Below are 266,802 nucleotides of genomic sequence, written 5' to 3' on the forward strand. Positions count from 1 at the left end.
AGCCAGGAATAGCCCACAGCAGGATTCCTGAGCGATAATCAGGCAGCCTGACCTCCTGCAGGGTCGCCCATGGAGACAATTGCAGGCGAGTTTATCAGTCCTCATGCCCTCCAGCCTCTCTTGAAAGAGGGGCTGTGGTCGGCAGCAGGAGGGCAGGACCCAAGGCCTGGAGTTACGTGAAGGCGATGGCTGCACTTCTTCTGCCTGGGCATCCCCACCCCGCGGGTGTAGTCAGCAGCGAAAGTCGGCCCTGGCTGTTCCTACGCCTTGACCGCGTACGTCCTGGTCAAGAATCGTCCGGGGGCCCTGTTGCTGGCTCTTTGCCTAAGAGCAGTGGGAGGCGCACAAGCCAGCCTGGTGGGAAGACAGGACAGACGTGCGCCTCCCTTTCAACCCTCGCTGCCCTATCAGTCACTGGGTGACAGACGCATTGTTCTCCCGAGAGGCCGGCAGCTGGACGGGGCGCGCCGGCCACCCACACTCTCAGTCGGTGCGAGGGGCTGCGCATCCCCCAGCGGCACAGCCGGGAGGGGGCCTAGGCTAAGTCCCGGGCGCTCCCTGAACGTTTAACAAGGCCGGCTAGGCGTGTCTGTCGGTGACGTGAATGAATGAAGCTGGCTGGCTGTGCGGGGAGGCCTTTATTATTTTGCCATGAGGCAGGAGCCTGGGAGCTGTCCCCGTGGGACCGGAAAGCCGCAAGAATGTCTGCAGGAGGGAGAAGCGAGTGCAGCTGCAGATAAAGCTCCAGCGCCTGTTAACACTTCTTGGGACAGGGCAGGGCTTGTCCTCTTCTTACCTGATACGGAAAGACAAAGACAACCCAACTGACTTTGGAAGGTTCATGTTACCTCGTTTGTCACTTTGCAAGGAAACAACTGGCCTCACAGCAATGGAATCTGCAGTTTCCTCCAGGCAGGAGCTTTTCAGTGTGACTCATGCTCACTTTTCCCGGGAGGGAAGGACCTCGAGTGAAGGAAATTTAATTAACTTTGTAAAATATGGACGCTTAAATTACATTAGGCAAACGCATTTCTAAATGCCTGCCGAAATTTCCTCTTCCAATCACTTAAAATAACACATGTCAAAAACTGAACTTAGTATTTTCTCTCCTCTCACTGATTTCTCTGCGCAACTTACTAACAAAAATATTACCATAGTCATCCGGATTTGCAGATCTGAGGTCCTCTTGCCTTTGCTCTCTACCCTGTCTGGCACATCCTACCTGCTAGGAAATCCCTTCCTTTACTTCTTCACACCGTTTTTCACAGTGGTCTTTTCCTTTACGTTTTCATGGACACTGTCCTAGCTTAAGCAATGATATGTCTTCCCCTCACATACAATTGCCACGGGGAAGTCTGTTTCCTCTGGGTCCCCAAGGCCTCCTGTCCTCCAGTCCAGGGGACGTGTTGCTGCCATCTTGTCATACGCTGATCATCTCAATGATGTGGCAAGATTTTCTATTCTCTATAGCAAAATGTGCAACTCCTTCATCTGACATTCAAGGTTCTGCAAGACCTTTATTGACTAACTTTATTTGCCTGTTCTCTATTCAAACTTCTTGCTTCAGTCAAAATAACTACCAAAAATTCCCTGAAAATGCCTCATCATTTTTCTGCCTCTGTACGGTGTGCTCCATAAGACACCTTTCCCCTGTCTATTGAAATTGTATCCATCCTTCAAAGTCCAGGCCAAGTGTCCCTTTAGCTATGAATACATTCCCAGTCTCTCAGAGAAAAAGTTACATTTCTTCCCTAGAAATACCTAACACTTGCTTACATTGGTTAGGTACTTCTAGGGAAATTATTTCACGTGGTTAATAATTTCCGTCTGTATATCTTATCTCTCCACATCTCCTCTGACATACCCTGAAAAAGGCAAATGAAATGATTAGTTGCTTGCTTAATTGATGCAGCCTTGAAAATACTCATGAAGTGCCTATGAAATCTCCAATAATGTTTGAAACTATTTGTTTATGAATGAGCTTAGAGCAAACTAGGGCACATTTTAAAGTGTCAAAGTAATTATCACATCTGTTCCCCAGCTCCTCTCAGTGTTGACCTTGGCTTTCTTCCTGCCACACCTACTTCTGACCAAGGGCATGCATTTGTGTAGTCCGTAGCCATGGAAAGACTAAGGAGATCAGCTAATATTGGAATACTGGGCTTAGTGGTGCAAGGCAGAAGACAAATGAACTAACCAAACACAAGTAACAAGGGTTTATGGTATGGTCTATAAGCAAAAACATTTAAATCTCAAAGTAGAAACATTTAGGGGTACTGAAAAGTCTCTTCAGCTATTAGATTTTAATTAATACAAGCAAAGTAAAAACACGAATGCCTCAATATGAAATGGCTGAACAAAATTTCCAAAGATTGATGTTCTCCCAGAAATGATCATTTTGGGTTAATTTGCTTACCTGAACTTAGAAATAAGACAAAATCTAGAAGTCTCTCTTCAAAATGTGTTGTAACCAGAAAGCTCTGCAAACCAATGTGGAACTAAATAGTATTTTTTTTCTGAGTTTAGACTGTCTGTGTGCTTTCTGGGCTAGAAGGTCAAACTTGAGTGATACGTGAAGGAGAGAGGAAGAAGCAGTGCTGCGCAGTGGCCACGGTGATAACCGTGGTCTCCGGGTCAAAGGTGATGGGAATACTCCATAGAGACGGGAGCTGTAAGTAAGGCTTTGCAGAAGAGGAGTGAGTGGTTTGACTAAAACAAATAGAGAAACATGCTCTGAGGGCATATCAGGTAGGTGTGCACTGCTAGAGATGAAGGCATGGCCTTGGGTGTGGGAAGAGATAAGAGAGATTAAGTAGAGTCGAGTCATTGAAAAATATTAGAATGGACACTTGGTTATTTTAATTTTACTGGAGCAGTAAATCATAAAACTTTCTGTAAAAAGACCTAATCACATTCAACCACATCCATTGATGACCATTAACAAAAGTGTGTGCAGATTAAGGTGGTACTTTTCTAGGTTTTGCTTTCCAACATTAGGAAAACAATTACAACTTGTATGTTCTTTTCAGTAACATCCATCAAATAGTACACTAAAAATAGGCCTTCATTCCTCTTAGAGGTTTTATTTTTTTCTTTCATGAATACAAAATAAAAAGAATATAAAAATACATTTGAAGAACAGTTGAGACTAGTGCTAAACAGGTAAACATCAGTAGACATAAATAAGTTTATCATTTTTTAAAGTTAATTAACTTAGGAAAAGCTGATTTAAAAGTGGTAAGACCACTCCAGGATACACAAACATTCACAATGTGTGAACTAATGGTGAGAAATTGTCATTTTTATCCAGTGAGTTTTCAAACAATTTACAGCACAGACAAAATTCGAAAGAAACTTATAAAAACCTAGTTATATAAGCTAAGCAGATGTAGCTGTCTGAAAATTAGTAGTGCTTTGCTTAATCAAAATTCTTTAAAAAGCATGGAAGATTAAGAACTGTCCCAGCAGTCACAAAAATGATCAAAACACCCTATAATTTTTATTAATAATGCAAGATGAACATAATACTTACTGGGGAAAATTATAAGTATGTGGAAAAACAGAAATTAGAATTATTAAATTTGACCAGCTTATCAGTTTACCAGCTGTGAAGTATCTCCTTAAATCAGAATAGCTCAGTGTGGTTGCCACGTGGACTGATTACAACTGCTACAGAGAAAACCTGACATACATTCCACTTACTACTGTTCTGGAGTAGCAAACCAGATGGTGAGCATCGTTTATATCTCAGATGTCCCAAAAGATGTAAATGTACAACCTTGTATTGCTGGAATAGGAGATAGGGGTGTGTACCACAAGGAAGCAAGGAGAGAGATATGATAAATTGATTCTTCTTCTTTTTATTTTTTATCTTCTTCTTTTTCTCCCCCTCCTCCTCTCCCTCCCTGTTCTCCTCTTTCTCCTCTTCCTTCTCCTCCTCCTTCTCCTCTTCCTCCTTCTTCTTCCTCTTCTTTCTCTTATACCCCCTCTCTCTGCCTCTCTCCCTTTGGAGAATAAGAGTATATATGAATTGTTCATTACTTTTTTTTTTTTCCTTTGAGTCAGTCTCTTTCTATCACCCAGGTTGGAGTACAGTGGCATGATCTTGGCTCACTGTAGCCTCCGCCTCCTGGGTTCAGTGATTCTCCTGCCTCAGCCTCCCAAGTAGCTGGAATTACAGGTCTGTGCTACCATGCTGGCTAATTTTTGTATTTTTAGTAGAGATGGGGTTTCACCATGTTGGCCAGGCTGGTCTCGAACTCTTGACCTCAAGTGATCCACCCCCTCGGCCTCCCAAAGTGCTGGGATTACAGGCATGAGTCATGGGGTTCAGCCTGTTCATTATTGTTGATCCTTAAAATTAATAATTCCTTTTCAACATTTCTTTTTAAAAACTGTAACCACTTGTCATTTTAGTCATTTCTTTATCCTCGTTTTGTTTGGTCTCTACATCTCAGAATGTCTCCTTGCCAAGCCAGCCAAACCTAGAAATTTGGTTTCTTCAATCTGACTCCTATAAGAAAGGTTACAATACCACTTCACCCCACCAGGCTGACTGCAATCCAAAAGACAGACAATAGCAAACGTTGATGATCATGTGTATAAACTCTCATCCATTGCTGATGGAAATGTAAAATTGTGCAGTGACTTTGGAAAACAGTTTGGCAATTTTTAAAATGTTGAACAAAAATTTACAAATGTTGAACAAAAATTTACAAATGACCACTCCTAAGTATCTACCCAAGATAAATAAAAACATGTTCTCATAAATACTCGTACACATGTTCATAGCAGCACTATTTATGGTCACCAAAAAGTGGAGTCAATTCAAATGCAAATAAACTGATAAATGGATAAACAACATGTAGTATGTCAATACAAAAGAATATTATTTAGCAATAGAAAGAAACGAAGTACTCACACATGCAACTACATGGATGAACATGGGTGAAACTTAACAACATTATGCTGAGTGAAAGAAGTCAGATACAAACACACCCACTATATATACACACACATATATATATATGATTCTATTTATATGAAATGTCCCATAAAGGTAAATCCATATAGACAGAAAGTGGACTAAGGGTTGCCTGGAGCTGGGAATGGAGAGTGGTTGCTGATAGACAGAAGGGCTGTTTTGAGGGTGATGGAAATATTTTAAAATTGAATTGTGGTATTGGTTGCATAACTCTGTAAAACCTGAATTTATATTATGCAAATTATATCTCATGAAGCTGAATGAAAGAAAGAGAGAAAAAAATGACAGAAAGAGAAAGAAAGAAGAAAAAGAGATAAAGAAAAGGAAGAGAGAAAGGAGGGAAGAAAGGAGGAAGGGAAGAAAGGCAGGAAGAAGGAGCAGCTTGAGTAAAACACCTCTCTAAGGTAGAGCGCGTCGCCTTATAAGCAGTATGTACGATGCACTTAACGACCACAAGTCTCCTATTTCTGGAAAAATGAGCAAGTTATGCACAGGGCTAAGGAAGTTCACAGGCTGAAAAGGGTGGAAAAAACAATCTTTCCTTTAATCTATTTTTGTAAAAGTAGCAGAAGCTATAAACGTCTTCTCTTTCCTGGGTTGATAATTTTATCCCTCATGACCTGTCTTTAGCCCCAGGGAAGGAAGTCATTTAATTGGAGCCCTGAGGATGGAGAGGTCCTTGTAGCTCTCTCACACTCTCCTTGTCAGCACACAGCCCCTCACTTGCTCCATCTTCTCTCACCTGCTTCCTGCGTTCATCGTGCCAATCAATGGCAAGAGAGGACAGAAGAATTAGTTGTTGGAGTGGAGACCCAACACCATGGGCTGACCCAGGGGTCTGGGAGCAGTTTATTTGTTTGCTACCATTTCCTCAGAGCTGACAGGCAGCCCTTTCTTCTGAAATCACTCTTGGGCCACCAGCATACTTTGACAGCAAATGTACACAGCTGGGAGGCGGCCAGACACGTCCTACATACTTACTACGCGTTGTCCTAGAAACAAATGAAGGGCTGTGTGGTTGTTTCGCTTCCTGGCAGTGCCCTGCCAAGATGCTGCTGCTGGGAACATGCTAAGTATATGCAAGGTCAGGACAGGGCCCATTCTCAAGCTAACAAAACCAGTAAAGAAGTAACATCTGAAAACTCTGGTGTCCTTAGAATTAAACACACACACACTTGTTCAAGTCTATACAGGGACAAACTTGTTCTTTGTGACCAATTCTTGTGCACACTGAAAACCTCCAGTAGAATGCAATATACAGTTTATATGCTAACGATGTCACCTTTCAGCCAGAGCAGTGTTTTCTCTTGTGAAGAACAATTTCCAAAAGGATGTATTTCTTTTTCACAGCAAGTCAAATATCGGACTACGTGTTTCGGAGGAATTGAGAGGTGGGGGATATCAGGCTTTTCCAGATAACTGACTGCTTACCTTCTCATCTTTTGAACCAAATATAGAGATTTATTTAAAGATGCAGATACTGGAAGCTCCATGAATGTAAATGAGCTCATTAGTAAGTGGGAACCTAACCTGTCACCCACCCCCAGGGGAGGACTGCGGAGTGACAGTCAGAGGCTTGAGAATGCCAGTACATTCAGAACAATCACAACATAGCAAGCAACATCCTAGAAGGCGGTATGCTTGATTTGCATAGAAACTGCATAGGGTGTGTGCCCAAGCCAGACTCTGAGGGCCACGTCAGCCATCCTGGAGGAAGGAGCATGGGATACAGACGTACTCAAGTGACTCCAGTCTGTAGAAGAAGCACCTTTATTTGCTCTACATACTCCTTCAACCACTGCCTCCATTTATCTAATCTTCTGCAAAGCAAAATTGCTAGAGTGTTCTTCCAGTGGTAGCTGCTTCCTTCACCTGTTTACTTTCCACTTCATTCTATCTACTATTTGTTCTTAGCAATCTACTGATCCACTCTTATAAAAGTTGCTAGTGACTTCCTTAGTGTTAAATCCAAAGAATATTGTTTTGACCTCATCCAACTCAGTTTTTCAACAGCATTTGACAGTGGAGTACCACCCTCTTCTTGTAACAGTCTTCTCTAGGATTTAGGGCTACTCCACCTCACTAGATTTTTCTTCTACCCCAGTGGCTCTTCATTCTCAGTCTCTGCTATTTGTGTTTCTCTTGTACCTGAACCTTACATTTCAGAGTTCATTGGTTGTCTACCCTGGGTGCTTTCTTTCCCTCTTTAAGTGATCTCATTTACCTTTTTTTTTTTTTTTTTTTTTTGAGACAGAGTCTCACTCTGTTGTCCAGGCTGGAATGCAGTGGCATAATCTCGGCTCACTGTAACCTCCGTCTCCTGGGTTCAAGAAATTCTCCTTCCTCAACCTCCTGAGTAGCTGCGATTATAGACGTTTGCCACCACACTTGGCTGATTTTTGTATTTTCAGTGGAGACGGGGTTTCGCCATGTTGGTCAGGCTTGTCTCGAACCCCTGACCTCAGGTGATCCGCTCACCTCGGCCTCCCAAAGTGCTGGGATTACAGGCGTGAGCCACCGTGCCTGGCAGATCTCATTTATTCTTATGACTTTTAATATCATCTGAATACTAACAACTCCAACATTTATTCATTGTAATCTTTAGCTCTTCCCTAATCTCAATGGGCATATCCAAATTCTTATTTGATATCACCTATTGGCTTATCCTCTGGGCAACTCAAATTTTATGTGGCCAATATGGGACTCTCTACTCTCACCCCACTACCAAATCTGCACCAGCCCCAGTTTCCCACATTGCAGTGGCTATCCCAGGAGCATAACACCAAGCTCACCAAGTGAGGTTGCAGAAAAGTGTCCTGCAGAGGGGTAGGGGGTCTGAACTCCAACCCGCACATTCCTTAATGGACTATATGCCCTGGAGCAGGATAGCTTGCACTTGCCTAGAAGAAGGAAGCTTTTTTACACTGGCACCTCTCCAACAAGCTGAGTGCCCAAGAGGTTGTATCTGCCCAGAAGAGACACCATATTTATCCCCACAGAGGATCTGTGTAGGCGAGCTACAGTGCTGCCATCCACCCAGTTAGCAGGGATGGAAACTTAGGGTCACCCTTGGCACCTACCACATCAACTAGCAAGTCCTGTTAATCCCACCTCATCTCTGCAGCCACTACCTTAGTTCACACCACCATCGTGCAGACTATGACACACACCTCAACAGATTCCCTACTTTCACATGGTCTCTTCTGATGCATTATTTACAAAGTAGCCAAATTAGTTGTTTAACAACAAAACCAGATGTTATTATCTCTTTTCTTCCTTGCATCAAACCTTTTAACCTTCCCCATCATCCTTAGAGTTGAGTTCGATTACCTTGACTGACAAAGCCTTCCAGGGTCTGCGTCTGCCCCACCTCTCTAACCTCCTCCCTTTATGTTCTCTTCTGTCCCCTCCCTCATTTATGCACCAGCAACAATGGCCTTTTGTCAGTTCTTAGAAAGGGTAAGCCACTTTACCACTTCAAGGCCATAGTACTTGCTTTTCCTTTGCCTGAAACATCCTTCCCCAGCTTTCCACAGAGCTGGCTCCTTCTCACCCTTGAGGTTTCAACTTAGTCTCTCTGACAATCTAAAATGAGTTACTCTTGTAATGTCCCATTCCAATACCTTGTTTATTTTTTTCATAGAACCACAATCTCTAGTTAATACATCTAGTTGTTTATTATCTGCTTTCTACACTAGAGTACAAGTTCCTGAGTACAGATCCCTTGCCTATCCTGTGTTCCATCAAAACTTCTGGGCTGAAACTTTCTGGATGGTAGCCAGCACTTAGTATGTACTTAATGAATGAGCAAATGAATTAGTCTATGTTTGGAAAGATAAAGAAGCTGTCCAAGCGAGGCAGTGTTAAGGGCAGTTTCAAGTGAAAGAAACAAGTGCAGAAACTCAGGAAATAGAACGCACAGCTGTTTGAGGAGGGTCATTGGCCTGTTTGGGTAGATAAGTAAGGTTAAAATGTAAATTATGTAAATTGTAGCGAGAGAGTGATCTAAAATTGGCAGACAGGGCCACTGTGTCTCCAACTGAATTAGAGAGAAGTTCTGTAAGAGGCATAAGAAGGCTACCTTCCTAGAGCTAAGTGTCTCTTGATATCCATACACAACTGGGATCTTCTGACTGGACTATCTATCAATTGGTCTTTGACACAGTTTCAAAACAGTAATAGAACACAGCAGGAGAATATTTCATGATGATGACAGCATAGTTGGAGCATTCAAGTCACTCATTCTGAGATTAAATTTCCAAGTGTATTTTTCTCTTAGATTTAATTTCAGGTTGAGAGAACAGTTCCAAATGTAATACAGATCCATTATATGGATATAATGGTGGAATCTATTTTCCTGTTTCACTACTTATTTGTCAGCCATGAATCTTGAGCAAGACAGTTATCATCTCTGACATGGTCATCTTGTTCGTAGATAGGGAGGAGTTAATGATGGTATCTCAGGGATTGGGAGAGTAGCAGGATACCTCTACATATTTAAATTATCCAAAAGAAGGTAAATGTGTATTGTTTGCACCATGTGTAGAAATGTAAAAAGGGAAAAAGGAATAAATATAGATATTTTCTTGTATTGATATAGAATACCTCTGGAAAAATACACAATAAATTAGTGACAGTAATTGCCTCCGTGGTGGGGACTGGGGACAGAGGTGAGAGAAAAGATTTTCATAGTATACATGTCCTTTCCTACTTCCTACTCTTCTTTCTTTTCTTTGCCCATTCCTGTCCTTCTTATTGCCAATAATGGCTAATGTAAAGCATATCACTCTTCTGCATGTATTACTCTTCTCCCTGACTCTAGCGCTGTGTCAGAACTGGGACTTCTACTTCACAGAAGATATAGAGATGATATTCAGATACGTCTCAGTTTTATGATCATTTTCTTAGATATCACTTGCCTTGGCATTTGATTTTACTTTGATTTCTGCCATTTCAGAGGATAATCTCACCTGCTCTCTCTCTCTCCTCTCTTTATTTGTATTTCTGTCTCTGTGTCTCTTTTTGTACGTTCTTGGTGGTATTGAAGTATCCTCATATTTTTCTTATCCTGAAAAAAACCATTCCTTAGCCTAGACCTTGTTAGCTGCCATTTTCCTTCTCTTTTCCTCTTTATAGCTACATTTCTTAAAGAGTTTTCTGGGCCGGGCGCGGTGGCTCAAGCCTGTAATCCCAGCACTTTGGGAGGCCGAGACGGGCGGATCACGAGGTCAGGAGATCGAAACCATCCTGGCTAACACGGTGAAACCCCGTCTCTATTAAGAAATACAAAAAAAACTAGCCGGGCGAGGTGGCCGGCGCCTGTAGTCCCAGCTACTCGGGAGGCTGAGGCCGGAGAATGGCGTGAACCCGGGAGGCGGAGCTTGCAGTGAGCTGAGATCCGGCCACTGCACTCCAGCCTGGGCGACAGAGCGAGACTCCGTCTCAAAAAAAAAAAAAAGAGTTTTCTGTATTTTCTCTCTCAACTTTATCATTAATATTCATTCACATTTTGCCCCACTGGATTTGATTTCCTGCACTCCCCTGAAACAGTGTTTCCCAAGCTCACTAAAGGTCTCCTTTGTTATTAAACCCAATGAACATATTTTCTATCTTTATCTTATTTGACCTCTGCCAGATATATTGTCTGACCAAAGTCTACTTCTTTCTTTCCATATTTTTCTTCTGTGGCTTCCATAAAGCCTTCTTCCTTTTCCTCACCCTTGTCTGAGTGGGGAGTTTATCTTACTTGTTCTCATAAAAATCTATGGGTACACCTAGTATGTAATCATCTATGGACATGAACATGTATTTCCTCCATTAGACTGTGATATTCTGAAGACAGGAACTGTGTCATTTCAGTTTTTGAATCCTTAGTGTCTAGGACAGTGACTTCATCAATAAATGTTGTTTTATAGAATGTTAAATGAAAGATAAAATTTTCTTTTCCAACTTCAGTTTTAATGCTGTGACAGGAACAGCTTCTTGCCTCTAATATCCTTTCTCCTTCTTTTTCTTTATAATGGAAACTTAACTGTGTTCAGCTGTAAAATTACATTTCCCAGCCTCTCTGGTTTGGCCATACAATGAGCTCAGGGTAACGGGAGGAAAACAAAAGTACCTCCAGAAGGCACTTTAGAAAGGAGGAGCACATCTTCTTTCCTTATTGTTTCTTCTACTGTGAAGTGAATAGTTACAGCTCTATCAGCCCTCTTGTGACCTTTAGAACAGAAGGCAGAACAGCAAGAAATAAGTCTAGGTCTGTGAGATTTTTGTAGAGTTCTATGGTTTGAATGTTTGTACCCTCTCAAACTCATGTTAAATTTTGATTTCCTTTGTAACAGTATTAAAAGGTAGGACCTTTAAGAGGTAATTAGACTGTGAGGGCTCTGCCCTCATGAATAGATTAATGCTGTTATCTATCTCAGAAGTGGATTCCAAAAGGATAAGTTTGGCTCTCTGTTCTCAATCTCTCTCTCTCTCTCTTTTATCTCGTTTTTCTTTCTCTCTCTCTCATTTTCTTTCTCTCTCTCCCTCTCTCCTGCCCTTTCCTTCTGTCTCCCTCCCTCTCATCCCACTCTTGGCCCTTCCTCCCTAGGATGATGTAGCAAGAAGGCCCTTGCAAGATGCCAGCCCCTCAGCCTCGTACTTCCCATGGTTCCCAGAACCATGAGCCAACACATTTTTTGTTCATTATAAATTACTCAGTCTGTTCTATTCTGTTACAGCAGTACAAAATGGGTAAAGACAGGGTTACCACACCGGACCTGTAAAAAATACCCCTCAACTTTTAAAATATAAGGTAATATGCCAGGTACTATGGCACATTCCTGTAATCTCAGCTACTCAGGAAGCTGAGGCAGGAGGATGGCTTGTACCCAAGAGTTTAAGGCTGCAGTGAGCTGTGATTACTCCACTGCCCTCTAGCCTGGGGAGCAGAGAGAGGCCCTGTCTCCTATTTAAAAAACAGAAAAAGTAGGATAATAGACATTTAAACTGTTTAAGTCACTGTCAGTAGATCTCTATTACTGACAGCTGAACTTAATTCTAACCTATACACATCCTAAAATAAAGGTTCTTAACATAAGTTAGCACACCTGAGTGCTAGAGAATCAAGTCTGTTTCTCTAGTTCACTTATACATAGGGGTAGATTTAGGTGAAACACAGAAACTGGATGACCAGTAGCATGTTTGATGGCCACGGCTTCATGGGTTTGTCCAGAGCAGAGGGCTCTCGTAGGGAAAAAGTGGGAGTTTAGCAGATTAAGATGTGGTTGTTATTTAGGAACCAATTTTTGAGGGTAAAAGTGACTTGATTAAATCTAGATTATTCAAGAAGTGATTGGATTGAACAGGCCAGTTAATTCAGTCCAAATGGCTATCTTCTTTTAAATAAACCTTCAGCTGGATTTTCTGCAAGTTGATAATTCGAAGACCAAATGAAATTTGTTCATAAAACAGGACAATCCAACAGCAATGGAGCATGTCACTGGGGTCTAGGGAGTGCATTAGTTCTAATTATGGAGCTAACAGGAATGGCTGGAGGAACACCATGGATCTAAAAGGCCTGGACCACAACAGGTAGAAAGGCAGTCTGGGTAGTGACTAATTTTTTAATGTCTTAGAAAAGCCTGCCTTGATTTATCTTCAGGAGCATTCAAAATATTTTGCAACCATAATTTTAAAATATGTTTTGAAATAATTTGAATACCTGAATGTATGTGAAAGAGTCCAGACTCATGTATTTACATGGCAAAGTTTGATAAGGCAGAGTTTTTCCCATATAGGCATGCAATTGATTTAACTATAGGCTTGACCCATGGAATTCTCTTGTAAACTGACAGCCATGAGAAAACCCATTCTTGCAGTAGAGCCCTGCTCCTGGAAATAGAGCAGCACTTCTTGCCCTTTCTCACAGTCCTCTTGGCTGCAGGGAAACAAGAATGCTCTTTGTCAAGGCATACCCAGGAGGAGCATTTTAGAGCTCAATTTTCTCATGGTGTATTCAAATAAAAAGGAATGAAGATAATTTAATTTGAACTATGTCCAAGTGTTTCTTGTATCATCCCTGTGCTGTGGCATGTTTCTAAAGCAAATAAGATAGTAAGAAATCAAATATGAAGAAATTCAGATGAGTGTTTCATGTCCTAAAAAATGGGCATTTATAGAGCTTACCATGGCTTTTCTCTTATCCCTTCTTTTCTGAAATAAAATGCTTCATGACTTGGTTTCCTGACAAAGAAACAAGCAGAGATGACTACCAGATCATATTCATAACCTCAACCTATCTCAACATATCATGTAGCATTTCTTCAGTAGTCCTGCTATGTAGCTTCCTTCTAGACACAGTAAATGAATCATGAATTGAAGGAGATCTTAGTTGCAGAGAGAGGACCCAGGTTACCGCCCACACAGACTAAGCCTGCAGGACCCTGCACTGGAATCTGCAAAGTAAGGGTGTTCAGTGTCCTGAAGTTATCCCATCCAGGATACTCCACAGGAGGTGGAGCTTCCTCAGAACCTGGCCTAGCAACTTACTGCTGCTCTTGGCTCTGATCCAAGGTGGTACTCTAGTTGGAGGCAGCACATAGTAGGCATTCAGTGAAGCTGAAACAATGAAGGATATGTGAAGTTTTTAGTTTCAATTAGTTTTTAGTTAACACTTTGCTAGATTATCTGGATAAAATGATTTTTGTTTATTTTTCATTTCAACCCACATATTCACCAGTTAAAATCTCTACAACCAGTACTGGTCTAATGCTAGTGACTGCACACTATTTTTAAAGGAACACATGAAGCATTGTAAATTTTGCTGAATGTAACTTCCACACTATTCACATATTAAGAAGGCTAAAATAATAGGTTATGTACTCAGACTACCTAAGATCTAATCCTACATCTGTTACTAATTGTAACAGTATAATATAAAGTTGATGAGGGAACTTTTTGATAAGGGAAAGTTATTTTGCCCAACTGGGCTTCTTTCCTCATTTGTAACAAATGGGAATAAAAATAATAGTGCCTACTGATAGGTAGCAAGTACTCAGTGGACGTGATTATACGTAGCAGAAGCTATCAAATATGCAGGATGGAAATTTAACTGCTACACACTGAAAAAAAATCCAATGTTACAATGAATGTCTGTGAATGAGCTTTAGGCTTTGGAGTAAAAGTAATTTGGCCTGCTACAAAAATATTATGGTTATAATTACAAAGTAATAGGATGGACTAGAAAAAAAAATTAAGGTCTATGCAGAAATTTACACATAAAAAGGGCTGTTGACCCTCAAAGCTGTGAACTTATGAGACATTTCTATACATTTATTCAAATTCTACTATTGTTGCTGAAAATGTTCTTGATTCTTCTGTTTAGGAAAGGCCATCAGAGACAATTTATAGGCTGCAGGCAAAAATTAATCAAATCCATTTTTGTTTCCCATCGCATCTGATATTGATTTGTGACTATTCTCCAAAATCATATTTAGCTTTAAAAAGTTGTTAACACTAATAGAAATCTAAAGAATAAATAACTGACCCTGAAAGCAATCACATTTAGCCTTAAACAGAATTGTTAACACTAATAGAGGCCAAAGAATAAATAGATGACCCAGAAAGCAATCATTTTTAGCCCTGAACAGAACTGCTAACACTATGAGAAGTCCAAAGAATGAATAACACCCTGGAAGCAATGAACACATTTATTCCTCACTCATTCTTTTGCACATATTTATTTCAGTGCGTTACTAAAGTTGATTTTACAATAGCAACCCCACTGCTTTAAGTCAATTATTTCTTCCAGTGACTGTTTCAACGAGGATGTGCACACATTCCTGCACGTGTTTAATTAAATAAAAGCAATTCAAATTGGTTTATAGATACACCTCTGACTTGAAAGGGTCCACAACGATGCCACTGCTGAGAGTGTCACAAGAAAATTGTGGTAAGCATAGTCTTTGTTTTTAATAAAAGTGATATCCTAGATGTCAGTGAAGTAGACATTATTTATTATCACAGTGTTATTGTGTCCAGAATTGGTGGGTTCTTGGTCTCGCTGACTTCAAGAATGAAGCTGTGGACACTCGTGGTGAGTGTCACAGCTCTTAAAGATGGTGTGTCTGGAGTTTGTTCCTTCTTCTCGGTGGTCTTGCTGGCTTCAGGAGTGAAGCTGCAGACCTTCGTGGTGAGTGTTACAGCTCATAAAGGCAGCGTGGACCCAAAGAGTGAGCAGCAGCAAAATTCACCGCTAAGAGCAAAAGAACAAAGCACCCACAGTGTGGAAGGCTACTGGAGCATGTTGCCGCTACTCAGGCAGCCTGCTTTTGTTCCCTTATCTGGCCCCACCCACATCCTGCTGATTGGTCCATTTTACAGAGAGTTGATTGGTCCGTTTTGACAGACTGATTGGTGCATTTACAATCCTCTCGCTAGACATAAAAGTTCTCCAAGTCCCCACTAGGTTAGCTAGATACAGAGTACTGATTGGTGTATTTACAAACCCTGAGCTAGACACAGAGTGCTGATTGGTGTGTTTACGATCCCTTAGCTAGACATAAAAGTTCCCCAAGTCCCCACCAGACTCAGGAGCCCAGATGGCCTTACCCAGTGGATCCTGCACGGGGGCTGCAGGCTGAGCTGCCCGCTAGTCCTGAGCCACGCCTGCACTCCATCATGGATCAGGATCAAGGAGAAAAGGCAGAAGGAAATAATCAGGCAGATGCTGAGGGCTGGCGAGAACTCAAGTGCAGCGCCAGTGGGCCGGCAGCTGCTGGCTCAGGTGCTAAGCCCCTCACTGCCCTGGGCTGGCAGCTCAGGCCGGCTGCTAGGAATGCAGGGCCCACAGAGCTCGCGCCCACACCCGCACCCGTGGAAACTGGCACTGGCCTGGATGCCCACTGCTCGCAGTCCCTGTTCCCGCATGCACCTCTCCCTCCACACCACCCCGCAAGCAGAGGGACCCGGCTCCGACCTCGGCCAGCCCAGAGAGGGGCTCCCACAGTGCAGTGGTGGGCTGAAGGGCTCCTCAAGCACTGCCAGAGTGGATGCCCAGGCCAAGGAGGCTCCCAGAGCCAGGGCTGCTAGCACGTTGTCACCTCTCATTATTTTTAAGATCCCCGTAGTATTAGTTCCTAGGCCTGCCATGACAAAGGACCACAAACTGGGTAGCTTAAACCAACAGAAATTTATTGTTTCACAGTTCTGGATGCAAGAAGCCCAAAATCAAGGTGTTGGCAGGGTCTTCCTCATGAAGGCTCTAGGGAAGGAGGCTTCTTTGCCTCTTCATGCCTTCTGGTGGCTTCCACCAGTTCTTGCCATTTCTTGGCTTGGAGATGCATCACTCCAATCTCTGCCTCCATTTCCACAGCATTCTACCTGTATGTTTGTGTCTACATTTCCCTTTTCATCTCATAAGGATGCTAGTCATATTCAATTAAGGTCTCACCCTACTCTAGTATGACTTCACCTTACCTTCATTTCCTCTGCAAAGACCCTATTTCCAATTAAAGTCACATTCACAGATACCAGAGGTTAGGATTTCAACATAAAACTTTGGTCAATGCAATTCAACTCAACACTTTATGAGTCAACTTATTCAGGCTATAGGCTCCAGTTATTCAATCAAACACTAATATAGATGTTGCTGTGAAGGTAGGTGTTGTTAAAGTCTGTAATAGTTTGGTTTGTGTAGAAAGATTATCCTAGATAATCTGTGTTGGCCTGATTCAAGTAATTAAAAAGCCTTAAGAACAGAACTTAGGCTTCCTTGAGGAAGAGATTCTACTTGTGGACTGCAGTGTTAGCCCCTGCTTGAGAGTTTCTGTTGGCCCTTCCTGAGGGTCTGCTGTAGAGATTTCAGACTTTTGTAGCCAGCTGCCACAATCACGTAAGCCAATTTTCCTTGCAATAAATCAACATATATCCATATATATTTACATTATTTCTAAATATATTTTATTAAAAATACATAATGTGAATTTATTATATATTCATATTAACTATGTCTATTGATTACTAGTTCTGTTTCTTTGGTGGAATCCTAACTGATACAATACTTAAAGCAGTTAATACACTTCTTGACATCAAGATTTCCTCATTTAGAAATCATTTGCTGACACCTGCACTATTGCTTCCAGTATGGTCTAGGGATTGTGTGCATGGGCTCTGGATTTAGGCAGCCTGGGCTCAAAGCCTGGCTCCACTGTTTACCAGTTCTGTCACCTTATGCAAAGTAACATAACTTTTCATTGCCTAAGTTTCCATATCTGTATGATGGTGAATAATAATATCATTTTATAGAGCAAATAAAACTTGTTAATATTTAAAGCAATTAATGCCTGTTAATAACTTATTATAGAACCAATAGTTTGTTGCAGCCAACTCATACTGGCTCAGGAAAGCCAACTGTGATCATCCCTACTCAACACTACACTTAGCTTTCAAGAACTTTGGTAGCCTGAAGGTGGCTATGGTGCGAATATTTACACTATGGAAATTGGCAAGCACTGCAAGTCAGGGCCTCTTTTTTCTTTTTCCAGCTCTATTACCAGCATAACATTGTTTATACTAGTGTCTGATAGAAAGTTAGCTCTCTGTAAATAGTAATGATTATAACAGGTAAATTGCAATAGGAAAAAAAAAAAGTGGGTAAGATTCATTCCTATCCTCAAAACAAGTGATTACTAATAGTCCATATGGCCCCTTTGTACAAAAGGGACTCTTCCTTCAAGACATTTCACTAATATATGACAGGAAATCATCATATTAAATTAAATCTATATTATGAGTGGTGGCACCGAGTTATGTGGTGCATGACCTAGACAACTAATTAGACTCAGTGTTCCTACAAGAAACTACACCCACAGTCGCTATTTCATTTTCCATCCTGTTTTAAAGGTAATTTTTTCCACTCAGTAACTATGTGAGTTGTTCCCCTATTTTCATTTAATCCTCAAATATAATGTCACTCTTGTGAATAAACTGCTTGAAAATACATCTCTTACAAAATAAAATATTTTCGATTCCAGGACATTTTGAAACATCTTTTCAGTGGTGAAAAGGACGTCAGCAAGGGGATCTGAAAGAGAAATAAACAGTCACTGGAAACACACGCTGAAGGCAGGGATTGGGGCACATATTAATAAAATAGCTTGAGTAACATTGGATAATGCACAAGAACAGCAAAAAAAAAAAAAAAAAAAAAAAAAAAAAAAAAAACCGACACAACGATGAGGAATTCATCAGTGAAGGGCTCGCGGAATGTTCTGAGAATAATTCTTCCTTGCTAACGCTCTCCAGTTTGCATTAAGATGCCCGGCAGTTCACCCTCCAGTCTGAGCCAGGCCGGTTACACAGGCTGCAAAGTTTCTTGGGCCCTCAACGACGATCCTGGACAGACACCCTGAACACAGCCTCCCTGGTACATTCTTAGTGCACTCACAAAATCTGCTGCTTCCCAGGTCTTTTAGATGTGAAATGAAACCCCAAGGGCTGCATTAACAAGGAGCAAAAACACATGCAACCAAAGCCAGCAGTTATGGCGAAGCATCCCGGATTCCCATGAGAAAGTCTCTGGATCTAGTTCCTCTACGTCACATGAGTGTGCAAACAGGAGACTACAAGAGTTTAAAAATACTGGGACTGCTGGAGATTTCCCTGGCCATATATAGTTCATTTGTTTCACAGTAAGTTCAAAAGAGACAGAGGGAGAGGGAGGGAGACAAAGAAGGCAACGGGCACTCAGCTTGAGTGAGTTGGGAACCTGAATACAATACTGTGCCACCTTCCTTCACGCCCCCGCCCCGCACTCCCACCCCCAGCCCCCAAGGCTCCCTTGAGCTTGTTTTCTCTCAAGGAAGCTGCAGCCAAGGTACTCCTCCGCCATCCCTGGACATCTGCTTGGCTTGTCTATTTTCTGCTACAGGCAGAGGACAGGAAGGAAGAGTTTGTTTCCTGTAAATAGAGGGAGAGAAAATTACAGCTATTATTGTTTTGACAACGGAAGCCCTCCCTGAAACTTGTACCACGGTTCTTTCCTGACAGGCAGCAGGTCTAAGTTGCCGACTCTCGGCAAAAATTCCTCCCGAGGGGTCCCCGAGGAAAGCTGAAAGCCTTGATGGCTTTGCATTAGATGTCTAATGGCATAAGATGTAATTCTGGGCAATCTTGATATTGGGCTGTGGAAATGGAATGCAGCCTGTGTTTTGATGAATGTTTTGATACAAGCCTCTCCTACTCCAAGTGAGCATGCTGGATCCTGACCCTTAAGCACACATGCAGGTTTATGCAAACACACACCCCAGGGTGGAAAATGCCTTGATAAGGCAAATTATTTATGTTTATCTTTTTAAAATCTCCCCCTGTTCACTGCTCTTCCAAACTTTATTTCTTTTGAAGATTCCTCAACTTTTTACACTAAATATAGATACACACATATTCAATATGAAGCTACAAAATTACCACTATATGCAGGCTATCCTACCTTCTACTTTCAATATTTGATGTGTTCACATGTTGTTGGGAATGTATTTGACCATGATCCTCAGATATACATTTGTAATTTTTATATGTTTTAAATTCATCTTTTACCTGATTGGTATTGGATATCTAAAAAGAAAGGAGGCAAGGAGCTAAGCACTGCTATTGAGTTGGGAAACAGGAAAACCTACTGTTAGTACTGTGTCCACTTACTAACAAGAATGAGATTTGTTACTCCAAGGGATGATTATCTCCTACTGGTAGAGAAGTAAACTTAATTTTGATGATTGATTGGATTCTTTTTTTAATCAAATATATTAAGCAGGGGTTGTTTAGATTTCTTTGATGAACTTGCAACAATAATAGAACTCCTGACATAGGATTAAGTTAATGAGATTATTTTTATCATTGGCTATCTGGACACACCACCCTTTGGTTGTCCTCACTCACTGGCTGCTCCTTTGTAGTATTGTTTGCTGGTACCTTGTCCTCTGCTCTATCTCCAGATGATAGTATGTCTGAAAGCTCAATGCTGGTCCCCCCTCACTGTTCCATCTAGACCTATGGCTTCAATATCTATATGGTTTCCCAGTTTGTGACTCCAAGCTTCACCTGACACCTGAATTCCAGGCTCTTAGAAGCTACAGCATATCTGACACATCCACTTGGCTGTCTAATGGACATCTCAAACTTGACATGCCTAAAACCAGACTCTTGTTTCCCCATCTCCAAAGCTGCATCCCATCTCAATAATTGCTACTGCCATTCACATAGCTACACAATCAGGAAATCATCCCTAATTCTTCTTTCCCCGTATCCCCCTATCCAATCTACCAGCAATTTCTCTTAACTCTACTGCCAGCCTGCATCCTCCATTTATCTGTCTTTCTCCAACCCCACTGCTACTATCCTAATCTAAGCCGCCATTGTCTTTCACCTGGACTACTGCAGTAGCCCCCATCTGATAGCTCCACTTAGATGCTTGCACATCCCAAATCCTACACAGAGCAGCTAGAGTCATCTTTTGAAAATGTAAATGGGGACATGTAATGTCCTTACTTAAAGCCCTTCAATGGCTTCCCATCAAACCTCAGAATAAAATCCAAACACCTCACCTTGACCTAGTCCTGCCCCTCATTATATCTTCTGCGTAACATAACCCCCTTTACTCACACACTTTATCCATCTTTCTCTTCTCCAGAGAATCTCTCTCTCCCTAGAACCTCTGCTGAGAATGCTCTTCCCATGGAATTGTATGTCCTTGGCTCCTTTTGATACTCAGGTCTGAGATTAGATCTCATCTTCTAAGAGAAGCCTAATGCTTTTCTCAATTCTTTCTACCATTGAACTTACCACTACTTGGTGATTTCTTATTTATTTACTTGTTTGTTTTCGTTTCCCTGCAACCATATCATAAGCTTATGTGAGCAGAGGCCTTGTCTTCATGTCCAATGTTGCAGCCTAAGTGCCTAGAAGAGCCCCCCCGCCACCCCACATGCAGTGATGCTCAATGACTGTTGAATAAATGACAGAACCAATAAACATACTACTGGGATCCCTGATCTGTTCTGGGATACCTGGAAAGACTTTCTTAAAGAAATGTTGTCTGAATGGAATTCTGAATGATGTATGGTAATCAATGGGAAGAATTCAGGGAGGAAAACAGGAGAGAAAAGTGTTCTAGACAGAGGAAATAATAGGTACAAAAATCTGGAGTTGAGAGGAGCAAAGTGTATGCATTACACTTTCACGATAAGAAGGTATGTTTGGAGTGCGAGGAGGAGGACAGTAGTGTAAGCTGAAACTTACAGAAGTATTCTGGACTTCTAGGCCAAGTTAAAGATTTCAGGCTTTACTTTGAGGACTTTGGAAAACCATTGCACATTTGCACAGGCAGGTGGCATACTATTTGCTCTCTAAAAATTTGCCTTTGACTGCAGTGTGAAAAAGAGAATGGGGTGGAAGTCAGTGTGGCTGTTGTCCTTCCTGCCATTAGATGGCTGCTGCAGTAATCTAGAGGAAAGATCATAGTAATTTGGACTAAACTAGTGGTGAAGGAGATGAAGAACTTAAAATAGATTCCAGAGACATTTAGGAAGTAAAATAAAATAGTGGTGTTTAATTAGATAAAAGTAGAATAGTGAAGATGGAGAGAGATGGAGATGTTAAGCTTGAAGCACAGGTTTTTGACCTGGATGGAGGGTGGCACTATTCCTGGAGGCAGGGACATGAAAGAGAATTGGAATGACAAAAAGTATCACCAGGCCGGATGCAGTGGCTCATGCTTGTAATCCCAGCACTTTGGGAGGCTGAGGCGGGTGGATCACAAGGTCAGGAAGTCAAGACCATCCTGGCTAACACGGTAAAAGCCCGTCTCTACTAAAAACACAAAAGCAAAATTAGCTGGGTGTGGTGGCAGGCACCTGTAGTCCCAGCTACTCCGGAGGCTGAGGTGGGAGAATGGTGTGAACTCAGGAGGCAGAGCGTGCAGTGAGCTGAGATCGTGCCACTGCACTCCAGCCTGGGCAACAGAGCAAGACTCTGTCTCAAAAATAATAATAATAATAAATATATATATATATATATATCTATGTGTGTGTGTGTATGTATATGTGTGTGTGTGTATATACACACACACACACACACATAGATATATATATATATCACTAGCTAGGTTTTCTGTATGTTCAGTTTGACTGTCTTTAAGATAGCCAATTGGAGATGTAGAGGCAGACAGTGTGATTCATCAGTAGACACCCAAAGAAAAAGTATGTTGGGAAGGAGGCATAAATTCAAGAACACAGTGTATAGCCTATGAACACTTTGATAACAAAAACCACTTTGTATTGTTTATTTTTTCCATAAAGTTCAACACAAAAATATAAGCTACCGTAACTACTGCAAATAGTAAATATGTATGAAAGCAAATGGTACAGATCATTTTAAAGAAGGAAAATAAATATTCATTGGGAAAGTGTCTTATTTAAAATATAGTTTTTAAATGAATGATAGGAAGATCATATATTTAAAAGAATTTTTTTAATTTATTTTTTTTGAGAGAGACTCTCACTCTGTCACCCACGCAGGAGTGCAGTGGTATAATCTTTGCTCACTGCAACCTCCACTTCCCAGGTTCAAACGATTCTCATGCCTCAGCCTCCCAAGCAGCTAGGACCACAGGCACACACCACCATGCCCTGCTAATTTTTTGTATTTTTAGTACAGATGGGGGTTTCATTATGTTGACCTGGCTGGTCTCGAACTCCTGACCTCAAGTGATCCACTTGCCTAGGCCTCCGAAAGTGCTGGGATTACAGGCATCAGTCACTGTGCATGGTCTATTTTAAGTTTTCTATGAACATTCTTTCTGCCAAAATTTGAAATTGGTTAAAAATTGCCACATTGAAAACTCCCCTAAAGCCAAATGTGGGGGTTCACACCTGTAATCCCAGCACTTTAGGAGGCTGAGTTGGGCAGATCACTGGAGGTCAGGAGTGCGAGACCAGCCTGGTCAACATGGTGAAACCCTGTCTCCACTAAAAGTACAAAAATTGGCCGTGCACAGTGGTGCATACCTGTTGTCCCAGCTACTTGGGAGGTTGAGGCAAGAGAATCTCTTGAACCCGGGAGGCAGAGGTTGCAGTGAGCTGAGATTGCACCACTGCACTCCAGCCTAGGCGACACAGCAAGACTCCCACTCAAAAAAAAAAAAAAATTCCCCCAAAGACTACTTTGTTCACGGGCAAGTTTACTACAGTATCAAAATTAGGTTAGTAATGAGAAAAATATATGCCAAATAAAAATATTTGCTATAATCTATCACAACTGTCTCTGGGTTGAAGAATCATAATGAAAGAGAACATTTTCCTCACTTCCAACGTAGTGCACAAAGTAGTCATTGTCCACCTTGCAATTCTGACTAATCCTCTATGTTACTTAAAACACATACATTGATTACAGTAGGAGGAGTGCGTGAGCTTATTGTGCTTGAATTTGAATTGTTGTAAGTGAGACAGAAACCTGAGTGTGAAGGTGTGACAGAAGATACAGGAAGGGTCGTAAGTGTGAGGAAGTCTATTTCATGAACGTGAGCTACAATATTATTTTCCTAGGGTTGCCATACAAAATTCCACAAACTGGGTGGCTTAAAATATCAGAAATGTATTCTCTCTCCGGTCTGGAGTGTAGAAGTCCAATGTCAAGGTGGTGGCAGGGCCACACTTCCTCCAAATCCTCTAAGGGAGGATCATTCCTTACCTCTTATATCCCCAGGCATTCCTTGGCTTGTGGCAGCATAACTCCAACGTGTATGCATCATCACACGGCTGTCTTCCCTCTGTGTCTCTGTGTCTTTGCGTCTTCATATGGCATTTTCCTCCCTATGTTTCTGTTCTCTCTTTTTATAAGGACGCCAGTCATATTGGATTAGGGCCCACCCTAACCAAGTATGACCTCATCTTAATTTATTACATCTGCAAGTAACCTGTTTCCAAACAAATTCACATTCACAGACACCAGGGTTTAAAACTTTAATATTTCTTTGGGGTGGATGGCCAAAATTCAACCTATAACATGAACCATGGATTCTAATGGAAATGTGTGTGTGAAGTTACAAGTGTGGGCTGAGCGTATGAGTGTGTGTGAGTTTTTGTGTGAATGAGTGTGCACATAGTAAAGAACTATAACCAAGTAACCAATTCGTTGATCTCTAATCTGCTTCCAGGTTCTTGCTTTCAGTGGTTGCTCGGCTAGCTTTTATGCTGTCCCATGACTCCATTCACAATGAGTAATGGATCGTTTCCGGGCCCTCACTCCCAGTTTTAATGAATACCAACGCTAATTAACTGACAGTAACATGTAGCTGCTCTTGGCTGCATGCATCTCTCACTGAGGTCATAATGGCTGTTGGTAATGTAATTTATTACTGTGTAAGGCACACTCTGGGACTCTCAATGTGAAGACCATTTTTGCAAGTGCCAAAGCATTGCAAAGCAGGCCTTTCATGGTAAGCTAATATGTTCCATAGCTTCTGGGCCTTGGCATAATGACGCATCAAAGTCACTATGGTTCTACAGGAATCCTGTAAAGATTTCCAACCACAGGACCATCTGTTGGGAAGGACAGAAGACCACTGTTTGAAGAAGGACTATTGCTTAGATCCTGGAATCAGAAACAGCAGCAGAACATCCTAAATGATCAGAACACCACATACCATTATTATTATTGTTGTTGTTTGCTTTAGAATTGTTTTGAGAGTGACAAAATTGCATCTCAAGGAGAAAAAACAACATCAAAGCAATACCAAGAATTTCTGTTTAGGAGAATAGAAGGCACTCAAGCCCTTGTATGTCCTACAACGAGGTCACTCGGGCAGCCTGCTTGAGGACCCAACTCTGTACTCCCCGTGAACTCTACCAAATTAGCTTTACACAACGCAGCCATCTTGCTTCTCTAGAGGATCAAAGTAGCTGGACCCAGGCCCAGTGTTCTGCTGATAACCAGTCACAGGATACGTTTGCACCCTGTTCTGCTCCTAGTACACCATGCTGCAGATTCCTCTGTATTTCCCAGCTTATATCCATACAGGGAACTTGGGTTCACATATTTCCTTCTATTATCTGAACTAATCTGGTGACCTGAGATCATTTATGTACCCTACACTCTTGTTACAACGATCTGGAACTATGTAACTATTTTTTTCTCATGTATGGGGCTACTGTTCCCAACCAAGTCCTTTTATCCTTCTTATAATAACTTTTGTAATAGTAACAGCACCTCCTTGTAACACTTAAAATGCTTGTCTCACAAGGGCAGCCTGACAAGGGAAAGTATGTCAATACAATTTTTAAAGGACAGCTGAATAGTGAAAAATCACAAGACTATCTAGTCAAAGTAATAACTAACAATAACAGTGAGAAAGATATATTACCAAAAAAAAAAATTGGAGAGAATAATATGAGTTAGGATGGAATTTTAGCTGCTCAACAATGGGCATCATTGGTTGATGTGCCACACTTGGCCCACTATATGAATACATAGTAACTGTGACCATAAAATATTGAAACTGACTTTTAAAAAATGCCAGAACTTAAACATCCAAATTATTTTCCTCAACCCTGAAATCCTGTGGTTTTTCCAATACTACTACATTTATCTAAAAGCCTTGTGAAACTGCTCTTTTAGAAACACTGTTGAATTGAGTTTGTGAAAACTAAGAACAAAAAGCAGACTCATTACTTTGTAGTCACATCTTAAATTTGTCATCAAAGTGTTTAATCATCTTGATTACTCATCATATTCAGAGAGTTGGTTCCAAGTAACCTTGAAAAATCAAGCCAGACCTCTTTGAATGAACATTGACTGTCATATTTTTAACTTTATCAGATATTCTTAATAACACAAGTGATGTATGCTCAGTACAGGTCAAAGACATGTATAAGTAAAAGCTAATAATCTCCATTTTCTTTCCTTTTTCTAATCTTGCTCAACTGAGCTAGTATAATATCCATGCTAAAGAATAATAAACAGTTATCTGTATTAACCTGGAGGGATGTCAAGATATATTTTAAATAAAAAAGAAAGAATGATATATAGTCAGCACTTCACGTCTACAGGTTCCACATCTGACGATTCAAGCAACCACAAATATTTGGAGAAAAAATAAAATAAAAATGACAATACAATAATAAAAATAATATAAAGAAGAAAAACAATATTCTGTAACAACTACTTATAGCATTTACATTGTATTAGTGTTAAAAGTAATCTACAGATGATTTAAAGTATATAGGAAGATGTGTATAGGTTATATGAAAATACTATACCATTTTATATCAGGGACTTGAGCATTGCAAACTTGGGTATCACACAGGTCCTGAAACCAATCCCCTGTGGATACCAAAGAATGACTGTACACAGTATGACTCCATGTTTTTAAAAAATTTTATCTATACATGTATAGCTCTATAGTATTGATATATCCAATTGTATTCAAACACTGCCCTGTAGATGGACAGTCAGGATATTTGCAATTTATTGCCTCTACAGGAAATGCTGCCAGAGACTTCCTTAATCATGAGCCTTTATGCCTAGGTGCCTTTATTTCTGTAGAAGATATCCCCTAAGGTAGAATTGCTGTGTCAAAATGTACATACCATTACTCCTAGGAAGAGGAAAAATGCATAGAATTAATAAAACATTACTAAAATTTAATTAATAGAAAAATTAGAAGCCCAATCTGTGTTTCCCTGTGCCCATGACCAGAGAATACTCGTCAGATAATTTAGTGTCTCCAACCATTCAGGAGAGACAGAATACTCTGAACACTTAACACAATAAGAAAAGCCAAGGTCATTACTGGAGAAAGGTTTTAGTGGGCCTCATAAAGTATACATACTGAGTGCTTCCTCTCTGCCAGGGATAGTCATAGGCATAACAGACATAGAAATGGATAAACTGGTCCCTGGTCCCAAAGAGGTTAAGGGTCTGATAGAGAAGACAGACCAGTAATCACATTTACAGTACACTGTGAGAAGAGCTATGACAGAGACATGTACAAGTTGCACTGGAAACCCAGATATGGGTCACCCACAGTTCTTAAGATTGCCTAATATACATGTCGAATCACCACATGTGGCCAAGAAAGCACATAGAGCTGAGTTTGCTAAAAAGCTCAGTGATTAAGTACTAAAAACTCAATGATTAAGTCAAGTGGCAAGACACAGGCCAATAAATGATGTAATAGCAAGTTAAAGCTTTACAAGGTTATATTTAAGTTCTTTATTTTGAGAGCCCTAAAGACAGACTTGCATATATTTATAGTGTAACTTTATAATGCTCATATTGGGGATAGGAACAAACACAACTTTCCAACTTGTAAAATCAATTTATTAAATGAAAATTTTTTTGACCCCCAGTATATCCACATCCATATAAGAAGACATTGTATAATGGGGTTTGACTGTATTTCTACAATCTTAATAAACAGAAGTCATTGAAAACACAACTCTTACTTTATGATTTGCTTTTTGTCGACAGGAGTGGATTTCCACATGACACAGCAATTACTGTTTAATTTAGCTTTAAAGATGAGCTATAAAATAAAAGAATCCAGGGAATATATTTTTAAATTGATGATGTGTTGGCTTCAAGAACATCTGCATAATCCACTTAAAAGGAAATGGTAAATGATGTGAGTGTAAAGAAGCACTACAGAAAACATTTCCATCAATTTTTTTTTTTTTTTTTTTAAGACAGAGTCTTACTCTGTTGCCAGGCTGGGGTGCAGTGGCAAAATCGTGGCTTACTGGAACCTCCTCTGCCTCCCGGGTTCAAGTGATTCTCCTGCCTCAACCTCCCGAGTAGCTGGGATTACAGGCACACACTACCACGCCCAGTTAATTTTTGTATTTTTAGTAGAGATGGGGTTTCACCATGTTGGCCAGGCTGGTCTCGATCTCTTGACCTGGTGATCCACCTGCCTTGGCCTCCCAAAGTGCTGAGATTACAGGCATGAGCCATGGTGCCCAGCCCATCAATGCTTATTTTTAATCTAAAAATATATACTCTATAAAAGCAAAAATTTAACATTTGGGCTTTTCTTTGGAAAACTCTGGTTTTCTCAACCTCCCTGCCTATGCCCAACAGAGGAGAGGTATTTGCTGATTTTACATTTGTTTCTATAACATAAAGAATTCTTAAATAGTTTGCTTAAGTGAAATATTGTATACCTTCACTTAGCGCCTTCCCACAAAGAAATTAAAAATAAGGGTTTTTTTTCCCCTGCTAAGGTCATTTTGCAAGGACTACAGTATATCAATGCGTAGCACTTATCTACACACCAGCAAACAATTCCTTCTTCCTTCCATCTCTCCCTTCCTTCCCTCCTATCTTCCTTGCTTCCTCTTTTTTTCAACAGTATTAACCAGTGACAATTGAATGCTTATCATGGTGCTATCTACACAGATTCCAAAAGCAATCTATTCCACTAAAGGGTTTTATAACACAGTGCAGTATTAGATTGTAAATATACATGATTAAGTTTAGAAGAGTTGAACATTTCTGGTTCAGTGTTGTTTAATAATTGTATCAATAGTATGAATGATTAAATAAAAGTCTGGTTTCCTAGGGACCAAACTGTTCTTCTGCCTTGGAGGATAATTTCTGAATCCCAAAAGATCATAGTAAATTGGAAATGTCGTCAGATGAAAATAGATTAAAATCATTGAGAAAAACTGCCTGCTAATTTAGAAGTAGGAAAACTAGACTATTCAAATGAAATTATTGAGAATAACTTTTTGTGAAAGAATGACAGAAAAGTATTACTTACAGTAAATACAAAATTATTATAGTTATGTAGAATAGTCACTTTTTCAGGGTGAACATAATAGTTTGTAGGACCCAGAGGTAGTTATTGCTTGACATTCACTCACAATATTACTAAAGCACACTCATCAGTTGGGATATAGTAATTCAAAGAAACATTGACAAGCTTATAGAAGATTCACAGATATGTCTATATTTGTGATATAAATATTATTAATTTTGTTTATAAAGGCATTAAGCAGCCCCTGAGTATATTCACAGCATGACTCCACAGTGCCATTCTCTATCCCCACTGAGGGTGGACAAGCAGGTAAAGGAAACAGACAAGGAATAAAAGCTGCCCCTGTGGTTTGAGATCAGATCAATTCCTCATCTTTCTGAAATGTTTGCATGGTCCTTCCTAGAAATGGAAAGGAGCAAAAATCAAAACACTGACTTTAAAGCTAATTAATAAGCAAGCAGCTTGTCAGGAACTGTGAAAGCATAGCTATATTTCTTCCAAATTTTGATTAGAGAAATCTGTAGATACGGATTACTTACATATAACAGAGGCTTATAATGTATGTGAGGGAGAGCTTTATGTTTTATTTATTCTTTTGTTTTATAATCTTCCTTCCATCACAATGGGTTTTAAACACTTTTCAAGGAGTCTGGGTAGAAGGTAGTGAGAGAGGTATGGTTTTAAAATATTCTTGAGTCCTCTCATAAAGCACAGGCAGAGAAAGTATGATAGCAAAACCATAATCCCTTGGGCAATGTGTGCAGCAAACAGGTGACAAGGTATCCCTTACAAACCCCTAGATACTGGGAGACGAACCACCCACAGCTGCAAGACCAATGTGAGGTCATCCTCAATGAAGGAAGAAGGAAGGTCAACAGGCCATCAGCATCCCTGGGAATAAGAGAACCCAATGAACACTCCCTGGAGGCCCCGTGCCAGCTGAGAGAGTGGCTTAGGTTACTTTTGTTCCACCAAAGTTCCCTTCCAGGACAAAATCCCACAATGAGGAGAAATTGCTAGGGGAGAATCCAAATTGGGCAGGATGTGGCAAAAGGAACAGAAGAAAGAGAAGGTCCCAATATGTTCCATGAAAACAACAGAAAAGGGGACATTAGAGGCCTCAAATTAGAAAAAGCTACCCTAACTATCATCCCACTGGAAATGATGGAAAACTCATTTTCCTTAAAAATTAGCATCCAAAAAAAATGAGAGTTGAACTTATACAAAGATATCACATGAGACAGAGAAAGGCAAAACATCCATGCAAACAATTAAAATGAGTCAAAAGGAATACTTACAAAAGATAAAAAGTGTAGTACAATATTTAGCAACCACTTACATGAAACACAAGAAATGATAGAAGACAATAAAGAATAACCAATCAGATTTAAGAAAAACTAAAAAATGCGATAACTGAAGAAAATGAAAATTTGAAAAGAAAGGTGACAGAATTTATGAAAGATTTTAAAACAAAAGAAAAATAATATCATAATGTAAGACTAAACTAGAAGGGACACAAGAACAAGTAAATACAATCAATAATACCTTTATGAATTAGATGACCCAACAAACTAGAAATAGAAGGGAGCACCCTCAACCTGATGAAAGGCACTGATGAAGAACTCACAGCTAACCATACTTAATGATGAAAGACTAAATGGTTTTCCCCTAAAATAAGAAGTAAGACAGGGACATCTGCTCTTACCACTTCTATTTAACATTGTGCTGGAGAGTCTAGCCGGGCAATTAGGTAAATGAATAGACTAAAAGGTATTCTGATTGGACAAGAAAAAATAAAACTATCTCTATTTGAAGATGACACAGTATTGTATACAGAAAATCTTAAGGAATACATTAAAAAACATGATAGAACTAATATATGAGCATAGCAAAGTTGTATGATCCCAATGAGTATACAAAAATCAATTATATTTCTATAGAGTTACAATGAACAATCTAAATGAAATTAACAAAAAGCAATCTATTTTATAATACCATCAAAAGAATAAAATGCTCCCAATCAAAATTCGAATGACATGTTTTGCAGAAATAGAAAAAAAAAAATCCTAAAATTCATATGGAACACAAAGACCCTGAAGAGCCAACACAATCTTGAAAAAGATGAACAAAGCTGGAGACATCACACTTTCTGATTTCAAAATAGATTGCAAAGTTACAGTAATTAAATCATATGGTACTAGTATAAAGACAAACATGTAGATCAATAGAATCAAATAGCCCAGAAATAAACCATGTATATATAGTCACCTAGTCTTTGACAAAAGTGCAAAGAAAATATAATAAGGAAAAGATAGTCTCTTCAACAAACGGTGCTGGGAAAACTGAATATCCACATGTAAAATAACAAAATTAGATCCTTATCTTACACCATACACAAAAATCAACTCAAAATGGATTAAAGACCTAAATGTAAGACCAGGAATGATAAAACTACCAGAACAAAACATAGGAAAAGTTTCTTGACATTGGTCTTGGCAATGATTTCTTGGATATGACACCAAAAGGACAGACAGACAACAAAAAGCAAAAATAAATATAGGACTACAGCAAAATCAAAAGCTGTGGCAGAGCAAAGGAAACAATCAACAGAATGAAAAGACAATCTATAGAAAAAAAGAATAAAAGAAAATCTTTACAAATCATATATCCGATAAGAGGTTAATACCCTAAATATATAAGGTACTACTACAACTCATTAGTAAAAATAAAAAAACAAATAATCCCATTTAAAAATGGGCAAAGGACTCTAACAAACATTTTTCCAAAGACATACAAATGGCCAATATGTATGTGGAAAAATGTTCAATATCACTAATCATCAAGGAAATGCAAGCCAAAACCACATTGCAATATAACCTCACACCTTGTTAGGATGGCTATCATCCAAAAAACACAAGACAACAGTGTTGGTGAGGATGTGGAGAACTTTGAAACCCTGTACACTATTGGTGGGAATGCAAAATAGCCACCATGGAAAATACTATGAAGGTTCCTCAATAATTTAAGAATAGAACCACCGTATGATCCAGCAATCCCACTTCTGGGTATATATTCAAAAGAAATGAAGTTCGGATCTTAAAGAGATATCTGCACTACCTTGTTTACTGCAACACTATTTACAATAGCCAGGATGTAGAATAACCTAAATGTCCATTGATGGATAAAAGGATAAAGAAAGTGTGGTAGATGCATACAACGGAATATTATTCAGCATTAAAAAAGAAGGAAATGCTGAAATATGCGACAACATGGATAAACCTGGAAGACATTACGCTAAGTGAAGTAAGCCAAAGAAGGACAAATACTGCATGACTTCACTTGTATAAAGCATCTAAAATAATCAAACTCACAGAAGTAGAGAGCAGAACAGTGATTGCCAGAGGCTGAGGGCAGGAAGAAATGGGGAGTGGCTAACCAATGGATATAGAGTTTCAGTTATGCAAGATGAACAACTTCTAGAGATCTGCTATGCAACATACTGTCTATAGTTAGTAATAATGTATTGTACACTTAGAAACCTATTAAGAGGGTAGATCTGGTAAGTGTTCCTATCACAATAAAATGAAACTTTTTAAAGTTGCTGTATCAGCAAATATTTTGTACTTGAGAATCTAAGTTGAACTCATTAGACACTACTTTCTCTATTTTGCAAGAATATTAATAAACACATATCTGCAAGAATAAATACACTTTTCCTAATTTTGCCCACTTGCAAATTCAAAAAAAAAAAAACTTAACCAGTGTCAATAAGCTTTCTCAGAGCTTTAACTGAGATCTCTAAATACCATGCCCCACTGAAAATAACCTGTTCTCCCTGCAGAAATGGCCAATTCCAAATCTGCAACAAAACAGTATGACAAGCCTGGAACACCTTGTCATACCAGAATCAAGGTCATCTCAAAAGATGTCAAAATATATCTTAAATAGGCTCCTGCTGACCAAAGACGGGACATTCTAAACATTACTAAAAATAATATCTGTAATACATCAAATATATGTATATTCATAAGTATATGAAGTATAAAAAACACTGATGGATAACTTCAGAACATGTTCAGTAATCAATTATTATTTTGAAAATTGATGAATAAACAGAAAGAGTCAAGCATTTAAAAGTCAAGCTCTTCCTATATGAATTATACATTAGTTAACCAAATAAGGGGATGTTTTTCTTCATAGAACTATTCCAGCTAAGAAATCATAAAGGAATTCTACAGTCAGATGAGAAGTATGCCAACATTAATAAAGTAATGGATCTAGGAAATACTCATTAATGGTGGCTAGCATGGTGGGAGGGTGGGGTGAATAGAAAGAGAGATTAAGACAGAGAAAGAGAGAGAGAGAGGGAGAACAACTTAAATACATGGACATATCTATGAGGTAATCTTGCTTAAAAAATAAAATGAATCTGACTATGCTCTAGATTTAACTATCAATCTACGAAAAATACAAGAAACATAGAAACACACACTAAACAACATTTCATGGATGCAATCAACAAAATCCAGACTGCAGGACACTCTACAGTACAAATGACCCAGTTCGTCAACAGAAAATTGCAAGGAAAAGAAAGGAAGATAGAAAAAGGTGGAAGGGGAACCAAGAAGTCAAAAGAGTCTTGAGAGACCTATAAAGCAATCTCTATGTATAGACTGTATTTGGATCTTGAATCAAACAAATTGTTAAATACACACACACACACACACACGGCAAACTGCAAAGTGTGAACATTGAATATTTGATGATAAGAAATTTCTTATTTTTAGGCATGAGAATATTATTGTCGTTATATATTTTTTTGGGTCCCTATCTTTACAGAAACATTCTAAAATATTTATAATTTATATACTGTCTAGATTTTGTTTCAAAATAATCAGCCTGAGAGTGAAAATGGGGAGATAGCTGAAACATGATGAGCCATGTGTGGATAACTGTTAACACTAGGTGGCCAGTACATGGGCATTTCTCTTGTCTCCACACTCGGATGTGTTTTAAATTTTGTATAATAAAAAACTTCTAAAAAATAAAATTACTAGAAAATAAAAAATACATTAAATGGCCAACATATTGCTTACAAGAGTATACAAATGATGACAAAGCATAATAAAGTTAGACACACAAATGAAAAACAATAATGACACAGAAGACAAGCAGGAACAAAGCTTAAAATTATATCGTAAGGACCTCCACATAGGCTACTGGTGGGTCATGTATTTGCCCAAAAGTTTTTAGTGGTTAATGTAAAAAGTGAAACTTTTGGCCAGGCATGGTCAGACATGTGCCTGTAATCCCAGCTACTTGGGAGGCTAAAGTGGGAGGATCACCTGAGACCAGGAGGTCAATGCTGCAGTGAGCTATGATTGTGCCACTGCACTCCAGCCTGGGCAACACAGTGAGGCGTTGTCTCCAGAAAAAAAAAAAAAAAAAAAAGTGAACTCTTTGAGTTACAAAGTTTATAATGTCAGATAAATACTAATTGCTCAGAAAAAGCTGCTTGCTCAGTAGTTTAACCATGCTTAAAGTTAAGATTCTACCAGAATTTCTCTGGAAGAAGTCTCTTGAAGGGGACATGGTGTGCTCATTCATTCATACATTCATTCATTCATTCATTCATTCACTCATTCTTTCAGCAAACATTTTTTGAGCACCTAGCACATTCCAAGCTCTATGTTCGAAACTGGAGTCACAATGATGAACATGAAGACAAAATAGACTCCTGCCTTCACAGTGCTCACAGTTCAGTGAAGAAAATGACGAAACAAGGAATTAAGATGAAGCTGTGATGGGCAGAACTCAGGAAGGAGACCTAATCCCAACTAAGGATAAAGGAAGAATTATTCCCTGGAGAAAGCAACAGTTTTCTTATTTGATATATGAATTGAGGGGCAGGAATTAACTAGGAAAGGGTAGTAGGAGGGAAGAAGTTCTCAGATGGAGAGAAAAAACAAGATGTATGGAGAAAGCAGGAAGAATAAGTTGGTGGTGATGACACTGAGGAGGCGAGCATCAATCCAAATGTGTCCACAACCAACTTCTGATTTTCTCCTAGAATTGGCTCCGCTTCCGGTCTTCTCATGTCAGTAATGACAACTCCATCCTTTTAGTTGCTCAGTCCAAAAATCTTGGGGTCATTTTGGTGCCTGCTTTTTGTGTGGTGGGGTGTGTGTGTGTGTGTTACAACCAACATTCAATCCTTCAGCAAACCCTATGTGTTCTCAAGTAAATCCAGAATCCAACCCCTTCTCACCACCTCCACTGCTGCAGTCATCCCTTCTCACCTGGATTATTTAAACAGCCCCCTCCCAAGTGATCTTTCTGTCCTATCCTTGATTATCCACCACAATCCCCTAACCCCAGTGGCTAGTGGGATTTTTTAAAAAATAAATATCTTAATTCAAACCTCAATGGCTTCCACATTCAGAATAAAATCCACAGTCCTTTCGAGGTCCTGTATGTCCCTACACCATTGGGCCCTCACTGACCCAGTTTCCTGCTACTCTTCTCCAGCTCGCTAATGGCCTCCTTGCTCTTCTTCAAATGTGCCAAGCACATGTGTCCACTAGAGATAGCATTTGTTCTTGCCAGTCCCTTTGCTTAGAATGCCCTTCTCCTAGATATCCCCAAGCTTTCTTTCTCCTTTCCTCAGGTGTCTGCTTAAATACTTATTTGCAAGTGACACTTTCTCTAGCCATTGCATATGAAATAGTAATACCCCTTTCCTCAATTTTTCTGTATAGCACTTGTATTAATTGGAGTAGGCCATTTGCTATTGCAACAACTTCAAAATTTCAGTAGTTTAATACAACAAAAGCTTATTTCTTAGTCATGCAACAGTCCAACAGGATGTTTTTTATCAAGCAACATTTCTAAGTAGTTCCTCTTTTAGTATTGATTCAGGTCCCAGGCTCCATTCTTCCATGACTCTTCCATCACTTTGGTTCTCTGAGTCCATTGATACTATTTGTTGCATCTGCCATCAGATAGGTGAAGAGGAGGCAATAGAGGATAACACGGAAGTTCATTTTATGGGCCAAACTTAGGAGTGGTACACATCTCTTCTCCCCATATTCCACTGGCTACAGTCACACAGCTGCATTCACTGCAAAAGAAGCTAGAAAATGTAGCCCAGCTCTGTGCCCAGGGGAGAAAAAAGACAGTGTGGTGAACACTTAGCCAATCCTAGTCACAGCCTCTCATTCATTTATGGACACCAAACACTTGTTTTGCTCATCCTGTGATACATAGAACACTTTGCCCTTTTTCCATGGGAGGCAATTCTAGTCCCATTCAGTTACTGTATCCAGCTCAAGTCCAGGACTTCTGGGTCATGTGAAGTCTTCTCCATAGGGCTCTGTGACCCACAATTTAAATGACAAGTTATCTATGCTTTTCACCTAATATTCAACTGGGAACAGGAATGGGATAATCACATTTTTTTTCCTTTCCTTTGGAGAAAGTAAAGCTTTTAGAGCCTAATTCCTGTTGGTACAAGTATGGGGCCCAAAGATGTTTTCAGTTATAAACAGTCAAAAGTTTTGGTTTTTAATCTAGGATCACGCTTTTTTTGGTTATTAATCTTTTCAAAAACTTACTAAGTTTTTGGTTCATTTGCTTCGAATGAGTTCCATATGCAAATAAGGACACTCATCGTTCTTTCTTAGGGATCATTCTCAAGCCTGATTTATTCCCAAGCTTTCTCACCCCATGCCTCTATTTTTCAACATGTTGGCAGTGATCCATGGTTATCTGAAACAATAGGTGGGAAAGCCACATTTTAATTTGATCTTTTCTCTAGGTCTAAGTCATTTTGTTTAATCAAGAAGTTTTACTGGTTCTTTATCTCTCAGAGCCCTTTTTGTTTCTACATCTTGCTGTTGGGTTATTTAGCAGCAATTGGTCTTTCCAGTGTTTCAGTGCACCAGATTTTAGAACTAAGTTTTTCATTTCTGTTTATAAACAGGTCCTTGTCTCATCTATTAATTGCAATACTTTGTCAAAGGCAGCCAATGGTAGTCGACATACTCCAAACACTGATATCGTCCAATCACTTTCTCCAGAGCTACCAGTTTAGTAGGCACAAAGTTTGTCTTCCAAGTTTTCTTAGGCACTAGCTTTAACAAATGGTGAACCACTGTATAATATGGGTCATCTTAGCTCCTACCTCCCATATCAATGTTAATATTGCCCAGTAACTGACTGCTAGGATAATGCTGCACATTCTAGGTTCTTGGTGATAGCAGCCCCCACTTCCTGGTGCTAATATGTGTATTTGTCAGGGGATATTAACTTTCACAGAAAAAAAAAAAACCTCCAAAATTTAAATGGCCTAACGACATAAAAGTTTACTTCTCACTCCTACAGCAGTCTAAGGTAAGTGTTTTTGGCTAGATGGCTTTTCTTTAGGAGTGATACAGGCTCTTTCTGTATCCAAGCTCTGACATTGTACAGAGCCTCAGAGTCCTTCAATACATTTATCCATCTGACTGGCAGAGAGGGAGAGAGAGAGACAGAGAGAGAGAGTACAGTGGAGGAGGCTTAGACAGGAAGGTTTATGTGGCCCAGGCTAAAAGTTGTGCATATCACTTTAGCCCATCGTTCAGTGGCCTACTACATGGTTTATTATTTAAAATTGAAATTATATATGACAAAACTGCAGAAACTCAATGAAATGATAGACACAAAATTCCAAATGGCAGTTACCTATGGGGATGGGAATGGAAGTGGGTAGGATTTGGAAGGAACACTCAAGGGTCTTGCTAGAGGTTGATAACATTCCATCTCCAAAGTTTGGTCATGGAGATCCAGATGTTTGTATTGTTCATCTTTGTACCTGTCAAATATACCTAAAATATTCTATTGTGAGTGTGTTCAACATTTCTAAAAGCAATTAAATTGAGTAGTACTATGAGGCAGCATCTAATACATATCTAACAAAGAACACAGACAAAGTGGGGAATATTACCCAGCAGTGAGTGTGTGAGTGTTTGAGCAGTGTAAAATGTCTAATAATTGTTGAGTTCTTATATATAGCAGGCAGTATCTAGAACATCTTATATTTACTAGTTTAATTTTCTGAATGATCCTATGAGGTAGGCACTATTATTTTGCTCATTTTGCAGATCAAGAACCTAAGGTACAAGGTTCAGTAAGCTGTGTAAGGTCACACAGTGGGTTAGTAACAGACTGGAATTTGGATCCAGACCTCCTGGCTTTAGAGTCCATGTCTTTAATTCTCAATATTCCACTCTCTCTGGATCTGCTTAGACAGGCGATGGTGATGGTTGTGCTGTAACAAGTTTGGGAGTCATGCCAGCTATTCACAAGGACCAGACGGGGGAAGGTCAGAAGTCTCATCATTCTTAACTTGCCACAGCCTCCCATTCTCACGGCAAGGCAAGAGCAGCCTGAGAAGGGCAGCTCAGAGATGAGAGCAAGCAGCTGCAAGAGCAAGAGTATCTCTTGAAATGGGCTTAACACGTGCCCTCCTGCTACAATCCCATCTCAGGGGACCAGGTCACATGACCCCTCATGGACAGGGATTAGGGAGAGAAGGGCTTCCAGCTGCACCTGCAAGCAGAAGCACTATTGCAGTAGTCAAAACACAGGCAATCTAAACCCCAGTTATGGGGGTGGATATGGGAAGGAAGGACCTAACATGAGATCACAATGACTGGTTGGTTATGAGATGGAGCTAAAATCACCAAAAATGAGAGTTTTGAGCCAAAAAAATAGAATAACGGTACTGAGAGAAATATGAAAACCAGAAAGATGTTTGCTTTGAGTAGGCTGCTATTGTGCCCCCTTTTTTTTGAAGCATGGTGGTATAGCAAAGCTCACAAAATTTAAATAAAATTTCAAGTTCCTGATGTACCACCTTGAAGGCTTCAATGAAGGCTAATGACTCAATATGCAATTTTCCCTATACATTCATGGGGTTTTTTGTTTGTTTGCTTGCTTGTTTTTTGAGACAGGGTCTTACTATGTTGCCTAGGCTGGAGTCCAGTGGTCCAATCTTGGTTTACTGCAACCTCCGTCTCCCAGACTCAAGCCTTCCCCTACATCAGCCTCTGGAGTAGCTAGGACTATAGGCACTCATCACCACACCAGGCTAATTTTTGTATTTTCTGTAGAGACGGGGTTTCTCCATGTTGCTCAGGATAGTCTCGAATTCCTGAGTTCAAGCAATCTGCCCTCCTTGGCCTCCTAAAGTGTTAGGATTACAGATGTGAGCCACCACGCCTGCCCCACCCAGGTGCTTTTGAGAGACTTTTGTTGCTTGTTCGTATTTGGAAGGGAGTGTATATGTAATCTACTCATATGCTTTTTCATGGGATGCAATAACTAATGATATGGGCTTCTCAATAAAAATAATAGTATCTATTGCTTGAGTATTTATTTTGTTCCAAGCATTACGTTAAGCACTTTATACACATTCCAGGAATACATGCTGACCATAGCACTGTACAGGCTACTATTGTTCTCATTTTGCTGATGAGGAAATTTAGGCACTGAGGAGTTAAAAATGCTAAGAAACTTGTCCTAAAACACATGACTAGTAAATGGCCAATCCATGCTTTAAGCTCAGGCCCAACTCCAACACACCTTATCCGTGGTTACAAATAGTTTACATTGCTTCTGATTTCACTTTTTTAGTATCTGTATGAAGCTCTTGCTTTTAACTACAAGTTTTTCTCTAAAAATTAGCAGGCGTCCTTTTCACTCACTCCTGACTCACTAGCTATTTAACTGAATTGCTAGTCAACCAGTTTAGTCAGTACCCGGAAGTCCTTCTTTATTTGTGTAAGTCTCTTATTAATTGAACATTTACCATGTGCCAACCTCTTCAATCTGTTGGAGAAATTGAAAACAGGGACTTTCCTTCCATGTCCATAGTTCATTAACTGTAGAGAAACGTATTTTGAGAAATAAAATATAGCACTCTAAAACGATGTGGACATATCATTACACAGTAAACCAACTAGACCCATATTATAGTAAAAATCGATTCTGGGGTTACCCATTTGATTCCAGTTTGGAGAAAAGGCTACACCTTTTACACAAAATGACAGCAAGAACTGGGATGATAATCTAATGTTGTATATTGTTTCCACCCCCAATCCTTGCAAAGAAACTAAGGCAATAAATTTAAAAATAAAAATAAAAATGAAAATGATATAGTACCTCAATAGATACAAACCAAAAGACAAATAATTGAGATTATTTTTTAGAATTAGTCAGGTAGAAAGCTGTTTTTTAATTGAATCATTCAAGTACTTCAAGTCCCAAATAATTATTTAGGTCTGAATGACACATGTAATTGCCTCAGTTGTCTACCTTGCTTTACCAGTGGAGACTTAGAAAGAGAAGAACATTTCAGATGAAAGTTTGGGAAATAAAGGCAGAAAGGAAAAGTTACAGACCTGGGTTACTTCATCTTGAACTAGGAACAATAATTCAGTAAGTCCTCAAATACACGAGAGGTTGATGACCACCATTCTCCACCTACACAGAGAACAGAACTAGCATATTCCTTGATATGCCAGGGCTGCACAAACAAGGCACAGGGAATGAATTGTCCATTGATAATAACAAGGTTCCTTCCAAACAATGTAGCAAAAGGTAATTCGGTGAGAATTGTCTCTTCCCCGAAGTCTTTAAAAACTAAGAATTTAGGCCAGGTGCGGTGGTTTAATCCTAGCATTTTGGGAGGCCAAAGCAAGAGGATCACTTGAGGCCAGGAGTTCAAGACCAGCCTGGGCAACACGGTAAAACCTTATATCTACAAAAAATTTAAAAATCAGCCAGGTGTCGTGGCACATGCCTGTAGTCCTAACTAGTCAGGAGGCTAAGGATAGAAGATAACTTGAGCCTAAAAGTTTGAGGCTGCAGTGAGCTGTGATCATGCCACTGCATTCCAATGTATGAGACAGAGCCAGACCCTGCCTCTAAAAAAAATAATAATAAATTAAGTAGTTAGAATAGTTTAGATTTAGGCATATTTCTTAAAAGCAGGTAAAGGACTTGAAACTAGAGTTCAAATGTTCCTAAAGCAGCATGGGACTAGAGCTTTCTCCCAGATCACAACATTAGCCCTCTCCCCACATCCTTTTATTCCATCAACAGGACTTCTCAAACGGGAGCCAGTTCTGCTCTCAGCCATACCTTAGGCCCTAAGTACGATTCCCTCATGAATATTTGCCACAATGAGCTAGTTACTCCCACCCATTCCATGTTCTGTCATCTTGAGAAATGAATTCACACTCCAAAATCAATTGTCAGATAGGGATTTTAGATCTAAGTGGCATTAAACCCAAGGAGAAAAAGGATAGTGATTTCTTAACAGTTCTTAGTATTTTTCTCTCCAGCTTTATCTTAAAATTGCACCTCTTAATAATTCAGGATGAATATAGAATACTTAGCAAGCCATTTTATGAATGTTCAGACTTTTGGCATTAAAAATAAAATCAATGTGATAAGGTAAATGGCTTGCTAAGAGATGCAATGACTTAGAAGTAAGTTCAATAGCTTACATCTGCCTAGTCTCAACCCAGATAATACTTTAAAAATTGTCTCAGGTTACCAGGAGAACATATCTGGTGACATTGTCCCATTTAATAAGTAATGTATCATTATTCAGAAGCATCACTGAACTAAACTCACATCCTACTAAAACGGATCCCAATGTAGCCTTCGAATTAGTCATCCGGAGAAATACACTATGAATTGAAACACTTTTGCATGTGTGGTACAACACAGAAGCTATTTTGTTTCACAAGTACAACATGATGGTTTTTATGGGGGAAGTGAAGAATAATTCATCCAGTGGGGGAGGAATGTAATTAGCTTGAATACAAAGTATTGGAATTTGGCCAGGACAATAACCCAGTTATTTTTTCTAAAAGACTCCATTATGGATTCTTCCAAGAATTAAACTTAAAATAGTGCCCCCTGTAGAAGATTGTATTCTCATGGTTTATTATTTTTTTCTTTGTCCTTCGAATATAGTAAGGGAACAGACCCGTAATAGCATTTGCTGAGCATTCATCGTGTGTTAGGCACTTTGCTAAACATTCTCATTGTTCATGATGCCTATATGCCAGTTTGTACAGCCAAGCTCCTTCTTCATCCTCTGCAAAACGCCTGCTCTTTGGTCCTCTCTTGAGCCTACAAGCGGTCCGCCAGTGATGCAAGGCACTTTCAGAACAGAGCTGGCAAGAGACCCGAACAGGTCAGGAATAGACTGGGCTATTTGGCCAGGAAATTCCACAGTCCCTGGTACCTGGACTGTGGCCTAAAAGGTAAAGTGGGTGCAAGGAGCACAGGCTCCACTGGGTGCTGCCCTGGACCCTGCCTTATTCTAAGCCCAGAAGCCAGGAAATGGAGCCTGGTGCAGGTCCTCATGTGCCTTCTCACCTCCTGCCATGGTCAAAGCCTCGTGCTACCAACTTGAGACTGACTCCAAAGATTTATGCTCTTAACAACTAGGCTAAATAAGCTCCATAGAACACAATAGGAAAACTGCTAACTGAACAAGTGATTGCACAAGAGACATGGTACTTGTCCTCTTGGAGTTTCATAGCAAAAGACGTGTATATTATCTATGAAACAAAAGTTTAGGCCAGGCACATTGTCTCATACCTGTAATCCTAGTATTTTGGGAGGCTGAGGTGGGAGGATCTCTTGAGCCCCGGAGTTAGAGACAGCAGTGAGCTATGATTGCTCTCCAGCCTGGGTGACAGAGTGAGATTCTGACTCAAAATAATAATAATAATAATAATAATTTAATTTAAAAATAAAAATTTTTTTTGGCCGGGCGCGGTGGCTCACGCCTGTAATCCCAGCACTTTGGGAGGCCGAGGCGGGCGGATCACAAGGTCAGGAGATCGAGACCACGGTGAAACCCCGTCTCTACTAAAAATACAAAAAATTAGCCGGGCACGGTTGTGGGCGCCTGTAGTCCCAGCTACTCGGGAGGCTGAGGCAGGAGAATGGCGTGAACCCGGGAGGCGGAGCTTGCAGTGAGCCGAGATCGCGCCACTGCACTCCAGCCTGGGCGACAGAGCGAGACTCCGTCTCAAAAAAAATAAATAAATAAAAAAATAAAAAAATAAAAATAAAAATTTTTTAAATGCTGGGCTAGAGAAGTAAAAGAGCCCTGGCTCTGATTATCACCAGTTTTCATACCTGTGACACTTGGTTAGACTTTCCATGAGGAGCACCTGTGGCTTAGCTATTCGACTAAGACGGTTTTTCACAGTACACAGTACAGGCTCCAGCATGCTGGCTTCTCTGCCACAGTTCAGGACTCAGCGTTCTATCCATGATAATCTGTCTCAAACAAGCCCATAGGCAATACTGGGATAACAACATACACAAGAGAAGAATAAACCCAGGTTAGGTTACTTAATCTGTTGTACTCTTTCAGGAACTAAAAATCAGTCTAATCAGCATCAAAAATTATCCTCTGATGATCTCAACAGGGCCTCCTGGTAAAAGGTTAAGGTGTTGAGTCATTGGATTGTGTTTAAGTAAAATAACCCCTACGTGTAAGGGAAGTGGAAATTTAGAGTCTTTATTGCTCTTTTTACAACAAAAGAAAGAAGTTTTTTGTTTCAACAAAGATTTTATTTTATAATTATAAAAAAATGTCATATGCTCTTTGGGAATAATGTTGAAAAATTAATCTCCTAGAGATTTGTTATATCAAATCTCCCTGAGTCCCAAACAATGAAAAATCAACCAAAATCCCACTAACCAAGATCATGACTATAAATATTTTATTGTACTTTTGTAAGCTAAAATCAGTACCAGCCACTCAATTATAGCTTCTCATTTCCACTAATATTTAAATAATTATTCACCCATATTATTAAAAATCTTTGGAAGCATTAATTTTAATAGCTACATAGTATTCAGTCATATACATCTACTTGTTAGTAATTTACTTAACAGTTACTCTGTTAGTCTCATTTTGTTTGGGGCCTTTGTTTCTTCACATTCTTTGGCTTTGCTTTTATTTTCTTTGATGAACAATATTGTATTTATTTTCTTATCTTGCCTGGAATATAATATGGTTAAAACATTTCTATAGGCCGGGTGCAGTGGCTCACACCTGTAATCCCAGCACTTTGGGAGACAGAGGTGGGCGGATCACAAGGTCAAGAGATTGAGACCATCCTGGCCAACATGGTGAAACCTCGTTTCTACTAAAATTACAAAAATTAGCTGGGCATGGTGATGCACGCTTGTCCTCCCAGCTACTTGGGAGGCTGAGGCAGAAGAATTGCTTGAACCCAGGAGGCAGAGGTTGTAGTGAGCCGAGATCGTGCCACTGCACTCCAACCTGGACAACAGAGCAAGACTCTGTATCAAAAAAAAAAATTCTATAATGAATATACATACATAAAATATAAGAAGAGGATATGAAGTCAAAGAGGTAGACCATTATCAAGGTTCTGCTATACTGCTTTCTAAAATTGTGGATCTAGTTAAACACCATATTCTCATTCCATGTCCCCCACAAGCATGGAATACTATCATTTGTTTGAATATTTGATAACTGAAAGGTAAATGTGGCATCCCATTATTATAACTTGTACTTACAAGGAAAGTAATTTAAATAAATGGAAGCATGCCACATTTTTAATTGAAATGTATTAAAAGATCATTTTATCTGATCATTAAAAATACATCCAGCCTGGTCAACACAGTGAAACCCCGTCTCTACTAAAAATACAAAAAATTAGCCGAGCGTTGTGGTGGGCATCTGTAATTCTAGCTACTTGGGAGTCTGAGGCAGGAGAATCGCTTGAACCCAGGAGGTGGAGGTTGCAGTGAGCCGAGATTGCACCATTGCACTCCAGCCTGGGCAATAAGAGTGAAACTTCATCTCAAAAAAAAAAAAAAAAAGTACATCCTGACTTTCAATCAGTGGTAAATACATGATACATACCTCTGAATTTCCTTTGTTCTTAAACATTTTATTTTACTCATTGCTACTTTTTTTAAAAATAGAGATGAGGTCTCACCATTTTGCCCAGGCTGCTGTCGAACTCCTAGGCTTAGGCAATAATCCTTTCATCTCAGCCTCCCAAAGGGTATTGTTACTTTTAAAAATCCGAGTTAGAGATGTCATTGGTTTGGTCCACAGAAAAGGCAGACTTTTTACTGCATATCCAAAATTTGCAACTGAGTTCAAATAATTCCATTTTGTAGCTGAAAACTCTATTTTTAGACACCGAAATTTAATTCATTAATAGTCACAGTAGTCTCACACTAGCTGGAATTATTGTTTTTTATCCTCAAAACTTGTCTTAATTTTGCTTTACATTTATGGCATTTTATTTTTATTATACATTGTTTTCCAAAGTATTGAATGCCATATTCTTATTTTTTTTTAACTCAAACCTAATTGTTGGTAGGCTTCTACAAGCATTTTGCATTATCATTCAAGCTAATTGTACTTAAAAACAACAAACAAAGAAAACAGGTATGAGGATTACCAGCTTGAAGGCAGACTCACTCCCTAGAAAAGTGTCCACATACCAACTTTAGCAGGATGTGGGATTTTTGCCATTGACTTTTTTCCATTCATGGTCTCACTTGTGAACAGTGTAAGTGAAATGAGCTGGTTGGTGGTCTGCGCCTGTCCGGTCATTGCTGGGAAACCGTCAGGATTACAATGGTCCTTTGTTGGCTGGCTTGGCAGCGATGCCAGGAGCTGAATGGGCCACAGAGACTGAACCAGTTACGACGACTGCTCTGTCCTCTCAAACAACCAGAAGCCCTCCCCATCTCTTAGCCCAACCACCCTGAGATGACAGCATGGATGTGGAGATGCTCCAGTTGCCCCCACCAAAATGCTGCACCAAACTGCTCAATGGAAAATTCTGGCTTTCTGGTGGTCACTCTCAAATTCAGGAGGAACGCTAATCTCACCAGAAACTTGCAAAAGAATGTAGAAAAGCCAGATAAAAAGTAAATCACACAAAAAAACACGGGTATAATGGTGTGCTAATCAATCTCACTGAAATCGCCTGGTGATTGTTAGCTAAATAGCTGAGAGGAGGGAGAATAAAAGATGAAAAAAGAAACAAAAATCAGAAAGAAAAAAAAAACAGAAAAAAAAAAAAAAAAAAGGCTCCTGGAGGCAGGCAGCCCAAAAGTCTGATCTGACCAATTTAGGTCATAGTGATTTTTTATTTGTTGATTTTTGTCATATTAGATCTCCGAGAGCCTAGATTTTTAACTTCACATGCAGCCCCTACTGACAGAGAGAAGGAAACTGAAGATGATGAAGCAGGTAGGATAAAAAGATGATTAAATATAAAACAAGTTGCTTTCTCTTCTAACAGCTTTCTGCTCACCCAGACTTCTGGTTTTATTTAAAAAGGCACTGCCTTTGGAAACACATAGGGTCTTTTCAATAGGAAAAGATCAAATGATGTTAATCAGGCCATGAGGCCTAATGCTTTAATGCAACTGTCTCTTTACATTATACACATTCCAGTTCTATAAGGGGGAATGATTTTTATCCTAGCATTTCTTTTTTCTCCTCTTCTCTTCCTCCCCCTCCTCCTCTTTCTCTGTCTCTCGCTTTAAATCTTAAGTTTGACCAATCCGTACAGAATATGCTTTATTCTGTAATACTTCCTTTCCAACCCCCAACAAGGAACAATCTATTGTTGTGTCTTACAATGAAGAAAGACAAGATGGTGGGACAATGCGTCCCCCTTCTCTTCTCCACGTTCCTTGCATTTTTGGTTGCTCATTTTGGGCGACATTTCAGTGCACTGCAGGTAGCCCAGGCTTCTGTCTTCTCATCACCTTTTCTCCTGCTCAGCTATTGGTTCTGCCTGATAGATTCAGTTCCGTTTAACTACAGATGTAAGTGCATTTACAGCTGTTCTCAATAGCTTTTTTTCAGTCAGTCTTTTCTTCAAGAACACAATCATCATAGTTTGAATTCTGTGGCATGTTAAGCCTGAAGATGCAAAAATTGACGGGTTGGGGGAGAAGATGCATAATGATTGTCTTCAGATATTTGACCTGCCACCCTGTTGATGTAGGATTAAACTTCTATAGGAATATAGAGCTATTGGAACAGTGATTCTGGAAGAGGGGCATGTGGTAAGTAGAGTCACTTGGGGACTTCCTCAGGTTATAATCTCTTTCTCTGCTGAGATGCTAATATCCCTGCTGTAGAGTGCCTCTGTTACAATGGGAATGTGATCTATTTCTTAGGGGCATTAGGATGGAAAAATTCAGAGAACTAGGGAAATGGACTATAAATTCCATAAGATCAGGTAAACTACATGTAACTTCCTCGTCTTTTTGTTCCTAAGCCCTCACAGGGACTGGCACATGGCAGATGCTCAAAAAAATCTTAAAGTATTGTCCTGTTTATGAATTAAAATAAAAACTTCAGGGAAACAAATTTTGTTTTAATATAAGAATTATCTAATAGTATGAAGCATTGTCCGAGGTGAGTTGTCATGACAGACAGAAACTGGGGGTACTGGTATATCCATAGAGAGTTGACCCGATCTATGGGACTAACAGAAGGGCAGCCAGTTTGTCCCCAGGCCAAGAGAAAACCCTAACATGTTTTATTTCGTGGCCACGAAAAGATTCATGATTTGGAGGGTATAAAGACATGCATGCTGTCATATCATCAGTTTAAATCAGGGAAACAAATCCTTATGCCTTGCTGTCTGAGGATTCTGTTAAATTTGAACTAGAGTTTATTAAATCCTAAAGTTTAAATTTCTATGTATAATAATTTGGGGTTTATTACTAAGAATAATACTTGTACATTTGAAAGTCTCTGCGTACTTGGGTCTCTTTCTCTAGAGCTGGCACATATGAATGCTGGCACATATCAGCACAAAGATGCCTTCCGCCTGCAGACAGCAAAACCTTTTCACCTCACCTCTTTGCCATGGTAATTTGGAAACCAAATTTTGAAATAAGCTTGATAGTGGCGCACAAGAAAAGTCCAACATTTTCTTGAAACATTGGAAGTCTTTTGAGGTTTTGCCCTCTTCCTCTTCCTTTTTCCTGCTCCTGTGTAATTCTGAACGACATTCATCATCCAAGGGAATGCGGTACGGTGATAATCATTTTTTGATATCAATGTGTTGCACAGTCATTTACACTGAACATCTGTGGCCTATTATAAGGAAGTCATAAAGTGGGAAGCCTCAGTGCCTACACAGGGCAAGACCATCAGTGTTGATGTGAAGATATTTTGGTCAAGAGCGCCACCTCTCGGCAGTGAATCAAACTGGCCCCCTGTGGGCCAAAATCCGAGGAACCATTGGCCAGTGGAAGAGTGAATCGTCTAGTCACTGGTATTTTCTCATTGCTCTTCACCCAATTACTTTTGTATTAAACAGTGAGAAAGTGCCTGAGACTGTACATTGTGTCTGTTTTAGTGGAAGCACACAGGAGGTGGATAAACCTGGGCTCTGAAAAATAGCCCTGAGTTTTCCGTGTCAATAGTTTTGCACTATCTATGAATCCGCTACTAAAAGAGGGTAATAGAAAATTCTTAGCTACTTATTTAAAAATGTAGATCCTTACAGAGTAAAACAAGTCTTCAAACTTTATCAAGGTTAAGAATTATTTCTTAGCATTTTAGAGATCTTTGAGTTCTTCTAAGCCCTTTGCGTTATCGGTGAGGAATGTGGGGTTCAGAGTGGTGCAATGACTTTCTACGACACCCCTGTTGACTCCCCAGTCACTGACTGCTGCCCTCAGGCCCTTTCTTTTGAACTCTTTTCTTTGGATTCCCAGGATTTTACAGCTTGGAGGATACCGGAAAATTGAGACTAAATAAAAACTAATTGTGATATCTTAGACTGTATCTAAATAGATATTTTATCTTTATACATTTGTTGTATGTGGCTAGTGCTAATAAAGTACAAATCTCTCTATCCATAACACACACACAAAACACAGATGTTGATTTCTGAATAAACTTATGTAAATCACTGCACATGTGTCTGAATTTATTCATGCAAAAATTTTGAAAAAGCAGTTTTAGATTCTTCTTTATAGGGAGCTTTTAAGTGATTTAAAATATACACCTGTATGTATTAATATGATTTGATGTTCATATAACATTTTCTAAGTAACTTGCCTTTTTATTTATTTATTTATTTTCTGAGACAGGATCTCACTCTGTCACCCAGGCTGGAGTGCAGTGGTGCGATCTCGGCTCACTGCAACCTCTGCCTCCCGGGTTCAAGCGATTCTGCCTCTGCCTCGTGAGTAGCTCGGACTACAGGCACGCACCACTATGCCCAGCTAATTTTTGTGTTTTTAGTGGAGATGGGGTTTCATCATGTTGGCCAGGCTGGTCTCAAACTCATAACCTCAAGTGATCCACCCACCTCGGCCTCCCAAAGTGCTGGGATTATAGGTGAGAGCCACTGTACCTGGCCACTTGCCTAACTTTTAACAGAAACTTTTGGAGATAATGTCATGTTTTGAGTGACATGGAGGAAATTTTACCTCTTTTTTTTTATTTTTTTTATTTTTTTTTTTACGATAAAGTGGTGTTGCTGTCACAGGAGAAAGGTAGTAGGCTGAGGATGAGAACATTTAGGTTCAAGTTCAGGGCCAACCACTTAGTAGCTCTGTGGTTTAACCCAAGTCACTTAAACTCTCCTGGGAGGTGTGTGTGTGTGCACATGCATACATGTTAGAGGGCAAGTGTGATAATAAGAAAATCTAAACTGCCTTTCTCATTGGATTGTTCTTAGCATCAAATTCAATAATGTACTTGAAACTTCTTTGAAATATAAATCAAGTTTAAGTTAGTATTACAATGACCAGAGCATTTGCTCACCACCATGTAGCATGCCAAGTGGAGGCGGTGTATTTAAAGGTTAAAAGCCAAGCTCTTTGACCTGCCAATTTGGATGGAATCCCAGCTTCACCACTCACTAGCTGTGTGACCTCTGGTGAGTGCTGAACTTGCCTAAGTTCAACATCCTGATGGAATATGAATGTAGTATTCTAGATACCTTGTTGGGTTGTTATAAGTACAGTGATGCATGCAAGACACGAAGTGGGAGGTCAAGCCCATAACACATCAATGTTAGTTTGTCTTCACATTATGAGATTCCTGGCTCTTGCTTTTCCTATGGTTCTGGGGGATAATCAGTCTAGGAGAGTTTGACCTGTTATCCCTTGAAACATTTACTTAGATCTCCTTTACTTATTTACAGAGCTAAGATGTCACCTCAAATAACATAGAACAAATTAATGTGTCATGAAACAAAATCATCTTCTCTAAAGATTCAAGAGTTTGAGGGCTAAACCTGAGAATATATATTTTTTATTCTAACTTCCTCACTCGCATCTTCAGAGCTCTGTCCCTTTCAGAAAAATTCTACTTCAAGAGAAGATTTGGTTCAGGATGTCTCCTGGACTGGAGGCATGTACCTAATAAGTGTCCTCAATAATTTCAGACCCTTTATAAACTTTATGGATTTCATACATAACTCATTTTTTTTTTTTTGTATTACAAACAATTTGGTTCATTTACTCTATTTTCCCTTTCTGATTTGGAACTTCACAAAGGGTTAGACTTTTTCTATCTTTTCTCACTATACCTAATATTTATGTCACATGAATGATTTAAAGATCATTAATGCTCTGACATTGCGTAAGCTTGGACTCCTGTTTTGTCTCACTTCCACTCTCGTTGGGTATCTTTGAAAAGTTTGCTTTAATTCTCTGAATCTCAGCTTTTTTGCTCACAAAATGTAGGCAACCTTACAGAGTGCCGATGAGTTTGGGAAATAATATCTGGAAAGCCCCCAGTATATAAACAAAAGCCTTCAATTAAAGCTCACTATTTTTTACAAATATAAAAAAAATCAGGCTTTCGGGGATTGTTGCAGGAAAAAAAGGCCAAGCGCAGTGGCTCATGCCTGTAATCCCAGGACTTCGGTAGGCTGAGGCAGGATGATCGCTTGCGGCCAGGAATTTGAGACCAGCCTGGAAAACATAGTGGGAACTCATCTCTACACCCAAATTAAAAAGCTCACTATCAGTATTCGTCGTCTTTAAGTTGTCTATTATGGTTATTGCCAGTACGATGGCCTTCATCTCTATGCATATGCCTAAGTATTGGCTCAGATTCCCAAGAAAAACATGGGAAAGGAGAAAAAAAAAAAAACGGAGGGGCATGTTGAAAGCAGATCCCTTTTGCTAAACCCAAATCAGCCAACACAGAACAATAAATGTATTCCGTGGTCCAGAAGAGAAGGCCCAGCAGGTTTCTTGAGCCTGATAAAAGAGAACACTAATGAGATGGTGCCACTTAGTGGTCGTCTTGTAATACTACAGGTGGCTAATTAGCAGTGAGGCGTACACGACCAAAGGAGCCTCCATGTGTTTTCCCTCTTGTCTTTATTGAGTAGGTGGGAAGATAGGCACAATGTTTCCACACTCTTCTCTCTAACCTGCCCTGAGAGGTGCCATGGCCAGCACCCATGATCTGTTTAGCAGCGCTTTGCAACTTTGCATGCTACTCCTATGTCATAGTTAGACCCTCTCTGTGCATATAAATTAGCTCATTAGCAACTCGTCAGCAATTAACTAATATATTAATCAATCAAAAATAACAAAGAATGATGAGATTCTTCTTGACATTTTCAAGTTAAAATGTGGCCTTGATCACCATTCAGAATTCTCTTTCCCCAGTCTGAAAAGGCCGGCAGGGTGGGTGGTGGGGAATGCTTATCATTAATTATGAAAGCATAAGGAAAAATGTTTTATCTGATGGTGGCTTCTGAAGCTACTTGCTGACAATTATCTTTTACACTCAATGGTGTTGAATGAGGAGTCCTAAAGTGCTCTACAGACATTATCTGATTCAGTCCTAAATCCCTAGGAAAGAGAAAATGAGCAGATTTAACTATCCTTGTATTATTCATTCACTTCTTTATAGTAGAATCTATGGAGGGAAACTAAGCCCACCAATAGGGAAAAAACTCCAATAGCCCAAGTATAAAGCCGTGTGTGCTTCAACTGTGAGGGAATCTTGTTTTAAAGGTTAGAATTTTAGAATTAGAAGCATTTTTTAAATTAGATGGTCTAGCTCCTTCTTTTATAGATGACAAACAGTTCTATGTTTATCTCACTCAGCTTTTGGTGATTTTGTGTTTTAACCTTGATTGCCATGTTTGGTTTGGTAACAGAATGGTCTGGCTCTATTAACAAGTCAGGCTATAAAACACCTTCTACAATGTGTCATTTATTGGGAGAGAGTGGGCCTGGGAGAGAATTAGAAACAGCTGAAGGCACATACAGGGCCATTGTGGCTCCTGTTTTAAAGGCAGTTTAAAAGCTCAAATGAAGAGAATGGGGAGAAACAGAAAGTTAGAAGAGAACAGATGTTGTTCAGCTGTGGCTCTGGCAATAAATGTGCCCTGGCCTTAGAGACAAGGAAGAATTATCTCTGGCAGTGTAACATGGTTTCTCCCCAACTCCCTGCCACCCTAGCCTCACCTGGACATGGGATAAGAGAGGGACAGGTGTGTCACAATCCTGAATATGCTTGCTTTATAGAAATGTCACAACCCGGCCGAGTACGGTGGCTCATGCCTGTAATCCCAACACTTTGGGAGGTGGAGGTGGGCGGATCACCTGAGATCGGGAGTTTGAGACCAGCCTGACCAACATGGAGAAACCCCATCTCTACTAAAAATACAAAATTAGCTGGTGTGACGGTGCATGCCTGTAATCCCAGCTACTTGGAAAGCTGAGGCAGGAGAATCGCTTGAACCTGGGAGGTGGAGGTTGTGGTGAGCCAAGATTGCGCCATTGCACTCCAGCCTGGGCAACAAGAGCAAAACTCCATCTTAAAAAGAAAAGAAAGTCACAACCCTTGGACCAGCAGCATCTATTTTTATGGAACTTGGGAAACATCTCCCAAATATATTGGTTTTATTCATTAAATGAACTTTTTCTTTTTTTTGAGACAGAGTCTCACTCTGTTGCCCAGTATGGAGTCCAATGGTGTGATCTCAGCTCACTGCAACCTCTGGTTCCCGGGTTCAAGCAATTATCCTGCCTCAGCCTCCCAAGTAGCTGGGATTACAAGCACCTGCCACCATGTCTGGCTAATTTTTTGTATTTTTAGTAGAGACACGTTTTTACCATGTTGACCAGGCTGGTATCAAACTCCTGACCTCAGGTGATCCACCCACCTTGGCCTCCCAAAGTGCTGGGATTACAGGTATGAGCCACTGGGCCCAGCTAAATGAACATTTTTGAGCTCCTGATTTGTGATGCTCTACAAACACCTGATGGTGCACACTTCCTTGCCTTTGGACAAGGTGATTCTGTCCCTGAAATGTGTCTCCTTTCTAAATCCACCACCATCACCACAATTTTCTTATCACCATGTCTAGAGGAGGCCATACTGGGTTCTAGGTTCTGGAGATAAAAGATGGATCAGACACAGTGTCTACCCTTAAGAATCTTTCTGTCTAGTATCACCATCATGATAAAACTGCTTGAGAAATCCTCTATGAAATCAGAAATGCAGTTCCAAAAAGTGAGAGAATTCTACAACTTTATGGTTTGTCATTTGGTATTTCCACTTTCTAAAGTCAAGTCCCACTTTGAAATGACAAGGGCAGTCATCAAAAATGCAACTTTGCCTAACATATAAGCTAAGAAAATTGTCTTTTCAATTAGGATGAACCAAAGACACACATATTTCTTGATATGCACTTTATATAGAATAACATTTCTGCTCAGTATTACCTTGCAAGCTCTAAAATATGATTCCTTGGCAAGACAGCCACCTCAGATTCACCCAGGATTTACATGACAGTGTAACATTCTAGCATAGCTCCTCTCCAATTGAAGTGTTATCCTCACACAGAAGACCCTAATGATTGCCAGAATCTCCACATTTCAATTTTGGAAAATCCAGGAGACCATGCAGGTACTGGAAAATATATAATACATGGTGTTAACAAAGTTTAAGTCCTGACACAGATGTGGAACATTGGGCAAGTTATTTAACCTTTCTATGCTGTTTCCATACCTGTGGAAAGCAGATAATGCATTCTGCAGGGTTGTATGGATTCAAGTGATAAGGTAGAGATCCCAGCAAAGGGCCTGGCACAATAGGTGTTGTGTAAAGAAAGATATTATCATTGTCATATAAATACTTCTTGTACTCGCTCCCTGAAACTCTTGGCCACTCCTACAACTCCTGTCCCTTCAATGAGAGTGCCCAACTGTCCTGTACTTTTAGTGCAGCAAACATTGCCATTTTAGTAGCTGCCCTTTTATTTAATTTTTTTCCTTGTGTCAAAATCTGTTACTTGCAATATTCCCCCACTTGTTGCCTTTGTTGTTTGCCATTCCCCTTCCTTATTTTCTTCTCTTTCCCACCACACATCTACACTTCTTGGCTTGCATGCTGACATGGTTTGACTTTTATGACTCTTATAACATTTCAGCGGCTTTATCTTTTCTGGACATCAAACCAAGGGACCACTAAGTGCCAAGTGTCATTTGGGCAAAATTCAAATCCTGTTTTGGTTCGATGGTTTTACTGCTGGATGCTCTAGATTTTTTTTTCTGTTAGACATACTTTTAACTCTTCCCCCCCTTTAATTTTCTGGTTTCTATGCCATCCCAGATGCATGATATCACTGGAATTTTGGCCTCTAGGATAACTAAGATTTTGCTGCAAAATGTATATCTACTCTTTAATATTTAGAAATGCACTAGAACAACAACAACAACAGCATTTCCTTTGGTTAGAAGAAGAAATATTCCAAATGATTGGAAACTGAATATTTTCAGAAATGTTTCCTAGTTCTCGTTTCATGTAACTCATTCGGTGTATTACTTAACTTTGCTGCTGTTTTTGAGGAGTAACTATATTCCTTTGTATAACAGGAAAATGCTACTACTGAGTGTATGCCATTGTTTCATTTCTTTTTCTCTGTTTGGAGAAGGATTATGCCACCAGGTCTAAGACATCTGAGATTCATCACATAACAGCTGCCAGAGGCAGTGGCAGACCTCAAAGTCCTCTGTGAAATTCACCTGAAACCCTGCCTTATTCCTTATGATGCATGCAGATAAGCAGAGTCAAACTGTAGCTTTGGTCACTCTGTAAAGATAAAAGTTCCAGTCTATCCCATAGAATAAAAATGGGGTTGTAGGGTAGCTAAATCCTGTTATACAATTATGAAAATCTGTAGTCTTTGAAGATGGTCATCCATGGAGAAGCTCTGAAGGCTCACTAAAACACTGGTGTAAGAGATTATGGACTCAGAGAATTAAAACAAGATAAAACAGTAACGTTGTCTTTATATATGCAGAACCTCTCCACTCTATAAGTCAGATGTGTCCAGAGGTGGCTCTAACACATCTGTTAATGGTGATTGGTTTCGAGCCTGAAGGCCAAACTGTCCTTGCTTAGCTTCAAGTTAACTGGAAGGAAGCCCCATCTTTTGTAGAGCAAAGTCTTCACCATCACTCTCAGCCACCAGAGACTTGGTTCACTCTGCTGCTGCTCCTTTGAACAGAAAGACCTCCGTTGGCTCTTTAGTGAACGTCTGATTTTATGGGGAAAGTAGTATGCACCCTTTGACCTTTTTTTTTTTTTTTTTTTTTTTTTTGCTGTGCTGCAATACTTTGCCACAGGCAAGAAAGTGGCAAAATAGAACAAAGCCCAATCTCTTTCCCTTGAACAAACATTCCTTTTGTAATGTTCCTGTGCTCCCAGACTTAATATCCTACACTTATCTTCTTTGAGCTGAATTTCTCTACTATAACCTAGTTACATAAATGATCAAAGCCATCCTCTAATTCCTCTCATCTTTCTAGTCTCTGTCAGGGGTAAACTCGAGAGCTTTTCTACACTAATTAAAAGAGGAGATACTATGTGAAACTTATTTGTTTACCTTATAACTCTTTCATTTTAATATAAGCATAGCATCAATTTTCTCCTGATTATAATTCATTGATGATGTAAGGAATGTAATTTTAAGCATTTTATTTTTAAACATATAGAGTGCAGTCTCCTAATCTTAGCATTATCGGTGTTTTGTGCTGGATAATTCTTTGTTGCAGAAGGTTGTCATGTACTCTGCAAGAATTTTAACAGCAGCCCTGGCCTCTGCCTCTTATTTGCTCCTCCCTTTCTCTGCCCCATTTCTGCGACAACCAAAAATGTATTCCGATATTGCCAAATGTCCCTTTTGGATAAAAGGAACCTGGGTCGAGAATAACTGATGTAAACCATATTCAACCGTTTTTATCAAGGAAGATGCAGCAGGCCGGTGCAGCACTTCTTCCTTGCTTAAAGGAAAAAAAACAGAACTTGGATTTTTGGTGAGACTTGATCTCTACTCTTTAGTCATCTCTCAGAAAGTACTTATGAATGTTTTCTGACAAAATTTCTCAGATCCATCTACCTCTACCTATTTTCTTGCCCAATTCTTCACATAAATAAATTTACAAAATCCATTTCAGACATGTAATTTCATTGAATTTCCACAACATTAAGAAGTGGGTACTAATAGCCACTGGGGAGTACCAAGTGTCACAAAAAGAAAGATTTGGAAGGAGACAGGCTAGAGCTTCAGTTCTTGCACCGTTTCCTGGCTCTGAAAACTGAGGCCAATTCTTCAGCTTTGGTGCACCTCAGCTTCCTCATCTGAAATGTGGAATCATTAACACCTTGGAGTGATACTGAGAGAATAAAACAAGATGAGAGATGTAACAATGCTTCACACTAACAGAGGCTCAATCAGCTGTACCTTTGATTATTATCACTCTGAGTCCAGAGTTTTGTGTGCTACATCACAGATACATAGCAGCTTTCCCAATAGTGGCAGATTTTGCCCCTGTTCTGGCAACAGACCACTTTAAGAATCTTCTAAACAAAAAAATTCTCATAAGCAACACAGTTTGTAGACAATTCAGGGTATCCACAGGTTCCCCTAAAGTGTATATGGGTCCAAGTAAAGAATCCCTCTAATGAGAGTCTTCTAATTTCAAACATCTTTCCTTTCAATTGACTCAAGTACATTGTGCCAAATCTCCTTCCTTGCTCACTGCTTTAAAGTGGAACCACCTTCTGTGGAAATAAATTGATTCTTATTTCCTCTAACCGAATGCTAGAGGAAGATGCTTGACCCACACATCATTGAAATATGTCTTTGGTTTTGTGAAATAGAAACAGGCTTGCCAATTTCCCTTTCTCAGCAGAAAAGGAAAGGAAGGGTATTTGGTAAAAAGGGATTCAGGACATTCAATATGATTATCCACTATATTAGTTTCCTATTACTATTGTAACAAATTACCCTAAACTTAGCACAAACTTATTATCTTACAACTCTGGAGGTCAAAATGTGCCTCATTAAACTAAAATCGAGGGGCAGGCCACACTGCAATCCCTCCTGGAAGCTCTAAGGGACAATCTAATTTTCCTGTCTTTTTCAGCTTTAGAGTCTGCCTGCATTCCTTGGCTTATGGCCCCTTCCATCTTCAAAGCCAGCAATGGTCAGTTGAGTCTTTATTCCATCACATCTCTTTGGCATTCACTCTTCTTCTTCCCTTTTCCACCTTTAAGAACCCTTGAGATTACATCTCACTCATTGGGATAATCCAGGATAATCTCCCTATTTTAAGTTCAGCTGATTAGCAAAGTTAATTCCATTTGCTACCATTCTCCTTTGCCATGTAATATAGAAATATTTACAAGTTCTGGAAAAATTACCACAGATATCCTTAAGAGGCTACTAGTCTACCTACTAGAGTCAAACATCTTGGTGTCTTTAATGATATAGTAGGAGTAAATCATGTTACAAACCCTGATGTACATATGCAGTTTACAAAAGCAAGAAGTTGGCACTGCATTTTGAGTTTTCGCAATAACAATTTATTTTTAGATAGTAATGTCCCCTCCAAAAATTCATATCATCTTTAAAGAATGTCCCTCAAAAACTACTTATACTCAATTTATAATTTTTCAGCAACTTGACGTCTTCCAACTTCTGATCAATTAGGAAACTGGAGAAATTCTTTACAGCTCTCTACACAAAGTTAAGATAACTCACATGTATTTCGCAAAGAAAGTTGCAAATACAGACAGAAATACCCATGGAGACTAAATCAAGCCTGCATGAATCAGGAGGAGCTCAAAGCAAATCAACGCATTGTTGGCAAAAGAAGACAAGGCTGCCTACAAGGAACCAGAAGGGTTACACTGCACATTCACCAGTTAGCTTGCAGCCCCATTGCTTCATGGCAGCAATCTCTAGAAAGCCCCTTATTACATCCTTCTGCAAATCCAACATCCTCATCTTCCTTATCCTCCTGGATCTTTTTGGTCATTGCTTTTGTGTTCCTCCAGTGGACTGTCTGACTTTGCTTCTGATTCTTGATCCTTCTTTTTTTATCTTTTATCTTTCCATTTTTTAATTTTTAATTTTTTAGAGACAGGTTCTGTTTCCCAAGCTGGAGTGATCATAACTCACTGCAGTTTCAAACTCCTGGCATCAAGTGATCCTCCCATCTAAACCTCCTGAGTAGCTGGGATAAAGGCACAAACCATACCTGGCTTGGTATTTCCTTTATTTAGCACCACTTACTATCATAAAAATGGCTTCCAGGTCATTATCCTAACCACGTTTAATACAAGCCCCAATATCCTTGGCATTTATTCGGTTCTTAGTCATATTTAATGTTGTTGCTGAACCAGTCTTCAAAAAACTGATTCCATGCCTTTTTTCTCCTTGTATTAGTCCATTCTTGCATTGCCATAAAGAACTACCTGAGACTAGGTAATTTATAAACAAAAGAGATTTCATTGGTTGTACAGGAAGCATGGATGCAGAAACCTACAATCATGGTAGAAGGTGAAGGGGAAGCAGGCATTGTCTTCACCTGGTGGAGGAGAAGAGAAAGAGAGCAAAGGGGGAAAGTGCTACACTCCATTAACCAGATCTCATGAGAATTCACACACTTTCACAAGAACAGCAAGGGGGAAGTCTGCCACCATGATCCAATCACCTCCCACTGAGAAGTGACTACATGTAAACAGCACTTGCTTGCTCTCGGTGCCTCCTCAGCCTCCGCCTCCACTCTAGTCACGCTTGAGGAGCCCTTCAGCCCACCACTGCGCTGTGGGGGCCCCTCTCTGGGGCTGGCCGAGGCTGGAGCCGGCTCCCTCTACCGGCAGGAAGGTGTGGAGGGAGAGGCGTGGGTGGGAGCCCGGGCTGAACAGCGCTCATGGGCTGGCGTGGGTTCCGGGTGGGCGTGGGCTTGGCAAGCCCTGCACTTTTTGTGGCCAGCTGGTGCCTGCTGGGCTTGATCGGGGACAAGCTCCCTCTGGGCTACCCTAATGCCTGGGCTAGGTGCTGCAAAGTCCTGTGGCAAGTGCCCTTGAGAGGTGAAGCCAGCTGGGCTTCTGGGTTGGGTGGGGACTTGGAGAACTTTTGTGTCTAGCTAAAGGGTTGTAAATGCGCCAATCAGCACTCTGTGTCTAGCTAAAGGACTGTAAATGCACCAATCAGCACCCTGTCAAAATGGACCAATCAGCTCTCTGTAAAATGGACCAATCAGCAGGATGTGGGTGGGGTCAGATAAGGGAATAAAAGTAGGCTGCCTGATCCAGCAGCTGCAGTCCCCTTCCAAGTTGTGGAAGGTTTGTTCTTTGCTGTTCACAATAAATCTCTCAATGCTGCTCACTCTTTGGGTCCATGCTGCCTTTATGAGCTGTAACACTCACTGCAAAGGTCTGCAGCTTCACTCCTGAAACCAGCTAGACCACGAACCCACTAGCAGGGAGGAACAACTCCGGACAGGAGGGACGAATGACTCCAGATGTGCCACCTTTAAGAGCTGTAACACTCACCGAGAAGATCTGCAGCTTCACTCCTGAAGCCAGAGAGACCACGAACCCACTGGAAGGAAGAAACTCCGGACGCTTCTGAACATCTGAAGGAACACACTCTGGTCACACCATCTTTAAGAATGTAACACTCACTGCGAGGGTCTGCGGCTTCATTCTTGAAGTCAGCAAGACCAATAACCCACCAATTCTGTACACATTTTGGTGACCACGAATGGACTATCACCTATTGCCAAGCGGTGAGACTATCGCCTATCGCCAAACGGTGAGTACCATCGGACCCCTTGTGCTTGCTATTCTGTCCTATTTTTCCTTAGAATTCGGTGGCTAAATACCGGGCATGTGTCGGCCAGTTAAAAGCGACTAGTGCGGCCACTGGACTAAAGACACAGGTGTCGGGCTTTCTGGGAAAGGGCTCTCTAACAACCCCCGACTCTTTGGAGTTGGGATCATTGGTTTGCCTGGAACCGGCTTTTGCTTTTCCTGTATTTCTGGGCTGAGCCAAGGGTCAACAGAGAGGAAAGCCGTTCAACTCCAGGGTCCCGACAGCAAGTTGGTTGATCGTGCGGCCATGAGCGGAACTCTCAAAGGCATGTTGGCCAAGGGAGGCTCTATTCTATTCTATCTGCCCTGACCTTTGCCTCCTGGGTCCTAATGCCTGCCAGACAAACTTCTTCTCACCTCTCTTCTCTGAGGCTAGTCCTGGTTCTAAAAACCACTCCGTCTCTGGTGCTTTTCTAGTTTCTCCTGTAAGAATGATTTCTAGTATAAACTCCAGGACTTTGCTACCTTCTTTAGGCACCCGGGCTCGCCAATCAGAAAGACATAATTTTTCCAAAAGCCCCGTCATAGGGGGGACTATCTGGAGTTTTAGGATCCCTCCTCAGACAAGCAGGGCTAACAAAAGCTATTCCTGAAGCTAGAATATGGGAAGCCTCAGAAATTTTATCCTTCCTATTCCTATAAGTGTGGACAAAAGGCGTCGCTCTTCCAACTCTGGAGATCCCTTCCCTCCCTCAGGGTATGGCCCTCCACTTCGTTTTTGGGGCCTAACATCTTTACAGGACACGGGTAAGGTTCCAATACTAACAGGAGAATGCTTAGGACTCTAACAGGTTTTCGAGAATGTGTCAGTAAGGGCCACTAAATCCGATTTTTCTTGGTCCTCCTTGTGGTCTAGGAGGACAGGCAAGGGTGCAGGTTTTCGAGACTGTGTCGGTAAGGGCCACTAAATCCGACTTTCCTTGGTCTTCCTTGTGGTCTGGGAGGAAAACTAGTGTTGTTGCTGCTGCATCAATGAGCTCAACTATTCCGATCAGCAGGGTCCAGGGACCATTGCAGGTTCTTGGGCAGGGGTTGCTGCTGCTTTGGTGAGCGCAACTATTCCGATCAGCAGGGTCCAGGGACCATTGCAGGTTCTTGGGCAGGGGTTGCTGCTGCTTTGGTGAGCGCAACTATTCCGATCAGCAGGGTCCAGGGACCATTGTGGGTTCTTGGGCAGGGGGAGAAAGAAAACAAACCAAAACCGCGGGAAGTTTTGTCTTTCAGATGGGAAACACTCTAGCATCAACGTGCTCACCCTTGAAATGCATCCTAAGCCATTAAGACCAATTTGACCTGCAAACCCTGAAAAAGAGGCGGCTCATTTTTTTCTGCCTATGGCCTGTCCCCAATATTCTCTCTCTGATGGGGAAAAATGGCCACCTGAAGGAAGTACAAATTACAATACTATCCTGCAGCTTGACCTTTTCTGTAAGAGGGAAGGTAAATGGAGTGAAATACCTTATGTCCAAGCTTTCTTTTCATTGAAGGAGAATACACAACTATGCAAAGCTTGCAATTTACATCCCATAGAAGGACCTCTCAGCTTACACCCATATCCTAGCCTCCATATAGCTCGCCTTCCTATTAATGATAATCTTCCTCTAATCTCCCCTGCCTCAAAGGAAATAAGCAAAGAAATCTCCAAAGAACCACGAAACCTCTGCCCAGGCTATCCGTTATGTGCCCTTCAAGCTGTAGGGGGAGGGGAATTTAGCCCAACCCAGGTACATGTCCCTTTCTCCCTCTCTGATTTAAAGCAGAGCAAGGCAGACCTGGGGAAGTTTTCAGATGATTGTGATTCATACATAGATGTCCTACAGGGTCTAGGGCAAACCTTCAGCCTCGCTTGGAGAGATGTCATGCTACTGTTAGATCAAACCCTGGCCTTTAATGAAAAGAATGCAGCTTTAGCTGCAGCCCGAGAGTTTGGAAATACTTGGTATCTTAGTCAAGTAAATGATAGAATGACAGCCGAAGAAAGGGACAAATTCCCCACCGGTCAGCAAGCCATCCCCAGTATGGATCCCCACTGGGGCCTTGACTCCAATCATGGGGACTGGAGTCTTAAACATCTGTTGACCTATGTTCTAGAAGGACTAAGGAGAATTAGGAAAAAGCCTATGAATTATTCAATGATGTCCACCATAACTCAGGGAAAGGAAGAAAATCCTTCTGCCCTCCTTGAGCAGCTACGGGAGGCCTTAAGAAAATATACTCCCTGTCACCCGAATCACTCAAGGGTCAATTGATTCTAAAAGATAAGTTTATTACCCAATCAGCCAAAGATATCAGGAGAAAGCTCCAAAAGCAAGCCCTGGGCCCTGAACAAAATCTGGAGGCATTATTAAACCTGGCAACCTCGGTGTTCTATAATAGGGACCAAGAGGAACAGGTCCAAAATTAAAAGCGAGATCAGAGAAAGGCCACAGCCTTAGTCATGTCCCTCTGACAAAAAATCCTTGGTAGTTCAGAAAGAACAGAAAATGGAGCAGGCCAATCACCTGGTAGGGCTTGTTATCAGTGTGGTTTACTAGGACACTTTAAAAAAGATTGTCCAATGAGAAACAAGCCACCCCCTCATCCATGTCCACTATGCCAAGGCAATCGCTGGAAGGTGCCACTGCTCCAGAGGACAAAGGTTCTCTGGTTCAGAAGCCCCCAAACAGATGATCCAAAAACAGGACTGAGGGTGCCTGGGGCAAGCGCCAGCTCATGTCATCCCCCTCACTGAGCCACGGGTATGCTTAACCATTGAGGGCCAGGAAATTGACTTCCTCCTGGATACTGGTGCAGCCTTCTGAGTGTTAATCTCTTGTCCCAAACGACTGTCCTCAAGGTTTGTTACCATCTGAGGAATCCTGGGACAGCCTGTAACCTGGTATTTCCCCCACCTCCTCAGTTGTAATTGGGAGACTTTACTCTTTTCACATGCCTTTCTTGTTACGCCTGAAAGTCCCATACCCTTATTAGGGAGAGACATATTAGCCAAAGCTGGAGCTATTATCTACATGAATATGGGGAACAAGTTACCCATTCATTGTCCCCCTACTTGCAGAGGGAATCAACCCTGAAGTCTGGGCATTGGAAGGACAATTTGGTAGGGCAAAAAATGCCCACCCAGTCCAAATCAGGCTAAAAGACCCCACCACTTTTCCTTATCAAAGGCAATATCCCTTAAGACCTGAAGTTCATAAAGGTTTACAGGATATTGTTAAACATTTAAAAGCTCAAGGTTTAGTAAGAAAATGCAGCACTCCCTGCAACACCCCAATTCTAGGAGTACAAAAACCAAATGGTCAGTGGAGTCTACTGCAAGATCTTAGATTCATCAATGAGACGGTAATTCCTCTATATCCAGTTGTACCCATCCCCTATACCCTGCTCTCTCAAATACCAGAGGAAGCAGAATGGTTCACTGTTCTGGACCTCAAGTATGCCTTCTTCTGTATTCCCCTGCACTCTGACTCCCAGTTTCTCTTTGCCTTTGAGGATCCCACAGACCACACATCCCAACTTATGTGGACGGTCTTGCCCCAGGGGTTTAGGGATAGCTCTCACCTGTTTGGTAAGGCACTGACCCAAGATCTAGGCCACTTCTCAAGTCCAGGCACTCTGGTCCTTCAGTATGTGGATGATTTACTTTTGGCTACCGGTTTGGAAGCCTCATGCCAGCAGGCTACTCTAGATCTTTTGAACTTTCTAGTTAATCAAGGGTACAAGGCATCTAGGTCGAAGGCCCAACTTTGCTTACAGCAGGTTAAATATCTAGACCTAATCTTAGCCAGAGGGACCAGGGCCCTCAGTGAGGAAAGAATACAGCCTGTACTGGCTTGTCCTCACCCTAAGACATTAAAACAGTTGTGGGAGTTCCTTAGAATCACCGGCTTTTGCCAACTATGGATCCCCAGGTACAGTGAGATAGCCAGGTCCCTCTATACTCTAATCAAGGAAACCCAGGGGCAAATACTCATCTAGTAGAGTGGGAACCAGAGGCAGAAACAGCCTTCAAAATCTTAAAGCAGGCCCTAGTACAAGCTCCAGCTTTAAGCCTTCCCACAGGACAAAACTTCTCTTTTTTTTTTTTTTTTTTTTTTTTTTTTTTTTTTTTTTTTTTTTGAGACGGAGTCTCACTCTGTCGCCCAGGCGGGAGTGCAGTGGCGCGATCTCGGCTCACTGCAAGCTCCGCCTCCCGGGTTCACGCCATTCTCCTGCCTCAGCCTCCCGAGTAGCTGGGACTACAGGCGCCCACAACCGCGCCCGGCTAATTTTTTGTATTTTTAGTAGAGACGGGGTTTCACCGTGGTCTCGATCTCCTGACCTTGTGATCCGCCCGCCTCGGCCTCCCAAAGTGCTGGGATTACAGGCGTACTTCTCTTTATAAGTCAGAGAGAGAGCAAGGATAGCTCTTGGAGTCCTTACTCAGACTCGTGGGACAACCCCACAACCAGTGGCATACCTAAGTAAGGAAATTGAGGTAGTAGCAAAAGGCTGGCCTCACTGTTTATGGGTAGTTGCAGCGGTGGCCGTCTTAGTGTCACAGGCTATCAAAACAATACAAGGAAAGCATCTCTCTGTCTGGACTACTCATGATGTAAATGGCATGCTAGGTACCAAAGGAAGTTTATGGTTATCAGACAACCGCCTACTTAGATACCAGGCGCTACTCCTTGAGAGACTGGTGCTTCAAATGCGTACATATGTGGCCCTCAACCCTGCCACTTTTCTCCCAGAGGATGGGGAACCAATTGAGCATGACTGCCACCAAATTATAGTCCAGACTTATGCTACCCAAGATGATCTCTTAGAAGTCCCCTTAGCTAATCCTGACCCTAACTTATATACCGATGGAAGTTCATTTGTGGAGAATGGGATACGAAGGGCAGGTTATGCCATAGTTAGTGATATAACTGTACTTGAAAGTAAGCCTCTTCCCCCAGGGACCAGTGCCTGGTTAGCAGAACTAGTGGCACTTACCTGAGCCTTAGAACTGGGAAAAGGAAAAAGAATAAATGTGTATACAAATAGCAAGTATGCTTATCTAATCCTACATGCCCGTGCTGCAATATGGAAATAAAAGGAGTTCCTAACTTCTGGGGGAACCCCCATTAACTACTACAAGGAAATTATGGAATTATTGCACGCAGTGCAAAAACCCAAGGAAGTGGCAGTATTACGCTGCCAAAGCCATCAAAATGGGAAAGAGAAACGGAGAACAGCAGCATGAGCAACTGGCAGAGGCAGCAGACAGGAATGAGATGGAAAGTCAGAGAAAGAGAGAGAGAGAGGAAGAAACAGAGAAATAAAAAGAGGGAGTCAGAAAGAGAGAAAGAGAGACAAAGAGGGAGTCAGTAAAAAAGAGAGGAGGAGAGAGATAAAGAGGGAGTCAGAAAGAGAGAAATGAAGAAGTCAAAGAGAAAGAGAGATGGAAGTAGTAAAGAAAAAACAGTGTACCCTATTCCTTTAAAAGCCAGGGTACAGTTAAAACCTATAATTGATAATTGAAGGCCTTCTCTGTAACCTTAAAACACTCCAATACCACCTTGTTTTCAGTGTAAACAAGGGCGTAGCCTGAAAGCACTGAGGCCACTGACAACCCGTAGCCTTCCTATCAAAAATCCTTAACCCAGCAGGTTTCCTAATGGGATCTAAATCTGAATGTCCAACCAGACAAAGGAGGAACTCCCTTCAGGACAGGACTATAGATGGTTCCTCCCAGGGGATTAAGGAAAAAGACACAATGGGTATTTAGTAAGTGATAAGGACACTCTTGTAGAAGCAGAATTAGGAAAATTGCCTAATAATTAGTTTGCTCAAACGAGCGAGCTGTTTGCACTCAGCCAAACTTTAAAGTACTTACAGAATCAGGAAAGAGCCATATATACCAATTTTAAGTTAATATGAACTGAACGAGCTCTTATTAATAGCAAAGAATAATTAAAATCCCAAACTTACAAGGTTTTCAACAAAAGTAAAGTTTGCTAAAAGTTAACAGTGTAACAAGTGTTACCCTACTACCACACACTTTCTTTCTCAGTTTGCAAGAGATAAAGAAATCTAGCCTTACTCTGCAATCCCAAATAGACTCTTTGGCAGCAGTGACTCTCCAAAACCACCAAGGCCTAGATCTCCTCACTGCTGAGAAAGGAGGACTCTGAATCTTCTTAGGGGAAGAGTGTTGTTTTTACACTAACCAGTGAGGGATAGTATGAGATGCCGCCCGGCATTTACAGGAAAAGGCTTCTGGAATCAGGCAGCGCCTTTCAAATTCTTATACCCACCTCTGGAGTTGGGCAACATGGCTTCTCCCCTTTCTAGGTCCTGTGGCAGCCATCTTGCTGTTGCTTGCCTTTGGACGCTGTATTTTTAACCTCCTTGTTAAATTTGTTTCCTCTAGAATCGAGGCCATCAAGCTACAGATGGTCTTATAAATGGAAGCCCAAATGAGTTCAACTAACAACTTCTACCGAGGACCCCTGGACCGACCCACTGGTACTTTCACTGGCCTGGAGAGCTCCCAACTGGAGGACGCTACAACTGCAGGGACCTTTCATCGCCCCTGTCCAGCAGGAAATAGCTAGGGCAGTCATCTGCCAAATTCCCAACAGTAGTTGGGGTGTCCCGTTTAGAGGGGGGATTGAGAGGTGACAACATGCTAGCAGCCCTCGCTCACTCTCAGTGCCTCCTCAGCCTCGGTGTCTGTTCTGGCCACACTTGAGGCGTCCTTCAGCCCACCACTATGCTGCGGGGGCCCCTCTCTGGGGCTGGCTGAGGCCGGAGCTGGCTCCCTCTGCTGGCAGGGAGGTGTGGAGGGAGAGGCGCGGGTGGGAGCTGGGGCTGCACGTGCACTCACGGGCCAGCGTGGGTTCTGGGTGGGCACGGGCTCGGTGGGCCCTGCACCCTTTGTGGCCAGCTGGTGCCTGCTGGGCTTGATCAGGGGACAAGCTCCCTCTGGGCTACCAGAGTGCCCAGCCTAGGTGATGCAAAGTCCCATGGCAAGTGCCATTGAGAGGTAAAGCTGGCTGGGCTTCTGGGTCGGGTGAGGACTTGGAGAACTTTTGCCTCTAGCTAAAGGATTGTAAACGCACCAATCAGCACTCTGTGTCTAGCTAAAGGATTGTAAATTCACCAATCAGCACTCTGTGTCTAGCTAAAGGTTTGTAAATGCACCAATCAGCTCTCTGTGTCTAGCTAATCTGGTAGGGACTTGGAGAACTTTTGCATCTAACTAAAGGATTGTAAATGCACCAATCAGCACCCTATCAAAGCGGACCAATCAGCTCTCTGTAAAATGGGCCAATCAGCTCTCTGTAAAATGGACCAATCAGCAGGATGTGGGCGGGGCTAGATAAGGGAATAAAAGCAGGCTGCCTGACCTAGCAGTGGCAAGCTGCTTGGGTCCGTTTCCAGGTCGTGGAAGCTGTGTTCTTTTTCTCTTTGCAATAAATCTTGATGCTGCTTACTCTTTGGGTCTGCCGTTATGAGCTGTAACACTCACTGTGAAGGTCTGCAGCTTCACTCCTGAAGCCAGCAAGACCACGAACCCACCGAGGGGGACAAACAACTCTGGACAGAAGGAACGAACAACTCCAGATGCGCTGTCTTTACCAGCTGTAACACTCTCCGTGAGGGTCCGTGGTTTCATTCTTGAAGTCAGCGAGACCAAGAACCCACCAATTCCGGACGCACCACCAGGACCCTCCTCCAACTTTGAGGATTACAGTTTGACAGGATATTTGGGTGGGGTCACAGAGCCAAACTATATCACTCCTTAAACCTCAAATGCCTCCTCCTCTGTTCATAAATATTCTAGCCTCCTTTCTTCCCAGAGGCCTAGCAAGATTGCAGTCCACAGGCCCCCTTTGAAGTTAGATGTGACAATGTTACTTATTTTGCTGATGATATGTAGACGAAAGGTCATATATCACTTCCAGAGACAGGCTTTAAGAACCAGAGTGCCACTTTTCTTTTTTTACAATCTTGGCAAAAGAGAGCAAAGAAAGCCTCCTAGCTCCCTAAATGAGGTTAGAGCAAGCAGCATCCTCTAGCTGATCTACAATGGACACTTAGCATGAGAGAGAAATAAACCGTTGCTGTGTTAAACTGCTGAGATACGGGAAATAAGGAGGTTGTTATTATAACATCCCAGCCTATACTTTACTGCCTAAATTGGTGAGAAAATAGAAGCAATCAGAAGATAACTTCTACAACCTCCCATGACCACATCTGTGACTGATTAGTCACCATATACTCTGTCCTCCTCTAATATTTGAATGAATTCTCCATAGTCCTATCTAAAGTCCGTCTTTTATCTTGTATACCGGATGGGAACTACTTTTCGTTACTCAAGGCTGACATTCAAACATTTCTCTCCTTTGTCTTTTATATAATCAATGTTTCCCTTTCTACTAGATCCCCTTCATCAGTAAATAAACATACATAATATCTCCTGTTTTTAAAGAATCTCTCCACTAGTTAACAGCACCTCAATCCCATCTCCAATGTGTTGTAATACTTGCTCCCATTCTCTTCAGAATTATCTCACTAGGTTCTGCTTGTCCCACTACACTGAAAACTGCTTTTGTCCGGGTAACCAATAATATGGAATTTATTAAGTCTGGAAGTCAAATCTTGGTCCTGATCTGACATAACATTGACTTGGTTGACTGTATTCCTTCCTTCTTGAAATATTTTTGTACATGGCTTCCAAGACACAACTATCCTACCTACTAATCCTCTTCCTACCTCACTGGCTGCTCCAGCTTGATCTCCCAAAGTCTAAATGTTGGGGTTCAGGCCTTGGGTGTCTTTTCTCCTTCATTCACACCCTCTTGCCAGGTTACCTCATCCAGTTTCATGGTTTTACATTGTCAACTGAAGAATAATGAGGTTCATAAATTTAGAAAGGAGAGCTTTATTTTTCACAAAGAAAAATAAAACTGAGTGTCCAGGATGTGCTAAGCAAGGTGTCTGCCACTGATGGAGCAATGCCCAAGCAGCGGACACCAAGGCCAGGAAGGGGAAGGCTGGACAGAAGGGTCTGAGAAAATCGTGAGAAAATGGAGGAGGGAGAGGAGGAGTAAGAACAGGAGGAGGAGGAAGAGGAGGGGGAGAAAGGATGAGGGGCAGGAGGAAGAGGGAGAGGAGACAGCGGAAGTGGGGGAGGAAGAAGAGGGATGAGGAGGAGGGAGTTGGAAGGGGAAGAGGAAGGGGGCAGAAGTCAGAAGAAGAGGGGGAGGAGAAAGAGGAAGAAGAGTAAGAGGAGGTGGAAGACAGACAAGGGGAGGAGGAGGAGGGCGGGGAGGAGCTTCGCCGCGGCCTGCTCCGCCCAGCCAGGTTCCGTGGCCACATGGCTTCGGTCTCCTCTGCGACCTTCTTGGGCCACGGGGCTCGGTCCCTACTGCAGTTCCTGCGGCTGGTGGGGCAGCTCAAGGTGAGCGGGCGCCAGGCCCGGAGGCTGCGGCCGAGCGGGCGGGACTGTGGGGCGGCGGAGCTTCCGGCTCCCCGCTGGGCCCGCGGCCTTTCCCCTTCCTGCGCTGGGTCCGCCGCGCCGAATTCGGGAAAGGCCCCAGTCCAGGGGATGTGGCCGCGCCTCGCGGACTGTGGACAGAGGAAGAAGCCGGAGGGGCAGCCGGGCCAGCTGGGACGGCGCGCAGTCTGAGCCTAGAGCTCGGGGCCGCGGGGGCCGCGAGCTCCGCCCTGCAGCGGTGCCAGTTCCCAGAGAGCAGCCGGCCTCGCCCTTCCTGCACTGAGCTTTTCCGGGGCTCAAGACCCCAGAACCACGTGCGTGTGTGTGTGTGTGTGTGTGTGTTTGTAGGGTGGGGCTGCTTCTGAGCACGGGTGGAAAGAATAGAATCTGTCGGCTCTGCAGATTTTAAGTGGAGCGCTTTACCTCTGCCTCACAGTTACTTCCAGAAACAAGACTTTTCTCAAGGCCACCCCCCAAACAGGATTTAATGTCATACACATGAGTTTCATCATGTGCGTCTTCCCCGTCTCTCTCCCAAGTTCAAAGTAAATTATCTGTTTCATGCCACTCTGACTACTAGTTATAACATTCCTTAGCGATGTAGAATTCTGAGGAAGAAATGCAGTTTCACAAGATGAGGTTATGATGTGAATAAAAGGAAGAGTCCCGGCACGTGGTAGCATCAAGCAATTAGAAGTGCCCTTATCCCTTGTGCCTCAGAATTTGAAAGCCTATCACTCGTTCACGTTCAGAGCCTTCAATACAGTGTTTTCTGCTTGTGTAGGATTATTTGAAGGCAAAAAGCCACAATTCTTGTAGTTAGTAAAAATGCAGTTTTTGGTTTTTGTTTTTGTTTTTGTTTTTTAAAGAACTTGCATATGTTCCGTCATTATACATCAGTAACAGAGTAATCTGACGAATGGACTTTGTGACTTATCTCTCTCTGTCTTCTCCCCCTTTCATTCTCTGAGCTCTCAAGTTCATTTGATTCCAGATGTCTATCATTTTAGCTAGTTTAGCAAAACATTTTGTAATAGGTTCTGAAACTATGACCCGGTTTCTGTGTGTTATATCCTGGACATCTCTTGAAGAGCATAGCAGATAGTTAGTATTTGGTTTTTAAAACTTTTTTCTTCTTCATATTTATCAGAGAGTCCCACGGACTGGCTGGGTATACAGAAATGTCCAAAGGCCGGAGAGCGTGTCAGATCACATGTACCGGATGGCAGTTATGGCTATGGTGATCAAAGATGACCGTCTTAACAAAGACCGGTAAGCTGAGCTGGACTTTGATGCTCGTGAGGGATTCTGGTCTATGGGTGTGCACCCGTTTTTACCACTGAGACCCGTGTCAAATCCTTGTAGGTTAGTTTATAGGTCAAGAAAAATTATTTGAAGCAAACCATGCATATTTAGGATGTGGGTTGTGTTGCCTCCGTTGTTGTAAACTGCAATCTGAGTTTTATGTTGGCAAGTGATAGAGCCTGTCTAGGGTATCAGAGGAGACTTAAGTGTGATATTGGGGCCTTGAAGGCGAGTGTGTTATGTCTAAAATTCTAGCATTGTATTAGTATACCGTGTGCTCTTTTCTAGTGCCTTTTATGGATAGTAGCATACATTCATGAGGCTCTTTTTGGAGTTGTATGTGCAAGACAGCTGAGAAAGAGGTATCCTCTCCCCCTTCATTCAATTGACAAGTGTTAAAATGCTTTTTGAGCACAGAACAAAAGTAAGTTTACTAGCATATAAGAGAGTAAATAAATCCCAAGTGACTTACACAGGCCCAAAATAACTTCTATAAGAAGTGAAATATAAGTTATAGTTGAAAATGTTAAGTATTGTAAGAGTAGGGGAGATCACCTGTTCTTGGTTGATCTTTATGGAGGAGGTGCAATCTGAGTTGAGCTCTAGAGGGTTAACATAGGCAGAGAGGTAGGAGAAGGCACTGCATGCAAAGAGAAGGGCAGATAAACCAAAGCCCTGAATGTAGGAAAGTAAAGGAGTATTTTGCAAATGAGAAATAAATCAACTTGACTGCAGCAAAGGGTTCACTGGGGAAGCCTGAGTAGTCCTCTGTTACTCAGCAGATGGTATGGAGCTGAGGAGGTTTTTGGCAAATAGTACAAAGTGAAAGTGAAGTCCAATAGAGATGCAATTTGGAGTAGTCTGGGATTTGAACTGGACCAGAAAGAGAGTAGACGCAGGGAAATCTCAAAGGACACTGTTGGGCCTTGTATTGCCTCGGTAGTATGGGAGGCTAAAACATACTGGCCCGATTGGGCATTTATCTCATTACTTGACTTCCTGTTTTGATGACGATTATCACAACTACTATTCCTTAACCACTAATAATCATAACCACTTATTGAATGATTCATATGTGTCAGGAACATGAAAGTTGTTAAATGTAATTTTTTTTTTTTGAGACAGAGTCTCACTGTTGCCCAGGCTGGAGTGCAGTGGTGCAATGTCAGCCCACTGCAACCTCCGCCTCCCAGATTCAAACAATTCTCCTGCCTCAGCCTCCTGAGTAGCTGGGATTACAGGTGTATGCTACCACACCTGGCTAATTTTTGTATTTTTAGTACAGATGGGGTTTCACCATATTGCTAGGCTGGTCTCAAACTCCTGACCTCAGGTGATCCTCCTGCCTTGGCCTCTCAAAGTGCTGGTATTACAGGTATCAGCCACCACACCCGGCCTATTTATCAGCCTTTTAAAGTGAGATTTCAGAGACAAACCATTTAAGAAAAAAAATTCATGCTAACAATTTCCCCTCCACTCACATGTATTTTATTGAATATGAACTAACAGTTTTGATCAGAACTGTTGTAGGCTGGCAGAATGTAACTACTTTAGAAAATACTACATTAAAATACTCTGTTAAGGTGGAGAAAAAAATATATTTTATGCAATTTTGGAAGAGTATAGAGAAGGAACTTGTAGTGAATATAATTCTGTGTAATTATTCAACATTTCTTGCCTGATCAGATGTGTACGCCTAGCCCTCGTTCATGATATGGCAGAATGCATCGTTGGGGACATAGCACCAGCAGATAACATCCCCAAGGAAGAAAAACATAGGCGAGAAGAGGTCAGTGTTGACTGTTGACTCTGCAAAAAACCACCAGAAAAACCTGTTGCTGAAGCAAAGCTAAGTTTATGAGACCTGTTGCGGTTAGGGAGAATACTGCCTTGATAGTCTTAGTAGTGTCTTAGGAAGGGGAAGGTCAGGGGAGGATAATTTTAGAGATTCAGGGCCTGGGCTGGAGAGTGTTAAGATGGATCTGACAAGTTAGGCAACTAGCTGGGATTGCACAGTTTAGGACATAATAGATTTAGATTAGTAAACATATGAAGGAAGGTCGTAATGAGTTTTGAAGAGTAAACTGTTAGTGTTGACTCTGTTTTAGGGGTTTACAGCCTTATCTTCCAGAAGCAGGGATTTTCTGGAGTAAGCAGCAGATTGGATTTTGCTTGTTGTGTTAATCTGTTCTTTTGTAGCTTTTATAAAGAAATACCTGAGGCCAGGTAATTTTTATTTTATTTTATTTGTGTTAATTTCAACTTTTATTTTAGATACAGGATATATGTGTAGATTTGTTACATGGGAATATTGTGTGATGCTGAGGTTTGGAGTACACATCCTGTCACCCTGATAGTAAGCCAACAGGTAGTTTTTTTAACCCCCCTCTCCCTCCACCCTCTAGTAGTCCACAGTATCTGTTGTTCCCTTGATTATGTGTATGTGTGCTTAATACTTAGCTTCCACTTACAAGTGAGAACATCCAGTATTTGATTTTCTGTTCCTGTGTTAATTTACTTAAGATTATGACCTCCAGCTCCATCCACAGTGCTGCAAAGGACACGATTTCATTCTTTTTCATGGCTACATAGTATTCCATGGTGTATATGTACCACATTTTCTTTAACCAGTCTACCAGTGATGGGCACCTAGGTTGATTCCATGTCTTTGCTGTTGTTAATAGTGCAACAGTAAAGGTATGAGTACATGTGTCTTTTTGGTAGACTGATTATTTTCTTTTGGGTATATACTCAGTAATGGGATTGATGGATTGAATAGTAGCTGTAAGTTCTTTGAGAAATCTCTACACTGCTTTCCATACTGGCTGGACTAATTTACATTCATACCAACAGTGTACAATCATTCCCTTTTCCCCACAGCCTCACTAGCTGTGGAGAAAAAAAAGTCTTTTTTTGACTTTTTAATAGTAGAGTAATTTATAAAGAAAAGAGGTTTAACTTGCTCACAGTTCTGCAGGTTGTACAGGAGGCATAGCACAGGCATCTGCTCCTGTTGAGGGCCTCAGGAAGCTTCTAATCATGATGGGAGGCAAAGGGGGAGCGGGTGCATCACATGGCAAGAGCGAGAGCAAGAGAGAGAGGGTGGGGAGGTGTCACACTCTTTGAAACAACCACATCTCATTTGAACTAATTGATCAAGAACTCACTCATTATGAAGGGGATGGCGTTAAACCATTCATGAGGGATCCATCCCCATGATCCAATACCTCCTTCTAGGCCCCACCTCTAACACTGGAGGTCACATTTCAGCATGAGATTTGGAGGGGACAAACATCCAAACCCTATCACTTGTCTCATCCTTAACACAATAAGAGGGGTTTATGTCTGCTCCCAGCTTTGTTTAACACAGGGACAGAAAATTGTGTTGGTTTCAGTTCTCCCTAATATGTAGCTGTAGATAGTATAACTTTCATTAGAATAGTAGAAATAGCTGGAATTTAAATGAGGTTGTAGGAAATTCTCCATGCTAACTAAGTTCTTTGGAGAGAAGTTCTATAAATCACAAATCGAATCATTATTATAATTATTATTTAGTAAATTTTAAGTTACTCCTTTAACTTAGGGGTTGAAGGTAAAGAAAAATCAAATATTTGTATTAGAAAGAAATGAATAACATCAATAATGTATTAAATTACCATCAATTTGGACTCTAAACCCAGAGCCCAGGGCAAACGAGGAAGATGTGTTTGAAGCAGAAGTTGGAAAATGAAGGAAGCCTTTTTTGAATGCTGAATGGTTGGTTTTCAATTCAAGAGTTATTGCTAGCTACTTTTTTTGGAGGCCTAAGAGATTGGTCCTAAACTGCTGAGTAGTAGGAGTCTTTAGTGAGATGGTTTAACAGGGCAAGTAGGCTTAAATGTCTATTCTCAGAGCTGGGGAGACTGGGGCTTGTGGGGAAAGGAAAGAGAGATCAGACTGTTACTGTGTCTATGTAGAAAAGGAAGACATAAGAAACTCCATTTTGATCTGTATTTTGAATACACCTATAGACTAACAGGGGCTCAGTAGCCAGCAGGATTTTTGCCCTCCAAAGGTAAGAAGGGCCACAAGGAATGAGGGTCCCAGTTTAAGAGTTCCAACCTACCCAAAAGTATAGGCACAAGGGGAATCGTATAAGGAATGTGTTCATCCTGCCAAAGTTTAGGTCCAAGATACAGGCTGACCAAGACAGGAAAAAGGGAGGAGTCTAAGGAAATGTTTCTCTATATGAATCTGCACTGCTATGAATAAAGAACTGTTCTGTTGACTGGCCGAATTAATATAAAAAGAAACCAATTAGTTCGAGATTCTGAGTTGCAGAAAGGAATTGGTACCTGAAGCAGAGGATGGTGAGTAATGAAGTATAACACAGGGAAAGGAAGGGAAAAAATTCCTCAATTGTACAGCTCATTGCAGGATAGTTTTATTCAAGGGTAAGTCTGGACATTGTGGATGAGAAATCATATTCTAAAGTACCAGTGAGTCATCGAAGTCCTTAAAGTGAAGAGAAGGCAAGGAGAAATGGGGCCCAGAAAAAAAAGACAGACTTCCCTCTGGAAGCACACAGTGAATTTGAGATTCACTCCACAGAGGAGCAAGTCAAAACCTTCTGGAGAAGAACCAGTCAGTGTGAACCATCTCCAACAACTGGAAATGAGGAAGATCTACGACTGTTCCTACCAGAGCTGAGTCCTGGCTGGTGACACCCCATGGACAGGCACAGAGGGGACCTGAGCAATCAGAGAGGGTACTGCTGCCTTCCAGGATGCTATTTCCTGGCTTTGATGAAAAACCTTTCCAGCCTCATTAAACCTCCTGACTGCTGCCCACTCCTGCTGATTCACAGGGGAATCAATGTCATAAGCAGAAGGCAATGGGGAAACATCTTAAAGAATCACAGGGTCTTGGACAAGAAACCAAAGGTTTGGAGAGCACTGATGTTCTATTGCCTCTTCCTGCTGCTAGTCAGGATTTGGGAAGAGAGAAGAAAATGAGGGAGGTGAACAATTCTTTATGCAGATGGTGTTTATGAACAAGATTTGGATGTCTGAACCATGCATTAAGATAATTAAATGAGGATTTCTTGGCTCCTGGTGGAATCTGCCTAATGAGAACCAGGAAACCTCATTTGCCCTTGCTGGCTAGATCATTGAGCCTCTGAACTGAAGTAGGAGGGAGAAAAAATACAGTGGTCCCTCAGTATGTATGGAGTATTGGTTCCAGGACCCCCATAGATAACCAAATCTGCAGATGCTCAAGATAAAATGGTGTCATATTTGTATATTACCTGCACATATCCTCCCATATACTTTGTCATCTCTGTTTTACTTATGATACCTAATACAATGCAAATGCTATGTAAATAGTTGGTAACACTGTATTGTTTTTTATTTGTATCTTTTTTTTCTTTTTTTTTTTTAAATCTATGGTTGGTTGAATCCATTAATGCAAAACCCGCAGATATGGAGGACCAACTGTACTTGATAAACCTGGAGGGCTGATTGTTTTGGAGAAAAGTGGGTATGAAGATGAAAGGGAGAATGAGGGCATAGAAGAAGCAAATTTAGAAAGGGGGCCAAAAGCAATACTTGTAGTCTGGCCTCATTCCTAAACATATTAACATACACTTGATATTATAATGCAAGTTGATAAATGATGTCTGATAAGGATCACCGTGATCTAGTGAGGTGGAACTTGAAGCTGGAATACAGCAGTGGCAGGTCATATTCCTTTGCAAAGGGAAAACCTTATTGAAACAGAAGGCAGAGTCGTGGTATGCATGTGTCTGGGAGGGTTAAAGTTGCTAAAGAACTGGGAGATTACAGCGAGAATGGAACTTTATTATAGAGTGAGCATGACAAGAAGGAGAAAATGAAAAACATAGCAAACATGTATAGAGTGCTTATTATGTGCCAGATTTATAAAGTGCTTAGTATTGGCACATAATAAGCACTTTATGTGTATTAACTGCTTAATCCTTATGATCCTCTTAGGTAGGTACCATTATTTGACCCCATTGTGTAGATGAGAAACCTGAAGGACAAAGAGGTCAAATGACTTGCTCAGGGTTCCACAATTAGTATTAATAAATGGCGAGCCGGGTTTGAAACCCAGTCTGGATCTGGTCTTCAGTTGACTGCTACACTTTTCAGCCTCATCAGTGTCTGAATGATGAATAATACCTTCCAGATACTTGTCACAAAACTGACACAAAATATTTGCCGAAAGCTTCATTCAGCTCAGCGCTTTAGGCAGATTTTTGACATATTTTGCTAACAGAGGAAGAGGCTAGGGAAGCTGTCACTCTAAATCTATGTCTGAACAACAAGGTGAAACTCAGTATAGAAGTGGAAGTGGCAGGGCTCATCGCTTGCCAGGAAGGGAAAAGACTGGCATACTTAGCTGTGTGCCCTGGACCTGAGCCATGTTGATTTCAGAGGGTTCAATTAAAAAGGTGGGCTTGATTCTGGTATATGCTGCCAAACAAAGAATATTAACTCTCTACAAGGTTGCAAAAATGCAGTTCTGATTGTGTGATAACAAATACCAATCAGCCTAGATTCAGAAAATCATAGTTCAGTTTCAGGAAGAGAGCAACAACATAGTTGCTGTTTTGTTTTTTAAAGAATATGGTGATTTTAAACAACAAGAAGCCTATTAATAACTTAGTAATTGGACATCATCACCAAAAAGCCAAATCAGTCTTACACTGCTCTTAAAGGAATATAGTATCTACCATGAGGAAGGTGATGATTCCATTTTCTTCCACCTTGGTCAGATCATACATAAATCACTGTATGCAGTTCTGGGTGTGTCGTTTTAAAGAGAATAAAATAGCCTCTTGTCAGAGCAGGACTTTCATATTTGCATTCTAAAGTTGAGATTTTCATATACCTGTATGTACATATGATTTAGTTCTTTCTTTTCAACTGGAAGTAGTTGGCAAACTTGTGTTTCTGGAATTATGTAGAGAAAAGCAATCTATAAAGACACAGTTGATTTGTGAAAATATAAAGTATTTTCTCAAGTATTCTTGGCTGAAATTTATGAAAAAGAAACAAGGAAGAATGCATGTACAACATAACACTAAATTTCTTCATACTAAGGGTAGTGTGATGCTACCACTCTATAACTCAATAAGCCATTCAAGATGGTGATGTTATTTATAAGAGGGGATTGTTGACATTGGCAAATGTGGTTTGCTCTGGAAGTGGTTGTATTCTGTAACATTTTTTTCTCCCAGTAATAAATAAATATACACACAAATGTCCAATTTTGTTTTCATTGCTTTCCTGCAACTCACTATTTTATTTTATGTAAGACCTTTATATTGCCAAAAATGGTTTTTATAGCCATATTCCATTCAAAGAGCCTAGCCTCTGTGGTTAGAAGGACTGAGCCTGATTAAAAGGTATGGAATGAAGGTGGTGAAGGAATTTGAAGCCATTTGAGAATACTCGAGTAATTCAGAAATAAAGGAAGGATACTAGAGGAACTCATAAATAAAGGAGGAGAGTGGAGGATAAGGGTAGCTCCTGAAATCTTTGGGACTACAAAGTACAGAAAGCCTAGAAGTACAGGACAACCTCTACTCTCTTATTTCGTCTATGCTTTTCATTAGGTTTTGGCTAACTCTCACGCTTCTCCTTGTGGTGGGGAATATGGCTTCTCTCCTAGCCTCTGCTTGACAAATGCAAATGGCCCCTGAGTGGCCTGGTTTGAATTATAAGGTTATCTCTTGGACCAGTCACTGTGGCCACAGATAGTCCAGCCCAGTGGGGTCACTGTCCACCTGTTTGACATTGTGTTTGTGGGTGAGAGAGGAAAGCAGGAGGGATGGGTTAGGTGTGGTAGAAGAACTACAGGGAAAATTTTCAGCTTGATGTAAGAAAGTAATTTCTGCCAGTACTGCCGAAAGCCATGGGGCAGCCTCTTGAGGTACTAGGCTTCCTCCCACTGCATACATTTTTGGAAAGAGAATAGAAGTGTTCCATGATGCTATTGAAGGGTTCAGATACTACATGGATGGTTTAGCTAATTGCTGTTTAATATCCCTTTTCAGCCTGTGAGTCTGTGAGCCTACAAAATTCTATCATGTAACTTCATTTATGTTAATGGCAATAATTGCTCATTTGTGTTGTACTTTACATCTTGCAATAAAAACATATTAACAATAGAAAATGAATATACAAAAAATCTCTTTGAGCTTCGTAATTCAGTACTCCTTTCCCATTCTCCCCACTCAGGTTTGTTTTGAACTCTCATATGCTTATGATTGAAATGTATGTGGGTATGTTGTGATTTATCCACAGATGTAAAATCCTTGGAACACCTCTGATATTTTTGTAATTGTCTCATGACCTCTTCATTGTCCTTTTCTGTGTCTGTTGTGTTGTAGACCACAAAATAGGTGCTAAGCAAAGCCCATATGAAGATTACACTTATTTTTTTAAGGTATACAACTGCCTGCCTTCCTTACAAGCTATAAATATTGTCCAATATAGGCCAGTTTATTCTGCTGCCCCTGTGGGAGTTGTTTGTAAGAATCCGAACCCATTCGTCTTTTGCAGAGTAGTTGTTAACTTTGATAAATGTCAATATAATTAAAGTAATGGTTTGATATTTCAGGAAGCTATGAAGCAGATAACCCAACTACTACCAGAGGACCTCAGAAAGGAGCTCTGTGAACTTTGGGAAGTAAGTATATATAATGCATTACTGTTTTTAATTTCTAACTGAATTTATATGGCTCCCTGATGCTGTAGTTGACTTAGATGATCTTAACAAGGGGTCTCTAACTTATTACTGTCTGGTTTGTGTCTGTTTGTCACTTCCCAGCTGCTGCAGAAATTTCTCCTGATGGATAGAAATTTTGTATCTCTCTAAGTTCCCCATTTCCCTCGCCACCCCAACTCCTGGCACTTGACTCACAGCCTTGGATTTCTTGCTGCTTTGCCCACACCCACCCATTTTTGGTCCTTGAAGAGAACATGGACTTGGGGATAGTTCAGAGCTGGGATTGAATCCCACCTCTCCACTTTGAAGTTCTGTGACCTCGGCACGTTTCCCTCGCTGAGTCTGTTGCTCATCTGTAAGACCCTGGAGGGTTGTTAGGGTTGGATGAGGTCAAGGTAAAGTGCCACAGAGATGCGTGGTATGGAACAGGGCTCTACCAGTGCTCACTCCCTTCCCAGTGCTGCTGACAGTGAAGGGAGGTTGGGCTGGAAGGAAAGGGCAGGTTCAGCTCTTTTTTCCCATTGCTTCCCTCTTCTGCTGTTGTCTTTCATTTGTGAAGGGGAAAAAAAAAATTCCCATTTCCAATTACAGTTTCTGTCTTCCAGCCAGTCCACACTGGCCCTTCCTTGCTTGAGCCCTAAGCCTCCTCTTATTTGTGAATAGCCTTCCCTCCCACTCTTACTTTTCACATTTTCTTCAAAGTCCATATTCATCCTCCTGTCTTAGAGCTTGATCTTCCACCTTCCCTTTCTACACTCAGGCCCCTTCCACTTTGCCTCTGCCAAAACTGGCAGAATTTCCTGTCTTACTGCCTCATGTGTTGGGGTCAGGTCGTCCCTTGTCTTAGGAGTGAGAGAGGAAGTGCCCAGGGTTGAAACCCTGTACAACTCCCTCTCCTAGAAATGCCGTGTAATGCTCAGATTCTGTATGGCACTGCCATTTTCTGTGGTTCGGGTTGATGATGGGATGAAATAGCCATTGTAAGGCATTCAGGTGTGATACAGAGACCAGAGCCTTGCAGCCAGAGACCTGAGTTTGAATTCCAACTCCTATTTACACACGCATGTGTGAGTTACTTGACTCTATTTAACCTCATTTTCTCCGCTAGAAAATGAGAGTCATACAGGTTCCCACACCCTTATCCCCAGTCATGAAATTTGAAAAGCTCAGAGAAACAGTTTTTAGGAAATTTGACCTGACCCGAACTCATTAGACAGCAAATCTTACCTGAACCAACGTGAGGCTATTTAGAGTCCTCATCCATCTCTCTTGGCATGAAAATTAGTATTCTTTGATGCAGAAATCTTCATCCAGCAACTGAGTGCTGTCCCAGACCTCATTAGAGGCGTGACTTAGTATATACCGCATGTACCATATTATTTTTCAAAAAAAGAAAATGCTGAAATCTGAAAGCTCTAGCCCCAGGGTTTAAGATGAGAGATTGTAGGCCTTCAATACCTATCTCATTGAATAATCATGAAAATTAAACCTGGCAAAGTATGTGTGGTATGTAACTTGGAACCTGGCTCAGATGGTACCTGTTACTACTAGGTATAGCAGGGTTTCTTTAGAAAAGTGTGCCTCATCTCAAAGTATATACTTTCAAATGAACTTTCAGAACATTCCTTATATGTTGGGAAATAATGGAGTGGAGTTAGGTTGCATCTCATACATAAAAGAAAAAACAATAGCACCTCATGTATTGTCGCCTAAGGGGGAAACACTCTTGTATTAATAATTTGAAAAACTTCTACAATAATTTGTACCTTTGTGCCTAATTATTGTAAACATGGTAGCAGTTATCTATCAAAATATTTTCTTAGCTATCAACAACTGGTGAAAAACTACTGCAAAATTTACTGTAGTGTCTTCCAAAGATAAATGCTACAAAAGCTATTTAGAACGGCTTTGAATTTGAATAAATATAAAACACAGAGAATTAAAACACTTGATAACCCCTAAACAGGTAACAATTTTACTATCTTATAAATGTCATTGGTTGAATTAATGAAGCCTGATAAAGATTTCTCTCCAAAAACAAAAGGAGGATTCTTCCTTGCCTTTTTGTAGCTTTTGGTTATCGCAGTCCTTGTCTCGCAGACACATCACTGCAGTCTCTTCCCTGTAGTTACGTGGTATTGGCCCTATGTCAGAACCCATGTCCAAATTTCCCTCTATTGAATAAGGGTCCACTCTCATCCAGTAAGACCACATCTTAACTTGATCACTTCTATCGAGACCCTGTTTCCAAATAAGGTCACATTCACAGGTCACTTTTATAGGCTGTAGGTGTACATACACGTTTCAACATAGTATTCAACACAGTACAAGTTTCTGTAATAATTTATGCATTTGATACTTCATGTCTGTTGTTAGTACATAAGCTTCAGACTTCCAAGGTTCAAATAGTGACTCCCCTGTTTACTAGCTGTGAGATCTTGAGCAATTTACTTAATCTCTATGCCTTAATTTCCTCGTCTGTAAAATGAGGATATAATTGGCAATATATGAGGCAATAATTATAAGGTTATAGGAATTAAAGTAATTAATATACATAAAGCAATGAGGATACTGCCTGGCACATAGTAAGCTCTATTTTTCTCTGTCTCCAGTCCCTGTATCAAGGTTTTTGGTTTAAGAAAGTAGGGTCATTCTGTACCCATTGAGCTTAGAATAGCATGTAACTAACATAGAAAATGACAGTTGATTGGTTTTAGAAATGCTAATTATAACTATTTATCACTTTAAAATGTTTCTCAGCCCAGAGGATCACATCTATTTGCAGCCATTAAACATCCTTGATGATAATTTATCTTTTATCATAGAAGGTGAAATCACATTTCACCAAGCCAAGAAAAAACATTTTTTTTTCTGAAAGTATCACAGAAAGATGTCTACTGAACCACCTGCATTTTGCCTTAAAGAAATGTCCTTTTCAGCCCCAAGGCATGAGGGGAGCCTCTCCTGCATGTGAAATGCCTAGCACTCCCCACCGTCCTTGGATTGTTTCTAACCCCAAGTTTTCTCTCTACATTGTCAGAAGTTCAGTCAATTGTAGATACAGTTAAGTTAACAAGTACCCTTTTAAAAATGTCTCCCCCCAATTCATTCTTCAAAGTACAAGTGGGGTTGATGTAGAGCAGCATGAGGACCCCAGGACCCTGGAGGGAGAGTTGCTAGGAGGTTGGAGAGGGGAAGATGCAAAAGATAAACTTTCAAGAGATCAGCACTTCACTCAGGGCCAACATTTTCCCCAGGAAGGAGAAGGAAATGTTAATCTCACTGTTTTCCTTTCCTCTGCCTATTTAGTCCTCCATTTTCAGGACCTAGAATTTGAATCTCCAGCCTGCTTGGACTCCTTGCCCCTCTGTTTCTTCGAAACCCCAATCTGAGTCATTTGGTCACATGTCCTCTCCTGTCCTACCAGAAGGCTACGAAACACTGATTCAGAGTCTCTGTGCCTGGGGACTGGGGTCACAGCTGCCCTGGCCACCAGGCTCTGCAGAGCCTCAGGGCTGCTAGCACCCCATCAGTGGGCCTCAGGTCACCTCCCTGCTCCTCTCTCTGCCTCCCCTGTCTCTGCCCCACATCAGCTGTTCAGCCCTCTCTTCAAGCATCTACCTTGCCACTTCTCCCCTGATTTTATAGCAAGTATTCTTGCCCCTTCCTTCTTTAAGAACATAGACGCTGTCAGATAGGAAGTTTTCCAGCTTTTTAGAAGACTTGCGAATATGTTCACACAACCCTGTTTCGGAATAATTTTCCCTGAATGCCACATTTCCCTACTTCTCTTCACAACTAAACAGGGGAGGAGTTGCCTGCACTTCCCGCTTCTGCTTCCTCACGGCCACCATGCTGTGACTGACAGGCCCACCAGGCGCTGCTCTCGCTAAGGTCACAGCAACCCCGCTCTGCCTGTGTGCTGCCTGACACTGTGGCAGCCTGAGGTGTTGCCACTCCCCTGCTGAAAGCCTCATCCCTCAGGTCGTGAGATTGTCCTCTCCTGGTTTTCTCTGTGCCTTTCTTTTTTCAAATGTTCCCCTCCTTCAACCTACATCTTCAGAACCTGTGTCTTCCTCTTGGGGCCATGTCCTTAGCCTTCTTTTCTCTCCACACCCCTCCTGTGCCTCAGCAATCATGTGCTGATTGCTCCATAGATTCTACTGAAAAACCTTCCTCCTAAACCCCAGACACGTAAATCCAGCAGCCTCCCGAACAGCTCCACCTAATCATCCACAGGAACCTCAACTCAACAGCTTCACGCCTGTACGTGTTCTCTTCTGCCATTTATATTATTTTTAAAGCCTTTTATCGAGAAATAAAAAACTCAAAACCATGCAAAAGCCCAAGAGTAGCATAATGAATTATTAGAAAGATAACTTTCTTCTAACTCTACAACTCAGGTAAAGATTTAGAACTTTTTCATTCACCACAGAAGCCCTTCCCTGTGCCATGATCCAAACACCCTCCCCACCCAAATTAACCACTACCCTGATTTTCACAGATATCCTAGAATGTCTTTAAGGTTTAATCACTTAACTCTTCATTTCTAGATATTTTAGTTTAATCATGCTCACTTTTTTTTAAAGCTTAATGTCTTTTAAATTTCCTTTAATCTACAGTCTCCCCCTGCATTTCTTTCTTTTTCTTATAATTTACCTGTTGAATCCAGACCATTTGGCCTATAGAGTTTCCCATAGTTTCCCAGTTGCACACTTGTGGTGCAGGTCGTGTTCCTCTGTTCTCTTATTTTATACAGATTGGCAGCTGGATCCACAGACTGGATCAGACTCAGGTTGGAACCTTTTGGCAAAACTAGGGGGGCATATTGGATTCTTTTGGTCATGCACTACATAATGACTAGTTTTTCTTCATGCTTACATTCCTTAATACTTCGGGGCTTCAGAATGGTAATATTCTAATATTTTATTTTTGTTTTTATTTATTAGCTGAAATACTTTTGTGCTTCACTCTCATCTACTCTGATTACAGTTCATATAGGAAATAATGCTTCTTCGATAGCAGAAATGTCAGGGCGTTCCAGCTTCATCTTGAGCATATTCCACCCTGACCTCCTGTTTTGCTTTTTGTTTGTTTATTTTAAAATAGCAAATGGTATTTCAAGACCACATAATGAACATTATGGATGGTCATTGTACATATAATACCTTGTGAGTTCATACTGATGTTTTCAATTCAACTTCAGTACTACAGAGGTTTTACTTAACCACTTCTCTATTATGGTACATATCCTTTTTTCCACAACAAGAATTCTGGCTATATAGTACAGAGAGGATGCTAGCATTAGAATGTTTTATACATACTCATTTGCTTTATCCTTCTTTACACATGAACCAGTCTCAGAATGACAGTTGTATATACCACCATCATTAATTCTGATTACTGAAAACAATTTTTAAAATGGTTTTGCCTATACTATCCCTGAGTCACCCTATTTTTTTAAATAGTTGTACTATATCTACATTGTTAAAACATTTCACTATTACACACTATAACCTTTTCCTTTTTAACTGCATTTAGTTTTACTTCTACAGGTAACCATATAGTTATGTTCAGCACCAGTCCTTATGTCAATTTCTCAACAGTTTTGGTTTTCTGAGACTCGTTGCCTAGTAGATTCCTCATGAAAGGCTCACAGAACAGTATTCCTTCTTCTTGCATGTTATTAATAGTTTCTCTGTGTTCTTTATACTTGAAAGTCAGTTTCACTGCATGTAAAATCTTTGCTCCCAGTTTCTTTTCTTGAATATCTTAAATCAGATTATTTATATCAAAGTAGAAGTAACAGATTGAAGATTTAAGGTCCCGGGATCCTTATACTGCTCTACATCAAGCCTCACCTGTACTTTGAGGGACAGATGGGGAGAGACATTTTTAAAAGGGTACTTGTTAAGGCAACTGTATCTCCAGTTGACTGAACTTCTGACAATATGGAGAAGCTGTCGAAGTCTGATCATAATTTTATTTTCCTTAAATGCCAGATACTCTTTTTACATAGGTGTCCAAAGGATTTTTTTTCTTTTAAGTCTGGTAATTTTATTAGAATGTATCTTCATGTTGCTCATTCTGGGTTAATATCCTTAGGTATTTAGCATGCATTTTCAATATATACTTTGAAATTTTTTATAAAAAATTTAATTTTAAGGGTTTCTTGAGGTATAGTTTTCCTTTTGCTTTGCTTTTCTTTTTTCTGGGACTCTTCTGTATCTGTATGTTGGTTCTTCTTTGCCTGTCTTCACTATTTGTCACCTTATTTCAAACCCTTTATATCATCTTCATTTCTGTTCAACTTTTAAACTTATCCTCCTTTTCCATTTCTATTTCTCTTAAGGCATTATTTATCATATTTAATTACCCTTGTGTTTCTTATTGCTTAGTTTCTAAAACAACCTTTTATCTTACATTTCACTGTTTTTATGTTGTTCTTCTATGTCTTATATCATTTTCTTTTTTTTTTTTTTTAATACTTCAAGTTCTGGGATACATGTGGAGAACGTGCAGGTTTGTTACCTAGGTATACATGTGGCATGGTGGTTTCCTGCACCCACCAACCCGTCATCTACATTAGGTATTTCTCCTAATGCTATCACTCCCCTTGCCCCCAACCCGCTGGCAGGCCCCAGTGTGTGATGTTCCCCTACCTGTGCTGATATGTTCTTATTGTTCCATTCCCACTTACGAGTGAGAACATATGGTGGTTGGTTTTCTGTTCCTGTGTTAATTTGCTGAGAATGATGGTTTCCAGCTTCATCCACGTCCCTGCGAAGGATATGAACTCATTCTTTTTTATGCCTTCATAGTATTCCATGGTGTATGTGTACCACATTGTCTTTTTCCAGTCTAACATTGATGGGCATTAGGGTTGGTTCCAAGTCTTTGCTATTGTGACTAGTGCCCCATTAAATGTATGTGTGCATGTGTCTTTATAGCAGCATGATTTATAATCCTTTGGGTATATTCCCAGTAATGGGATGGCTGGGTCAAATGGTATTTCTACTTCTAGATCCTTGAGAATTCGCCACATTGTCTTCCACAATGGTTGAACTAATTTACACTCCCACCAACAGTGTAGAAGCATTCCTATTTCTCCACATCCTCTCCAGCATCTGTTGTTTCCTGACTTTTAATGATTGCCATTCTAACTGGCATGATATGGTATCTCATTGTGGTTTTGATTTGCATCTCTCTAATGACCAGGGATGATGAGCTTTTTTTCATATGTTAGTTGGCCACATAAATGTCTTCTTTTGAAAAGTGTCTGTTCATATCCTTTGCCCACTTTTTGATGGGGTTGTTTGTGTTTTTCTTGTAAATTTGTTCAAGTTCCGGGTGGATTCTGGATATTAGCCCTTTGTCAGATGGATAGATTGCAGAAATTTTCTCCCATTCTGTAGGCTGCCTGTTTACTCTGATGATGGTTTCTTTTGCTGTGCAGAAGCTCTTTAGTTTAATTAGATCCCATTTGTCAATTTTGGCTTTTGTTGCCATTGCTTTTGGTGCTTTAGTCATGAAGTCTTTGCCCATGCTTATGTCCTGAATGGTGTTGCCTAGGTTTTCTTCTAGGGTTTTTATGGTTTTAGGCCTTATGTTGAAATCTTTAATCCATCTTGAGTTAATTTTTGTATAAGGTGAAAGGAAGGGGTCCAGTTTCAGTTTTCTGCATATGACTAGCCATTTTCCCATTTATTAAATATGGAATCCTTTCTGCATTGCTTGTTTTTGTCAGGTTTGTCAAAGATCAGATGGTTGTAGGTGTGTGTCTTGTTATTTCTGAGACCTCTGTTCTGTTCCATTGGTCTAAATGTCTGTTTTGGTACCAGTACCATGCTGTTTTGGTTACTGTAGCCTTATAGTATAGTTTGAAGTCAGGTAGCATGATGCCTCCAGCTTTGTTCTTTTTGCTTGAGATTGTCTTGGCTATATGAGCTCTTTTTTGGTTCCATATGAAAGTAGTTTTTTTCTAATTCTGTGAAGAAAGTCAATGATCGCTTAATGGGAGTAGCATTGAATATATAAATTACTTTGGCCAGTATAGCCATTTTCACGATATTGATTCTTCCTATCCATGAGCATGGAATGTTTTTCCATTTGTTTGTGTCCTCTCTTATTTCCTTGAGCAGTGGTTTGTAGTTCTTCTTGAAGTGGTCCTTCACATCCCTTGTAAGTTGTATTCCTAGGTATTTTATTCTCTTTCTAGCAATTGTGAATGAGAATTTGCTCATGTTTTGGCTCTCTGTTTGTCTATAATTAATTGGTGTATAGGAATGCTTGTGATTTTTGCACATTGATTTTGTATCCTGAGACTTTGCTAAAGTTGCTTATCACCTTAAAAGTTTTGGGGCTGAGATGATGGGGTTTTCTAAATAGACAATCATGTCATCTCCAAACAGAGGTAATTTGACTTCCTCTCTTCCTATTTGAATACCCTTTATTTCTTTCTCTTGCCTGATTGCCCTGGCCAGAACTTCTAATACTATGTTGAATAGGAGTGGTGAGAGAGGGCATCCTTATCTTGTGCCAGTTTTCAAAGGGAATTCTTCCAGCTTTCGCCCATTCAGTATAATATTGGCTGTGGGTTTGTCATAAATAGCTCTTGTTATTTTGAGATATGTTCCATCGATACCTAGTTTATTGGGAGTTTTTAGCATGAAGGGGTGTTGAATTTTATCAAAGACCTTTTCTGTATCTGCTGAGATAATCATGTGATTTTTGTCATTGGTTCTGTTTATGTGATGGATTATGTTTATTGATTTGCATACGTTGAACCAGCCTTGCATCCCAAAGATGAAGCCTATATTTAGGATAGTTAGCTGTTCTTGTTGCATTCATCCCTTTACCATTATGTAATGCCCTTCTTTGTCTTTTTTTATATTTGTTGGCTTAAATTCTGTTTTATCAGAGACTAGGATTGCAACCCCTGCTTTTTTTTCTTTCCATTTGCTTGGTAAATCTTCCTCCATCCCTTTATTTTGAGCCTATGTGTGTCTTTGCACGTGAGATGGGTCTCCTGAATATAGCACACCAATGGGTCTTGACTCTTTATCCAATGTGCCAGTCTGTGCCTTTTAATTGGGGCATTTAGCACATTTACATTTAAGGTTGTTATTGTTATGTGTGAATTTGATCATGTCATTATGATGCTAGCTGGTTATTTTGCCCACTAGTTGATGCAGTTTCTTCATAGTGTCGATGGTCTTTGCATTTTGGTTTGTTTTTGCAGTGGCTGGTACTGGTTTTCCCTTTGCATATTTAGTGCTTCCTTCAGGAACTCTTGCAAGGCAGGCCTGGTGGTGACAGAATCCCTCAGCATTTGCTTCTATGTAAAGGATTTTATTTCTCCTTCACTTATGAAGCTTAGTTTGACTGGATATGCAACTATGGGTTGAAAATTCTTCTTTTCTTTTTCCTTTTTTTTTTTTTTTTTTTTTTGAGATGGAATCTTGCTCTTATCAGCCTGGGCTGGAGTGCAATGGCACAATCTCGGCTCACTGCAATCTCTGCCTCCCGGGTTCCAACAATTCTCCTGCCTCAGCCTCCCGAGTAACTGAGATTACAGGTGCTCACCACCCCGCCTGGCTAATTTTTGTATTTTTAATAGAGATGGGGTTTCACCATGTTGGCCAGGCTCATCTTGAACTGCTGACCTCAGATGATCTGCCTCCCAAAATGCTGGGATTACAGGCATAAGCCACTGTGCCTGGCCCTTTTTTTTAAAGAATGTTGAGTATTGGCCCCGACTCTCTTCTGACTTGTAGGATTTCTGCAGAGGATCTGCTGTTAGTCTGATGGGCTTCCCTTTGTGGCTAACCCGACCTTTCTCTCTGGCTGCCCTTAACATTTTTTCCTTCATTTCAACTTTGGTGAATCTGACAATTATGTGTCTTGGGGTTGCTTTTCTTGAGGAGTATTGTTGTGGTGTTCTCTGTATTTCCTGAATTTGAATGTTGGCCTGTCTGGCTTGGTTGGGGAAGTTCTCCTGGATAATATCTTGAAGTGTGTTTTCCAACTTGGTTCCATTCTCCTCGTCACTTTCAGGTACACCAATCAAACATTTGGTCTTTTCACATAGTCCCATATTTCTCGGAGGATTTGTTCATTCTTTTTCATTCTTTTTTCTCTAATCTTGTCTTCATGCTTTATTTCATTAAATTGATCTTCAAACTCTGATATGGTTGCTTCCCCTTGATTGATTTGGCTGTTGATACTTGTGTATGCTTCACAAAGTTCTCATGCTGTGTTTTTCAACTCCATCAGATCATTTATGCTCTTTTCTAAGCTGTTTATTCTAGTTAGCAATTCCTGTAACTTTTTGTCAAGGTTCTTAGCTTCCTTGCATTGGATTAGAACATGCTTCTTTAGCTCGGAGGAGTTTGTTGTTACCCACCTTCTGAATCCTACTTCTGTCAATTTGTCAAACTCATTCTCCCTCCAATTTTGTTCCCTTGCTGGTGAGGAATTGTGATCCTTTGTAGGAGAAGGGGCATTCTGATTTTTTTGAATTTTCTGCCTTTTTGTGCTGTTTTTTCCTCGTCTTTATGGATTTATCTACCTTTGGTCTTTGCTGTTGGTTGGAGTTTGGATGGAGTTTTTTGTGGTTGTCCTTTCTGTTGATGTTGATGCTACTCCTTTCTGTTTGTTAGTTTTCCTTCTAACAGGCCCCTCTTCTGCAGGTCTGCTGGAGTTTGCTGAGAGTCCACTCCAGACCCTGTTTGCCTGGGTATCACCAGCAGAGGCTGCAGAACAGCAAAGATTGCTGCCTGTTCCTTCCTCTGGAAGCTTCGTCCCAGAGGGGCACCCCCTAGATGCCAGCTGGAGCTCTCCTGTATATGGTGTCTGTCGACCCCTGCTGGGAGGTATCTCCCAGTCAGGAAGCACGGAGGTCAGGGACCCACTTGAGGAGAGAGTCTTTCCGTTAGCAGAGCTTGAGACTGTGCTAGGAGATCCACTACTGCCTTCAGAGCCAGCAGGCAGGAACACTGAAGTCTGTTGAAGCTGCACCCACAGCCGCCCCTTCCCCCACGTGCTCTGTCCCAAGGAGATGGGAGTTTTATCTATAAGCCCCTGACTAGGGCTGTGGCCTTTCTTTCAGAGGCCCTGCCCAGAGAGGAGGAATTTGGGAGGTACTCTTGCTACAGCGGGTTTGCAGCGCTATGGTGGACTCCACCCAGTTACAACTTCCAGCAGCTTTGTTTACACTCAAGCCTCAGTAATGGTGGATGCCCCTACCCGCACCAAGCTCGAGCGTCCCACATTGACTTCACGCCGCTGTGCTGGCAGCGAGAATTTCAAGCCAGTGGATCTTAGCTTGCTGGCCTCTGTGGAGGTGGGATGCACTGTGCAAGACCACTTGGCTCCCTGACTTCAGCCCCCTTTATAGGGGAGTGAGCAGTTGTGTCTCGCTGGCATTCCAGGTACCACTGGGGTATGGAAAAAAAAACTCCTGCAGCTCGCTCACTGTCTGCCCAAACAGCTGCCCAGATTTGTGCTTGAAACCCAGGGCCCTTGTAGTGTAGGTACCTGCGGGAATCTCCTGGTCTGTGGGTTGCAAAGACTGTGGGAAAAGCATAGTATCTGGGCCAGAATGCACCATTCCTCACAGCACAGCCCCTCACAGCTTCCCTTGGCTAGGGGAGGGAGTTCCCTGACTCCTTGCATTTCCTGGGAGAGGTGAAGCCTCATCCTGCTTCGCCTCGCCCTCCATGGGCTGTACCCACTGTCTAACCAGTCCCAATGAGATGAGCTGGGTACCCTAGTTGGAAATGCAGAACATCACCCACCTTCTGCTTTGGTCTTGCTGGGAGCTGCAGACCAGAGCTATTCCTATTCGGCCATCTTGCCCGGGGAATCTCGTCTTGTATCATTTTCTTAATGTCTTTTATCTGTTTCTGAAATACAGATTCGAGTTCTCTTTTAAAAATGTAGTATCTTTTTTTTTTTTTTTGAGACGGAGTCTCGCTCTGTCGCCCAGGCTGGAGTGCAGTGGCCGGATTTCAGCTCACTGCAAGCTCTGCCTCCCGGGTTTACGCCATTCTCCTGCCTCAGCCTCCCGAGTAGCTGGGACTACAGGCGCCCACCACCTCGCCCGGCTAGTTTTTTGTATTTTTTTTTAGTAGAGAAGGGGTTTCACCGTGTTAGCCAGGATGGTCTCAATCTCCTGACCTCGTGATCCACCGGTCTCGGCCTCCCAAAGTGCTGGGATTACAGGCTTGAGCCACCGCGCCCGGCCAAATGTAGTATCTTTTTGATATGTCTTTTTGACACAAATTGGCTGTGAGATGTTATTTTGCTGCTTATTCTTTTTATCTTATGGGATAGCTATATAGGATATGACCTTTCTGCCTTTCTGTTGCTTATTTTGATTGGCAGTTAGTTTTACTGAACTTTGAAGGGAAATTTGGTTCAGGTTGCTCTTTTTCTTTGTTTTTTCATTTTTATTTATTTTTAAATTGACAAAAATTGTTTATATTTATGGTTCACAGCATGATATTTTGAAATATATAAATATGGAATGGCTAATCAAGCTAATTAACATATGCATTACCTCACATACTATATTTTGTGGTGAGAACAAGTTGCATTTTTAACTTCAGAGCTGCTTCTGCTTTTGTTGTTGTTGTTGTGTTTTTTTAAATGTAGCATTAAAAAAAATGTGGTGGCTTGCTTTTAGAGATGTTCTCCTGGCTTTGTTCCCCTTCCCCTTTTTTATCTGGGTCTTTTTTTCATCAGTGTTATTTGTATCCCACTCAATTTTGATTTTCTTCCCAGCAGTTTCTCCTCATGTGGGCCCTCTCCTGGAAAGGAGCCCCAGCAGGTCAGATTGGAAAATTCACTAGGGCTGGGCTGTCTTTGATGTAAGCTCCTTGCGCTCATCCACTATTGGAGTGGGCAAGATCCCTCCCAGTGTCAACTACTGTTCTTAAAATGTGAGGTTTCTAGAGAAAACCCTTTGGCCCTTTTGAGATTCTCCTATTCTCAGGTCCATCAGACACTAATCCTCTTACTCCCATGCTGATGTCATGCAGGGCTTATGGCTGGAGGTGGTTGTCTCTACTTGCATATATTTGGACTTGATTGGAATGTCATGTCCCCCAGTTTTTGATTGGGTTTTGCTATTTCTTTGCTGTGTCAGTTTTTGTCTGTTTCTTCTCTTTTGCTGACCCTTTTATCATGAACCTAGTTACTCAAACCAGAAACTAGGCAGTCATTTTCAGTTTTCCTTCTCGTTTACTTTTATATTTTAGTTCACTTCTTTATCCTTAATATTTCTTAAATCCTACCACTTCTTTCCATTTTCACTGTTACTATCTTACACCAGATTCCTATAACATCTCTGCTAGTGCTACAGTCTTAGAATCTGATCTCTCTGTTTCCAATCTAGATATTATCCACCTGTAGTTAGTGACCTTTCTGAAATGCAAATCTGAACCCAACTCTTCCTGACATTAAGAGCTACTTGCAATAATTTCTCCAAATGCCAATCTTTTTTCTCACCCCTAGAGTTCTGTCTGTAGTATTATATTGTGTGCTTTGCCTTTTTATTGAAGAATGCCTATATCATTATTTTTTGAGAGAAAATTTCAATAATTTATATTTCTTTTAAAAGAAATCTGTAAGTTCACAAGAACTTGTTATAAGATGTATTGTATTTCCTAATGGTCTTTAAATATTTTTCTCACTTTCAACTTTCAACAGAAAAAAATAAATTCTAGACTGCTATGCCTGGAGTATTCCATTTCCTTTTGTGAAATCATGAACTTGAATTTATTAAACATAAACATATAACTGTGAATGTGAATAAACAAATAAAATGAAATTATTTTTAAGTGCCTTTGAGATAAAGCAAAGTGTGTTTGGTTCCATATTTAAATGATTCCCCTGTACAGTTCTCAGCTTTATCAAATCCAAGTAGCTGCCTTTATAAGAATAAGCATGTAATAAAAACTAAGAAACTTTTAAGTGATTCATATCACATCACCCTGCCAAGAAACCATGACAGGTTTATTATCTGAACACATCTGGGGTAGAATTACAAACAAGAACTTGGCAGGGAAACCATTTGGGAGCACTTTGGTCTTAATAGAAGAATGAATCTATATAGTATTAATTGGGACTTGCAGTTGGGTGGCAAGCATCATTCTATAAGAAGCAGACCTCCTGGAGCTTCTTGTTCGAAGTCTGCACTGCAGAGGGAGGGACCAGTGGGAAGAGAAAGGTAAAAAAACTGCTCCCACCCGCCACATTCACCACCCTCCCGCTGCAACACATGCACACACCAGTGCATGTAAACCTCAGATCTTGGCTGTGTCCTCAATAGTCTTAACCCAGAGAAACTTAATTAAATCTACCCTATGTGGAAAGTAAGCAGAGAGATTCCCAGGTGAAGTGGTAACCAAAAGTAAATGATAAAGCTAGAAATTCACTTACAAATGACAAGGAAACCTGACATGAAATGGAGAGGGAAATACAAGTTTGAGAGGCATAAGATGAAACATCAGCTTGAAGTTAAAAATATCTAAACTACTTAGGTAGATTAAAGAATAATGATCTGAAAATGAAGACAGGTATTAAACAGGAAGAAAAGATCTTGGAAGTACGTAAGATGAATATATGAGACTTCCACGGATTCTGGTAGAATACTTAGAATGGAGAGCACATCTTTCTTGTATAGAGTCCTGGTGTTAGGCTGTGAAATTACAGGAGAAGCGTCTCTGAAGGATTTCTAAACAGTAGAGAAATGGGGCCGATACAGAATGTACTTGTAGCTGTCACTCTGATTTCTGGTGCCAGAGTCAGAATTTTCCCGGGATACCCTATTATGCAGTGCTAATCATGCTGCTTTAATTGTCCCTTTACTTAGGAGTACGAGACCCAATCTAGTGCAGAAGCCAAATTTGTGAAGCAGCTAGACCAATGTGAGATGATTCTTCAAGCATCTGAATATGAAGACCTTGAACACAAACCTGGAAGTCTGCAAGACTTCTATGATTCCACAGCAGGTACTCAACACCATTTTCAACAAGAGTCCGTTTTAGTTTGGCTTACTCGGTGTAGTGACCAATGTTAACATTAGGGAAACCCACTGTTAGTACCCTTATCTGACCCTTTCACGTGGAGCATCTAAAAAGAAAGGGAAGGAAACATTCGGGTAAGAGGTTGAGGATAGGAAATAAATGGAATAGAGTTTAATGTGGAATGAACAGTAAGCAACAACAGACACAGGCAAGAACAGACTGTGAGAGAAGAGATGTTGGGGTGAACAGTCCCCCATGCTAGCTGTCATGGACCTACGATAGCTTAGAGCTTGGTTGCTACCAAAGCAGAAATCTGGGGAGGTCTGAGGAGCAGGGATGACAGTACAGATCAGCCAATTGAAGTGTAGAGGTGTTTACAAGAGAGACACCAGCATCCTTGTTTACATCCTGAGCCGGCCTAGCCCCTCTGATCTTCCTCCTTGTCTTTTCACATATAGGTGCTTCATTCTCCTTACTTAATTGCAGGTTTGGGATGGGCAGAGATTGTCGTCAGCTTTCTGAGCTCTCACACCTGAGTTTTCCCATAGTTCCTGGTAGAGGCACTCAGGAGCCTGGTGAAGTTTCTCCTAGCTCTGCCTAATTGATGATTCCTTGCCTGAGTCTCATCCTTATTCTCAGTTGCACCTGGGGTGACAGAGCGTAAATGCCAAGTGGTCCCCTTCGGCCCCTTCCCAGGACCTGCAATCTCCTTCTGCTTTGGAGTGAAGCATGGGTCAGATCACAGACTAGAGCCCCCAGTGAACCCTGGGATCAAGCTGGGGAAATGAATGTACTCTCTTGTCAATATGGGAATGTATTTTTTGCTGTTCTTTTGCTTTGCAGGAAAATTCAATCACCCTGAGATAGTCCAGCTTGTTTCTGAACTTGAGGCAGAAAGAAACGCTAACATAGCTGCAGCTGCCAGTGAGCCACACTCCTGAGACACTCTCTAAATTGCTGCACTCCTGTAAAAAACATTATTTTTCCATTTCATTGTATTATGTTTTGCCATTGTTGGTCTGTTGATTTCCCTAGATGTGAGTCTGTTTGTTTTCAGTTGTCTGGACTTCAGCAAGAAATGTGATATAACTTGGGCACTAAAGCCACAGAACAGGAAGCGGTTATGAAAGTGCCATGGATGAAGACTTGAGGGGGCAGTGCCTGTTTATGAACTAAATAAATAAATATTAAACACCTAAAACTTTGGAGTATTTATTGGAGATTTAAAATCATCTTATTCTGACTTAATTACCAATATCCCCGAAGGCCAGATTCATTGAACAACAGAAAATTTCATTATGATTGCTTTTAAGAACAGATTCTTCAGCTGATTCAGTGATAAGAATCCAGAAAAGAAAATGTACTAGTAATGTATTCTCTCTCCGGATGAAATTGCTGCCTTATTCAGATTCACTCTCTTGAGCCAGATTTTGAATTTCACTGCAGACTGCTTCAGACTCCTAATCATAGGCTTGTAAACCTACTAATAAATAGGCTCTTCCCCTCTTCCCAGTACTTTTTGTCATTTAGAGATACAAACTTGGGCATATAAAAATGCAACTTGTATTCCTCTGTATATTTCTCCCTGACTTATAAATCTTGAGACTTTGATTGTAAGAGCATGTATCATCAGATGAGAAATATAAATAGGAACTGGGGTCATTGAGCCTTAGGTAGGGAATATATCAACCCAATTTCTTCCTCTCTTCTCCCTTTTATAGGACAAATAATCTACCTCATCTGCTCTTACATTGAATAGTGCAAAAAGGAATACGATTTCCACAAACCTGCCACATATTTTGCGTGGAGCAATGATGCTTGTCCCTTTAATTCAAATGTCACTTTCCATTTGAAGGCCTTTGAGGCTGGCATGCTGAAAATTCTAGGCAGCGTTTCTTTGGAAACTCTTTGCAGTATCCATGGATACCCAATCTGCAGGAAGCAAGGTGCATGATCTTTTCAGAAGCAACACACATATGTATGTGTAAATGATCTGTATCAAAAAGAAGAAAGAGGGTAAAGTCTGCTACTGGATATATGGTTAGTAGGAAAACAACCCCATCTATTAGGAATGTGGAGATTTTGCCTTGGCATGAAAACATACACACAAAATAACCCCAGATAAAGTTCAAGTATTTCTAACCAGAAGGTGTTCTGTGGCCTCACAGTTTTATTTTCAATGTTTTGTCTACCATGATTTTCATAAATAGCTAACAACACAGTTCACAGAGAGACTTGGAAACTTCTACTGGGTTAAACTTTATAACTAGTCACTTAACCATTATCTCAGTTCATCATCTACCTGCCAAATGGGAGTTTTCAATTAATCCTGAACCTTCCTTCCTGAGGAAATACACCTTTTAAAGGAATAAAGAAAAAATATAATAGTGTTATAAATAAAACATTTGATAAGATAACAAAATGAAGATCAATAAAATAACAGCTCCTGAGTCTGTCAGCAATGTCTATAAATATTTGAGCATTATTACTTAAAAATGTTTTCCTTAGAAGATACCTGCCACTTACCTAGAATTTGTCTTCTGAATGACAACCCTATAATTACAATGCAGAGTAAATAATTATTCGTGGTTTGAACTCAAGAAAAAAGAATTATTTGTTACTGTTTGTCAGATTGTAGCCCAAACTGAGGTCCAAGGGGAGTTGGTGGGCTGGTGGCGGGTAGCTGGAAAAACTTGAGGAATCGTAGGCAGTTTTGACATGGCCTTATTCTCTCTCTGGGCGTGAGCCATATGTACAGCATCAGGGGGGTAGTTAAACCTTTTACAGACAATAGTGAATCCAAGCCAAGCACAGGCTCCTGTGAATGGTCACCTAATGTGCCTCATGTGGCGTGGTTACATAATGTGTAGTTGTGCGCCTGCGTTCCAAACCCACTGAGTCATCCTGTGCCAGAAGGCTGCCTCAGCCTACTCCTGACTAAAATGCAGCCATTTCCCTTACACTCCATCCCCTAGGCTGAGGGGAGTCTTTCAGGTAGGGATACGTGCCCATAGGGTGGAGCCCTGAATTCATAACCCACAACAACAATACAAAGAGCAACAGCTCATTACTAGGATCCCAGCTATGCTACTTAGGACTATTAGGGCCCGGCGTAGGCCAGAGCCCAGAGATGTCCACCATCTCTGCAGGGGGTTACCAGTAAGGCTCTCAACCACCCTGATCTCCCATGAGACCTCTTGCAGGGCTGCTGTTATGTTCTGCCAATTGTCAGGGATAAAGATACAACACTGTGTTCTTAAAAGAGCACAGGTGCCTCCTTGTGCAGCAGGTTACTGTGTCTAAGCACATTCAGTTTTGCAACACCACGTTTCTCATCTGATGAGCCTCATCCATTAACAGGAGGAGGGCCACTTGGGTGTAATTCAGAGCCCAAGTGGTGTGCTCTGCAAGAGAGGTAACTCGTGCTTCTACAGTTGTGACACCCACTCCAGGGATAGTCACTGTCAAGGGGTAGAACCACCAAGGGGCTCGTCGCACTCAGAAACGAGAGTGTAGCGCCTCCCAGTTATGCAGTGTCTGGGCAATGTGGACAGACAGTGGCAGGTACATAAGACCACCCCCAGGTCCAACATTTAGTCCAGTTCACTGGTAGATGAGGCCACCCTGTGTCCCCACAGACCCATAAACTCCCGGGGGCACAAAATCCATTGGGGCCCAACCTTGGTGGGGCTGGTTGTTCCAGCATACCTTCAGTATGGTGACATGTATTATGTTTACACAGGCCGTGATGGGTACCCATCCCACAGTAGTGTTAGCCCAATGTTGCTCTATGCACTGTGACACCTGGGCTGGGGGTACTACGTGTTCCTCCACTAGCCAGCCCTAACCATCATAAATGCTATGGGCCAGTCAGGTGATGGGAGCACCATGGATCTTGCAGCATCCTTTGTCTAAAGCTTGCCATGTTGCGTTCCAGTTGTCAACCATGGGACCCCAAGTCTCCAACCAGGTCCAGTTCTCTGCAGTCACTGAATGTATATGCCAAGGCAAGTCATCTGCAGCTGCTGCTGGAAGGGCAGTGCAGACCCAAAAGTTGGAAACATTGGTCACCTCAGCATAGGTGTGGGCGCAGTTTACAATGCAGTTGGAGCATGTTAACCTATGGCCAAAATGGTAGAGCAGGCACAGCTATGAACAGGTAAATCATGTCCCTCAGACAAAATACAGGCTAACTTTTCATCCATGGATAACAATGCAGCTGCCAAGAGCTTCTGCCCTGGGCAATGGTACCATACCTTCTCAGCTCCCCATGGCTCCTATGGATCCAGTGTCTATGCCAAAGTCAAGCAAAGTCAAGGAGGAGCTCATAGTAGGCCATGCAGACAGTACTTACGTCCCCCAGAGGAGCGTTTCTTCCCTGGCCATTGCCCTAAGAACAGTCAACCAAGGGTGACATGCATTGAACGCCCAAGGAGTGACATGCAAGTCATACTGTAGGCCCTCCCCACAGGGAGCTACAATGGTCAACCACCAGCAGTGGGGAGCCTGGAGGGTCCATGGCCACAGCCAGGTTTTCTGTTCCCCTCCCTTCAGGGGCGTTGGGGCAGGCAACAAAAGGTTACCGTTTGTCCCCATACCTGGTCAGAGGAGGTCATCCTTAGTGTGTATCTGCAACTGAATAGGGGTGGTGGCCCAGTATAACAAAGCCTCTGCAAGGGCCGGGCCATCTTTCCATGGCCATTCATGCAAGGTTTGAACCACCAGGTCCAGCTTGGAACTCCAGCCCTGCAAAGACAGGGGCGTGACATGCAAGCATAACCCATTCTTCAAGAGCCCTTTATATCACTCAATCATACCTACAGCTTGTGGGTTGTATGGCACATGGAATCCCCACTTTATGTCCATTTGTTGTGCCCATTGTTGTACCTGTTGTCCAGTGAAATGGGTTCCCCTATCACTCTCTAGAGCCAGAGGGCAACCATACAGGGCACATAAGTGTTGCAAGACCCGGAGGATGTGCTGTTGATTGGCCACCCTGCAAGGGTAGATGTACAACAGTCAGGCCTGTGACCATGTCCACAGCTGTTAGCACATGTGCATATCCTTGCAATTTTGGCAGCAGCCCGATGTAGTCTACTTACCACCTGGTCAAGGTCACTCGAACTATTGTCACTTGTGTAACAGTGGGCAGATGCCTCCATCTAGGGTATGACTGAGTACATGCTGGGCATTTCTGATGAGCCTCCCAAATATCTTGCATCGGCAGGGACAGACCCCAACGCTTATTGCTCTGTTACATCAGTTTGCCCCGGCATGTCCCAGTTTCTGGTGTAGCCACAAGGCCACATCTTGTGTAGGTGCCGACTAACCATTGGACCTTGGCCAAGACATCTGCCTCAGCATTACCAAGAGGGGCCAAAGGCACATGGCCTGACACATGATAAATAGTTACATCTTTCTGATGACCCATTTCCCAGAGGTCTTGCCACATCACTTGGCTCCACATAGGCCAGTGGCCGACTAGCCAATTTTGTATTTTCCAAGTAGTTAACCACAAGGTTAAGCCTAGAGAGACTGCCCAACTATTGATACAGATTACCATGGATGTCTGCTCCTTAGTGATCACCATCTATACTGCTCTAAGTTCAGCTCATTGGCTACTTTGCCCACACTCAGTTTCAAACCATATGGTGTCTGTACTAGGGTTGGACAGCAGCAGTGGTCCAGGCAGCATTAGATCCTAGACTAGATCCATCTGTGTACCATGCCCCATGGGGAATAGGGGTTACCCTTCCTTAAACAGTGATGTCTTGGGGTCTAGGGGTGCCTCAGGCCCTATGGCCTCTTGCATTAGGTCTATGGGTTCCAAGACCTCTTGCAACTCTGCTGCTAAGGGTCTTGTACTCAGCAAACTTCACTGTTCCAAGTAGGTACCCCACTGTGCCAAAGTGGATGTCTGGGCCATCCCAGTCCAGGGGGACATTACCCATGAATGCACCCACCCTGCTATTGGGTAAGCCATCCACATGATGACTGTAGCCCATTCTGTCACACTCTCACAAGACTGAAGTGCAGCATATACAGCTGCTAGCTGTTTCTCTATCAAGGACTGTTGGAGCTCAGCTCTTTTCCATAGTTGGGACCAAAAGCCTACTAGTGTTCTCAGGCACTCTGTGTGCTGCCACAGGCCCTAACTGAAACCATCTGTGGTCACATGCACATCCAGCTCAAACAGGTGCCCCTGGTCAACTACCCATAGGGCTTGTGCCTACTGAATAGCCTGCTTGGCTGCCAGGAAAGCAGTCTCAGCCATATCATCCCAATTCCAGGTAGCTCCCTTCTTTATTAATCATGCAACGGTTTTATTATTTGAGTTAAATGGGGTAGAAATGCCTACCAATATCCCAGGAGGCCCACAAAAGTTTGCAGCTGCTTCACTGTGGTGGGCCAGGGCTATGCCTGAGTTTTGTCAGTAATAGCTTCTGGTATGGCCATCATCTTACCCAACCAGGTAACTCCCAAGAATTTGGCAGATAATCCAGACCCTTGGACCTTGGATTCATTGATGGCCCAACTGCATGCTGCCAAATGTCACGAGAGGAGCACCGCCACATCTAAATCTACAAGAGAATCAGAGGTTAACATAATATCATCAATATAATGGAATAGGCGAACCCCTTCTGGACATTGCCAAGTGACTAAATCCATGACAACAAGACCATGACATATGGTGGGGCTATGCACATAGCACTGTGGCAACATTGTAAAAGTCCACTGTTGCCCTTCCCACATGCAGGCAAACTGTTCCTGGCTCTTGGAGCAATGTTGGTGGAGAAAAATGAATTGACCAAGTTCACTACATAGTGGTACTGTCCCAGTTCCATTGTCAAGCATTCCATCAAATCCATGATTGATGGTACAGCTGCAAGCAAAGGGGGTGTTACTTTGTTCAGTTCCTGATAGTTTACCGTCATCTGCCAAGTTCCATCAAACTTTCTAACTGGCCACACTGGAGAATTGAAGGAGCTGTGGATGCCACACACTATCTGCACCTCCTCCAGCTTTTTAATTGTCTCAGTTATCTTCGTATGCCCACCCAGCAAATGGCATTGGTGGGTGGAAGTAACCAGTTGGGGTTGTGGCAGGACCTGAGGCTGGTGATGCTTATGCCCGCGCAGCACCAGCTTCACCAGATGCACTCGAAGTCTGAATTCCCTGGCCGGGGTTTGTAACATCAGGCCATGTAAAATGTCCACCCCCAGGATGTATTCAGGTCTGGGGGAGACATACACAGTATATAAATAGGGAGCCAAGCAGCCAATGCTGAGGTACAGAGACACAGGTTTCACTTTCAGTAACCAGCCTCCACAACCATCAATGCAACAGCATTGCCCAGAAACTTATCTGATTCCCATACACAAGGCTACAATCTGTGCCAATATTTACCAGCACTGGCACCTGCTCTAAGTTAGTGGGGGACTGGTGAATTGCTAATTCTACATGTGGCCACTGGTCATCTGGTGTCCCCCCAAGCTGGGCACTTTGGCCAGTTCCCTAATCAAACAGGAAAGGTGCTACATTTCAACCTGGCTGCAGCAAGTAGTCCTTGAGTTGGAGCACCTGGGAGGGAATTGGTCACGCAGCAACGTCCTTCTTCCCCTTGGTGTTTTCCAGAATTGCTTCTCTGGAGACAACTGTCTCCACAAAGTTAAGACTACTTCATTGGGCAGCTTATTGATATTTTTCTCAGTCAACCCTGGCCAAAATCAAATCTATCCACATCTGTGAGCGTGTCACTCGCTGGGGCCCCCTTTTTGCCCATGGGGGAGCCCTCTGTGGGCAGGGCACCTTCCTCTTTATGGTGTGGATCCCTCAGTACCACCGACAGCCTTCTGCTTCCCAGAGAGCCGCCAGAGCAGTGGTCACTTCATTTATGCGGTGCCCTCCCTACAGGGTGAGGACAGCAGCTAGGAAGCCAAAGGCACTCGGAGGTGCAGAGGTAAACGTTCCTCATCTGGCCCCGGATATTCAGGTCACACATAGCCTGCCACATAACCACTGCCCAGATGACTTGCACCAAATCAGCACATGACTGCCATTTACTCACAGTTTCAGATATTTCACCAATGTCATTTCACACAGTCCATATGGCTGCCCAAAGCCACTCAATCAGGGTGTGTTCACCTTGCCCTGCCACTAACCACCTGCTCACTTGCAACCACTGAAGGAAGGAAGGGAGTCATGATGGAGGCGAGTCATGATAGAGCCCAGCTTTTCCATCCCAGAGGCAGAACAGGAGATACTATCTACTCCCTCATCCCACAAATGAAGCATCTAGGTAGGCAGGGGTTCCCCTGGACGCTGGCAGCTCTACTTGCCTAATTCTTGCAACTCAGTTGGGGTAGGCAATATATGAACTGTGTTATGTTACCACTCTGGGAGGGGGTCCCTGAGCCCACCCTTGGGGCCCCAATGGTTGTTCATGATCTACCTTCTGATGGACCACTGAGCAAGTCCACAACAGAGGTCCCTCTTCCACGGTATCAGACTGAGTGGGGATCTTCAGCCAAGACAACAGACCCAGACCTCGAAGCCTCACTCCTTGTTGGTGCTCTGTGCTTCCAGCTGCTTCAGTGCCTTCTCTATGCGCTGAAGCGTGACCCATCTAACACTGCCCAGGTTTCCAACAGAGCCCATCTGAGCAGTACAGCTGCGGTACCACAGCCCATGTTCTGGCCACGTGGCTGACCCAGAATCAGCAGGAACCAAAGGCTCACTCACCTCATGATCCTGCTCACAGCATCAATTGTCAGGTTCTAGCCCAAGCTGAGGTCCGAAGGGAGCCGGTGGACGGGTGATCGGTACCTGGAAAAACACTCAAGGAATCATAGGCAGTTTCGACATGGCTTTATTCTTTCTCTGGGTGCGAGCTATATGTACAGCATCAGCAGGATAGTTGTACCTTTTATAGACAATAGTGGCTCCAAGCCAAGCACAAGCTCATGTGAGTGGTCACCTAATGTGCCTCATGTGGCAGGGTTACATAATGTGTGGAGTTGTGTGCCTGTGCTCCAAACCTGCTGAGTCATGGTGCGCCAGAAGGCCACCTCGGCCTACTCCTGACTAAAGCACAACCATTTCCCTTACACTCGACCCCCTAGGCCGAGGGGAGTCTTTCAGGTAGGGATACATGCCTATAGGGCAGAGCCCTGGATCCATAACCCACAACAGTACAGAGAGCAACAGCTCACTACTAGGATCCCAGCTATACTACTTATGACTTTTAGGGCCCAGCATAGGCCAGAGCCCAGGAATGTCCACCATCTCTGTAAGGGGCCATCCATAAGGCTCTCAACCACCTTAATTTCCCATGAGACTGCTTGCAGAGCTGCTGTTATGTTCTGCCAATTGTCAGGGATAAAGGTACGACATTGTATTCCTAAAAGGATACAGGTGCCTCCTTGGGTAGCAGTTAGTATGTCTAAACACGTTCAGTTTTGCAACACCACCTCAGCTTACTCCTGATTAAAGTGCAGCCATCTTCCCGACACTGTTTTTCCCTTATGGATCGGTATTTTATCAGCTATTACATAATTCTCAATGCCCTTGTATTTGAAAATGTTGATTCACCTCAAAACCTTGTGGTGGTGATACATGCTCTGGGGTAAATAACTGATGAAGTGCTTTGTAAAAAAGCATCTCTGTACTCAGCATTTTCATTTAAGCAACTTGTCAGTATTCACATTCAAAGGTGAAATGGGATGATTTCTGTGAAAGACATGATTTTGTTATTTTTGGTTTGCTTTAATTTATATATATATATAAAATATACGATGGATAGATATATGTATTCTATATATTTTATATATAATGTGTGTGTACATAATATACCCTCTGGTGTGAACTGAAAGTCAAGTAAAAATGTAGCATAAAGAATTTTACCATGCTTAGAGGTTATCAAAAGTAGCCATAAATAGCAAATATAACAATATTTGCCAAATATTATAGTTTGAAGTTACATTTGAATGCCAGGTTTGAAGAAGTTGTTTCACATTTCATATTAAGTTACTTTTTAACCTTACCACCATCTTCCTTTATCACGCCACTTCTACTCAAATTGAATACTAAGTGAGAGGAGGACGATAGGGTTGATGTTCAACAACTTTCAAGCTTACATATAATTTTGGAGCAATGAATGGTGACAGAAGAGCCATGTAGATCCCTGGGCTCCCTCCACACTGGCCACTGTGAATGGTATGGCATATCATCACATTACATCCTAAAGCATGCAGTTTGTTCTGTTTGCTATGATTCAAGAACAGATTTCTAACAAAATTTGTAATTTAGAGTAAGATATGCAGATTGCATTGCTAAAAATGACCTGCCAATAGTTGTAATCTTTTTTTTTTTTTTTTGAGACAGCGTCTCATCTCTCTGTCACCCCGGCTGGAATGCAGTGGCATGATCTCGGCTCGCTGCAGCCTCTGCCTCCCTGGTTCAAGAGATTCTCCCATCTCAGCCTCCCAAATAGCTGGGATTACAGGGATGCGCCACCACGCACAGCTAATTTTTGCATTTTTAGTAGAGACAGGGTTTCACCATGTTGGCCAGGCTGGTCTCGAACTCCTGATCTCAGTTGATCCACCCACCTTGGACTCCGAAAGTTCTGGCAATACAGGCGTGAGCCACCACGCCCAGCCAATAGTCATAATCTTTATGTGATGTGAGTTGTGAGATAAAGTTAGCATTATAAATTTACAAATATGTTCATCATACCACAGTATTTAAAATGTGGTAAATGGTTAAATTTCAGAATGGCTTACTTTTTTTTAAAAGCTAGTTTGTTTTGTAATCACAATTACATCAGAATTTTTGATAATTTAAAGAACTGACCCTTGAACAACTCGGGGGTTAGGCCTGCACTTTTAAAATCCGATTCTTGGCTGGGTGCGGTGGCTCACGCCTGTAATCCTAGCACTTTGGGAGGCCAAGGCAGGTGGATCACAAGGTCAGGAGTTCAAGACCAGCCTGGTCAAGATGGTGAAACCCTGTTTCTACTAAAAATACAAAAATTAGCCGGGTGTGGTGGTAGGCACCTGTAATCCCAGCTACTCGGGAGGCTGAGACAGAGAATTGCTTAAACCCAGGAGGCAGAGGTTGCAGTGAGCCAAGATTGCGCCACTGTACTCCAGCTTGGGCGACAGGGCAAGACTCAGTCTCAAAGATAAATAAATAAATAAAACAAAAATCTGATTCTAACTTTGGACTCCCCCCAAACTTAACTACCAACAGCTACTGTTGACCATAAGCCTTACTGATAACATAAATGGTCAATTAACATATATTTTTATGCTATATGCATTACATATGGTATTCTTACAATAAAGTAAGCTCTGGAAAGAAAATGTTAAAAAAAACCCAAAGAGATAATATATGTACTATTCATTAAGCGGAAGCAGATGATCATAAAGGTCTTTATCCTCATTGTCTTCGTGTTGAGTAGGCTGCAGAAGGGGAGAGGTTGGTATCACTGTCTCAGATGTGGCAGAGGCAGAAGAAGAGCTGCACATAAGTGGACCCTCACAGTTCAAACTCCTGTTGTTCAAGGGTCAACTGTACATTTTCTGTGGAGGTATCCTTTCATACACACATGGTGTTGACCTGAAGTCATTTTGGTTTGTTCATAAAAGGTTATGTTCATTGTGTGCAATTACTTTTTAGGACTTGTGAAACATTTTAAACTACTGCTTGTGAACTGAGCCCCACTAGATGTCATTGAGAAGCTCAGCAATCAATTGCATCAGGATGAGCTTGCACACCCATGGTGAGGGAGAACCAGACAGCTCTTAGTGATGCTCCCGAGGCTAAAAGTAGGCTCACTGCCTAAACTAGGCAAGACTGCCCACCTACCAACAAGTGTTTGATTTATCTAATCTGAGTTATTCACACACATTTTATGACAAAAAGAAAAAATGTTACTTATGCCATGACCATTATGAATATCACGTCTAGGTCAGAGTGAATAATGAAAAGCTTTTAGATGAATAGAGATGATGTGAATAAGATTCTTTCCAAACTAATGAAATCAGAATTTTGATGAATGGAATAAAATAAATAGCTAAAATATGTTGGAGGCTTTAAGATATTACCACTAAGTTTTCTTGATTGTTTTTCTATCCAATTCTAATATTGTGTTTTCAGATTGTAAGGCTGAGACTAATGTGTGCAGAAACTGGTTGGTGAATGGAGATATTTGTTTAAAGTACCATAACTTTATCTAATACAATGTGGTGTGCCGAGTATGGTTAAAAAAAAAAAGAAGGTGGCAGGGAGTTTTCACAAGTTGGCCACTTCACACTCAACAGGCAACTACAGATTGGGCGCAGAGATTGAGTACCTGCGTGCTGTGGTGGGCGGGCCAGCACGGCCTGCGAGTCAGCTCGGCAGAGTTGGCTTCCTGCCTCTGCTTCAACCAACAGACTGGAAGCACAAGTATGGGAGAATTCCAGCATCCCTGCTAGTGAGCCTTCTTTGTTTACATTCATCCACTGTGGTTCAAGTTTACAGCCTCATTCCCTGTGCTAAGATTCCAGGCATCAGAGATGATGTTGTCCTGAACCACCTTGGTTTTCGGTTAGGTGTACAGATTGTACAGATTGTCATGCTCCATTAATTTGAGTAGAATTTTTCAGATGTGCTTTACTTCAAAATGTCATATATATCTTCTATTTAATAAACACAACTTCTATTTAATAAATGTCATATAAACTTCTATTTAATAAACACAAAAAATGAACAATTAGCATGCTAACAAATATGTATATATTATATGGGCTTTCTAAAATAGTGATTTTTTTTTAGGTTGGATGTCTGTTCAGTGTGCATTTTACAAATATATCTTAAGTCTATATCCCTGCTACCTAATAACAAATATATGTTCCCATTTAGAAAAAGAAAAGAGATACATATGATATGGAAGATAAAAGTTAGTGCAGAAATCTGAGTGGATTGATAAATACCATTTTCAAACATGTGAACAATTTACAAACTGAAAGGGGTTGCAGAACTCTGCTTCTCCCATTTTCTAGCTCTCTCTTTTTTGGATATCCTTTATCTAACTACTACTGTATGTAGATGGGAGAGAATTTTAAAATTGGAGATTGTTTTAACATCCTAGGACAGCTGAGGTAATATTTATTTTCATATCCTCTCTCATGTTCACCAAACCAGCGTAAAAGTTGACTACTTATTATTTTTGGAGACAATGTCTCACTCTGTCACCCAGGCTGGAGTAGTGCAATCATAGCTCAGTGCAGTTTCAAACTCCTAGGCTCAAGCAATCCTCCTGCCTCAGCCTCTATTGTAGCTGGGACTACAGGCAAGCAACACTATGTCTGGCTAATTTTTTTCTTTTTTTTTGTAGAGACAGGGTCTGTGTTGCCCAGGCTGATCTTTAACTCCTGGCCTCAAGCAATCCTCTTACCTTGGCATCCAAAAGAGTTGGGATTACAGGTGTGAGCCACCACACCTGGGTAAAAGTTGATTTAAAATTGCATCCGTAAAATCATAACTAGCAACTTTTAAGACAAAGAAATTAAGAATTCAAAGTCATTAAAATCAATTATTTTAATTGCTGAAATTAACATACATAATTGATGTAGGTGAGAGAGATCACAAGTAGTTGGATGAAATTTATAGTAAATCATCCTATTACTGGAGACAGTCGTGAAGAGCTCCATCCTGTTGATCTGCTGAACTGAAAGGGACTGTTCATTCAGCCTTCAAGGACATGCACATCATAAAGGAGGCCAAGCAAAAATCAAAGCAAACAATAGCTACATGTTTGGAAAAATATACATCGAATTACACAGACAAGAGTTATGACCAGTTGTGTACCTGCTCAAGTGGGGACATTTTAAAATGTGACAGTCATCTATGAATACTGAAATGTGATGGTCAAGTGGTCCATCATCAACACAAATACAAATGGAAATCATTAAACTTTCTTGAAGGGCCATTTGAATAACAATGTCAAAGCCTGGGTTTTTCCCAGCGGGATTTTGGTCTTCTTATCTGGATAAGCACGGGCAGAGATGGGCTGGGTAGTGGCCGGTTTCTGGATGCAGCCACATGCTGGCTGGACTTAGCACTGCAGCTCCTCCTCCTTGGTCCGCCGGGAGCCTCCTGCCAAGCTCTGGGCGCTGGCATGGGCCGTGGAGCTGAGGACCTCCTCAAAACTGCCTCCATTAGGGTTCGTCCCGCCTACTTTCGTCTGAAATGAGCAGATCCACAAAAATGCAGTGAGTTGTTACTATCATTTTTGTAATGTCTTTATAAGAATGCCAAAGGCTGGATTACTTTCAAATTCAGAAATACTTTCTATCTTTAGAGACAAAAGAATGTACAGAAGTTTGTTTCCTTTTGCAGAGTGCTAGAATGTTATTCATACTTGGGTTCTGGGATAGGATTCCAAACTTTAATTTTGTACTATTTTAGCACCCTCTTTTTATCTCTTCTACATCCAAGATTTTAATTCCTTCAGAAGCATAATCGGATCCATGGACTTGGAACATCTATCCCCACTCACCCAGATAACTGATCTAATCAGAATGGAATTTGATTTTTTATTAATTCCTCCAATTTTACAATGTATAAACATCCTTACATGACATAAACTTAGATTTTTCTACTTGGAAGTTAGCAGGGCAAACTGGATTTCTGACAAATGTCTTTTGAAAAGTCAGAGTGGCTCAATGGAAAATGATTTCTGGTTTCTGCTTTGAAAGTTGAAGATGGATCAAGTCTTAATCACTGGTGATTTCACATCATCTTAGACAACTGCCTTTTGATACGGTTTGGCTGTGTCCTCACCCAAATCTCATCTTGACTCGTAGTTCCCATAGTCCTCATAATCCTACCAGGGAGGAACCTGGTAGGAGGTAATTGAATCATGGGGGCGGTGACCTCCATGCTGTTCTCGTGATAGTGAGTGACTTCTCACAAGATCTGATGATTTTACAAGGGGCTCTCCACCTTTTGTTCTGCACTTCTCCTTCTTGCCACGGTGTGAAGAAGGACATGTTTACTTCCCCTTCTGCCATTATTGTAAGTTTCCTGAGGTCCTCTCTGCCTTGTGGAACTATGAGTCAATTAAATCTCTTTCCTTTATAAATTACCCAGTCTCAGGTATTTCTTCACAGCAGCGTGAAATGGAATTAATACATCCTTATAGTAGGAATATTCTTTACAATGCAGTTATGATGTTTTACAAGGCCTTTTTCTCGTGTATTTGTTATTGACTAAGAATAGAAACCTGAAGGAATTAACTTACAATTTAAAAATATGGCTAAGTATTTTGAAACATTCCTTATTAAAACTGCTGTATATTTGATGATGCAAAATACTTAGTGCAAGTCCATTAATAGTCACATTTGCCTTCCCTCCCATTGTTTTTCATAATGTAGAAAAACACTTTGAAGAAAAAAAAAAAAAGATATAGAATACATAATGTTGTTATTGCCAAACTGATGTTGATGCCTCACTGTCACCAAAGTAATCACTCACAGACACCAACAACACTGGGGAGTGTGTCCGTGCTGCCTGGCCCGCCCTTTTAAAAATGTAACCAGGGTTCAAAGGCAGTTCCATCATTACAAAACACACTTTTCTCCAATTGTCACTAAAATCTCTCTCTGCATCTTAAATTTATTTATTATATTGAATTTTTGTACTCTGCTTGGTGTCAGAAAACTCTACCTGTAAAGGGCCAGACAGTAAATACTTTAGACTTGGGAACCACATTGTCACACTCACAGATACTCAAATCAGTTCTTGTAGGAAAAAGCCACAGTCAATACCTAAGTGAATGAGCATGCCTTTTCTTTTCTTTTCTTTCCTTTCCTTTTCTTTCCTTCCTTTCTTTCTTTCTTTCTTTTTCTTTCTTTCTTTCTTTCTTCTTTCTTTCTTTTTTTCTTTCTTTCTTTTCCTTCTTTCTTTCTCTTTCTCTCTTTCTTTCTTTCTTTCCTTTCTTTCTTTCTTTCTTTTCCTTCTTTCTTTCTTTCTTTCTTTCTTTTCCTTCTTTCTTTCTCTTTCTCTCTTTCTCTTTCTTTCTTTCTTTCTTTCTTTCTTTCTTTCTTTCTTTCTTTCCTTCTTTCTTTCTTTTTCTTTCTCTCTCCTCCCTCCCTCCCTCCTTCTTTTTTCGTTCATTCGTTCGTTCGTTCTTCTTTCATCCTTTCTTTCTTTCCTTCTCTTTCTTTGGGACGGAGTCTTGCTCCATGGCCCAGGCTGGAGTGCAGTGGTGCAATCTTGGCTTACTGCAACCTCTGCCTCCTGGGTTCAAGCAATTATTTCTGTCTCAGCCTCCTGAGTAGCTGATGTTATAGGCGCCCACTGCTATACCCAGGTAATTTTTGTATTTTTAGCAAAGATGGGGTTTCACCATGTTGGCCAGGCTGGTCTCAAACTCCTGACCTCTGGTGACCTGCCCACCTTGGCCTCCCAAAGTGCTGGGATTACAGGCATGAGCCACCAGGCTTGGCCAAGGCTGTATTTCAGTAAGACTTAATGTATGGACACTGAAATGTGAATTTATATAATTTAATTTTCAAATGTCACAAAAATTATTTTTATTTTGATTTTTTTCAACCATTAAAAAATGTAAAGCCATTCTCAGCTTATGTACCATTCAAAAGAAAGGGGTCAGCTTAGTTTGTGGACCTCTGGCAGAGCACTGATTCTGCCTTCCCTCTGTTATCTTAACACTGGGAACTGGTGGGGGAAAGGGATGGTTTCCACTGTGTGATTTTTCACTATGCTTATTTCTTCCCTGAGAGAAACAAATAAGATTAATTCCATGTAATCTACTCTATTAATAGTTCCCCCTCTCTTTTTTCTTCCATTCACATTCTCTCTTGCAATAGAAGTAACACACAATATTGAATTCAGTGAATAACAATTACTGATGTTTTCTTCTGTGCTTTGTTTCATTATTCTTCCCTGTTTCTTGATTTCCTCAAACCAGAGTAGTAAAATGAAGAAGGAAGGAATGGCTTTATAAGAAATCAATTTGGCAAAGAAGGAATGGAATCAAAGACATTCCCAGCCATGTAGGTTTAATGACTGCCTACCGCAATACCTTAGGTAAGGACCTCCTTAAGCAAAGATGTGAATGATAAAAATCTCCTGGACCCTTCTCTTCGTAATTGTTTTTCATACAAGTATTTGTCACTGTGCCCCCAAATTATAATCATTCTTTGCATAGAATTTCATTTGAATTGCTGAGTTGGGCTTCCTAATCTCTCATAACACAAAAAGAAACAAAACATGTAATGTAACTTGGCCCCCCCCCCCCTTTTTTTTTAAGGTTTTGGTCCAGGCTGTGTGATGTATTTATCAAAAAATAGGTGCACTAAAAATATGGTCTGCTTGACATGGATGCAAAATGGTTGGAAGAGATGTAGTTACTCATGACTCATTGGGAGATGGTAGAAGATACCAAAAGTGGTTTCACAGAAGTTGGTTCTGCATTTGCTTGTTTGTTTTGGATGAAATAGAAAGCATGCTCAGTGACTATACAGGTGACACCAGCTGAGGTGTCAAGGAATACATTGTAAGGGCATAGGCAGAACTAAATTTTATAGGATTGGAAAAGTGTTTCATGGAAAAACAAACTACAGAATTGGGTATAAAGAATGAACCATGGATTTGGTACAAGTGCCACATGGTACATGACAGATTGTGTGAGAAGATGGCAGGAGTGGACCTTTACAGCAGAACCTATTTTCTCACAGAACATAAATATGACTATGATTCCTTATCAGCAGTGTCTTCAAAAATCAAATTGAAAACCGGGTATGTGAATGGAAATGCAGCTCATAGACCTGCAGGAAATTCCACTCATCTTTACCAATTTGTGAGTCATTCCCTCAGCAGAAAGCAGTCTAAGGATCCTTAATTAAAGAACAATATAGACATTTTGGAGATTTAGAACACAAAAGTAAACTGCAAAAAATAAGCTATATAAAAAAAGTATTATACATATCTATTATTTAGTCTAGTGGGGAAAAAAGGACTGAGAAATTTGTAATTATTGAGGAAGTGGGAAGTTCGACACAAAGCATAATTATCAGCTATTCTCCATTGCCTGGGTGGACAGAAAAAGAGGAATTAGGCTTTGGCTATGAGATAGGAGGTGTGTGGGATGTGTGTCTTGTTAAACCACAATCATACAAGCATAGAATCACTTTCAGAAGGTCTTCACAAAGGCTAGTATCTGCTGGGCTGGGTTAGTTATGTGCATATCTGAAGGAGGTGGCAGGCTATACCTTCTATCCCAATGAGGTGAGAAAAGTGAGAAGCTGAGCATGTGGATTAAACACTTAAATCCTGTGGGAGCCATGAGCTTACCAGAGTTTCCTAAAAGCAAATGAAAATAGGTTTTTCTTTATTCTTCTTTTGCTTCTTCATAGCTCCTTCTTCTAAAGAAAACCTAAAAAGTACAACTTCTCCTCTGTCAGAACTTGTGTAGAAAAGCAATGGAACCTGTCCTCACTGGGTCGTCTAAGGCTGAAAACCAAACGTTTAGAAACTGACTCCTGGGATTTTTGAGCCTTTCATTTTGATCTTCTAGCAAGAGAAATGTTCATAACATTGGATGCTCCTCTCTTTAAAAAAAATTTTCCTACCCATGGGGCAGTTTAACAGCTCCCACTGGTTCCTGTATGCTCAATAAGGGATGATGTTGGCATGCAGAGCGGTGAAACTGCAACTGGAAACTTCTGGTGAATGAAACTGATGAAGGCACGGTAATGCTGAGTAATAATTTCATTCCTGGGCCTTAAACACCTAATTATGTGTCTAATAAAGTAGAAGTAGACTATGTGAAAGACCCTGCCCTAAGAAAAAGACTCTCCAGGTCAAAATCCACAAGAGCACCTGGAACCGCGAGTAAGGAATAACTTACAACCTCACATACACTTATCAGGCAGCACAAGTGACAGCAGCGTGGAGACACAGGATTCAGAGGCAGCTGAATAATCAGCATGGGATATGAAGGTTTTTGATCTGGTTAAAGATCACGTATATTCTTAATTTTCCCAGTTATGGTAAAATACAGAAATAGATTGTATATGAAATAGAGATAATGATAGCAAGATGTAATTAAGTCATTAAGTGATACCTTTAAAAAATAATCTTAGTAGTTTTAATGATTTTTCTTGTTTTAAAAATTCAAAAGACTAGACTGATTTCATTTTACTCTTTTTATTCAAACTTACCTATGCTCAAACAATAATTCCAGTGAATTTTAAAAACACTTACCCTGTAATAGGCACATTTTCAATTTACACGCAGGGATGAAATGCATTATAGTGTTATTATAAAATGCATTTTGTGACTCAGTTGAATTTTTCCCTCTATGATAGCCATACTGTGCTGTGCTCTGTACCTGAATTTATAAACAAGTCTAGGTAGCTGATGTAGTGGATACATAGTCCTGAGTTTGTTTTTGCTGTTCCATGTCCAAACCAGAGAAGCTATGTGCTGTTATTGAACTTTCACTCACACTCTAAATTCAGAATTCATATAGCCTTTATTCTATCCACAGTCATCTCTCACATATCTACTTTTGGAGGGATAGCATTAAGAGATTAAGTGGTAAACACATACCCCAATTCACTTTAATGAACAATTCACCCCTGAATGGTTTATACAAACAACTCTAAGGATACAGTAACACTATTCAATAGTGGTTTTATTCATAGATTTATATGTGAAGGAAAAGGTCTGACTTGATGCAAGTCTGCCTTCTTGGCCCTGCCTCAACTTTAACCGCAGCAATGGCTAAGCTGTCCTGAGTCAATGGACCCACTCACACAGAATTCACTTCATCTGTACCTTGAGGCTTGTGACAGTTGTCTCAACCCTCTCCTCAAATGATTTGAAAGTAGGAGAATTCCTAAAATAACAAAAAGAGAGAGGTCAGCTCCAAAGGCCTAGCTGTCTTAGCAACCATGCTGTTTGGTTTTCTGCTCATATTTGTAAACATGGCCTCTGCAACAGAGCTACCTGTCAGCTTGCCATGTACACCAACCATGTTTTAAAATGTATGTTACTTCTGTTAGGTTAGGTTCAGAAACCATAACCTGACATGGAGTTTTTCTAGGTAAAATGATCAGATACTCAACTATACAGTAAATAATATGGTATTTGGCAATGACACAACTGTAATAATTCCATGGTACACTGTAAATCGTTTCCAATGAGCCAGTGGAGCAATAAGTACCTTAAGTTTTCATTTAGCATTTATTGTTTCTATCACAACACTCCTCTTCCTGACTCAGGATTTTTAGTAAGCAATGGAAAATCCATATGAAGAATGTCATGTTTGAGTTTTGCCACTTGGCAGTATTTAAAGTTATTTATTTCAGCAAATGTGAGACAATTCAGAAATAGAGCAAGGAAAAAAATGTTCATATATTTTTTCTTTTCCATGCCTTAGAAAAATAATCATTTTGACAACTTACATGAAGTGGTGTTTTGGAAAGTTAATGCTTTCATTATTTTAAGATGAAACATACCCATTACCTACCTAACACCCAATGAAAATGGTGTTCTTAGCATGTGTTATTTTTTCTACCAAATAGGATACACCTATTTATTCTCTTACCAAACAGAACCTTTGCAGCCTAATGGCTTTTTCTTTTTTCTTTTCTTTCTTTCTTTTTTTTTTTTTTTTGATACAGAGTCTTGCTCTGTTGCCCAGGCTGGAGTGCAGTGGTGTGATCTTGACTCACTGCAACCTGTGCCTCCAGGGTTCAAGCGATTCTCCTGCCTCACCCTCCTGGGTAGCTGGAACTACAGGTCCCCACCACCACATCCAGCTATTTTTTTTGAATTTTTAGTAGAGACGGGGTTTCACCATGTTGGCCAGGCTGGTCTCGAAGTCTGACCTCAGGTAGTCCACCTGCCTCGGCCTCCAAAAGTCCTGGGATTACAGGCGTGAGCCACTGTGCCTGGTCCCTAATGACATTTTATCTGTGACTCATTCATTGTGTTAAATAACCTATACATCATTTTGTTGCTTTAAGCTTAAAAACTTCATTTGGTGCTTTCTGGTGTTCTATATTGGATTTGGCCCCATAATATAATTTAATGATATGACTACCATTAAAAATATCAACTCCTACTAAAGAAACAGGAACTGAACTCAGTGTATTTAAATATTGTATCCATGTCAGCTTTCAGCAGCAACAACTGCCATCATTTTCAGATCAAATAATTCAACTAAATGTTGAATTAATAAGGCACTTGTTATTCTCTCTTGAGTGCAAAAAAAAAAAGTAAAATAAGAGGAATGGCCTAGAAAAACTTTATAAAGGAGAACGGCTATAGAATATAGGTTTTATTGTATGGTGCAGAATGAAGTATCACTCTTATACCACTAAAAGGCAATGAACATAGATGTTCATGAGTGAATTTGGGAATTGTCTCCTGAGTCTTTGGTGCTCCACAGGGTCAGAAATGTACTTGCATTCAGGCTGCACAGATTAACAATGGTGAGTTCAGAGGGTCCTGACATGGCATCACATTTTGTGTATGACTCAAACACAAGTCAAATTCCTATGAGTGATTCTCCATAATCCTGTTTCATGATGAAATATTAGTAAAATTATACTTGCACGACTCAAAAAGTATATAGTTATTGGCACTTCATTTCCATTGCAGATTTTACTTGGCCAAGCCTGCACACATGACTGCCTGTCATCCATCAGTTACACAGTCCCACAGTGAGGAAATGGTTCATGGGTGTATGTTAGACAAGCAAAATAATTTTTTTTCAAGTTAGTTTCAGGCAAGCTCATGCAGATTGCGTTTGACCCATAAGCCACTACCAGATGAATTCCTGGTCCACAGGGGAAAACCATGTTAATTTTTCCAAGTTGTCTTCTGACACCCAGATTCAAAATTTGACAGGTAAAGGGGAACAGAGCTGTAGGTTCCACTACCCACCTTGGGTATTCTTATGCTAGGGAGAGCAAGCCATTCAAAGATGAACTAAGCAATCTTGAATCTGTACTCTCTGTTTACCACCAAATACAGAGAACTAAATACTGTGGTTAAATTTCCAAATCAACCAATTAACCACATAACCCCAGTGCAGAAGAGCCTTCCTTCATAAAATATAATAGAATAGACATTCATCTAATTAAATTATACTAGGATACATGCTGGAGAACAGGGAGAAACTCTTTAATCAGATTTAAACAGATGTACAACTTTAATCAGATTTGATCAGATGTACAAACTTTTAGCGCTGCAAATGACCCTAGGAAGAATTTGGTTTGCATGACAGTTAAAAAACAGAGGAAAAGAGTATATATATAAAGAATCTGGCTTCAGCGGTCTCAAACTTTTGAAAGTAACTGAACTCCTTCTATAATGCACTCAAACCACAACATTAATATAAAGCAGGTAGAAGAGGCATAGGTCTGACTGAAGTGGGGGAAGATCCCAAAGGCTTCATCTCTAGGCAGCCTTAGGGCTCAGTGGGTGGAGGGGCACCTTTGGCAAGCAGCTGATCTGGTTATAGCCTCTTATTCTAAACATGATGAAGCTGATACCGTTGAGGTGATTTTTCCATGAGTGGAAAGTTAATCCTTGGCAGAGCTGGGCTAGAGCCTGCATTTTCTGATTTTCAATTTAACACTCATTCCTGTCTTGCTATTAGTTTAATTTTATCTGACTGCATCACTATGCCATGCAAACTTGAAGTGAGGAATGTCTTTCTCACCAGTTTTTATCTGGTCAGTAATTATACTGGCATTTTATTGTTTAACAAACATCTCACCTTAATATCTACCTTAAAAAATCCTAATGATATCCTTTCTAGAACTTTAGCCTTCTTAGTCTTCAATCCTTTCATTTAAACTTTCCCCCAGGCTGGCATTTAATTCTGCTGAAATGAGAAACCCAAGGTTACCTTTGCAAGATTGCTTGGCATGTTCAGACACTGTGCTAAGTGCTTTATGTAGGTTCCTTTGTTTATGCCTCACAAACATCATATGAAGTCGGTCTTATTTCTTGTAATATATGGATAAAAGAATTGAGGTTAGGTCACTTGCCTTGAGTCACACAGGAAAGGCTAGATTTAAGCCAGGATGTCTGGTCAAAAGCCCAAGCTACACAATTCTTCTACAGAATTGTCAACCTTTTCTTCTGAAGACCATCAGCAATTTCCTTTCGCATAAAGCAGGGGAACCCCATAAGTAAATATAAATAAAGTAACACCTTAAACACATTCCACATTAATATTACATAAAATATTTTACACACATTACCTCATAGCAGGCATACTTATGGAATGGCGAATGGAGTAGCTTCAGAGCAAAAGCAGATTAAAGGGGAAAAAAGAAAAAAGAAGAGAGCACACATAAGTACACGAAAAACTCCCTATTTATAGTTCTAAAACAGCAATTCCAAATATCTGAAATATTCCCTGCCCATCCAACCAAGATGATATTTGTTTTTGTTGGGTATAATGGGCATAGTCAGCTTTCAAGGGTATAAATGAAAAGTAGATGGTGGATCCACAGTTGCATATTATTTTACTTTCTGCAGCCTCCTTTTGCCAGGAAATCTGAGAATGTCTGGTTTCTCCCAGGTGAGCCCAGTAGCCCATGAGCATCTTCTCCAGGCCCAGCCTAGGTCTCTACTCCCTTCTGCTCAGGAAGACAGTAAGGAGCAAAAGGCAGTACCCAGGAAATAGAGCCAGGCAGGTAGAAGCTAATCATTCCATGGTAGAGAAACTGGCCAGAGGAAAGCAAGAAGTTAACATAAGACTTTCAAGGAAGCACATGCCAGGCAAACACAGTTCTCATAGGCCAATGTGAGGGCAGGGACTTCTGCATCCATTCTGGTTTGATTGTCAGGATGATTGATTTGTACCAGATGATTGTCAAGAACATCTGGTGCAAATACAAACATTCCTGAGAATTTTAAGAGATTTAGACTTCTCATCCTATGAATCCTAGTAGCTGATTAATCTTCCCTCTGGTTAATTGCCTGTTACTTTCTATTGAGTTCCACTCAGAAATCAGGCTGGGTAGGGGGAGGAGTACAATGGGTCCATTTTCCTGGCCTAGTGCTGGTTCCCACCTCACACTTTTCAACAGCACTCCTGCTTTCTCTTCTCTCAAGAAGCTAATAGTTCAGGGACCAAATCTGTCACCCTTCACTGATAATATCCACTGAGGGCATTAGTATGGGTAGCACTTTGCTAGAACACAGAAAGAAAAGGACAAAGAAATTCACGGGATACTTACGGTCTTACCCTAGACACTCGATTTAGAAACTATTAGGCAGATATTTCCTCAGAAATTACACTTAAAAAGCATCACTAAAAGAGCCTAATCTGCATTACCAATTGGTGTATCTCTGTAAACATAGACCACTTGCTCAGGAAAAAATTTAAAAAATAAAAGTGTATAATAAGATTCCAGCTAAAAGAAGGCTTAGTTTGGGGACTTGGGACTACCAATCACAAACTTCTTAACATATGCGCTTTTCCAGTAGCCTTTCTTCCCTTCAACTTCAGAAGGCACAGAAAGTTGAAGGTGAAACATCAACACAAATTACAGGTACAAGAAATTCACAGAAACATGACAATCTACAGAAAATCTGTTTTTGTTTCTCAACTTTACTTTCTAGAAGCTTTAGAAAACATACATAACTTTCAATCTCCACGTTGTTTTTTCTTCTTTTAATTCTATGGACCTCTGTCAACACCGGAAGAAATGGTGCAGAGAAAGAGACTCCTGAGAGATTGTTCAGCTAGTGAGATGGTGTCAATGATTCAGAAATGAGATACAGACATACTTCAATAAGTTCAAATGTATTAAGTGCCCTATAAACTATCTTCCTGGTCATGGACACTCTCTGGAAAATAGAGTGTAGTTTTGTTGGTTCAGGCACAGGGTGAAAGAAACAGGGAGCCCTGGGAAGCAAGGAGGCAGCAAGGCAATGGGCAGAGCCCCACATGCAGCCCCGTGGCGCTTACCCGATGGAGTGAGACCTGCAGCCGGGAAGCACAGGAGAGAAGAGCAGGAGCAGAGTTAGCAAACAGTAGGCGGGGAAACACCGCACTGCCCTTGGTGGTCTCCTTCCAAGGGCCCCAGGGCAGAGACGGGGTAGCTTCATTTACCGGTCTTGATTATACTTTTTAATGTCTCTGACAAATCATTTTACCAACTCAGGTTTTGCTTCTAACTGCTATTCCTATAAGTATATAACATTGATTGCACTGTAATAAAATGACATGCCTTCTCCAAACATTTTGTCCCCACTGGATCACAGTTTGAACAAATTAATCGAGAAGTTCCCAGAAGATGCCAATGTTATTAGAAAAATGATTCCAACCACTTGGATTTCTTCGGAGTACTTTCCTAAGTGTGACCTCATTTTAACTTTACAGGAAACATTTTGGTTAAGTGGGTATTAACAATGTTACTTTACGGATGGAGAAAGGGAGTGGAAAATTCCATGACAATCAGGTTAAAATGAGAATCTTACTTAGCTCAGAAAAATACAACTAATTTTTACAAAACATACAAATTAAATCCTAACATAATGCTTCTTTTTTTCCAGCTATTAAAAGGCCCAAATTCTAGGTTTTACAAAATCTGTAAATATTAATTTGGAGTAATTTTAAAGAAAAACTGAGAGGTGATGTTTTTCTTCCAAGGTATTTGAATTTTGCTGGTGATGTTTTTGAATAAATTCAGAAATTTGTTATCAGAATGCACAAAAATGTTATAACATAACTAATAAAAATGTAGACTAATATGACACTTTTAACCAAAAAGAAGTTTAAAATAAAAGGTCTGTGACCAAATTTTAACATATCCCCCATATTTACAAATTGGCACATTAGTTTTTGACCAAAAAATCAAAGCTTACTAATTTTTCTCATTTAAGGGCTTTTATTAAATGAAGCTTAAACACTTTTAAAATGACTTTTATGTATATTACTTGCTTTGGCATAATTTAAAAGTAAAAATCTTTGTAAAACTTGTTGCTTTCACAGAGAGTTATTTATATACAAGTGTTAGATATAGTTTGAGAGAAATATACACATAAAATATTATGAAAATAAAGCTCTGAAATTTTCAAACTCTTCAAAATATTTCAGGATTGTATTTGATTAGCAACATAGACTACATTTTCCAATATTTTTAGCCACAGTGTATAATGAAAATTTTGTATCCTTTACATGGGGTAATAACAAATGGAAAGTTTGGAAGTCCTGGAAAATAGGCCATCCACTATACTAAACAAAGCCACATTGAAACAGGAGGAAAGGCAGTCAATACAGCCTTGACATTATACCCAATTAGTGTTTGAATATGAATGTCAACATATTGCATATGCTTCATTCTTCACTGCTGGGAAAAACAATTTATGAAATACCGTGGGCTCCTGTTAATATCCTCTCCCTAATTTTTACCATCTTGTAACCAAGCAGGTCATTTAAAGATAAAAACTGCTATTTTTTGAGTGCATAATACATGTCAGGGTTTCTTCTGCTACTTTTGTAATAGTCCAATGACATTTTTATTCTTTTTTTTTTTTTTTTTTGAGACGGAGTCTCGCTCTGTCGCCCAGGCTGGAGTGCAGTGGCCGGATCTCAGCTCACTGCAAGCTCCACCTCCCGGGTTTACGCCATTCTCCTGCCTCAGCCTCCCGAGTAGCTGGGACTACAGGCGCCCGCCACCACGCCCGGCTAGTTTTTTGTATTTTTTAGTAGAGACGGGGTTTCACCGTGTTAGCCAGGATGGTCTCGATCTTCTGACCTCGTGATCCGCCCGTCTCGGCCTCCCAAAGTGCTGGGATTACAGGCTTGAGCCACCGCGCCCGGCCGACATTGTTATTCTTATCTCCATTTTATCAGTGAGAACTCACCTAAGGTGAACTAAGTTATGTCTGTCTTCCTCATAAATTGACCCTCTGAAGTCAGATTATTCGGAAGCTTGTTATAAATGCAGATTCCGAGACTCCACCCCAGACTTACTGAGCACAACCTCTGAGAGGTGCAACCTAAGAATACATATTTTAAACAAGCTTCAGAGGTGTTTGTAAGGTCTCCTAAAGATGCAGAGGCACTATTCTAGTTAGCAGTATCATGCTGGAGTTCCCAGGGTTCAAGTGAAAGATTTCAACACAGTATGAAGAGAACCAGTTTTATAAACATGGGAAAATATGTTTTCTTGGGTATAATAGGTACCCAAGGGTATAAAGATAGACAGATATTTGCCTCTCAGTGTCAAAGCTTTTCCTTTTTTTGAGACAGAGTCTCAACATTTTTATCCATTATAATAAAAAAAAATACATATGTTGAGATGACCAGCTGATAGCTAGTGCTCCCTTCAAACGGAAAGCCAAGGGCTTAGCACTGTTCCCATAGTATTTTCCCACAGTACCTCATGTCTCCGAACTTCTTGCTGATGGCCGTTCCAACGTTGCTGAAAGCTGCAGTTGCCTTCTGCCCTGCGTGACTCAGGGTTTCATGTGTTTTCTTGTAGCTAGAAGTAAAACAGAACAACATGGTTTTTATGTCATGATCTCCCATAAACAATTCATCTTCCTTCTCACTCCTTACTTTGAAAACGTTCTTTCCTCAATAGATTTAGGAAGAAGATCCACAGAACCAACTGTTTCCATTCATTGTCTGGGGATGACGGGTTGGCGGCTGTTCATCAGAAGGAAAGTCAGACCATTAAATCTGAATTTAGGAAGTATATACAGATACAAATACAAATACAGATCTGAATGTGCAGATCTTTCATGACAAATAACGGAACTGCCCAGAGAGAAGAATGTTGTTCTTGAAGTGTATTAGTTCTAAAACAGACACGTGTCAATGAAAGCTCTAGGCACCAAAGGTGACACAGAAATTAGAGAATGCAGGTTTAGGTTTTGAAGGGACATCTAAGCTTATACTGTTAATTTGGGTAAAAGAAAACCCAGAAAAAGGCAAACTACAGCTAGTTATTTAGTTTACTTTTCTAGTGTTTATAGCTGGGAATAATAAAAGCACATCATCTGAAGATGATATAGTGACTTTTTTTCAAAGCAGTTTTAGGAATACGGTACTGTGAATATTTGTTGATAAGCCTATGTCACACTAGACTTGACTACTTGAGGGCAAGGAAGCCATTTATCTTTGTGTCCCTAGTCTCTGACAAAGGGATAAAGGAGAAGCTCCATAAAGAGTAGATGAATGAGTGGGTGATATCAAAAGGGACAACCTTCTGTGACTCTGAACTGGGAGTAGTGGCACTAGGAAAAGAAAGAGGTATGATGGATTACAGGGATCAAATGGATAGATTCAACAGGAGATGGTAAGTGACAAATAAGAGCAAGACAAAAGATTGTCCTGAGGATATGAGCATCATGACAAGAAGGACAATGGTGCTACTTATAGGGTTGAGAAATTTGAAATTTCTGAGTTAGTTATTAAAGTGGGAAATAAAAGGTACATAACTTGAGGAATAATAGTACGTCAGCAAAATTTTTATACACATTAAAAAAAAAAACTCAAATCTTAAAAATGCATATGCTGTCTTCTTCTGATTTATGCTGCTCCCAGGTAAGTTCTTCCAAAACCCTGTTACACTTGCATGCATATGGTACCTGTAAGAAAACATTATACCCTATGAAATCAGCTGTGTAGGAACTGCCCTTTTCCCTCTACCCCTTCCATCTCCCACAAGTCATCCAGCCCTAAGTATGATCTCAGGCTCTAGTGAATGTTTTAAAATAGGTGCCTTGGTCTTCCCTAGGACAGAAATAACTTTATTAATGTGGTATTCTTTTTGTCAGCAGGATGGAATCTTTCTATAATATTGTTAGCATTATATGTTATTTATTAACACAATGCCTGTTTTTTTAGGAAGTATGAAAGACATACATTAACTAGATCATAAAACCAAATGTTCATTTACTAAACAGACATTTCCTATCAAAAATGAAAAGACCGAGGGGAATAAGGTCAAAGAAGAATCTGGTGACTAGGGGGTAATTTGTGTCTCTGGAGAGGACTGTGTGAGGAGAACAAGGAATGTGGATGCCAGATGGCACTGGGTCAAACAGCAAATGAGACAAAATGAAAGAAATGAACAGCTTTGAGGAAGTTTGCTTAATTTATTTTTTTCTGTGACGGTCCAAAAAATATCAGCTGATTCAAATTAAATTTCATGTTTACATTTTGCTACATGATTTTGGGTTTTAATTTTGGAAAAACATTTTTTGACTACATGAAACCATAGAATTTCAGGCAGTGTATACATGAAATCAAATAATATCATCAAGGAGACAAGAGGAAGATGGCAGATAGGAGGCAGACAGGCTAACGTGCATCTTGCACTTGCTCAGACAGAACAGTGTGTGGAGACTCACATCATGAACTTTTGCTCCAAGAAGCACCACAGGAACTTAACAGGAACACCAAAAGAATTCACAGATCCTTTGAAAGGAGTGGCACACTACTGCAAATTCTGAGAGACAGGTGAAAAACTGAGTTCCTAGAGTGTGAGAGGAGAAAACCTGCCTCTGAACCCACGTCTCCACTAGGGAATCTGAAAATCCAGATCACAGGAGAAGGATTTAACCTAACTTAGAGCTGGCATGGATTTAGGTATCTGGGCGAAATATAGCAGTAGCAGCAATGGGAAAAGCCTTATAGGCACTCCAGTCTCTAGCTTGAGCCCAGGGAATGTATATAACTGTATCTCACAGAGCGCCTCAAGGAAGGCAGCCAGTGGAATTAGGGAGGGGTCATGGGAGGAAAGAAGTTTCCAACTGAATTTTATAATAATTTCCACTGGGCATGAACTTTCTTAAGCAGAATCTGGGGGGTGACTGGAAACTGCTGCAGATCAGAGTGCAGGAGCTACCAACACTGTGGGCAGACAGGGAGGGGTGCGGCCTGAAAGCTGTGCTTGCTTTCTCAGCAGGGAAGCCTATGGCCTGGGGCAGGTCTGAGTTCAGTGTGCGCAGACTGCCTGGATGGAAACTCAGCTCTGTTAGCAGAGCACTGCAGGAGTGAGACTGGCCTCGCCAACTGCGTGGGAGCTGGGTGAGGCCTTTTGCTACCAGGTATCTGCCACTTCCCTGATGAACTATATGACGCAGCAGAGGCAGCCATAATCCCCTTTGGAAGGTAACCTCATTGGCCTGAGAACCACACCTCCCAACCTCCAACAGTGGCTGCAGCAAGCCCCACCCAAGGAGAGTCTGACCCGTCCAAGGAGAGTCTATCCCTGCCCCCACTTGATGGTATTTCTCTACCTGCCCTGGTAGAGAAGACATAAACTCTTGAGGGCTTTATGGACTCAACTATCTCCTGAGAAACCAGAATACCTCTCTTGGACAATTTAGGGCAAGCTTAAATCCCACTGTTACTACTGCAGCTGGTGCCTTCTTAAATACACCACCTTCTGGCTGGAGGCGGACCAACTCAGGCCATTACTGCAACTCATGACAGAATAACTCTGATCCCAGGAAAAAGAAAAGAACAGCTAATACTGCTGCCTGTAACATCCTGGCTAAGCAGAGGTCCTGAGTCTGTCCACATGACAACTTCACTGCTAGCATAACCAGCATCTGAGAAAGCTGGCACATTAAACCTATCTACAACCAAGGATTCTCACAGAGTCTACTTCAGTCCCTTGCCACCTCCACCAGAGCAAGTACTGGTATTCACAGCTGGGAGACCTGAAAACTGGTCATATCACAGGACTCTTTGCAGACATTTGCCAGCACCAGCCTGGAGCCTGGTAGTCCTGCTGGGTGGTTAGACTAAGAAGAGAAATAACAATCACTGCAGCCCAGCTCTCAGGATGTCCCATTTCTAAGGGAAGGGGGCGAGCACTACATCAAAGGATCACCCTATGGAACAAAAGAATGTGTACAACAGGCCCTGAGTTCCAGATCTTTCCACTGGTGGGAAGTTTCTCATAGCAGAGACACAATTGCCGTGCTGGGCGCAGTAGGGAAAGTCTGCACCTCTACCCCAAATGTCAGGCAGCCTCTGTGATTGTAGGGACTTGAAGAAGGGGTCCTTGTTCCCCCCAGCACTCTACTGTAGACACAGCTGGACTTCCCCCAGAGGAATGGAGGCACCTATAGACAGCCTTTCTGGAAGAATCCAGGGTGAGTGCAACCCCACAGGAGGAACACACCCCAGATTTAGGCCTGCATGAGAGGCAAAGTCACAATTCCTCCCTACTTGGAACATCAACATTTCCATAGATGAAAAGAGGCGCCTGTCTGATCTGAATAGCCAGAACACTGGGACAGGAATGAGGCTATGCGGTGAGTAGCTTTCCTGCTGACCTGGTAGGAGAGCTGAGGTAGCTCCCACTCTTCACCCTGATAAAACCTCAGCACATCTAATTGAGAGCTCCTCCAGCCACCTTCATCAAGGCTGGGACCTCAGTCCACCATCAGGTATTACATCTACCCACCTGCCTTAGCCACAACCAGTGCCTAACCAGGGATACCTCTCCTAGTGGCCTAAAGCCTGAATCATCAACTCAGTAAATAAAACAGTGGGAAAAAAGTTAAATAAATAAATAAAGGGTACACCATGAGAGAACGAGATAAGCTTCAAGAGATACCTGCCATTCGAACTCCATAAGAGGCAGTGAACTCGCCCACACACCAAGAATGTAAGGACTACAAACAGCATAAGGGAAAGCCAGCTCACAAAAAAACTTTCCGTCACTAAGGATCTCATACAGAGTCTTCACCCCTACAAGCACCAAGAATTAAATTAGGCTAAAATAAACATTAACGTCTAATCCTTAAGAGGCAAAAAATAAATTTAAGTTTAAAAAAAAATTCAAGCCAAAATAAATTCAAGAACAATTTTAAGAAATAGCCTATCCAAATGAGAAGAAACCAGAAAAATAATTCTAGTAATACAACAAATCAGGGTTCTATAACACCCATGAAAGGCCACACTCGCTCCCAAGGAATGGATCCAAACCAAGAAGAAATCTCTGAATTGCCAGATAAAGAATTCAGAAGGCTGATTACTGTGCCACTCAAGGACATACCAGAGAAAGGTAAGTTGGCTGAAAACTAATTTAAAGAAACATAAAAAAAAAAAAATACAGGACATCAATAAAAAAATTTTTCATAAGGAAAAAACAATCATAACTTCCGGAAATGAAAGATTTGCTTAGGGAAATAAAAAATGCAGTGGAAAGTTTCAACAATAGACTAGAACAAGTAGAAAAAAGAACTTTAGAGGTCAAAGAAAAGGCTTTCAAATGAACACAATCCAACAAAGACAAAGAAAAAAAAAATGAACAAAGCCTCCAAGAAATTTGAGATTATGTTAAATGGCCAAACCTAAGAATAATTGCTGTTTCTGAGGAAGAAGAAAAATTTTAGCTTGGAAAACGTATTTGAAGAAATAATTGGGGAAAACTGCCCTGGCCTTGCTAGAGATCTAGACAACCAAATACAAGAAGCTCAAAGAACTCCTGTGAAATTATTCACAAAAATATCATCACCTAGGCAGTCATCAGGTTATCTAAAATCAAGACCTCCTACCTTAGTGCCTCTGCTCTAGCTGCTCAGCTTTGTGATGCCATAAAATACGGCACGAAAAGGGTTGTGCTATATTTTAAATGTCCCATTTTGAAGAATTAAAAAGACTTAAGCCTGCACCCTTGGGAAGACTGTAAAAGCAACCTCTTTCTGTCCAATCAAGGCCAGAGGTCCCTGGGGCCTTGGCCACTTAGTGCCTACAAAATGGACTGAGCCCTAGGGAGAAGGGAGTGATAAGGGTAAAAAGGAAACCAGGGAAGGGTGGAGGAAAGGCAGAAAGTCTATTGAGCAACCACCTGCCACGGACTCTGTGTGGCCTGAAAGGTGACTCAAGGGAAAAGTAAATAAATAGTCTGCAATATCTGTGGCTTTTGCATGAAGTTGGGACTGGCTACTAGTTAGAGAATTCATTCTTGTGTTGGTCCCACATTTCTTCAATAATTCTTACAATTAGACCCAATATTTAATTTTCTTTTAAGCTTTTCCATGTAGTTTAACTTTATATATTTGAGAATGTTTTGAATTAAGATATGATTTTTAAAATACTTTTTTCTGTGTGTGTGACAATCTGAATTTAATGCATAATTTAAATATAGCTAGCTAGAGAGAAGTATATATGGAAAATAGGTGATAGCTACGTTGTGTTTTAAACACATTTCTACAGCAAAATGGGAGGTGAGCCTGTGCAGTGATCTGATTACTTTAGTGTGGATTAATATTATTTATGTCTCCACCAAGAAAAATGCAAGTCTATTTCTATGTGAAATTTTATAGTTAAAATTCAGCTATACAGGTACTTTAATGCAGTGTTAAAGATTTTAGGACTCCTTATTTCCAGTAATTATTTAATGTTTAATCTGAAGGGCATTGGAGCCGAATTCCTTCAGATTACAGATGATGAAACTGAGGCCCAAAAGAGTTATGTGACTCTTAGTGACACAGGTAAGTCTAGGGCCTCGTCCAGGGTGCCTGCTTTCCATTAAAATATCTTGTTGCCTTGAAGATGATAGACATTTAAAGGTGAGTTGGGTCAGCTTTCTATAGCACCAGTGTTCAGAGAGAGAAACAATATTGCATTTCAAGAATGCTAAAATGCACATTTTTTTCCCCCACATTTTTATACCTCTTCCCTAAGCTAAACATCATATTCCTTTTATATATATGTATAGACTTGGGATCTCACTATGTTATCCAAGCTGACCTCAAATTCCTAGCCTCTGGAAAACCTTCTTCCTCAGCCTCCCCAGCAGCTGGAATTATAGGCAAGCACCACTGAGCCCAGCTAACCATCACATTTCTTGAAAACAGTTAGTTGCTATTTTATATACATTACTTGGAAATCAACAATTGAAAGAAATTTCAAAAGGGTAAACAGTGAGAAAGGGTTATATGTAGGGAAACGATTTCCAAGAACACGGTAACCAGAGACCCCAAGAGAAATAGGCCATTGGGCTCCAAGACTTAAAAGCACCAAGGAGCACCACTCACACTATAGCCTAAGCCAAGCTTGTCCCACCTGTGGCCTGTAGGTCACATGTGGCCCAGGACAGCTTTGAATGCAGCCCAACACAAATTCATAAACTTTCTTAAATCATTATGAGATTTTTTTTTTTTTTGCAACTTTTTTTTCTTTTTAGTTCATCAGCTATCTTTAGTGTATTTTATGTGTGGCCCAAGGAAGCCCAGATATTGGACATGCCTGGTCTAAGCAAATAGTGCCTCAGGAGTTATGTATTGCACAGGCCCTGTAACGTTATGCTGCATCCTGATTGAACTTGATCTTAAAATTGCCTGAGTAATGTAGATCCCCATCCAGAAGTTAGGAGTCTGAGTCTTGGAAAAAAAAAAAAAAAAAAACCCTCCTATCAGCCCAAGAAGTTGGTGCTTTATTATTATTATTATTATTGTTGTTTTATTTTATTTTTTTTGTAGACAGGGTATCACTTGGTCACCCAGGCTGTAGTGCAGTGGTGTGAACACGGCTCACTGCAGCCTCCATCTCCTGGGCTTAAGCAATCCTCCCACTTCAGCCCCCTAAGTAGCTGGGACTACAGGCACATGCCACCATACCTGGCTAATTTTTTGCATTTTTTGTAAAGACAGGGTTTCACCATGCTGCCCAGGCTGATCTTGAACTCGTGAGCTCAAGCAATTCTCTCACCTCGGCCTCCTGAAGGGCTAGGATTATAGGTGTGAGCCACAGCCCTCGATGATGTATTGCATTTTATTATGCCATGGAATGTGGCACATTTTTAATACTTAAGATTGTTTTTCAACACTATCATATGGAAGTATGTGCTATAATATTCAAATAATGAAAAACAACTTAAATACTAATACCCTGATTGACTTGACAATCTTCTAATTTAAATACAAATAGTATTTAGCATTTCAGATTGCTAGCTCTCTTACTTTAAGCTAAATATAGGTTCACCATTGCTGACTTACACAATTGATAAAGCAGAAGAACAATACGTTTTCCTTAAGTAAAAGCATGAATGTGTAAGATATCTTTGAGTTGCTGTCAGTTGTGCATTAGGTGGCAGAAACGTTGAAAGTATATGCTTCGAGTCTGTGTTGTGTGCCTGTCCTCACTTCAGCTACAGGAGCAGAATCAGGAGTTTCCAGTGTGAAGCTTCTAACTCAAGAGAACAACTGAAGCTTTCAGGTGAGTGAAGAGAAATCTACCCCTGTGTGTTCTAAAGCCATTCCAGCAAACAACACCGCTGTAGGGACCTGCACTTCTGAAAGGGTCAAATCTGGTCTAGGGCTGAACACTAGCTGCCATTACTTTCATAGTTAACCATTTGCCTTTCTTTGGCAGCAGTGGCAATAGCAGCTCACGTTTTTGAAAGCAATGGCAGCTAATGTTTATAGAGCACCTCATATGCATTAAGTCATTTAAGACTGTTCACTGAGAGATGTTTGGTTTTGAGTACACATAAACTTCCTGTTTTTCAAAGAAAGTCAACAGGAAAGTGGGCTCTACTTTTCGGAGACTCAATTTAGCTGGAATGGATAGCATTTATTGGCAAGGACAGGTTAGCTGTTTGGCCAGCACGCCAACCGGGGATCTTCAGTAGTGTGAGGTAAGGGTCTCTGCAAGCCAAATAAAAAGCATTCTGTTGACTTTTCATGCAAAATCCACTTGACATGTTTTACTAATTTGAACATCAGTGTTAATAATCAAAAGGAGAAAGCATGTTGTTTTCTAAATTGTTTTGACTTAAAGCATTTTTCTACACACAACTAGAAGAAATAAAAAGTTCATCCTTTTAGAAGAAGGTATTTTATACCACGAATATGTTTCCTCTTATGAGATTTAAAAGAGAGTATTCCTTTAATGGTTGAATATACACATTTCACCAAAGATACAAAAAAATTCATTTTGGATCATTTTATTCCAACGGCTCCCTAAATATGTTATCAGAACATAAATTTACTATTTGAATCTAGAAAAAAAGAATCTACTTCCTGCCTTGTGTAATAAGATGAAAGCCTGAAGGTAAAAAGAATGAACAACCATGTGAGAGACCGGGTATGTACATCTTTTAAAATTAGGTCTTTAATCTTCACTGGCACTCCTGAACTCAATGGCGCTACAACCAGGCTCCCTCATAAAAAGAGATAATAAGAATTCTTGACCATAATGGCCTGGAAGTCTTAGAAGCACAAAATCAAAGAGTAAATAAATCATAAACTAACCTTCAATTTTTGAGCACTGTGCATTTTTAAAATGCTGAATGTGAGGCTTTTAGTCCTCTTTATATAAGATAAAGTTATTAAGCTTTCAAAAAGATAGAATAGTTTAAATTCCTTTCCAAAACCTCTGCCCTCTGTCGACTTACCATTTAGATTGTGGCACAATTCAGAGGGGTTTATTAGTGGGGGGATTTCATGGGTTAGAAAGCAGAACACTTGTTGAATAAATGAAGCCCACTGCTTTGAATAGCCCACCATAAAATTGCATTTCCTGATTCTACTTCTGCCTACAGAAGAGGCTGGATTTCTCCTCCTTTACCCCAAAGTCACCCACCTCTCTCATGTCTCCTTGAAGTCTAATAACAACATAAAAAGGCAGCAGAAAATCAAAAAATGGGGAGGACTTTTTTGTATGTTCTTAGATACAAATCTAGGCAAGTAAAATCTATGACAAGAACGACAGCAACAAGAAACCCTGGATACCGATGATCCTTTGACCTGTTCCTGTATTCCTGGAATCTTTCTGTAAAGGAGATAATTTCAGTCTGCTGTGTAATTATTCCTGCTTATCAAGGCCTATTTCGGTTTGAATCTTACTGCAGACTGAAATATGCCAAGATCTTTCATTAACATACCATAGATTTTCTTTTCATTATAAATCAAACTAAATAGGTCATGATTGCTTAATCAGTATGCAAAGTATTGCCTCTGGGAATCACACACATCCTCTGACAGCTAAAATTTTTTTTACTGCTTTGAAATCTAATTCTACCCAACCTAACCTGATCATAGTTCATCATTTCTTCACGTCAAATTTTTCATCATATGAGGTGTAGATTTTGTCCTGGAATGGGTATCATGAACAGCACTAAGAGCAGGGGGTTAATTAATTCAGAGGGATACAGATTTTATCGCTCCTCCAAATATGTGATTAAGGTCTACTGCCTTCCCGCAGCAACCAAGAAGTAAAGGTTGGAGACAGACCCTTTCTCCAAATTATAAGGTTTATAGACTTATGCCTCCTCCTAAAGATGGGGATTGGTTCTTCCCTACAAGGGAAAGTTCACTTCATTCCTAAAGGTTAGTGAGTTCATGACCATTTGTATTTATTAAGTAATCCCCAAGGAAATCTCATCTAGTCATCTAGTTTTCAATGTTATCTATATGCAGATGAGTCCCAAATGTCCATCTCTGCGTTAAACTTTTCCACTGAGTTGTCCTCTCAGTCTATAAATCTGTTTATCTATCGGGCATTTCAGACTTTATGGAGCCAAAACGAATTATTGGGCCTCTCCTCCAGACTTGTTTCTCAATCTTTCTCACAGCAGCAAATAATCACTGCATGCCTGCAAAGAGTCAGATGCTCTTCTGCAGGCTTTACAAACATTAACTTACTGAATCTTCACTACCTATGGGAACGGTATTAAGATGATCTCACTTCATGAATGCAGCAAGGCCTAGATTTCAACCCAAGCAACCATGAGCCTAACCACAATGCTCGTAAACAGTTCCAACACTCAGTAGCCCAAGTCAAAGGCCTAGACATCACACTTGGTCCTATTTCCTTCATCATCCACCTGCAAACCACTATTGATCTGTTCTCCAAATCCTTTCTATCCCCCGTGTCCATGATTTTGTCGAATAAACAAACAACAACAACAACAACAACAAAACTCAAACTCTGTCTTCCTAACTAGACTCTAAACTCCATAACCCCAGGGAATAAATCTGGGCTATTCATCCAACAAAATGCTTTACATTAAGTAGACTACCTGGCTATAAAACCTATTAGTTTTTCAAACATGGAAAAACACAAAGTAGACATTATCCTCTGTGGGAAGAGGCTAGAAGCCTTCCTTGAACTTGCCAGCTCTATTTCCAGTCCCAGGAGGGAATATGAGTCTCTCCCCTCCCTTCCCCTAGCAGACCTTGCACAAACTTGACACTCCCTCTGCTCAGACATTCCCACCTCCCTGCCAGGCACCTCTTTCCTTCAGCAACAGAACTGCCAGCATTTCCCCGCCTTCCATTTGGGTAGTTTACCTGTGCAATGTGATTAGGAAGGCCATGAAGGAAGGTCTTCCTGGTACTTATACACCACAGGGAAGTTCAGACCAATGTAATATGAAGTCCTTAGGCCAGAGTGCGAAACTACTGACAGATAAACTTATTTAATTTAATGTCTAAAATCCTGTTATCCTTTCAGGAGCTTGTTCATATGGTGTTGCAATTTATCTTTTAAATTGCTGCACATCAGTGCGTGAGTTCTTATTTTTTCCCGTAATTGTCATCATTAGGTTGGGGAAGGTTGGTTAACTTCTGGAGATAAACTGACAAGCTCCCTGGCTCCATCCTGCCTGACTCTGGGCTGTGCCCTGAACCTATCTGGTTGAGTCCTTAGGGTGCACAAGCATAGAGCCCAGTAGGACTGCTAGGCCATATTTAGAGGGAGAGAAACATTCTCATTCTTATGGAAACTAAGGAAGTTGGGGAGATGTCATGCTCATTTTAGACCCAATTCCTCATACAAAGGACATCTTCACATAGCAGCAAAAAGTCTTACACTTTAGTTCTTAGGAACCAGCAGGCAAAGTTGGCTGCTGGCAAAACTGAAATAATTGCTGTCAATCATTGGTACCTCTTCCTACCATCAGGTCTCTCTATGCCTAGGAGAAAGAGAGAAAAATTGGCTCCAACTTAGTTATTAGGAATGCAATATCTTTACCTTCCAAAGTGTGATAGTAGAGAAGAAAATGCATAACCCGAAGACAATTTCTTAATGGTGAAATTTGGGACTAAAGTTAGGGCTAGGGATAAAGCCTCTGTGATTTCCTCACCAGCCCCTAACCCCCAATACACAAAAAGAAGAAAAATTACATCACATATGTGGAGTACTCTTCTTTGGTACAAGACTCCCTGGCAGGTAAAATACTTTGCAACATTAGAAAAGTACCATCATCATTAAATGTTTCACGCAACTTAAGAATAATAAAAAACGTGTGATTGGCCGGGCGCGGTGGCTCAAGCCTGTAATCCCAGCACTTTGGGAGGCCGAGACGGGCGGATCACGAGGTCAGGAGATCGAGATCATCCTGGCTAACACGGTGAAACGCCGTCTCTACTAAAAAATACAAAAACTAGCCGGGCGAGGTGGTGGGCGCCTGTAGTCCCAGCTACTCGGGAGGCTGAGGCAGGAGAATGGCGTGAACCCGGGAGGCGGAGCTTGTAGCGAGCTGAGATGCAGCCACTGCACTCCAGCCCGGGCGACAGAGAGAGACTCCGTCTCAAAAAAAAAAAAAAAAAAAAAAAAAAAAAAAAAAAAAAAAAAAAGTGTGATTGTAGAATAATCGAGATTATTCTGTACCTTGCCTAACATAAGACAGGATGATAATGGCAAAGCAAAATCCATTTCTTCTTTTTTTTTTCTTTTGAGACAGTCTTCCTCTGTCGCCAGGGTGGAGTGCAGTGGTGCCATCTCGGTTCATTGCAACCTCTGCCTCCTAGGTTCAAGTGATTCGCCTGCCTCAGCCTCCCGAGTAGCTGGGATTACAGGGGAGTTCCACCACATCCAGCTATTTTTTTGTATTTTTTAGTAGAGACAGGGTTTCACCATGTTGGCCAGGATGGTCTTGATCTCCTGATCTCGTGATCCACCCACCTCAGCTTCCCAAAGTGCTGGGATTACAGGGCCAAAACAATTTCTACTGGTCTAAACCCAACTCTAAATACTCCCTAGAATAGTGAGAATGAAAAGTGCAAAACAAAAGACGAGAAGTACAAGGTTTTCTTTGTAAATCAACTGCCAACAAGTCAGTATTGAAACTGCCAACCAGTTTTGGAAGACATACGTAATGAGTGTCAAGTGTGCTGAGGAGAAAACACCTTCTCATTTATAGATTTTACGAGAAGAAGTTTAAAAAAAGTATATCTGACAAATGTTTAAAAATATAAAGAGAAAAACATTCAAACAATAAAACCTAATGAAAGAAGTCTGAGTGAAAACAGTTTCAGTGAATAAAGTTTTATTTCATGAAGCTGCTTCATAGAATCTGCTTCACGTGCAACAAACATACTTAATGATTATTCACATTTCTTTGCTTTGCTTTTAGAGAAAGCATTGTTTTTTCCCTAGCTTCATGCACCAAATCAGCCTTGTAGGAAAAATGAAACAAAACACAACAGAGTGAGGAGCCAGCAGGCTGGGTTAAAAAAACACTGTTCACATGATACTTACGCAGTGGTAGTCTGCATGTCATGCCAGCTTTTGCTGAAGTTCTGTTTTAATTCATTCATCAGGTTCATGCCGAGTTTTTGTTTTATCTCAACTAGATGCCTTTCTTTCGCTGACAAAACTTGTCGTAGTGTTGTAATTTCGTCTTCTAGCTATAAGGTGGAGGGGAAATGGAGGGGAAAAATGTCAGACCAGCAAAAAAGGATACTCACAGAAGCTCTGGGTGTTCCAAAGCAGCCTCTGACCCTCCTGTTTATACAACCCCACGTGTGGGTTTGCCAAACACACTCCCTACAGATGATAGTCTAATATCTCAAAGTAGAAACAGAATTTTTCATTTTAATGATTATAGAAGTAATCAATGCTGCTTGTTTAAAAAAAAAGTCAGATTGTACAGAAAAACATAAACAAGGAAATAAAAATCACCTGTATCCTACTAGGAAATAGCCACTGCTTATTTTTTGGTTTCTAAACTTCCAAATGTTCTTTCTATAAGTTGTATACAGACATAATTTTTGAACAAAAATTCGTTTTCTACTGTACCCTTATTTTATATAACTTCTTCTCAAGCGTCACTTTATTTATTTATTTTAAAGAGACAGGGTCTCCCTATGTTGACCAGGCTGGTCTCAAACTCTTGGCCTCAAGGGATTCTCCTGTCTTGGCCTCCGAAAGTTTTGGGATTACAGACGTGAGCCACCATGCCTGGCCTCAGTGTAGTTTGTTTTTTGCCAACCACACACAGTTGCATTGGTGCAGGAATGGAATTGGCAGACAATGGGGTTTTGCCAAGCTAATGCCTTAAGAAAGGGAGGAATAAGGGAATAGAGGATGTATGTAAAGGAGTGATTTGTGTTGATTTTTCTTTTTAACAGTTTTATTGACCTGTAACTGTCATACAATAAGCTGCAGACATTTAAAGTGTACATGTATAATTCGTAAGTTCTAACATATGTATCTACCCATGAAGCCATTATCACAATCAAAGTAGTGAATATATTCATCACCTTTTACTTGCTTTTTGTCATTCCTCCCTCTCTCTTCTTTCCTCTCCCCCAGTTCACTCTCACCAGACAGCCACTGACTTACTTTCTTTCCCTAGGGTTTAGTTTGCAGATATTTCCTAGAATTTTACATAAATTGAATCATAGCATATATACTCATTTTTGCTTGACTTTGCAGATCGTTATTTTACATTCATCTATGTTGCTGCATTATCAATGGTTCTTCTCCTTTTTTGCAGAGTAGTATTCCATTGTATGGATATACCACAGTGTGTTGTTTGTTTGCCTGTTGAAAGGGCATTTAGGTTTGGCTAATGCAAATAAAGCTGCTATGAACATTCATGTACAAGGCTTCGTATGGACATATTTCCTCTTTCCCCTGTGCTACAGAAAAGCAGATCTCTTCAGCACTATAAAATTGCTCTTGCAAATGCAATTTCTAACACAAGAGCTCTGTAAAGTACTCAGATTTTGGAAAGTGCTGTTCTATCCTGTGAAAATAAATCTGAATAAATCACAAAGTCTTTGATTTTCATTAGTTATTATACTCTATAATATATTGCTTTGGTAACAGTGCTTACATTTACATCTTTGTTTTCTGAAAAACAGAAAACAAATTTTATGACTTTTCCTTGTTAAGCCAGAAAAGAATCGTTAGAACTACCTTAGTATCCCACATGCATAGAGGTAATAAAAGTCTGTCACTTTAGTAGATTTCTCACTGAATTTTTTTAAAAAGGAGCAACTGTGGCTCATTTACATGTAAAGTGTCACTCTACTTTGGACCACAAGCTGTATGTATCACACCAACCCTGTCAGCCTGTTAGTCATCTTGCAAATGCGTTCCTTGGATCTCCAGAGTCAGAGCTCCTAGGAAAGCACCTCAAGAAGGGCATCTGCCTTTGCAAAAACAAAACATATAATAAAACCCCCAGTCTTTTACCAGCCCCAATAGTGAACAGACAGAAATGGTTCTGGGAATCTTTATATATACAAATAATCATGTAAGCAAACCAAGCAGAAATACTGAAGCACAAGCATCTTAAGCATCCACAGTAAGAAGTAGAAATATCTTGGGGTTTTTAATATCAGCAAAATGTCCTGGCAATTTAACATTATCCATTTCTTTATGTTCATGGAACATTTTTCATATGTACATGGACACCTTTCTAAAATCTAAAGTGAATTACATATTCTATAAACATAGTATAATCAACAGAACCCTGTCTTTCCTTGATGAGCAAGAGTCTTCAGTGTACACACATACACTGATGACTATAAAAGGAGTATATTTAGGGACCACCAAAGAGAATGATGCTTTTAGTCTCTCCATTAAATGAGAATACACTGTTATTTTAAAATTAAGCCCTTCTATTCTTTTGTTATCATGTCATATTTCTCTTTTTCATCTTTGTCAATTTGTCCTCCTGCATTTAATCTACTGCCCAATATTTCTCATGGTTGTATCTCTTGCTCTTTTACCACAGAAAATGTTTGGGGTTCCTGTCAGCCTTTTATTCTCCATTAAAAAGGCCGTTTCTGCTTTCTTTCATTTAGAGTGACTGAAATTACTGAGAGTCTGTTTTTTGTTTGTTTTTATTTTTTGTTTGTTTGTTTGTTTTTGGTATATTGAGTGTTACAGTATTTTCCACTGTGTAAAAAAAAATGGGAAAAAATTTTAACTTGCTGAAATAAATTACAGATGTACACAAGGAGAAAGAAGCTTGAACACCTTAATATTCTCAACCTCATAGCTATGGAGCCCCGTAAGTGTATTGAAAATCACGGGGGGCTGTGGATTATTCATTTGTTATCTGGAGGTGGGGAGAGAGTAAAGGATTCAGAGCTACCATTAAATTTTTAATAAAATCTTGATCCCCAAAAAGCGATAGAAACATTAAAGTGACCAATTTAACAAAAATCATTCAAAAAAAAAAGAAAGAAATATAAAGTCCCACATTTAATAATTTAAAAATTCAGGCACACTTTGAAAGGCACACATGGGGAAGAGACCTCTAATAAGAAGACATGAAGTCAGCTATTTAAGTTGGATGTATTCTCAGGTTCTATAATAAAATTCTAACCATTTCAGTGCAATATTTATCAGAGATCTAAATATATGCCAAAAACTCTATTAAGCAAATCCCTAAAGTTGGAAAAACTGACACTCTTTAATTACATTAACTTGTAAGGTTCCAAAGGACCAACCACCTCCCTTTGTGCAGAGCCAAGGGTCCTGCCACAATGAGGTCTTTAACTACAAATACCTTACAGGCTGCTGCTGATGAACTTCAATCCTTTATCTGACTGAGATCGTTCGGTCTAGTCATCTCAGTGGTTCTCAACTTCAGTTTAAATAAGAGAGCCTAGTTAAAATGCAGATTCCCAGGCATCTGCTGCCTTTTAATGCCCTGAGAGTTCAAGGCCTTAGATTTGGTGGAGGCAGACTACTTATGTTATTTAGCAAAAGCATCCTGAGATATTCTGATACAAGTAGTATGGAAACTCTATATTATAAGTGCTGCTGTAAGCCACATCCAATTTGGAATGAGATGAAGTGCAAGTAAATCACGTTAATGAATGGAAGTATTTAATATATCTTTTCCTTTTAATTTTGAATAATTATTTCTTCATTCCAAATTAAGGGTCTAGTTCTTTGGTTTCTTGACTCCCTAGAAGATCTCCTTGTAGGATGAATATTTATGCCCAAGATTAGATATTTAAGCTTGATTATTTAAATATGAATTAACAGGAAAATAACAAGTATTGACAAAGATGTGGAGGCATTGGAACCTCTGTACATTACTGGTAGGAATGTAAAATAGTTCCACCACTGTGGAAAACAGTCACGCAGTTTCTCAGAAAGTTAAACACAGAATTAATTTCCCCAGGACTCAGCAATTCCACTCTTAGGTATATACCCCAAAGAATTGAGAACAGGTACTCAAACAAATACATGAACACACGTGTTCATAGCAGCATTATTCACAATAAACCAAAGGTCACTACAGCCCAAATGTCCATCAAGAGGTGAATGAACAAATTGTAGTAGATAAATAAAATGGAATATTATTCAGCCATAAAAAAAATGAAGTACTAAAACATGCTACAATGGATGAACCTCAAAAACATCAGGCTAAGTGAAAGAAGCCAGACACAAAAGGTCACATATTGTATGATTTCATTTATATGAAATACCAAGAATAGGCAAGCCCATAGAGACAGAATGAAGACTAGTGGCTGCCAGAGACTGGGGAGCGGGAAATGGAAGCAATGCTTAATGAGTACCAGTTTCCTTTCAGATGTGGTGGTTACACAACACAACATTGTGAGTGTACTAAATGCCACTGAATTGGTCGCTTTAAAATGGGTAAGTGTACATTATACAAATTTATCTAAAGAAAAATGCAAAAAAGTGAACTAACTAGTCTGAATTAGCTAATGAATTAGCTTCAGTATGAAATTTATAAAATTTGTTTTTCTGTTTTATCTGCTAGATTACATAAAATTTCTAACTGCAACCCAGAAGGAAAAATACTTTCATAAACTAGGCATCATCCGTATGTTGCTTAGGAGTCACCACATTTGGTCTCATGTGCACGTGGCTTCAAGGCCTGCCTCTCTGGGCTACTCCTCCTGCCTTTGGCTAAGAGACCCAAGATTAAAATGTAGATACTGTCTGAGAGGGGCATAACAATAAGATATTATGGTTATGAACACATTAGCTGTCCACTAGCTCAGTCCAGAGAGAGTTAAGGTCTTCAGGAAGGAGCAGAGAGAGAGAGAGAGAGAGACGCCCAGAGCCTAAGGCACTTCTTTGCAAGTGTAAGACACAGTTAGCTTGAGGGCACTGTGTGTTCGTGGGGACTGCACAGACGAAAGGAAGAGGAAAGAGCCAAAGGAGAGATTGAGAGAGCATGAAAATAGGCTTTACTTACTTGATAATGCTGTCTGGTATTTTTCCTATTTCTATTAATGCCTATTTCTCTTAAGTCATCTTATCTCAGGGATATTGGCAGTACTTGATTGTTATATAATCACAAATTTACAGTACTAATGCCAAAACTTTATCCTTTTCAAAAGGCAAGAAACGTTATGGAAATACTAAGCATAAAATGCAGCTTAGTGAAATTAAAGTGGGAGTGGGATGATAGTGGCACAGATTTTTGGGCAAGTGTGTTTAAAGAGAGAGAGGGAAAAAAAAACCAGATGTGTAAAGACCTCAGAAAAGGTGTCTGGTAATAAGACTAATGAGAATAAATATCTGAAACAGAAGATTACTTCTTTATTTATTGACAAGGTTTGTAAAAAAAAAAGCATATTCTACTTTTGGCATTTACAAATATAAATGTTTGCTTAAAATATAAAATAACTCAAGCTAATTATAAATATTAATTTCCTTCCTTTTATGCATGAACCAGTGCACCAGATCAGAGGTGATACTGGCCTCACATTTGACGAACTATAAAAAAGATACATAATGCATGACCACAACAATAAATTAAAGATCAAGTTATGTTAAAAGAGATTCCTCTTTTTCTTTTTTTTTTTTTTGAAATGGAGTCTTACTCTGTTGCCTAGCTAGAGTGCAGTGGTACCATCTTGACTCACTACAACCTCCGCCTCCTGGGTTCAAGCAATTCTTGTGCCTCAGCCTCCCGAGTAGCTGGGATTATAGGTGTGTGCCACCATGCCTGACTAATTTTTGTATTTTTAGCAGAGACAGGGTTTCTCCATGCTGGCCAGGCTGGTCTCGAACTCCTGACCTCTGGCGACCCCCTACCTCGGCCTCCCAAAGTGCTTGGATTACAGGCGTGAGCCACCATGGCTGCCCAAGAGATTCCTCTTTTAAAATGCCAAATTTGTCCAAGATGTAGGCCTTTTGGACACTACTGGCTTATTTTACATCTCCTACCAAAAGAGGAAGTCTTCCTCTTGCCAGCACTTGGTAAGCAGACAAAAATACGTTGGCTGTGTGGGAGAATGGAGTTATGAGATTGGTTGAAGTCTAAGGGCAATCTCATGGGAATATTATCAACAAGATAATGCAGGATAAGACAGAGGGGAGGGAAGAGAAAGAGAACTGGGAGGAAGGAATCCAGCATAGCCAGAAAGCTGTAGGAGGTGTCAACCTGAAATAATAAAGTGGATCAGAATCCAGTTTAAGAGTTAATTCAAGTGAAAAGCTAAGGATAGACATCTGGGAAACATAGACTCTGAAGGAATGTGGCTAGTGCTATGAAGCTGAAAAGTTAAAGTCTTATGTACATAGGCAAAAAACAAAGAAATTTAATAGGATTACAGCATCTTCCATATATTGCTGGTTTATGAGTTACAGCAATTCGATTAGTTACAGCTTGTTTAATTTTTCTTTTCCAATTTAAAAGTATATGTTTAACATTCCATCTTAAACAATCTAAGGTGTTTGTGTAAGAGAATAAAGAGGGAAGTTAATCTTTAATAAAAGAGGTCTTCTCTGGTGCCCTTTAGTCTTTTATAGCATTTTACAAAACAATGTAGGTAACGAAAAGGCTAGTCTATAATTAGAGAAACTGGTTACAGCTGCCTAGGTTACAGCTGCCTGTTATGTGACTCAGGTCCCATAATCACATTCCTTTAAGACTCAAAATAATTTAAAGTTCCAACAGCTTTTATTTTGAATTATTTATTTCACAGAGGAGATGAGGAAAGTAGGGAGAGGAAGGAAACAAAGAGGAGACTGGACACCTGGCACACTCAAGACCTCTTTTCAGCAAAGCAGTCAGGGGTCAGAAGTCCTTGTACACACAGGTCTTGCTTTGGATCATGACCACAACTGAGTGCCTGACTCCAAGGCCGTCATCTAATAGGCTGGTCTCCGAGGTATCTTCAGTACCCAAGGAGCTAACAGACCTGGTAGGATCTTTCCTCAGACAGAAAGAGGAGTTGTTTGTGACCAGGGGCCCGTAAAGAATCTCTGTGGAGATTTGGGGCAGAGGATGCCTCAGTTCTCCATAAGGCCAGCAGTGAGACTGCAGAGATGGCTTTCTGTGTGTCCTTGTTAAAATTACATCCTAGCATTGAAGGTAAAATCCGAACGCATATGTGATATCAAAGAACTCGAGTTCCTGTGTCCACACATCTGCATGCAGACTTGTAAAAGGGTAAGGAAAGTTGTTTGAAAAACAGAATGAGCATAAAGCAGAGGTGGCCTGACGTGGAGAAAGAGAAATGTGAAGAAAAAAATTACAAAGATACACTTCCTCTGCTTTTCACCGGGCCTGGGGCAGACAGCTGTGTTCATGTGCCGCTGGAAGTCAGGATGCTACCTTTGGCAGCATGTGGTACTTCTTCATCTCTGAAGAACCCAGAAATAAGAGCCAGGAAGCATGGAGGCTAGTGCAAAACATGAATCCTTGTAACTTGAACACAGTAACAAAGAGTCTGGTGTTATTTCCAGAAGTCAGGCTCAAAAACTCTCAGGAAGGAAATGTGCTGGAAGTGTATTACTGTGGCCAAATGAGACAGGAATTTCTGAAAACACTTCTAGTTCTTTATATTCATGCGGCATCCATTTAAAACCAATATTTTTTTCTTGATTATAAAAGTAATATCAAGCTCACTGTTGACATTTAGAAAATAGAGAATGTACAAAAATCAACATATATTAGTGTATGTATGTATGTATACCCCAGTAATCCTAGGGCCCAGAAAAATAAAAATCAAGGCATTTTATAGAAATTGGTCTGTTACAGATAGTGTGCCTGAACTTAAACTAGCATTATCACCGTGATGGAGTGAAGCTTTAGCTTAGACTCAGTTGGCTTACCCCACTCTGCAGAATATGACATTTGGACCCTGCAGTTAGTATGAACTAGTCATGAGCCAGAATTTCAGGCCATAAGAATATGTGGAGTCAGTCCATTATCTGTTAATGCTAACTTTGGTCCATGTACTCTGGTATGTGCGGCCACTCAGTGGCCACAGACAGACCCAGCTAAAGATTTGAGGCACTGTGCTTACTGAAATCATTTTTGGTTGTACCAGAGGAATGTGCTGCTCTTTTATTTTGAAATGAAATTAACTTGGGGGTGTGTCTTGTAAAAGCACCTGAAAGTCTTTACTATTATTCTGAGCTGTTATAGACAAACACTATCAGAAGGTTAGAACTCAGAGTTCAAAGTGGACAAAGTGGGGAGAGGGTAAGCTGAAGCTCAGAGCTGTGTCTTCAGCCTGTGGAGAGGCCAAAGCAGGAAGGCCAAGCCTTGCTTCTGTGGGAACAGGATCTTCCTGGCCTATGAGCCAGGACAGAGAATGGGGAGGGAATGTTGGCCTTGGCTCCTCTGGCTCTGATGCTTCCTCCTACTCAAGGAGCCCTTTCTATAACACTCTCCTCCCAGAAAGTAAAGGCTTCTCAACAAAGTGTCTAAAGTGGGTATTGCAAGCAAAAGACTTGAACAAAGACTTGTATTCATAATGAACCTGATATCCTCCTCCTCCCTAGGTCCAGATCCCCAGAGAAGCTCCACAAGATCTAATTATGCCTCGATGAAGCATAGCTTTCCTCTCTACCCCCAGAGCTTTATTTTTCTGCCAAAAAGTACACAACTTACAAATTCAGTTGCTTCTATGATTGACTTTTTCATTTAAAAAATCATTTCAAAGTAATTGTTGAGCTAAGTTGCTGATCTAAAATCAGAACTGGTCTTCAAAAGGATCTTGCACCTATAACATGTTCTGGAATGAATTCTATCAAGTTTGTAAGTAATTTATTATTCCCATAGTATTCTGATAGTAAAAAGAATAAGAAGTGCATATTTAAAACCAGTTATGATTGTTGCTTAGGCAGCACAACGCTTCATTCTACAACTGTAACCAACAGGTAATAGATAACATTAGAAAAATGCCCTGGAAAAATGAATCATCTTGTAATGTATTCGTTTAGAAATTTTACTAAATGAAAGACAACATAATTACAATATGGGACTTACATCAAACTAATAATAACTCTCAAGATCCAGAGATAGAAATAGCAACAATAAGATCACTAAACATACCTGAACTAACTCTGCTTTTAACTCTTCCTTTTCCTCCTCAGAGAGCATGCTAGAGAAGTCAGCACTGGTTACTGCATCTTCATCTCTTCCTTGCAATGGTTCAGTCTCCAGCAAACCTTTAGGCAAAATTGATAAAAGAGAGTGCAATTTTTAAAGTGAATTTAAACCAACTTCTGCTTCCATAGTGTGGAGGACTAGATGCACTGACAGACCCTCCCACTGAAAAACAACTAAAAATTCCAGAAAAGACAAAAATCCTCCTAAACGTTTGATGAGCTCCAAGAAAGCAAAGAATACCAAGAAGCCAAAACATTTAAGAGAAAATGAGAAGGCAGAGATGTAAACAAGACAAGCTTTCAGGGAGGTCTACATTTACCACCTTGGTGAATTCCAGCTTAGCTCTTCACTGTCTGGTGGGGTGTAAGGGCAGAGGACAAAGCCCAAGGCCCACCCATGGAGAGGGGTTTAATGTGAGATTCCTGTGTAAATTGGAGGTCCCAAGGGCTGCACCCTGAGAGTCAGGTGAACTAGAAATAAATACTTTCATTCTTCACACATCTTGCAACTCAGCACTGAATGGACAGAGAAAAAAAATCCTCCCCTGAGAACTCGTGACCCTGAGTGGGATTGCATGGGAAAGCAGCTTGCAACTTGAATGCACACCACCTGGGTGGTCCCGAATTTAAAATATGAAGGCCTTTTTTCCACTGCAGATGTGGCTTGAAGCAGCTGGAGCTGTGAGGAACCATCACTGACAAACTGACTCTGGCAGAGGAAAATACGAGAAGAGCCGGGTTGTTGATGCCATCATTGTGCCTCGGGATAATCCAGAATAGCTTCTAACTTGGTATGTGAGATAAATGACTTATTATTTAAAATATAAAGAAGTTCCCTGGTAGGGCCCCTCAACATCTGGCTGACTCAAATGCCTGTGTTCTCCGGGTAACCCAGAAAACAGTCCCTACTCAGAGGGAAACTTCATCTACGACATGATTCAAGTCAGAGTTGGCATTTACACCTCTGTAGGGAAAGGAAATGAGACATTCAAGTACAAAGTGGTCCCTGGAGAAACTCCCACTGGCCTGAGCACTGGGACAACAGGTTGAGCCATGGAAGTTTGTGCCGTTTTTAGGGGGTAGGAGTCTGACCTTTCTCGTTCCAGGGTGGTAACTGGGAATTCTATCTGTGAGATGGGGGCTTGTTAACAGGAAGCTCTCTTGCTTTGCTGAGTTTTTTTCCTTTTCACCCAATAAATTCCATTTTTCTCACCCTTCAAATTGTCTGCAAGCCTAATCTTTCACGGTTGTGTGACAAGGACCCCGTTTTCAGTTGAACTAAGGAGAAAGTCCTACAACAGAAGGGTTTTTAATAAATTGTCCTGGAACAGTTATTTCTATAGAAAAAAAACACACTGGACACCTTTAAACCATTCACAGGGACAAAACTATAAACATTTTAGAAGACAATCTAGGAGTTTGTGTTTATGAACCTCCGGTTAGGAAGGGACTTGTTAAGACACAAAAAGGCAAACCATGAAAAAAGGATGAATAAGATTAAGAATGTCTCTTTATCAAAGACGCTATATGGAAAATGAAAAGACAAGCCACTAATTGGAAGATGATATCTCTCACATATATAAGTAAAAAGATTTGTTCCCAATATATACAGAATTCCTCCAGACCCACTTTAAAACCAGAAATAATCCAATAGAAATATGGGTCAAAAGACCTGAACAGATGATTTATAGGCAGAAATTACAAATGTTAATAAACCCAAGAAAACATCCTTGACTTCACTGATGCTTGGGGAAATACAAATTAAATTAGTTCATGCTCAATAGAGGAGCAAAAATTTACAAGTCTGACATTACTAAATGTTGGTGACTATGCAAAGGATAGAAACTCTCATATACTGCTGGCAAGAATATAAATAGATAAAAATAATTGGAAAATGATTAGGCATGATCTACATTATCTATTAAAATTGAACATTCACATATCCTATAACCCAGTAATTCCACTATGTGTAGACCTGAGACAATCTACATGAGCATTAGATGTTATACATGCACATCAGACACCATTAATAAAAGCTTTCACAGTACCAACAAACTGTAAGTCACACAAAAGTTCATAAACAGGACAATACATAAATATACTGTGGTGTATTTCCATGATAAAGACTTGACAATAGAAAAATGAGTGAACTATCACTATACATACTAAATGACTAAAACTTGGAAATAAGATATTGAGTGAAAAACTCAAGTTGCAGAATAAGAAGTATAATTCCACTTAATGAAGTACAAAAGCATGCAAAACTAAAATATTACTTAGGAATTAAATTATAAAGAAAAGCAAGGCAATAATAAAAAATTCAGGACTGTGGTTTTCTCAAGGCAGAGAGGAAAGGAGAAAGGAATGGAGGACCTCATAGGGCAGGGGTCCCCGACTCCCGCGCCACAGACCAGTACCGGTCTGTTACCTGTTAGGAACCAGACCACACCGCGGGAGGTGAGAGGTGTGCGAGCTGGCAAAGCTTCGTCTGTATTTATGGCCACTCCCCATTGCTTGCATTACCACCTGAGCTCTGCCTCCCGTCAGATCAGTAGCAGCATTAGATTCTCACAGGAGCACAAACCCTATTGTGAACTGCGCACGCGCAGAATCTAGGTTGCGCGCTCCTTATGAGAATCTAGTGCCTGATGATCTGTCACTGTCTCCCGTTTCCCTCAGATGGGACCGTCTAGTTGTAGGAAAACAAGCTTGGAGCTCCCACTGATTCTACGTTATGGTGAGTTGTATAATTGTTTCATTATATATTACAACGTAATAATAATAGAAATAAAATGCACAATAAAAGTAATGTGCTTGAATCATCCCAAAAACATCACCGTCACCCTGTGTCTGAGGAAAAATTACCTTCCACGAAACCAGTTCCTGGTACCAAAAAGGTTGGGGACTGCTGCCTTAGGGAACTCTTACAGGATCAATGGACATACTCCATTTCTGGACACTGACTTTCTGTTCATGAGTATTTTCTCCACTTTACCTTTATATTGTAAATATTCTTTTGTGTACTTATAATTATTTCATAAACAAATGAAAGTGCATTTTGTCTAAAGTCAAAAGAGAAAGGTAAATCATTATCCTACAAAATCAGAACATTTTAGATAAAAAGAAGAAAAATATGACTCAAGTGTGTATAGTTCTGAAGCTGTCCCTTCTCTTGGGTCCCTGGTATTCTCATCCTTATGCCTGAATCAATAAGGTGCCATTGGCACCCTGATGTCACTGCCAACATGGTAACAAACATTCGTAAACATGGCATATTGCTGATCCATGTTCATCAGATCCTCATCCCTTCTCTCTATGCCAGAAGACAGTTTCAATGCTAAGTAATTTCCTTTTTCATAAGTAATATCTGGTCATTATAGAAGACAGTAAGATAAAATTATCCATTATTAATTAAAATCAACATTAATCCTGTTACCCAGAAATTGGTATTTTGATCCTTCCTTTCTGGTACTTCTTCTGAGCATAAGTGTATTAATATTTTTATAGATAGATAGATAGATAGATAGATAGATAGATAGATAGATAGATACTGGATTTACTGTTGCAAACTTGGTTTATTTATTCAATAGGATAGTAATATCTTTTCATGTCTAAAGACACACATATACATTTATGTATTTTCAATGGTTGTGCATTATTTTGTCTTATGGATGATTAATAATTTACCCTGTTTGCTGGGAAGCTGCAGTGAACATCTCCTAGCTAAGTTATTAGGTACTTCATGATGACTTCCTATCCATTGGATTACTCAGTCAAATGGCATAGACGTCTTGTAACCTACTGCCAAACTATCACCCAGAAAGGCTGTACCAGTTTTATGCAACATCAGCAACCTATGAGACTACAGACTCAAGAGAAAGGACAGAACAGACTCCTGGTAAAACAATGTAACTTACAGGTCATTTAAAGTTTTAATCAGTGCTCTAGGATAACTATCTAAACCAGGAATCAGCAGCAATTCCAAGCACAGCTATGAGAGATAGAACCAGAAGGTAAGCTCTGCCCCCCGGCATTGGGGGTCAGGAGACAGTCCTGGGGGTACTGCAACACACTGTGGACTTCTCCCCCACTCAGCCTGGCCCAAGAACTTAAGGATATTGCTCAAACTTAGCTGGAACCCAAATTCTCAATCTTCCCTATCTTCATAGCATGAGAAGACATGGTCCAGGGAATAAACAATAGTTCCAGGTCCTTAGACTTTTCAAGACATCAAACATCTTTAGTACCTTCTATATTCTAGAAAGAAAAGAAAGTTCAAAATCCTATTTAACTGGTAATACATGAATTGGGAAGCTTCGAGTGAATCTAGGGAAAGGGAGACGCAGCACCCAGCTGGTAGCTTCCATTTTTCAGAGGAGGAGGTGCATAAACCTTATAAAGTGAGAAACTCTGAACTGGCCTTCAGCTCTGATGGGCCAAACATCCCACTCCTCAGAGACATCATGAATCTTTCAAAGTCTCACTGCCAGAAGCCACCCATTCAAGAAATCTGCCCAGAGACCAGTTACTAGTTAGTCTAGGTCTAAGTTCCCCTCATCCTTTCTCCACTTAGGCACATATTTTTCTCGGTTGCATCTTGTCCCAGTGGTGCTCTCTGAGTTATACACAGGGTGTCACATAAACACAGACAAAATGAAAACAAGACCTGCTGTTTTCAGCAGAATATGTTCAACTCACTGAGTTAGGAAAGCAGCAATCAAATGATGAGGTCAAAGGATAATTCAAGAATCAAGAAGTAGTTGAAAAGAGGAGGTAGATTAAAAAGGTAACTAACCAGTGAAATGAAGTCAAAACCAGGAATGAAAAAAGCAAATGGTAAAAGATACCAAGTGACAGATGATAATGCAAGAAGGGCAATAAAATAAGTATAAAATTACCTAGTTACCATGGAAGTAGATATTAGAAAAAATTAAAAACATATTTTTCAATGAAAGCAATTATCACTGGGCAAATGCTTGAGTCACCATTTTTAGCAAGTACAGTATATTATGAACCAATTTCATGAACTTGGTTCTCTTTTCCAAATGTGCAAACTGTGGCCCCCTGTCTGGCAGAGAAGAAAGAGCACTCTAATGGGAGTCAGGAGATCTGGAATTCTAGCTGTGGGTTTGCTATTAACTAGCAGAGTACATTTGACCTCAATTATCTCATCTGTAAAATGGATACCTTGCAGGAGTGTTGCTAAGGTTAAATGATGTTAAATCAGATAATATACTTGAAAATGCTATAAAATTTTAAAATTTCCATACAAACTATAGCAGCATGAAATTGGGGAGTAATAGCTTTTAAAAGTATTAACGTGCTATATTCTCTTTGCCTCTCCCAAAATGTAATATTTTCCTAGTTGGTCTAAGGCATCCATCTGCCAGCGGCAGGACAGAGAAGTTAAAGAAACACAAAGAAAAGGTTAATACTTAAGATTTTGGCATTTGAAATTGGATTTACCAGCATGAAAACAGATTTACAAAGATAAATTTTTATTTTAGGCAATGTTCTACATATCATTATTTCTCTCTTGGCATAGCAAAAGCCAAGCCCAGGACATCCAACCCAAGCAGTTCCCCTTAGATACCCCTTAGATATCTAGGACTTACCAAGGAGGTGTGTGCCTCTGGCTCTATCCCTGGTAGATGGTGGGAAGAGGAAAGGGTGAGAGAATGAGGAGAGCTAAGCCCTGAGATGTGTATGTCCCACCTTTCTCTTTGGGCATGGCCCAGAGAGTATGAAATGTGTTACATTTATAGAGGAATCTGCTGGAAATTCTGTTTGCTCCTTCAGACCCACCCTCTACCCTCTTAAACCCTTCCCTGTGCCCAGGAGATGACCTAAGGATTATATCAACATGATTCCGTTGCCCTTGGCCAATGGGAAGCCCCTGCAGGACACTGTAGGGCAGAAGCGAGTGGTTAGCAAATGTCTAGTCCTGCCTGACTCCCTCCCTGCCAGGCTGCGTCTTGTAGTTTCAGCTTTCAGCTTTCAACTACCATAGGCCAAAGCTCCCATTAGATAGCTCCCTTCTACAGCTCAGCCACTGTCTGGTTCCAAGAACTCTCCTCTGGCCTAAGGACTGTATTGACTTCCTACTGTGGCTGTTCCAAGGTGCTTCAACACCCCTATTCGACACCCTTAATTCTTGCCATTTTTCTGATGGCCCATTCATTAAGCTTTCTGGAATCAGGCATGCCTTTTGGGCATGCCACTCATTTACATCTTTCCTGGTCCCTGCCCGGTACAGGAAGCCTGCCCCAATTTCCTTTTTGAACTCTAGGAAGGAATATCTTTCAGGCTATCCCACACCAATCTGGTACACAGCCACATCACTGTAACCTTGGCAGGTCCAGGGGTGTTAGGCAGAGAGGCCCCTGGTGTTTAATTCTCCAGCTCACTCTTCTGCAGTCAGTTAACCATGGATAGGATTCAGAACATCCCACAGTACTTAGGGAGAAACTTACTGCCTTGGCAAGAGGTTGGCGCCCCTGCATCAGGGGCTGGGGTTACCAGCGCTGGCCAGAGGACAAAGGGAGGAAGTGGAAAGAATCTCCCTCCAATGAGAGCCAAGGCAAAGCTGAATGAGCTCGGAGGGGCTACTGAACCGAAACTCAGCTGAAGGGGACAAGATCATGAGTAGTATCTGCAAATAACTTCAGCACCAGGGCACATCATGTTCCCAGCTGCCTGAAGAGCCATACAAGCAGAATACAAAGCACTGCATAGTCCTTCAGGCTTCCATACACCAGACACACCAGATGCCTCCTTAGCTAGGACAAAGGAAAGGGGGATATGAAAAAGGAGAAATCTGAATTAGAAGATAACTTTACTGAGGAAATGAGTAATATTTAAAGAGGTTTTTAAAATAATTGCATTGGAATGGACTAGGCCTAATGTTTTTTTCCCACTACTCAAAGCCTAGGTGCTCATACTCATACAAGTATAGGTTAAAAAAAATTGAGCACATATACATATACCAAGTTGTAGTGTAAATAAATGTTGCTACCCTGCTATTGGAGTATTTGGCACTTAAAGACAGCCATTTTACTCTTTTACATGCAATAAAATATATGGAATTGTTTTAATAAAGGGAAATAATCAAAGATCTGATTATAATCGAGTAATTGCACTTCTCCGTTGGCCAGATGAGGTCTGTGGAAAACAGGTAGGTCTTAAAATATTTGTCAAATGTTACTATGTGCCTGTTTTCACTATACCTACAGTTAGCCAGTGATGACTCCATTTAAATCTCCCATGCAGAGCTGAACAACACCACAAATTAAACTGGCTCCAACTGAGAAGTTACAATGGTCACTGTGGTCTGCTCCCAGCCTTGCTGATGAAGACCTGCAATCATGGGACCTGGGGCTCAGTCCCAAGTTGCTGGGCTTTAACTAAAGCTAGTCTGGCTCCAAAGCCTATGCCCTTCCCTGTCTTAAGCCATCTGAAGAATGTAGGCAAAATCTTGGCAAGTATGAATCCAGAGATCAGCTTTAAAGTGTCTCCTTCAACCTTGCAATGAAATCACTCATTGGCATCCACACACTTACAGTGCATGCTGGCAAGCTCTCCTGTGGAGTAGGTGATGGCTTCATGGCCATGATTGAAACAATACAGAGGGCTGGGAGTTAAAATGATTACAAACTATGATTTTGGATCAGTGGTCATACCCTGCATTGTTGGCAAATATGTAAAAGTTGCAGAATTGCTTTTAAATTGTAAAATAATCTTGCACTGTATTAGATAATTAAACAAATCCAACTGTGTAATCAAGCAAAGGGAGAAAAGCATACACTTTCAAAAAGAATACAAAATTATCCTAAGACTTAATAAAAGAAGGAATGCAATAAAGTAGCTTACATGAAAATTTTCCATGTTTTAAATAATAGATTTAAGACTGTAATATTTATTACTTAATTATATTTTCTTCATGATGTTTGGTGAAAATAACCTCAGGCATTCCTAAACGTAAAACTTCAAAATATCTAAATGTATTCCCCAAAGGAAAAATTATTGAGTTAATCATATTACTGTTGGATTTATGATTATCTTTTAAGACCACAAAAAATCTAACACGAGTCAATTCTAGATGGAAATTAAAAATATAAAACAAGTTTATTTATTAGAATTGTACTTTCTGTGCATTTACTAGATGTACTACATTAACCTAGATATTATTTCTGAAGAACTTCCGTCATTGAACAGGATGCTTTTCCTTCATTTGCTAACAACTCATATCTTGCCTATTATTGAATCAGGCGTATAGTAAAAAGGTCTTTAAAGTGTGTTTTATTCCTGTTGCTCTGAAGTTTTGGCAGAGGCTCCAAATGCCAAGATCAATACCACGGGAGATGTATATCCCCAAATTCTAAAGCCACGCATAAAATCTCATGCGTGAACGCTAATGTGTGACGTGCTGAAAGAGTTTAAAAGTGGTTCTCCTGGGGCTGGGATCACCTACTTGAACCTTTGAGAGTGGGATGAGAGTGGAGCAGGGAAATCTGCATACACAGATGAACAATCATAAAACACAAGTCATACTCTCACCTTCCAGAGATCACCACTATAACACTTGGGTACTTTTCTCTGGATCTTTTCCTACATATTGCAGCATAGACTTTTTTTTTCCCACACATTTAACATCTTTGAAATGAGGATGACTTTCATAATCAATTATGTCTTGCAATTAATTGACAGCACTTTTTCTTTCTTAGTGATATATAAAACAATGGGTATTTTACATCTTTAACATATATGTTACATGATAGATGATAGATAGATAGATCCATATATCTAAAAATGAAATCGCAGGATTTTGTAACTTGATTTTTTTCAGACAAATTTCTCCTGTTATCCTTCTCATCTCATCTAAAAGCTGACCATATCAAAGGTTCCCCATTGGTCCCATAATTTATTTAGAGCTACTTTGCTCAAACCAATATTCAATAAAAAACTACGTGCTTACCTAATTATGTGCCTTAAGTGTCTTTACCTGACTAATGACTCACGGAAGAGACCTGGCTCTGTCCTGCAGAATTCATCCCAATATTTTACTTAATGATCTGTCAGGTGATTGCAAGATAGTATAGTGATAATGGAAAGGGTATAATTTTGGGGAACAAACCAATCTCAGGAAGAATTCCAGCTCCACCCCTTTTCAACTTTGTAACTGTGATAGTTGAAATCTCATTCTTTTCATCGGTAAAATGGGGATAATAATGCCTACCTACGAGAACAAGTTGTGAGAGATTACAGTTTTGTAAAATGCCTAGCACAGTGTCTGGCGTATAATAGTACATTAGCTCCCAATCTGGTCATACTTGAGTAACATTCTTCCTTGGTCAGAATTATTTATAAAATTGAAGCCCTATAGAAGAAAAAGCAGAAGCTATTATTCTGTCCTGAAGAAGCAAAAATATTTCACTGTGGTGCCACCCACATATATACCTAAAGTAACACCCATACATGGTAGTCTGCAAGTACATACAAAATGAATGACTTCGAGAAATACAAACCCACAGGCCATGTTCAGCTTCTTATTCTGGCTTAATCTGTCCGACCCTTAGAAGCGAGCCCTACGTTCATTTGGCATTACTTTCTCTGGCTATTGCTTAATGGCCTAAGATGGGCGTCTGACCCAGGGGTATTCTCTGGATTCCTCTCTTGAGATTTTGGGCCAAGAGACACAGGAGAGTTAAGTGCAGTAAGATTAAGTCAGGTATTGGTAGGACAGTAGTGTAGGCCTCAGTGTTTCTCTGAGCTCTCTTAGGTCATTTGTGAGTTCATTCGTTCATTCATTCATTCATTCAACGAACATTTATTAAGAGTCTATTAAGTGCTATGCAGGTCTCTGAGCTCACTGGAATTTATAATTCAGCCTGGCCTGAGGCCTGATTATTTGACTTCTCTGAACGTCCATGAGCTTTGTCTTTATCCTTAAAATAAGCCTCATTTTTCATTGGCACTAGTCTGAATGTCATGTTCTTTTTCTTCAAAGAAGAGCTCTGAGTTAAACAGAGACTAATAATATCACAGAATTCAGGTGAAAGAGAGATCATTATGAACTCTCTATCAAGTTTCATCTCTATGACTTCAATGACTTGCCATGATCTCAAATTAAATTAATTAAAAATTCAATAAATTATTTGTTGCCCCAATCTGGCTTCCTCTAAGCCTGAAGAAGTCACTTTGTCCTCTGTACAGTTCCTAAGATCTTGTCTGTAAGAAATGGTCTAGGAGTCTAAACCATACTTGAACAATATACAATTTCCTTCTTTGCTTTCCCTGAGCCCAGCCCCCTTCACTCGGAAGAGGGCCAGGTGTGGGGCCCTAGTGAACAGGCCACACAGTGCCCCCAGCATACCTCAACACAGCGGCATTGTTAAGGCATTTGGATTCTCTGAGACAGATGGGACTGTACCTACCAGTTGTTGGTCTGTGGTCTCTATTTGGATTCTGAAGATAGGTCTGGTAGTTAAGATGTGGCCTTTCCATAGTTTACCTGGAAACATTCTCTACATGTATACAGAGAAGTTCGGGGATGCTGGCTCAACCACAAGAGCCAGGGACCCTTCTGGGACTATAGTGAATATCCCTGGAGAGACCAATCAGGAATTTCCTGGAGGTGAGGGTACAGGACTGGTTTCCTGGAGTCTCCTGAAGCTTGGCATAGACCTCATGACTGTGGGCTTGTCTTTAAGCTATGTTCGTCTTCATCTGCCCTGAGAAATGCCAGATGGGCGTTCTCTACTCCAATGTTTGAGGCTGAGTTCAATATGCCTGGCCCTTCATGGCTAGGGCCTCCTGAGAGCGTAGGCCAAGCTGGAACCCATGGTTTCATTTGGGTCATGTGGCCATAGATGGCAGCCAAGGGTTATATGTCTCCAAGTTGATGATAGCAGTCACTAGGGATTAAGCCTGAAGTCAAAAATCTAAAACAAGTTGGGCTGCCAGTATCAGAGTTCAAGGCTATGTATGGGAAATAAATAAATCTGTGTCAGAGGCACATGGTGGAGATAAGATTTTGAGACTCTGAACACAGTGCTCAGCATTGCTTGCCTGAACAGCTCAGCATAGGCTTCTACAGCTTTGAGCTACACCTTGGGCCTGCTGGCTCATTCCTGCCCTTGGGATCGAAAGGCTCTCTTCACTGGTGTGAGGGCTCAGGACCCAGACTCTCCCTGGGAGTGCTGTCAACACACAGTACTCTCTCAGCACCTGGCCCACTCTCAGGCATTTGCAACTTTTTCTCCCAGGTTATGTCTATTTGCTTACGTGTCTTACCTCCCTTACTTACAATGTAAGTAATTGAATGATAGAAAATCAGTTTTATTCACCTTGAAACCTCCACATGTCCTAGCATGAGGGCGTAAGGGCAGACCACAGCTAAGGGCAAATGTACGCACTGTGCCTGGAGCCACCAACAAGAAAATGTCTCTAAAAACTGAAACCCAGCATCAGCCACCTGAGTGTCATACTAAAGTGTTCCAAAAAAAAAAAAAAAAAAAAAAAAGGCATTAGGTGATAACACATGTCAAGAGACTACAAGGATGATGCTCCTTCCTCCACCAGTCCCTTCTGGGAACTATCCATCCTTCTTATAAGAACAGTTGCTTGCATCTTCTCCTTCAGATTGATGTCCTCTGAGAGACAGCAGTTTTTCTCCTCTTCCCCAGGCCCTAATCCTTTTTCCTCTGTCCTAGGAAACTATCTTAGATGACTATGTTTATTCCTCCTCATCCCCAGCTGAATCCTAGTAACATGGATAAAGAATTGCTATCAGGCTACTCTTTGTTGCTCTCTAATGATATTTCTTGGTCTTGGGAGAAGTTAATGAGGGACTCAAGACCTTCAATTGCAACCAAGCAGCATAATAATCTACTGTTCTTAAACTTTGTTGAGTTCTTCTCTATGAGTCATGCCCAAATGTATCCTGAAACTCAGACAAAGGGTCTGCCCTGACTCTGAAACTATATTGAAAAAGGGATAACTGCTGCTACCACTGCAGGAACTTTCTTGAAGCAGCTGCTCACTCACTCTATTAAGGGAAGAAGTGGAATAAATGTGTGTGTTTCTTTTTAACCACATGCTGTGCTCCAGGTGTGTTACATATCTTATCTTGCCTCGTCCTCCCCAGAAACACATTAGGCAGGTGGCATCAAGCACTATTAACGGTCTGAGATTTTACTCAACTTGCAAGCTAACAAGTTAATCCGCAATAGTGTCATGGATGCTAGCAGAAGATTCCAGACTCCTAGATCAGACACTCATGGCACAGCAAATAGCATGAACATCATGTTCCAGTGAGTTCCCCTTGCTACCAAGTCCCATGGAGGGTGCAATGGAAGGACCTAGGTGGATACTGCACAAGCAATGGGTTTGCATCTCAGCTGAAGAAACTTGGGCTCAGGGAATCTGAATCTTTTCTAATAGGCAGTAAGTAAACCTGTTGGCCCTTTGCTCTGGAGGAAGAAGCAAAACTGACTTCTCTAGAAAGAGACATTGCCTCTGTCTTCCAACGTTGTTCACTATAAATGAATTTGAAGAATAGTCCAGAAAAAAGACCATCAGTGTCTCTGCTTACAAAATGTGTAGAAACACAAGAGATCTATGGAGAATCATCTTCCATAGGTGGCATTTCCTCATTTTCCAAAAGGAAAATGATGGTTCAGAAAGTTAAATAAATTGCCCAAACTCACATAGCTGATGAGTGGTGAACTTGAGATCTTAATGCAAATCTATTAGGTTGCAGAATTCATGCTATTTTGACTTTACCACAACACCTCATGCAGAAATTTGACAGGAACTGAAATGTCTCCCAATCCCACTCAAGACCCCAATCAAACAATCTGGACTTACTGAAGGCCTAAGCCTGGAGCTTTAATAGCTGCAGTTTCTCCACATTGACCACTGGGAAGTGTCCAGGGTGGCTTACGTCTCCCAAACTGTTTCTGATAGGACTTGCTCAACCAATGTTTGTTGAATGAATCCCCTAAGATAAAAACAACCAAGTCTTCTTGATGCTCTTTTCATAATATCTGTCATGTCTGTTTGTCAATAGCAAAAAATAGTTAATATTCTTGATGCATCGACTCCAGGAACTTCCTTCTCTGAACAAACTCCCAGACTGCATGAGGAAAAATAAATAACTCTTTAAATTTCATTTCTATATGACAGCAACATAGGGGTTTCATCACTACATACTCAGACCACTGAAGTCTTAGCCAAATTTCATCTTCCTGCTTGTATTCTCTTTCCCCTCCACCCAATCTACACAACACTCAGTATTTTGAACACATTGCTTTCATCATGCCAAAACCCTATTCAAAAAATATTCAATGGATGGATTCTCCATTGCTTCCAGCATAGATTTGAAAATTCTCATATAATAATTCAAAGCCCTCCATAGCTGGCTGTAAGTGGTGATTCATCCTAGACTGCCTGTGATGTCCCTACCAAAGCCTCTATGCCAGGTAGGCTGTCATACTTACAGCATTCTTCAGTCATGTTCTATTCAGTCCTAGCTTTTAGTGCCATCTGTCACTCTAGAAAACTTCTTTTTCCTCTGTTTCTCTTCTAAGAATCCTACCAAATTGCCAACAGCACTAGAATAATGAGTATCATGTTCTGTGCCTTAATTTGATCTAAAATATTTTTCATCTCATATATATATATAATATTATATACATTACTAGATACCTTACCACTATATACTATATATGGTATAAACGACATTACAAATTGCATTATAAATTGCACTAAGAGACATAATATTACATGTTACTATAATTATGGTTAAATACTTCATGAAGAAAATATTTCAGACACTGTCCTGTAAACATTTATTGTCCTTCTGAAAATATAAAGAACATATGAGTCACCACTATTAATAGTACTGTTTTCTAAAGCTTTGGTTTCATTTAATAATGTGGCTAAAAAAAGAAATTATGTCCGTAATGTTCAGCCTGAGAATGTACTAATCAGTTGACTATAGAAAGAGATTAGAAGATGCTTCTGAAGTTGTAGCCGACTAAATTAAACATCTTTTCCTTTTTTTAAAAAAAAAAAAATGCTGCTTAGGTGACAATCCAAGTAGTTAGATGTTGATTAAAATGGACTCTAGTCTTGAAAGAAAGATTTGTGGCTGTCCAAAACCTAATTTGGGCTAAAAATGGAAGTGATATGCGATTACATATAGAGGTCCACAAATACATGGAACTCTTTCCTTCCCTTTCTCATTCATCCATATGTACAAGGCGGCCATCTTCTGACAGCCAGGAAAAATATACCATTGATACAACAATCTCAGGTTAACTGTGTATTATTGAAGTAACCAAAATTCAATATAATACTAAAGATAGCAGAAAGCATACGGTACCCAACAGTTAACCAAGTACCACAAGGTCCTAAAGAGTAGGGAATCTTCCAGGAGCTCAAACCAATTAAAGGTTTCAGGAATATACATAAGCCTAAATTATTATCTCTGTGGCCAAGACCTAACCAAGGACTCCTATTCACCTCCAGAGTGAAGAATCTGAGAGCCTGAACTGGCTGCTTTTACCCAAGGCCTCCCTGGTCCCATCCCTAGCTTGTGCCTATACAGTATGCTCTTTAAGGCACTGGAAGCTGTGGAAATTTGAAGTGATGGGAAGGACCATCTGAGGTGACACTGCGCAGAACCATGGGAGTGGTTGGCTTGGGACGTCATTTCACTGGGCTAACTACAGGAAATGTCCCTGTATTAAGACCCAGCTTTCATTACCATATAAGATCAGCTGGCCTTTCAGGTTGGGGTCACCAAGTTGGCTGCATATTTGAGAGATACCATATTCCAAGCCTTCACCTGTGTTTTCTCATGTCCAGAAATTATATTCCACCAGTTTACACAATGGTGATTAGCCTCTTGGATGACAATTTCTACGAACAAATCTGCTGGGAGATTGGTTTGACTAGTAGGCCAAATACCTTAAGGTAAATTCTGTGCTCTCTTTCCTTCCTCAGAACAAAATCCACTTGAAAAACCAAGTGAACAGTAAAAGATGATTTGCTAAACATTGTGGAGAATAAAGAGAGTTAGGTGACTTAATATTGAAGCACTTACTATGCTGTATTTTAATTCCACAATTCATTGTCTTTTTCTTCCTCTAGATTGTGAGACGCTCCATTCTTTGTGTCACTGCTGCCTTGTTCATACTAGGTGCCCAATAAATATTTGTGGAATAATTTAATTAGCTATCATGCCCTTACATTTGCACTATTCAAATACCTATAAATTAAATCTGATAACTAGCGAAGAAGCACATTTCTTCTTAAAGTGCTGAAGATAAAATAACCAAGACTTACAACCAATGCAATGACCATTAACAAGTGTGGCAAATAACATGTGAGAGAGAAGTAACAATCAGCACACATCAGTATACCAGCTCTACTGGGACGAACACTCCATTTTTGTTAATGCATCTTGTTTCTTCAAGGACTACATTAAGCCAGAGTCTAGCTTTCATTCCATCAAATTCTGCTTGAGTTTATACCTTTATATGCTCAGGTAAAACGAATGCTAAATCCACAGTTTCTCAGGAAAGTAATAAGTAAGTAAAGTGAAAAAGATCAAGATGAATCAGGCTCTTCATTACATTGCAGGTAACACTAGAATGTTAGTTCCACTTGGTAATTAAAGACACCTACAGCAGAATCTTATCCACCATCCTGACAAGTTGAAAACTGATGTCTATCTGGGACTATCTGCAGGAGAAAGGTGTCTCTTCATGTCATTAGGACATAGTTGTGTTATATTTTCCAAGCTCCATCTTAATTTATGTTGTTTAGAATATATCAGTAAAAGACAGCTCTGCTTGACTGTAATATCATTGAAATTGTTTAAAAACTGTTTTAGAAGTAGGTCAAGGGAACAAGTATAGAAGGCATCAGGTCTTCTGCAATGCAAGTCAGAAATACAGAAACTTAGGTTCCTTACAGATGGGGTGGCTCCTCCACGGTCTGTGTAGAACTTCACTCCAGGGGAGCCAACTCGATTCCCAACCAAAGGGTGAGCTGCTCAGCCCTGAGCTTTTATTCCTGACCTGAGGTCACATGGCCTTACGCACACACCAAGGGCTTCTGTTGTGTCATTAGCATGTCAGTGACCACACTCAAAACCATGCAATCAACAGCTCTTTTCATTTTCAATGAAAAGATGTAAAATATGTGTCACAAATCTCCTCAGCTCCTCCAATCGCCTGCATTTCAAATATAAGATTAAAGCATTTGGGATACTCTTCCTATTTCAAACCATTACTTGCTACTCTTGAAAGGGACTGTTTAATACACACGAAATAGATGCATTGTGGGTAATACTGCAAGCCAGATCAAAACAACTCCCCAAAAAAGTCACAAGAATACCGCAGCCACAAATTTGTGAAGAAAAAACTAAACAAATAGTTATGCAAAAAAAATAAACAAAAAATAGTTAATGTTCCTGATGGATAGACTCCAGGAACTTCCTTCTGTGAATAAATAAACTCCCATAGTATGTTAGAAAAAATAAAAACTACTGCAGAAATGGGAATAGACAAACTAAAAATAACCAGACCATCTAAACCTTTAAATCATCCTTCTCTCTGTATCCCACCCTCATTTCCCAACACTCTCCCTGACCACACAAACACATATTCAAATTCACATTTCACGGACTGGGAAAAGGAAGCCAAACCTGACAGGATAAACCTCCACTGGGAGGCTGAAGTGGGTGGATCATCTGAGGTCAGGAGTTTGAGACCAGCCTGGCCAACATGGCGAAACCCCATCTCTACTAAAAGTACAAAAATTAGCCGGGCGTGGTGGTGGGCGCCTGTAGTCCCAGCTACTCAGGATGCTGAGGCAGCAGAATTGCTTGAACCAGGGAGGCAGAGTTTTCAGTGAGCAGAGATCAGGCCACTGTACTCCAGCCTGGGTGACAAGAGCGAGGCTCTGTCTCAAAAAAAAAAAAAAGATAAACCTCCAAATTTAACACCCAGCCTCCTTACATTTTTGCCCTAAGCAAAAAGGAAAACGGTCTCACTTATTATATTATAAGAAAACTACGGGTAATAAATTATTCTGAATTCAAACGCATTAATAAAAAGTCGCTCATTTCAATTAAAATGAGAAGTAATCTCTTCTTCTTCTCCTTCTCCTCCTCAGCCTCCTTCTTCTCACACCATCAAAAATAGACCAGATAACTGATTTTCCACTCATTTCTTTGGTTAGCTGAGTAGTTGCGAGACACCCTAGCTAGAGTTGAGGGCTCTGGGACCAGTTTCTCATCTTCTTCAACTCCTGAGGGAGTGAGATGAACACAACCTGTGCATGCCTTGAGCTTCCCCGGACAGGATACATTCCATCTTATGTCACTCCTTAAAGGTTTACTGATCTTAGAAAGTGCTGGGTCATCCTTTAGAACTAGTTCAGTAAAAAGTTTTCTTGGCAATGAAAGATATTCACTATGAATACAAAGCAGGGCAAAATGAAGCTTTTTTTTTTTTTTTTTTTTTTTTTGCAGGTCATGTTCAAAGAAAGGGATAGATAGTAAGAAATACTTCCTCAGACAGGCCTGAGATTTTTACAGTTCTCTAATCTTTGCACAACTTCAAAGCTATGACGAGGGTTACAGAGTGATGCCATGATGCAACCACCAACACATCAAGCCTGGACCCATGCCTACTGGGACTGCAGCCAGATTCAGGGGCCTGAACATTCGAAAAGCATTGGTCAGACGTGTAGACAGTCTTCCCTTTACTTTAAGCAAAACGGTTCAGTAACATTCACATTTCTTCAATGTCTCTTATCAAATCTTTAGCATTCCAAACAGCTACTACTGACAATGCCCAGGAAAAAAATTCTTTTTCCTCCTGAAATCTGAGCAGCAAAATAAAAGCTAAAAGAAATGGAAATATGTATTTCTGAGTCGTGACATGTTTAGCAAGAATAAAATATGCAAGAATTAGAAAAGTTTCACTCAAGTCACAGACAAGAAAATGCAATAGTGAGATGAAATATGAAGACACTTATCCTCACTAGCAATAGGGAAAGCACAAATTAGAATCACAGAGATACTGTTTTTCATCTAAGATATTTGCAAAGAATCCAAAATGGGATAAGAGCCTGCGTTGGTAAGGTTGTGAAAAAACGGATCCTCTAACCACACATTGTTGGCTTTTGCACTGTGACACCTGACTGGGAGAGCCTTTGACAGTGCCATCCCACTTTTGAGAATCGATCTTACAGAAAAAAAGGTGCAAACCTAAGGAGAGAGTATAAATCATTGTTGGTAGTGGTAGAAAACTACAAAAACCTAAACGTCCATCAGTAAGGTACCAGTATTCAAGTATAATATACCCACACTGTATACTATTTTTCAGTTCTTAAAATTTGTGAAAATAAATATAATGCAAAAGCTATTGGAACCCCCAAAGCACTTAAAGCCTTGAGAAAGATGTGACTGTGATCTGAATCACATATGGTTATAATTTCTGTTTCTCAGATTATACATTAACTCACTTTCTTATTTTTCTTGTTCTCTACAATGGCTAGAGATAATTAAATGTCCAGGACAAAAATCTCCTGCCTTCTTAATGACCTTTGCTATAGATTGACTTCCTCTTTGGTACCTTGCTTTGCTAAGACCACATGACAGAAAACCCATGACTACTATGCCCTCTGTAATGAATGTTAAATGTACCCTTTCCAAAGAGAAACGCTGCCTATAAACCAAATTGCTGTAACTATGTGCCAACCCTGTCTGAAAAATGAAATACTGCTAAAAACTTCCCTGTCTCTGACTATATAAATGAAACCTTAATTTCCCTACTTTAGAACGCTGACTCTATTCCTTTGGAGTTGGCATGTTTGAGTTGGCCATCCTCACAATATGCACTTAAATAACCTCTCCTTAAATTGGATTCTGACACTTCTGACTACGTTAGGTTGACAAAATAATAAATTAGATGGGCATGTATTGACTAGGAGGAATTTTCATTGTATATTGTTGAATGCAAAAATCAAGTTGCTGAGTCATATTTGCATCTGCACCATTTGGGGGAGGAATAAAACACCATTTTTATGTGAACACGAACGTCCATGCATTTGTATGAGCATTGAGAAAGGTGAGAAAGGATATGCACCAAATTGGTAATGTCGGCTGCTGCAAAAGGGTGAGGTGGGACAGGGAGAAGATGATTCACTGTGTTTTATATTCCTCTGTATTACTTGACTGGTTACAATAAGCACATATATAACTGTTAATTTTTTTTTTTTAATTTGTATTTACTTGCTCTGGAGATACATGACTACTGAGGAACATTTAAACATTAGGACATGCTAAATTATTCAAAAAACCAGGTATATCTTTTGTATCTAGTTCCTGAAAACATTTCCAATATTTCAAATAGATTTTTTTACAAAGAAAATACCTATATAAATCTGTTTGTGGCTAGTGCAATTATAGACAATCTTGAACACTTTTTTTTAACAACTGACTGAATCTAGAGATTTTTTTTTTAAACAGATCAAACGATCTTAAGAATTCATTAATGGAATTTATGGCATGCTGAACATAAAAGCAGGAAGAGGCCTATGTTCTCTTTCAAAATCCTTCCCAGATGGCAAACAAAGCTCGAAAATGAAAGTCTGCAAATAAGATGACTGAAAGAGGGGCTTAATAATCAGTGGCTTTGAAAACGTATGTTCCCTTTTAAAAGGTGACTCTTCAGAAGTTTAGCACAGTAAAGCAACTATGAAAGGTAGCAATGATCATGTGTCCCCACTTACCTAGTCTAGGCAATGACCCTGTGTCCCCGCTTACCCAGTCTAGGCAATGAGGGAAGCCACTAAGGAGGCTTTCCCTAATGTAATGGAACAACATGGAAATACAATGAAAGTCGAGCTTTAAAAGGTGCTCTATGACTCCAAAGCCTTTTTATGTATTTTCTGCATTTTTATGACCTAAGTAATTTTTAATTTTTCACCATCTTATTTCCTATAATTTGTGCTGTAAGTGCTCAATTCTAGCACATTTAATTTGTATATTGCAGGCAAGCTAAACATAATATCTCCTTTACTTTTATTTTTTTTTTTTTGAGATGGAGTTTCGCTCTTGTTGCCCAGGCTAGAGTGCAATGGCGCAATCTTGGCTCACTGCAACCTCCACCTCCCAGGTTCAAGCGATTCTCTGGCCTCAGTCTCCCAAGTAGCTGGGATTACAGGCATGCACCACCACGCCTGGCTAATTTTGTATTTTTAGTAGAGATGAGGTTTCACCACGTTGGTCAGGCTGATCTTGAACTCCTGACCTCAGGTGATTCTTCCTGCCACAGCCTTCCAAAGTGTTGGGATTACAGGCGTGAGCCACTGCACCTGGAATCCTTTACTTTCATTTGACTGAAAATAATTATCTCTGTACATAGAATTTAACATGTGACTTTTTCTTGATCCTACATGATATGCAAATATCAATAATTATTTAGTAAATCACACAAGTCTAGCAAAACATTTTTTATACTACATTATTGGTAAAAATTAAAATCAACAAAATCCAGCCTTAGGTCCTTCAATCTATTGTTCAATAAACAAATTGAGTCATTAGAATTATTTAAGTCAAAACCACAAAAACCTTTTACTTTCTCTTGAGAATCAAGGAAGACTTTTCTCTCACCAGAATCAGATTTTGTTTCATAGCAGGGTTTAGATTCTATAGGCTATTTCTCTCTTTAAGTGCTGGTAGAGGTCAATAATGTTAATATGTTAACATGTTTTTATTCCTAAGGATGAAGGAAAATCAGCTAAACTCATCTCATCTTGCTATGACCATTTCGCCGGGTTTCTCGGCCTCAGCACTCTGGAATTTTGGGTAGGGGAACTCTTTGTTGTGATTGTGGGGAACTGTCCCGTTCACTGTACAATGCTCAGCAGTATATCTGGCCTCTGCCAACTAGATACGAGTAGTACTCATCCCCCCATTTGTGGCAATCAGCACTGTCTCTAGACATTGACCATTTCCAAAATTGAGCCATTGACAACGCATTGAGGAAGCTCTGCTCATCAGACACAGAGACAGCTGCATGCCCATAATTTTGGCTGACACTTGTGTTCACAATGCGTTAGGCACTGTGCCGAAGATTTTATGCACATTATTTCATATGCATCCCTAATTTATAAAGAGAAAAATTGATGTTCACAGACAGAAAGTGGTTGAGCTGGGTTTCCCTGCTTTTTCTATACTCAGGTGACCAATAACCCCTGTGTGTCCCTGGCACTCTCAGCTTTGGAAGCTGGTCATGTGTTTGTGGTCACGTGTTTGTAAATAGATCTCCCTTACCCAATGCATGCAAGCATGTATGCAGGGATAGAACTGGGTATAACTCTACCCAAATGAGTAGAGATGGACAATGAAGGAAAGAACTTTGGAATTCTCCCATCTCTAGTAAGTAGCTGAAAATCACTTATCACTATAGGTTTCCAACGGTATACAAGATGACTGTGAAGACAATAGACACAGAAGACTCAAATTGCCTGAAAGGGTTTAGAGCACTGTAAGAGCCTCCCAATATCTGATGGTCTCTTGGGTTGTTCCTGCTGTAATCAGGAAACTAACTGCAGACCTCTGTCCCTGAAGGTAGACAGAGCTCCGTCTCCTTCTCTCAGAGGGCAAAGCAGAGTTCAAGATCACACTCAGATCAGCCAGAGTGCCCTGGTCTTGGCTTGAAGCCCAGGGTACAATCCTAGTTCCTGGTAGGGCTTTGACTGTGTTGACCTTCCCAGATCCTGGCTGCTTCTTATTTAACTGGAGCCAAGGACTCACTCAGAAGTTCCAGGGCTAAGCGATCCCTTGGCCTGCCTCACACTGACCTTGAGCTGCAGCATTTACCCAGCCTCTTGTGAGTGAACTCCAGCAGTGAGCTGCTATTCATCACATCCTGTGGTAACATCCCCTGTGTCCCTCTTCCATTTCCTTTTCTCTGGAGACACTAGTGCCTGTGCTGTTTCAGGTAATGGACACTCAAATGCCTCTTTTAGACTCTGAAAATCGGATGGGGCAACCCCTCACCTCTGAGGCTTAGTGGGCTGTTATTTTATAAATAACATGTTTGTATAACTGATTAGTGCTTTATATTATATTCCACCTTGGGTGAAAAATAGACTTTGCTTTAAAAAAAAATCCTTCTGACTATACTTCCTCTTAGAGTTCTAAACTCTGCACTTTTCAAAAGAGTCTGTACTTTTGGGCCTAGCAAGCAGAAAGAGGGGAGTGTCTCTTGATCTGGGGACAAACATTTCCCTAAAATTCTCCTGGTAGAAAAAGAACTCGAAATAGAAGTGAAAGTGAGTTGCCGAAAAATAAGAAAAGTTATATTTCTTGCCCTTCTGAGTTTGTGAACTCACTGGCTACCTGCTTGATATTGAACTAGATATATGGTGGATATGTGCAGATTAGAGCTATTAAACTAGAGTATAGAGAGAACAGACTCACCAAGATGAAAAAGTAAAATCATTGAAGGGGTTGGAAGGTCAACATAATAACACATAAAACAGATTTTCATCTGGAAAAGGGACATCTCTAGAGACTGTTCATACAAGGGGGCTTATTCAAAGAGAAAGGACAGTCAGCTCTTTTCTCAGCAAGCAAGAAGGCTGGGCTAAAATTTCAGCAAGCATGATTATGAGTCTGTTTTAGGGGATACTTTCAGGTTATAAATTAAATGTAGCTCTCCGTGGTGTAGAAAAGCTTGGAAAAAATCTTTTCTGACAACCCCAGTGGGAGATTCAGGACATGATTATTCTGATGAAAGGCACAGATCCGGCCAGATGTCTCTGAGTAGTTTTTCTTTTCTTTTCTCTTTTTCCTGCCTAATGATCTAGGAATATGACTACAATTTTGATACTATGGGAGAGGAATTCCAATGCTGGGTCTGCAACTAATTGGCTCTGAGCAAGATTCTTATTCACTCTCACCTCCATGCCTCATGTATAAGTAAGGGTGACAGCATGTCATACATATAAATCCGTAAACACCATGGTGATGAGTGAGGTGGAGAGTCTAAGAATAGTCTGATATCAAATACAGGAATGTGAGGAAAAAAGAAAGTTCTACTTTCAAGGAAATTTGCTACACAATTTGAACAGAATCTGATAAACACCAAAGTATATATTATAGATAAAATAAGCATTTCTTTTTAAGTTACTAAATGTCACGCACTTTATATAAGCTAACAGAAAACATAATTCAATAATCATTTAAATGTAGTCTGCGTCTTAAAAATAATTTGGTGATCACTGGTCTCGTGTTGAGACAGGAGCCAGGATAATAATTACTTAGACTTTTTTGTATTTGTGGGGCACATGCTGAAAGTTGTTTATACATTAAAACTATAATTAAGCTTTTACATTAATGAAGCAGTAATTAAAACTTTGGAACTGCCCCAGGTGTTTCTGTGGCTAATGTAAGCTCATGTTTGATCTTATTTTTCTCTCCGCGGCAGTCACAAGGCTTAAGGATATGGGATGAGGGTTTAAAAGAAAATATAAACAATTTTAAAAACAGCTACAACTTCGGAAGCTATGGAAAGCTTATCTTCCCTTGTTTTCCTGAGTCTTTGATGATTAATACATTTAGAGCCAAATTTAAGGGCATCGCTCTAGTCCTACTGAATCAGAATCTTTGAGGTTAACTTCGCACATCTGTGTTTTGTTAATCTCCACCAATGACAATGATGGGCAGCCAATGTCAAAACCCACTGATTTTAAATAATATAGTGTGATGTAAGGGGCATTACTGTGAGCTCTGCACTATTCTAGGTCCTGGAGAGACAATGATTATCAGAGCAGACAGGGCTCTGCTCTCCTGAAGCTTTAGAGACACATGATGAGCAGGTGAGCAACAACTGACCTGGCTGTGATAGCGCGAACAGGGCAATGTGATGGAGTGACTGGAGACAGGCTTTGTCACCGTGCAAGACCAACAATGGTCCAAGAAGTTGCAGAAAGCCTCTCTAAGATGGGTCAGTACACTCGGCCTTAAGAAGGAGTTGCTATGTGACATTCCAGAATAAAAGAGATTTCCAGGGAGCCGTAACAGCTCGGTCAGATGCCCTAAGGGTAAAACCTGCTTGGTACATCAAAGGATCAAAAAGATGCCTGTTGACTGGAGCAAGACAACAATGCGATTTGTTCAGTACCATCAGATAATTTCATGTAAGTGCCTTTTCCATAGATCTAAAATTTACTTAATCTTATACCACTCAAAAATTTACTCATTTTGTATAAAACCTTCCTCTCATGGATGGGTGACACAAAATGCATAAGACATGCTTCTTAATCTCAAAGGACTTAGAGGTCCATGATGTACCCACTGTGAAAATAAATACGATTTAAAAGCTGTTGGAACCCTGAAGACACTTTAAGCCTTGAGAGGGATGTGACTGTGATCTGAACCACACAGGGTTGTGACTTTTGTTTCTCAGATCATAGAACAACTTGTTTCTTATTGTTCTTGTTCTGTACAATGACTAGAGAGGCTTAAACAACAACAGGGACAAAAACTTGCTGCCATCTTAATGACACTTGTTATGGATTAACTTCCCCTTTCTTGTCCTGCTTTGCTTAGGCCAGTTGACAGAAAACCCATAACTACTATACCCTCTGTAACAAATGTTAAATGTATCCTTCCCAAAAAGAAACACAGCCTATACAGCCAATCAAATTGCTGCAACTGTGTGCCACCTTTGTCTGAAAAATGTTGTAATCCTGCTAAAAACTCCCTGGTCTCTGACCATACGTAAATGAAACTTGAACTTCCCTACTTCGGAACGCTGACTCCATTCCTTTGGAGCTGGTGTTTACAGGTGGGCTATCCCCAAACTTTGCCCTGAATAAACCCTCTTTAAGTCAGATTCTGACCCTTTTGATTATTTTAGGTTGACACCAACTAACGATAAATAAGAAAAGAAGACATTAAATGCTTTAACCAAGGTTTAAACTATGCGCTATTAACACAAATAAGGAATGTTTAATTCCAATAGTTGATACCAAAGATCTTCATAGAGATATTATTGTCTGAGTTTGGTCTTACAAAGTGGGAAGATTTCATTCTCGTTTCGGCAGCACATATATTAAAACAAGATTTTGACAGATAGAGGTAGGGAGGGCATCTTATATGGAAGGTCATTGGCAAAGTATCAGATACGTTAAAAGAACCAAGAGTTGCTTAATTGTGTAGGGTCAGGGTTCTAGGGCACCCTAAAGATAGTAGGAAATACGCCAAAAAGGACATTTGGTCCAGATCATAGAGGACATTGAATCGCACAATAAGGAGTCTGGAAGTAGTACAGAAGCACAGATTTTTGAGCAGGGGAATGACAGGATAAGAGATGTGTTTAAGGAAGAAAACACTACTTTCTTGGTGCTATGATGTATTTCATGCATGACCTGAGGGGTTGTTGAGTTATAAACGTCCTTAACCTTTAAACAAAAAGCTCAGTAATGCTGAGACTGTAGAGTTAATGGGTCTTCTGGATCTTAGCCTGCTGTCAGCTGGCATTTCTAGTTTATTGTAAACTAGAAGCTTCCAAAGGAAATGGAAAATGACACCTAATACTAATCCTATAATTAAGCAAAACAAAAACTCAAAATCCATAAGTAGTTCCAGTCCACTACTATTAGAAACTAAAAAGCATGGGGCCTTGTCCTTTTATCGGCTGTTTTTTTAGAAAAAAAAAAAAAAAAACTTTTCAGAAGACTTTTCCACAAAATTCTCTATCTATCTGAATCATTATGATTTAAGAGACTTGATCTAAAAATTGAACCATCAGTGTTAGCCTCAAGAAAAGCAAAAAAACCGTTGGGTTGTGAGCTCCTTGAAGACTTGGGCCGGGCTTCATGACCACCAAGGCCCTAGCTCACTCTGCAAGGCTCCTAGCAGTTGCTCAATGAAAACTGGTTGTATAATGAATGCATAACAGCTTGCATTCTTACACTGATTCTGGAATTGGGGAAGGAGGACATATATACACACATGAATTCATATATGTGTTTTTCATATATTTTTCATCTATATGTGTTTTGCATATGTATGTTTTTCATATATATGTTTTCATATTTGTAACAGTCATATGTTTTCCATATATATGGCTATTTTCTGTCCTTCCTCAGCACCCGCAGCAGTTTGGTGGCCTGTGAAGTTCTGCCATCACAGAGAGAGCACCAAAGGCAATAATTCACAGAAAAGCTGCTTGAGACTTTTGCAACCATTCTTCAGTCCACTGGTTCTCAGCTATTTTTCCACCCCGATATTCCTGAGGACTATGGCACACCTATGAGGAACAGTGACTGTGTGTGACAGCAACAGACACACCCACACCCCACCCTACCCAGAAAGCATATCAGAAGAGGGAAAAGGAAAGGATGAGGGAAAGGAAAGGGGAATATAAACATAAGCAGTTTGAACAAAAAAGTTCCTAAGTCCTTCTGCTATACCCTATCAGGACAGGTCTTAGCCACAGCTTCCATTCCCCCAACTTGAAAATCAAGTATCATTTAAGTGGATGGCTTTCAGAGTTAGAGGGGCCTGAACCTAGTCCTAGCAACACAATTATCAGTGGAGTGATCTCAGTCATCACATTTAGCTTCTCTAAGCTTCACTTTCCTCATCTGCAAAACAGAGAAGATAATAGTAACTATCTCAAACAGCTACTTGGAGGATTAAATGAGACTAAATTGTATAAACCGTTGGGCACAATGTTTAACACATGAGGATAATAAATAGATGTGAACAATGATTATTAACAACCAGCCCTTATAATTAAATGTTTGCTAAGGAGGACACGGATGCTAATCAAAGCTTCCAAGAAATCAGGTGGGACACTTGTGATAGATCCAACTGTCATTGGGCTTTATCAACAAAGTATATGTGCAAGTCAGGTGCAGATGTGAGAGAGGTGAGTCCATGCGGGTCAGTGCAGACTCAGGCCTGCCACCAAAGCCGACCATACGCAGCAAAGTTCTTGGTTGGTATTTGGAACCACGACTAATGTTCCCTTTTCTTTCTGGGTTCTTATTAATTCAGAAAAGGGGGCTCAGCCCTAGTTGGAAAGTCAACACAGGGAACAAAAAACTGATGCTGATTTTCTTAGGAGTTAAGATGGGGCTCTCTGTTAAGGGGCTACTTCCTGCCCCAGGACTTGCTGGCAGATAAAATCAAGGGCTCTCTGGCAACAGCACATCCCCTGGTGGCCAGATGATGTCACTGCAAGTTTTTCTCCATTAAAAGAACAGAGTATGAATGAGTCACATCACAGCTGCAATTTTATTTCTCCTACCCGGGATAGACTATGTTCTAAGCTACCAGCAAGTACATTCTGGGATCCTGCTGAGGCAACACCAGATTAAAAAAAAAGTTTTTTATGTTGTTCTCAAAACTCTGATTGCTGCAGATTGAACCCAAAGAACTTTATTCTGCTCAGGTCAGCCGGGTTCTGAAACTCTTGGCATTAAAAGCAGGTGTCAGTATGGCTGGGTGACAATCATAAACCTACAGTTAAATGTCTGGTGTCCTGAGTGCCAGGCTCATCAGGAAAACAAAAATTTCCACTTGTAGTCAAAGCCAACCTCAGCCCCTCCCACTATTCTCCTACAACAAAGGCCCTAAGGGAACAGTGAGGAGAGAACATGGTTTTCTTTCCCCGGGCATCTACAGAAGCTATCACGAAAGCTGATATGTCAGGGTCCTTCATTCATAATTTTGTTCAAATCTTTTGATTCTACTTAGATTATGTTTTAGAATAGCAAGGTCCATATGCTATCATACAGTATGAATACTGGCTCTTTTTAATTTCTTCTTGAACTTACCTTGTTAAAAATAATAATAGCTCGTAATGACAAGGTATGTCAGTGCCCAATGAACAGAAGGGAGGGGGAGAAAAAACAGAGGTATCTGGAGGCCACTGAGGATAGGGAGACATTCCACAGTTGTTCACTTTTTCCTTCGCTCCCAGCTCTCTCTCCTCAGATGATATGGAGGTAAACATGCTTAGAGTTCATTTGGTACACTCAGAATGTCTGCACACTTTTTCTATATTTTGATGAACTATATGCCAGGATAGCCAGCCAAGTAGAAAACACTGCTGTTCTTGCACATCTACAATGCCGCACAAGTAACATTACACAATGGGTAGGTTTCTCTGCACTGTTTCAGTTAGAAGAAAGAACACAATTCACCCAATTTTAAATACATCATTATCCCTTCACCATTTCTTTTCAAAATCAAAGAAAAGGAATTAAGTCCATATTTTGATGGGAGCTGGGGAAAAAAAAAAAAACATATTTGGCCTCTCTCTTCTTCATTTAGAAAAGGAAGAGTTTCTCCCTTTCACAGAAACACATCAAGCAAGTGGACAATGAGCGACACACAGGTGCAAAAGCCAAAGGACAATTTGTTCTTCTGCAAAATCATCCACCAGGAAATAAGGCTAAGAGTATTACTGAGAATAAAGAAAACATGGCTGGAACAAAATAAACAACAACACAACTCCACAGCAAGAAAAGAAAACCCAAGATCAGCAAGGAATGATTCAGTGTAAGAGAGAAATGTTAACTGTAGTTGTGAGGACAAGTGAATTTAAAATCATATTAAGATTCCACATAATGTTATATGATATACAAATCACTGTAGTCAATATGTAGAGTGAAGACAACAAGACAACCTTATTGCTATTGCAATAATGGTGCCATTGTTTCCTTGATGTAGCAACAGAGAATGATATATTCAGTACAACATACTCTAAAGCAGGGGTCCCCAGTCCCTGGGCTACAGTCAGGAACTAGGCCGTGCAGCAGGAGGTGAGTGGCGGGCAAGCCAGCAAGGCTTCATGTGTATTTACAGTGGCTCCCCATTGCTTGCATTATAGCCTGACCTCTGCCTCCTATGGGATCACTGGCGGCATTTGATTCTCAAAGGAGCACGAATCTTATTGTAAACTGCACATCAGGAGATCTAGGTTGTTTGCTCCCTGTGAAAATCTAATGCCTGATGATGTCACTGGCTTCCATCACCCTCAGATGAGACCATCTAGATGCAGAAAAACAAGCTCAGGACTCCCACTGACTCTACATTTTGGTGAGTGGTATAATTATTTCATTATACATTACACTATAATAATAATAGAAATAAAGTGCACAATAAATACAATGTGCCTGAATCATCCCAAAACCATCCCCCGACCTTGGTCTGTGGAAAAACTGTCTTCCACAAAACCAGTCCCTGGTGTCCAAAAGGTTGGGGACTGCCGCTGTAAAGCCTGCTGCACAGTCTTCATGGCTCTGAGTCTCATGCGTTCCTGTCATCAGTTTGGTTGTTGCAGTGACTCCCGCATGCCACTAACTTCAGTAGTGTTTTCAGAAAAAAATAACCTAGAACCTATGCAGAAAATGGAGCACCAGGGACAACAGTCAGCTTCATTTGAGGCTGGTCACAAAATTGGGGTCATATTTTGAGAGTTCTACAAACTAAGAAAGGCATTCTTGCCATTCACAATGTCACAGCTGGTAGAAATTCTTCAAATTATGATCAATATAGTTCACAGGAACTACTTCCAGTGGCACTTTTAGTTACTTGGAAGTTGTCTTCGGCCATAGAAAGACACGGCAAATGTCTTAGAAGCAGATAGCTATATCTATACTTCCTTCTATCCTAACCACCAACACTCCAGTGTTGGCAGAGAATTCTAGTAAAGAAAGGAAAGTGGAAGGATGAGTTTTAGGAGTACCTATAATTTGACTTTCTGTGTCTCAACATACCCTTTTTGGTTTTGTGTTTTGTCAAACCTAAGTTATTATTGCTATTGCTTTTATTTTATATTCTTCTCTGTGTGGTGCATACTAAACAAACCTAAAAGCAAAAATGGCTCAATTTACTCCAAATACTTCTGTAAAATGAAATCGAGTTCCTTCAATATCAGATTTGGAACTACTTCAGAGTGAAAGGAAATAACAATGAGAATAGTGAAAGGAGGCTCATGGAAAAGTACCAGGCAGAGAGAGGTTGCCAACCTTTCCCCTTGTGATGAACTATCTTTTGACAACACCCACACAATCAAAGGCATCAGTGTTAATCATTCAGAAAAATAAGTTAGGTTAAAAAATAAAGTAAATGGCAGAATAGAAAAGGCTTTGTTTCCCTAGTGAATATTTAAAAATGTTTCTTATACACATCTTAAATTAGGTATATTGTAAAAGAGGCCATAGGCAGAGTCCAATTTCCACTGGCTTTTTGAAATTCTTTGCTCCCAAATCCGGTTAGATATAACACACTTCATTTTACTTTGCAGTCAAAGTATGAGTCAGATTTTCAAACACTTCCACTTTAAATACCTGTATATAAGTCACCTGTGTTCTTATGACCCACACAAATCCTGTATTTGGAACAGTGTACAACTGATCTCTACTGACTCTATGAAGAATTAATTAGGCAATATGCTCAACCGGGGTTATTATTATAAAAGAATATACTTAAGTGTTGCTTAGTTTCATATGGAAATTCTTCTTCCAACTTCGGCATATTATTTTAAAGCCTAAATGCGATTGGGATCCAAGAAAGCTTAGGGCAGAGTTGAAATCAACTGAGATGCCTTCTATTTATACCAAGATAACCAGTCTTCTCATGTCAGTCCCAACTGTAGGAAACATCGTTAGCTAAGGCATCTACCACAGCAGTTAAAATTTCTTTGCCTCTAGCTTAAGCTAATTCTCTAAAAGTATTGCAATGCTTTTGCCCAAGGCAAACTTAAAACTACCTTAAGGAACCTGCTATCAGAAAGTCTTTCACATAAGCTGACCTTATTGGCATATGTGAAATGAAGTAAAACATGCCTAGGTCTGTATTTGACCTCACTGAGCAACTGTGTCTCCAGTCCAGTGAAAATCTTCTGACCATGGAATGCCATGCATGCCGCTTTGATAGGAGTCCTTTGATGCAGTATGTTTTCAAACTGCAGGTCACTACCCCATTTAGTGGGTCACTAAATCAACTCAGTGTGCTGTGATCATTTTTTAAATGATAAAATAAAGTAGACTAGAAGAGAGTAGAAATTGTTTGGAGTGCATATGATAAGAACAAGTAATGTTTCATAAAATTGTGTTCATTATTTTATATGCACACACACAAGCATCCACACACCAACACAACTCAATGTGATGTAAAACGTATTTGTTACCCTGTGTCAATTTTTGAGAAGTCTGAAAACCACTTCTAAGAAGGATATTTAATTTTATTGTTTCACATAACATCTAAATGTTCACATACTACCAATCTATTCTCTCTTTTCAAGAAGGTAAGGGTGGGAGTAAACAGGATGGGTGCACCCACTTTTAGCTACACTAAGAACACAGCCGTGGGAGGAAGAATCAACTCTTACTAGGTGAAGAAGACAGATCCACTGAAGGATAAAAATGTGCCTTTCCACTTGGATAACAAGCTGATGACGTGGATATCTTAACAGAGGAGAGAAGCGCTGTAAAGTTTCCATTTGAGTCATTGATTTTTTCCAAATATGGTAACTGGTTCCAAAACCTAAGAAGCTGAAGGCTTTGGTAGAATGTACTAATTAATATATGCTTGGCTAAATATGAGATACTCCCATTCAATAGGTGATGCCATAAAACCAGGGCCTCTTCTCAATAGAAACTTCTAAGACAAGATCTCTATTAATTATTCTTAAATGTAAACGCTCTCCCACTCTCCACCACACCCCCCCCCCCAGCTAATGCTGTGTTCCTTGACATCATGAAAAAAAAAATCTGAGCCTAATTTCCCAGTGTTTGAGAGGGTAGTTTAACTAATATCTTCTCTTTAAGGGGGGGATTACAAATAAAAGTGCATCTGACACTTTCTGGATTTAAAATAAAACAAGATTTCATTTATTCTTTGGCAATGTGTGCGTGTATGTGTGTACATATACATTTACAATATAATTATACATACACACTACAGTATATATAATTATACATACACATACCAGAGTCTTTGCCACTGTTTGACAAAAATGATTTCATATTCTATAAACTCCTCTCCATCTTGTTAATCTTCACAATTCATACTAAGTGTATATGCCAAATGTTGGAGTTATAACTCATTCTTTTAAAAGACTGCTGAATATTTCACGGTAAGCAAATACTGCATGTATTTAAACATTGCTCTTTTCATGGACATTTATTTTATTTTGTTTTTTCTGAGGAGGGGGTCTGCCTACTATAATCAGTGCTGCAATGCATAATTTTTGTACATGTATCATTACTTAAGCTAATTTTAGTTCCAGGAAAAGAATTTACATTTTAATAGCTGTTGCCTGATTATTTCCCCAAAAGAGTGTAGTAATTCAGATTTCTACCAGCAACACATGAAACTACTCTTTCTCTATCCTCGTCAGCAATTGGAATTATCATACTTTTAATATTTTGCCTGTCCAAGGGATATAGCATAATATTATATTGTTACTTAAATCTGCATTTCCTTAGCATAGTTAAGACTCTTTTCATACATGGTTGGTCAGTTATTTTTGCTCTTCTATAAATTGCTCATTCAAATTATCTGCCTATTTTTCTATTGCTCTATCAAATTATTAGATTTTTTCATGTTTTGTTGATATTAATTTATTAACTGCTATATGTGATGAAATTCTTTCTCCTATCTATTGTTTGTCTATTAAATTTGATGATATATTTTTCCATGCAAATATTTAACATTTTCATAAAGGATAAAATGCCTATTTTTTTCTTTTGTACCTTTGCATTTCCAATCCCTTGGCTGAAACAGTCGCCCCAATTACTACATTGTATTTAATCATCTCATTTTTCTGTGAATATTTGCATTGTTTTATAATTTTTGGTTAAGATTTTAATTTATAGAAAATTAACTTTATAAGGCATGCAATAAAAGTCACATTTTATTTTTTTAAGTAGATGGGTCAGTTATTACTAAATAAAGCCTATTTGCCACAGAATCACAAATATTAAATTCCAGAAAATTCTATGATCTGTCTGTACTCTATTCTGTGGTGCTTAGCTATGGTGTCAACATCACGCTGTTTTGATGAAGGTGGCTTTATGGTACATATTAACAGCACATAAGGCAATTTCTTCTGCTTATAGTTATCATAATGCTTTGTCATGTCTCACAGTTTATTCTTCAACAGATGCTCTAGGAGCACTTAATCTAATTTCGAAATATCTTTGTTGGGACTTTAAATGAAATTACACTAAATATAATATTAATTCATCTATTCAAGTTTTCAGTTCTCCTTGGCTCAATTTTGGTAGTTTGTATTTTGCTATACTGGGTTCCTCTGGTTCAGGGTTTGACAAACTATAACCTGCAGGCCAAATCCACTCATGGCCTATTTTCGTAAATAAAGTTTGTTGGATCACAGTCATACCCATTTGATCCATTTGATATAATAATGTCTAAGGTTCCTTTTGTGCTATAGTGATTGAGTTGGGTGGTTGTGACAGAGGCAGTATGGTCCACAAAGCCTAAATCATTTACTCTCTGATCTTTAGAGAGAAAGTTTGCAGATCCCTGCTCTAGGTTTAAAAATCTAGTTTCCAGGCCATGCACGGTGGCTCACACTTGTAATCCCAGCACTTTAGGAGGCCGGGGCAGGTGGATCAGGAGTTCGAAACCAGCCTGAACAATATGGTGAAACACCGTCTCTACTAAAAATGCAAAAATTAGCTGGGCGTGGTGGCATGCATCTATAATCTCAGCTACTCTGGAGGCTGAGGCAGGAGAATTGCTTGAACCTGGGAGGTGGAGGTTGCAGTGAGCTGAGATCACGCCACTGCACTCCAGCCTGGGTGACAGAGTGAGACTCTGTCTCAAAAAAAAAAAAAAAAAAAAAAAAAAAAATCGAGTTTCCAAAAAGTTATACGTGGTATCTCCATCTTCTAGAATTTCTTCAATATTTTGGTTATGTTTGTTTTCTCATTTCTAACTTTTCTCCAGAGAAAAGTTTCAGAGGGGATTTGTATGTTACCACAAATTAACTTTTGAATTTATTTATCCATTCTGCTATTTTAGTTTTTGCTATTTTCCATTGTATTAACCTCTGCTTCCATCTTTTAAAATTCTCTTTTCTTTTGGTGTATTTTTTTTTCTAGTTTCTTATGTATTAACTTTTATTATTGGCAGTCTCTCTTTGTCTCATAGATTTTGAAGTGTTCTCCTTGTCATTGTTTTCTAGGTAGTTCAGAATTTCATTCTGATTTTACCTTTGTCCCAAGTGTGTTTCTTAATTTCCAAGTTGTTAAAAATTTTTGGTTATATTTTAATACTTATTTCTAGTTTTATTGGGCAATACTTAAAGAATGTGGCCTATAAAAGCTCTTTTGAATTTTTCTAGCCAAGAAAATTGGCTAGAATAGTCAAGTACTCTAGGCCAAGTACTTGACTAATTTTTCTAAATGTTTCATGGCACTAGGAGGCTAGAGAAAGGACATGAAATTCTATATAAAATTCTGTGATATATACCTAGTAAGTCAGTTTCTAAATTGGATCATTAAGCCTCTCTATCCTAATCTGTGATCTACTATCTACTCATTAAAACATACCACCATAAAACTGAATTATCAACCAATTCTTCCTGCATTGTGACAGTTTTTAAAAATGCATTTATACTTGCTGTGTTATTTGGACATGCAAGTTTATGACTTTACAAATTGCTCCTCTTTCTACTATTTTATGCTTCCTTTCCAACACAAATTGCTTTTAGTATTATTTTGTTTGCTCTTTGTCTTGTATATTTCTGTTCATCTTTTCACTTCCCTAACCTTTAAGAAATATGGCTTAAAGTTTTTGTAAGCAACTCATGTGTGTTTTTATTTTTATCCAACATATTCCTAATCTTTCTTTACATAGGACTATTTAGTCCTTTTACATTTTAATGTAGCAATGGTGCACTTGATTTTTTCCTTTTTTTTTTCTTATTTTATATTTACAATTTAGTTTACTTTGTTGGTTTCTCCTCTTTTCCTCTACTATTTGCTGGCTTGGTAGAGTTTCAGCTTATTACCTTTTTTTCTCTTGTTAATGTAAATGTCCTATCATTGTTTTCAATTCTGTAAGTTGTTACCCTCCCTTCACAAATAATTGTATTAAAGTGTTCTGAAAACAAAATGCCTGATACTAGGAACCAAATGAAACCAAATGTTTGTTATCATATGCAAACAAAATACCAACTATTTCTTCCTTCCAGATACTTGCTGCTACATTGCTTCTCCCTCTCTGTGTGGGCAAACCTGCCTTCGCTGCAAAGTGCTGGAAGCTGGCCTCTTTGGAGCCAGAGACTGAAGGGTAACTTTGGCCTGGTCAGTGAAATGCCTTCTAAGAGATTTGTGAGAGAGCAGCCACTTCTGCTGTTCCTATAGTCAAGCACAGTCTTGGAGGCATCAGTTTTCTGTGGCTGAGGTCCCAGTTTTCTGCCCCTAACTACGTGGTGTCAAAAATATCCCATCCATTTTGCTGGTGCAGACAGGAGCAGTTATGGAGCCAATGAAAGGAGCCACTGCTTGGTGCTGAGGCAGGTGTGATGGCAGTGCCTTCCTGATCCTAACAGCTTCTTAATAAGTTGCCATGGCAGCAGCAATGTGGGGCCCCAGTTCTGGGAGCAGCTTTGAGTTTGAGAGTTGTTCCTGAAAGTTTAGTTTAGAATCTACTACTTCAGCTGTGCAATGATTCTGAGGCCCACTTACCATGGCTCTGTAACAAATTCCTTCTTGTTTAAAATAGATGGGTGGATTCCGTCCTCTGCAACTGGAACCTGATTGAGAGATGTTCTCCCTATGTCCCCATAGAATCTCCAGATTTTACTGAGATAATAATAATTGAATATTTTTAATTTTAGAAAAAGTTTTTCTTTCAATATGTCTCTTCTGTATCAAGAATCTATATTTAGCTCATATCTTATACATTCCCAGTCACTATCATAATCCATTTATTCCATTTATGTTTATCCAACATTTCAGTGTCAACCACGTTTCCAGGAATTGGACTTTGCAGAAAAAAAGGCTGCTAAAAGTCTTATTGTTCTATATTAGTTACCTTCACAGATTTTATGTTTTCCAGTTCTAATCTCATGTAATCCAGTGATGCTTTTTGTTCATCATTTTCATTAAAAATACTTCCCTTAAGATCTTGGGGAGTCATAAAGAGAAATATCAACTACATCATGTGCTTCTACTCAAGGCCCTTCACTGACTGGGCACTCTTCATGTATCTATGCTTCTTCTGAATACATATAGCCTATCATTTCTTTTCTTTTTTTTTTTTTTTTTTTTGAGATGGAGTCTCGCTCTGTCACCCAGGCTGGACTGAAGTGGCGTGATCTCAGCTCACTGAAACACCCGCCTCCTGGGTTCAGGCCATTCTCCTGCCTCAGCCCCCCATGTAGCTATGATTACCGGCACACACCACTATGTCCAGCTGATGTTTTGTATTTTTAGTAGAGACAGGGTTTTGCCATGTTGGCTAGGCTGCTCTTTTACTCCTGACCTCAAGTGATCCACCCACCTCAGCTACCCAAAGTGCTGGGATTACAGGTGTGAGCCACCACGCCTGGCCTCCATTTCTAACTACAAAACCCGGCTCCAATCTCACCACTCAAAAGTTATCCTGCATAGCCCTGTCCCAGGCTGGCCACTCTGAAATCTTCTGGGTGCTTCAGTATTCTTCATGCATTTTATTTTATTTTTTTTATTTTTTATTTTTTGAGACAGAGTCTCGCTCTGTCACCCAGGCTGGAGTGCAGTGGTGCGATCTCGGCTCACTGCAAGCTCTGCCTCCCGGGTTCACGCCATTCTCCTGCCTCAGCCTCGTGAGTAACTGGGACCACAGGTGCCTGCCACCACGTCTCGTGATTTTTTTGTATTTTTAGTAGAGATGGAGTTTCACTGTGTTAGCCAGGATGGTCTCAATCTTCTGATCTTGTGATCCGCCCGCTTTGGCCTCCCAAAGTGCTGGGAGTACAGGTGAACCACCGCGCCTGGCCTCTTCATGCATTTTTAATGTTGCTTTTATGCTTTTCATCCCTACTTATTGTATAAAGACTGGTTGTATTGGAAATTCCTCAAAAAAGGGGAATTTGTCTTTTGGCTCTACTCACAGTTTATAATACTGTGACTGGCCTAAAGGACTCAAAAAATAACATTCCTTGCATTCGTAATCCCCTCCATCTACGCGTGTGCGAATTCATATGTGATATGTAAACACACAGTAATTTTTAAATACTTGGCACACAAGCTGCTTAAGTTCTCTGGGCCTCTGTTTGCTCGTCTGTGAAATGATGATGCCATCACCTACTGCACAGTTGTGTTCTGGAAAAGATTAAATAAAATCGATCCTGTATGGCAATATTTGCTGACAGTTCTTCAGGACTGGGAGGCCAGAAAGCTGTACGGAGAATGGTATCTGACAGCTAATCAAGTGCTCTCAACTGCCCGGCTCTCTCAGCTTTTCTCAGTCAAATTAACTAAATGTCCCCTTTTTTCATTTACTCCAGAAGCAAAGGCTACTTTAAGAAGCTGTACCCAATGCCTGGAACATCATCACACTTCCAGATGGCAGGTTCCCTCCCTTTCTACCTTAAACCAACTCTCAAAAACCACCCCCTCAATGATCCTCTCCTGACTATCAGAGAGGGTAACACTCATCAGCACCTCACTCTCCTGAAAAATGCAACTCCTACAACACTTTGCTCACGACTCCAGCTCACGACTCCTGAAAAAGGCAGCTGTGCTTATACATCATGAAAAGTGACAAAAGTCCACAGCGCTGTGCACTTGATCTGTGTTTGCATGCTTTTTCAGGGCTCTACATGCTTATGATGTTTGCACATCTGCCCTAGAGAAAGCACAGAATTGGTTTAAATTGATTTGTACGATGCCCAGCCAAGTAATACACGTTTCTAAATATTAGCTTTTGAAAGGCCCCAGGCAGTTACTCATCATCTATACCTACTTGCCTTTCAAGTGGCTCTTGGTCATTATCTTTACCTGATTTTTAGAAAGTACAGCTGCAGAGAAGTACACTTATGCCTCCTAATGCCAGAGGTATCTGAGGGGAAGCCTTGTCCATAAGCCCTTACATGAAGGGGTGATCTAGACAAGGGCCACCTGGGGAGTGGCTGTGCAAAGCCAACTTTCCAAATTAAACTCCATTGCCCTAAAATTATCATAATACCCCTGAGACACCTTAGTTCCTGGAGTCAGTGCAGAATCTACTACTGACTTGCTCCCAGTTATCCTGGAAAATCTTGGCCTTTGAAGATCTGGGAGAAGACAGAATATGTCTAAAGATCTATGGCTTGCACTATGCCAATGTAAACTGGCAAGTCCTAGTAATTCAGAGTTGTCTGTGCTGACACAAGTTAGCATCCATTCTAGTTCATCAGACAAACGCTATGTATCCCCAGAATCTATGCATGGCCTAGCACAAGGAAGATGTTTACCAAATGTTTGTGAGTAAATAAATATAACATGTGCTTCAATTTAGGTCTTTCCGCAGTACTCGTGTAAAACACATATATTCTTTATCTGTTCATAGTTTGATATTTAAATCCCATGACGCTGATTAAGTCTCAGTTTTGCTTCCTCTCTCCTATGCTCTCTAGAAAATGGACAGCATACACATAATAATGTAAAACACCGAGCACCTCTTCACACCATCGCTGAACCCCCACAAATGCCTTAGTTCTTTGTGTATCCTGGCGTAAATGTTTCTTGGTGCTCTTAGAGAGGTCATTCAGTTCTCTTGGTTATTCCTACATCCTTCTGAATGGGTATCTTGTGTTCTGACCTCTTAGTCATCCTGAATTTTGATCTTGACATAGTTCTTTATGCTAATCATTTAGATCAGATATTATCAGGTTTACTACTTAATTACTATAAATTAATTACTATAGTAATAAAATAATTACTATTATATAAGTAAACAAAATAAATAACATTATAATATTAACATCATATTCATTACTGGGTTCACTGCCATCAGATTCTTCATCTTTCCAGATCTTAAAGAGAAAAGCAAACTGTAGGCTTGAACCCAACTTCTAAGAATGCCTTAAGCCATCATTTTTCCCCCTTTTTCTGGTTCTAGCTTTGTAATCTGCATGAGAGCAACACCAGCCTCCTTCACATCACCAGAAAGGGCTGTGAATACTCACAATCAAATGTACTGAAAAGCATTCAGCAAACATAAAGACCTATGGTAATAGCAAGTCATTTGGCTGCAACTCTGTGGGCCTCCAAAGCAGGAAGCTGCTGTGCTTCTCTTCCTTTATTAAAATAATTCTGAACAAGTAAATAGAAAACATTTTTCATACCTGAATGCATCATTAGAAGGACCAGGAAACAAGTGTTTTATGCAGATGTTAAACAGCTCTCCTTCATGTTTTCCATTGTAAGTTGAATTATCCAGAATGGGGTAATTAACACTCTCCTTTACGTCCTCTATCAAGAAAAGACTAAATAACTCTCTCTCTGTCTCTGTGTGTGTGTGTGTGTGTGTGTGTGTGTGTGTGTGTGTGTATATAATATATATTATGGGTGTGTGTATCTTAAATATATATTTAAAAACTATGTACCACATTTAAGTTGCAAATTCTTATATGTGTCAGTAATTTCAGGACCTTAAAAGTTAGGGTAAATTTTTGATCAATTTTAAAAAGTTATAAACCGCGTTTGGCATTAACTGTCTCCAACTGACCTTAAGAAGTGGTAGATAATTCTGGGAAAGACTCACTTTTCAAATAAACCTGTGAAAATGTAATAGTACAAGCCTGCCTATCTTTTCCTATCTCCCCTCCCTTCCACTTTCTCCCCATAAAAGAATCAAATTGACTTAAAACATCATATATGATGAAGTAATAATTACATAGAAATAAACAAGGGCTGTGCAGCAGTTATTCAAAATGACAGAAGGAAAGAGAGACATTTGAGTACTCCCAAAGCCTCTGAATACAACAGTTACCCATGTGATAGAGTGAGAACTGAGGAACAGCGATGACCAGAGCCACAGGTTAGGGTCATGAAAAGGCACTGTCAGGACAGCATCAGAGTTCTGTCCAGTGATGGATACAGGTGCACTCAGACTCCAGGTAGAAAGTAACTTTTCTAGTTGAAGTGGCTTTCAAACACCCTCCTTTAACAAGATTGTCAAGATGATGTTCCCCAGAGCAACACGGCCCTCTTAAAAACCACTCCTGAATTTTCCATAGAATGCTCAAATAATGGTATAGTGCATGAGAGCAGGAAAAAACTCCTTTAAGTAAGAGCTGCCTTCTTCACATTTCCATCTATAAAGAGAACACTGGTGTTTAGAGTGGGATAACTGAATGAACAGAAAAAAGAAGTTAGTTCTACTGAGTGAAAATAAATAAATGAAAGTTCATCCTGATATATTGAAGCTATCCTGTGAAAAAGAACTTACACCTGAATATACACCAGGCACAATAAAATGATCAGCATTGTGAAAATAAAACAGTGGTATCACTCATAGTATCCTAAAGCCTAAATACAAAGGGAAAGGGATTATCTGCTTGTGAAATGCTTTGAGGGATTTTTAAAATAAGCATTCAACCATTAATAGTAAGGAAAACTAGCATTCTTATAGTGGTTCTTAGTTTAGACAGTGCTTTGGGACACATAGGGATTCTTATAATTCCTTTTCACACTTGAGGAAGTCCAGTCTTTGAGCCATTGCCTGCAACCAAGAGGCTGAGTGGGACATGACCCTATGTCATTGAGCTGCACTATTCTGCTTTAAACAACATGTATTGAGGGACTGCTTGGGTAACCCATTGTGTTCTGCAGGACACAGTAATAAATGAGAAAAAAAACAGAGCTAAGACATAATAGTATTTATCCTCCTGAAGTTCTCTATCCTCTTGGAGAGCTAAAGTTGATCAAGAAAGTGGGAAAATTGTGTCCACATTTCAGGACAAAACCATGAGGGATGCCCAGAATTCAGCCAGATGTGTCTGTTTAGACTGAATGGTCTGAAGAATCTGAAGGACTTCAGGGCTGTGTCAAAGGTTGTTCCACTTGGGTGGGAAGTCTGTTTACATATTATTTTAAGAGCCAAAGACAATCAAGTGATGTGGCGGCTACAGGTTTCCCTTTGGAAGTCCGGGAGTTGTGGACAAGCAATAATAAATTCAAAGTATTCACCAGAGTCAGCAGTGAGAATCCAGTCAATGTAACAAGCCAAATCTCTGGTCCTGGTACAACCTCAGGTGTACTCAGAAGGTAACACCTCTCTGTTGGAAAGTAGCCTTAATTAATTAATAAGGTATTTGTGCAGAGTATTAATCCTAGAAAAAGGCAGCATCATCTGCAACCACCATTCCACCCATCCCTCACATTTCACATCCTGTCTTCATTGATTTTTTTCTTTAACATTTGCCAAAATCTAGCATATATATATTTAGATGGAGTCTCACTCTGTCGCCCAGGCTGGAGTGCAGTGGCGTGATCTTGGCTCACCACAACCTCCACTTCCCGGGTTGAAGCGATTCTCCCGCCTCAGCCTCCCAAGTAGCTGGGACCACAGGCATGCGCCACCACAGCTGGCTAATTTTGGATTTTTAGTAGAGACAAGGTTTCACCATATTGGCCAGGTTGGTCTTGAACTCCTGACCTTGTGATCCTCCTACTTCAGCCTCCCAAAGGGCTGGGATTACAGGCATAAGCCACTGCGCCTGGCCTGTATTTTTTACTAATTTATGTTGCTTACTATTTGCCGCTTCCCTAGAATTTGAACCTCACAAGAATAGAAATTTTTATTTTGTTTGCTAACGTTTTTCTAGAGCCTAGAGTATTGCCTGGCACACAGGTATATTTTAGATAATTACTGAATGAAGAAATAAATAAGGTAAAATCATAGAACTAATGTTTTTGTGAGAAGGCACCTGAATATTTGGTGTTTTATATTATGATGGAAAGAATATGGTCTATTGAGGCTTATAATTATAATTTTAAATGTTTAATTAGGTTAGTGACTTAAACTTGGGATTTTTAAGTGGAAATCTTACTAAATTTGTAAGTAATATTGAAACAGCTAAAGAGAATTTTTAGATTCACTTCTTATATATTCAGCTTTTAAATTTATAAGATTTAAGTACTTAGGAAGGCTACTCAAATAGAAAATCGAAGTGCTTAAATATGAAATTGAGTATATTAGTTGAATTTGTATATCAGTTAATATCATACTATTTACGTATCATATTTATCAAAGTTGCTTTAAAAGTAATGGTTTGTTAATTTTATAAATAGTATAAGACTTGCAAGCTTCACTTAAAAGTGGAAGTTTTCGAAACCTAAACTTTAATTAATAAAACGTTAACTTTTAAATTAAAAATAAGCCTCTAAACAGTCTGTTTAATAAGACATATGGATGAATAACTGCAAAGTGCTGGAGAAGTTGAAGGGCTGATAATACAGAGAAAGGATCACTGGGCTGTAGTTAGAAAACCTCAGTTCTTTTTCTGGTTTTCCCATATATAAGATACTAGCTCAGGCCAATCCCCTGATCCCTCAAGTGCTTTCAGCTACAAAATGTGGAGACTGTATTAGGACATTTATTAAGTTCTCTCCAACTTTGAATTATGATGCTGTTTTTTAAGGACACTAAAAAGATTCATAATGCTGTGAGAGTTGAGGAAAAAAAAGGAGGATGACTTCCAGGGGGAAAATCAGGAGTTCACTGTCAACAATATGGGTGAGATCTGACAAGCTGAAATGAGAATAACAGCAGTGCAGGTGGACAAAACCAGCTGAGCAAATGCTCTAAATTAGGAAACATAGAAAACGGGTTTGGAAAATTGGAAATCTGAGAAAATGGTCAATGGTGAGCTAGCCATCAAGTCTGATCAAGAGTGGACTTCACCAATGTACTGGTGAATGTATCTCAAAACTCAAAAAGCTAAGGTACCAGCACCAGCTGTTACTGTATCCATTAAGATGACAGATATTCTTTTTATTTTTACATTTATTTATTTATTTATTTATTTATTTATTTATGAGACAGGGTCTGGCTCTGTCTCCCAGGCTGGAGTGCAGTAGCATGATCACAGCTCACTGCAGCCTCGTTCTCTTAGGCTCAAGTGATCCTCCCACCTCAGGCAGCTGGGACTTCAAGCACACACCATCACACCTAACTAATGTTTAATTTTTTTGTAGAGATGGGGTTTCACCACATTGCCCAGGTTGGTCTCGAACTCTGGGCTCAAGCGATCCACCTACCTCGGCTTCCCACAGTTGCTGGGATTACAGGTGTGAGTCACCACACCAGGCTGCCAGAGATAGTTTAATAATATATGATAGTATTCACACAGGACCTAAACAGTTGATTATCATAATTTTAACATCTATTTGTATTAAGATTAGATTTTGCAGAAAGGATATGCTCTTAAATTACTCACACGGTTACTTACACAAAAATGATCTTATACTACTGTATTAGTATAAGGCCAACAAGGATTCAAAGATTCATTTTACAGATTCCATCTCAAGTTCTATAAAACTAAAAGAATAATCTGCTATTCCTGAAAGTGATTTCCTCTGCCCCAAATTCTCAACAAAGCTAAAAATACTCTCCATTGAAAGGCCACTGAAATTTGGAGATGAATGGATTTGTACCCATCAATATTTCAAACCCTAGCAGGCTATAAGTGAGGACTTGGGGAGATGGCACATACAGGGAAGGAAATCAGCATTTTACGGGTTTAGTTCAGTAACTCTTGCAACATGAAGAATAATGTTTTTAAGCAACAAGAATACGGATTTATGTTTTCTCATAAATCTCTATGAACTAGCTAAGTAGAGCAGGCCGCATGTGCATTATAAAAGAAAATGCCACCAAATTATTGTCTTTTTTATTTCTGTAAATGAGACTTTGATTTGCCAGGTTAAAATAACTTGAACAGGTGTTGCCAATCCAAGGTCTGTGATCACTCTGAAAATCACCCTGAAGACAATTTTAAGCTTAAGAGTCCGTGGCAATCTAAGAGACCATCCCCATGGGATTTGGCTACATTCTCCCCTTCCATCTCTTCTACTATGTTGGAACCTCCAAATCAGGACAGCCGAAGAACAGGGACACGCAAAACATATGGCTCAGCTGCATATCTCATGCTGATAGTCTATAAGAATTTCCTCAATATTTGTTTAGTGGAGACAGGGAGAAAATGAATACCTATTTCTTTGTAAAATATACATCAGCTGTCCAGTGACCTCTTTCCTTTTAACCTCTCCCACAACAAAACTCTAATCCCACAAAAGTTTGAATGAGCAATGCAAAATTTACTAATTATTTCATAGGGGAAGCTAGGAGTTGGTTTATAGCATTTCCTGGGGAAACATTAGAAGCATCTCTTGTCCTACGTTTCTCTCCCTAGCCTCCAGGCATATTGTCCTCTCTCCCTATTTATTTTTCTCCTTCTGGAGCTCACTCTTTGTGAATAATTTCCTCTCCAATTCCCATATTTTCCCCTTCCTCTCACTCTTTCTTAAGAAGGGTAATTTAGTTCTACCCTAGATTCTATCTTTATGTTGACACACTTGGACTCTTAAGCTTAAAGTTGTCTTCAGGATTTCAGTGTTGGGAACAACATTTAATACCAGTGGTGGAGTACTGAAAATTCTATCGTCCTAGCATTTCTTTAATTTTAGGAGCTTTTATAATAATTTATAAAATTTTTAAACTATTCATTTCTTACAGAAGTTGAAATGTCCATGCTGCTACCACCTGCCTGGTTGGATATAATGCTATATGCACTCAACACTATTCATTCATTTATTAATTCATTCATTGTTTTCTCCACATGTATTTATAGAGTGCTCTCCATGAACAGTCCTTGTTTTAGATATGGGGATATGGCAATAAAGAAAACGATCAAAGCCGCTGCCCTCAAGGAGCTTAAATGCTAGCTAGGAGAAAAAGTAAATGATTATGCAAAATATAAAATATTTATGAAGAAAAATAAGGCAGAATAAAGGTGATAGATGATAGGATACACACACACACACGTATATATGTAAATATACACAAACATATTAAAAGCTTTCATTTTGTGCCTTTTTTATTTTTTGAAATACCTAAAATGGCAAGAGCCGAAATCAGAACAGTTGGAGGTCTCAAGCATGGTGTTAAGTAACAGACACCAGGATTGTCAAAGTCCTGCCATGGAGGACATGCACCCTTCTCCATGCACTTTGCACTCCTTTCAGCAAGTCTGTCTTGTTATCAGCAATATCCAAGCCACAAGAGACCGGAAATAGGATCTGCTAACTGAAGAGGTAAGCACTGTTGGCATTTTCCCTGGTGCTCTACTAAGTTATTTCAAAAGAAGCAATGGAAATGTAAGCAAAACATTTAACCTGTTCTTCCTCAAAATGTAACCAAACAATGAACATTGCTTTGTATATCTGCTATGCAAATCTTTAAGCTTTCATCCTAGTAAATAAAGAAGGACCAAAAGCAGCAACCATTTAAAACACTTATTGTCTCATTAGCAAAATTTCGGTATTTTTTAGTAGGTACAATTTATGCTTCAGATTTGCATGCAGGCCAGATAGCCAAATTCCATCAACTTACATATTTATTTCTATCTTCAACCTACTCATCTTTCCTTAGCTCCAGAAAGCTATTTTTAACTTTGTGGTAGGTAGCATACCAAAATCCAATGAATTTTTGGGTAAAATAATGCATTACAAATAGTTACTTAACACCTAACTGCTATAACAAAAATAGGGTGGTAAACTCACAAAGGAATGGACTTTGGTTTTTTCATGTCTGTTTCACTAGTGCCTAATTTAGGGCCCAGCACAGGGAATGTTAAATGTATATTTCATGAGAAATTGATAAATGAATCTCACTTTTCTCTTTCATTGCCATAACAGTACCCAAGCACAGTCGTAAGCAATTCATCTGCATCATGTCATTCAATCATCACAAGATCCATTGGGGGCCCTGCATTTCCACCATTTTGTAGATGAGCAAACTGAGACTTGGGGAAGTTAAAGTCACATCGCTGATAAGGGACTGCGTTGGGAAGTGAATCCAAATCTTTGTGACGACATGTAGGCTCTTTGTCACTACACTAGGATCCCTTTATGTGACAGGCCCTTTGCTTTGCTTTCTTCTGTGTTCTTCTTCCTGACTTCCTCCCCTATGACCACAGTCATCTCAGACTGGAGGAATTACTTATATGAGCATGCAGAGTCCTTCCTTAAACGAGAAGTATCAGCATCTAGAGTAACATTCTAGGACTTACTTTAAAAAATGCAAATATCTAACTTGACTGCAGACTTTCCTCATAGGAAATAAAGCAAACATAGTTTAAGGAACAGCTTAATACATGTATTGGTAGGTATGTATGTACGCATGTATATATATTTAAAAAGCATCACCTATTGAAGGAGTTTAAACAGGTTTTTTAAGAATAAGCTGGGCAGGATCTCAAAGGGCAACTAATCCAACCCTCTTGGGTAAGAAAGAGGTGAGCAAACAGAGGACCTGAGAAGGGAGTGGCAGAGTGGTGGTGAAACCAAGATCAGAAGCTGCACCTCCTGGGTCTTGGACCAGGACACTCTCTGCATCAGGCTGCCTCTCCAAAGGGTTTGATCAAGAGAAAAATGGCAGAGAACAACAGAAAAGAACTACCAGAGAAAAATTTAGATTTACAATGGGGAGGACAACCAAGCTGCTCTATAAACCATTCCTTGGACCGTGTGCCTGACTCAAAGTGGAAAGTTCTTTAGCTTAAATGACTGAGCCAGGAACAGCCTTGTAATTAAGAAAAGAGAGAAAGAAAAATGGGGCACAGGTTAACAGGAAGTTGGACTTTTCTTCCTCTTGGATTCCTTCTGTGAGCATGTGCTCACACACGCACAAACACACAGCAGTCAGGCCGCCAGGGAGTGAGAAGAGACAGGCTGATAGAAATTAAGGGTTACATTCAATTGCAATATTGGTCGATAAACCAATTGGTCTTGTAAAAACAGCAAACCCAGAGTCAATTTATTATTTTTAATGGGGGAAGGGCAGGGAATGAAGTAAATTTTTTCATTTGCTGACTCCTTTGTTGAAATTATTTCCTTCTCATTTACTTTTACCATTCATGCAATTGCCTAATAATGAGGAAAGACAGTAGGAAAAACCTGTTGATTTCAGTGAAGCATTTGCCAGGATCCAGTGGACTTTCAAAAACATTATAGCTTACTTTATTTATTCAATAAAGTCTGATTGAATCTCTACTGTGTGTCAAGCCCTGTTCTAGGTGCTGGAGAGTAAGCAGTGACCAACAGCAAAATATCTTGGGCCTGCAGGACTTACATTTAGAAGGGGTGGGAAGAGACAATGAAGAAAATAAATTAGGTATATACATACATAGCATGATAGAGGGGAATAGCGGCTAAAAACAAAAACAAAACACACACACACACACACAAATCCAGGCCAGATGTGGTGGCTAATGCCTATAATCCCAATACTTCAGGAGGCTGCCGTGGGAGGATCATTTAAGGCCAGAAGTTTAACACTAGCAGGATTGCACCACTGCACTCTAGTCTGGGTGACTAGAAAGACTCTGTCTAAGGAAGAAAGAAAAAGGAAAGAAAAGAAAGAAGGAAGGATGGATGGAGGGAAGGAAGGAAAAGAAAGGAAGAAAGGAGGGAAGGAAGGAAGGAAGGAAGGAAGGAAGGAAGGAAGGAAGGAAGGAAGGAAGGAAGGAAGGAAGGAAGGAAGAAAGGAAGGAGGGAGGGAGGGAGGGAGGGAGGGAGGGAGGGAGGGAGGGAGGGAGGGAGGAGGAAGGAAGGAAGGAAGGAAAGAAGGAAAGAAAGAGGAAAGGAAAGGAAAGGAAGGCAAGAAAGAAAGAGAGGAAAGGCAGGAGGCAGGGAGGGAGGGAAGGAGGCAGCGGGGGAAGGGTACCATTTTAAATAGAGGGGCCATGACAGACCATCACCAACATTTGCAGAACCCAAGGCAAGGCAAGAGCACAAAGAAAAATATACATCCCATCCTCTCCTCCCACACAGAGCCCTGCCCTGTGTTAGCTCTGGAATGCTGCTGCATAACAAATGACCACAGAGTTAGCTACTTAAAACAACACACATTTATTATCTCAGAGTTTCTGTGGATCAGAAATCCGGGCACAGCTTAGCTGGGTCCTCTGCCCAGGGTCTCATGAAGCTGCAATCAAAGTGTCAGCCATACTGCACTCTCATCTAGAGGCTGGACAGGAGGAGAACTGTTTCAAGGCTCATGCAGACTGTTGGCAGAACTCACTTTCTGGCAGCACAAAACTAAAGAACCAGGTTTTTGTTGCCTGCCTTATGTCCTAAAAGACACCCAGTTTCTAGAAGCTGCCCACAGTTCCTGGTCATGTGGGTTTCTCCAACTCAACTGTTTACTTCATCAACCCACAAGGAGGGCCTCAGCTCCAGTCTGCTAAAACGAAGTCTTATTAATGTAATGTAATCATGGGAGTTACATCCCATCAGTTTGTCATATTCTATTGGTTGGAAGCAAGTTACTGTCTTGCCCACAGTCTAACTAGGGAGATAATACAAGAATATCAATAACAGAAGCTGGAAGTCACTGGGGGTCACCTTAGGGTCTGTCTGCCACAAGCATTGATAGGCACCTTATGCACATGTACGTGGATAACCTAGTCTGTTGAGTGTGCATCATATCATCAAACATAAGTGGGCATCAGAATCTCCTAGAGTGCATGTTAAAACACAAATCGTTCATTCTCAAAGTTTCCGATTTGGTAGAAACAGAAATGGGTGGGGCCTAAGAATCTGCATTTCTAACAAGTTCCTCCAGGTGAAGCTAATGATGCTGGTCAAGGAATCACAACTGAGAACTAGTTTGCTAGCCTGTATGTTCAAGCTACTTTCATTGCCACCCCCAAAATCAGTCAGCCCTTGGTCATCTCTTGGGGTGAGGAATACACATTCTGGCAGCATAGTCTGCCCATGAAAGGCTCATGGACACCTGGTAACACACTCAGGGTTGTTTGGATAGGGGATTCTGAAGTCTCAGATACCCAGAGCATGGTCTAGAAGAGGAGGCACAGGTTCTACGTGAGTCTACGAGCTGCTCACTCTAAACAAAGGCTCAGCCAGAAGAGGGCTAAAGTGGGGCTCTCTAAAACCAAAGGCTCTGAACAGGTGTCAGAAATGTGAAGGGTCAGAATTTTACCCTATTTGCAAGCCAAGACATTAGCCTGCCAGTTTCATGGATGTTGGCAGAAGACACAAGACTTCCGGGTCATATACAAAAGACAACTTATTACTCACAGCAATAGCAGTAGCCAGAGAAACATCCTTGTTCTAGTTCTCCGAGCCTCAATTCCAAAAGGATGATGTGACAAGGGCCAGGTGTTACCTGTTCATGCAGTCTGGTGTGTTACTGGAGAGTAACACTGAGATTAGGAAAACCCGATTTATATGAGAGCTACTAGCAAATCTGCCCAACATCTGGTCTTTATCACCTTTATTATCCTGGACAGTAAATAAATCTGCCCCTAAGAGAGAAAGTTTCTATTTTTCAAGGCTACACAATAGCCCCTATACAACCTAATCTCAGTGTTTCCTAACCCCAGTGTTACTCTCCTGTAACATACCTGACTGCATTAATGGGCAACACCTGCCCCTTGTCACATCATCCTTTTGGAATTGAGCCTCAGAGAACTGGTAGAATGATGTTACTGTGGCTACTGCTATTGCTGTGAGTGACATTCAAACATCTGGAAAAGAGAATCCAGGGAAAATGATCTGTTCATACCTTTGATCAGAAGATGTGTTGTGCAGAAACTTGACAAAACCCAGGGATAACTGTCTGTCCCAACAGATCTGGGTCCAGTTGCCAGATCTAAGGGTGGTAGTGACCAGCAACATTTAGGTAAGAAACCAAAGAAGGTGAGGAAACAGGCCCAGAAGACATCTGAGGAAGCGTTTTGAAGAAGAGGGATTAATAAACTCAAAGGCTCCTAAGAGTAAGCAAAGGGAATTAAGGGAAAGAACATTAGGAAATTGAGGTCCAGGAAATAAAAGGGGAAGAAGCAAAGGCCATTGTAAGGTCTTTGCCCTTTATTCTGAGTGAACTGAGGAACTACTGGAGAACTTCAAAGGAAGGAGTGTCATGATACACCATGATTGAGAGAATCACTCTGATTACTATGTTGAGAATGGAGTGAAGCCAGTCCAGGGCCAAGGCAGGGAAACCTGCTAGGAGACTCCTGCAGTAATGCACATTGAAGATAAGGAAGGCTGGGCCAAGGCAATACCAGCAGAGGTGGTAGGAAGCTGTGCCATCCTAGATACATTTTGAAAGTAGAGCTGGCATGACAGACTGGAAATGGGGTACAATGGGGGGGAAACAAAGCTAAACCGTGGAGGATAGGTTTTGGGCTTCTGCATTTGAAATGGGGTTGTCATGAACTGAAATCAGGATGAATTTAGGAGGACTAGGGACATTTTGGAGGAGGTCAATGTTAGACATGGTGAGTTCAAGATGTTTATTAGACACTCATGCAGACGCATCATGCAGGCAGTCTGAAGTTGAGAAGCGAGGTCCAGGCAGGAAAAATAAATTTTGGAGTTGTAAGCACATGGATCCAATTCAAAACCATGAGTCATGAGATGGTGAACAGAGCTAGCGTAGATAGAAAGAAGAAGCAGGCCAAGGACGGATCCCTGGGGCAAGCCAGCAGCTAGCAAAGGAGCCTGTGAAGAAGGAGAACTGTTCAGTATCCTGAAAACCAAGTGAACAAAGTGCTCTGAGGAGCAGATAGTGGGCAACCCTGCCAAGATATGCTAATAGGTCAATGAAGATGAGCACTGAGAATACAGTACTGGACTTGGTACTTTGAGAGAGAGAGAGAGAAAGGGAGGTGGAAAGGAGTAGAGAGAGGAAGGGGAGGGCACAAAGAAAGAGGGAGTAAGAGAGCGACCACGTGCAAGTGAGTGCTGACTTTCTCTTTTTCCAAATCTAATGGAATCCAAATTCAAGCTATTATATGAGGCCATTATGTTTGAAACATACATAACAGGTCCTATTACATTAAACCAAAACATTTATTTTCCCTCAGTTTGGGAGAAGGGATAAAAACAAAAAATAAAAATCGGAGACGATCTTAATCCCAGCACTTTGGGAGGCCGAGGCGGGTGGATCAAGAGGTCAAGAGATTGAGACCATCCTGGCCAACATGGTGAAACCCTGTCTCTACTAAAAATACAAAAATTAGCTGGGCGTGGTGGTGGGCACCTGTAGTCCCAGCTACTCTGGAGACTGGGGTGGGAGAATGGTGTGCACCCAGGAGGAGGAGCTTGCAGTGAGCCAAGATTGTGCCACTGCACTCCAGCCTGGTGACAGAGCAAGACTCTGTCTCAAAAAAACAAAACAAAACAAAAACCCAAACAAAGAAACAAACAAAAAACACCCTGAGAAGGACAGGACAGAAGCCAGTTCTACAGAGGCAGGTGTAGGACACCATCTGAGAGGAGAGGGGACTGAGAGGAGAGGATACCCCTTGAGGTGGGTCTCAGGATATCATTTGAGGGGAGAGGGGACTGAGAGAAGAGGATACTAAGAAGAGAAGGTACCCCTGTGATGGGTCTCGAAATCATCTCAGGGGAGAGGTTACTGAGTCCCTTATGATGGCTCAAGAGTCAAAGAACACTGGCACCAAGTTCTTTCTCTTGCTGAGGCCAGATGTCACAATAAGATAGGTTTTGTATTTTCATATGTTGTGAATTCCTGGGTCATTGAAAACAAGCATATTTAATAGTAAGTACCCCAAACGTGGGATGAATAATTTTCTACTGTTGCTCTCCATTAGCAAAGGTCGTACAAAGTTCTATTTGTGTCTAATTGAAAGATTTGAGATAGTGAGTGATAAACTCGCAGTGCTTGATAGAACCGATCTATTTTCCCATCACTTAATGAAAGAAGTCACCAACCCCATAACCAAATGAATTTAATTCAAGGTGGCAAATATATTGTGACTTTAATTCTTTTCAAAAGTATGTCTGAATCTCTTTTCAGATGTATGTTTTATGATAGTTTACTGTTACTCAATCCACCCTGTTTTTTTTTGTTTTTTTGTTTTGTGTTTTCAGTACAAGATTTGCTTTGCAAATGTATAAAGTTGCTCACTGCTGAGTATGGGGCTTTCCTACCCTATGGATGCCACAGTGACTTTCGTAAAGGAGGGGCCAGCGTCTTGGTGTCTTCTCCTACATGTAGGAGGAACTGTAAAGTGCACGTGTTATGCACTGCACGATGTAATCGCATGTCTTCTGACCGATGAATAGCACTTTCATATTTTCTACATGCAGGTTTTTTTGAAAATTGTAAAAATTCAAAAATATTTGTAACAATATTTCAAACACTTTCCGAATGTGTGTTCTTATTTCTACATGTTCTCTAAATTATCATGTGAAAATTACAAGTCGTGGCCGGGCGCGGTGGCTCAAGCCTGTAATCCCAGCACTTTGGGAGGCCGAGACGGGTGGATCACGAGGTCAGGAGATGGAGACCATCCTGGCGAACACCGTGAAACCCCGTCTCTACTAAAAAATACAAAAAACTAGCCGGGCGAGGTGGCGGGCGCCTGTAGTCCCAGCTACTCGGGAGGCTGAGGCAGGAGAATGGCGTAAACCTGGGAGGCGGAGCTTGCAGTGAGCTGAGATCAGGCCACTGCACTCCAGCCCGGGCTACAGAGCGAGACTCCGTCTCAAAAAAAAAAAAAAAAAAAAAAAAAGAAAATTACAAGTCCTAATCTCAGAATATACTTCCTGCTTTGAAGGCTACTGTTGTTGAGAATGGGCTACGAGAGCCTGGTGGAACATCTTAGAAATGAATGAAGCCACACCAGATACACAGTAGTCCAACAGTAAACAGGTATTTTCCTTTCCAGTAATGCCCTTCATATAGTGGGTAAAATATGAGCAAATGATGAGTGCTAAAAGGGATCAGCATTTTCCATGCCAAAATATGCCACTTTGCCATAAGAGGTGTTTTTTTCATTGTTTTGTTTTGTTTTTTTCGAGACAGGGTCTTGCTCTGTCACCCAGGCTGGAGTGCAGTGGGACGAATGCCTCCTAAGCTCAAGTCACCCTCCCACCTCGTCTCTTAAGTAGTGGGACTACAGGCATGCACTACCATGTCTGGCTAATTTTTTAAAATTATTATTTTTAAGTAGAAGCGAGGTATTGCTATGTTGCCTGGGCTGGTCTTGAGCTCCTGGGTTCAAGCAGTCCTCCTGCCTCAGCCTCCCAAAGTGCTGGAATTACAGGCATGAGCCACCCTACCCAGCACATAAGAGTTATTTTGAGCTGAAGGCATTTGAGTTCCTGAAATCCTTTATCTGACTAAAAGCAGAGGTTCCCAAAAGAACTCAGCTGTCAGAAATTCCTCCCACTGGGAGCAACTCTTTCTTCTCTTCTAGACATTGTCACAAACTGTCATATCTCCCATCTATTCTCCTAAGGGCCCATTTATATTAAAAAAAAAAAAAAAGAAGTCATTTGCTCTCTCAATATTGCCTTTTCTCCACCTCCCTTTCCTGTAGTAAAATGATACAGAAAATCAAATCTCATCACTCCTTGGGGTATTCATTTCTTTCCATGACACCCTTGTGCAAGTAAAATTTAAAATAAGTAACTTTGTAAGCTTTTTCTCTTGTTAATCTGTCTGCTATAAGTTTAATTCACAGGCTCTTAGGCACTTCACCTAAGAGGGTAGAAAAAAAGTTTTTCCTCCCATCCAGGTATCTTACACTACTTGTAAGATACCTGTTACAAGTAGTGCAGGTATCTTGTAACTTCCTGTTGGAACCCTGGGATATCTAAAGAGGAATAACAGGAGCCAAGGTCTATACTTCTTTCCAGGGCTGACCTAACCCTTCACTAAGAAAAAACATCTTTCCATGATGTCTTTATGTAGAAATGAGTCCATTTTGGAAAACAAAATGTTGGAAAATATTTATAGACAATGAACTATTAGCTCTTTGCTCATTCATGTGAAGGGGAGAAAAATCAGTGAAAAACTACAAATATCCAACCATCAGAGACTTTAAAACTGAGAGATCTGAAGAGATCTCCTCCCACTACCCCCATCCCAAATTGGCTTTTTCTTTTGAATGAATCAGTTCTGCTTCCGTGAATATGCTTGGGAGATGGTTAAATGAATAAAACATATTCATGTAAACAAGTAATTATAATACTCATGAGGCAATAAAAAGCTTTCTTTTTTTGGGTACTCATTGAAATTAGTCCTTTCAGCCAACATCTAAAGGATACAAATCCTACTTTCTGGAAACAAGCACGCAGATCCTATGACTTATTTATTTTAAAATCCTGAGATTACTGGGTATGTACGAACACCAAGTAGAATAACATATTTGAACTATTCCATATTTGAACTGACTTTTCCTAGCAGCTGGTGGTAAAATTCTATACTGGTTCTAAGAATTACATGTCATATGACTTTTATAGATCTCTTTAATCTTGAATCAGTTCTGCTTCCATGATCCTTGACAAGACGCTCTTTCTATTAATGGACAAAAGAAACCTCTAATTTTAAGAAAAATGTATTTCCAAGGAGTTGAAGAGTTTTCTATATTTTAGATATATGTCAGGGAAACTGTAATTTGTATAAGATACAAATAACCGTAGGTAAGTTTGGAGATGAGGTGTAACATATACATGCATTTTTCGTGTGTGGTACATGGTCTGGCTAGAGCAAAGTGCTAGATTTTTGCCTTTTGAGAAAGAAGCAATATGTTGGTGACTAAGGGTATTCTTGGAGGTTTGTGGTTTTATTCTGGGAACTTCACTTCCTCTGCATCAAAATGCATCACTTATAAACGATTCACACTGTGAGAAACTGCTTAAAATTCATCTTTCCTTGAGGACCCAAAGCTTCCTTTTAGCCATTTCAAATTCATTAAAATATTCTCCTGCCTTCCCTGGTACATTAACAATGCTTCTCAATTTAATGCATATATTTTAAATCATTACACTTTATTGCTTAAATATTCAGTGAAAAGTAGGATGACAGATGCGAATATCCACGTTTTGAGGTCATCTTTTACATGTTCTTAACTGCATAGTAACTCAGTAAATTTTTTCTTGTTTTACTTTTTTCTTTTAGTTTTATATATATATATATAAATATATATATAATTTATATACATATATATAATTTTTTTTTTTTAAAGAGACAGGGATTTTGCTTAGCCTGGGTTTGAGCTCTGGAGCTCAAGTGATCCCACTGCCTCAGCACCTTGATTAGTTGGGACTATAAGCACTCACCACCACGATCAGCTTAACTCAGTAAATTGAAGAAGTAACTGTGTTTATGGTGTTGTTGGGGACACTTTGCGACAGCAGTAATGGTGAACCTCTGCCTGCATGGAGAGCATGCCAGCTGATCAATGGCTGAGGCAGATGCCCTCTTTCCTGCACTTGCCTCTTCAAACCATGAAAACTCAACACAGAGATGGCTAGAGTAGCTTAAGGACAAATCCACTGATGGCTCATTTTTTTCAACAGTTTTATTAGATATTTTCTTAAAGTAGATATTGTGCTAATATGATTGGGAGATGGTGAGATGAATAAAACATATTCATGTACGCAAGTAATTATAATGTTCATGAGGCAATAAAATGCTTTCTTTTTTGGGGTACTCATTGCAATTAGCCCTTTCAGCTAGCATTGAAGAATACAGATTATGCTTTCTGGAAAGAAGCATGCAGATCCTGTGACTTTTATTTATTTTAAAGTCCTGAGATGACTGAATATGGATGAACACCAAGAGGAATAACATATTTGAACTGACTTTTGTTTGAGCTGGTGATAAAACTCTGTATTGATTTAAGAATCACATGTCATGTGATGTTTATAGAATTTTTTCTTCTTGAAAACAGAACAAAAATAGCAAGCTGTTGATAAATGAGTATCCTCTACCTGCAACTTGACATGTCACAAGGATTATTCTTAAAGATCTCCAGTCCCATTCATATTCCCAGACTTAGACCCTGCCCACATATGAAATGAACTGTACAATTAAATTCTGCCCCTTTAAAGCGTCTTTGATAGTATAGAAAATAAAGCAAAACCATTATTTAAAACTTTGCACACTGACTGCTTGTGCATATGAAGTACCTATAGAATGGTAATTGAAATCTCGAGGTATGAAGTCAAACTCTCTGATTTCAAATCCCAACTCCAACACTTCCAAGTTGTATGAGTTGGAGAATGTTGTGGAACTAGTCTGTCAATCAGTTTCATCATCTGTAAAATCAAAATGTTACCTTCCTTGTGAGTTTGTTATTATTATTGTAGGTTTTATTTATTTATTTTTTTTGAGACAGAGTGTCACTCTGTCACCCAGGCTGGAGTGTAAAGGCATGATCTCGGCTCACTGCAACTTCCGCCTCCTGGGTTCAAGTGATTCTCCTGCCTTAGCCTCCCAAGTAGCTGGAATTACAGGTGCCCACCAGCTAATGTTTGTATTTTCAGTAGAGATGGGGTTTCACCATGTTGATCAGGCTGGTCTTCAACTCCTGACTTCAGGTGATCCGCCCACCTCGGGCTCCCAAATTGCTGGGATTACAAGTGTAAGCCACCATGCCCGGCCTGTTGTACTTATTAAATAACATATTTGGAATTTTTTTTTTTTTTTTTAAGACAGAGTCTTACTTTGTCCAGCCCAGACTAGAGTGCAATGATGCAATCATAGCTCACTGCAACCTCAAACTCCTGGGCTCAAGCAATCCTCCCACCTCAGCCTCCCAAGTAGCTGCGAATACAGACATGCATCACCATGTCCAATTTATTTATTTCTATTTTTTGTAGAAGCAGGGTTTTGCTATGTTGTCTGGGCTGGTCTTGAACTCCTGGGCTCAAGTGATCCTCCCGCCTTGGCCCCCCAAAGTGCCAGGAACCACTGCACCTGGCTAAATAACATGCTTTTTAAAAAAGTGCATGCCATAGTATTTGACATTTGTAAAAACACTAAAATATTATTATCACCCTCAATGTGAATTAGCTCTAATTAGCACTTTAGCACTCAAAAAATTCCACTAGGATGGAAATATGTCCTCTTATTAGTTCTAGGTGTTAACCCACAGGCACAACTCTCAACTCTTTTTTGCCTATCCTCCTGAAAAGATGACACCATGTCAAGTTCATCTTAGCTTCCCCTTTGCACATGTGGCACAGCACACATTAAGGCACAGTGCAGTATAGCAGTTAAGCTCATTCTCCTGGACCCAATTAAACTTGGAGTTGAATCCTGTCTTCTTCATTTAATTTTTCTGACTCTTAGTTTCCCTGTTTATAAAATGAGTTAAAAGTAAAGGTATCTACCTCATGATGTTATTATAAGGTTTTGATAAAATAATGGATGCAAAGTTTTCAGCATATGCTAATAAAAGCAACAGCAAACATTTATATACTACTTACCATGTGCTGGGCCCTGCTTTAAGCACTCTGCATGTATTAACATGTTAAATCCCCATGTCAATCCTATGATATTGGAGCTATTACTATCTTCACTTTGCATATGTAGAAACCAAGATAGAGAGAAATCAATAACTTGTTCATGGTCATATTAATGGTAGGTAACTTGGCAGAATTAAAATCCAGGCAGTTGACCTTCATCCTGGGATCTCAATCACTATGTCCTTTTCCTTCCCAATAGTATGTGGTTGTCAAATATTTGCTATTACTACAGTAATCAATAAGTATTTGTTAAAATATTTAATGAATCAATATCTGCTGAAGTATTTGTTTATTATTTACTATACATTATTAAGTAGCATATTTTATTATAGGCCACAAAAATGGACTCCTTTGCTTACAAGTTTTTGAAGAAATTCTCAGATTCTGCCTACCCAGATAATTAATAAAGTGTATACTAGGGAAGGCAATTCAAAATATGTTCCCATGTACTATAATAGCTGCCATTTGTATAATTAGATTTTAAAATAATTTAAAATAAAACAATGGTATATGATTTGTTGCAAATGACTAACTTCATCTAAAATATACATCATCACCTATTTCAAAACCTTTACTTAACTAGGAAATAAAACTACCAGAGGCAACTTTGAAAATAGTATGAATAGTCTTAATAATACTCTTAAAAATCATAAATCAAAACATATAACAGCTTGCTTTCATAGTTTGAGGTTTATTATTAGGTTGCCTAAACTGCAATGTAACATTTCAAATATGAAACATAAAATACAAAATCATTTTTTCCTTGGATAATTTAATAGTTAGACATACCTCACTGCACTTCACTTTATTGTACTTCACAGATACTGTTATTTTTACAAATTGAAGGTTTGTGGCAACCGCAGGTTGTGAAAGTCTATTGATGCCATTTTTCCAACATGTGCTCATGTCTTGTCTCTGTGTCACATTTTAGTAACTCTCACAACATTTCAAACTTTTTCATTATTATTATATCTGTTACAGTGATCTGTGATTGGTGATCTTCGATGTTATCATCATAATTGTTTTGGGGAACCATGAACTATGCCCACATAAGATGGTGACCTTAATCAGTAAACCTTGTGTGTGTTCTGACTGCTCTGCCAGCCACCCATTTCCCCATCTCTCTCCCTGGCCCTGGCCCTCTCCACTGTCTGAGACACAACAACATTGTTAGTATAACAATTTACCCTATAATAGTCTCTAAGTATTCAAGTGAAACGTAGAGACACATATCTCTCACCTTAAGTCAAAAGCTAGAAACGATTAAACTTAGCGAGGAAGGCACACTGAAAGCCAAGATAGATCAAAAGCAGGCCTCTTGATTCAAGTTGTGAATGTGAAGGAAAAGTTCTTGAAAGAAACGTAACATGCTATTCCACTGAACACACAAATGATAAGAAAGTGAAATAGACTTACTGCTGGTAGGGAGAAAGTTTGAGTGGTCTGGATAGATCAAACCAGCCACAACATTCCTTTAAGTGAAAGCTTAATTCAGAGAAGGTCCTAAGTCTCCTCAATTTATGAAGGCTGAGAGAAATGAGAAAGCTGTGCAAGAAAAGTTGGAAGCTAGCAGAGATTTGTTCATGAGGTTTAACGAAAGAAGTCATCTCAGGTCGGGCATGGTGGCTCATATCTGTAATCCCAGGACTTTGGGAGGCTGAGGCAGGTGGATCACCTTAGGTCAGGAGTTCAAGACCAGTCTGGACAACATGGTGAAACCCCATCTCTACTAAAAATACAAAAATTAGCTAGGTGTGGTGGCAGTCACCTGTAATCCTTGCTACTCAGAAAGTGGAGGCAGGAGAATTTGCTTGATCAACCTGGAGGTGGAGGTTGCAGTGAGCCAAGATCGTGCCACTGCACTTCAGCCTGGGTGACAGAGCAAGACTTCATCTCCAAAAAAAAAAAAAAAGTCATCTCTGTAACATAACAGTACAAGATGAAGCACCAAGGGCTGATGCCAAAGCTGCAGCAAGCTCTCCAGAAGATCTGGCTAAGATCATTGATGAAAGTGGCTACACTAAACAACACATTTTCAATATAGATGAAACAGCTTTATGTTGGAAGATGTCAGCTAGGACTTTCATAGCTAGAGAGGAGGAGTCGATGCTTGGCTTCAAAGCTTCAAAGGGCAGGTTGACTCTCTCGTTAGGGGCTAATGCAGCTGGTGACTTTAAGTTACATGTTCACTTACTATTCGAAAAATTCTAAGGTCCTTATGAATTATTCTAACTGTAACCAGATGCAATGGCTCAGGACTGTAATCCCAACACTTTGTGAAGCTAAGGCAGGAGGATTGCTTGAGCCTAGGAGTTCAAGGCTTTAGTGAGCTATGATGATCTCACTGTACTTCAGCCTAGGCAACAGAGCAAGACCCTTCATCTATGAAAATGCAAATACAAATAAATAAATAAATAAGTGTACTAAATCTATAGATTTAGAAAATGCGCTCTATAAATGGAATAACAAAGTCTGGGTAACTGTTTACAGCATGGTTTATTGAATATTTTAAGTCCACTATTAACACCTACTGCTCAGAAAAAAATATTTCTTTTTGAATATTACTTCCGGTTGATAACACAATTGTATTAGTCCATTCTCATGCTGCTAATAAAGACATACCCGAGACTAGGAAATTTATTTAAAAAAAAAAGAGGTTTAATGGACTCACAGTTCCACATGGCTGGAGAGGCCTCATGATCATGATGGAAGGCACGTCTCACATGGTGGCAGGCAAGAGGACATGTTCAGGGTAACTCCCCTTTATAAAACCATCACCTCTCCTGAGACTTACCATCACGAGAACAGCATGGGAAAAACCTGCACCCATGATTCAATTACCTCCCAGTGGCTCCCTCCCATGACATATGGGAATTATGGGAGCTACAATTCCAGATGAGATTTGGGTGGGGACACAGCCAAACGATATCATACATGGTCACCCAAGAGTTCTGATGGAGATGTACAAAGGGATTAACATTGCTAACACACGTCTACTAACATGATATCCACTCTTCAGCTTGTGGGTCCAGGAGAAATTCTGACTTTCAAGTCTTATTATTTAAGAAATACATCTCATAAGAATACAGCTGCCATAGACAGTGATTTTTCTGTTGGAACTAGGCAAAGTACATTGAAAACATTCTGGAAAGGATTCACCATTCTAGATGTCATTAAGAACATTCGCAATTCATGGGAAGTGGTCAAAAATCAACATTAACAGGAGTTTGGAAGATGCGGACTCCAACTCTCCTGAATGAGTTTGAGGAGTTCAAGATGTCAGTGGAGGAAATGAAGTGCAGATGTGTTAGAAATAGCAAGAGACCTAGAAGTGGAGCCTGAAGATGTAACTAAATTTATGACATTTTAATCTCACGCTAAAACTTGAATGAATGAGGTGTTGCTTCTTATGGATAAGCAAAGGGTGGTTTCTTGAGATGGAATCTACTCCCATTGAAGATGTTCACAGCATTGTGGAAATGACAACAAAGGATTTAGAATTATATAAACTTAGTCGATAAAGCAGTGGCAGGGCTTGAGAGGATTGATTCCAATATTGAAAGAAGTTCTACCGCAGACAAAATGCTACCAAACAGCATTACATGCAATATATAAATCTTCTTGAAAGGAATAGTCAATCTATGTGACAAACGTCCTTGTTGTCTTACTTTAATAAATTGCCACAGCCACCTCAGCCTTCAGCAACCACCATCTGGATCACTCAGCAGCCATCAATATCCAGGCAAGACCCTCCACCAGTAAGACAATTATCACTCAGTGAAGGCACAAATGATCGTTAGCAATTTTTAGCAAAAAGGATCTTTTACATAAAGGTATGTACCTTTTCTTAGATATCATGCTATTTCACATTTAGTAAACTACAGTATACTATAAACATAACTTTTATATGCACTAGAAAACCAAAAAACTTGTGTGACTCGCTGTATTCCAATACTCACTTCTTTGAGGTAATCTGGAACTGAACCCACACTATCTCCAAGGTATGCCTGTATAAGAGACTGAACCTGCTGCTGTTTGACAGAGGGAAGAACGGTTCTTTTATTGTTTTATATAAAAATGCCATACTTCCTTTACAAAGCAATAATTTGCTTTCCATGCAATATCAATAAAAGTAATGTGATTATATTCATTTTTCTAGAGCTTCATCCCTTGCTTCCTTTTCTCTTCTTATCCTCATTTATTTTCTTTCATCTATTTTTAATTTACATTATCTTGTTGCATTTCAAGTATCCATATAAACTGCCTTATTATTCCTGAAACAAGATACAATTATATTAATGTTCTGTGAGCAAAGTACAATGAAAGGTATATGTAACATTTTCATTTAAAGGACTTTGCAAACAGTAGGATGCATCTGATGTTTATTGCTTTATTTCATTCATGGACATCTGAGAATCTTCTTGAGTGGATGTCTGAATATAAAAAATAATTATTATACTAAACTGAATAATGGCTCCTAAATATATCCTAACTCCTGGAACCTGGAAATGTTACCTTGTGTGGAAAAGAGTCTTTTGCAGATGTGATTAAGTTAAAGGTCTTGAGAGAGAGAGAGATTATCCTGGATTATCCAGGTAGGCGCTAAATGAAATCACAAGTGTCCTTATGAGAGAGAGGCAGAGGGAGGTTTGACACTAATAGAAGAGAAAGCAGTGTAACCATGGAGGCAGAGAGATTGGAGTGACGCAGCCCGAGAAGGTCGGCAGCCACCAGAAGCTGAAAGAGGCGAAGACCTCCAGAGGAAGGGCAGCCCTGCCGATACCTTGATTTCAGCCTAATGATAGTGATTTTGGAATTCTAACCTTCAAACTATGAGACAGTACATTTTTATTGTTTTAAGCCACAAAGTTTGCGGTAATTTTTACGGTGGCAATGAGAAACTAACACAGTTATTAATTTGAATATATGCAAATGTTAAAAAGAGACAGTTTTCCTCGTAACATTAAAGACATTGGGAAAGGCAAAGAAACAAAGTTATTTCCATTTAGAATAATAACATATTGAAGGGTAGTTTAAAAGGATCAGGAAGTTTTTATTTTAAAGGACTACTATATGTTTCAGGAAAATGCTACATTTCTAACCCAATTCCCTCTCTAACACATCAATTATCTTAAAGCAAAATTATCTGGTACCAGTGGAAAGCAAATAGGAATGCCATTCTCCTGTGGACATCTCTCTCCACATTGTTTTCCAGCTCTCCTCAGTGAACCACTCCACTCATAATCCCACTTCCTGTTTTCTGTCCTACCACCGCCCCTGAAAGTTCTCTTGTTTTGCTGGAAGTAATCTATTACTTTACAAAGCCAAAGAACATATTTGCATAATTTCACTTATGGGAAAGTTTCTAGCACACTAAGTTGCTGCACTTACTGAGCTATACGGGCGAATCATGTCCATAACGCCTTGGTGGCTTCCTGGACAATATGAGGTACAACTCATCAGCACCTGCCTGCTTAACCTCACTTATCTTTACCTGTCTCTAGATTACCGGGCAGAAAGGTAAGCCATCTCCGCTCTAGATAATTCTAAAATAAACTGTGCCGAAGGTGGAAACTTACACTTTGAAAATCACAGAACTGTCTTATCTGGAATCTAAGAGGGAAATCATTCATTTAGCCAGAAAAATGTGCAAGTGGAAAAAAAGATTTATCTTTAATATATGCTATAAACAGTTTGTGAGAGGTTTTTTCTTAAAGAACTCAATATGTCTGCTTCCTAAATAACAAAAACTCTGAAAATGAAAATCTTAAAATGCTAGGCAAATGAAGATTTAAGAGGTAAGTATCTTTCATTTGATTGTACAAGTAGGAAGCTGGGGTCATCCTTGACACTGCCCTCCTTCACATTCAATCCAATTTTGACTTAAGTTTTTTTTTTGTTGTTGTTGTTGTTCTCTTTCTGTTTATCTTTTTTGAGGCAGAGTCTTGCCCTCTCACCCAAGCTGGAGTGCAGTGGTATAATCACAGCTCATGGCTGCCTCGACCTGCTGGGCTCAGGTGATCCTCCCACCTCAACCTCCCAAATAGCTGGGATACAACATGCACCACCACACCTGGCTAATTTTTGTATTTTTTTGTGGACACAGGGTTTCACCATGTTGCCCAGGCCGGTCTCAAACTCCTGGGCTCAAAAAAATCTGTCTCCTCCAACCTCCCAAAGTGCTGGAATTACAGGTGTGGCTGGCCTTTTTTGTCTTTTTTTTTTTTTTTTTTTTTGAGACAAGGTCTCACTTGTGTCCAGACTAGAGTGCAGTGATGGGATTTTGTCTCACTGTGGCCTCAAAATTCTGATCTCAAGCAATCCTCCCACTCCAGCCTTCCAAGTAGCTAGGCCTACAGGCACATGCTACCACACTCAGCAAATTTTGTTTATTTTTTGTAGAGATGAGGTCTCTCTATGTTGTCTAGGCTGGTCTCGAAATCCTGGGCTTTAAGTGATGCTCCTACCTTGGCCTTCCAAAGTGCTGGGATTACAGGTGTAAGCCACTGCACCTGGCCTCTTATTTCTTAAATCTGTTCACTTTTCTCATATCCATTTGCCTTTTTACTAGTCTTCTTTACACCCAAAGTTTCCGTCCAGTCATGAGGGGAAAGGAAGGGCACCACAGGGCAGCTGGAGATTCAGGTGGGGACTGAAGTTTACCTTTTCTCCAAAAGTCATAAGCTTTGAGTGAGAATGAGTCCCTCACAGCATCAACTTTGCTACTTTTTACCTATCTGGCTGTAAACAAGGAATTTATTAAAAAGTCGTGGCAAAAATTGCCATTACTTTTGTAACAATCTAATACCTTCCATGCTTGTTTCCTCTCTGTAGAATGGGAATGAGAACATGAACTACCTCATGGGACTGCTGTGCACAGGAAATGAGTCCATCAATACACGCAAAGCACAAAGAACAGAGACAGGCACACAATAAACAATCTGCTCTTCTGATTATTGCATACTAGGGTTATAGTTTTTCAGGCTCTCGCTGCACTATGAGGCCCTTTCTTAGCATTAGCATGCAGTGATTTTACACGTTATTTTTCAAATAGCTATCAAATTAATACTTGTCTCTTCCTCTACTGCAAATTTTATGAAGTAGATACCAAGTCTGTCTTTGCTCTTCTTAGCACAGTGCTTGGCAAAGGAAAGCACTGAAATATTTGTTAAGTAAATCTTGGAACTAAAGCAAAGCAATAAAGCAAACCAGTGACACCAGTGGTTACCAGTCTGTAGTTTCGGATGTCTTCAGAAGTTGTATGAATGCTTCCCATCTGCTATAGTTCTTCTCCAACCTCACTAACAGAATTACCCCGGAAGCTTTCAAATATACCCATGTTCAGGCTCCAAAGATTCCAGTTTGATTGGGATGGGGTTGGCCAAGGCCAGTATTGAAGACTCTCTAAATTCTAATCTGCAAGTCAGGTTGGAAATCTCCGGTGCTGCTCCCACCAGCTTCAGTTCTGGTGTGAAGGCCTCCAACCTGACCTCTGCTTTTGAATTTGACCAACAGCCCGCACCCTCGGTTGAATTATCCTTTCTTATCTACATAATAGAGGAAAGAATATGGGTAGCGGCAGCTTTATGGGCAGGACCTAGGCAGATGGAACAAACGAGTAAGGTTCGTGCTGTTCAGACAATTGTAATCCTGGCAGCAAACCTGTTGGGCGACTCCAGGCCCACGCACTCGCCAACCCACACTCATTCAGGGCATTCTGCCCCTAGAGGGCGAGCGCCTCAGGTCATGAACCTCTTTTTTTTTTTTTTTTTAATGGGATTTTATTTATATTAAGAGCCAACACAAAGTTTCCTACAGTGTAAGAGTGGTGGCGATGACTGCCTTAAAGGCTGAACTCCGCAAGCCATACCTTCTGGGCGTTGCTCCCCAAGGTAGACCACTGAGTCCGTTTCCTTCCCAACTGTCTCTCGCTCCACATCCGCCCACCTCTGCCCCTTTCCACGGTCCGTTTACCCCCATTCTTGAACGGTGTCATCGGAATTCCCCAACCCTGTTCAAGTGTGACCCCAAGATATGAGGCCGCCCTTCGTGAAGCCACCGCAGGTTCCTCCGGCGGGCAGCCCGGGAGCAGGGAGCTGGGTTGCCGGGGGCCCCGCGCGCCACGGGAGGCAGAGGTCGCGCCCCGATCGCGGGAAACTGGGACTCATGTGTGAATCTGCTGGAGGTCAGGGGGCCGGTAACGTTCACCTGGCCTCCGAAGGCAGGTCCCCGCACGGGAAGCCTCTGGCGTAGCCGGGCTGCGGAGCCACCCCGTCGGCTGACGGTCCCCTCAGTCCCTAACTTGGGACCCACAAGCCGCGAGTCCACGGCCCTGGGCGAAAAGAGTCACATTCCCTCCCTACTCGCTCAAGGGAAAGGGAGCGAAACACGCTTTCCGGACCCGGCACAACAGGTCCTTTGGACACCCGCGAGGTTGGGAAGGCCGGGGGCGACTGGCTGCGGAAGAGGGTAGAGCATTCCACCGGCGCATTTCCTGAGGAGGGGCCTCTCCACTTACGGATCCCCTGTCACTTTACTGATCCCCAGACCCACAGCAAATCCTGAGTTTGGGGAGCAGGCATTATACCGAAGGCGCGGGTGGGAGTGGAGTTCTAGACGCGTAGCATGGCACCAGTCTGTTCTGTCCGAGAGCTAAGTTAGGAGGTGCAGGAAAAGAGCAGTTATGCGCGCCCCAGGACCTGACTCTCGGGGCGATCGGCGTCCACTCACCTTGTGCCTGCGCCTCCATGGTGGCTGACTTCGAGCTGAGGGCGGCGGGGACACCCCGGTGCTTCCCAGAGCAGATGGCAGCTGTGCTCAGCCTCAGAACGCAGCTGGCCCCGCCGCTCTCTCCCACTCCTGGCACGCGTGTCGCGAGCGCTGCGCGGAGGGGGTTGGGGACGCAGGCAGCAGCCACTGGCCGCTTCTGGTTACCTCCGCCCCTTCCAGTCCACCTGGCCCAAACCAAGCTGGAAAGAGCTCGCCGCTGGGCGCCACCTGCCGGCGCTCTGCACAGCGGGCGGAAGGCACCCACTCCCGGCGCTATACGGACATACCGCAGAGATATTGCAGATTAGGTTCCAGACCCCCGCAATAAAGCGGGTATTGCAACAAAACGAGTTGCACTAATTTTTCAGTTTCCTAATGCATATAAAAGTTACGTTTACACTATGTGTAGTCTATTAAGTATGCAATAGCATGATGTCTAAAATGAGCAATGTACATACCTTAATTTAAAAAGATATTTTATTTCTAAAAAATGTTAAAGATCATCTTTACCTAATGGGAATCTTTTTGTTGGTGGAGGGCATTGCTTGGATGTTGATGGCTGCTGACTGATCCCGGTGGTGATTGCTGAAGGCTGGAATAGCTGTGTCAATTTCTTAAAATGGGACAATGAAGTTTGCTGCATCAATTGACTCTTCTTTTTATGAAAGATTTTTCTGTACCATGCAATGCTGGTTGATAGCATTTTATCCACAATATAACTTTTTGCAAAATTGGAGTCAATCATCTCAAACTCTGCCATTGTTTTATCAACTAAGTGTATATAATTATAAATCCTTTGCTGTCATTTCAACAATGCTGTGAACAACTTCACCAGGAGTAGATTCTATCTCAAGTGACCACTTTCTTTGCTTGTCTATAAGAAGCAACTCCTAAACCATTCAAGTCTTATGAAATTGAGCAATTTAGTCATATATTCAGGCTCCACTTGTAATTCTAATTCTCTTGCTATTTCTACCACACCTGCAATTACTTCCTGCTTTGAAGTTTGAACCCCCAGAGTCATTCAGGAGGGTTGGAACCAACTTCTTCCAAACTCCTGTTAATGTTGACTTTTTGATCTCCTCCCATGAATTATGAATGTTCTTAATGGCATGTACAATGGTGAATCTTTTCCAGGTTATCAATTTACTTTGCCCAGATCCAACAGAAGAATCACTATTTATGATAGCTATATCCTTACAAAATTTATTTCTTAAATAATAAGGCTTGAAAGTTAAAATTACTCCTTTATTCATGGGCTGCAAGATGGATGTTGTTTTGCCAGGCATGAAAACAACATTAATCTCTTCTTACATGTCCATCAACTCCTGAGTGACAAAGTGTGACATTAACCAGCAATAATAATTAGAAAGAAACATTTTTTTTGAGCAGTAGGTCTTAATAGTGGACTTAAAATGTTCAATAAACCATGCTGTGAACAGATGCGCTGCCATTCAAGTTTTGTTATTCCATTTATAGAGCACAGGCAGAATATATTTAGCATAATCCTTAAGGGCTCTAAAATTTTCAGAATGGTAAATCAGCATTGGCTTCAGTGTAAAGTCACCAGCTACTTTTGCCCCTAACAAGAGAGTCAGTTTGTCCTTTGAAGCTTTGCAACCAGGTATTGACTTCTTTGTAGCTATGAAAATCCTTGATAGCATCTTCTTCCAGTATAAGGCTGTTTCGTCTGTATTGAAAATGCGTTGTTTAGTGTAGCCACCTTCATCAGTGATCTTAGCCAGATCTTCTGGAGAACTTGCTACAGCTTCGGCATCAGCCCTTGCTGCTTCACCTTACATTCATGTTATGGAGATGACTTCTTTCTTTAAACCTCATGAGCCAGTCTCTGCTAGCTTCCAACTTTTCTTCTGCAGATTCATTACCTCTCTCAGGCTTTATAGAATTGAAGAGAGTTAGGGCTTTGCCCCGGATTAGGCTGTGGTTAAGGGAAGGTTGTGACTGCTTTGATGAGGTTTGATCCAGACCACTCAAACTTTCCCCATATCAGCAAGAAGACTGTTTCACTTCCTTATCATTTGTGGGTTCACTGAAGTAGCACTTCTAATCTCCTTCAAGAAGTTTTCTTTTGCATTCACAGCTTGAATAACTTGCACAAGAGACCTAGCTTTTGGCCTATCTCAGCTTTCAACATGCCTTCCTCACTAAATTTAATCATTTCTAGCTTTTGATTTAAGGTGAGAGACAAGTGACTCTTCCTTTCATGTGAATACTTGGAGGCCATTGTAGGGTTATTAATACAATATTGTTGTGTCTCAGAGAATGGAGAGGCCTGAGAAGAGGGAGAGAGGTGGGGAAATGGCTGGCCGGTGGAGCAGTCGGAACACACACAAGATTTATTGATTCAATTCACTGTCTTATATGGGCATGGTTCACGGTTCCCCAAAATAATTACAATGGTGATATCAAAGATCACTGATCACAGATCACCATAACAGATAAAATATAATGAAAAAGCTTGAAATATTGTGAGAATTACCAAAATGTGACATAGAGACATCAAGTGAGCACATGGCATTGGAAAAATGGCACCAATAGATTTGCTTAACACGGGGATGCCACAAACCAATTTGTTAAAAATGCGGTAGCTCACACCTGTAATTCCAGCACTTTGAGAGGCCGAGGCAGGCGGGCAAATCACGAGGTCAGGAGATCAAGGCCATTCTGGTTAACGTGGTGAAACCCTGTCTTTACTAAAATACAAAACATTGGCCGGGTGTGGTGGTGGGCGCCTGTAGCCCCAGCTATTCAGGAGGCTGAGGCAGGAGAATCACTTGAATCTGGGAGGCAGAGGTTGCAGTGGGCCGAGATTAGCCTGGGCAACACAGCGAGATTCCGTCAAAAAAAAAAAAAAAATGAAGAGAAGCACAATAAGATGAGGTGTGCCTGTAAAGGTCTGATGCTATGCCGTGGACAGAGGAAGAGAACATGGTTTTACAATACTGAGCCATCACTCTTAGTGGAGATATGAAGGTAGGTTTCCACAAGCCGTGGTTCCAACATTTTTGTCAGTTCATCAATACACAATTTTATGTATATTTTAGTTTAAAGACACTTTATTTCATGTATATCATGTATATTGTTGCTTCATTAACATTGAGCTCACAGTCAACAGCACTAGAACTCATACCAGAATCAAGTTTATTAAGCTTATTTCATGTATATATTTTCTCTCTAAGGCACATCACAACCGTTTTGCACCTAGGAACACTAGATAGTACTTCAATGCTATCCCTGGGGGCCCAGAAAAATCACCAAAAAAAAAAAAAAAAAAAAGGTTTACTTATAGACTGGAGGACAAAACAAGAGGGCAGAGCCGCCTTGCTTTTCCTCAGCAGGAAACTTGAGTCTTCTGGGGTCTCTGTCCATGAGTCCCTGTAGGTTGTACTTGTAGGTCGATGAGGCAGTCATGTTTTCAGACAGGACTAGAAATTCACAGGCCTGTTCCAAGGCTTGCCTGGTAATGAGATTAGAAAGCATGACAAGGAGTAAGAAATATCAGCTCCCATCTCTACTCCACTGCCTTTTGGGTGTTACAGATCTCCCCTTTTTCTCAACATCTACACAATCTTCATCTGTAAAATACAATGTGGTACTTATTTACATTTGGTCTTGAATAGTTTGCCATTTGGGTTTTGTTTCCTCTTCCTTTCTTAAAATAGATGTTAAAGTCTGTCAGAGTTGAGTGTGGATATTATGTTAAACCTCCCATAATTCCTGCAAAAAAGTCTTATAAAAATTTCGTAGCTCAAAAGATTTATTTAATAAACAATTAACTAATCAGTAGGTTATATTTTATCCATGCCCAAGTTTGCACAGTATAGACTAATAAACATAAATGGAGTCTTACATTTTTTTCTTGAAAGAAAGAATACTATTCATGGTTTCCTGGCACATGTACAAGCACCTCAGTGTGTTTTTTGTTATGTTGAAGATTTCACTGATTTGTAATCATTGCCATTAAAATTACTGTGTAGAACACTAAGCATAGGGCTTTTAAATGACTTTTGGTAATAGTGACTAGGGATGCATGAAGTGAAGAATCAGTGCTTAAATCACTGTTAGAGTCTATTCAGTTGTTCTGGTCTTCTATACCCTGGAAATTAAACACCAGGTTAGGGTTGACTCCCAGCTGCTAAAATGAGCTAAAAATAGTTAATGATTTTCCAGCTTGAGTCATCTAACCATCTACACTCTGACTCATTTTTCTGATTTATAACATTTTAAGTTACTACCCTTTTAATTTTTCAATCATTATTTATACCAATAATAACATATTGGTATTCATTCCGAAATAGTTATTGAACATCTATATGCCAGGGACTGTGCTAGATGCTAAGGACATGATCCTTTCTTACCAGGGAGTTCACGATCTGGTGAGAAGGAGGGAGAAACAGGTTTTTATAAAGCAGCACCTCATGGTAAGTGCTGTGCATAGAGGGTAAGCTGAGTGCGTCTGTTAGCACTGAGGGAAGCCTCCTAACTCAGGCTGGTGAGAAGATGCAGAAATGTTTCTTTCAAAATGCTTGCCTCAACTGTGTCTTAAGAGTAAAGGAATTAGCTGGGTAAGTTTGTGTTATCCCCCAAATAACGGTTTAGCCAAAGAAGACTATTATTGAAGTTAACATTTTATAAAAATGAAGATTTTTCTATTTTGTCTTTTCTGTCTTTGTCTTTTCCTTGTCACTTAAGATGGTGAACTTTCTTAACTTCTTTAAAGGTTAGTAAAACAGCCACCTTCACCCCCTCCTTCATCTCTATAGCCACTCCACATGGAAAACGCTGGGCAAGTGGTTGATTGACTCAATGAAATTCTGTTTAAAAATACCTTACTTAATGTATTTCGTTGCTTTAACATTAACATTGGCGTTGACATTAACATTAACATGAGACAGTCATGTTTTCAGACAAGACTAGAAACTCACAGTCCTGTTCCATGGCTTGCCTGGTCATGCGATTAGAAAGCATGACAAGGAGTAAGAAATATCAGCTCACGTCTCTACCAACAGCACTCTAACTCATATAAGTACGAAGTTTGTTTAGAAAGTTGATCATTCTGTAGGGGTGAAATGCAGTAGGAATCTCAACTGTCCAAAGGGAAAGTGTATTCAACAGTTTTTACTTACACCAGTTCCCGGTCACTTATAATGTATGGCTGTGAAGGCATCTTGGGAGGTGGAAGGGGCACAGAAATGAGAGGAATGAGTAGAAAGGACAGGTGAAGTGTGCTGCTCTGGCCTATGAACCTTACAAATACATTGAAAGAGAACATGAGCTTTGGGGCTCTATTAGATTCTCACTCTGAAAACTACCAGCTGTATCACCTAAAGGAAGTGTCTCAGCCTCTCTGCGCCTGGCTTTCTGCATTTGCGTCAGGATGTTATTGGAGGTATTAATGGACGTGTTCTTTCCCTCCTCTTCCACTGGGCACCTGTACTTTTAAAGCAGTGGTTTCCAGTCGTCTTCTACATTAGCACCACATGAGTGGCTTTTAAACATTTCTAATACCTGGGTTCTAACCCCCAAGTATTCTGATTTGTCTTTTGAAATCTCTCTCGGTGATACTGATGTGCTTCCAAGATTCACAATGACCATTTTAGAAACTGTCCACAACAAAAATGAAAGGATCTATATTCTCAGCTTTTAAATTAAAACGTTGTCACCCAAGTAAGCAGACAATAATGAAAAAGAAATATGAGCAGGCAGCACTAGAATTTTTACCCCTAATTACAGGGGAGTTGGAGAGATAAAAAACATTGGGGAGGGCAGAGAAGTATGAAAGACTTAGACATGGTTCTGCCTACAGATTTCACCCTTCCTCTTCCTACTCCCATGAGAGCAAAGAGGACCCGGCCTCGACAGTTGCACTGGGAACTCTGATGGTCAGAGAGTTTTAAGAACCTTAGGGATAGAACAAGTGTTCTTTGTCACTTTGCATTTTTCACCCTCTCAAGTGGTGTAGGAAGGCAGAGAGGAGTTTCCTTGAAGCCCCAGGTGGGCTGTGGAAGTTAGTGGGAAAGAGAACTAGCTAGTAAGTCAATACTACCAGGAGGCTGGAAAAGGCAGCTTCCATTTCCTGAAGCCACATGAAGAAAAGGGTGAACAGAATCATTCCTGAGGGTAGGAGGGGCTGCACAAAGGCAGAGGCACTCAGAACTCAGCCTAGCTGGAGGACATACTGACTTCACCCCACATCGTGCTACTAAGCTGGGCAAAAGGAATAAAGAGAGATCGTTTGCTCAGAAAGGGGGCCAGCACCACCTTTTTTCCACCTCTACCAACTTCCCAGTTCTCAGGAAACTTGGAAATTGGAGTCTACCCACCAGGGAGTTGGCTTTGGTGGTGGCACACACCTGTAGTCCCAGCTCCTTGGGAAGCTGAGGCAGGAGAACTGCTTGAACCCACGAAGCGGAGGTTGCAGTGAGCCAAGATCATGCCACTTCACTCCAGCCTGGATGGCAGAGCGAGATTCAGTATCCAAAAAAAAAAAAAAGTTTTTTACTTATTTATTCAAAGATGCTTTTTTTTTTTTTCTTTACAGCTCCAGGATGGCTTTTTGCTGATTAGAGGATTATTATGTTGGTGGTGATGTTTTCCATGACTCCACTTGCATAGTTTGACCTCTAAGTAAATGAATATTACTATACCGTTCTCATAAAATAAAAGCAGAAAGTCGTATGTCATCAGGTTCCTTTCAAACACAAATGTGCACTTCTGGACTCATTGTTTACAGGTGACATAGACAAATTAAAGAAAGTTTAAGTAGAATGTCACAAAGATTATTGATAATGTCTTTAGGGAAACTTAAAGGAGTCCGAAGGCTCATTAATTTTTGGAAGCAGAAATCTGGGTGATAGCTTGATCATGGCAAACACGTCTATTGTTCATGATCACAGAGTAGACCATAAGCAACACTGCAAACCGCAAATAATTGCTTAGTGACAATAGCCAGTTTCTAAATCTTCGATGTGACTTTCACATGTTGACACAGCCTAAACTGAATCTTCAATAAACATGATGGACAATATAAAAATAAAAAAAAATCTATGTAGTAGGTCAATAGGAACATGGCACAGTAAGCTCTGTTACACTAGCTGATGTCAAATTCAAGGACCTGGCCTAGTAGGTAGACTTTGTCTCAGTTAAGACCCAATGAGAATGTCAGCTCTGCTAGGGATGTAAATAAGTGAATTAATTTTTGATTTGGCAAACCATAAAATAGAATGAAACAATTTAAACTTGAATTTGAATTACTGCATATTACCCAATGTTTCAGCATATTGTGGAAGAAGGAAAAATGTCTAGCATAAATAATTATTTAAGGAATCATTTTGCAATTTAAAAATTCTTATGAGCACTACAAAATTCAGTTCTTCAAATATTCTACTATTAAACTTTTGAATAAAAGCCAGCAAAGAAAATGCACTTATAGAATTTTGCAGAGAAAAACATTTTCATGAGCTATCTCTTAGGAGTTGTTTTTTGGTGGTAAGTTCCTTCTCATGGTAATAGTTGAAGCACAGAACTCAATTCTTCAGGGAATATTCCTACAATAAGTTTATGAAGCAAATTTATATCAGAAAAATTAGAAGTCAAATATATCCCATATAATACTGTTGGGGCTCAGAGAACAATACCGCAAAGTGTGGTACTTTGACATGCTGAGTACTTTGAACCAAAGAAGGAAGTACTGGAAGGGCTCGGAAGCAGTCTCAGATGCAGTCTCCCTCTGATCTTCTCCTACCCCCCTGTCTCCCATTCCTTTTTCTCACCCAAAGCAAGTTATAGAAACCAGAATTCCTCTTCCCATGATGAGTGTATTTGTCTGTTCTCACACTGCTATGAAGAGATAACTGAGACTGGGTGATTTATAAGAAAAGAGATTTGATGGACTCACAGTTCCACCTGGCTGGGGAGGCCTCAGGAGACTTACAATCAAGGCGAAAGGCACCTCTTCTCAGGGCAGCAGGAGAGAAAATGAGTGCCAGCAGGGGAAATGCCACACTCTTATAAAACCAGCAGGGCCAGGCATGGTGGCTCACACCTGTAATCCCAGCACTTTGGGAGGCCGATATGGGTGGATCATCTGAGGTCAGGAGTTTGAGACCAGCCTGGGTAACACGGTGAAACCCTGTTTCTACTAAAAATACAAAAAATCAGCTGGGTGTGGTGGCACTTGCCCATAATCCAAGCTACTTGGGAGGCTGAGGCAGAAGAATTGCTTGAACTTGGGAGGTAGAGGTTGCAGTGAGCCGAGATCACACCATTGCACTCTGGTTTGGGCAACAAGAGGGAAACTCCATCTCAAAAAATAAAAAATAAAACCATCAGATCATGTGAGAACTCACTCACTATCATGAGAACAGCAAGGGGGAAACTGCCCCCATGATTCAATTACCTTCCACTAGGTTCCCCCCATGACACTTGGGGATTACAGGGATTAAAATTCAAGATGAGATTTGGGTGGGGACGAAGCCAAACCACATCAGTGGGTCATAGAAATTAGAACCCCTCAATCCCAAAAGCAGTCAGAAAACCTAGAAACATTATTCTAACTTTAACCTGCCTTTCAGTATACCAGTTGGCCATAAGGAAAATGTCTAATCTACCTTGTCTGATAGTAGATCATAAGACTCATTCCAGAGGCGCCCTGCTTCATATCCAGGAGGAAGGAATGCCACACAGAAAGACAGAGAAAAATCTGAGCAGCGAGGCCTTGCTGGGTTTCCCTCCTCAGTCTATTACCATAAGATGATTCCCTTTTGTCCAATCACATTTCTACACAGCTGTCTATTCTTTAATGAATGTAAGCATTAAAATAGACTGTTTTACCTGGATCTTTGTTTGTGAAGTATCCCGGGTCACGACAAACTTTGATTGCACAAATTTGTTGTGCTTTTGCCTTGTTAACTTGTCTTTTGTTATAGTAATGTTGGCTGTGACCCTTATGATGGGTGAGGAAAGGTATCACACCTTTGCCTCCCTTACATTACTAGGTTATAATTAATTCAGGAATTATTTACAGTTTACATTCACTAATTCCAATCAATCACACAATCTATGTAAAAAGAACTCTGTAAGTTTTATTTTGTTGTTCATGTTTACAGAATTGTTATATTAGTTTATTAATTTCAAAACTTCAAACAATTGTTTAAGCATAAAACAATCATGTTCTCTTAGTGAAAATCTGTGAGTTACTTTTAATAAGACTAAACAAAAAATTTATAAATTTTATTTAAAAATGAGAAAAAGAATCCAAGAATTTCCATCATTCATTTAGGTTTCTGATTTGGAACTTTGAAAAAAAATAATTTATGCATTCATTTCACTCCATACATCAAAATTAATTCCATAGAAATTAAAATATTGAATATTTTTAAAATGTAGAAAAGCTAGAATAGAATATAATTGAATATTAAGTTTTAAAGTGTAAGTAGTACTTTCAGAGTTCAAAAGTGATAGAGAGATATCATTAAGGGAAAGGTTAACATATGTGGCTTCAAAAATTAAAAATTCTGTCCATCAAAAATGACCAAAATTAGCAAATTAAAAAATAATTTAACAAAAAGATGTAGAGAACAAAAAAGTATTTCCAGCTACCCTTCCAGGTTCTTTGGCTGGTCTATGGATTAAACTGGCATAAGAAAGATCAACAGAAGAAAAACAATTTTAATTATGTCCATAGAGGAGTTTGACAAAAATGTAAGACTCACCAGATAATTAGGCTTACATATCATCCTGACCTACAGAAAGGAATAGGAGTTTAGGGATTCTAGGTAATGGTAGAGGCAAATTATGTGAGGGCAAACGGAGGAAATGTGTTGTGAATAGAGGTTGCTTTCTTACACAAGTAAAAGTCTCTCAGGTGATGCAATTGTCACATATCTTTACTAATGAAAATTTCCTTCATGGGTGTAAATTCCTGCACACAAGGGAACTTTTATGTTTTATTTTAGGATGTTGAAGGGGAGAAAGAGCTTTTCTTGCTTTGACTGGCTCTCAATTATTTTTAGCTCAAAGTAATCAGTATGCCAAAGTGGCATATTTGGGGGTGGCCTATTCTGATATCCTAGAGTCATATTTTGGGATGGTATGTCCTAAACTTCATGAATAGAAAATGGACTAAATTCTCTAGACTCTAAAAGACCTTGTATGGCTATAGCCTTGATGCCAAAACCCAACAAGAACAGTCTTAGGAAAGATGTTATGAAAAATTATTACTATCATTGCAAACATTCTAAATAAAATGAAGGCAATTCAAATTCCATTGTGTATTAAGTGTGTGTGTGTGCTTGTGTGTGTGTATCACTTTACCCGTCCAGGTTGAACTGAGGAATCAATGGATGGTTTCAACTCCAGAAAATGTAGCAGTGAAAGCAGTGGATTATTGGAGCCAGTTGATACTGTCTGATGAAAGCTGATTGTCAAATTTTCAAATAAAATGTAAAAGAATTTTATTCAGGCAAGAAGAAAATGAATCTGGATGAAAGGTAAAAAATACAGAAGGAAATGAAAAGAAATTGAAATGGTAAATATGAGTGGTAAAGCAAAATAAACAGACTGCATAATAAAATTAAAAATAGTGTCATTTTGTGGTTTAAAATATGCAGGAATTAAAATGTACGGCACAGAGTCCATGCACCAACTCTTAAAGTGATACACAGAACAAAGGCCTGGACATTAAGCAATGAATTCCAGTTGTGTTTTGAAGGTTTTGTTTACTTGTGTGCTTTTTCTTCTGCTGCTTTTTTAAAATGTTAACTGGGGAAGGATTGAATTGGATTGCCTAGAGCAAGCTTTTCCAACCCGTGCTGGCGGGCCGCGTGCTGCCCAGGACGGCTTTCAATGCTGCCTAATACAAATTCCTGAACCTCTTAAAACACTGTAAGACTCTTTTGCGACTTTTTTATTTTTTTATTTTTATTTTTTTAGCTCAGTAGCTATTTTTTAGTGTTAGTGCATTTTACATGTGTCCCAAGAAAATTCTTCCTCCAGTGTGGCACAGAGAAGCCAAAAGATTGGACACCCCAGCCTGGAGTTTCAAGTTTGCATACTGCCAGCCGTGCTTAAGAATCAACTGGGCATGTAATTGATCAAGGAGAATGGAATATTTTAATGCCATGGGAGGTGAGGGGGATGGAAGGAAGCACAATGGACATATATCTCTAGAGCATTAGGTGTGAGTTTTGAAAGATCTGGGAAAAGACAAGGAATATGGTATAATTGCATCTATGTCAGGAGTTAAAGTGCTCTAAGAATCCTGGATTGTCTGGAAAGAAGGTAAAACCACCACTTAATGTTATAATTTCCTAAGTCAAGGATAAATGTTTTATTTAATCACTTACAAATCAAGACAAAAAGATATTAACCTAATAAAATTGGTCAAAGGTGAGTGAGATAGTTTAGATATTTGTCTCTGCCCAAATCTCATGCTGAGATGTAATCTCCAATGTTTGAGGGTGGGGCCTGGTGGGAGGTGTTTGGATCATGGAGTGGATCCCTCAAGGCTTTTGCTGTATTTGGATAGTGAGTGAGTTCTCATGAGCTCTGCTTGTTGTAAAATGTGGTACCACCCCCTCACTCTCTCTCTTGCTCTTATTCTCACCATCTGAGACGTCTGCTCCCCGTTTATCTTCTGCCATGAATAAAAGCTCCCTGGGGCCCTCACCAGAAGCCATGCAGATGCCAGTGTCATGCTTTGTATAGATGAGGGCCTGCAGACCCATGGAAAGATAAAGCCCCTTTCTTTATAAATTACTCAGCTTCAGGTATTTCTTTATAGCAAGAATGGCCTAATACAGTAATGAAAACGTGATTCAAGAAGAAACATCAGTGGTTCATAAATTGATGAAAAGTATTCAAACTCACTGGAAATCAAAGAAATGCAAATTCACATCATAAGATATTATTGCACATTCATCAATTTTTAAAAGGTAAAAAGAACTAACAATTGTGTGGGTGGGACAAGGAGAATTATAAATTCTCACCCATTATTGGCGGAAGTGTAAATTTAGATGACAGCATGGGAGGACAATTTGGCAATGTCTAGTAAAGTTGAAGAGGCAGATCTACATCCCAGACTTAAAGAAACGCTTGCCCACATGCATGAGGAGACATGCACAGATACTGATTGCTATATTGGTTGTAATTGCAAAATGTTTTAAGCAGCCTAAATGTCTAGCAACCAGACAGTGGATAAATAAGTGTATACTTCTATGAAATACAAGAGATAAGTTGAAATAAACTAATTGGAGTTAAAAGTATCACTATGGTTAAATCTCAGCAATTATAATGATGAGCAAAAAAAAAAAAAAAAAAAAGCAACTTATAAAATATTTACTGTACTCTCTTTTTCTATAAAGTTTAAAAATATGTGAAACAATGCTTTATGATACTAATGGGTATGACATATTTATCAATAGTATAAACGATTTCCAGGAATGAAATGTAGCAAATTCATAATAATATGGAAGGAAGGGAAGAGAATGGAATCAAGTAGAAGCACGCAGGGTTTTAACAATTTCAGTAGTGTTTTGTTTTTAAAATCTGACACAACATTGGCAAAATGTAAGCATTGGATAGAATTAGATAGTAAGAACACAGGATTTATTTTATACTATGTCCTTTACAGTACTATTTTTATATATTTTATAATTAAATGAAAGTTTTAAAAAGATAGTTGCAGGGGTAGAAATAGATCAGAACAGACAAAGGTGATGTTTGTGAAAATGGAAAGAAGTGGAGGGATGTGAGAAGTACTTGGAAGATAAAAGCAATAAGATGTAACATGTGGTATGGATTATGTACGGGGGTGAAGGAAATGAAAGTGGCATGGGATTCACTCTGCAGGCTTGCACAACTGGTTGGAAGATGGAATCATTCACAGACTGGAAACAACATCCAAACTACAATTTCATGTATGATCCCACTTTCAAACATGAGGTTAGTATTCTACGAAATGGGAAATGAGGGAGAGTAAATTGGTGCAACCCTTTCGACATTTAACATTAACATTTAACTATGGCTGGGACGTTTAGAATTTTCCCAGTAATGCCATTCATAGTAATCTATCCTAAAATCATTTCTAAGTGCAGAAAAAGTTTATGCACAAAATCACGTTCGAATTGTCCCAGTAATTACACTTATAATAATCTATCCTAAAGTCATTTTTAAGTGCAGAAAAAACTTTATGCACAAAATCATATTTATGGAGATTTATTATCATAAAAATTTGCAAAAACTCAAAAATTCCAACTGTGGGAGAATTCCTAAATACATTGATTTTTTTTTTTTTTTTTTTTTTTTTTGAGACGGAGTCTTGCTCCGTCGCCCAGGCTGGAGTGCAGTGGCTCGATCTCCACTCACTGCAAGCTCCGCCTCCCGGGTTCACGCCATTCTCCTGCCTCAGCCTCCCAAGTAGCTGGGACTACAGGCGCCCACCACCATGCCCGGCTAGTTTTTTGTACTTTTTAAGTAGAGACGGGGTTTCACCGTGTTAGCCAGGATGGTCTCAATCTCCTGACCTTGTGATCCGCCCATCTCAGCCTCCCAAAGTGCTGGGATTACAGGCTTGAGCCACCGTGCCCAGCCATAAATTGAAATATTTACTTGGAGAAACATTAAATGTTCTTTAAAATTATGATTTCAAAGAGAGGTGAATAAAAAATAGAAGGTATCATGAAAAAGGATATGATATAATGTTTTTCAAATAAAAAAAGTTAAAAATTATATAAAAAAATGTATTTCAACTACATTTCAAGGCAAAAAACAAATGTTTTTAAAAGACTGAAGGAAATGTAACATTTTTGTTTTATTGAGTTGTGGCTGTTTGAGCTATGGAAGTATGAGCGATTTGATTTCTGAGTTTTTCCCGTTCTCTGCTTTTCTAATGAACAAAATGAAAACTTTAAAACTTTAAAATTACATTAAGAAAACAAACAAGTGTAATTTTGGTTGGGCTAAATATGTAACACAATTTATGTATCCATTCCTCTCTTAAATGTCCTTTATTTCTAGGTTTGTGCTATCATAAATCAGGACTACTATAAACATTCTTGTAAATATATTCTGGTGTAATTGTACAATATTTCTGTTAACAGGTATACTTAAAAGTGGAATTGCTGAATTGAAGGGAGTGCATATATTATTCAATTTTATGATATAATTCCAAATTAGTTTTAAAATTATTTGCATTCCCATTCATACTTTCTTAGCAGTGTACTGTAAGAATTACTCTTGCTCCATGTCCTTCCTGACATGTAAAAATATTTTGTAAATTGTAAAGGCTGTACAAATAGAATGGACAAATATAATCAATATTGTTCTTTATTATTATCTGCACACACTTCATCAATGTGTGTTTATTTTTATAAACATTTTAAAAAATTAAATATTCCTTAAGTATTGTCAAACTAGTGGGTATAAAATCACATTATATTGTACTCCTAAAATAGATTTCCCAGAACAATAATGAGATTAAGTATCTTTCTGTTTCCTCCTTGGTAATATATGTTCATGTCTTTTGTTCACTTTTTTATTGGATTGCTGGCATTTTCTGGTCGACTTCTGGGAGTTCTTCACATATTCTACGTGTATGTTCTTTGTCAGTTACATGGATTGCAAACATTATCTCCACTTTGAGACTCCTCCCTTTTTTCTATATCTTTGATTAAAAGGCACTCTCATTTTAATATGATAAACTGATCAGTTTTCACTTACTTTTTGTACTTTTGTGTTTAGCAAGGGAAAACATTCATTACCCTGGAGTTACAAATATATTCTTATTGTATTTTCTCCTAAAAGTCTTAATATTTTGCCTTTCTTATTTAAATAAAATTTTCTTCCAATGTAAGTAAATTTAATATTGCTTATAGTGTGAGGAAGGGGTCCAAGTGCATTCTTCTGCATATAGGCCCGGTACAATTCTATTAATAGTATAATTTTTCCTCTGAGATTTGTAATGCCAACTCAATCATATATCACATTTCCACATGCATGATTTTTTTTCTGAAATATCTATTCTATTTCACTGTTCAATTTGTTCACCACTAGGTCAATACTACAGCATCTTAATTAATAAAGCTTTATACTAAATTTTAATATCTGCTTAAGAATATCTCCCAGTTTATACTTCTCCTTCAAATGCATCTTGGCTCTCGATGGCCCTTATCCTTTCACACATGTGTTAGAATCAGCAAGACAAATTCTACAAATACTACTATAAGACTTTTTATCTAAATTTTATGGAATCTACAGGTAAATGTAAAAAAATTTGAATTTCCCATCCATAAACAGAGTAACCCTTTCTATTTATTTAAGCCTTTTTTAATGTCTTTCAATAGAATTGTATCATATTCTTAATAAAGACTTCATATATGTTTTGTTATATTGATCCCTAAGCTCCTTGTATATTTTGTTGCTATTAATAATAGAGGTCCTTTAAATGACCATCTCTAGCCTTTCGATGTTCAGAAATGTTAATATTGATTTAATATTGATTTTTTACTTACTATATGTGCTAAGCTCTCAATTATTTTTGTAGATTCCTTTGAGTTTTCTTGGTAAATAATTATATAATTTTCAAACACAACTTTTTTTCCCTTCCAATTACTGCTATAAAAATATTTTTGTATGGATGCAAAGTGTTAATAGGCAATGTCCATTCAGAACAGCCTGTATTTCTTTTATCATATTGTCCTCATCAGTAATTAATATCAAGGTTATATTAGTCTCCTAGAATCAGATGGCTAGAGTTCTCTACTTATGTATGTCAGCATGGTTGTATAAGTTTGGAATTATTTCTTTACTGACTGTAGTAGAACACACATGTAAAATCATTTGGGCTGGAAATTTTCTTGTAGACAGACTTTGAACTGCTTGTTCAATTTCGTTAGTTGTTTGTAGGGCAATTTTAGTGTATTTCTTTTTGATCAATTTCAGTGGGCTGTATTTTTTAGGAATTTGTCTATTTCTTTGCAATTTTCAAATTTATTGGCATCAAATTAGCAATCTTCTATTTTTTCTCTTTATTAATTCCTGCTTTTATTATTATTAATGCCTTTCTTCTACATTCTTTATTCTTTTATTATTTTTCTGACTTATTTCATGTTTGTCTTTATTTTTTGTTTCTTTTTTGATTTTTATTTTTTGAGATAAGGTCTCCATCTGTTACCCAGGCTGGAGTACAGTGGTGCAATTATTGCTCACTGTAATCTCGAATTCCTGGGCTTAAGCAATCCTCCCACCTTAGCCACCCAAGTAGCTGGGACTACAGGTGTGCTACCATGTCCAGCTAATTTTTAAAATTTTTTTTGTAAAGGTGGGGTCTCACTATGTTGCCTAGACTGGTCTTCTTTATCTACTATATACATAGAGGGTTTTATATATCCCTTCTGAGTTTTGCCATGTAGTGTTTCTATTATAACGCAGTTCTAAGTAATTTTAAATTTTTATTTTTACTTCGTTTTTGACCTAAGAATTGTTTGAGAATTCTGTTTTAAATTTCTAAATATGTGGGGTATTGTTGGGGTACAATTCCTTTTGTGTGTTTTTATTTCCAATTTATTTTTTTTTTATTTATTTTTTTTTTGTGATGATGTCTTGCTCTGTTGCCCTGGCTGGAGTAAAAGTGGCATGATTTCAGCTCACTGCAACCTCTGCCTCCTGGTTCAAGCAATTCTCCTGCCTCAGCCTTCCGAGTAGCTGAGATTATAGTTAGGCACCACCACACCTGGCTAATTTTTGCATTTTTAGTAGAGATGGGGTTTCACCATGTTGGCCAGGTTGGTCTCGAACTTCTGACCTCAAGTGATCCACCCTCCTCGGGTCGCCAAAGTGCTGGGATTAGAGACATGAACCACCATGACCGGCTCCAATTTAATTTTATTGTGTTTAATAAATGTGGTCTCTAGGATAGTATTTCTCTGAAATCTGTTGAGACATACTATGTCATCTAATAGATGATCAATTTTTATAAGTGTTTCACTTATGTTTGAAAGAAATGTGTATACTGCCACTTACAGATATGTATATGTTTTTAGATCAAACTTGTTCATTATGTTTAAACATCTTCAATATTCTCACTGATTTTTTTCTGTACAATTACTAAGAATTGTGTTTTAAAAGTTTCTATTAAATAGCTTAGTTCCTCCTATTTAAAGTGGTGAAAAATCTGTCTTAACAAGTATTAATATAGGTATATTGCATTTCTTTGGGTTTGTAGTTGCTTGATATAACTATTTCCAAGATTTAATTTAAATTTTTCTATGTTGTCTCTTATGAAAAAAAAATAGCACTGGATTTTTATTTCTTTTACATAGTCTGACAATTTATTAATTCAACATCAATTGTAATTATGTATATGTATGAATTTATTTTTACCATCTTATTGTTTGCATTTCCTTCTTTCTAAAATTTACTTTTCCCCAAATCTTTTATCTTACTCCATTTATTTCTCTGTCTGATTATATACACAATAATTATATTCTTCTAGTGATTGCCCTTTATATTTAACATGCACATTTAAGAAAGTCTAAAGTTAGGGCCAGACATGGTGGTTCATGCCCATAATCTCGGCATTTTGGTAGGCTGAGGTGGGAGGATCACTTGAGACTAGGCATATCACTTGAGGTTAGGAGTTTGAGACCGGTCTGGGCCACACAGCAACGTCCTGTCTCTACAGAAAATTTCAAACTTAGCTGGGTATGGTGGTGCATGCTTGTAGTCTCAGCTCCTTGGGAGACAGAGATGAGAGCTTGAGCCTAAGAGCTTGAGGCTGCAGTGACTTATAATCATACCTCTGCACTCTAGCATGGGTGACAGAGCAAGACCCTGTCTCTGGAGAAAAAAAAAAAAAAAAGTCTAAAGTTAGGCAATATCTTTATCTCTTCCTGCATAATACAAAGTATTTAAGAAAGATTTAACACCAATCATTTCTTCCCCACCTTATATATAATTGTGTTCATTAATTTAGCTCTGTCATATTATTTTTAACTCTAGGCTAAACATTATCATTATTGTTTTATATCATTGTACATTTTTAAAAATTCACTCTCGTGCATTTCAGATCTTCTGGGAACATTTAACTTTGTAGTAATTATGTCTTTTAGAAATTGCTTTCCCATTTGTTTCTGAAAGATTGTTATTTAATTCTAGGTTAAAAATTGATTTCTTTCATAATTTTGAAATATTATTACACTGTCTTATGCCTTTAATCATTCCAGTTGAAAAGTTAGCTATTAATAAAATAAAATAATGTTTTTTATTTGTAAATAATCTCTGTTTTTTCTTCCAGCTACTTTTAAGATACTCTCTGTTTCTTTGGTGTTTTATTCTGCAGTTCTTTTAACATTTGTCTATGTTTGAATTCTTTATATGTTATGCTTGGTTTTGCTATGCTGCACTTCCATCAAGTCTGAAAAATCTTTAATCATTTTGAATATGGCTTTTTCCTCTATTCTCTTGCCACCTCTTTATATAATTCTGGTGTAACATATAGTAATCTTTATTATCAAGCTTACATACGCTTTAAAGCTTTCATATATTTCATGTATTTGTCTCACATCCTTTTTATCTATGAAATTTCTCTAGTTATACTTTCCAGTAAACAATTCTCTCTTTAGCGGTGTTTGGACTTCTTTATTTCTTATATTTAATATATTTTATATATTTATATTAGTATATAATTTTAATTTATTGTATACTGTATATGGTTACAATATTTACATTTAATATTAAATATCACTTTTAATTTGTAAAAGTTTAATTTTGTTCTTTTAAAAAAAGTATCTTGTTGTTCTTATCTCATGCTATTTAATCATTATATTCATTGCCTATAGCTGCTATAAATTGCCACAAGTTTCGCAGCTTAAAACGAAGAAATTTATACTTTCATAGTTCTAGAGGTCAGAAGTCTAAAATTAGTATCACTGAGTTGAAATGCAGCTGTTGGCAGGGCTGTACTTTCTCCAGAGACACTAGGAAAGAATCTGTTCTTTGCTTCTTCTAATTTCTGTGGTTGCATTACTCTCGTCTTGTCTTTGAGGTCATATTGCCTTCTTCTCTTCTCTTCTCTTCTCTTCTGCTTTCCTGTGTCAAATCCTCCTCTGTCTCCCTCTTAGACAGATACATGTGATGGCATTTAGGGCTTACCTGGCTAACCCAGAATAGTAGCATCTCAAAATCTTTAACTGAATCACATCTGCAAAACCACTTTTTGGCCATATATAGTAACATTCATACCAGAGATTATAATACAGCTATCTTTTGAGGGGTCATTTTCCAGCCTACCACAATCATGATTTAATTCTCCTTTTAACTTTTTAAAATGTAGTATACATACTTACTTTGTATTATGTCTAGTCATTCTAATAAAAGTCATTGATTCTGTTGATTATTACTAGTGGTGTCTATTTCATTTTATGTTTTGTGATTTTTCATTTTGATTCCATGTTTCTGAAACTCTATCTGCAGTATATTTATGCCTTAGGAGGAGCATTTGTTCATCTTGAAAAAAATTGCCTTTGCTTCTGCCAGACAACTGAAGATCCACTTTAAATTACAATTCCAGGCTAGTATTTTTTTTTTTTTTTTTGAACCATGCAAATGGTGTTAATTCAGTCCTCAGACCCAAATGATGACCAGCCTTTGTGAATACATTTTTGGGAAAAGTGTTTTAACCTTCAGCCAAAGACAGAGTTGAGTCTTGTTGTATACTTCTGAGGCTTAGGATTTATTCAAATATTCTGATAAAAGAAAAACTTCAGCCTAATTAAATTTAAAGAAGCTTAATTGAGCAATGAATGATTCACAAATCAGGCAGCCTTCCCAGCCAAAGTTGAAGAAGATTTATGGGCAGAAAAAGGTGAGTGACATATAGAAAATGAAAGCGAGGTATAGAAACAGCTGGATTGGTTACAGCTCAGCATTTGCCTTATTTGAACATGATTCAAACAGTTGGCTACATTTGATTGGCCAAAACTCAGTGATTAGCACTGGTATAGGCTACGGTCTGTTTACACCTCCACTTGTTATATATAGTTCATGGTGTACAGAAAAACCTAGGTTTTTTTTTTTTGTTTGTTTTTTTTTTTTTTTTTTTTGAGATGGAGATAGAGTCTTGCTCTATCACCCAGGCTGGAGTGCATTGGCACAATCTCAGCTCACTGCAACCACTGCCTCCCGGGTTCAAGTGATTCTCCTGCCTCAGACTCCTGAGTAGCTGGGATTACAGGTGCACACCACCACGCCTGGCTAATTTTTGTATTTTCAGTAGAGATGGGGTTTTGCCCTGTTGGTCAGGCTGGTCTCGAACTCCTGAACTCAAGCAATCTGCCTGCCTCAGCCTCCCAAAGTGCTGGGATTACAGGCATGAGCCACCACACCCAGCCCAGAAAAATCTTTAGGCTTAGTTAAAAATATGTAGGGAGGCAGCTTTAAGCTGAACTTGATTTAACAATTCCCCCCTTTTGGTCATTTTAATTTCGAGAGATTGACCAAAAGTTTAGTAATTGATGTTACTATCACCATTGGTCTTGAAACCCAGTGGGAAACAATAGAACAATGTTTTGCAAGGTAGAAATAATGATTGAGTAGAGGGTACCTCTTTGTGCTGAAGTGTTCTGTTTACAGGAGAAAAGCAAACCTGGTTCATACTGGGATGTATGTGTTTCCTTAAAGTCTTAGGACTTTAAGACTGTGATCTTTTCCTGTTGGACAAGGCCTTTTTACCATTATATAATGTCCCTCTTTGTCTCTTTTAACTGCTGTTGCTTTAAAGTTTGTTTCGTCTGATATTAGAATAGCTACCCCTGCTGGCTTGTGGTGTCCACTTGCATGAAATACCTTTTTCCATCCCTTTTCTTTAAGTTTATGTGAGTCCTTATGTGTTAGATGAGTTTCCTGAAGGCAGCCGATAGTTGGTTGGTGAGTTCTTATCCATTCTGCGGTTCTGTATCTTTTAAGTGGAGCATTTAGGCCATTTACATTCAATGTCCGTATCGAAATGTGAGGTACTGTTGCATTCATCATGCTTTTTGTTGCCTGTGTCCTTTGGTTTTATTGTTTTTGTTTTTGCTTTTTAACTTGTAGTTTTGTTTTATAGGTCCTGTGTGATTTCTGCTTTAAAGAGGTTTTGTTTTGATGTGTTTCCAGGATTTGTTTCAAGATTTAGAGCTCCTTTTAGCAGTTCTTGTAGTAGAAGCTTGGTAATGTGAATTCTGTCAGCATTTGTTGGTCTGAAAAAAGACTGCATCTTTCCTTCATATATGATTCTTAGTTTCACTGGATACAAAATTCTTGGCTGATAATTGCTTTATTTGAGAAGGCTAAAGGCTTGTAGGGTTTCTGCTGAGAAGCCTGCTGTTAATCTGATAGATTTTCCTTTATAGGTTACCTGGTGCCTCTGTCTCACAGCTCTTAAGATTCTTTCCTCCATCTTAACTTTGGATAACCTGATGACAATGTGCCTAGGCAAAGATCTTTTTATGATTAATTTTCCAGGTGTTGTTTGTGCTTCTTGTATTCGGATGTCTAGGCTCTAGCTATGTCAGGAAATTTTTCCTTGATTATTCCCCTGAATATGTTTTCCAAGCTTTTGGAATTCTCTTCTTCCTTAGGAAAACTGATTATTCTTAAGTTTGGTAGTTTAACATAATCCCAGATTTCTTGGAGACTTTGTTCATATTTTGTTATTCTTTTTGCTTTGTCTTTGTTGGATTGGGTTAATTCAAAGACCTTGTCTTCGAGTTCTGAATTTCTTTCTTCTACTTGTTCAATTCTATTGTTGAGACTTTCCAGAGCATTTAGCATTTCTAAAACTGTTTCCAAAGTTTCCTGAATTTTTTATTTTTTATTTATTTATTTTTTTAAGCTATCTATTTCCTTTGTAGCAGGACGAGTCATGGACAAAACCCCACAGGCACCAAGATAGTGAAGGAAGTGGCTTTCATCAGCTGGAAGCATCGGCAGACTACCGTCTTAAAATCCGAGCTTGTCAGGTGCCCAACTTCTGTCCCTTTTAAGGGCTCACAGCTCTAAGGGGGTCCGCATGAGAGGGTCGTGATCGATTGAGCAAGCCAGGGGGTACATAACAGGGTCTGCAAGCACCCGTGGTCAGAGTGAAACAGAACAGAATGGGAGCTTTCACAATGTCCTTCCATACAATGTCTGGAATCTAGAGATAACATCCGTTGCTAGGTCAGGGGTGGAATTTTAACTACCAGGCTTAGGTCAGGCAGGCCCAGGCCTGGGCGCCAGGCTACCTGCCTTTTGTTTCGCTTTTCTTTCCTTTTCTGAGTATAAAACAATACAAAACAATACGAGAGGGTCTGTCTCTCTTCTCTCACCTTGAATATTTCTCCCTTCACTTTTGTAACTTTTTTTGGATTTCCTTGCATTGGGCTTTGCCTTTCTCTGATTAGCTTAATAACTAACCTCCTGAATTCTTTTTCAGGTAAATCATGGATTTCTTCTTTGTTTGGATCAATTGCTGGTGAACTATTGTGATTTTTTGGGGGGGTGCTGAAGAGCTTTGTTTTGTCCTATTACCAGGGTTGGTTTTCTGGTTCCTTCTCATTTGGGTAGGCTATGTCAAAGGGAAGGTCTAGGGCTGAAGGCTGCTGTTCAGATTTCTTTGTCCCATGGGGTGTTCCCTTGATGTAGTACTCTCCTCCTTTTCCTATGGATATGGCTTCCTATGAGCTTAACTTCAGTGATTATTATCTCTCTTCTGAGTCAAACCACCCAGTGAGTCTATCTGGCTCTGGGCTAGTACTGGAAGATGTCTGCATAGAGTCCTGCAAAAGGATCTCTTAGCCATGGATACCAGCACCTGTTCTGGTGGAGACAACCGTGGGTGGGTGGGGAGCAGTGTGCAATAGAACCCAATGAGGGTTCTAAGCTTTGGTGTTTTAATACTCTATTTTTGTGCTGGTTAGTCTCCTCCCAGGAGGTGGTACTATCCAGAAAACATCAGTTGTAGAAGTATAGAGAGGGATTGGCAGTGGGCGGGGCCCTAGAACTCCCACGAGTATATGCCCTTTGTCTTCTGCTAACAGGGTTTTGTAGGGAAGGACCATCAGGTAGGGGCAGGGCTAGGCGTGTCTGAGCTCAGACTCTCCTTGGGAGGGTCTTGTTGTGGCTGCTGTTGGGGATGAGGATGACACTTCCCGGTCATTGGAGCTGTGTACCTAGGAGGATTATGGCTGGCTCTGCTGAGTCATGCAGGTTGTCAGGGAAGTGGGGGAAAGCTGGCAGCCACAGGCCTCACCCAGCTCCCACGCAAAACGAAGGGCCAGTCTCACTCTCACTGTGACCCCTCCACAGACAGCCCCGAGTCTGTTGCCAGGCAGAGGGCACGATGGGGTTGAAAACTTGCCCCGAGCTACTCCACCTCCCAGCTGCAAGAGAAAAGGGCTTAGTTCTCCCCCAACCTGTGGAGTCTGCACAACAGATTCGCACCCTCCCCCGAGTTCTGGCAAGGAGGCATCTGTCCCATTCAAAACATTACAAAGTTCAGCTAGAGATTTCCTTCTCCCTGTGTGGTTTTACCCCCTGCTCCTTTGGTCACCCACCTGATGGGTCCCTGTGGTGGCAGGCAGGAATGGCCTGCTAGGGGACCCAGCGAGCTCCCAGGGCCTTTTTGCTGCTTCCTCTACCCCTGCACTTCACTTGGTTCTCTAAATTGGCTCAGCTCCAGGTAAGGTCAGAAACTTCTCCTGCAAACAGACCTTCCTCTTCTCCAGTGGGGGTGTGTGTTCAGGAAAGGAGGGTCACCCTTTTCCACTTCTGTAGTTGGGGCCCTCACAGTATTTGGGGTGTCTCCCGGGTCCTGCAGGAGCAGTCCACTTCCTTCAGAGGCTCTGTGGGTCCTCTCAGGATTGTTGGTTTATTCTTGCAGTCAATCCGGAGCCAAAATTTACAATGAGAGCTTTCGCAAACTCCTCAGTCTGGAGCTGCAATCTAGTCCTGCCTCCCATCTGCCATGATTATCTCTCTTCCATCCTATTTAATTTAAAACAACCCTTTAACCCTCTAAACTAGGCAAAAATGTACATTCCCATGTCTTCTTATAATCTCTTACTAAAGGCACATTTCACTTTCTTCACACACCTGGCATGTAAAACTATTTTCTTTAGAAGTCTCCAGTACATGTTATACTGTTAACTCTTAGCAATTTTAGTGAAAAACTTGGTCAGTAAGTAATTTTAATTATGTATTAGGTTTGAACCTAGGACATCAGACCGAAGTACAGATAAGGTCTGACTCTTTCCAGCATAGCTAGGGGGCATGACTAACTCCACACATCCCCAGGCCTTACCTAGCTGTAAAGCAGGCATGTTGAACAATTTTCAAAAGTCAAAGCAGTTTACAACCTTAAAGCGTTTAGTAAATATCTGACCTGCCTAATTTGGACCAAATGTCTACATTTTACCAATGATCTTTAAAGCTGTTTTTATTTCCTAAAGATGACTAAAGTCACGTAAACTAAAAGGAATTATAGCTTTTATTTTTCTTTCAAAATATTTAAGTACTTATTTTTCTTTAAGCCAATTAATTAGAGCTCTTTTATATAAACATTAGACACACAACATATATATAACTATACAGACAGATAGAAGACGCAGTGGTTGTAGGATTTTCATTTACCAGTTTGTAAGTTTCTTAATTGGATTACTGGCTTTAGGGTGGAGTCCTTGGAGGAACAGAGAAGGAAAACAATACAGTCTCTAAGACCTAATAAGCAGGCACAGTTGAAAGGCAAAAATAGATCTCCAAAATTAAGAGTCCCATTTTTATATCACATCCTGGATCCCCAAAAAGAAGGAAATGCTATGGAATAAGACAGTGCAATGCTTTTACTATGCATTTTATTGCAAAGCAACCCAAAATCAATCAGTCAGTCAGCCCATTCTGTGATTAACCCATCTCCCACGGGAGTCTTATCTCAGTGGCGAGTGGAGATATTTTCATACTTTCTAGGTGGCCAAGAGTATGCTTCTCTAATCCAAAGGTGCAAAAGCAAAATATTCCCTCATAACTGCCATTAGCCATTACTAAAGTATATTCCCTACCTAGGTATTGAACACCAAAGTGTTCTCATAATGAGAAGTAATTTCTGATATCCCCCAAAGCCAAAAATGTCAGAGTATGCAACGCGAAACAGAGCAGAGCCCCAAATTTTGAGAGGGGTCTATCTGACTCCAATTCCTGGGGTTTCATGAGGAAATCAGATGTTCTTCCAAAAACAGGGTTGGTGGTACCTCCTGTTTTTCCCAGGGAGCCCCAGGCTCCTAGAGCTTGAATACCCACTTTGAATTAAACTGACTTTTAACCATAGCACTCTTAAAAAGAAAAAAAAAAAAAAAGTCCTTTTAAATTTCTTATTACTAGACTCTAGCTAAGCCAAATGGTCAGTATTTCTGGCCTTTGAACTTTACCAAAGGTAACCTCCCAGGTACTTAAAAAAAGGAAAATTCAAGAAGGGATGCCAGAAGTTGTTCATGGAGGGGAAGAGAATCAACAAATAGTAAAGGTCACACAGATATCAACCAAAAAGTACTTATTCCCTAAGCCAGGATTGAACCTGGGCTGCTATTGCAAAATGGCAAAGCCTTAGCTGCTGAGTTACAGCATTGGGCAGTTTCCATTGCCCTTCCCAGAAGGAGACTACAGCAGTCCATTTTGAGCTTGCAATGGCTTTTAACTGCTCAAGATAATGTTTAGAGCTAACTATGACATTGTTACAGGTAGTTAGGCATGAGCAGGGCAGGAGAGGGCTCTCCCCACCCAATAAGAATGTTGAGTGATGGCTCAGAAATGATCACATTGCCTCTCTAAGAGTGATAAATTGGCAGCCAGCACCAGGGAGAGGCCATTTCCTGATGGTCCACACCTGCTGCATTAAAGTGTTAATTGAACGCAGATGCCAGGGAGAAGCAAAAAGGGGCTTCCAATAAAATCTCAGGTATTTTGCAAGTTGGCCCAGGAATGTGCATTAAGAGACAAAATGGCACTCTGCTTAGCACCCAATATCAAATTGGCAAGTCTCAAACTTGGCCCTGGATGGGCCCTGTCATCTTTAATTCCTTTAAAGTGGATTAAAAGATTTTCAACATGTGGTCTCTGGGGAAGATGGTTGCACCAAGTAACAGAAAAGATAAGAAAGGGAAAGGAGAGAGAGAGAGCCAGAAAAGCATTGCCTGTGGCAGTCGGGAAGGCAGGAGCTTAGGGAAGCCAGAGAAAGACCCACCCATCCCAGTGATGCTGATCAAAAGTTCAGGCAGTTGCTTGTCAGCCACAAAGGGATCTTTTCCAGCAGTCCCAACAGCTCTCATGTTTCCCGCTTTGGAAAGAAAGAAAGCTCCCCATGTCCGATGATCCTATACATGCCTCATCCTGTCACCCATAGCTGTCAGCAAAAAGTGCAAGGCAGATTTAATTTTTTAAACTTAATTAGTCGCTTAAGTTTTTTATTTGCCTTTTGTAAAGTCTTTAAATGAAAATACTGAAATCTTTTTAGAAACTTCTGCATATCAATAGGCATGCCTACAGGAGACTAATTTGGGAGCCCTCATTTTCAAATGCACTTCAGTGCAGTTTTGTTCATTTGGAATGTTCCACTGTAAGTTATCTTTAGTAAGATTTCACTATTACTCTAAGACTTCACTACTTCTGGGGCCTAATCCTTAAGCATGTATAAGCTGGAGGGAACTCAGTTTTCCAAAAATTAAGGATCTCATTTTTTACCTAAAATATTGGTTTTGTTTTCAGATTCCCTTGACTGACTTAGTCAATGATTTTTTTTTTCCTACCTAAGCGCGCAAGAAATGAGAGAAAAAAAAAGGTAGAACACAAAAATCCCTTTGAATTTTCAAAAGCCAAATTTTTACACCCCCTGCAATATTACTATTTACTACCAGTTTCTTTCTGACCCAGTCAGATGTGAGAGGCCTCTAAGTGGATCCAAGTCAGTTAATTACTGGATCAAATCTGATCCTGGACCCAGTCCAGTTTCTGTCATGACTTCCAAAGCCAGTTTGGATCAGAAATTTGCTCAAAGAAACTCAGAGAGTTCAAAACACATATCCTCGGAGCTCTGAAATGTCAGAGAGAACTTACCACAATCCCCAGCTGCTCCAATAGATCAATGGAACTAAATGGGTCCTGTAGGTACTTCACTTGGTCACTCAGCTCTCCCGAGGGTCGCTGGAAGCACTACTTCGGATCCCATCCTCATCGCTATCTGATAAAAGAAAAGTTTGGCTGGGCACGGTGGCTCACGACTGTAATCCCAGCACTTTGGGAGGCAGAGGCAGGTGGATCACAATGTCAGGAGATTGAGACCATCCTGGCTAATACTGCGAAACTCTGTCTCTACTAAAAATACAAAAAATTAGCCAAGCGTGGTGGCGGGCGCCCGTAGTTCCAGCTACTCGGGAGGCTGAGGCAGGAGAACGGCGTGAACCCGGGAGGTGGAGCTTGCAGTGAGCCGAGATAGCGCCACTGCACTCCAGCCTGGGCGACAGAGCGAGACTCCGTCTCAGAAAAGAAAAAAAAAAGAAAAGCTTCAGCAGAATTAAATGAAAAGGAATTTAATTTAATAAAGCGTTCACGAATTGGGCAGCCTTCACAGCCAGAGTAGTCTCTGAGACTCCGGAGCAGCCACATGGTAGCTTTATGGATAGAAAAAAGAAAATGACATACAGAAAATGGAAGAGCGGTAAAGAAACAGCTGGATTGGTTACAGCTCGGTGTTTGCTTTATTTGAACAGGTTTGAACAGTTGGCTACATTTGATTGGCCAAAAGTTGGTGATTGGTACAGGTGTAGGCTACAGTCTGTTTACACCTTCACTTGTTATAGTTCATGATGTACAGAAAAACCTTTAGGCCTAACTTGAAATGTGTAGGGAGGCAGCTTTACGCTCAACTTGATTTAACAATTCCTTTATCTGAGGTTATAGTTCTTTTTGAGTTGGAACTTTATAAAGGATATTCTCCCATTTGGCTTTTTACCCTTTGTAATTACAAGACTTCCCCCCCGCAACCACGCCCCTTATTTCTCTCATCATGGAAATAGGAAACTGTGTATGCCTCCAAGGATCCTTATCTCTCCAGATACCCTCTGACAGTTCTCTCCATCTTCATATTTACTTTACTATTTTTTAGTCTTATCTCTTTGTATAAAAAGTATATTTAACATTTTCAACAATGTAAATATATACACATTTGTATTTAGTGGAATGGTATCAGGTTGTCTAGTGTATCATATTGTTAGAATTAAAGAATTTCAAAATGTTCTTTTGTAAAATTCAAATTTACAATAATAATACCATATTTTCTCATTCCTAGTTTTTCCTTTCTCATTCCCTAGACATTGAAGAAGTAATAGTTGTCATCTTCAAATCTTACCCTATGGAACTAGGATGCACTGAAAGAGGAACAAAGCAGACACACATCGCCTTGGGGTGTTAATGAGGTGTCAATACAGCTCTTTGCCAAAAATAACTCCTGACTCTTAAGATGATGCTTGAAATCTTCCTGTGAGTCACTATTCTGGATACCTTGAAGACAGTTGTTTTTAACATATTTGTTAAAAACCAAATATGTTCCTACAAATGGGTGATATATTAATTCGTTGTCATATGCGAATGCATGTTTTGTATAAATTTATGGGATACAAATGCAATTTTGTACATGCATAGATTGTGTAATGGTCAACTCTAAGGTTTTTATAGTATCTATCACCTGAATAACATATATTTACTCATTAAGTAATTTCTCATTTTCTACCTCCTTTTCACACCCCCGTATGCTAATATCTCAAAATAAGAATTAGGGACTTGAGTTTGGTAAGTTGGATTGAGAAAAATAAAAATAGTGTGTCACTTCAAAGTGAAGGTTCATTTGGAGTGTCTAGAGAATAGAATTTATTGAAAGCAAGAAAGATGGTTCCAAAGAATGTTCAAAGAATGTTAAAAAAAAAAAACTTCTGAGATATCGTTCATTATCTATAATATGATGGTTATACTTGTAAAAAAAAGTTTACAAATGTTAAATATGATGATTGGGATTTCAGAACTTTCAGAATCAGTGTGTTTAATAGCAATCTCAGGCAGTATTTAAGAAGAAGTAGGTAGACTTCTAGCAAGACGTCATGCAATCAGATCTGTGTAGTGAGATGGTTGATGGGGAGAAGGAAAGGCTTTTTAAGGAGTTGGAAAAAAGTATGAGACAGATACAAGAATAGCAGAGGTGGAGGAAGGCTGGTTAATAAGGCTAGCCCCACTGAAATGCTGGGTTAATTCTGAGAATTAGTTATAGATAAGGTTGGATAGGTAAGTGGGTAAGTGGAACCCACGGAGAATCTGGAAAGCCTGATGGTTCTATTAGCAATAGTATTAGAAGTTATGTTCCAATGTTCATTTTGAAAGGAAAAACCAAAGTAATTATACTAGTTTAAGTAAATATTAGCAAGTTTATTTTGACTGTGCTAAAATAATCATCATATACACAAACACACGTACACGTGTGTGTGTGTGTGTGTGTGTGTGTGTGTAACACCTCTTTGGAGGTTGGTGTTATTATCCTCATTTTACAGATGAAGAAACTGAGTCTTAGATCATTTGACTGGCTTAGATCAAACAGCTAATAACAGTGGAGTTGGGACATAAGCCAAGATTAACTCCTCAGTCTTTGTTCTTCACCATTATGCCACATTGCCTCCAATTTCTAGTTTTCTTTCTCTCCATTCCTGGGAATACTTAAATAATTACTATCACAGTGCATCCGATAAAAAACATTAGCAAATATTCAGTGAAAATACAAATTAACAACCAAGGTTAGTGGATTAAATTTACTTGAAGTAAATGTTGCACCAATTTGGTGGACAAACTTGAAAAAAGAAAAAAATATGCAACTTCCTCTTAAATATATTGACCTCCATCTAAACCAGAATGCTTCATTTTCTGCATATCTAATGGCATCTGTTAAACAATCATCTGTTTTTTTCAGAGGAGGAAGAAAAGGGCTGCTCTATGCATGAGCTGGGTCAACAGTTTAAAGCATTCACTAGAAAAATGAAGAAAATTAACACAATTTGACAAGCTGTAGGAACTTTCATGCAATGTGACATTTTAAACTAGTTCAGTAAGGAAAATACATAATTATTGCTCATAGCTGTCACATGAATACAGCAGCCACTCTAAATGCTGGTGAAGAAAATCAATCTGAGAGCAAACAAGATCCATCAAACTGCTTGCATAATTCAATGGCCTGTAGAAAAAAAGTGTTCTTCCCTTTTAACTCAAATATTCAAGGAATTTTGCCTTCTACCTTATTATCTTTCCTCCTTCCTCCTCTCCCTATTTCCAGCTTACCTGCACTAACACACACACACACACACACACACACACACACACACTCTCACTCCCTCATCTGGTTTCAATAACTCACAAATGATAATAGTCATGATTGATTTCTACAATTCATAAGCTAGAGTGCTCCACCTAGATCTATGTTTTCAATAAAAGCAGCAGAATATTGACATACATTCTTTATTTATAATAATTATAGTTATATTCTGTAATTTATGCATTGCTGTGGAGCATTTATTATATGTTTGATTCTGTCATCACAATTCCCTGTTCGTTATTACTCAAATTTGCTTAATGTTATACTAATTTCTGATTGGCATGTAATATTTATATATCTTTCTATGAAGTCTGTCAGTTCTTTTTGTCACTTGGGTAGTATCATTTCTTCCAACAAGGATCATTGCTTTATTTAATGAGTCTCTTTTTTGAAGAGCATAAACTACTGCCCTTGAATTTGCTATACCCTAAATCTGTTTTTATGCTCTCATAGTGTAAAATTCATGACACACACAGTGAGTGTGTTACATTTTCTACATGTGGATTAGGGTTGATCCAGTCATCATCTAGCTTATTTGGCAGCTTCTAGTTTTCTCCCCCTGAAAGTCACAACCATATTGTTATCCATGATCTAATAATGTTATTGCTATCACAAATCTAAGCATGTTATTACTATCTTCATATATTAAAAAAACTCTCCATAACCCAAGGACGTTTCACAAAATTTGATCTACCTGATGTTATCTATATTGCTTCCAAAATAAATAAAAACAAATCAGATAACATTTTTTAAAAGTAAACAGATTTCAAGATCAAACACATTGTGAAATCTTCATATTAACACTCCCTCTTATCATTTTATTATATTGTAACAATATCTATAGTTAAAAACAAAATTCTGCTTAATTTGGTTTAACTCAGCGTTTCCCAAAGTTGACTACACACACACACACACACACACACACACACACCACAAATACACATATTTCAATAGTGGTGGGAACATTTCTGAAAATTTCATGAGCCTCTATTTTTGCAGAAGTGATGAATCTACAGTAAGCAAGTCCACAGTCTTCTGCATGATACAGGAGGCCTTACCTAGTGGGGCCTCTGCCCACTTCTCTCCCCGCATTGCCCATCTCTGGCCAATCATTCATTGCACTCTGGGGTCCAGCCATTTATAACAACTTGCAGTTTCCCCAAGAGGCAAGTGTTTCCACAACTCTTTGCATTCACATGTACTTTAGTCTCTCTTGGGAAAGTTCTTTGCCTATCAAACTAACTTCTCATCATTCTTGCTTCAATTTTGAAAAATAACCTTATTTTTTGTGACAGCTTCCCTGAACCCTCATACCATAAAACCTATTTATATAAAATTAGCTTTTCCAAAGTGTTGTATGAGGTATGATTCTAGTTGGCACTCAAAGGAAGAATGTTTTATGTTAATAGTTATGTATTCATTTTAGCATATATTAAAACATACTGGTTTTCTATCATAATGATTAAAATTGGCTTGTGTAATATATTGAGTTTATCTTAAGAAGTAAGTCAACTTAAATAGAAATTTAAAATAAAAACAGCTTATTTGGATATGGTAAAATAGCATGTAAATGATCATCACTAACTGATTGCATTATTAACACTTATCAACTGATTCAAAATTGCAGGGCCCATGATGAACATCAGAGGGCGCCAAATCATAAACACTTTAAGACATAAGCATGTTAAAGATGACTTTATTTCAATGGTAAATTCAATGATAATAACTATAATTTCTTGATTAGCTATTTTGTTCTAAGCACTTTGTTAGGCAATTTACATATATAAACTCATTTTCTTCTCACAATATTTATTAAAAGTAACTATTATTATCTCCATTCTCTAAATGAGACTATTTCAGATCATAACAATGTTTCATTGTTTTGTTTTTGTTTTGATTTGTTTTTTTGTATTTAACATTGCTCAAAGGACTGTGCTAAGGTATCGATGTAAATGACCTCGGTTATAATTTGCAGTAACCCTGTGAGTTATGGTATATTGCATTCCTTGTTTGTAGATGAAGACACTGAAGTTTTAAGAGATTAATTAATTTGCTCAAAGTACATGGTAAGGCAGTTATTCGTGGAGACAATTCTGTCGGAAGCTAAAACTACATGTTTTACTAAGGCAAATGACCTGCCAGGGATCTCAAAATAAATTCTCTCCCTTTATCTCTTTCTGCATTTTCACGTGCATTAAATACATAATATCTCAGAGTGACGTCAGCAAGATGGCCAATTTGAGTTAACTGGATTTCATCCTAACCACAGAAAGGAGCAAAAACAATGAATAAACAACTGTATTTCAGGTAGAGTGGCCGAGGAAGAACGCCGAGAGCACCAGGGATACAGCAAAAACTCTGTGGAGAACAGAAATCCAGAAGAGTACCTTAGCGAGCAAAGCAAGGCATCCTACCTCTGCCACACGCCTCCCACAGAGAGAACAACTTGGAGTCAGACGCAACTTCTTTCTGCAAGGAAAAGGTGAGCTGGAGAACCCTAGTGGCCTCCATTGCTTCCATATATGCTAGCAGTCCTTGCTATAGGAGAGCATCTCAGTCCTCACAGGCTGTAAATCAAGTCTAGAGTGTAGCTGGGAGTCTGTGCAGTTACACTGTCTCATAGTAAAACTCTTTTTGAGTATGCTCCACCACCACAACCTACACTGTTCCAGTTTGGTGCCACCTTGAAACTGGGACCACTACTAGAGTGTGTCCTGCTCTGTGGTCACTAGCAACTGATTCCATTGCTAAGACCCTGCCATTGTGCCACCATGTTCACACAAGGGCCTGCAATACCATAGTTCCAGCTGTCTAGAGTATAAACCAGATGGAATGACCAAGAACCCAGCATCTGAACCCATACAGCATATCACCCCTCCAGAGAACAGGTGGAACTGCATACAGGAGAAGCTGCCAAACAGCCTATCAGCTGCCAGGCCTGCACACACCCACACTGCACAGCTAATAGATCCACCAAGCTTTGTGGGCTCCCACCTGGCCTGACAGCTGGTCCTGTGGCAGCCTGGCCTGAAGGATATACTACTGCATTCTGCCCAGCTCCACTGTGCCCATGAATACCCATCCACAGCCTGACAGCTGGTCCTGAAGTAACCTCATCCTTCTGGACAAGCTACCACAGAGCTACCTGGTCTTGAATGCACCCAGTAGCACCCCTACCTGGCCTCTAACAGCAGGCCTGGCAGTAGCCCTGCCCTCTGAACAGACCACTGCAGAACCGCCTGGCCCCATTGCACCCATGAGTGCCCATGCCTGGCCTCTGACAGCCAGCCAAGCAGCTGCCACTGTCTCCTCAAAGAGCCCACAGAACTACCTGTCAGTCCTCCACAAATACATTTTTTCTGGCCCAACATCCAGCCTAGTGCCCTCGTCTTCAGCAAAACCACACCATCACAAACACCAGCAGCCTTGGTCATTGAGGCAATCACAGACATATTTGACAAGGATTACAATGGAAGAAACTACACAGAGACCAAAATACCGAGTTCACTCAGAACTAAATCTAACTCTCTACAGCCAACCAGCATCCTAAAACCCACCTAGAGGAAAAAGTTTCTCACTCAAAAGCTACTTCACAAAATTGGAAAAAGTGACTTTTATACTAGATGTGCAGCTATCAACATAGAAACATAAGAAACATGAAAAAGGAAGAAAACATGACACTCCCAAAACTCAAAAACTCAAATAGGCCTCAAGAAATATCTGAGAAGAGATTCAAAATAATCTTAAGGAAACTCAGTAAGATAGAAGAGAACATAGGCACACAATTCAATTCAATTAAGAAAACACTTTATGGCCAGGTGCAGTGGCTCATGCCTGTAATCCCCATACTTAAGGAAGCCAAGGCAGGTGGATCACTTGCGATCAGGAGTTTCAGACAGGCCTGGCCAACATGGTGAAACCCTATCTCTACTAAAAACACAAAAATTAGCCAGACATGGTGGCACATGCCTGTAATTCCAGCTAGTTGGGAGCTGAGGCAGAAGAATTGCTTGAACCTGGAGGCAGAGGTTGCAGTAAGCCAAGATTGCACCAACGCACTCCAGCCTGGGTGACAGAGTGAGACACAGTCTCAAAAAATAATTATGAACTGAAGGAGAAATCCAACAAAGAGATAAATATCATTAAAAAGAATCAAACAAGTCTTGGAGGTAAATAATTCAATAAATGAATAACAAATATAATCGAGAGCTTCAACAACAGGTTAGATCAAGAAGGAGACACACTTTTTGAACTTGAAGACAGATCTTTTGAAATAAGCCAGTCAGTGGACAAAAAAAAAGTAAAGAAGAGGGAAGAAGACCTGTGAGACTTAAATGAACAAATACTTATTTACATTATAGATACGCCAAGGAAAAAGGATGGAGAAAGGTGTAAAAACCTGTTTAAGGAAACAATAACTGAAAACTTCCCCCAAGTATTGGAAGAGATATGGACATCCAGATTCAGGAAGCTCAAGAGTTTCCAAATAGATTCAACCCAAAAAGTTCCTCTCCAAGGCACATTATAATGAAACAAAGACAAAGAGCAAATTCTAAAAGCTTCAAGAGAAAAATGTCAAGTTACATATAAGCGAATTCCTATGAGACTATCATCAGATTTCTCAGCAGAAACCTTGTAGGTCAAGAGAGAATGACCATATTTTCAAAGTGCTGAAAGAAAAAAAGAAGGTCAGCCAGTAACACTATATCCAGAAAAGCTGATCACCACTAGACCAGTGTCTTCTTAGTCCATTTGCATTGCCATAAAGAAATACGTTGGGCTGGGTGATTTGTAGAGAAAAGGGCTTATTTGTCTCAGAGCTCTGCAGACTATAAAGAAATGTGGTGCCAGCATCTGCTTCTGGTAAGGGATTCAGGGAACTTCCACTCAGGGCAGAAGGTGAAGGAATTTAGTGTGTTACATGATGAGGGTGGGACCAAGAGAGAAGAGAGAAGATGCCAGATGGTTTTTGACAATTAGATCTCCTGAAAACTAAGAGTGACAACTCACTTACTATTGGGGAAATGGCATCAAGCCATTCATGAGAGATCCAGCCCTGTGACCTAAACACTTCCCACAAGGCCCCACATCCAACATTGGGGATCAAATTTCAAAGGATATGTGGAGGAGAAAATATCCAAAATATATCAACCAGTCTTACAAAAAATTCTTAACAGAGTGTTACAACTAAAGTGAAACAACAATAATCACTGACATAAAAACCTAAAAGTATAAAACTCAGGACGGTTAGGATAAACTCATAAATCAAACTCAGATTACTCCAGTTATGTAACGGTGCTATGTAAATCTTTTAACTCTCTAGTATGAAAGTTTAAAGCCAAATGGTCAAAAACAACAACAGCTACTATTAGTAGCTAAGGGACACATAACAGTTGAAGAAGTACATTAAAGCAACAAATGTAAATTATTTGGGAGAGGGAGAGGGGAGGAAGTGTAGAGTATTATCATATGACTACAGTTAAGTTTTTAATAAGCTTAAAATAGTCTATTATATCTACAAGACTCTTTGTGTTACTCTATGGTAACTACAAAGAATGAAATTACAGCACATACACAAATGAGAGAGAGAAAGGAAACAAAGTATAACACTCCAAAAAAAAACAAACCAAGCAGTAAACAAAAAGAGAATAGATCTACAAAACAACCAGAAAACAATTAAGGAAATTATGAAAGTCCTTATTTATCAATAAAAACTTTGAATGTAAAGTAATTAAATTATCTATTTAAAAGATATTGAGTGACTGAATGGATAAAGAAACAAGACCCAACTATATGCTGCCTCAAAGCGACCAATCTCATCATGAAAGACAACCATTGGTTGAAAATGAAAGAATAGAAAAAGATATTTCATGGAAACAGAAAGCAAAAGTAAGCCGGAATAGCTATATTTACATCAGATAAAATAGACTTTAAGACAAAAACTATAAAAACTGACAAGGTTATTATATAATGATAAAGGAACCAATTCAACAAGAGGATATAACAATTATAACTATATATGCACCCAACACCAGAAGACACAAATATGTAAGGCAAATATTATTAGATCTGAAGGGAGAGATACAGTGTAATACAGTAATAGTAGGGGACTTCAACACTTCACTCTGAACAGTGAACAGATTATCTAGACAGAAAATCAACAAAGAAACATCAGATTTGAACTACCTTAGACTAAATAAACCTAACAGATATTTACAGAACATTTTATCTAACAGCTGCAGAATACTTGTTCTTCTCAACTGTACATGGAGCATTCTTCAGGAAAGATCATATATTAGGCCACAAAAGAAGTCTTAGCAAATTTAAGAAGATAGAGATCATATCAAGCATCTTTTTGAACCACAATGGTTTAAAACTAGAAATCAACAAAAGAAACTTCAGAAACATTACAAATACATGCAAATTGAACAATATGCTCCTAAATAACCAATGGGTCAATGAAGAAATAAGGGGAACTCTACAAATTCCTTGAAACAAATGAGAATGATGAACACAGCAAAAACAGTTCTAAGAGAGAAATGCACAGCAACAAAGGGCCACATAAAAAAAGAAGAAATATTCCTAAATAACAACCAAATCATGAACCTCAAAAAGCTAGAAAACTAAGAACAAATAATACTTCTTTCAAATTAAGTTGAAAGAAGGAAGGAAATAATAAAGCTCAAGGCAGAAATAAATGAAATAGAGACTAAAAAAATTCAAAAGATCAATGAAATTGATACGGTTTATCTTTGTGTCCCCACCCAAATCTCATCTTTAATTGTTATCTCGTGTTGAGGGAGGAACCTAGTGGGAGGTCACTGGATCATGGGGGAAGTTTTCCCCCATGCTGTTCTCATAATAGTGATTGAGTTCTCATGAGATCTGATGGTTGTATAAGTGTTTGGCGAGTTCTTCCTTTGCTCACTCTCTCTCTCTCTCCTGCTGTCTTGGTCCCTGCTTCCCCTTCTTCCATGACTGTGCATTTTCTGAGGCCTCTCCAGCCATGCAGAACAATGAGTCAATTAAACCTCCTTTGTTTATAAATTACCCAATCTCAGGTAGTATCTTTACCGCAATGTGAGAATGAACTAATACAGAAATGAAGGGTTGGTGTTTTAAAAGATAAACAACATCAACAAACTTTTAACTACACTAGCCAGCACAAAAAAAGAAAAGATACAAATAAAATCAGAAATGAAAAGGGGACATTACAACTGATACCACAGAAATATAAAGGATCATAAGAGACTATTATGAACTATTATATATCAACAAATTTGAGAACATAGAATATGTGAATAAACTCCTGGGCAATACAGCCTACCAAGATTAAATTATGAAGAAATAGAAAATACAAACAAACCAATAATAAGTGAGGAAATTGAATCAGCAGTAAAAAGTCTTCTATCCAAAAGAAAAAAAAAATTTAGACTTGTGTCTTCTCTGCTGAATTCTGCCAACCGTTTAAAGAACTACCAGCCTGAGCAACAAAGCAAGACCTGTCTCTACAAAAATAAAAAAAATAAATAAAAATAAAACTTAGCCAGCCATGGTGGTGGATGCCTATATTCCTAGTCACTTGAGAGGCTAGGGTAGGAGGACTGTTTGAGCCCAGAAGTTTGAAGCTGCAACGAGCCATGGTTGTACCACTGCACTCCAGCCAGGGCAACAGAGTGAGCTCCCATCTAAACAAATAAATGAATACATTTTATGAGGCCAGCATTACCCTGGTTTCAAAATCAGACAAAAACAACACGAAAATGAAAGCTGCAGGCCAATATCCCTCATGAACATAGAGGCAAAAATTCTCAACAAGATAGTAGCAAAACAAATTCAACTGCATATCAAAAAGATAATTCACTCTGATTAAGTGGGATTCACCGAAGGTTGCAAGGATGATTCAACATATGCAAATCAATAACCATGATACATTACATTAACAAAAAGAAAGACAAAACGCATATGGTCATTTCAACAGACGCAAAATTAAAAGCAGTTGACAAAAATCAACATTACTTTATGAATAAACTCTCAAAAAATTAGGCACAGAAGGTGTGTATCATAACAATAAAGTCCATATATAACAAACCCATAGCTAACATTATACTGAATGAGGGAAAAGCTGAAAACTTTTTCTGTAAGACTAGGAACAAGACAAAGATGCCCACTTTCACCACTTCTGTACGACATATTAATAGTACTGGAAGTATTAACCAGAGTAATTGGGCAAAAGAAAGAAATGAAAAGCATCCAAGTTGGAAAAGAGGAAGTCAAATTGTTCCTCTTTGCATATGACATAATCTTATATACAGAAATACTCCACCAAATACTGTCAGTATTGATGATGATTTACAGTACTCCCAAATACTCTACCAAAAACCTGTTATAATTAATAAACAAATGTATTAACATTGCAGGATGCAAAATCAAAATACAAAAATGAGTAGTGTTTATATATGCTAATAACGAACTGTCTGAAAAACAAATCAAGAAAGCAATTCCATTTACAATATTAATGAAAAATAATATATCTAAGAATAAACTTAACCAAGGGGTAGAATATCTCTACTTGGAAAATTATAAACGTTGATTAAATTGAAGAAGACACAAATAAATAGAAAGATAACCTGTGTTCGTGGACTGGAATAATTAATATTGTTAAAGTAGAGAATCACTTGAGACCAGGAGTTTGAGACCACTCTGAGCAACACAACAAGACTCTGTCTCTACAAAACCTAAAAAAAAATTAGTTGGGGTTGGTGGTGCATGCCTATAGTTCCGGCTACGTGAGAGGCTGAGGAGAGAGGATTACTTGGACCCAGGAATTCAAGGTTGCAGTGAGCTATGATCACATCACTGGACTCCAACCTGGGCTACAGGGGAAGACCGTGTCTCAAAAAAAAAAAAAAAAAAAAAAAAAGCTTTATTTACCTTTACCTTATCCCAACCACCTTGTATTGATACCTCTTATGCTCTGTCTCACATTTCCTAGGTCCGTCCTTTTACTTCAGCCATATAGAGGCAATCAGTTGCTAGCAAGTATAATCAGTCAACACCTTTCCTCAGATTTCTGGTTACCTTATGGTTACCTATAGCTTTAAACACATTTGTTCAGCCTTAAAGAAATTTTTAGGTTGAAGATTTAGAGCCTTTTTTGTTTGTTTGTTTAAGAATAACAGCACCGGCCAGGCACGGTGGCTCATGCCTGCAATCCCAGCACTTTGGGAAGCTGAGGCAGGCGGATCTCCTGAGGTTGGTAGTTCAAGACCAGCCTGACCAACATGGAGAACCCACATCTCTACTAGAGATACAAAATTAGCTGGGCATGGTGACACATGCCTGTAATCCCAGCTACTTGGGAGGCTGAGGCAGGAGAACCGCCTGAACCTGGGAGGCAGAGTTTGCCATGAGTGGAGATCGTGCCATTGCACTCCAGCCTGGGCAACAAGATGAAATTCCGTCTCAAAAACAAAACAAAACAAAAACAAAAACAAAAACAAAACAGAATAACAGCACCAAGTTAAGTTGAACTGTTCATCTGGGATAGGTTTCAGATGAACATTTGATTGCCTTTACTACTTCCCGCTTCTGTTCCTGGACATATGCCTAATAATTAGATTATTGCTATTTTCCAGGTCTTTGTATTTTATTTGTGGTGAATATAAGCAATAAGAAAAATGTTCTTCAGGGCTCTCAGCAAAGATATAAGAGGTGTTTGAAAGTGTTTTCTAATAATCTGGTAATTGTTTAACAACGATGTGTGAAGTGTTCCAATAGAAACTTCTTATTGCCTCCAGTGGACTTTAAAAAATCAGCTTCTGCTTTCTTTTTATTTTCATAATTACTGTTAGTCTAATACTGAGTTAAGCTTGAATACAAAATAATAGAATATGAGAAAAATTGGATCAATCAATCTTCTTTATGCTTTTCATTTAACAAAACGCCATCAGCATTTAGCCACACAGCAGATTTAATACCCAGTCACTATGAAGCAACTCTGAGAATAATGGAATGATTTGGAGTGCCTCTGGTGGTTACAGGAAATTTTACAGTGATTTGTGTGGTGTTTAGCTCACAGATTTCTTCCTCAGAAGACTGAATGGTTTTAGCAACGAGCTAGCAACATGACTCCACAAGTTCTTTGAGTAGCCTTTATTCTTGTTGCACAGGATTCCGGCTTCTGGCCTCCTGGAGTTAATTGCAGCCGCCAGCCTTTCCTGCAGAGCCAGCTGCTTTTTATGGTCAGAGGAGATAAACAGAGGCTCAATAAGAGATCTATTTCTAGGCATTGAAAGGGCCTCTGTGCCGCTGGTTGAGGGGAAAATCATCCAATCTCCCTCATGAAATGCCTGGACCATTTCTTGGAGCTGTCCTCCTTAAACTGGCACTTCCTGTACCCAATTTAAATAGTAGATAGGCTAAAAAATATAAGCCTTAAAAAGTCTTAAGGTATGAAATCATGTCTAACCGAGCAAAACAACATTCTAAATTGGCAAGCTAATATGTGTTCATCCAATGTTGAATTAATGGCCAGTATGGGAAGCATATTAATTTGAGGTCACAATTATAACCCAGTAGTTGTCAATAACATTTTCTGGGTGAAGAGTCATTTGCTTGACGGAAGGGGAAGGGATTTTCCATTCATTGAATACTACTTTGGTCTTCCTACATGAATGGTATCCAAAGTACACTTATTCCCATTGTATAGTTATTAAAGCAAAATTCAACTTTATAAAATTGTAAAAGAGGATTATAATTGCTGTAGTTTGATTTTATTGCACATTCTTGGTTATATAGTATGGTATAAGTATGTGAGAAAGCTGGTTCCCCTTATAGTCAAGGGAAGGAAATCTGGCTACAGGGTTGAGCACCTGGTCCAAGGCCGCAGCACCAAGGACGAGGCAATAGAAACCAGGCTTTTCGACTCCTGACTCAATGTCCATTTCACTACCCAGACCACCTTATTTATATGATGTAAGTTTCTTGATTAGGAAGCAAGTCAAGAATAAAACCCCTAGTTTCAATCGTAACGTTAAGAATAAACATCTTCTTTTACAATGATTTTTATTTCCGAAAAGAAATAGCCTTCTGTCAAGAAACAATGCGCTTTTAAGATATTTTTCACTATTACCAAATGATTACATAAAAATGCATACTGTAGAAGGAGACAGAATGACTTGATTCCAGCTCTAAGAAATAAATGTGCTGCTCAAATGATTTTCTAATAAGATAGAATCTGCTTATACTGCTATTTAAAAACTATTTAGGTCCATTTAAATTAGTTAGAATCACCTTCACAAATAGGAGTGTGCCTTTAAATTCAATGCAATACATATGGAAATAGGTTCTCTAAGGTTTAAAGACTTTTGAATTTTAGTGTAAGATGTTGTTGACTTTGTTCTGTAATAAAAACACATATATTTTCTAGAAGGAAAACTCTGCCTGTATCAAATTAGTTGTATGTCCCCTGCATCCTAAAACCAGATTATTCTGAGGAACAGTGGATGTGGAGTGGGTTTTCTAACATGGAAGGCTGGGGTGCTCCCTGGACAGTGCTGTGGCCTGTCCTAGGGCCCCTGCTATTGTGGGGTTGGCTGTCCCAATACTCCAGCGAATTCCATATAGGGAAGAAGGGAATGTGTTCTTTCATTCCTTCAAAAATATTTGTTGAGTCATTGATTACTATGTATTAGACACTGTTCTAGTTACGGAAGCACCACATACCGGACATTTTAAAGTCACAACAACCCTTTCCCATAAGTCTATTATAATTTTATAGATGAAGAATCTGATATACAAACAGATTAAGTACATTGCCCCAGGTCCCTGAGCTAAAAGGTAGTAAAAATTGGAGCCTAAATTTGTATAGGCCCAATGTCTATGTTCTTTCTATCATGTCTAGTGTACATGTGTAAATATATGTGTGTATATATATACACACACACACACATATATATCTCTCACATTTAGGACATACTTATGCTAAAAATTACTGCTTGTCTATCTGAAATTAAAATGTAACTGAGTGTATTATATTTAATTAGGTAACCCCTTGGAAATGTTTTTCAGGGCCAGCAATGAGGCAACAGGATATTATCACGTTTCCCTTATTTCTTTCCTTTGCATGTTTCAAAGTAAATTGCATACAGAAATTCAAAGATGCTTTAAGAAATCTTTTGTTCAAGAAGAACAGTATTTTGTTTTGAAGGATGTTACTGAAACAAGGAAACTAGGAAAGCATGCAGCTTTCCTTCCTTTTTTCCCCTTTCCTTCCTCTCTCTTTCCTGTTATTATTCTCTTTCTTTTCTTTTACTTTTTACTTCCTTTCTTCCTTCGCCCTTTGTAGAGCACATATTAAGGGCCAGGACTTGTGCCATGTTGGGAATAATTGTCCCTGCCTTGGAGGAGCACAAAGACCTTGAGGAAACTGTGAAAAGTGCTGTAATGGGTTGAATGGTGTCTTCCCAAAAGTTAATGTTCTCTTGGAACCTCAGAATGTGACTTTATTTGAAGTAGGTTGTTTGTGAATGTCATTGTAGTATTTAAGTCAAGGTCTGTATTCCTTTGTTAGGGCTGTCATAACAAGGTACCACAGACCCGGGGTGGGAGGGACTTAAACAATAGAAAGTTATTTTCTCACAGTTCTGAAGGCTAGAAGTCCAAGATCAAGGTGTAAGCAGGGTTGATTTCTTCTGAGACCTCTCTCTTTGGCTTGCAGTTGGCCATCTTTTCTCTATGTCTTCAGCATAACCTTTCCTCTGCGTATGCCTGTGTCCCAGTCTCCTCTTATGAGGATGCCAGTCATATTGGGTAAGGGCCCACCCGTATGACCTCATTATACCTTAATTACCTCTGTTAAGATTCTATCTCCAAATACAGTCACAGTCTGAGGTTGTGGGGATTAGGACTTCAACATATGAATTTAGAGAGAACACATTTCTGCCCCAAAGATGACACTGGATAAGGTTGGGTCCTAAATCCAATGACTGATGTGAAGATACAGCAAGTCAAAGAATGCCGTGAATTGCTGGCAACCACCAGAAGCGAGGAGAGAGACAAAAAACAGAGTCTCCTTCAGAGCCTCCAGAGGGAAACAGTGCTGCTGACACTTTGATTTCAGATGTTAGGCCTCTCTATGAGAGAATAAGTTTGTTGTTTTAACCCACCCAGTTTGTGGTATTTTGCTACTTCTACCCTAGAAAACTAATACAAGTGCCTTACTCAGTGGTGACTTACAAAGAGTCCTTATGGTGATGCACCCTGGATGGTACCGGCAGGATGGCATCTAGCAGGAGAAAATGTTGGGGCTGTGGACGATGAAGAAGTAGGAGTTAGGAGGAGGAGGAGGAGGTAGAGACCCAGTCTATGGGAGTATGCAGATGCACAGCCTCTTGACAGGGCCTGTCTGGGTTAGAGAAATAACAGAATTGAACAATTGGAACTAACTTTAAATATAGGTTACATGGACCGACATTTAATTGCTGAAAGAGATCTTAGACATTACCCTTGCACTCCTTGATTTTAGACCAAAGTCTGGGAAGGTATGTGGCTATGCCAATATCACAGAGCAAATTAATGTAAGAATTCAAGATAGGAATCCATTTGTCCTAAATCTTTGCCTAGTACTCTCCACAATCCCAGGATTGGAGTCCAGCCTTCACCAAACTGCACATACAGGGTAGGTCTAATAACACAGGAGGAGCCCTAAACATGCTTACTACTACTACTAATCAACTGAATTAAGTAATATTGAATAAACTTTCAATGAATTGAATGCCAGAAAGAAAATAACTCGTATTGTACTATGTACTTTCAGATACACTGTCTCATTTTATGGGAACAAAAACTTCATACCTGTTTTGTTATTATTACCCAGTTTCCAATTACTCTTTTAGAGTTGCAGATGTCAAAGGACAGTTTGGGTACCCTGCCTGAGAGTCCCTGGTTAACAAGAGAAGGGCTCTGAGACGCAGTCTAGCCTGATAGCTCAGGGCTCCCAGGCCCAGGTTTAGATCACACCTCTGTCCTTGCAGACTCTGTGATGGGGGGAGGTTATTCAGTCTCTGTCAAGGCTAATAAATAATGCAACAATGGTGATTCTAATAGTTTAAAACGGATCGGGACACCCTGGTGTAGTGGGAAAAAACTTGCCCTTGGTATTCAAATCAGCTTGATGATGCAACTCTGTCCTGACTTCACTTTCCTCATTTCTGAAACGGGAATAATGCTTAACTCATAAGGTTGTGAGGATTTTCCAGGAAAATCACACACAACCCCGCACGTTTCTACTCGTTAAAGGAACCCAGTCAGCTGAAGTTCTTGCCACCTTTCGTCCCCACCCCATCCCCAGGGCTCCTCCTGGTGGACCCTCTTTCCTAGCCTATTTTTTAAAATTTTCTCTTCATTTTGTCTTTCCTTTCTCTCTCCATTTCATCTCCTTCTCCTTCCATTCCTTTTCTTTTGGGTTACCTTTTTAATGAGATGTAGAAAATGTATCAGTAGGTTTATGAAAAATGAACTGGCAGATGATGTCATCAGGACACTGAGGAAAACTGTTTTCTAACCCCCGCCAAAGTACTTTAATTTAATTCATACATTTACTTCCTCAAAAAAAAAAAAAAAAAAAAAAAAAAAAAAAAGCTTTTATGCTTTCAGCACGCAGGTAATGGAGACAGCCTCGGGTCGTGTTGCCCACGCGCAGATGCTGCTTGCTGCCTCCCAGTCGCTTTCCTCGCGCATCTTCCCAGGGGACATCTGCCCTCCCGGGACTGTGCTCCAAACAGGGGCAGGGAGGTGACGAGCAGCAGGGGCAGGGAGGTGACAAGCAGCGTCCCGCAGTGTGCACCGTGCGCTTCACTCCGCGCTCCTCTCGGTGCACCCAGACCCAGAGCAGCCCCCGCCGGGCAGGCAGCACAACTGCTCTGGACCACAGGCCGCCGCCCTCTGCGTGCCGGGGCTGCGGGGGACGAAGATGCCCACGTGCGCTAGCTCCGGTTTCCCGAAAGAAGGTTTTCGCAGCCATGGGCAGTGGGCCTTGAGTCTCCTGCTCCGTGCGCTGGGAAGGGATCAACTGAGCGGAGCGGAGCCATCAGCGGTCTCTGTGTGGAGGCTGCAGCCCCGCCGACGCCCTCGCCCTCGCCCTCGACTTCGCCCTCGCCCTCGCCCTCGCCGTCGCCCTCGCCCTCTATACTGTGGACAAAGGCAATCCGGATTTGTTTTTGTTTTCGTTGTTGGTGATGGGAGCTGGAAATTGGAGAGGAGAGAATTTTGCAGTTGTGAAAGGGCATCTGTCTCTTCCCTTACTTATTATTTGCTTAAGAGATAACAGAATTTTCCCAGGGCAGGAACCGCAGGCTGGCAAGCAGGAGACTTGAGTTTGATTTGAGACTTTGCTGTGTGACCTCAAACAAACCATTGAACTGTACTTTTTAAAATTTTATTTATTTATTTATTTTAGTTTAGCTGGGTTTAGCTTTGTTTTTTTCTTTCCCACATTGTTTATAAAATGAGGATACTAATAACACTACAGAGGGTTTGTAAGGATTACATACACGTGGACAGACTATGTGAACACATAGTAGGCGCTAGATAAATGTTTGTTTTGAAATTATCCATAACAAGACCTACAATATAAGGAATAAGAAACCGAGGAAGCCCAGAGAGGGCAAGTTAGCGTGCCAGCTGGAGGATGAGAACCGAGGCTGGAACTAAGGTTTCCCGTTTCCAGCCTCGTGTTCTTCCCATTTCCTGCTCCTCCACTGATTCTAACCTAGTGCACTTACAACTCCGGAGAAGGAAGACCCAGTTGGAATCCCCGGCTTCATCATTCCGAAGTTGAGGTGTCTTGGGCACATCTCTTATAAAACATTTTTGCTTTATAGTTTTATAATTTGTTCCTCAAACATTTCAATGCCTATGATGTACCTGCCAGTTACCATAGATGGTGCAGGGGATCCAAAAATGAATAGAACATGATCCCTGACCTCAGGGAATTCACATTCTTGCTAGAAGGCCTCATGCATAATATAAGCAAAAATAGATAACCAATCTGTTGTTGATCATATTAATAGAGCATGGTGGAAGGAAGAGTTCTGTTTAATGTCAGGGGTTGGGGGATCCCAATGTCTCAACGGTGAGCGAGGACTGGAAAGGTAACTTGGAACGTGCTATCCAGGTTCCATCTGCACCCCTTACCTTTCCCCACGCCCTCCTCCTGCCCCAAGCTACTCTGTCTCGTCCCAACCACCCACTCCCAGGGCTGATTCATTCACTGCCCAACCTGAGAGTGTTGATGACTGACAGTTCTAAGCTGAACCCACTCTGGAGTGTTCTCAGCTGAAAGAGTCACCTCCTCCCAAAGTCATGCTCCCAAGGGCAGCTCCCATTCGATGACTGATCTATGCAGAGTGTTAAGGCTTACCCTCATTTCAATTTGGGACAACTCTCTGCAGGGCCTTCCCAGCTTCCGGGGATAGGTTATGACTGATGAGCTCAGGCCTGTGTGGGGACTTCATTGCAGTCTTGTTTCTCTCTCTGCCCAATCCTGTTTATTTCACTCCTTCCTAGATGTGCAGTAAACCTTAGCAATAAACGTCCGGCATGCAAATTTCCATTTAGGAATCTGCTTCTCAGAAAACCCCATCCTGAGACAGAAGTGATAAAGTCAGATTGTTTTTTGTAGCATCACCCTAATAGCACTGTGAAGGATGCAGTGGACAGTGCCTATGGCCAGTCACATCACAGGCATGGACAAAACAGAGGGGAAACCTGAAGGCAAGAATCCCAATGCTTGCTATTATCTGAATAAGAAATAAGGACAATCTGAATTAAGGGGTGAAGGTGAATAGAGAGAAGTTATTTAGGATATATAATTGAGAGGGCTGATGATAGATTGAGCTAGGTTGGGTGAAAGGTAGCCAGACAGGACGAACTCCAGCTTTTTGTCTTGGGCATCTCAAATCCATGCCCCAAAGGTTGAACTTCTCACCCTCACATGTCTGAAGGTTTGAATGCCGAAGTCCACTAAACTATTCTTGGTTAAGCGTAAAATAGCTGTGTAACTTTTTCTGGACCAGCTTTTGAGAATTTTGAAAAAATTGTGAGTTTGACTCTCACACAGAGATTTGCCATTCTCTTTTGGGGATCCATGACAACATGGGCATCCTCCTATGGGTGCTCAATAGCTATTTATTGAATGAATACAGAGAAAAACTATTACCAAGGAAGTGATTTGGTTTTCACTAGTGAAGATGGGGAGAAGTTCAGCTGTGTGAAGAAGAATACGGCCATTATTTATTTTGGAGCTGTCCTTCTGGCCAGCTGATCTGTACCTTTTTCTTCTGTCCATTTGCTTCACTCTAGTCTCATTGCAGCAGCCAGAATGATCCTGTTGGGACTTAGGGTTGGCCATATCACCCTTCTGCCTACAAACTTCAGTGGACTTTTCCTCTCACTCAAACTGAATGCAAATGCACCATAATTACTCACCTACATTTGCAGCACTGCCCCCACCTCTCTGTTTATCCTCCTCTCCTCTCCTATTCCAGCTTACTCTGGAGTCTTGCCTTTCTGAGCCCTTGTCTCTGCTGTTTGCTCTGCCTAGAATGCTCTGTTAGCTCATCAATACAGCTCTCTTGCCTGTCTCATACTTTTGCTCAAACTTTACCTTCCCAGAAGCCCATGCCCTTTTACCCCCACTATCTGTCACTTTCCCCTGCTTTATTTTTCTCCCTTCACTCCTATGATTTACTTATTTAGCTTATTTGTCTGTTTCCTGTACTAGAACGTAACCTTCCTATGGCAGACATTTTTTGTCTCTTGTTCACTAATCTATAACCATGATTTATAGTGTCTGGCATGTAGTAGGAACTCAAAAAATATTTGTTGCATGAATAAATGGCAACTGTGCCTCAGAGAGTCAATCTCTATAGGTCAGGAGACAGGGACAAGGTTCATGATCTGCTGTGACTGTTTCCATGGTGTGGTACCGGGTTTTGGGTCCAGGCTTTAAGAAAATGGTAGCTTTGGCCGGGTGCAGTGGCTCACGCCTGTAATCCCAGCACTTTGGGAGGCCGAGGCAGGTGGATTACAAGGTCAGGAGATTGATACCATCCTGGCTAACACGGTGAAACTCCATCTCTACTAAAAATACAAAAAAAAAAAAAAAAAAAAAAAAAAAAAAATTAGCTGGGCCTGGTGGCAGGCGCCTGTAGTCCCAGCCACTCGGGAGGCTGAGGCAGGAGAATGGTGTGAACCCCGGGAGGCAGAGCTTGCGGTGAGCTGATATCGCACCACTGCACTCCAGCCTGGGCGAGAGAGCAAAGACTCCGCCTCAAAAATAAATAAATAAATAAATAAATAAAAATAAAAATAAAAAAAGAGAGAGAAAAGAAAATGGTAGCTTCAATTTCCAGGCTATTTGGGATGTTGCTCTCAGAATTCAGCCACCATATTGGTAGAAGGCCAGAGAAGCTTGCTGTGAGGCCTATGGGAAAAAGAACCCAGGCCCTAGCTCACATAACCAAATGCTTGGAAAAAACAGAGGAACAATGAGGTCTCTGGGATGATGGAGATTCTTGAGAATGCTGCCAGGATTGTTCCAGCTTCATCTCACATTCTCTCTGTCAGCAGCTTCATTCTAAACTGAGGGTGTTGAAAGAAGAGAAATGTGTTGTCTCACAGTTCTGCAGGCTAGAAGTCTGAAATCAAGATGTTGGCAGGGTCATGCTCTTTCTGACAGTTCTAGAGGAGAATCCTTCCCTGTCTCTTCCAGTTTCTGGTGTTTGTTGGCAATCTTTGTCATTCCTTGGCTTTAAGTGAATCATTTTAGTCACATGACTATCTCTTGTAGGTGGCAGAAACATAGCTTCTGGAAGCTTCCAAGCTCACATTTCACAGCTACATCATTAAAAGGGGACAGAGACAGGCTTTTTATTGTCTCAAGTTCAAAAATCCTAGGGAGCGGATTAATTGGCTTAACTTGACTTGGGTGTCCCTCTGTGAACCAATTGGTGTCATTGATGGGAGAAGCATGAGAAAAGATGGCAGCTTCCTAATGAACAACATGGTTGGGTGGGTAAGACAGAATTACTCAGAGGACAGAACAATAGATGTCAGCTAACATATGATAATTGACTCTTTGAGCAAAACTTTATATTTAACCAACATGCTACTCTAGAAATGTACATGTTAAGCATTATCCATTAAAATAATTTGCCTTTTAGAATGCTTCATATCACAGCCCTGACACAATGTCTAGGAGTGATACTAAGCCAGTATTCTGCACTACTTGTAACTGACATCAATGAATCATTTTGTGTTGGCCAACATGTTTAAAATGAAGCACGGTCACTAACAAGAACTAACATTTACTGAAAGCTTGTTAAGAGCAAGACATTATTTTAAGTGCTTAAGCATGTATTAAAACTCAGTTAATCCTCACAACTAACCTTGGAGGCATTGCACTGTTATTCCCAATTTACAGGAAACTGAGTCACAGAGAGGTTAAATAACATACCCAAGGTTATATAGCCTGAAAGAAGCCAACTTGGGGTTTAAATACAGGAGCCTAGCGTCAGAGCTCTTACCTTCTTCACAAACCTACCTTAATTGTGATTTGAGAGTTAAAACCGGGCCTATCAGGAGTTTCATTTTTAATAATCTAACCATTTCACTTTCAATACCAGTCTCCTTATTGAAATATACATTTAATTAACAAGTATGTGGAGCACAGTATTGGGCAAGGGTGAGTAAGAAACTCCCTAAGCAGGGGGTCCATTGGTGACTGACTCATCATCTTTCAATGGACTATTCCAGCTACATTAAAGGCATTAGAAAAAATTGTTGTGTACCAGACGACATAATTGGCTCAAAATAAGGGGGTATGTAGTTTGATAAACACTATTAAATGCCAGAATCACATTCGGCCTGCTCCACACTGGAAGTGGTACTCTGCAACCAGGACGCCAGAAGAAACAGGAGATTCATGATTCCCATCTCATGTTTATGTTGGAGCATATGTCATGACACATATTTGTGGTAAATTGTGTAAGTTAAATACGTCTCTGCTGTTCTATGTATGTGTGTGTTGGCAACTGTAGCTATAATAAAAAGATATCACCAGTTTTGTATTTAAACATAGCAGCTTGGGGCTTGGAAATATAGGAAAACAGAAGGAAATTATGAGGGCTTATTACCATGAAAGGAACTAAATGCAAATGGATTTAAGGAAAAGTTAATTTAGAAAACACATTTGGCACTGTGTGTTTGTGTGTGTGTGTCTGATTTAAAAAGATTAGATGCCATTTTTTACCTGTCAAATTGGCAAGTATTTTTTAAAAAGAGATAAAATAGTTTTAGTGAAAATGAAATGAAATAAATACTCTTGTAAACTGGTGATGGGAGCATAAATTTGCATCAACTTGAAATGGTATCATTTGGATATATGTGGGAGCACATGCTTCATAATTGTTTTCAGAATTTGACCTTGCAAGTCCATTACTAAGTGTTTATCTCAAGATTTTTGTTCAAGAATTTTCACTGTAGTCTGCTGATAGCAGGAAACTATAAATAGCTAAAATATATGCTATTTGAAAGGTTAACATCATGTTTTCAAAGGATTTTAGTGACCCAAGAAAGACAATGTAGTATCTTTTTTGCTCCACTAATTTTTAAAATGGAAGTATAAAATACATTCCAGATTTTCTTTTTTCTTTCTTTTTTAGACAGAGTTTCCCGTTGCCCATGCTGGAGTGCCGTGGTGCAATCTCCACTCACTGCAACCTCTGCCTCCTGGGTTCAAGGGATTCTCCTGCCTCATCCTCCCCAGTAGCTGGGATTACAGGCACCCGCCCCACGCCTGGCTAATTTTTGTATTTTTAGTAGAGACAGGTTCCCCATGTTGGCCAGATTCGTCTTGAATTCCTGATTTCTGGTGACCTGCTTGCCTTGGCCTCACAAAGTGCTGGGATTACAGGCTTGAGCCACTGCGCCCGATCCAGTTTTTTTTTTTTTTTTTGAGACTGAGTCTGGCTTTGTCGCCTAGGCTGGAGTGTAGTGGCGCGATCTCGGCTCACTGCAACCTCCAACTCTTGGGTTCAAGCGATTCTCCTGTCTCAGCCTCCCGAGTAGCTGGTACTACAGGTGCACACCACCATGCCCGGCTAATTTTTTGTTTTGTATTTTTAGGAGAGACAGGGTTTCACTATGTTAGCCAGGATGCCCTTGAGCTCCTGAACTCATGATCCGTCTGCCTCAGCCTCCCAAATAACACCCTCATGAAGTAACAGACTATTTCTATAATCGTAGATTTTTTATTTTCCTTACCAGTCAATAATACCCACCCCAAAAGTAATCACTGTTCTGACTTCTATTATCATTGATCAGTTTTGTCTGTTTTAGATCATCATATAAATGTGATCCTACAATATATATACTCTATTGTGCCTGGCTTCATCTGCTTAACATAGTATCTGTGAGAGTCAACTGTATTTTTGCATGGATTGCTCTAATTTTTAGAAATTAAGATTATTTTCATTCCAATTGTTCTATAATATTCCATTCTATGAATATAGTACAACATGTTCATGATTTTACTGTTGAGGAAAATTCTTGTACTTACCCTTTGGTCAACAAAGGCCATTCTTTCCTTAGTGACAGATCCAGGAAAATAATTGCTAGGTTATAGAGTAGGCATATATATTTGGCTTTAGCAGTTTAGTGGTTTCCGCTTTCCCATCCCTGTATAGGCCCCTTGCTATAGAGAGTAATGACCACTCTAAGCTAATCTCTTACTTCCACACTCTTTGCTTCTTTTTCATGCCTCATGCAGAATATTCGCACTGATCTTCACTATTCTGTGCTCTTTCCCCAAAACATGCCACAGCAACACAACGCAATCCACCTTCCCAAAAGCACACCCTTGGTTCATTCCTGCTCCTCCATTTCTAGAATCCAATGTAGAAATTACTCCAGTAACTCTAGGCATGATAGTTTTGTTGCTGTCAAATTTTATTTTTTAATTTTTTAAAAATTCAAATCTATTGGAAAAAAAGACAAGAATTTTCTCTTTTAAAAACTTTTATTACGCATTGCTAAATAACATTGCACGATGTATTGCACACATCATGCGGTAAACAGCACTCCACAGTAATCCATACAATAGCTCGTACAATGACAATCAAAATAGTTTGAAAACCATTATAGTTTTCATTTGAGTGTCTTTATATTCTTCCATGCATCTGATTTCATAATTAAGATTACTCTTCCATTCTAAAGCAACCAACCAAAAATAATTTTTTGTAAAAGCCCAACCACAAGAAAAGGTCATTGAGACATTATGAAAAGTCCGAAATTAGACTCCGAAATATCACAAGGTGTCCGTCTTTTGAAAGACTTGTCCCTAAAATTTGTGTGATCTGACACTTGGGTTGGTTTTACTGCCAGCAGCACGAGAGACTGCACTTACTAAGAAGGAGCAGTACATTGACACATTGACTGAACATTCTTGAGGTAATAGATTTTTAAATTTCACTGCTTAAAAAAAAAAATCTCTTAATGTTCAGGTCCTGTCCAGCAGGACCTACCTGTTGGCAGGAAGATTCTTTTCCTTTTTCTTTGTCAAATATTTACACATATCTGCATATACAACCTGTCTTTGTCTTTTCTAAGCACATGGTTTATTTTAATTATTCAGCATACATTCATCAGGAAAAGTTGAATTATATATTATGATACATAAAGAATATAACAAACCCAGTATTTTGTATAAAGCTAAAACAAAAGGCACAGATCAAGAAGAGCAAAATAACATATTATACAAAAAGGCTTGATGTTGATAAAGCTCACTGGGAATGAATAACATGTAAATTGCAGACACCATGGTTCTCCAGCATCTGTATGAAAGTATATTACTGACAAAATATTGCCAAGAATAAGTTGTAAGGAACTGGTCAAATTCCTGAAGTACCATACAGTTACTTTTATTTTTAATGCTTTTGGTAATTTTGTCCTAATTGGAGCTATAGATAAAACGGAGAGTCATTTCAACTCCTGTTCTAAACTTAATTAGCATTTGTTATGGTTTTAAAGTACAGTTCAATTTTAATGGCTTTAATTTCTGGTGTTTAATATCCATTTGTATAGATTAGCTTAAAAATGAACAATGAATTTAGGAAAAATACATTGGCTAACCTGCTGTTCTAGAGATAATTCAGTAGATTAAGGTAGCAAATGCAGCCTATGTACAACCCTAAAGATACGCTGTCTCCTTAGCACTTTAAATAGAGGGACCAAAGAACACTCACAAAAAATATATGGCTCTTTAGATAAGAAATAAAGTCAAGTGAAAAAAATAAGGCACTATTAACATATATAAATGTTATATACTCATCACACAAAGCACCATATGGAAGGTTAAAGGGATTATACATTAGTGCTATGGGAAAAAGAGAATAAACCCAGTTTCCCTGGCTTTTATTCACCAACTTCTTCCTTTACTTTCAGCAATCAGAGTGTAAATGCTAACGTGGAAGAAAAGTATATACTATGCTAAAAACACAATTCATGGAACCAACAGCATGAAATAATCATTTGGAAATAAGTTGATTGCTCTAAAAAGTGTAAGAAATCAGGTTTTTAAGATACTCCTTATTTCCTAACATTTCATCTCAACAGAATTTTTCCTTTGCAATTTCTTTTGAGAGATTTCCACGTATCAACATTGTCTAATTAAAAAAAAATTTACTCTACCCCCTCTTTCATAAAATATATTCAGAATGATTTCTTCCACATAGTTTTGTGATTATCAAAGTTAATAGTATAACTAATAAAATAGAGAAAAAGTTAAAAAATAAAATTGCATAAATATTTTCCAATATCATTAAAAAGAATCAATGACATCTCTTTTCAACCAGGCCCATTTTAAACTTGAAAAATATTATAACTTTATTTGGAAAATGGCAACAAATTTTATAGAAAACTAAAAATATGCAATCTAATGAAATGATGGACAAGATCTGGTACAAATTACTATTCATCTTATAATCAAGAAATTTCTTCTAATTTTCTATTGTTAAGGAGAATATAATTAAAATGGAATATATTCTGATATTTAAGTAAAAGATGGCAATAATTCCTTAAAACTGTAATTTCTGAATATACAGTAATAACAGATAAACACTCAATTTTTTTCTCTTTATTATTTTACTCTATTTGGGAAAAGAATGAATAATTTAATTGTCCACAGTTTTGAAATATACATTGATATAAATATATTTGTTTCATAAAAATGCCTTACAATTTTGTTTAAATAGAATCAAAACAACTAGTTCGTTAATATTTTAACATCACTGTTGTGTTCCTTCTATAGAAAATCATTTGTCATCTCTCAGAATTTACTAATTACTATGTCAATAATTGCTTCTAAAAGGAACAAAATTGTCAATTAATTTTCATATTAAAAATGTGTAACATTGTCCTTGGTCAAGGTAAATGGTTTTATACGTATATGCACACACACACACACACACACACACATACACACAAACTAATTATTCTGTTTCATGTGAAATATAAAGTTGGTCTACTTTTTAAAATACCATCTAGAGGATTGTAATTGTGATGAAAATGATCAAATAATAAAAGTTATTGAGGAGTTGCCATATGACACTTAAAAAATGGGTCTTAGAAGGGTTTGTTGTCCGCTGATAATGAAATTATGATGCTTTATCTAAAATTTTCATTATAAAGAAATATAAAGCATGCTAATTTTCTATAAAATGAAAGAATTTAGATATTTATATCAAATATTTAGATACTAGTGGCTTGAAACAATACAGATATATTGGGATATTGAAGAAGTAATACATTCACAAAAGTGCTATTTTTAAGAATTTGATTGGATTACTAATAATACTTCCCAAGCTGGGACATGGTGAGGTGAACACATCACAAATTTGCAGAGAACCAATGACAGCATAGCTTGCCAGTCACAAGAATCTAAAAGGACATTTCAGCAATTTCTGGGGTCCTTTAACACTCAAGTCTGCCTCTCCCTTGTTCTTTTCTGTTATGTACTGAATCTATACTAAATACATTGTGACTTATACCTAATTCATATCAATAAAAAAGTCAAACACTTGCAAATGACAAATGTTTTCTCTAGAATAGGATTAATATCAGTTACATTCAATGTGATCTACTTTAGATTATCAAAAATCTAACAATGTTCACAGAGTATGAATCCATGACTGAATCTTATATACAAATGCTACACTATGTAAATCCACCCTAAGTCCAAGCTGTAGGACTTTTTGCTGAAACAAAGACCATAAACCATACCTATAACCCTTTTTGGATGAAGAATGAATGACCTGGGGTCAGGTTGGATGAATGTCCACACATGCTTTCTGTCCAACTAATATGCAAACACAATATTGATCTTACAACAGTCACGAAGCAATTTCTGAAGCTTGGTTTTAGAGTATTATTAGGCCCTCTGATCCAACTGGTATCTTCATTTGCTTGACTTACTTCTTGGCAGAGGGCTAGGCAGTGTTCTCCAACTCCTATAAAGAGGAAAAGTGTTCCAGGCACTCCTGATACATTTCCATTTACCGATAAAACAAGCCAAGGTAAATTATGCTCACTACCAGAGCTAAATTCTGGAGTGCGTTCTTTGTTGAATTCATTTCATTACAGTGAAAGGAGTTAAGGGCGAGACAGAATTTATCCCACACTTGGCCAAGATGGGAAGAAGACTGAAAAGGCAAAAATCAAGATAATTAGGAAATTTAAGAGAAAAAGGAGCTCGATGGTGAAGTATGTATCA

The 266,802-nt window shown here is 39.9% G+C and overlaps 2 protein-coding genes across 8 annotated transcripts; one reads left to right on the plus strand and one right to left on the minus strand.

Moving 5' to 3' along the window:
* Positions 1–69,188: 69,188 nt before the first annotated feature.
* HDDC2 (HD domain containing 2) lies at positions 69,189–95,773 on the plus strand. Its single transcript, XM_050788730.1, has 6 exons — positions 69,189–69,463; positions 70,650–70,771; positions 72,491–72,593; positions 79,433–79,501; positions 94,419–94,557; positions 95,416–95,773. Exons 1-6 carry the CDS (start codon positions 69,380–69,382, stop codon positions 95,511–95,513), a joined length of 615 nt encoding a protein of 204 aa, XP_050644687.1. The 5' UTR covers positions 69,189–69,379; the 3' UTR covers positions 95,514–95,773.
* Positions 95,774–108,140: 12,367 nt separating this feature from the next.
* TPD52L1 (TPD52 like 1) lies at positions 108,141–233,987 on the minus strand. Of its 7 annotated transcripts, XM_050788725.1 has the most exons (9): positions 233,984–233,987; positions 210,503–210,724; positions 144,120–144,235; positions 135,083–135,231; positions 122,007–122,108; positions 119,588–119,602; positions 117,870–117,908; positions 114,427–114,487; positions 108,141–108,805 (listed from the first exon to the last, which is right to left on the minus strand). In XM_050788725.1, the coding sequence occupies exons 2-9, from the start codon at positions 210,519–210,521 to the stop codon at positions 108,677–108,679; spliced, it is 630 nt and encodes a 209-aa protein (XP_050644682.1). In that variant the 5' UTR covers positions 210,522–210,724; positions 233,984–233,987; the 3' UTR covers positions 108,141–108,676. The 7 variants fall into 7 exon arrangements, with proteins under 7 accessions (XP_050644682.1, XP_050644680.1, XP_050644676.1 ...); XM_050788723.1 differs by lacking the exon at positions 233,984–233,987 and having other exon boundaries at positions 210,503–210,745; XM_050788719.1 differs by lacking the exons at positions 119,588–119,602; positions 233,984–233,987 and having other exon boundaries at positions 210,503–210,710.
* Positions 233,988–266,802: the final 32,815 nt, after the last annotated feature.

Source organism: Macaca thibetana, chromosome 4, assembly GCF_024542745.1.
Source record: "Macaca thibetana thibetana isolate TM-01 chromosome 4, ASM2454274v1, whole genome shotgun sequence".
Classification (NCBI taxonomy): domain Eukaryota; kingdom Metazoa; phylum Chordata; class Mammalia; order Primates; family Cercopithecidae; genus Macaca; species Macaca thibetana.

What these genes read in the sequence shown, in the direction of transcription:
- HDDC2 (XM_050788730.1), top strand. Translation starts at nt 69,380, where the DNA reads ATGGCTTCGGTCTCCTCTGCGACCTTCTTGGGCCACGGGGCTCGGTCC. An exon ending in GACCGTCTTAACAAAGACCG is followed by an intron (nt 70,772 to 72,490) that starts GTAAGCTGAGCT and finishes TTGCCTGATCAG; the next exon opens with ATGTGTACGCCTAGCCCTCG. An exon ending in AGCTCTGTGAACTTTGGGAA is followed by an intron (nt 79,502 to 94,418) that starts GTAAGTATATAT and finishes CCCTTTACTTAG; the next exon opens with GAGTACGAGACCCAATCTAG.
- TPD52L1 (XM_050788725.1), bottom strand. An exon ending in TAAAAGCAGAGTTAGTTCAG is followed by an intron (nt 135,232 to 144,119) that starts GTATGTTTAGTG and finishes TCCACCTTATAG; the next exon opens with CTAGAAGACGAAATTACAAC. An exon ending in GACATGCAGACTACCACTGC is followed by an intron (nt 122,109 to 135,082) that starts GTAAGTATCATG and finishes TTTTACTTCTAG; the next exon opens with CTACAAGAAAACACATGAAA.